The following is a 288358-nucleotide window of genomic DNA, read 5'->3' as shown; positions in this document are numbered from 1 at the left end:
TACGAAGGGAGTATGACATCAAAGTGGTACCAAGGGAGTACGACATCAGATTGTTACCAAGGGGGTATGGTATCAGAGTGGTACCAAGGGAGTATGGCATCAGAGTGGTACGAAGGGAGTATGGCATCAAAGTGGTACCAAGGGAGTACAATCTCAGAGTGGTACCAAGTGAGTATGGTATCACAGTCGTACCAAGCGAGTATAACATCGGAGTGGTACCATGGGAGTATAACACCAAGAGGTACCAAGGAAGTATGGCATAGGGTGGTACTAATGGAACAGAGTTGACATTGCTTTCTGTGTGGAACACAGGGGCACCTAAAATCTCTAGAGGACACTTTTACCTGTCATATAACTGAAATTATTCTACGACATTCCGGCTGATATGACGTGCGAAACCTGGCGGAGGTAACCCTTCCTATTCTTTGCAAACAAGAACGATGAGTTTTGTTCTTCTTGACGGACGCGTGTACCCAAAAATCCAGAGATGGCTGCTCCCAGTGATGAATAGACAGAAGACTGCAGATTGGGTTTTGCTAAAATTTATAGTAAATGTTAAACGTAAAATTGTTAAATACACATGGAAAATAGTGAAAGGTTTATTGAAATTCGTCTTAATTAAATAGATCAAATAGTGAAATATCTCTCCTTAATACGTTTTCTTTAATAAATCGAAGTAAGTCTAACATGAATTAACATTTTTTTGCAAATAAAACCTTAGTCGTCTATAATTCATGAACCAATCCGATGCCAGTTAGAAACTAATTACACTAGCGTAGATACATTATATCGCTGAACGTTCAATCAGATTTTTCGAATGAATAGAACTACCCGTTAGCAAGGACAATATGGGTATGTAAATGCTTACAAAAGAACAAAACCTCTAAATATATCAAATAAATACCCAAAGAGAACTTTGGGCCTTTAGTTTTACTGTACTGTGTTACCTCAATTCAATCAACACCAAACATAGACCGGTAGATTACAAAGGTAGATGTTATTTAAAAATAGGTTACAATACACTGGGTAAGACTGTAAGAGTAGTGTTTTGCAGAATTAGAAACGAAAATATGCAAACCCTATGGTGTTCATAAAGGAAGATTAAATATCTTTTAATTATTCAAAATTAATTACATTTGTGAAAAAGAAATAAAAAACAAAACCGTGTGTGTCAGCAATGTGCGTGATAGTGAGGAGCCTACCAACAGCGCTAGAGACCAATATCGAGCAAGAGGTAATGTACAAGGTGCACAATGAATTCAGTTTGAATAAAAAATATCCAAATACATACAAATGTTTATTCATAACATTTCTGATTTTGACAGCCATTGGGTTATCATGGAAAGATTACAGATGCGGATATGAAGGTTATACAGGGCAACAATAAGAAATACAAATCATCCAGAAATGATCTTATAGTTAATAGATTAATTAAAGAACATTCCACATACACATGCAAGCAAAATCATGAATACCAATTGGACAGTTATGTAGACTACGATGGATCAACGTCAAGGTAATTCATTAGGTACATACCCCACTTATGATAGGACAAACTCAAGGTAATTCATTAGGCATTTCTGATAGGACGAGCTCAGGTTAATTCATTAGGCACATACCCATTTATGATGGGACAAACTCAAGGTAATTCATTCGGTAGTTACCCCATTTATGATGGGACAAACTCAAGGTAATTCATTCGGTACTTACCCCATTTATGATAGGACAAACTCAAGGTAATTCAATAGGCTCGTACGCTATAACGATAGGCCAACGTCAGAATAATTAATTTGGCACATACCCTATTTATGATATGACAAACTCAATATAATATATTAGGCACATACAGCGCCTTGTAGAGTTGTACAATTAATAATTATTCACCAAAACTTTACTAATGCAACACTAAATATTCGAAATGCGAGATTATAGTGATACCAAAAGGCATCACCGTTACTCGCCTTTTTAAGGACTACTAATTTAAAAGATTAATTCCTATAAAGCTATCTACGAACGTTGCTGAAAAAGTTCATAAATGGTTACAATGGTACAAAACCAACACTAAAAACACGTATGCACACTGACAAATAAACGAAAAATACGTAATTCATTTCAGAAACTTTACACTACACATACACTTTTAGTTAAAAATGAAACCGATGCACTACTGCATATTGGGTGATCAACAACTACTGATGAAATCATAGCTCGAGTTTAATGCAAATTAATAAAAAAGCCACAAATGAATTTGTTGAAAGACTTTCCCAGAATCTAATGCATAAAAACGTTTTCGGCAAAAGGATGGAAGATCTCTTGGAGAAAAAATTATGTACAGATGAAGTTTCACAAAGATCAATCCTTTGCAAACAAAACAATTATGGAGCATGAAAATTATTGATTGATTCAAAGAACAATAAAATCAAATTAACTAAACAAAACAAAGTACGGTGGAATTACGGTGTTAAAACTATCCATATGTTTGCTGAATGAGAGTTGGTACGAGACGAGAGCGGAAAACGGTGGTAATAGGAAAATGTTATCGTTGATACTGATTTGTTTTGTATCGACTTGGAAACAGAATTCTTGTGCAATAACCTCAATGACAATCTCACGTTTTAAAACACATTTGCCAATCCAAAGGATAAAACATTTGTTAAACCATAATGTAATTAAAAGAAAGTTCCTGGACATTTTAGGTGTGAGTTGAATGATGTACAGTTTAAGATTACAATGTTTACAAGCAAAACTATTTTCCTTTAAGATGGATAAAGGACAAAAGAGGCTGCCAAGGAAAAAGAGTGATGGAACATACTTTCAAATTTGAAATGTACAAAAGATCCGAATTTAATCACAGCGAATCAATAAATGAATTTATTCAGATAATTCAATTACGGGTGGTGGGATATTATAAAATGAAAAATAGTAGCATTGTCCATGTTTGATAAGTCTTTAATGATCACAAGCGACACGTGATAAACGAAAAATAGGAGCATTGTTCATTTTTGACAAGCATTTGGGGGTTGGCTATTTAAAGACTTTTTCATTCCGGCCATGTCAGCACTTTGCAGTGGAAAGGTATTCCAACATAATTAAAAGTTTTTGTTTGTTTTGTTCGAAAGTGTCAACAATTACGTATGCCATTTTGTTTTGAATAGCATGGCTTGCTTCAGACCCTTGTTTGGTCCTGCTGAAAAAAAAACAACTAACAATACACGTTACATTTTACAGGAACTTTAGCCTGGTTACATTAGTTGCTTTTTCTTAAATGGTTAAGACAGCCACATTCATAAACCAAGTGTTTGTATATTGGTACATAACAAGCAATAGGTCTAACCATTTACCCAGTTTGCTCACAGGATCTATCAGCATCACCTTTCATCTTTGCTTAACAACTTTCTGTCGTACACATTACTTAGTAGAGCAGTTCTGCAGAAATTACGAATGACCTTAAAATAGTTTATGTATTAGTAAGTTATTAGTGCAGTCATAGTTTCATTTAACATTTAGTCACTCCACTTAATAGCATGTTACTCTTTAAAATTAGCGTATACATGATATTGTATGTTATGAATATCAAATTCAGAATTATACACGAAGCATTTATACATATTTTAGCTTGTATGAATTTTGGTGATGCCAGCTAAATACGTTGGTGAAACTTGGTTTACATATATATGCTTTCTTTAGTCATTAACACATTTAAATTTGTTGCTGAGCTTAAAAATAAGTCTACTCAATATAAATTTCTTTAATATGTTTTGCAGAACATATAACATTATAAACGTAAGTATCATCTACACTATCACCTTTCACAAGTAACGTGACGTGAATAGTTATGTACTTGTTCGTATTTTAATTGATTATAGTTTTGTCTTCAAAACGTTACCATTTATGACTAATATATTAATATATCTTGAAGATGCGGCCATTAGTAAACTTATATGCATCACATGTGTCGTAAAATGGCATCAAGGGACAATCTAGAATTGTTGTTTAATGCAGAAAATAAAATATAATTATCATGTTTTGTGAATAATATGTCGGCAATTATTTTGTACCATCTACAGATTAGGTTGTGTATACACAACATTTATTGAAAAAACCCTAAGTTGTTATGAAAAAAATATAAAAGTATTACATAGGGTGACACAGATTATTTGTACACCTGTGTTTGTTGTTTAAAACAAACATTATAATTGCATGTTTATGTGAATCAAATAATGTCTTTAATCATCTATTAAGCTAGTCAGCAAAGATCGCTGAATCCAAGTTAAATTCATAAGTTGGAACCAATTTTTGAGTTTTAGTTCCTGGCTTTAGATTATCCAGTAACCGTTCATTACTTTGATATTCACAACGGGTTTTATAAAAGTTGTATTGAATCTAAATAAACTCTAAAGCCATCTGGATATTGCTGACTCAGCATAATGCGAAACTATTAAAGCAGAAAACAACCATGCATTGGTTATATTTTCGGACAAAACTTCTTTTCGTATTGTCCCTCTAACATTCTAATTCTATCAATAGTATTACATAATTGACACGTATTACCGCTTTCTATTCAGTTTTGATCATGTCTCTGTTATTATTTTTTATGACGTAACTGTATTCTACTACTTACTGCTACAGTTATTATATTTATTTTGGATTTAATATATTTGGTTCTGTTGTAACAGTGTTTCGTATCGGTTACAACTCTGATGTACTTAAGCGTTCAAACATTTGTGTCTGCTTTGAACTTTGCTTTATAACAGTTTTATTTTTCAAACATTTCATTGTTTTTGTTTTTCATTTCGTGAATGCTACAATGAACCAGTCTGATGTCATTTCCCAGTCAATATATTCTTTTGTTTAGCTTTTCGCTATATCGCTATCTGTCTTGGGGTTAATCATATGAACGATCTTTTGCTTATATTGTCTAACATTTTATTAATAATATGCTCTTTCCCTTACAGTCTGTCAAGCATGAAAATTATGAAATAAATAATTGAATATGTTGCTGACAATTGTTTTCGCATCTAAATATATTACCTGCTTTCGTCACTGCGTCAAGAAAAGATCAGATTTTTCTGGCTCTTTCAGTAGCACTCTGTTTAACAAACGATAATTTATTGTGAGGTTGTTCAATCTTTATATCTTCTAAACTGTTGTCTGTCAGAGTCGTAAATATTTCTCATTGTACAAAGAGACAATTTGCTGCATCAGAGTTCTGTACAGAGCTGCTAAATTGGCGGTATCGTGTTTTTTAAAGTTTAAGTGAGCGTTAATTCTTTCTGCTAGTGAAACATCTTTCTTATTCATTTTCCGCTTAAAAGTGATAGTTAATGCTTAAAGGTGATAGTTCACTAAGACCTCTTTAAGACATCATATTTATGCTTCTAACATTTCTATAATTAGCGTTACATGCAACTACTCCGTTACGCTTCCTAGGATCTGCAGATGTCTCTTGACAGTTCATTTCATGCTAACTAAACGATGCATATGGATTACAAAACATACTTTACTTCTATATCCTAACAAGCCATCTGATAATAGTGCTACTCAGCAATTGCTTGTACTATCCATTAACACTGTGTGAAACTAAATCACCAGGAAAGACATATTTTACTGACAATAATGTTGAACAGTCGGCATTGAGAAAGCATTTGTGTTATTGATTTGATTGTTGAGATTTCAGAATCCCACAAACTGTCACAGATTCAGCAGTTATAGATATATGGCTATTGAATCCTAACAATTTCGAGCCATTGTTGATGATATGCATCGTGTAATATTTACTCAGAATGATTTTATCTTCTGAGTTATGTTTCAAGCATTGACATCTGTAATGTCTTCATTGTCACCATTTGCAGTCTTTTCCTCTGACTATATTTGCACATATCTCTAGTTTGTAAAACCCAACCGATAGTACAAAAGCCGAGAACAAAAGCTATTTTCTGTATTTAACTGGGCATGTTGCCATTCGCATTGTCAACTGGATTGTTGAGGTACGTTTCTTTATCATGGTGTAAATTAATTGTATAATGACTTAGTAACACTTTTTGTTTTGGTAAAATCCCATATGCTATGAAAAGAGATGACTGTAAAGATACTAACATAATAACTTCTTCAAGATATGTAGTGGACATTGGACCAAATGTCCATTTCAGTGGCTCCCTCCCCCCTTCCCCGCCGATCAGGACTTGAGACTTAAATGTACCAAAAAAAGTATTAAAAAAGCGCGACAGAAAGCCTTCATTAAATACTAGCTAACGAAGATCTAATTTATGGTGGAGAGCAAAAAATAATCACGCTGCGCATGGATGACAAGTTTAGTAAGCCACGAAAAGTGAAGATAGTTCAACATTATGCAAAAAGTAACAAAGATATGTTCATTCGCAATGATTTAGCGAGGAAATAAACTATTCGTCTCTAGCTTCCTTCATTAACCTGTTATATGAAGCTTCTTTGTTTCATATTTCATCTTTTGAGGAATGTTTAAGTAGAACGAATGTAAATTTCATGTTTTTTCTCAAAGAGAGTAACGGCTGACGTTCATTTTCGAACATCTTCGTAGTTATTGAAACTGAATAAAAGATTGAAAGTTAGGCCCTTACTTATCGAGCTATAGAAAGACTATGGTCAACCTTCACATGACCATTTAGTGCTGAAGACAGGGCAATAAACACAGTACATTTAAAAACAATACATATTATTGCAGCTTAAAGTCTGGGTACGTTTTAAGAGCAAATTTTTGGGGAAATGTAAATATACATCCAATTCTACTTTCCGCATTACTGATATTGATAGCATAATTACGCACAGACTTCCAGTGTGTGCTTTATGCTATTAGTTTTGTCTCAATGCGGTTTAAATGAACGCAAGGGACAGCTTATACTTCATATTGAGATGACCGCCACTAATTGATCTCATTTGTCTCTTTCAGAGACAGATGAGATCAATGCTGAGGAACCAGATGAGACTGGTTGACGTGGGCGACCGATGATAACCAAAATTCTATTTTTTTTTGAGAACCAACAAGAACATTCCTACAGTTAGGTTATTTAACATTCAAGATAGCAACAAAAGAAAGCAGTTACAAATATGAGAGTAAATATAACACAGTTAAAAACAATGTATGGGTGCTTAACATCCGGACAAATTTAGGCGAACAAAGTCCGATGAAAAGTGTTGGATCTCTCACCAACAACTTCTCGAGATCAACCTCTTGCTTCGCCTTGTGCAGACCACTGATGTATTCAATCGCTAGATGTCAACATCTCGCTTGGTGTTTTACAGACTTCTTGTTCCGGGTTTTAACTCCATGTTTCAGCACATCATATTCTATGGTGGTGGAAGAACCCGGGAAAACCTCAGTAAAAAGTACCGACCCACAGCAAACCGCTGGTATATTTTCTCACATACCCATATTGGTCGAGTTCGAGACTCTAACCCATTCAGATAGAGGGCATGGCAAAAAGCAAGACCAACCGATGTTCACTGGAGAAGCCCGATAATGACACAAGTATCCATCATTGTGGAACACTCGCGCACATTTCTCATTATTGTTATTTATATTTAATTTATATTATGCGCTTATGTATTGTCTATGCTAATTTGTTGTAAGCAATATATTCACATAGCTAATTTGTCCATGATTATGAGATGTAAACAGGTGGTTTAAGTAGCAAGAGTTCGAAGCTAATCTTGTTTACAGTTAAACCAGGTTTTTCCGCTGGAAGGTTTCAATTATCTCATGTTATAGTTGAGTGAAAATGTGAATCAATAGGGATGTGATAAACAAACACTTAATTCCTGTGCTAGATCAATTTACAGTTTTGTTCGGACATCATTCGAGAGAAATTATTTACTAAAATGATTCATTGGAATTACTAAGTGCTCATTGACTTTGCGTATACTCTTTTTTGGGACTACTGTGAACCCATTCAAAGAAATTATGGATTGCATCAGGACATTAGAGACTATTTTAATTAATTCTGAATATTCTATATTTTAGGACATTTAGGATCATCTGGGTTTAATTCACAATACTGTAAGTTTCCCTTACATTTTCATTTTGTAACTTTGAAATGAATCGCTTGCTGTTTAAATATTGGCTTCACGTTTTTATGTTACTTAATGTAAGACATAGATTCGTAAAAATTACAAGCAGAGAATCAATACTCTTATCAGTTAAAGCTTATCTTAATTAAGCAAGACATAAACTAGAACGTTCACATTATATTATCTTTTTATACTCTTTCTACTAGACGTTTATAGTCGATCTCCAAGAAATAGGTAATGTTTCATCATTAGCATAAGGCATAAAGCTTTCAAATAAAATTGGTTTACTCCATATTATTGCTTCTCTGGATAAAAGAAAAGATATGTCCCACAAGCTTTTCATTAATACAGAAGTGTTTTCGTCTCCATTAAGACAATATTTCCAAATAAAGCAAATACCTGATGTTTGTAATAAAATGGATTTCCATTTATCTTCAGAGATACACTACATTTTTGGGACTGAAAGATAAGGAATATACTGCCTGCATTCAAAACATCCAACTATTTATTACTTTTCCAAATAATAATAAAGATTTGAATGCATACATGGCTAGGCCATACGTTTATATGACATTTAATTGGCCTTATTCTTGCACGAATCATCTGAAACAAAAGTTGGTCCCCATCATCAGAAGATGGCAGTTTCGTATTACTTTTCCATAACAATATGAGGCAGATATTAAATTCACTATGGTTCAAAATATATATTTTATCATAACCAAATTATCTGATGTATTATCATTAAAAAAAACATGACGACTGTACAAGACATCAGATTTATAGATAAACTGTTTCTGATGAACTTTTTCGGAAATACAAAAGTACTTACAACTAACGAAGGATGCTTTTAAATGATTGTTTATTGAGTTTTCCTCGTGAAAAGTGCTAGATCTTACTTGGATCGTCTTGAGAAAAAGAACAACATTAGTGGTTGCTTCACCTGGTGTGATGATTACTTCATCGTAGTTTATTGAATCGCAAAGCAAGTGATAATCTGTTCAAGTTCTACTAAACTGCTTTCTGTATAAGGAGGGAATCAGGCGTCTGTAGCTGAAATGAGGAAATAATCCATCTTGATTCGAGTATAAAATAACTCTACGAACACGGACGTAATAAATGTATGGTTGGTTCGTTGTGGATCCGCATCTCAAGAAAGCCTTATAAATATATATGTTACCAAGATATAATGAATTCTATCGAATGCAACTAATCGATTATAGGAGACTCGATAAGTTGACGCCAAACGTGTTATCGTGTAACGTGTGGTAATAATTTAAGGCTCTTGTGTTTATAACTTAACTTTCAACGGGCTCGTTTTTCATTTATTTGACTGGTTCACTTTCACTTTCTCCTACGACGAACGGTCTGCTGCATATATTTCTGGATTTATTGAAAACATGAAGGATGATGTTCATGCTGTAATAAGAATAATTTAATTGTATCGGTTAAATTAATCAGCTGATCAAAACGATAGAACTTTAGCTATGATTATATCCTGATTTTCGGAATGGTTTTGTTTATGACAGAAAGAGAGAAAAAAAAATCAAACAAAACTGGTAGATTAAAATACTTTGTAACCAGCTATGATCATCTGTTAGATTAATTATGAGTCTGCGACACCCGGAAGTTTTATGGGGATCGGTACACATTTATTTTTTATGGGGATCGGTACACTTTTATTTTCTGGTTAGAGTACAGTGAAACTGCAGAGAGACATACAAACAGAGACGGAGATATACGGATATGAAGAGACAAACAAAAAGAGAAAAATGGAGTCACTTTGTAATTAAAGAGAAATGTTGCCATAATCTGGTTGTTATCGTGAGAAGTTCAGCCAATTCCCCAAGTGCTTCTTTATTGGATATACAGCATTGGATGTGCATTATTGTTTGTAAGACGAATTATAAGTCTCAAACGCATTAGGTTCATGTCATACAGAGGACGAATGACAACTTTTTAATATGAAATTCATTATCTCTGAAGGCTTGAAAGAAAAATAGTTGCAAATGTGTGTATTGCATCCCGCAGTGTCTTCGGGCAGATTTAAACAGTTGCATTTACACACGTGATTATACCAGTGTGATATTTCTACATTATCATGAAGTATTACTCCTGTGTGATATTTATATTTCATATTAAAGTATAACACCAGTGTGGTATTCCTACGTCATGAAGTATTACGCCCGTGTAATATTTCAACTTCGTCTTGAAGCATTGCGTCTGCATGATATTTCTACGCCATCTTGAAGCATTAAACCTGTTTGATATTCCATCATCATTATGATTTATTTCACCTTATGATATTCCTACATAATCATGAAGTATTTCACCGGTGTAATATTCCTACATGATCTTGAAGTATTACACTTGGGTAATATTCCTACATGATCTTGAAGTATTCCACTTGGGTAATATTCCTACATAATCTTGAAGTATTACACTTGGGTAATATTCCTACATGATCTTGAAGTATTACACTTGGGTAATATTTCTACATGATCTTGAAGTATTACACTTGGGTAATATTTCTACATGATCTTGAAGTATTACACTTGGGTAATATTCCTACATGATCTTGAAGTATTACACTTGGGTAATATTTCTACATGATCTTGAAGTATTACACTTGGGTAATATTTCTACATGATCTTGAAGTATTACACTTGGGTAATATTTCTACATGATCTTGAAGTATTACACTTGGGTAATATTCCTACATGATCTTGAAGTATTACACTTGGGTAATATTTCTACATGATCTTGAAGTATTACACTTGGGTAATATTTCTACATGATCTTGAAGTATTACACTTGGGTAATATTTCTACATTAGCTTGAAGTCTTAAACCTGTGTGATATTCTTACATCATGTTAAAGTATTAAAAAGGCGTGATATTTCAACATCGTCTTGAAGAAAAATACACCTGCGTTATATTCCTACATCGTCATGAAGTATTACACCAGTAATGTATTCCTACATCATCATGAAGTATTTTACCTGGGTGATATTCCTACAACATCTTGATGCAACACACCTGTATTATATTCTTGCATCGTCTTGAGGTATTACGCCTGTGTGATATTCCTACACCATATTCAGGTATTACACTTGTGTGATATTCCTGCATCGCCTTGATGTATTACCCATGTGTGATATTCCTACATCATATTTAAGTATTACACCTGTGTGATATTCCTGCATCGTCTTGAGGTATTAAACCTGTGCGATATTCTTACATTATATTCAAGTATTAAACCTGTGTGGTTTGCAAGTATAACTAAGGGTTCTCATGCAGAGTGATTGTACTGATTTTTGCTATATTTAAATTGCATTGTTTGGTTTTTTGTTTTGTTTTGTTTTGTTTTTATAATTTTTCATTATTTGCTATTGTAATTGAGCGTTGTCTTGCACTTAATCTATTCCAAAAACAATTTTATTTTCTGCTTGTCAATGAACTGAATTATTGATTATTTATTTTACTCTTTAAACAACTAATTTTTAGCTAAAATATTCTCTATGCGTATGGGTTTATTATCAGGATCATTATTGATAGAAGTAAATACGTTTATTTGGGTAAGGAACTAGGTTATTGGGATTCCACTACAATTTACCTTGTGTACCTGACATTGCCGAGGTTATATATTATAATTTTAGTAACAGGCTTTCTAATAATAACTAACATTTTATTTGGTCAACATTAAGAACTTTCTAGTTGGTTATTTTCCATTAGGTAATGTTTTTTTTGTTTAGAAAATGTTACTTGTAACCTGAGCTGAAGTAGAAGACGATATTATGTTGTAGCTGGAAAGATTATTCATTTGTGCTTAACATCTGGCAGAATTAATTTGTCTTATTGTTGTGTTCATTGTCGATTCGGACTTCGATTTATTTCTTCAAATTATTTAATTCAGTGATTATTTTCTCTGGAAATACAGAGTGATCATGAAATGGGATTTACAATGAATTCAAACATGAAGTTATATTACTGTGTTTCAACAAAAGACTGTTGGTATAACAAGATGATATAGACCGCCAAAGGCACATCAACATCTTAAACGTTGGACCTAATTTGGATTGCTGCTGAAATTTATTCAGAACATTAAATTATTAGGACTTGTGTCTTTCATTCATTGATAATTTATGGATTTAACTCGCGATACCGTGAGTTCGTTATTTTCATTTTGTATTCTAGGGAGATCAATTATTTTTTGAATTTTACAAAGCTCTTTGCTTTTCTCTCTTTTATGTAACTTATTTTAAGTGCATAGACTAGTAAAAGAAAATTGGGGGCTTGTCCTTGGGATTCGAATTTCTCTAACATATTTCAGAAAACATTGCTTTTGAAATCTAAATCCTCCTTGTTTTGGAATTTTCCAACTCCAGGATGTTATTCGAGTTCATAAATACTTAGTGAAACCTACAATGTTTTTATAATGTCATCTAAATTAGAGATCTTTATTTCAAATCCTACCCACAAACAGTTAGACTTTTCGAGAAAGGATAAATTGCTCCAGCTTGCCAGAAAATATGGTCTTTCTGTGGCAAAGGCTTCATTAATGAACAAGAAATAAAAAACGTTTTGGTCAAATATTTGGTGGAAAAGAACGTTTCGGATAAAAGTGCTTTGGTTTAGATCAAACAGTCTCCAATAGGCTTTAACGTGCAAGTTATGGAATGGGAATTAAAGCATGAATGAAACTGAGTTACGAAAGCTATAAGTTTAAGAAAGACAAATGCAATTATATAGCGAGGATGAGAGAGAGAGAGAGAGAGAGAGAGAGAGAGAGAGAGAGTTTCATGCAAATAATGATGCAATGTGAAAAAGAATGGACAGAATTAAAGAGAAAAAGGGAAGGGAAAGAAAATAAATTACAATTTAGATTAAAAGAATTACAGCTGGAAAGTTAAAAGAATATCCCCTCGATTACAAACACAACTTTAAATTTTTGATCTTGCCATGCATATAGGTATATGGATTGCATTTATAATAGTGAGCTGAACGTTCTTGTTTTGATAGCATATGGTATGTAGATTGCATAATAATAGTGAGATAAGCGTGCGAGTTGGATACAATATTAGTACTTGGATGGTATGTATAATACTGTGATAAGCTTTCGTTTTTGATAAAATACAGGTACTTGGATTGTATAATAATACTGAGAAAAGCTTTCTTGTTTTGACAGCATATGGTACGTGGATTGTATAATAATACTGAGAGATAAACGTTTGTGTTTTGATAGCATATGGTATGTGGATTATATTAATAATAGCGGGATGGACATTCCTGTTTTGACAGCTTATGATATTGGATTATATGAATAATACTGGGATGAACGTTCGTATTTGATGACATAAGGTATGTGGATTATATTATTAATACTGGAATGAACGTTTTTGTTTTGAATGCATATGGTACGTGGATTGTATATTGATACTGAGAGATGAACGTTTATATTTTGATGACATATGGTATGTGGATTATATTATTAATACTGGGATGAACGTTTGTGTTTTGAATGCATTTGGTACGTGGATTGTATAAAGTTACTGAGAGATGAACGTTTATATTTTTATGACATATGGTATGTGGATTATATTATTAATACTGGGATGAACGTTCTTGTTTTGATAGCATATGGCATGTGCATTATATTAATAATACTGGGATAAACGTTCGTATTTGATGACATATGGTATGTGGATTCTATTATTAATACTGGGATGAACGTTCGTATTTGATGACATATGGTATGTGGATTATGTTTATAATACTGGGATGAACGTTCGTGTTTTGATGACATATGGTATGCCGATTATATTAAAGTAGTAAGGTGGGCCACCATAGCCTCAATGGGAATTAGCATTACAGAGACCCCTGGGCCACTATAGCCTCAATGGAAATTTAACATGGAGAAAAATCGTGGGCCACTATAGCCTCAAGGGGAATTTAACATGGGAAATAGTCTTGGGCTACTCTAGCCTCAAGGGGAATTGAACATGGAGAAAAAGTCTTGGGCCACTCTAGCCTCAAGGGGAATTGAATATGGGATTTTTTGTTTTTAAAAAAAAAATTTTTAAATTTAAATTTAAATTTAAATTTAAAAAAAGGGGTAGGCAATTGAAAAGTCATTCTCTTTTCGAGAAATATGGCTGGCCCTGAAAAGGGCCTTTGGGTTTCTTCTTCTAACACTTCCACTTCTTCAACCATCTTCTCACTTTTGTCACTATTCCTGTCTTCTTTTTCTCCTTTTCTGGCATCCAGTCTGGATGGCCCAAGGCTCTAAACTTTTCCTGGACTTTGATCCAATTTTGATTTAGCCTTTCAAAATCAGCCTGTTTCTTTTTGTTTTCCTGATCTTTTCTTTCTTTATACCATCTCTCTTTAATCTTCTTTACCTCTACCTCCATCACTTTTCTCATCAACTCCTCTCCTTTTCTCAGTCTTTCCTGACCTCTCTCCACATAAGAGCACTCTGTCCCATGTGACATTTTTTCAAGAAAGCACCTGACTTTGCTTGCATTGTCAAGTTCTTCCTTTAGGCTTCCCACTCTGACATAGGTGGGATTTATCATACCTCTCAATCTCTTTTCCTCCTCTTCAATCATTCCTGCTATCACTTCTTTTGCTATGCTTAGACATTTAGCGTAGTCCAGGTACTCTGCTATCTTCCATTCTTTTTCTAGTCTCTCCACTACATAGATACCATCTATTATCCAGTTGTATATAAGTACCAAATTGTTGAACAAGTCACTTGCAACCACCATCTTCGTTTTTATTATTCCGTAGAATGTTTCGAACGACGAACGTGGTGGGTTCTTATAGTGAAAGCGCGGACGTGATGGAAAACATCCCCCTAAAAAACATAAAATTGATCTTACCTATATCATGACCAAACAACGCGCGGACGTGAAAGAAAACATCCCCTACTTTCTCATTTCATATAATAAAACCCTAACTATACTCTCCACATACGCTAAGAAACAATAAAGTAACCCATAATCTACTATTCACACAAACGTACGCGAACCGTTACAAACACAAACACATACACTCACACTATTAATAAAGAGTTAGTGTTTATATTCACACTACTCTACCTACACACATTGGCAAATCGATCGTTATTTCTTTTCTAGAGTATTGGGTAGCCCTGAAAAGGACTTTTTTTTTTTTGAACTTCATGGACACCTGGTTAATGGTGGCACCTTCCAGGCCTGGCGCCACATACACATCTTGTCCCCCAGTTACTTTTTACCTTTTTGGGGGAGAGAGCAGAGGCAGGATATGTGGCTTCAGAATCCCAATTTTCGGTTTCTGGGATTCTGAAATTTCTTCTTCTTCTTCTCTCCTTTTCCTCCTCCTCCTCTTCTTTGTTTCTTCTCTCCTCCTCCTCTTCTTTGTATTTTCTCTCCTCCTCTTCTTTGTTTCTTCTTTCCTCCTCCTCTCTTATCCTCCCTCTACCACAATGGCCTCCGCCGCCAGTTCTTTCAACAGGCGCCTGGCATATTCCAGATGCACATGAAGTTCCAACAGTTTCTCCAGTCTCGTGTTCATTTTTGGTGTTGATCAATCAACAAGGGTAGCTAGACTGCCGAACGAGTTTCAATTTATAGTGAAAGCGCGGACGTGAAGGAAAACATCCCCCTAAAAAACATAAAATTGATCTTACCTAGATCATGACCAGAAACAAAAACGCGCTGACCTAAAAGAAACACTCACTCACTTTTTTATGCTACCCATCACTATTTTAAAATTTTTTATAAATCACTTGAATACGCTATCCACATACGCAAAGCAATCCAATCTAACCCCAAATATACACCTCAAACGCCAAAAAAAGACATCATTTTAATCTACTATCCATACCAACTTACGTGAGCACTTACAAACACAAACACACAAACACATACCCTCACATTTTTAAAAAAGAGTTAGTGTTTATATTCACACTACTCTACCAACACACATTGGCAAAGTGATGGTTATTTCTTTTCTAGAGTATTGGGTAGCCCTGAAAAGGGCTGTTTTTTTTGTTTGCTATGGCAATCTTTTTTAGTTTCTAAGAATGCGATGTACTCTGAGGATAGACTTTCTGGCAATAGGTCTGCTTCTTCGGAAAGAGAAGAAGAACTCTTTGGTGTCGATACGACAATCGACAAAGCCTCTGTCAGGTTCAGGTTGCTGCTGCTGCTGCTGTTGTTGTTGCTGCTGTTGCTGCTGTCTCTGAAGTCTGTACTTCTCTGTCCATTCTTCTTTCTCCCTGTTCACTTCTTCTCTGAAGAGCTCTTCTATCAGGTCTTCAGTGACTTTTAGCATTCTCACATTCTCTATTTCTTCTGGCTTCGGTATCAGACTGTGTCTGACCCTATGCAAATTCACGTAGGCTTCGTTGAGCTTAGTTTGGAGCACATCTTCGTAGGAGGATGAGTCAACAATGGATGGTTAGACTGGAAACAACCCCGGTTCTTAAAGTCAAAGTGCGGACGTGAAGGAAAACATCCCCCACACGGATTTCGAGTCGCAACGTTCAATGAGTGTCATGAGAGGGATAGTAAGAAGTCAAATGGCATCAATCCAACATTCTTATAGCTAAACAAAAGACAAAGGCATTTTTTCAAAATACAACATTTTTTATTCAAAAATCACTTAACACTAAACAACATTTCTAACATTTTTAACAATAATCCAACACTATAACATCAAACATTTTTAGAAACATTTTTTCAATTCACAATTTACTTTAAACAGGGCTGACAACGTTGTGAATGAAATTGTGATTTCCACTGTTGGAAATCATTAGGCCATTGATGGACACTACGTTTCATAGCTTGAGACAAAAGATAAGCATAATGGTCACAAAACCATCGATCTACTTTCACATCGTTTCTAGAAGAAGAACGAGGATCAAAATGAGTCACTAAATGTTCTAAGGAATAGCCCAGGCTGCGATGATGCAGAAAATACACACAGTACTGTCCACACACCAAGGAATCTGTGCCTTGTAATTTCACATTATTGAATCGGGTGGTTTGAGCATTTCTTCTCATAAAGTCAATGATATCGTCTTCCAAAGGAGGCAATCCATACGAATCGAAATATTCCACACATCCTTCTTGAGGAAAGTAGACGGCTACCCAGTGGGTTCCTGGGAGATGACTCTCGTCCGTGTTGATCACGTAAGCTTGATGGTCTTTAGGTTTGCGATGAGGGAGTTCATCTTTAGCACAGACGACAGGATTCCAAGAAGCCGTATACGAACTGTGGTTCAAAAGGTAATAAAGTTCCCAGGTATCCATTGTTTTGTGTGGTTTTCTTTCTTCTTCTTCACAGGTAATAATAAGTCGTCAATTCGATCCTGACTTTTTGCTTGAAAATGTCTGACAAATAACCGTTTGTTCGTTTCGTCTCCTCACTCTGATTCAGGAGAGTTTCGATACGATGGATCTCTTGAGTGGTTAATGGTGGACAAGAATGTTCACGCAAGTCTTTATACCACTGATGCAACACGTCTTCGTCCGAGATGAGACTCCAAGCCTCGTCCAGATACTCGTCCAATTTTTCTTCTTGACTCAACATCAGGCATTTATCGTGTTGAATTTGACTGGGATGAGCGTTTTGACATCCATAGCAATTTTTCTTGATCAATTCCGTCAATTTTTCGACCAAGTGTTTGGCAAAACAGGAGACTAAATGGGCTTCTTGTTCTGGCCATCTTGACTTCATCATGAACACTTCTTCTTTTTCCACGGTCTCCTCACATTTCATGTCCAAAGTTTCTCCATTAGGTAAAGAGGGATAACAGTCTTCCATGGCTTCTAGTAATCTAGAATAACTTCTCTCAAACGGTTGATTTCTATGGTATTATCGAATTCTGCATACAGGATGACGTTCACCGTTTCATCAGGGTCTAGGTCTTTAAACTGAATTTCCACACGAATCTGGCCGGATTTTATAGGGTGGAAATGTCCCTCGTCGCTGCCTTGGTCAGGAGTGAAATCGAAAGCCCACAAAGCGTAGCCTCCTGCATAAACCTCGTACGTAATACCGTGACAAGTATTGGTTCCTAACTGTCCGGTGGCTTCGTACAAGGACAAGTACGATCTCAAGTAATTCTTCTTGGTAAAGTCAGGTTCAAACGGTCGGGTACACAAGGTTTTGCCATCGCGACTGACTTCGATTTTGGACACGCCAAAGTGTTGAAAGTAGAAAGGATTTTTTTCGGCAGCTCCGTTGAAGGCTGTATTCTCGACGATACCAACGATCAAACGTTTGGGTAACTGTCCTTGGAACAGATGATCTTCGATCATGGATCGCTGTCCCTTGGGAATGGTGAAGGTTTTCACTTCCACGCGTCGTATGGGATACTTGGCGGTCGTTCTGCTCAACGTCTGACTGATGTCGTTTCCCACTTTAGGTAATACTTCCACACGGCGCACGTAGAGTCTGGCTTCTTGGATTTTGGTTTTGTAACCGTCACTATCAGCCAATAAATGGAAAGCGGTACTGCTACGATTCAGTCTCAGGCGGACATCCCATCCGTTCAGCAAATACTTTTCTTGCAACCACATGTCCAAATGCAAACGATCCATCAGTTCTAAACTTGTGTCGACTCCCGTGATTCTCTTTCTTCGTTCTAGAAATCCATCATTGTTGCCTTCTTTTCATCAGTTTCCAATATTTCAAACTTGGTAGGTTCGTCAGCTTCCCATACCACACAGGCATTGAGATGAGTGTTCTTGGCATCTATTCCGTACGTCAAGAGATTTTCCAGGTAGGCACGATAAGGGTAAGTATCCATGCTGCTACTAACCAATTTGTTATTCAAGTACAAGTCCACTCCACTGAACAAGGAATGCATGAAATTGTTGACGGGAGCTACTGCTTCATCGTCTATAGCACCTCCAGTCTTATCTAGAATTTTGACTTTCAGGTACAAGTAACTGCTATTCAGATCGACGTAATCTTCGGGCTGTCCTTTGATTTCAAACTCGATGGGAGCGGAATCGGTCAATGAGGAGACGGGGTGAAATTCCACCCACTGGGATTCTTGCATCGTCATCATGGTGGGGGGCATGGCAAACAGATCCAGTCCCGACTTGGAACAAGCGCAAGACTCTCGGTGCATCATTTTTTTGTTCTTTCTCAATAATCGAAAACGTCTAAGTCTCGAACGGTTCTTCCTTTCTTGGCCTTTCTAGCTTGAAGTCTGGTGAAAGGGTGTTTTCTTCGTCGTCTCTTTCTGCCTTGTCCTTGCTGAATGCCTGACTCGGTAGCGTGTAGGGCATTTATAGGTGTTTCTCGGCGACCCAAAATGTCTTTGCCCGTTTGCAGCAAGACATTTTTGCCTGCCCTCATGAAGGCTTCTTTAGGGTTTTGTTTGTCGATGATGACATTTTGGAGAACTTCTTTGCCTTGCGTCAGTGCCGCATCTTTCAAGGCGTGCAATCCGCGTGTCACCATCGGTTTCAACACCGGGGCCACCGAACGAAAGGCAGATTTTAACATATCTCCTAAACCGTGTCCTCGCTGTCGAGCAACCCCTCGGTACACTGGATACATGACTTACTTACGAGTCGTGAGAGAACCGTTTTCGAAAATGGAGTTTCACAGTGACTTTTCCTTTGGTGAATGGAATATTTTGTCCCAAATCTCCTTTTATAGCAATGTTGACCGTGTCCAAATACGAATTGCTGACAGGCAAATAGTGAGGATTGTCAAATTCGGACGTGGTAAGTGTTTCCACCTTCCTCGTCAGCGTTCGTGGCAGAATCTACTTTGAAAGGAATGACAAGCAGTAACGGTACGGAGGTGTGTCCCACCACGTTGTACTCCACCACATCGGAGTACACGAACATCAAATTCAGTCCTTGATTCAGTTCTACTGGGGCACGAAATAACTTGCTAAACGACTCGTTGTCGTAAACGATGGGTAATTCGTTTTTCTTCATCATGGTCATTCTCATGTTCATGTCTCCGCCCATCATGTCAAACAATTCAGGACAAAATAAAATGGACATGATTTTACTCCGTTCAAATTTCATCGAGAAGCGACGAGCTGCTTTGTGGTACTCCATGGTGACATTTTTGTTGACATGCTCCAAAGCTCTCTGAAACACGACATTAAACCTAGAGGCTATGGTGCTGACCAAATGTTGACCACTAAAATAATAGCCTGGGGGAATAAACAAGTGATAGGTGGTGTACTTTTGTGCACGGGTTTTCTTGTCATATTTGACATTGCTATCCATCCACTGTTGCATTTGCTCGTCATGAATTTCCGCATCAAAAAAATTTTGATTGGGAAGGACATTGAGGACTTGGGTCGGGTGAATGATTTCTACTAAAGCCACTTCCCAATGGGCTTCGTGATCTAAGGGGATGGCCTGAGGTAATTTGGCCGTGTAACAGCACAACGTGTTGTGGGGAAACACCTCCATGGAACTGTCACTGGGTAAGGTTAAGTAAAATTGGTTTTGGTGACTCATAATTCCAGAGTTCTGTGGCTGTCCGAGGGGTTAGTGGACGTCAGAGGCGTGTCTCCGCCCAAAATGGGGTTCTGGTTATGGTTGGGGTGGTGACTGGCACTGGCACTGGACACAAGGTTCCCGGGGTTCCCGTTCGAGGTGAATTTCAGGGAGGGATTAAGAAGCAGGTAACCGATGCAACTGCTCAATAAAATGGTCCACAATTGTTTGTCTCCTTGTTGCAAACTCAAATTGGCGATGGCTGCCCCGATGACACAATACACCACGAAGATTTGGCAGAAAAAGACGATTTGCGTTTTAGGCACACGTTCTCCACACCACACCCACAAGGGTTGTTTTTGTAAATCTTGCACAGAAGAACTAGGTGAAGGAGGAGTGGTCGACGTAGCTGCGTCTGTGTGAAAAGGCATGATGGTCACTTCTTTTTATAGTCGATGACTTGCGAAGCGTCGATCCAAGAATCAAAACTGGGTGGATATCCTTTCCAACGTACTTTGACTTCTTTGACACGTCGTTTGCCCACTTGACGGGTTCTGCGTTCGAGAATGCTTTCGATGTCGTACACGTCGTCTTCTTTTTTGGTGACACGTTGTAACTCGGGCAAATAAAACGTTCCTTTGAGCACTTCTCCGTTCATGTCTTCCAATTTATAGACGGTAGGATGACGACCATGCACTCGTCCAGTGACGCGAAACAATTCGGTCGTCTAGTTAGGTGCGTTTGGTTTTGCCAATGCGCACCCAATCTCCTACGGCCAACTCTCCACTTTTCTTGGGGACAGTCCTCGTCGGGGACGTACCAAACAGGCGCTCAAACACCAACACTTCGTTCTCGAGAGTCACGTCTTGCGGGGCACGTCCTATGCTTCGATGGTAAGATTGGTACGCTTGCACCAGGTGCGGTAAGATGTCGATGTACTTCAGAGTGTGGTGATGCGTAAAATACATGCGTTCTTTCAAAGTGCGCTGAAAACGTTCCACGATGCTGGCTTTGGTTTCGGGATTTTCGGTGTTAAAAAAACGAATGTCACGTTTCTTTAATTCTTTTTGGAAAGCTTGGTTCAGAAATTCGGTGCCTTTGTCCATTTGCCATCGAAGAGGGTGACGACCGCTTTGCTTCAGCACTCGTTGCAGGGCTCGCACTAACTCGCTGCTCGATTTGGAAGTCAAGGGCACGACCCAGGCAAATTTGGAAAAGACGTCGATGACACAAAATAACTATTTGTAGCCACGATTGTAGCTGCCCAAATCAGAGACATCGGCTAAATCGGCTTGCCATTGATGATCGATGCCTTCCACTCGGGTGCGACTTCTGGCAAACTTGAGTCGAATGGGTTTGTGTAAAGTGTAGGTAGCTTGTTCTTGTAACCATCGTTGCACTTGAGGTAAACGGAGACTTTTCAGTCGCGTTTTGGCAGCACGATACAATTTTTGAACTCCTGCGTAACCTGCAGGATGCGAGGGATCGTAGTAAATGCTAGCTAAGACTTTTTCCATTTTTTGTGTTTGTGTGTTAATAAGGCACCCACTCTTGTTTATGGTACTCTTTTTCTCTTGGGGTACTTTCTTGGATTGCAATGCTTTGCGTGTGCGACCGGCAATAGGTGTTGAAGAGGAGGATGTCTGAGCGGGGGATATCGGTTCTTGTTTCACTTCTGTCTTCACTTCTGTCTTCACTTTCTTTTTCTCTTGTGATGAAGAAGGGGTGGCCATCATCGTTTTAATCCATCCAATTCTGGAGGTAGGTGGTGTTGTTAACTTGCGTACTTTCTCTGGTGGAGTTTGAAACCCTTCTTCTTCTTCTTTTTCTGTCTTGGTCACGGGTAGTGGTGGTACTGGTACTGGTACTGGTGATGGTGCTGAACTTTTCATCAAGGTCTTAAAATCTTTCAGAGTGGGTAGAGCTGTTTCGTCTAAAGCTTTCTGGTGAAAGAGTTGCAGTCGTTGCAAGAGTTGACCGTACTTTTGCGATTTTTCTGTTTCGGACAAATCGTGGCGATCCATCAAGGACTGCAATTCGTGTTGTAACTGGGACATCTCGCTCAAATTGGGATTGGGAGTTAAATGCGGGGTGCGTTGTTCTTGCCACCGATGGTATTCCATCCATCGTTTGTAAGGTACTAAAGCTAGTTTTCGTCCTTCCATGGGGTTGTCAGGGGTCAATTCTGAGATCTTGGGACTTCAGAGGGCCTTTTTATCTTGCTCCCACCAGTCCTCCCATCATGGTTCCCAAGACTCCTTTCAGTATGGGGCCTAACAAGAGAGGCAAAATGCCTCCACGTTGGACCAGCATCTTCTTCTTTTGACGAATGGGAATTTTCTTTTGAACCATTTGGCGAAGAACGTGACGATGTTTGCCTAAGCATTGTTTCTGGTGTTTGGACAAAGGGATCGTGCCTTTCAAGACGTTCAAACAGCATTCGCACACGGTATCGATGACCTCTTTGGAGGCCGATTGAATGAGTTTTTTTCGTAGGGGTGGAGAAGCTTTGGACAGGACAGATAACATGTCCCCATGTTTGACTAAACGTGGTGGTAGTCCTTTCCTTTTCTTTCCTTGGGGTTTTCTGGAGGGTGACATCTTTGAGTCTTCAGGAGCACCAAAAAAAAAACCACTGATACCCTACTTGGTCACACACCTTTTTTATACTGGAATGCGTCGCCACTGATTGTCTTGACGTCGTATCAATTTGAGGACAGGCATGACACGTCGTGCAGGGGTACGCAACGGACTAAATCGAGCCAGTTCTTGCTTGGACAAATCCAGTAAACTTTGTAACATGCCCGATCTTTCTTGGACTTTGATTTTGGGAGAAGGTACTTTGTGAGCAGCAGCCACTGCCACTAAATTGGAAGGTCCTGCCACTGGGGAAGTTCTGTTTGGGGTCATCACCGGAGAAGTTCTTGGTGTGATCAACGTCTCCAAGTACTCTTCAGTTCTTGGTGTCATCAACGGAGAAGTGGATGAACGTGAGGATGCCGGAGACGCAGTCACTGCCGTGGCAGGTCGTGGTTTGCGAGTGTAAAGTTGCGTCCTGGCCGAAGTGCCTCTCTTGCGACTAGTTTTCTTCTGTGGGCTTTTCTTTTTCTGGGGACTTTTTCTCTGTTTCTTTTTCTGGGGGCTTCTTTTCTTTCTCCGGGGTGGTGTCTGGTAAGAGTTTTCCTGCCACTGGAGAAGTTCTCCTTGGGGACCTGGTCTTTTTCTTTTTCTTCTTGGGGCTTCGTTGGACTTTTGTCTTGGGTATAACTTTGGGGGCATTAGGATCCCATCTTAAGAGAGAGAGAATGATGACCCCTCCTAGAGTACCGCTCCCTCCAGGTTTCAAAATGATTTGTTTTTTCGTTTGAGTGTCGATGCGGGGATCGGCCAGTTGGACCAAAGCGACTTTGTTTCGATCGAAAAAGCGTTTGGTTTGATGAGGAATCTGAATGATTCCTTGGAGTATTTGACGTGCCGTCACCGTGAACCATCGTAAGACTTCTTTGAGACTAGCTTCTAAGACACGAGCTCGTGTTTGTGGATTTTTTTCTCGACTGATGCCATACAAGGCACGAATCAATTTGACGGGAAGATGCGACTGAAGGGACGTCATGTTCACACTGTGTGTGTGTGTGTGTGTGTGTGACAGACGAAAAGGGTCTGAGGTTTTTATAGATTTTTTTATGTGGCGTGAAATGAAGTCGAGGACGGAGACGTGTACAGGACAGGCCCTCCGTCTTGGCACCAGTTGTGAAACAAGTGGGTACGAAATCGCAAATCCTCGGGAGTGGTAGGTTTCAAATCGACGAGTAAATAGGCGTGTGGCGTTTGAGTGGCATCGTCGTACGCCTGAGTCAGCCAAGGCGTTCCTAACTGTTTGGCTAAGACTTGCACCTGCGATTTATCTCGAGGGCTTTTAAACAAGACCACGTAATGCGCATTGAGACTGATGGTGCGATGGGCTTTACTTTGTTGAAACAAATTTTGGGTGATGTAAACGACACTGGCATTACGGTGATGCCCTTTGCGCGTGAACCGCAGTTTAATTTCTTCTTCGTCTTCTCCTAACATGTCGTCGAAAATGACCAAATGGGTTTGACGGCAGTCAGAGACGATGCCGTCGTCTTCTTTAGGAATGCCTTCCACAAACACGATGGAATCGCCTTGACTTTCTCGCAAGAGGCTGTACGCCGATTGCCACTCTTTTCAACACCACACGATCCGCTGAGGTGGCCGATCGATCAAATGATGTTTATGTTCGATCAAACGTTTGACGAATTCGGTTTTGCCTGAACCGCTAGGTCCAGCAATGAGCATGTTAAAGGGATGGCGAAGATACAAAGCCTCCCAACTAGCACGATCTAAGTGTTCGTCGATGACTTTGACAGTAGAGGAAGAGGGAGCAGAGACAGCAGAGGTAGCCATAGTGTGAGAAATGTCACTTGTGACACGAAAACAAACAAGACAAGAGTTTATATACTTTTTCAGAACACGTTTATTGAATGTTTTCAAAGATGAATACGAAAGACAAAAATACATAAAAGCCAAAGGCTTAAGTACAAGAATAAAAGGCACATGATAACCATTAACGTGGAATAAAAACAAGTGTCTGTACAACAACATGTTTTGGGTAATGTTCTAACCAGTTCTATAGTAGGGGGTAAGGTCACACAAGTGTCCTCCTGAAAGGGTCGTTCAGGCCTGTCCACGACAGTCCCGTCCTCGGTGACGGGTTCTTCTGGCACCGTCACTAACACGGGTTGAAAAGTAACTTTTTTCCTTGAACAACTCTCGTGCATACTGGGCCACTTCTTGGGTCCAAGCCTCAAAATCCCATTCTTTCCAGGCACGGACATCTGTCCAATGGGGATGTAAGTCACAAGCTACACACACATCGTCATACACGTCTTGGGTAGCTAAAAGTTGACGAATTTTTTTTTTCCCGTTGAGGTCGAGAAGTATCTAGATGAAAACGCAAGGCTTTGAGCAAAAGGAGTTTTTCGTGACCATTTAAGGCCATTGAGGTGGTAAGTACTGATCGTAAAGAGTCCACAAAGAATCGGCTGGTAAACGAAATCCCAGAAAACAAGTCACTAAGACACACACCACTTGTCGACCCAAATTGAATGGATACAGTTCTTGTAATAATCGATGGTAATGATCCACGGTTTGAATATGGTCATTGAGTTCCTTCCACGGAATCTGTTCAATGATATGTGACATAATCCGTGGCATGGCAACTTGATTTTATAGCGTCTTTGTTTCGGAAGCAATAAAGGTAATTTCTAACTAAACATGTTCGTTCTCCAGTAGGGAATTTAAATGTTACGTACTGTAACTGAAACGTCAGAGTTTGTCTAGATGTTTCGTCTTTTTCTAAGCAGATTCCATGTAACAAATGTTGGTAATCCTTTAACTCGTCTTCCTCAATACGTTGCAGTAAGTGAATCTCGAAGTAACCAAAATTACGAACGTCTAGTCCATCATCATTCCCAAACTGAAAGTGTTCAACAAGGTCTGACCACTGAAAAAATTTCTGACGAATCAGTCCTCTTATACCATTCAGGTACCAGTGGTTAAAGATCTGGTGACGTAACGGATGCAATTGTTCTTTACGTTTGACTTGTATTTTCACCAGCTCTCGGTAAATCCTTTCTCTCAACTCCTCAGGCAAGCCCAAAATGTTCTCTTGTAAAGTATCCATAAGTATATACACTGTTTTTGGAATCGTTGGATGTTGGCCAATAGCCTCGTTTAACTTTGTGCCTGATGTAATATCCACTCATAATCAGTCTTCTTGTACTTTGGAACAGAGCATAATTTAAAAACGGATGAATAACTTTGAGTTTGCGTTTCACTTGTATTTTGATCAGTTCTCGGTAAATGCGTTCTCTCAACTCCACAGGCAAAGCACGAATGTTCTCTAGTAAAGTATCCATGAATAGGTCATACTAAATCCTCTTTGGTCTGACACAAGAAATGTACTCTTTGCACAAACATGGTTTTACTTCAGTGTCGAATTTAAATCGTTTAGTCACTAATTTGCACATTACAATTCGTTCAGAAGTTTCCTCTTTCACTAAGTTGACATTGTGTTCAAGATGTTGGTAATTCGTTAACTCTTCCTCTGGAATTCGATGCAGTAAGTTTACAATGATGTAGGTAGAATCGTCCATAACAAACCAATCCTTTATAAAACTAGAGGATCGTTGATCAATTTCTGTCCGATGGAACACTTTCAATTGAATCAATCCATGTATAGCCTTCAGGTACCAGTGGTTCAAACACCGGTGACGTAACGGATGCAATTGTTCTTTACGTTTCACTTGTATTTTGACCAGCTGTCGGTAAATGCATTCTCTCAACTCCACAGGCAAAGCACGAATGTTCTCTTGTAAAGTATCCATGAACAGATTATGGTAAGTTACTTCAATGTCTCGGTCCCACTAAGGGTAAGTAATGACAATTCGGTGACCATCGAGCATGTTCTACGTAGGCCGAATCTTGCGGTTCCCAGTGGTGAAGTGACACGCCGCAACTGAAGCACTTGACTTTATCTCCTTCGCCCAAGTAGAAAAATCCGGCTCTGGCTAATTCTTCGGGGGTCGGTCCTCCCAGATACTTAGGCCATTTTCCTTTGAACGATTGAAGACGATTTTCAAAGTCGCAGTGTTCCGACAAACGCACAGGAAACGAATATTCGTTTTTCACAGGTTCGTTTCGATGAGGGTTGGGTGACATGAACATGAGTTTGCTCAGGGCTGGATGACATCCGTAGGGGGGGGGGTAGACGTGAAGGTGAACATTCCCCTTTAAAACGAAACCCAGTAAAATGTCCAAGAGGACGAGCGGCATCATTTTCGCATCCCTCAGGTTTGACACGCACAGCATCACTTTCCATGATAGGGGTAGTGAGAACAAAGTTCCCATGATGCTTTACGGCATCGCTAAGGTCACAGCGTACAGCATCGTTCCCATCGCAAGGCTCACAATCGCACTCGTCTGCAAACTCCGTTACGCAATTACAATGGTAACCACATGGACAATCGCAGTTTCCCTCCGGACATTTTCCGTCGCAATGCATGGGTCTTATCCATCCAATATTAGTCACACTAGAGGAAGATACAACTTTTTTACATTCCCCAAACTGGAACGATGTCTCTTTCAAAGTATTCATCTTGCTCGCTTAGTCTTGGTAGTCACAATGAACTATGGATCTTGCCTAGGGTTCCTTTTTATATACAGACCAATACCAACGTGTCCATACGGTAAGGTGAAATGATTGGGAAGTCGAACTCGCTTCTGGTACACGATTTGATAGACTTTTTCCAAGGGCCGACTGACGATGTGATGAGTGGGTAAACGTACAATCTTGTTGGGTTGATAGGTGGTCACTTTAAAGTGTTCATCCTCTCCCGATTGCAAGGCTTCTTTCAATACCCCAAAGTTGACCACTCGACTGGTACGATAATTCAGAGTCATTCCTTTCACTTTGCACGTCGTGTGCACTTCTCCTTGTTTGTCACGGTATTCGTAGCCGTAATTTTTGGGACCGACACTGACGAAACTTAGAATCTTGTCGTCGGGATGCTCGTCTGTCCAGGCTCCTAAACGGTCTCCTTCGATGTCAGGGTGCTGTTGACTCGGGTGATGGATGTAAATGCAACTGTCCGTGTCAAAGTACAGGACGCGTTCCCCTAACAGTTCTAAAGCTTCGTACAATTTTAAGCGAGCATGGGCTGTCACGTAAGCCGCAATGATGACATTTCCAAAAGGGTCGTCTTGTACAAAGTCCAAATCTTCCTCGTAATTGACCAAGATCAAATCCTCGCGAACGACGTCCACGTGTTTCATGTATTTGGTTTTGTCGTGAATCATCTGGAAGTAGCGGGAAGGTTGTGTCAAATATTCCGTCTTGGGTAAACACGGTCGTTGTGCCATTTTACCCCACAAGCAATTTAACATCACTTTGGCAAACGATCGCCTGCCTTCGTTTTTCTCGATGTGGTCTAAAGTGATGCCTTCTTGTTCATAGTATTTCTCTTTGAATTGTATTTGGTCTTCGGGAGTGTGACACCAGGAAGGATAGCCGCTGGCTTCTTGTTTCAGTTTCAAAAAGGCATCCACGTAGTCAGCGAAAATGCCTTTCTGACTGGGATCACCCTTGTGGTACTGTTGTGTCTTGGGAAAGTGGCAAATTTCGTACACTTCTAACAGTTGGTATCCCATGTCCAGAGCTTTGAACAATTCTACGCTGACCCAGGTTCCCGTCAAGGCACGTTCTTCCTGGCTGTGATGGCAAGGCTGATCTTGGTTGCACGTTTCGGCACAAGTACGGCACAAGGGAAACATCAGTTTGCCTTGACAATGGTGAGGTAAGACGGGATGGTATAGGTTCGTGGGAGGCAAAACTTTACCCTTGATCAAGCCTTCGTATTGTCGAATGTTTTTCAGGTCGATGTGTTCCGTTAACAATTGTGGGTGCCCTACAGGAAAGCGACAATATTTGCACACGTAGGGATACAGCGAACACACGTCCAAGTATTTGATTTCTTCTCCTTTCTCTTCGTCGGCTTGGTACAGAAAACAGGTGGCATTGGTCCTTCCTCCGTACAAACTATCCCTCGGGTTCAACGGGTCCATGAACTGGTAACTTTCCACGAGGCGTTTAAACTCGGGATCGGTTTTCATACGGTGATCGTATTCGTGTTCCCACATTTCCACCACTTGGTATCCTTGCTGTTCTAACCTTAGGCGTCGCTGACAAGTGTCCTGGTACAAGTCTTCCATGGTCCGTTGTAAAAACTGATTTTTAGTGTCACGGTCAGGGTAACAGACGGGACATCCGTGAAATAAGCAACCGTTAAATTCGTACACGATCTTTGGGTTTTCTAAGTCCCAGCCATCGACCGAATACGTTCCGATGGTCTTTTCACCCCCTCCGTTGCGAGCATGCTGAATTCACTTGTCTTCCTTGTCGCACAAGTAATGTAACCAACGTAGGGCTTTGACCGAGTATTGACGTTTGACATAGTGGGTCGTTTGAGGACTGATGGCAGCCACGGTGTTTTCAGGCATGAATCGTTGTCGATACACTAAGGAACACGCTTTGGCAATGGTGCAAGCTTCTTTCAAAGGATCGACCCCTCCGTGTTCCATGAACAGTTCTCGAAATTTTCCACAGCAACGCCGTAAAATGTCCACGTCGGAACGAAAATACTTTAGCATTTCTTCCTGAAAGTCGAAAGGGTCCGTGGCGTGAGCCTGGTACCAAGCGTAGAAAGCTTCTCGTTGTTCGGTACGCATGTTGTCGGGGTCGTAATAGTGAGCCTCAGGTAAATGGGGTAGAACGGCGTGTTGATTGGCTTCCGTATTGAAAAAGTGTGGAAAGTACCCTTTAGCCATTTCTGTCATTCCAAACGTTTTAGGCATTCGACTCAAAGGCATGACCAAATAGCTCATCGAATCTTTAAACTGTACTTGTCCCACTTGCATGAAAATGATTTTGGCTCCGTTCAAAGTGACTTTAGGACGCTCGGTGCCTTGTTCCGTATAGTATCTGAGAAGAAACTGTCCATCGTATCCGGAGAAATTGTGAGCCATCACTGTGGCATGACGATGACAATCTCCGTAACGTTCGATGTCCTCTTGGCTCCACGTCTTGTCGATGGGGTCTAAGACCCATTGGGCAAAATCGGCTAACGTCTTCGGTCCCCGAAAGATTTTTTCACGCCCTCCAGGAATCTTGCTGCAGTGAGGGCAATGACTGAAGGTAGGTTCTTGAATGCACTTCTCGCACGCTCGATGAGCCACGCAGAAATTAGGAATGTGAATGACAGTCTCTTGCATGCATTCGAAATCGAAAAAGATGAAATTGCCTTTCTTCTTGTGACCGTCCTCTTTCTCTGGTGGGGGTTGGTATTTTTGCACGTAGCATTGGTGTTCCAAGTCCACGATGTGGTGACAAATGTGACATTTTTTCTTTCCTCGACATACGTGTGCCTTGGCATTATTGGTAAGTATGCCTTGTCCACAGGTAGGGCACAATCTCAGGAGTTGACAAGCACATTTCTTCTGTGAACCTTGCGTCTTCAGATGTTGTTGGTAACAGGTAGGGCTGACAAACGTGCGCAGACAAGTTGAACAAGGCACTGGTTCTTCGCTCAGACAGGGTGGAGAGGCCAAACATCCTGGGCATTTCCATCCACAATGCTTGTGTTGCTCTCGATTGTTATAACCATAATCACATTTCTCACAGTAATATATGTATCCCAGGAATCCGGTGATAGTGGTAATGGTATCGATATGGTCATCGTGATAATAAACATGAATGTATTTTCCGTCCTTAAAATCTTGACCTCGAAACAACAGAGGTCCGCGCATTTCTTGAGGGTGCACTTTCAAGGTGTAGCGTGGAGCTAGGGCATCTTGCAATTTCTGCATCTCAGGAATGCCGCAGGGTGTGTCTTTGGACAGGCCAGCTTGTTGCAACAGGAGTTCTGCTTCGTTTCGTTGTTTGGCTCGGTCCGATTGTCGAATAGTTTTCCAGGCTCTTTTCCATTCTACCGTGTCGTTCTTGTTGGCATAGGTTCGTCCCACCACGATGGCTCGAGCTAAACACATCTGGTCTTGAGGGTTGTGAATTTGGACGAGACTCTTTTTGGTGCTGCGAAGATCGTCCACCAATAACATCTTTTTGCGTCCAGTCCCTTGAGGAGGAGAGACGTGGGCCATTTTCAGTGTGGCTTTATCATCGGTGATGTCAAACTGATCATTAGATTGTTGTACGTGTTGAATCTTGTCCATGACTTTGGAAGGGGTTAGTTCTGCGGGTCTGCTAAACTCGATCCAAACAGGGGATTTCAAGCTGTCGTGATTTATGGATAGTGTCAAGCGATCGTCTTCTTTGGGTTGACATTGTCGCTTGAGTGTGGTGAGCTAAGAATCCCACATCTCGGTGATAAACCCTTCTGCTTTCTCCAATGGTACGTCGGCTTTGAAATCTTTAAACTTCACTGTGTAGGTGTAAGCCGTGGTTCTAAATTTTCTAGAGGAGCGCTTTTCCGTCTCTCGAATAGAATAGTATTTTTCAGGGTTGACTAAGGGTGGTGAACTTAGTTTAGAGGTTTCAAATTCTGGTTCACTCATGTCCTCTTCAAAATCACTGGCATGAATTTGTGCCAAGATTTCAGCCCTGGTACGAGGCGATAGATCACGTTTCTGCCTCTTACTTTCTTCTTCTTTCTTCTCGAATGAATAGGATCGTTTCATCTTGAGTGAAAAACGTCAAATGACTCAAGTTTAAACACCATAGACTAATTTATAGTCATGGCAGACCAGCGTATATAAAAGGGTGTGTGTCTTGTCCTTTCACTATTCATTTCACTCTCAAGCTGAGCACAACGATGGAAGAGACTAACCAAATCGAACGTTTCATCAGAGCTTTGCGAGGGGTCATTAGAAAATTCTCTTCAGACCAGCCGACGGACTAATCTCCTTCCTTTCGAGATAAAAGTCAAGATACTTGCTATATCTGTCAGAAGAAAGGGCATTGGTCTTCAGAGTGTCCAGACCGTCAAAAAAGAAAAAAAAACAGGGGCTAAAAAAGACAAAAGTAAAGATACCTGTTATTATTGTAAAGAAAAAGGACATTGGTCTCCAGATTGCCCAAAAAAGAAACAAGAGGAATGAGAAAAAAAGAGGAATTCTTCAGAAGAAGAGAGGGATTCTTCAGAGGAAGAGAGGGATTCTTCAGAGGAAGAGAGGGATTCTTCAGAGGAAGAAGAGGAAGAAAGAAGACAATTCTATTTACAAGAGGCAAAGAAACAGGAGAAGAAAAGAAGAAGGGAAGAAAATGAGGAGAAAGAAGAGGAAAAGACGGTGAAGAAATTCAAGAAAACAGAGAGACTAAACAAGGAGAAAGAAAAAGTCAATGAACTTTTTATTAAAGTGTTTTGTTGTGAATTGTGAATTGGATTGTAAAAAATGGATAAAAGAATAAATTAATGATATAAGGTAAGTGTCTTTGAGTTTTGATTTTAAAATAAGAACGTACACTCACGCGCTCATACACAGAAACGTACTATAAGGATAAAATGGGTGGGGTTTTTTTTGAGTTATTGGCAAATTGAAATTGTATTTCTTTTCGAGAAATGTGGGTGGCCCTGAAAAGGGCCTTTTTTCTTTATGGTGTAGGGGTGAGTTTAAGCAATCAACTTTAACTGCCTTAAGCCTTTGCCACGGCCAAGGCCTACTTCTGGACTGCGTAATGATGATGATTGGTTTGAAATCACTAAGGGTGGTACGGTAGGCTTAGTCACAGGGTTGACGTGTTTAGCTCGGGAAGGTCGTATTCTCTTCGGTCGTGATAAAGAAGTCTGATACATTTGTTTCAGACTTCTTAACTCCGCTAAAATGTCCAACAGTACCGTGACCGTTTGATTTTCACCCTCTTGTTTCTTTGCTGCTACTTCTTCTTGCTGTTGTTTTTTTTTTCTTACCTCTTCTTCTTGCTGCTGTTGCTGTAGGAGAAAAGCTTGTTCCGCTTCCTTTTGTCGTTGTATAAATTTCTCCAATTCTTCTTTCTGTCTCTGTCTAAAATTCTCCACTTGCGGTAATGAAGAAGGTAACGAAGGTTCCGGAACAAACTCTTGCGAGGAGAGAAAATCCACAAAATCCCAATTCACCTCTTCTGAAAGTAAGTCCGGGTTCCCTTGGGCAGTCTCCCCTGTTGGTGCACCCCAATGGATCGTTTTCTGAGTTTCCGTCATGTTGAATCACTGTCGCATAGATTGACTGCACACAAGCGCTAGCGAATCTATATAGACTACGTGACGTCACAGACTGCTCTTTTCGGATTGGATGCGGGCTGACTGAATTTTGTAACGCGTGTTCGGATTGGTGAATGAACTCAATCCGTTTCAATCCTACCTCTACCTATAAATAAGCGCAGTTCACTGCATTGATTCACCTGTTCTCGTCGCTTCAAGATGTGGACCGATGTGCAATCTTCTACGCTTGTGTCTTCCATGATGTTCAGGACGGACATGCTCATGTATGTCCGATCCAAGTGGACCGTTGTCCACAGGACAAACACTAGTCTGTGGATACGTAGGATCTACGTCGAAAGACAAGGATGCCTCAAAAGAGTGCTGATTTACGGGCCAACAGTGAGACGCAGCCTAAGGACAAGAAGAAGACCAATGCGGTGCCCTTTATGTTAATGATTAGATTAACATAAACCCAAAGGCCCTTTTCAGGGCCAGCCATATTTCTCGAAAAGAGAATGACTTTTGAATTGCCTACCCCTTATTTTAAATTTAAATTTAAATTTAAATTTAAAATTTAAAAAAAAAAAAAAATCCCATATTCAATTCCCCTTGAGGCTAGAGTGGCCCAAGACTTTTTCTCCATGTTCAATTCCCCTTGAGGCTAGAGTAGCCCAAGACTATTTCCCATGTTAAATTCCCCTTGAGGCTATAGTGGCCCACGATTTTTCTCCATGTTAAATTTCCATTGAGGCTATAGTGGCCCAGGGGTCTCTGTAATGCTAATTCCCATTGAGGCTATGGTGGCCCACCTTACTACTTATTAATAATACTGGGAAGAACTTTCTCGTTTTGATAGCATAATGTACGTGAATTATATTGATAATACTGGAATGAACGTTTGTGTTTTGATGGCATATGGTATGTGGATTTTATGATAATACTGCGATAAGCGTTCGTGTTTGATGCAATATGGATAAGTGGATTGTCTTAAAATACATAGAAAAGCTTTCTTGTTTTGAAAGCATACGGTACGTGGATTTTATAATAATACTGAGAGATGAAAGTTTGTGTTTTGATAGCATACGGTATGTGGAGTATATAATTAATAATGGAATAAACAGTCATGTTTTGATAGCATAAGGTATGTAGATATATTAATAATTCTGAGATGAACGTTCGTGTTTATATAGCATAAGATATGTGGATTATAATAATGGTACTGGAACGAACGTTCGTGTTTTGAGGGCATATGGTATGTGGGTTATATTATTAATAATGGGATGAACGTTCGTGTTTTGATGACATATGGTATGTGGATTATGTTAATAATACTGGGATGAACGTTTGTGTATTGATAGCATGTGGTATATGGATTATGTTTATAATACTGGGATGAACGTTCGTGTTTTGATGACATATGGCATGCCGATTATATTAATAATACTGGGATAACGATCATGTTTTGATAGCACATTGTATGCGGATTATTTTAATAATAATGGGATGAACGATTATGTTTTAATAGCATAAGGTATGTGGATTATATTAATAGTACTGGGATGAACGTTCGTGGTTTGATACATATGTATGTGGATTATATTAATAGCACTGGGATGAACGTTCGTGTCTTGATAGCATGCAGTATAAGCATTATATCAATAGTTCTGAAAAGATAACGTCTATCTTTTGAAAACATATGGTATATCCATTTTAATTATATTACTCAACAAAGAATATTCATATTTTGATAGCAAATGGTATGCGGATTGTGTCAATAATATCCAGAAATGTTTTATAGCACATAGTATGTGGAGTATACTAACAATACTAAAAATTTATAATAATGTTTAAAAAAATATATATCTCGAGCTTTTGGCAGTATTTTCAGTTATATACAAAATAATTTTATACGGTTTCTACAGCAAGAGTGCAAATGAAAGTACTTCGACATTGTCGGAAGGCGCATCATCGTAGAGTTACACAGAATTGCATCTCGGGTCAGACGTCATAATATTCTGCAAATCGCCATTATTTACAATATATCTATTTACTTTTGCAGTAGCGATGGAGCCTTAGTAATGGCAACATGATCTGTCTAATCTCCCATCAGATGTAGTTAAAAAGCAAATGCTAGATGTATTTATACACAAAACTTGTAGCCAACTCTTGAACTTTTGAAATCATTGATTATTTCTGCTTTAATTGAAATACTATCGCCCTATTTAGATGAACAGGTTCAAATATTTTAGAGATAAAATAAATTTTTGTCATCAAGCCAAGTAAAAGAGTTGATAGTCTACTAATTTCGTCTCTGATGCACATAATACATCCAGGACTATTTGTAGATCTAAATGTGTTGGAGCCCCTCATGTACTTATGAACATATAAAGTGTTTCCTGTCAGATATGTGTTTGACTCATTCAACAGACGTAGGTAGGTAAGACCACGTAAAGGCAAACATGTTCGATAGGACATTATCAACGACATATTTTGAAGACTTCCTTGCACATTATATATATATATATATATATATATATATATATATATGATAACGAATCAACATTTTAGATGGATACGTGCATCATTAAGAAGTCAGTTTTGATCATGAACATGTAAGAGTTGTCAAGCAATGTGATACACATCCGATAGAGAAGTGTAAGCGTGAGCTTTTGTTTTATAAGACTCAACAAAAATATTATATGTACCTGACTTACATAATCAAGGCCCTTCAAAAGTTGTTCAAAGTATTCTTCCTAATCAAGCATTGATTTTGTAATTTAGAACGTGTGTATTTTTTTTTTCTTCCAGCTTTACTAAACAGACCAACCTTTGGTTTCCCGTTAATAATGCTTGAAAAAATAACACTACCTGATGTACCTGAAGACCATGGCAACAAAACATGAACTTACTATGACATAAACTCAGACTTCAGAAGACTCAGACTATTGGGGATACAGCGAGTTATGACTGATTCGCTGCAACGTTTCACATTAAAATTAAGATATTTCAATCACCACCTGATTTGCTCCATCGTCTCGAGTAACGGTTATGATATTCCAATCACCACCTCATTTGCTACATCGTCTCGAGTAACGGTTATGATATTCCATTCACCACCTGATTTGCTACATCGTCTCGAGTAACGGTTATGATATTCCAATCACCACCTGATTTGCTACATCGTCTCGAGTAACGGTTATGATATTCCAATCACCACCTGATTTGCTACATCGTCTCGAGTAACGGTTATGATATTCCAATCACCACCTGACGTGCCACATCTTCTCATATAACGGTTATGATGTTACAACTACCACCTGACATGCTACATACTTTCAAATCTAGGTTATGATCTTCTAATTACAATCTGATCACGTAGCGCTTAACAATATTTCAAATAGAAGAGGTGCCGAACGCAAGGGGATATAACTCTGTTCTTAATCGTGATACGTAATCGTTCTTATCACGATTTTATCTGTCTCACTTAGAAAAGAAAATGAAAAATTATTGTCTTCTTTAATTTTTAAAATTGTGGTTTATTTTAGGCTCGGCGCTAAGGCTTTTCTTATTTAGTTAAACTCATGGTATATCTGTCTGTGATCTAAAAAAAGACATACATCTATTTTAGCATGTAATGTAATATATTCCCCATCTACTTGACATTATTTGGTAATTATTCGCAGAGAAACCACCTTCAATAGTACAATTTGCATTGTGCTGCAATAAACAGAAACTTGATTTGGTTAGTGTTATGTATATTTAATTTAAATTGTCTGTCTGTTAAGTTTTAAAACTGTCTATTCCATTACATTTTATTGTAATGTAACATTGTTTACTGGACTTAATCTAATCCAAAACTGAGTTCATTTCTGTTTGACCTGATTGACTTTTGTTAATTTTATTTTACTTCATTGATGTAAACAAATAATAATAGCTTTATTATTTTGTATGTGTATGAGCTAATTAATCAAATTATTATTCAGGTAGACATGTTGATTTGGGTCAGGGGTTTGGAGAATCCAAAGCAAATTTTATAGGCTATTATGTTTTAAATAAACAAGGCTCATTAAATCATGCTAGAAAGTTATTTTCCATTCGGTAATAGTTGATTTTAGATAATGCTAGTTTGTGACCTAGGGTCAAACAGAGAACTATATTACCTTGTGAACATCTTAATTTTGCCAGTTGTGCTTTAACTTATGACACTTTAAGTTCTATTATGTTGTGTCCAGTCTGAGCTGAAATTTTCTTCACATTATTGATTTCAAGTGATTATTTTCTCTGGAAATACAAAAGTGCTCTGATAAAATTCTTGGACAAAGGCCTTCATTTGAATTTATACTAAATTCAAATCTGGAATTATACTTCTGTGATTCAACAAGAGACTATTGACACATCAGTGCGACTCAAGCCATAACAAACACGTCATCGACTTCAATTTTAAATCTATTCGGGGCTTAAGCTGAGTTTTATTCAGGAGCTTTAATTACAGGAACTTTTGTCTTTAATTCTTGGATTATAATTTGGATTTAATTCGCAATACCGTAAGTTCTTTTTTCTCATTTTCCACCTTCTATTCTTGGGAAATATATTATTTGCTAAAATTTACAAATTTTGTTTTCTTCCCTCTTTTCTGTTACTTATTTTTAGAGGATAGACTCGTAGCAGTTATAAAGAAAAAATATTAGGCATTTTTACGTCTAACTTAGATTGGCCTTTCCCATAACAGTCATATCGGTACAAAATCTGTCAGTTTATAGCAACGTCTAGTATTGGGATATCAAGCCGCAAACATGTAGCATCATGTTCTACCCAGCCACATTATCCTGACACCAGATCGACCAGCCCTAACACTAACCTCTTAATGATGAGCGCCTAGCGATGCAGCTGTTAGTACTATTTTTATAAGTCTTTGGTATGACTCAGCTGGGAGTCGAACTCGCGACCTCCCGCATCCGATGCGGACGCTCCAATCACTAGGCCACCGGAGCGGTCTAAATTGTAGAGACTGATGGTTATAGTTACACGTAATGAAACAGAGAGAACATTAAAAGGGAATATGTAGATTCTGGTATATTAATTGATGTATTGACATTTGAAGACTAGAATAAATCCTCCATTTTTCTCATTCAGTGTTTATGTTGTCAGTCTACTTAGATAGATAAATAGTTTCCTCATATATAAGTAGCTAATGTAAGAAGCTGTAATTTCTACGGGGATTTCGTTTGTTATCAGACGACTTTCTATATACTACTTGTAAATTATAATATTGCAACCAGTTCAAAGTATCCTTTTAAGGATTGCTGATGTCCAGAAACAGGAAATAATTATCTAATGTAAGTGAGCCTTCGCTGAAAATTAAACCAGGGTTAGCACGTTACAATACAGATATAGGAATATATAAACAGTTTTGTCTTTTAGTGGAATTCATAGAGGAATAAATGAAATCGTATTTGAGTAATATAATGGCTTCAAATACATGTAGGCTTTTGCAGAATGATAATAATGATACGCAAGAGTTAAAACTATATCAAACAAGAAGAAAAAAAAATACACCGGCGGTTTTCATTTTCTTGTACTTTTTGGTTAAATCCATAGTATCAGAAATGGTTAGTACGTCATGAATATCGTCGCAGAATGAAACAAGTATAGGTCAGTATCAACTGGGCGTTTGAGTAGGTCGTTCATCACGATGATTCGAATATTCTTGTATAGTTTACCTTACAGGAAATGTGATTTGCCCTTTTGTTTGAATCAGTGCTGCTTCACAATGGAACGACAACAATATGTATCAAGTATAGGTCTCTCGTAAGTGTCTCCATCCAATTCAACATCCGCATACACAAAATCTGGTCTGATTAATATGTAGTTAATCTCTATTCATGCTGATCTTGCCACGTTCATTATTTTTATCACCTTTGATGCTTGAGGAATAAATTGTTTAGTTTGGCAGTATCAACGTCCATCGGTCAGCAGTGGTACTATGAGAGATGTATATGCCTGTCTACAAAATAAGCGGATACATTTCCGGATGTAGCCTGGAATCGGAAATGTGAGTAGGCATGACGTCTGTAAAGATATGGCATTTTTTGATGGATTTGAAGAAACAAACCATTGTTTCTTCCACCTACGTAATATTTGTAGGTCTTAGTTTATTTGATGTTCAGTAATATAAATGCCTGCAGAAATGTCAACAAAAAAAAAACTATCGTCAGCAAAAAAGTTGGTTATACAGGACAAACCTTCTATAATGTAATTACTTGAAATAAAAAAAGCGTAGTTGACCAAATACGGATCATTGGGGGATGCATTCTTTAATGCATTTCGTGCATGATGCATTGAAAATTAGAAGAACGCTTAACGACAGATATTCATAAAACCAGTTTAGCATGTTTCCTCTTGCTCCATAATCACAAACTTTGTATAACAAACGCTAGTTCCATGCATGACCAAATGCTTTAGATATATTGCAAAGACATACACAGATAGTTCTGTGTTTCTGGCACTTTTGTGTTTTGATAATTAATATCTATGAGTTAGTAAGCTGTTGAATTGTTCAGTAGACTCCATGACTGTAACTTATATAAATACTTATATGCGGGCAAAAAATATACAAAAATGTTTAAATGTTTCAATACAATTGTTTCAAAAACTTTTACAACGCAACGAAGAATGGCTAAAAGATAATTCAAAGGTAAACAGTTATCGGCCTACTGAAATCAAGCTATTGCGTTGGCGGTTTTCTGTATGGTAGGAAATTGACTGTCATTTAAAGACATATTAAAGAGAAGTACAATGGTACAATTAAAGAATTTGAGATTATTCTAAGCGGTCGATGACTGAAAAGACCTGGCATTTATATTGTATATGTTATAAATATAATTCAGTAATTGCGAATCACAGTTAAAAATAAATGGTTTCTTCACAGAAAGTTATTTTCACCTAATATTTTATGATCATATTTTCTTACCCTGCATATGTGTCCTGTTCAAGTTGTTTTCTTTAAGGAAAACATATTTCAAAAATCTCCTCCATGAAAGAAGACAAAAGAAAATCACACACTTACAAACTTTGTTTTTAAAGATACTACCCTTACAAAGATTGCATGAAAGTGCCAAAGGATATTGAATAACTTCCGTACTAAGGACTGTTGATTTAATGCACTGAGTATTTTAATTTGTTTCTTTTTTAAGTCTCAAAAATTGCCCGTAACTGTAAGCTTGGATTATTCGGTACAGTATATATATTCGAAGAAATTCGTGTGCTCCGGAAATTTGAAATTCAAGAAGTCCTAACTGGCTTTAGATCTTAATCTGCAACAATGGAATAATATAAAAGTTTCAGAGCTTTTATTCGCATTGCAGATTCTCTACTGTAAGCTTGTTTCAATTCAAGACTTAAATCAATCAATAGGCACTCGACGGAACAATTAATTTTACCCAGCACCGCTAATTCCGGCTTAGTTGTCGCAAATATAGATTAGTTTTCAGTAGAAATCATTGCGACTGACACGACAAGTCCTAACATTGATCTCTTAATGCTGAGTGCCAAGCGAGGGAGCTGTTAGTACCATTCGGCCGGAGATTGAACCCACGATCTCTCGCATCCAAAGCGGGTAATCTAACCACTAGGCCACCGGAGCGGTTCAGTCAGGTTAATAGATTAATAATAATATATGTATGTATGTATGTATGTATGTATGTATGTATGTATGTATGTATGCATTATTGCTACAAGAAATAAAACGTTTCCAAGGTGATGGAACCAAGATAAATAGTGACAGACTTTCTGTACGCTTGTTTGGTGGAGAAGGGACCTAGACACACTGCTTGATTCCTAACAGTCAGACTATCGGCTGATACTGAGTTCAATTAGCATAACATTGATGCTCAAAATGGTTGCAGAAAGCGACAAACGCATTTCACGTTGATCATTAATGTATAAATTAATTTCAGTAAGAAAAGAATGGATCATGGTGATTATGAATGAAAATAAGTCACGCAGATTTTAGTATCATGAATATATAATTGTAGTGAAATATAGGAAGGATGAAGTCCGTCATGTAATTCTCTAATCTCCTTCCAGACCTGTATATACCTGAAGTCAAGTATAGAAAAGACGATGTCCGTCATGCAAATTCTCCTCTCTGTTTCAAGATCTATATAACTGAAAAAAAGTATAGAAAATTCGAAGTCCATCATATGAATTCTCCAGTCTCTTTCAAGACCTATATAACTGAAGTGAAGTATAGGAAAGATGAAGTCCGTCATGCAAATTCTCTAATCTCCTCCTTGACCTATATAACTGAAGTGAAATTCAGGAAAGATGAAGTCCGTCATACAAATTCTCGAATCTCCTACAAACCTGTATAACTGAAGTGAAGCATTGGAAAGATGAAGTCCCTCATACAGTCTCCAATCTCCTTCGTGGACCTATATAAATAAAGTGAAGTATTGAAAAGACGAAGTCCATCATAAAAATGTTCTAATCTCCTTCCCAGACCTGTTTAACTAAAGTGAAGTATAGAAAAGACGAAGTCCATCATACAATATTTCCAGTCTCTTTTCCAGACCTGTATAACTAAATTGAAGTATAGAAGAAAAAAAAACGAATTACTTCTGGTTGCAGTTAAATAAATATGTCAATAGAAAGGTCGAACTCTGATCACATCGTAAACTGACGCCCACCAGAGATCAACAACAACAGTATCCGTTCCTACTTGTCGTCAGTACCACATAATTGACTGTCTGGTATTTCGCTGTGCATACACAATTTCAAATTTACCCACCACAATCAATAAAAGACGAGACTTGTACGTACTTTTTCTGGCTCATCTTTTCATAACTTTGTCTACAATTTTCATTTATATATTGCGTCATCTTTCCTTATTCCGGGATTTCATTGTTTGTTTGGCTACATGACATTTCATCTTTTCAAAACTTGGTTTCGTTAAAAGATGAACGAGAATCATCTCCTTTATCCAATTAGTAAGTAGCACGTATTACGACTGTTCGGTACACATGTTTTATTGGTACAACGAACGAAGTATAAAATGTTTAATAAACGTTGAAATATTGTTTAAAATTTGTTATTCCTATAACATATCAGAACGATTAATATGTATTTTGTTAAATGTATAATATAAAATATATTGAATAAGTATATAAAATTATATTGGTTCATGTGGTGTAGGATGCCCTCTTACGCTCAGGCATGCTACGCCTTACAACTTCAGGTGAAAAAGGTATATGTTCTGTATGTTGAAGTTGCAGTACTGTAATATGGCTCACTATGTTAAGATACACATCGTCCAGGATATCCTTCATGATATAACTTATTCTATAATATAACCTAATTTTAACCGCGCTTCTTTAGTTACAATACTTTTTTACGTGCAGAGCCAACACGTGATCTCTCTTGCATTCCTTTAGAGCAGAAGATACTCAGCTGATGGCTAGAGTTGCAGTTAAGGCAAATCATCGTCCGATTACTGGAAGGGTGCTACTGGCCTTGATCGCATCAGGGCATAATTCAGATCTTGTGTAATTAGAGTTATGCTGAAAATCAGTTTCAGCTCGTCCATATTTCTTTCAAAACAAAAGTCGGGGCAAATAAAGATATTCTGCACATTCCTATAGATGATCCTGATTTATCACAAATTTGTAAAAAATATCCACATATCAATATAAATAACATCAAGCATATATTAAGGACAAACCCTGTTGTCTTTATGTAACCTGGTATCTTTGAAATAATTTACTTTTTTTTCTTGTTCGTTCAGTAAATTTCATTACTGTATGCCCGTTTGATCAGCATTGCAGGATCTTAATTTTGTAAGGCGCCCTAATTTCCAGACGATATGTCGCCGGAAAGCTTACAACCACCGACTTCACTTTCTGATTGATTTTTGCATTCTTTTATTGAAATTCACTTGATTCCAAACATTTCAGCAGTCCCCAAATGTAACAGATAGAGTATTGATTTCTAGGAAGCAACACCTAAACACGATTTATTGATTGGACCAAATCTTCTCTGTCTTGGAAAATAGCAAGCTATGGTATCATTGTCATAATATATTGATATGCACTAATTTCAGTTAGATGAATTTGAATCAGAGAAAAAGACTATTGACGGGTATATAACATTATTTTATTTTTCACCTGCATAGCGGTATCTTTTTAACAAATTCAAAAAGACAAAATAATGTACATTTAAAAGTACGGCATTATGTTTTACGTGGCAAAATTTTATATTAAAAAAACATCTACCTGTATCTGCAATGTAGAACTGTCCATTACACAAACATTTACAGACGAGTAGAAATGTAAGATATCCAGAAAGGGAAGACAAATGTGACTTATTTAAATCATAGTCAAAACAAAATGTTTCAGAACTGTACGAAACTGTCTTTTACACCTCCATTTGAGAGTAACCAGCACGAGTAGTCTGTTTCTATTTGTATTGAATGTAATTGTTCTGAAAGCTATCCTTATAGGTAAAGGAAATCTGTCTTTCGTTTCCATTGAGGGAGGGTTGTGGGATTTATCTTTAGTTTCCATTACAGGAGGGTTGTGGGATTTATATTGCTATAAATATTATACAGTGATAAAGTGTCTTATTTAGGATCTGATAAAACAAAATACCTTCTCGCTTCTGATGAAACAAAATAACTACTCGTTGATGCATTATTGCTGTTTGAATCATACTCACAAACAACATATATACTCATTTGACGCACCATTCCCTTAAGAGCGATACTCATAAACAAATATTACTTCAGTTGATTTTATACTGTAAATACGAAAGAATTTTAAAACAAAGTAGTGATTATGTTCGTAAACAAGAAGGATGTCTTTTAGTTTGAACTTACACATGGAGTCAACCACATAGAAACAGTTATACTGTCTTGTGTCAATTGAAATCAAAAGTCAGTAATTTTATGTTACTTCGAATCTTGTGGTTGACAAATGATATAATCTTTTTCAAACAAGAGTTTCCTAAAAAAGTGAATTTAGTAGTTTCTTAGGATGAATTGTAAGAACAAAAGGCACATACAACACAACGGATTGGTTACTGGTTGGAATCTTTTATTTGATGTTTGTGGCCTGATTTGGTTTTCATGGTGGACAGACGCATGGGTCTGCCTCAACTATTGGATACCAAACAAATATAATAGGTTTCCGATTCATTAGCAGAATTTTGGGGGTGTACACCATGATCCAGCCAGGATATGATGTGTATAGAGTGTGTGTGGGATTTGAGATTTGGATTTTTAACGTAAATTTTTAAAAAATGCAGTCATATCGCTACGATGCCTGCAGCGTATCAGTTTATAGTAATGTCTAGTACTGAGGCATTTTGCCGCAGATATGTGGTATCATGCCCCACCCAGTCACATTATCCTGACACCAAGCTGACCAATCATGACACTAACCACTTAATGCTGAGTGCCAAGCAAGACAGTTGTTTGTACTATTTTATATCTTTGGTATGACTCGGTCGGGGTTCGAAATCACGACCTCCCGCATCCGAGGAGGACTCTCTAACCACTTGGCCACTGGAGCAGTCTGATGGGTATAAAGGTTTTTATCATTATTTATTCAATCAAGCAAAAGCAACGTTCTTTCTGCGAGAATCAATATAAAAAATTTACAATGCGAATACGATTAAAATTATCTGAGAGTTGACCACTGTGCATCAGTTTGACTAGTCGATGATTTGGAAGCAAGATAAAAAAATAACGTATTGACCAAAATTGAAATGTATTTGTGGAAGAATTAAAAAGCTCGAAAAATCGTGTTGAAATAGGTGATCTGAAAAGGGTATTCATTCAACGGGAATAGATGATCTAAACAGGGTGCTGAATTAATGGGAATATATGATATAAACAGGGTGTTGATTTAATGGGAATAGATGATCTGACCAGGGTATTGATTTAATGGGAATAGATGATCTGAACAGGGTGTTGATTTAATGGAAATTGATGAGTTAAACAGGTTATTCAATTGATGGGAATAGATGATCTAAAGAGGGTGTTGATCTAATGGGAATATATGATTTAAATAGAGTGTTGATTTAATGGGACTAGATGATCTAAACAGGGTGTTGATTTAATGGGAATCGATGATCTAAACATGGTTTTGATTTAATGGGAATATATGATTTAAACAGAGTGTTGATTTAATGGGAATAGATGATCTAAACAGGGTGTTGATTTATCGGGAATAGATGATCTACATAGAGTGTTGATTTAATGGGAATAGATGATCTAAATAGGGTGTTCATTTAATGGGAATATATGATTTAAACAGGTTATTCAATTTATAGGAATAGATGATCTAAAGAGGGTGTTAATCTAATGGGAAAAGATGATTTAAACAGAGTGTTGATTTAATGGGAATAGATGATTTAAACAGACTGTTGATTTAAAGAGAATATATGATTTAAATAGACTGTTGATTTAAAGGGAATATATGATTTAAATAGACTGTTGATTTAAAGGGAATATATGATTTAAACAGACTGTTGATTTAAAGGGAATATATGATCTAAACAGGGTGTTGATTTATCTGGAATAGATCATATGACCTAAGTGCTATGAATGCATCACATTTATCATATGTGTGTGTATGCGTGTGTCTGTGTGTGTGTCTGTGTGTGTCTGTGAGAGAGAGAGAGAGAGAGAGAGAGAGAGAATTTATAAATGTGAATCATACAAGAGTATATAAATGGTGGTGATATTTCTCATTAACACCTCCAAATGGAAAATAAAAATAAAATAATTTATGAGACGTATACGAAATAATACATATAAAGAATATAAATATATGGTGGTCTCAAAGTTATGTCTATATAAAAAATAGACAAATAAATAAAAAATAAATCAATGTAGATTTTAAATTTGATTCGACGTGTAATCAGAATTTTTATTTTCAGCAGAGATTACAGGTAGGTACGTGAGAACTCACGATAAATGTGATTGATATTTTCGATGCTTATTACTTCACACGTAAATGTAATGTGTCATACAGTCTCTATTTATATTAGCTGTGAGATTAAACACTTCAAGCTACTTTGAGTGCCAGTCAAAATTTCTTCTTTATTAAGCGCTCACTAACAAAATAACGAGATGTTATACCGACAAAAAAGCTAATGCAACTTATAATTTCAAGAATTGATGCTAAATTTCGCAAATGTTTTAGACGAGTTCCTTTAAAATCATGACAAAACAAATCATCTAATTAAAACAAGAGCAACTTCCATTCATGAAACAAATTTCGTATTTGTCGCTTGTATTTTATTACGTACGTATTGACAACAAATGAAATCCACCCATGGAAAGCGAAACTAAACTGCATTCCAATGGCCTCCTTGTTTAACAAAGTCCATCGTTAAAATGCACGTTCATTGATGGATAATCTTTTCTTAATCATTCGGAAATAATTCAGAAAGCCATTATCACACAGTAATTGATCTAGCCATCCTAAATAAAGCATAAATATGACGTTTAATACAATATGCTTTCACCGCGCTGTGTGAACTGATTCATTTCTCATAAAACGTGGCTTCCTTTGCAAAGCAAATGAAATGCAATGTAATACATTTCCAAATATTTCGTGCCATTTAACATGAACTTCTCGTCCTGTATCGTATTTATCGAGCTTTTCACATCTTGAATGTATTATGTTTTCCCTGTTGTGTTGATATAATAAGCGGCATTTCGTCTCGGAGCCACCGGTACGTCTGTAAAATATATCCTTGGTTGTTGATATCTAAGTAAGCTGGAGTTTATTTGACGAAATGCTGCGTGATGTCGTCTGTTTAAAAAGTCTTGTAAGTCGGATTCGGATTGTTTTAAATTAACCATTAGTTACATTCTTTTTAGTTTGTATTTATCAGCGTATTTTAAAAGTACCGTATATGCTATATTTTAACTTGAGTCCAACTGCAAACAACATAAACACAGATCTGCCGTCGCATAAAATGCTGGTAGATTAGGGTCGATGTTGTTCGTTCAACTGATTACTACTGAGAAATTGCAAAGCCACAGATCTGCCGGCGCATATTCGGACGTCTGAGCTGAGTGTATGCAGGTTGGAGTTGGATCGGACTCGTACACAAGGATATAAGGTATCTACTTTTTCATTAGTAAGGTCATTGGCCCGTTGATTGTGTTCCCACTAGATTACACCCAGACATGAGCTACTCGAAAAAGACAGTAGTACTTGAAGTGTAAGACATACCGTTATTCGGCTATTTCTCTTGAAAACATGTCCCTGACGAAGCTCAAATAAACTATTAAAAAGGATTTATTTGTGTATGTATGTGTATATGTGTGTGCGCGTCAGTGCGTATGTATGTATGTATGTATGTATGCATGCACGTATGTATGTATGTGTGTATGTATGTATGGATGGATGCGTGCGTGCGTGCGTGTGTGTGTGCGTGCGTGCGTATGTATGCATGGATCTATCTATGTACATACACAGACATATATATTCGTATTTGAAGGCTGGGAAACGAACTTAAACGAGTTCCTGGTTGCAATACGTGTTTAGTAAGATTCAAAACAGATACAAGACAAATTACTCGTTAATTGTACAATTTACCAGTGTGTGCTAAGTAAACAACTGTACTTTCTCATTGCTATAATCATAACATAAAATGTGCGGGATAAGTAAATAGCGATTTAATTGATATTTCATTAAACTTTATCTGGACTTTGTAAAAAGCCTTCTGTCTGGTTTACATGAGACCGACTGTGCAGCGTTTTAGACATCTTCAAACCTGCCGCAGCTACTTTCTACTTCGCAAGAAAAAGAAATAGTAGTGGGAGAAAATTAACACCAAAAAAAAAAAAAAAAAAAAAATCCCTAAAGTAGTGCTTGTCCTTTGGGGAACGATGCTAGAAATACGTTGGGTAAAAGTATTGGTTGTAAGATGAGATTTCGTATGTTATTCTGACAGGCCCATTCAGCCAGATCAAGATATCCTTGGATAATCAACAGTTAAACAAAAATCTTTCATTTTGTAAATGGATTCATTTCACATGCTTAGAGAAAAGCTTGATATTATATATATATTTGACAAAGTGGCCGCTATCGCTTAACCGGCTTGAAGCAGCTGTTCCGTTTTTTAGTGCCGTTTTCATGATATTTGTGCTTGCTGTCTGTTTTCATCTTCGTTATTGTGTTCATTATGTATTGGCTGCTAAATTCGTATGTGTTTCTTCATGTCCTTGTTTTGGAAAAGAGAACAATTAGACTTTTTCTCAGCTGTCTTGTCCCACCGTTTTCGAACAAACCGTCATCACGTGATACTCGCCATTCAACCCGTTTATGCTACGATGGACCCTCATTAATTGCTTTAAATTATCACTCCTTGGCTCTCCACACTACATTGTGCTCTAGACTAAATGAACTGGGACTACATTCATCATTACCTAAATGTAAACAGATGCGAAAAAAGAAACGTAGTTCCAAAGCAGGCCGGCTTTGAACAGGAAGAAGAATTTCAATTATCTCCCTTATTTCGGCTCAACAATTTAAAAAAATGTCAACCGTTAATTTAGATAACCTAATTCAAATCCCTATTAATTCGTCAACCTTCGTGTCAGCTATCCAAGATATACATCTACGCATTGCATTATTCAATGGCCAGTCAGTAGGACCACCGGAAAAGCGCACAGAAATAGTTAATTTTATCAACGACCAGAATATTGATGTATTTTTCCTGACAGAAACTTGGCTAAAAACATCAGGCGATGAGCCCAAGTGTGCGGATCTAACACCCACTGGTTACTCCATCAAGTCATTCCCCCGTAATTCTCGCGGAGGTGTAATTGATGTCATCACAAAGAACTCCATGATAAAACGTCTTAACCACACCACAACATTCAATTTCGACCACACATCGTTTGAACTAGTCCAAACCACATTCACACTGGAGCAAAGGTCAGTCCATTTTTTTTACCTATACCGCCCTCCTCCTAGTAGAAAAAAACAAACTGGCTGATTCTCTCTTTTTGGAACAGTTTCCGAATCTCCTGGACTATGGAAATTCGATAGGTGGCAAACTGATTATTCTTGGAGATTTCAACTTTCACTTTGACTGTCCCGTAAACTCAAATACATCCAAACTCATAGATTCCATTAATGTTTTCAACCTCAAACAGTCAGTTAACCAACCCACCCACAAACATGGTCAAATTTTAGACTGGATTCTTCATGGACCTGATGATAACATTCTACGGTCCTCCCTGGTATCCCATGACCTTGCATCAGATCACCACTGCATTATATCCACTGCATTATATGCCATCTTGACGTATCAGTCCCTAACCCTCCATCTTTATCTGCTACTAAGAGAAACCTCCGTAGATAAATAGAACCAAACTAATGCGCGACATCCAAGCTAACCTAACAACTTGCTTACCTCCTACCGCAGAACAACTCGATAACTGCCTGCGTTCATTGCTTGACAAACATGCCCCAACTACCAAGTGCAGTGTATCAAAAGTGTTCTCCATGGTATAGCAGTGTTAGGGACCAGCTTCGCACTGCTAAAAGAGACCGCCGTAAAGCTGAGAGGCTCTGGCTTTTCACCAGACTCACTAATCATAAGCAAATCTATGAAGCCGCTAAAAATAATGTCACAAATATAGTCCATGCAGAGAAATCAGCCCACTACACTACTAAGATCGTGGAAAGTTATAGCTGTAGAGCTCTTCGAGATAACTAACAAGCTAATGTCAAGGAACAAATCTACACCACTTCCAACTACCTTCTCCCCAGTCGACCTTCCGGACATGTTTGCAAATTTCTTCCGTGACAAAATACAAACCATTAGAGATAAGCTTGACACCACAGTTTCAGTTGACTCGTCGTCACCATACAGTTGGGATACAGAATTTGAGCGGCAACCATTAGCAGCATTTGAACCTGTCTTTATGGATTTCGTATGTACAATCCTGATGAAGAGTGTACCAAAGTCATGTGCACATGATCCAATTCAAACATCACTGTTGCTTGAGTGCTTAGATCCAGCATTGCCTTCACTAACTGATGTTATTAATATCTCCCTCTCATCCGGGGAATTCCCATCATTTTTCAAAACTGCCATTGTAAAGCCTCTGCTGAAGAAACCAACACTAGACCATAACGATTTAAAGAACTACCGCCCAGTTTTTAATCTCCCATTCATATCAAAAATCTTAGAAAAGGTTGTTCTATCCAAGCTTGTATCTCATCTAAATTCAAACAGTCTTTTTAGCAATGTACAATCTGCATATCGCCCTTACCACAGTACTGAAACTACTCTTCTAAAAGTAGTTAATGACATTCCCTCTGCGTTGGATAGCGAAAGGTTTACAGTCCTCACCCTCCTTGATTTGTCTGCAGCATTTGACACAATATACCATGATATATTACTTCACCGTCTCCAGCACGTATTTGGCATTCATGATACAGCCTTACCGTGGTTCAAGTCCTACTTGGTATACAGGACACAAATTGTATCACAAATGGAATACACTCCAGCCCACTTGATCTATGTTGTGGTGTTCCACAGGGGTCTGTTCTTGAACCTATCTTCATTCTGTACACTCAGTCGCTCTCAAGTGTCCTAGATCATCATCCAGTGTCTCACCAATTGTACGCTGATGACACCCAAATATACAAATCTAGCCACCCAACTGAAGTTGCTATCCAAGGTGTAGAGAGGTGCATTACTGATGTGAAATCATGGATGATATGTAACAAGCTGCAGATGAATGCTGATAAAACTGAGGCCATTCTGATCACAACACAAAGATTTTCTCATTCACATCCTTTACCTCAAACAATAAATATCAGCAACACCATCATTAAATTCACACAATCTGTACGAACCCTAGGTGTTACTCTGGACAGTACTCTCACATTGCACCAGCATGTCATGAACATATGCAAGGCTGTATATCTTCAGCTGAGACGCATCAGCTCAGTTCGCTAATATCTTTCAGATGATGCTACTAAAACACTTGTGCGTTCATTAGTACTTTCAAGACTGGACTATTGTAGCTCAATTCTTTCTGGTTCATCTCAATATCTGCTCCAGAAACTTCAAAAAGTTCAAAACACAGCTGCTTGGATCATACTTAGAGTACCACGATCCTAGCACACCTCTCCGCTGCTCTGTACCCTACACTGGCTATCAATTCGATCCAGAATCAAACACACAATTTGTTCTGTGTGCTACGTTCCACTGTCGTATTCTAGTCCAACATACCTATAAGACTTCACCCATGTGTACCCACCAGCAAGATACTTACGCTCCTCTTCTGACAATCGTATACTCATTATTCCCACTATGAAAACAAAGTCATATGGACAGCGTTCTTTTGCATACCAGGGCGCAGCAACGTGGACTGAATTGCCCACTGAACTTAGACACAAAGACACAGTGATCACATTCAAGAGGGCTCTCAAAACTCACGTATTTCGACTGCAAGAACAAACTAAAAGACCTAATAATGTTTTCTACCTTAAATATTCTCAGCATGTTTTTTTTAATGTTTTCTAACTTCATGGTGTTTGTTTTTTTAATCATATCATTATATGTTTTGATCTTATAGGTGTTGTCTAATGTTGTAAAGTGCTTAGAGCTTCTAAAGATTAGGCGCTATACAGAGTCCTCATTATTATATATATATATATATATATATATATATATATATATATATATATATATATATATATATATATATATATATATATATATATATATATTTGTCCATAGACTTAACAGATCATGCACAATATAGCTATTGGGTCATCGGATAATAATTTGGTCTGGTAAAAGTACGGCTGATTTGAAATATTGGTTTCATTAACTAGACCATAATGTCATGTCGAGTGTAAGTGTTGAAAATATATACATCTCACATTTAAATTTAATAAGAAACAGTCTAGTCTTTGTGTGTGATTATCTCGTAATTTTCTTCTAACAGTGGAATATAATGAATTTCCCGGAGACATTGCTGTTCGTGTAGATCTTTTATTAGGTGAATCTATTTCGCAAGCAATGGCTTAAGCGTCACGGAAGATTCAGTTAGATATTATTATGGAACTGACATTTCAAAGTGTAAAATATGTATCTAGCGACTTGAGTGACAGATGTTAGGAAAAAGACAGGGATAAATAAAAACACATTACATTTAAATTTGAAGCAATTAACTGCAACAGAATAAAGAACTAAATTTGTCGTGATTGTCTCACATAAGACTGTATGACGTGGATGCAAAGTTTCTTTATATATATATATATATATATATATATATATATATATATATATAATTAGTGAAGTGGGATACCCTAGCCTCACTGGGGAAAATACATTACAAAACCCACCCCCGGGACACTCTAGCTTCAAGGTTTCTAGTACACCCTGTTCTACTTTAGCCTCAAGGAAACTGAACAGGTGGAATAGTGGGTCTGTATAGCGTCAAAGGAAAGTAGGGTTGTTGTATAAGGACAATAGGAATGGAACAGGAGAGGTGTTGTCACTTTACTGATGATTGGTAACAATGTTGCAACAATTGTAGGAACAGGTGAGGTGACGTCACGGGAAAAAAAACTAGAACGCTTTCGGGGCCGGGACTGGCGGGACAGAGACATTTATAACACATACAACATACAAACATAAACAACTATACAACCAACTGGTGACGAAAAGCGATGGTATAGCAGCTGCTACCAAAGTCGACACAGTCCTCCTTCCAGAAGAGTAGGATTTTAATTGGGATTTAGTCGATCCTCTTTCTTCTTCGCAAGAATTTGTTCCCGTACCTGTACCTTCGGCTTCTTTACCACACGTCGATGATTTTAAACAGAGACAGAAAGAAGAACTGTAATTTTTTTACAACAGTAGAATGAAGCAAAACAAGCTTTTTTCCTTCAATATGATCAGCAAAATGAAAAGGCAAGAAGAAAGTAACGACAAGAAGAATAAGAAGCAGAGAAGAAACAAAGCCTAGGAGAGAAAGAGGACAGTGAAAGTCAAACGGTATCGGTACTCTTAGACATTTTGGCAGAGTTAAGGAGTCTGAAACAAATGTTTGATATTATATATATATTTCAGACTTCTTTAATACGACCCAAGAGAAAAATAACCTTCCCGAGCCAAACAACCAAACCATGTTATAACACCTGTGATACCACTTCTAGTGATTTCTACCAAATCATCATTGACAGGAGCAAGTCCAGAAGTAGGCCTTAGCCGTGGCAAAGCCTTAATGCAGCTAAAGCTGATTACGTCACGTTCCTAAGTTTGTTTTATCTAAACGAAAAATACCCAAAGGTCCTTTTCAGTGCTACCCACTTCTCTTGAAAAGAGAAATCATTCATTTTGCCAAAATCAATTCAAACTCAAAATGTCTTCTTTCTGCCCATGATGTACGTGTGTGAGTAAGTGCGTGAGGTATATCCATATTCTAAAAATCAAAACCAATAGACACTTACGTTTTCTGTCTGGTCTATTCTGGTACAAATTTTACAATTTAATTCAAAATACAACATAACACTTTAAAATGTTCATAGACTCACTCTCATTTTAAAAAAATAATTTCTTCACTTTCACAGGTTTTTTCTCTTCTTCTTCATCACTTTGTCCTCGTCTTCTTTTCTGTTTTTTTTCTCCTTCTTTACATGTCTGAGTTCTTCCTTGGGGAGGGTACCTCTTCTGCGTGTTCGAAACCACTCTCTTCCTCTTGCTCCTGTTATTTCTTAGGGCATTCTAAAGACAATATCCTTTCTCTTGAGAATTATGAGGCATCTTGCCTTTTATCTCTTTTGATACCTGTCTTGCCTTTTTGAAGGTCTGTACACTCAGTGGCCCAATGCCCTTTCTTCTTACAAATATATAGCAGTATCTTGACTTTTATCTGGAAAGGAGGGGGAGTAGTCCGTCGGCTTGTCTGTGTCACAAGATGAAGCCGGGTTGGGACTGGATTAGTGAATACACCCAAAGCAACTGCGTTAGTAAGATGTTTATTTATAAACGCAAATTAAATATTAACAAATCTGACACCATTATAAACAAAAAGATAAGGAAAATTATAAATATCCTAACATGGAACTATCAACAACAAGTAACTCAATGAGAAAACACAAACATGAATTTAACGAATGGAATTTTAAACAAACGTGAATTTCGTCCTATCACCGATCAACAAAATAAAAGTATATGATCTACACCTCAGTATAAACAAGGTCTTATTAAGCACCAAGGATATAGGAATATGTAAGAATTTATGAATCTATAGATCGTTCATATAACGATATTGCAGTGGGAATGCATGAAATTATGAATCTATCGATCGTACATATAACGATATTGCAATGAGAATGCATGAAATTATGAATCTATCGATCGTTCATATAACTATATTGCAATGGGAATGCATGAAATTATGAAACTATCGATCGTACATATAACGATATTGCAATGAGAATGCATGAAATTATGAATCTATCGATCGTTCATATAACTATATTGCAATAGGAATACATGAAATTAAGAAAATATCGCTCATATAACGATATTGAAATGGGAATGCATGATATTAAGAAAATATCGATCATATAACGATATTGAAATGGGAATGCATGTAATTTTGCTCAGATAGCAATATTGGAAATAACATTGACAATGACTATCGTGGCGCCCATTTTACGTCCAAGATGTATCTCCGGTTCCACTCGCTCTAGTCAATGGTCAAAAAAGCGCCCACACATGGTCCGCCCCTCTCAGTCTGTTGAAGGATCCCTCGAGAGCCCTCACATTCAACACAGAGCCGATGGTCGCGAAGCCTTGGTTCCTCGCATCGAGAACACCAGTACACCCTTCCGAACCAACGTCACCAGACACAGCGTACACGTCACAAGAAACCACTCAGTTCTGTGACTCCACATCACCAAACCATATATAAGGCAACTAAAATTATAGCAATTAACCGTGTAGTTCATATGACACGGTAAAGTACTTTTGCATTGATATATGTTGCGCATGCGCGCACATGAATTAGTTACCCATTACATTAATCGTTCAATGCATGCAGCGTATAATTAAATTCAATTTGTCTGTTTAATTACAACAAATAACTAACTCGAACCAGACTATAGTATTTCTAACATCATGGCATTGTATGACCTAGGTATTGAATCTCTGTAGAATTTAGAATAAATTCTAAAACATCTAATATATGAAACAATTCTGTCATATAAAACGAATAATAAACCAGAATACAAATTTAAATTGCAATACCTCTACAGCTGGAGATGTGCTCCCGTAAAGAGGTAAGCTTCCTAACAAGACTCGTCGTAGTGTAATTTGTTTATAGAGAATTTGCTCTATATGTATACAAGCTGTGACAGATATGCGCAGCTAGCTACTTAGGTTTTCGCTGCAATCAATTTGCACATGCAGTATGGGTTGAGCTGCGCTCAGTATTTCGAAATAACTAGAGCCGAAAAATTATACCACCCTCGGGTGACGCTGTACGCGGCAACGAAACCCGAGTACATTTGTGATCACATATACATATTGATATAAATCATACACAATTTCGTGACAGTCTGAAGAAAACTTTCCTATGACACTTCGCAAAGCTCTGATCAGAAGTTCGATCTGTGTTGGCCCTTCCATCGTTCTGGTCGGGAGAGTTTGAGAGTGAAATGAATACTGGAAGGGAAAATACTGACCCTTTATATATACACCGGTCAGATATAAAGGGGTCCATTGCGTTTAAAATGTAGTCATTTAAATTTTCGCAGTCTAGATGAAACGATCTCATCATGTCACCTAGAAAGGAGAAGAAAGTAATAGGCAGAAACGTGATTTATCATGTCACCTAGAAAGGAGAAGAAAGTAAGAGGCAGAAACGTGATTTATCGCCTCGCACAGTAGCTGACGGTTTGGCACAAATTCATGCCAGCGATTTTGAAGATGATATGAGTGACTCAGAATCCAGAGCCAGAGATTCTACACACAATCAAAGTTCAATAACATTAGTAAACCCTGAAAATTACTACCACATTCGAGAGACCAAAAAGCGCTCCTCTTGAAAATTTAGAACGACGGCTTACACTTACACGGTGAAATTTAAAGATTTCAAGTCGGAAGTACCGTTGAAGAAAGCAGAGGGCTTAATTACCGACGTGTGGGATTCTTTATTAAGCATACTGAAACGGCAATGTCAACCCAAAGAAGACGATCGCTTGAGACTTTCCATTCATCACAACAGTTTGAAGTCCACTGTTTGGCTAGAGTTTAGCAGCCCAGCATAATTAACACCTTCCTAAGTCATCGACAATATTCAACACGTGCAACAATCTAACGACAAGTTTCACATCACCGATGGAAAGGCGATACTGTTCATGACCCACTTTTCTCTTCCCCAGGGAACAGGACGCAAATAGGTGGTATTGGTGGACGACCTTCTTAACATCCAAACAAGCCTCGTCCGAATTAGCAGCCCTCAAGCCCAAATGTGTTTAGCCTGTGCCGTCGTGTTGAGACGAGGTTATGCCGACAAGAACGACACGGCAGAATGGAAAAGAGCCTGTAATAGCTATTTGACAATCGGATCGAGCCAAATAACGAAGAGAAGCAGAACTAGTGTTACAACAAGCGGGGATATCCAAAGACACACCTTGTGGTATTTCTGAAATGCAACAATCACAAGACATCTTGGATCCACGCTACACGTTGAAAGTGATTCCTCAAGAAGTGCACTGACCTATGTTGTTTCGAGGCAAATATTTCAACAACGGAAATACATTCACGTCTATTATCACGATGAACATTTAGATGCCATTACCAGTATCACTGGATTCCTAGGATACGATTATTACTGTGAGAAATGTGACTATGGCTATAAGAATCGAGAGCAACTAAACCACTGTGGATCGAAATGCTGAGATTGTTTGGCTTCTCAACCCTGTCTGGACGAAGGACAAAAAACTAGTGCATTGCCCTACTTGTCAGCGCACTTTTGTCAGTCCAACCTGTTACAAACAACATCTGAAAACGCAAGGTTCACAGCAGAAAAGTGCATGTCAACTCCTGAGATTGGGCCCTACTTGTGGACAAGTCATACGTAGCATTCATGCCAAGGTGTACGTATGTTCAGGAACGAAACGATATCACATTGTCACTAAATCGTGGACTTAGAACACGAATGTTACATTAAACATATTAACGTCAACATGAAGAAGATGACCTGAAGAAAGGCAATGTCATCTTTTTTCGATTTCGAATGCATGCAAGAGACTGGCATATACATTCCTTGTTTTGCGTGGCTCATCGAGCGTGCGAGAAGTGCTTCCAATAACCTATCTTTAGTCATTGTCCTCACTACAGCAAGATTCCCGGAGGACGTGAAAAAATCTTTCTGGGAGCAAGCACTCTAGCCGATTTCGCCCAATGGATCATAGACCCCATGGACGAGACGTGGAGCCAAGAGGACATCGAACGCTATGGAGATTGTCATCGCCATGCTATGGTGATGGCTCACTCACAAGTTCTCCGGATACGATTGACAGTTTCTTTTGAGATACTATATGGAACAAAGTACGGAACGTTCGAAAGTGACTTTCAAAGTAGCCAAAATCATTTCCATGCAAGTGAGACGAGTGCAGTTTAAAGATTCGATGAGATACGTGGTCATGCCTTTGAGCTGAATGCCTAAACCGTTTGGAATGACAGAAAAGGCCAAAGGTTATTTCTGCACTTTTTCAATACCGAAGCCAATCAACATGCCGTTCTACCCCATTTGCCTGAGACTCACTACTACGATCCTGACAACATGCGCACCGAACATCGAGAAGCCTTTTACACTTGGTACCACACTCACACCTCAGACCCTTTCGACTTTCAAGAAGAAATGCTAAAGTATTGTCGTTCCAACGTAGGCATTTTATGCCGCGTGCTGTGGACAATTTCAAGAACTGTTCATGTAGCACGGAGAGACTGAGCCTTTTCAAAGAAGCTCGCACCATTGCCAAAACGTGTTCCTTGGCGTACAGCCAACGATTCATGCCCTAAAACACCCTGGCTGTCATTATCCCTCAAACGACAAAATTTGTCAAAACGTGAATACTCGGTCGGACCCGTATATTACTTATGCGACAAGGAAGATAACTGGATCTAACATAACCGCAACGGAGGAGGTGAAAAAACCATCGTAAGGTATTTGGTGGATGGCTGTGACTTAGAAAACCCCAAGATCGTGTAATAGTTTAATGGATGCTTATTTCACGGATGTCCCATTTGCTACCATCAACGTGATACTAAAAATCAGTTTTTACAACGGTCCATGGAAGACATGAGTTAAGCCACTTGTCAGAGAAAGGATACCAAGTGTGGGAACACGAGTATGATCACCGTTTGAAAACAGATTCCGAATTTAAACGCATCGTGGAAAGTTACAATGTGGTGGTCCCACTGAACCCTAGGGACAGTTTGTACAGAGGAAGGACAAATGCCACCTGTTTGCAGTACCACGCTGACGAAAAAAATGGAGAAGAAATCAAATACGTGGACATGTGTTCGCTCTATCCTTACGTGTGCAAATATTATCACTTTCCTTAAGAGCACCCGCAATTGCTGCCCGAACACATCGATCTGGACAACATTCGACAATACGAAGGGTTGATCAAGTGCAAAGTCTTGCCTCCTACGGACATGTTCTGTACCGGTTTACCTCACCACTGCCAAGGAAAACTCATGGTTCCCTTGTGCCGTACTTGTGCAGAAATGTGCAATCAAGATCGGCCTTGTCAGCACACCCTGGAAAAACGCACCTTGACGGTAACTTGGGTTAGTATGGAATTGTTTATAGCTCTGGACTTGGGATACCAACTGTTAGAAGTGTACGAAATATGCCACTTTCCCAAGACAGAACAGTACGACAAGGGCGACGAGACTCAGAAAGGTATTTTCAGAGAATACGTGGATGCCTTTTTGAAACTGAAACAAGAATCCAGCGGCTATCCTTCCTGGTGCCACACTCCCGAAGATCAAAGAAAAATTCAAAGAGAAATACTGGGAGCAGGAAGGCATCACTTTAGACCACGTGGAGAAAACGATGGAAGGCGATCATTTGCCAAAGTGATGCTTCATTGCTTGTGTGGTAAAATGGCACAACGACCGTGTTTACCCAAGACGGAGTATTTGACAGAACCTTCCCTTCACTTTCAGATGATTTACGACAAAACCAAATACATGAAACACGTTTACGTCCTTCGTGAGGACTTGATCTTAGTCAATTAGGAAGAAGAGCATGAAGTTGTACAAGCTTACGAATTTGGAAATGTCATCATTACGGCTTACGTGACAGACCATGCTCGCTTACATCGATTGCCCTGACATCATAGGAGAGCATTTAGGAGCCTGGACGGACGAGCATCCGGAAGACAAAATTATAAGTTTCGCTAGTGGTGATCCTAAACATACGGCTACGAATACCAGAACAAATAAGGAGAAGTGCACAACGAGTGTAAAGTGAAAGGATTGACTCTCAGTTATCGCACCAGCCGAGTGGTGAACTTTGGGGTACTGAAAGAAGCCTTGCAGTCTGGACAGGATGGAAACTTTAAAGCGACCACCTATGAACCGCACAAGATTGTACGTTTAACGACACACCAACTTGTCAGTCGACCTTTGGAAAAAGTGTATCAAATCGTGTACCAGAATCTAGCGAAGCTTCCCAACCACTTCACTTTGCCGTATAGATATGTCGATATTGGTCAGCATATAAAAAGGGGCAACGTCCAAGACCGATACTTCATTGTACCTACCAAGACCAAGCGAGAAACATGGATCCTTTTAAAAAGAAATCATTTATGTTTGGGGATTTTCAAGTGGAGTGCGATACTGTGCCTTGCGATGAGAGCTGTACGCTGTGACATCTGCGATTCAGTACCACATCATGGAAACTTTGCTATGACTACTACTACATCAACACATACCATGGAAAGTGATGATGTGCGTATCAAACCTGGCAGATGCGAAAGTGATGCCACTCGTTACAGAACACCTTATCACCTTACTTGTTTTCGTGGTCAATAGCATCCTCCAAATGAAACCATGTTGTTACCACCCTACGTATGCCATTCAAAACTGATCAAACCCGTGAGGATTTCACCTTACTCTCGTCGAAATGAACCTGTGAAAGACGAATATTCGTTCCCCGTGCGTTTACCTAAATACTGCAACTTTGAAAGTCGATTCCAAACCTTCCAAGGAAGATGGCTTTAATATTTAGAAAGACCTACCCTCGAAGAATTAGCCAGAGCCAGAAATTTCTACTTGGGCGAAGGGGATAAAGTCAGGTGCTTCATTTGTGGTGTGTCACTACACCAGTTGGAGCAGAAAGATTCAGCTTACATGGAACATGATCGATGGTCTCCAGATTGTCACTACCTACCTTTAGTGGGACCTAGTCATTGAAGTGGCATATCATGTCATTTTATGAAACCAGCTTGGCTAGGTGTCAAACAACACCTAGACAAGCATTTAAACCCATTTAAAAAAAATATTCAAGGACTTCCAAACGAATTGCAAGAGAAGATCTACAAGGAGGTCTGGCAGTGACATGCCAGAGCCAAATATTAATTGGTGACGGTAGAACTTTTGTGTTGACAAATTTCACAAGAAAAAAGTGAAAAAAGTCGGCAAATGCGTCAGATGTCTCTGGCTCAAGTCTGTGTTCTTGCGATTATTCCGCTTTAGACCGTTAACATCAGATTGTATTGACATCCTTGACCGTTACCCTGAATGGCAGTGGTCAGAAAGTACTCACTATGTCCATTATTTTCGCTCTAGGAGAAGATTTTAAATGAAATAATACTGGCTGACATGATCATGGATACTGTACAAAAGAACATTCGTGATTTGCCTGTGGAGTTGAGAGAACACATTTACTTAGAGATGGTCAAAATAAAAGTGAAACGCAAAGAACAATTGCATCCGTTACGTCAGTGATGTTTAAACCAATGGTACCTGAATGATGTAAGAGGACTGATTCATTTGAAAGATTTCCAATGGTCAGACATTGTTTAACTGAACTAGGACCAGAATACATTGGGCGCTACTCATCCTACTTGTTACAAGTTGGCCATACTATAACGAGTTCCAGAGGAAGAATTAGAGGATAACCAAATCATTTACGCTATCAAATTTTGTATGTAGATGAAAATTGTGTGCGATGTATGGTGTGTACACTAATGGCTTTAAAAATTTGGATTAGATACTGGAGTACGAGCAGTTGTGTGCAAACGTTGCACTTATTACCTTCGACAAATAGAGGGTATAAAAACAGGCTACCATGCCACGACTTTAATAAGTGGCGATACAACAGATTCCGTGGAAGGAAATCAATGAGAGTAGTCAAATGGTGGTGGATTACCAACACATATTACACGAACTGTCTCCATTGAATTGAGGTGGACGTGTGGTGTGTGTCTTAGTGACTTCCTTTCTGGGATTTCGTTTACCAGCCAATTCCTTGTGGGCTCTTTACGAACAGTACTTGCTACCAAATACGCCATGAAAGTGATCCATTTAAATGTCCACGAGAAACTCATTTTGTTAAAGGCATTGCGTTTTCATCTAGATACTTCTCGGTTTATGGGAAAAAGATTCGTCAACTCTTAGGTACTTAACATGTGTATGACAATGTGTGTGTGTAGCTTGTGACTTACACCCTCATTTGACAGATGTACGTGACTAGAAAAATTGGGGCTTCAAGATTTGGACCAAAGAAGTGTCCAATTATGCTCAAGAGTTCTGATCCTATTTCAAACGTACATTGAAATAGTAACTTTTAAAGCTGTGTTATTGACAGTCCTAATAGAACCTGTCACCGAGAACAACCACTCCCTTCAGGACAGGACTGTCATTGACATTCCCGAAAGACCACTCCGGGAGGACACCTCTGTGATTTTTCCCGATGTAGAGACTCTAAGAACATTACACACTGTTCCAAAGACACATTGGTTACAAATACCATGTTGTACAGTCATTTGTTTATATTCTGTTTTAATCGTTTGTATGTGCTTTTTAATGCTGTATTTAACCATTTGGCTTTTATGTAGTTTTTGTATTTCGTGTTTTCCATGTAACAAAAGAAAATATAAAAAAATAATCGTGTCCTGATAAAAGTATAAAAACTCTTGTCTTGTATGTCTTCGTGACAAAAGTGACATTCCATGCACTATGGCTACCTTTGTTGTCTCTGCTCCTTCTTCCTCCACTTTCAAAGTCATTGAAGAATACTTAGATCGTGCAAGATGACTGGCCTTGTATCTTCACTATCCGTTTAACATGTTAATTGCTGTACCTAGCGGTTAAGGCAAAACAGAATTTGTCAAACGTTTGATCGAACACAAACATCATTTGATCGATCGTTCACTTCAAAGAGTCGTGTGGTGTTACAAAGAGTGGCAATTGGCGTAAGACTCTTGCGAGAAAATCAAGGTGATTGCATCGTGTTTGTGGAAAGCATTCCTAGAGAAGACGACGGAATCGTGTCTGACCACAGTCAAATCCATCTAGTCATTTTCGACGACATGTTAGAAGACGAGAAAGAATTAAACTGTTGTTTACGTGCAAAGGACATCATGGTAATGCCAGTGTCATTTACATTACCCAAAATCTGTTTCAACAATGCAAAGCCCATCGCACCATCAGTCTCAATGCTCATTCCGTCGTCTTGTTTAAAAGCCCTAGAGATAAATCGCAAGTGCAAGTCTTAGCCAAACAGTTAGGAACGCTTTGGCTTACTAATGCGTACGACTATGCCACTCAAACCACACACGCCTATTTACTCGTGGATTTAAAACCCACCATCCCCGATTATTTGCTACCCATATGTTTCACCACCGATGCCAAGTAGTCGACTTAACAAAACAAATCTATCAAAACCTCCGACACTTTGAATATGTTTCACACAGCATCAACATGACGTGCCTTCCGTCTCATCTCATCAAATTCAGTCTCATCTCAGCAACGACAACAACATTTTCGGCGTAGACACTCCTCTCACTTCCAGTGACCCCTCGGAAAGCAGAACTCTGGAATTATGAACACAGTCAATTTTACTTAACCTTACCTAGTTCCATGGAGGTGTTTCCCAATAACACTTTGTGTTGTTACACGGCCAAATTACTAGAGGCCTTCCAATTGGGAAGTGACTTTGGTGGAAATCATTCACTCGACACAAGTCCTAAATGTCCTTCCAAATCAAATATTTTTTTGCGGTCGAAGTTCATGACAAACAAGGGCAAAAATACTTGAATACCAATGTTAAATATGATATAAAACACAACGCACGACCTAATCCCCCCAGGCTATTATTTTAGCGGTCAACATTTGGTGAGCACGATTGCTACCAGGTTTAATGCACTGTTTGATAAAGGTTTGGAGGGTGTCAGGGAAAAAGTCACCATTGATTACCATAAAGTGGCTCGTCGCCTACGGTTAAATTTCCCAAGGGTAAAGTGGTGTCCATTTTATTTTCTACTGAATTGTTTGACAGTTTGGGCGGGGACAATGATATGAGGATGGCAATGACCAGGACAAACGAATCAACAGTCATTTCCGACCACGATTCTTTTGCCAAGTTATTTCGTTGCCCGGTAGAAATGAACCAAGAACTGAATTTCGTTATTGCGTGTCATTCCTTTCAAAAGGGATTCTGCCACGAACACTGACGAGGAAGGTGGAAACACCTATCACGTTCACTGGGATTTTATATATTCTCACTATTTACCCGTCACCAAGTCGTATTTTGACACTGTCAACATTGCTATAAAAGGAAATCTAGGAAAAATCACGGTGAAACTCCATTTTTGAATAACGACTCTCAATGTTGAAATAGGCCTTTCATTTGGTGGCTCCGGTGTTCAAACCAATGGTGACACGAGGATTGCACGCTTTGAACGATGCCTCATTGACGCACATCAAAGAATTCCTTCGAAATATCATCATCGACAAATAAAACCCAATGAATCTTTCTTGAGAGCAGGCAAAAACATTTTGGGCCGACGAGAAACTCCTATAAATGCTCTGGAGAATGTCGGGTCAGGCTTTCCTGCTTCACTGACGCCACAACAAGGACAAGGCAGAAAGAGACAACAAAGACAAAGAAAACACCCTTTCAGAAACCTTCATACTCATAAACTCAAAATACTAAGAAAAGAAGAACCGTCCGAGGCTTAGACGCTTTTGATTATTCAATCGGAGAGACAAAAAAAAAATGATGCATCGAGAGTCTCGCGCCTGTTCCAAGTCGGAACTGGATATATTTGCCGTGCTACCGACTATGATGACGATGCAAGTATCCCAGTGGGTCGAATTGCATCGCGTCTCCTCTTTGACGGATTCAGCTTCCATCGAGTTTGAAATCAAAGGAAAACCCGAATATTACATCGATCTAAATAGCAGTTACTTGTTCTTGAAAGTTCAAGTGAAAAGAACGGACAACACTCCAGGAGCCGAAAATAGAGTAGTTCAGTCAACAATTTCATGCATTCTTTGTTCAGTGAAGTGGATATGTGCTTGAATAACAAACTCGTCAGCAGTAGAATGGATACCTTCCCTTACCGAGCGTACCTGGAAAATCTCGTGACGTACGGTAAAGAGGCCAAGAACACTCATCTGGATGCTTGCGTGGTATGGAAACCTGACACAGCGGGTGAGAACACGTTTAACGATATAGTCCTGACAGCATTTGACGTCAACACAATGTGGGGTTTAAAGACCGTCGAAAGAAATTCCTGCATGGACGTATTATATAACTTTCGTAGTTGTTGTTGTAGGGTTTAACGCCATTTTTCAGCACAAGATAGGCTATACATGGCGGCCAATATAATTGGTGGAGGAAGAACCCGGGAAAACCCCGGGAAGAACCACCGACCCACGAAAAGCTACTGGCAGGATTTCTCACGTACCAACGTTAGCTGAGCCTGAGACTCGAACTCACGCAGACAGAGGTGAGATGGCAATGATCCGTAACGGTGAGCGCTTTAGACCACTCGGCCACTCGGGGCTCCTATTATAGAACTATTGGATCGTTTGCATTTGGACATGTGGATGCAAGAAAAGCATTTGCTGAACGGGGAGGATATCCACCTGAGACTCAATCGAAGCACTGACGCTTTCCATTTGATGGCCTATGCCAACGAATACAAAACCATCATCCAAGAAGCCAGGCTCTACGTGCGTCGTGTGGACGTGTTACCTAAAGTAGGAAACGACATCAGTCACACTTTGAGCAGAACGACCGCCAAGTAAGTCCTGATGGCAATACACTGTGTACAAGACCCTTCGAACTTAGGATTGGTGACAAGACTTTCTTTGAGATCGTACTTGTCCCTGTACGAAGCCACCGGGCATTTAGGGACCAACATCAGTCACGGTATTACTTACGACGATTATACATGAGATTATGCTATGTGGGCTTTTGATTTCACTCCAGAACAAGTCAGCGACGAGGAACATTTCTACCGCTTAAAATACGGCCAGATTCGTGTGGAACTTTAGTTTGCAAATCCTCTACTCCCAGATAACACAGTGAATGTCATCATGTATACCGAATTCGACAATACGATATAATTCAACAGTTTGTGAGAATTTATTCTAGACTATTAGAACTATGGAAGCCTGTAATCCCTCTTTGAATGTTGGAGAATCTATGGAAAATGAAATGGGAGGATACTGTGGAAGTAGAACCCCAAGACAAAGAAATGAAAGCATATTAAGATATGCCGCATGAGTTTCAATTCACAAAACTTACCACCCCACCAGGAAATTATCCAACAAAGTCATATCGATTTCAGTAGGAAATTAGCACCACAACCAGCCGGTGCAAACAAAATACATGAGCTAACCAAATATAGTATCCTACCCACACTGCAAGCTGAGCAATGTAATTATCCCCGAAACAACACCTTGGACCGGAGATAACCCGAATTGCAATACATCAGTCCTTACTTATGGAAACAAACTAGACCACACACATGATATAAGGACCAAACTATTAGCCGAACTTGAAGAAAAATACATATGGTACACCAAGATATACACCGATGGCTCAAAAATTAGAAATCCGAACAAAACTGAAACAGCGATAGTAATCCCTGAACAATACACGTAATTCGGAGCTAGATTACCCGACACCTGCTCCATTTACACAGCCGAATTATGGGCCATTATGGAAGCCCTAAAATTGCTCCAACTGACAAACATTAACAAACGCAGTGATCATTAGTGATTCCATTAACTCAGTCAAACCAAACCGCTCTATCTCAAGAAGCAAGTTTCTGGTGGAAACCAATCAATTAATTAAACAACTACTACAAAATAAACAAAAAACATAGTTCATGTGGGTGCCCTCCAACATTGGACTAACATGTAACGATAATTCAGCTCAAGTAGCTAAACAACATCTACATGAACCTAACTCAATAGCATTTTAGTACAGCGTCCAAGAATTGTACAGTATTATCAGATTTAAAATTGACAGTAAATGGCAACAACTGTGAGATAGCTGCAAAAAGGACGTAAGCTGTACTCCATACTAAACAAGGTCACAAAGACATAACAAACCACCGCAACTCGTTAGAAGTCGTGACCAAAAACCTATCAATAGGATAATAATAGGCAAAACCTAATTAGCCACAAGCTATTTTATATATTTGACAATCACCGCAAACTCGAATGGCAAATGCCCACACTGCCCACTCCAAGAAGACTTAGAACATGTATTCAACACCTGCCATAAGTATAGAACTCAAAAATTAGCTTTACGGCTAAACAACACAAAATATGTCCCCACCGACCTACCCTGGATTCCTTAAAGAACGAAACCTAAATAAGTACAATACTTACCAAAATATCATACATTTTCTTACCGACATTGGGAAAAATGGTGGGATTTTTAAAAAAGGAACAAATAAATGCCAGTCAATCAATCAACTAGTAGTCAGGCTAACAAACCTAAAATTAGTGAACAAATAAGTTCAGATGTATTTGACATGTCTTAAGAGACTCGAATACTCGGCAAATATATATGTCTTATTAAAATAGTTTTAGCCGGAAATAAAATAACATCACATAAATAAAACAAAATAGAAACAATTATCAAAACTTGTAGACAGGCTAATAAACTTCAAACTAAGCAATAAATAAGATCAGGTGTCTTTGAAATGTCATAGCGACTCGAATTTTCGGCAAAGATATGTCTTATTAAATGAGATTTAGCCTGAAATGAAATAACATCACATAAATAAAACAAAATAGAAACAATTATCAGAACTAGTAGACAGGCTAATAAACTAAACCCTAGGGAATAAATAAGATCAGATGTCTTTGAAATGTCATAACGACTCGAATATTTGGCAAAGATATAGATCTTGTTAAAATAGATTTATCCTGAAAATAAAAATAACAACGTACTAATAGCTTCATCATTATAACTAGGAAAACAAATCAAACAACCCTAAAACCCACACACACAGAGAAGAAAAATATATTATTAATAATTTGTTTCCTAGGGCACCAAAATCCTGCAACATAAAATTAAGTTTACTAACATATTTTCATACCGCTAGGTGACCGCAGATTATCTGCAGTACAACCAACGCTATGGTACTAAGGCACAGCCTCACCTTCAAGCACACAAAAAATAACCAATTAGAACACTTAGATAAGACCCCAAACCAACTAAAGTATATAACGCGTCTAAAATGCCCAAGACTATCAGACCCAGCTGCACAAGGCGGCAAATGTTTAACAAGATAAGATAACTTAATATAACCCAAAAATGAAAACATATATGGTGGTCCAACCCCAAGGACCATCAGGCCTGGCTGCACAATCCGGCAACCAAATACCTAGCGAAACTAGTTAGGACCCCAAAACTTAAGAATATATGAGGTGGTCCAAACCCCAAGGACCATCAGGCCCACCTGCATAAAGCAGCACACCAAAAAACAGCATAGGAAAGCTTAAGATAACCATAAGAAAAATGGTGAACTCAACCACAATCACCCCATCCAAATCAGACAAACTGGATACAGGTATAAAAACCCTACAGACTATCACTAAGCGGTCACTGGTGCGGTACTATCCTTAATTAAAACAGCACAGAATATTTATTCAATATATCTCAAAAAGTCCGTCAAGACGACAATTCAGTAACCTTTAGGCAAGGGAGTCAAAAATAAATATTCTGGATAGACAATGGTGACTTCGTGATGCGCGGGCACCTCCCTGACCGAACCTTCTTCCTTGCCACTACCAGACAAAAAATGAATTAATGTTCCTTACACATATTAATTATGTAATACATATGGGTATGCGCATTTGATTATAGCGCCCCATTTTAAGGAATTCTTAGATTTGTGTGATTACTTGTGTGATTATTGGAATTCGGCGCAGTGCAAATATTCATAGCCCGAAATAATTAGCCAGTTATTAAGAGCAAACGTCACGGAGTGAAGTGTTAGTGAGTTTCCATGATGCCTTGGATCATTAGCAGTGAATTCAGGCCAAAACCGAATAAATGCCCCTGTCTTACCATAGTTCCTATTAAAATCTAGTGCTGTACATTAGTGGTGTGACTGCAGTGGCAGTATTTACGGTAGGAAACCGGTACATTACACAAAAGAATAAATAAGAAGGGACTTGGCAGATACCGTTTATGTTGTCATGGGGGCAAATGTGGTGCAGTGATATTGGCGAAATGTGCCTGAAAAGCATACATTGACTGGCATAAGGTGGCGGAGTTAAAATATTTCCCGGTGTTACGGGATACTCGTATATTTTCTAAGGCGTGAACGGTTGGCGGTACGGAAACATGATGAAGATAAACCATGCAGATGTGCGGTTGATATATATTTGGCAGGTTGTTTTATCTGTGGTCGTACATTAATTAGAGTAAAATTTAGTTATAGAATGGACACGTCGGGCTTTCTAATTTATAACTGAGGTTGTATGGAAGTCTTTGGAAAGTCGGGGAAACTTATGACTTCTAGCGAGAATCGCGCCAGGGTTTGACAACCGCTCGGTCAAGTAAATACCCCTGCGCGTGTAACAAATTACACGAAGGGAGAGGCACTTTTATCCTCTCTTCATCAACAAACAACTAAAAAACCTAGGTGTCCCGATGTGACGTCACGGGCGTAAATACTGCCACTGCAGTAATCAATCTCTTCTGGCGTCACATACTGCTTGGTCGACACCGGGCGCAGTAAATGCAAACTGAATTACCACCTCTATCCCCATTCGAGTGCAGCTTTACATCCAGGTCGCTGGGGTCTATGAAGCCAGTCATATTGATCCAATACCTGACGGCTCAATTAAATAGTGCCTTCTATGCACAGTAATGACTTGGGAATGTGTCACCATTCCGCTCCCCATGGCCAATTAAATAGTCCGTTTCGGATGTTAAACAGACGTGCAGGCCCGTATGTGCGATTACGTCTATTATTTTAAATATGATGAGGATCGTTCGCGCCATTCGACATTGAATAAACGAAGATGACAGTAGAGTTGTTCAACACATTGGAGGATAGTTGGTACTGGCTGATGGATGTAGCATATGTGGTGGAAAGGCTTAAGAAATAATTGAAGTGTCAAGGTAGCCTAGACATTGTGACAAGTTTGAAATTAGCGAGAGATCTGGTAGAATGTATTTTAATAAATTTGGAGTATGCGCATTTGGTTATAGCGCCCCGTTTTAAGGAATGCTTAGATTTTTGTGATTACTTGTCTGATCATTGGAATTCGGTGCAATAGAGATATTTCTTTGCCCGAAATAATTAGACAATTATTAGGAGCAAACGTCACGGAGTAAAGTGTTCGTGAGTTTCCATGATGCCATAGATCACTAGTAGTGGATTCAAGTCCAAACTGAATTAGTGTCCCTGAGTAAGATAGCATTAAAATCTAGTGGTGTACATTGGTGGTGTGACTGCAGTGGCAGTATTTACGCTAGGAACCGGTAAATTACACAATGAAATCAATAAGAAGGGACTCAGCAGATATCATTCATGTTGCCATGGTGGTAAATTTAGTGCAGTTATACTGTCGGAAAGTGCCTCGAAACCATAGTTTGACTGGCCTAAGGTGGCGTAGTTAAAACAGTTCCCTGTGTTATGGGACAGTTGCATAGTTTATACAGCGAGAACTGCTGGCGGTACGTAAACCTAATGAAGAGAGACCGTATGGGTGTGCGGTTGGTGGATATTTGGCAGGTTGTGAGATCTGTGGTCTTGCACTGATTAGAGTAAAATTTATGTATATAATGGACACGTCGGGCTTTTTAATTTACAACTGAAGTTGTATGGAAGTCTGGAAATTTGGGGTAAACTTATGACTTCTAGCGGGAATCGCGCCAGGGTTTCACACCGCTCGTTTAAGTAAAGACCCGTGGCTTGAAACAGTATGATAGAGGAGGAATTACAGAAATTAAGAAGATTAATTCCACCAAAATATGTGAGAGTGGGTGGCTTGAAGGAGGCACTTCATAATGTCATCAAAGTCAGATGCTTTCTAGAAGACACATTGTATTGGACAGAGTGGTCATTTGTGAAGTGGGGACTAGACCAGCTAAAGAAAGCAGAAGAAATGATGAGAAAGGTGCTGGAAGTAGAAGTGAGAAAGATTAAAGATACATGAGCAAAGGAGAGAAACGAAAAAGAAAACAGAAAGGATAAAGAAAACTGAAAGAAGAGAGAGGAGTTTGACAGAATACATAACAACCTGATGAAGGTGCAGGAGAAATTTAGATCCGAGGGACATCCTGACTGGATTCGAGAGACGGAAATGAAGAAGAAGATGAAAGGAATGATTGAGAAAGTGAGGAAATGATGGAAGAACTGGAGAAAATAGAAGAAAAAGAACCGAAAGTCCCTTTTCAGGGCAGTCAGATGCCTCGAAAAGATTTGCCTTCTTGCCAAATTTGTTTTAGTTGGTTGTATAGTTGTTTATGTTTGTCTGTACTATGTGTTATAAATGTCTCTGTCTCGCCAGTTCCGTTCCTGCCAAGCGTTTTAGTTGTGTTTTTTTTTATTCGTGACGGCACCTCACCTGTTCCTACAATTGTTGCAACATTGTTACCAAGCTTCAGTACCGTGACGTCACCTCACATGTGCTATTACTATTCTCCTTATGCAATAACTTCACTTTCCTTTGACACTATGCTGACCCACTATTCCCCCTGTTCAGTTCCCTTGAGGCTAAATTGTCCCAGGGTGTGCTAAAAAAACTTGAGACTAGAGTGTCCCAGGGTGGGCTAAAAAAACGCCTTGAGGGTAGAGTCTCCTGGAGTGTTTCTGTATTGTATTTTCCCATTCAGGCTAGGGTATCTCACTTCACTTCTTATATATATATATATATATATATATATATATATATATATATATATATATATATATATATATATATATATATATATATATATATATATATATATGTGTGTGTGTGTGTGTGTGTGTGTGTGTGTGTGTGTGTGTTACATAATATTCACATTTTGCTTTATTATTGAACACGTCAAGCCCTGAAAGGAACTACTAGACCTGGACCGTTTCTTAAAATCGATCGAATTTAATGAAAACCATTTCGTCTTCATTTGGCATTATGAGGTACACTTCTAGCTGGAATTAGCGTTGTAACTCGTTGACATGGTCTTTAGTCACTTTCTCCTTAAGATGCATTTTTTGTTGTAATTAAATATTAGTGCGCTGATAAAATAGAACAAGCCATCAATAAATAGTCTTTACCAATGTCGTGAGAAACGAGGAAATGACAGGACCTTTGACCCGATTTTCATGGCAACAAAGTGATGTGGTATATTTTAATTCTGCCTCAGATATTATAAATAATATTTGTTTGTTGTAGACTGATTAAACCTTTTTCTGCATTTCGTTTTTACCGTATCTGATAATTTTCCTTGACTCACATATTTTCAATTTTAACAAAAAATACGCGATAAATTTATCACTATATTGAAATTCATTCTAAAAAAATGCAGTGATGCCGGAATCTTGAGACAAATTATCTGCTTGCTAATAAATGGCATGGATTATTTATTTTCCTGGCAACTTAATGAGACTTCAATTGTTTTAACATGTGTTCAACAAAAAAGGACGTGGATACGAAGATCAATGTATCAAGGAAATCACTCAAAAATCCATTGCAAAGAAACGTGAATATGGATAACAATCTATCAAGGCAACCATTCAATAAATTAATCCAACAAGGAAGGAACAACCAAATAAATAAATAAATAAATAAATAAATAAATAACCTTATATACTTTATTTCATTTCTGTGTACATTATACCATCATAATCAATAGGGTCCTAACACTTACGTGTCAGCTAGAAATTTCGCGACCGGTCACATAACCATTTATTAATTTGATGCGAAGGACTTGTAACACACTCTCGACGAATAAAGCGTTGAGACACATTCCTAATATGCTTCCCGCCACTGTACAGAGTATAGAAAAAATATAAATTACACTTGTTACATATTGGCTCTTGGTGTGTTGCGTAAAAGCCAGCGAACAACGTTCCTGCAGACCCTATAAAGCGAAATGGAATATGCCGATGCTTGAAAAGCTATCGGTTTTACACTGACTTGCGTTGCAAGACAGAACGAGAACCGGAAAGCATGAATCCGTCGGAATGTAATGTTCAGTGAAAACGAAAGTTATAATTCAACTGAAAGAGTTGATATGAGAATGAATGATGGAAAGTAAGAAAAGGAAAAATGCGGAGCATAGATGTTTAACAAATGAGACTTGTTTCCAGGGAGACCTTGTAACTTAAGTATAACAATAATGCCCACCATTGTGCATCTATCACATTGGTGTTTTCTTTACTTTCTAATTCGACCTGGATTATTTGTGTATTCACTATATTTAGGTAAGTGTATTTTTTGTTTTCTTTTGTCTTAAAATTAAATTTATTGCATATTATAAAGTCAGAAAATATGTAATATTATATTAAAATAATTAACACTCCTAAAACATAGAAGTTTTTTTTAAAGCGAAACACACACACACACACACACACACACACACACACACACATTACTGAATCACAAACTTCTTTGGAAATGACGTAACGAAGAGGTGAATCAGTTTTAGTGGACTTCTAGAAACAGCGAATCAGATTTAGTGGACTTTGATGTTCCCTACCAATTCTGATTTATTCCATATTATCGATAACAAATTTTGTTGTACAAGATCTATGAAAAAACAACGAGTAAAGATGAAAAGGCGTAATAACTTGGCTATATTCTCCTTGTATTTAACATAGCAACGCGGTATTTCATCTTGCATGTCATTATTTTACCATGATCCCAATAAAAAAAAGTCTAAAATATTAAATACGTTTGAGTGTAATCTCACTCCACAAATATGGTACCATGAATACACGTAATACAGATAAAATGTCAGATTAAGAGCTTTAATGATAGCTTTGAGTTTTAAAATGTCATAGCAATGTTACGAAAATTAACAAGATATTGAACAAAACTTGATATGAATCTTCTTCACGGGGAATATTTGTAGTGTGGAATAATGAGCTGGAAGAAAAATATTGATTTTATATTTATTGACAAAAAATGTCATTACTACGTGGAGGATATTTTTTCAGTCACAAATATATACTAAGAAAATGGAACACACACACACACACACACACACACACACACACACAAAGTGGCCAATGAAATAAAGATCTTGATCTCCACATTTTAATGTTAAGTTTTATAATTTCTATTATATAAAATACAGACATATTTGAGTTACGTATGATATTCTATTAAATGTTTGAATACGTGACAATTGTTTGTTTTAAGCCGTTCAAAAGCAGCATGAGTGAATTCTAGATTTGTCCATTATAGTCCAAGAGTGAATTCTTAATTTGTCCATTATAGTCCAAGAATGAATTCTCGATTTGTCTATTATAATCAAAGAGAGAATTCTCACTGTGTCCATTCTAGTCAAAGAGTGAAGTTTCAATTTCTTCATGATAGCCAAGAAGTGTCAATCAATTTCTGCTATTGATAATCCCACGTAATAACACATCTACCTCTCCAGTGTTGTTGGTCGGAGTTCAGGATAATTATACTGTGTTTTCTGGCCACTTTTACCTTTTTGAAATTTACAAATCAATCTTGATCTAACTTTTTCATTTTTCAACTTATTTCAAGATAGTTTTCTCAGCAGTGCAATTTCCGCATGTATCGTATAGTATTTTTTGCTTTTTTGTTTGTTTTTGTTGCATTTTTTCCCGAAAGAATCCTTTCTAAATGAAAATATTATGCTAATTTGTAAGAGGAGAGTAGTTAATATGACTAGTGAGAATAACAATGACTTATGGATCGGACTAGTGAGAACATGTGCGATTTATTGATAGAACTAGTGAGGAGAAGTAAGATTTATTGATAAGGACAAGTGATATATCTAATGAGAACAACAACAAATTATTGATAGTACTAATGATGACAACTACGATTTGTGCAGTAGTACAACCCCTCCAAGGTAGAATAATTAAATGCAGAAGAAATGCATGATTCCATTTTGTCAAAAATTTTTCTAAAAACGTAGCTTCCAACGTTTACCAAAACGTTATTTATATCGGATTATAGCGAAGGTTTAAATCAGTGCATTCCAAACTGATACAACTTTTAATGTATCGATACTCATTTACCAGGTTGAATTCAAAGTATAATTAATTGAAAACAGGAATATTGATTTTCCTTGCGGATGTAAAGCAGTTGTATCTTCTGGTTGCTGTTTCTATACCGTGACATTATTCCGGTACTGCTTCTTGGTCGGCGCCATATGTTAATCAAGTTCCATGTTAAACTCGTTCCATGGCGGAAAAGCAGTCAATGAGAACGTGATTGTATTGGCTACAGAATAAATGTATAGGAATTTGCAATGGAAAAAGAAAACGCTGTTGACAGCTATGAACTTATATTAATTATTATACAGTCAATTAATTTTCAAATATGACACTGGTAAATGTACTGTAAAATTTGCACCAGCTAATTCTGTTCATGAAAGATATGTGACATCTGATTTCAAATGAATACAATGTAAAATTGTAATATATTATGTACAATGAACACTGTCCGCTATGGCTTGTTGATCGCTGAAATCGGGTGTTAGATAAAACATGCGTCATTCTCATATATATACAACATGCTGCTTCAAAAAACAGTTCATCTTTTTGGCTTCTTGTTTCACCAACAAGTGTATATTTCGCACAACCTGATATTCATTTAATGATTTATGGGTCTCGGATACTACCAAAGTACCATATATATGAATAATGCCAGGCTATATTGATATCAGATTCTGTGATTTTGATATCAGCACAACAAAGAAGTACGTAAATAAATATATTCTTGATGTTTGTAATAAATATAATTGTTTGTTTCCGTCGAAGTTCACTTGCACTCCGTTGACAATGCATGCAACAATGTCCTCTGTACGAAGCCGGCAATGCACACAAATGTCAGCTGTATGCCTTTGACGATGAACAGAAATGTACTCTGTACGCCTTTGACAATGATAACACATGTACTATGAACAATGCACGCAAGTGTCCTCTCCTTACATGTAAAGCAGGCTTTCTCTGTTTAGATTCGACACAGTTACAAAAGTCCTCACTTTGCATCTTAGATCCTCTGTTTGTGAAGGCACCATAATTTCACGAAATATTTTAATTTACCATTCTTCAGCCATATATAACAAAAATGTTTATTTTGTGTTCAAATTTAGAAACACCGCCCTTACAATGTACTCAAAGATCATTAATTTGCATTTGACAACATCTCTTATTACATTTTACACAATTACACAAATAACCTCTAATTGTCTATGTCCTCGACAATTCAGGATATTTTCATAAACACCTTTCATTTATCATTCTTCAGTTATCTAAAGAAATCATAGTTTTCTTTACATTTTACAATTTTTAAAAAGCAGTGATTATTTTATCGATTATGCCGTATCGTACTGCTTGTTCCATTTACAAACACGTGTGTGTGTGTGTGTGTGTGTGTGTGCAAAAGTACGCCGCCCTCAACCTCCGTCCCAAGCAGCTGGAATCCTTATATAGAAATGGTGTGCATATTTAAAGCCAATTCTCAAACATATCCTAAGGATGTGCCATACATTCTGTACGATGAATTCCGTGACATTACGCACAGACACAAATCCAATCTAATCAGATCACGTAATCCCCAATTTGTTTTCAAAAATGAGCAGAGATAATAGACAGTCGTTAGGTTTTCAGCGGGATTGAACATTCAACTAATTACAACTTAAAAGACTATATAACCCTATTTTATTTATTCATTCGGTCTCATTGCCAGGCATATAATCTAGAACAGAAGCAACAATGACACGGACAAGATAACATATCGATTTATCAATGTTTCTTGATGCTTTCATATCTCAATCATCTATTATTAAATTTATGGTAACATTTTCCCGACAGTCATGCATGAGTGTTGGGTCATCATCAACGACATCATGCTCGCATTGTGTCACAAACAACATGTAGATATGTAGTCTGACGGGCAGTACGAGAGTTATTCGATATCCTGGGACCGGAACGACGCCGTCGTCAATGAATATCAATAGGTATTTGAGAGTTTCCCGCCATTAAATAGAATTCTGTTGATTATAAAAAAGATCTAACAGACAATTTTCGTCTACTGGTACCCGTAGTGAGGTAAAAAAGAGAAAATGGTGAAGTCTGGCCTTTGCGATAGGAGTGCAGAGTTAAAAGGCCGTCATAAGTCAAGCAATACATATTGTGACCTTAAACCTAGAACATATGACCCTAAAGTGGGCATATAACATGTGTCGAGCTTCTGATTTCCAATATTTCACACAGATGAAAGCGCTAATCCACGGATCCCACATCTAATGTTTAAATACTTGATTCACTAAATAAGTTTATGTAGAATGACACAAGTAAAATCAAACAGGTCAGGGAGTTATTATTCCTCCAATCAGAATTTGAACCCGTGCCTCGAAAATCGCACATGTTGCCTAGCTTACATGCGCATGTGCACCACACGGATTAAAATTGAAATATCCGACATAATAACAATCGCACAGACGAGATTGTGTTACAAAACTAATTAAATTACAATTATGACATTTGCGAAAGCGAAAGGCGTCATTCGGAACACAATGATTATGACATTTGTGAAAGTGAAAGGCGTCATTCGGAACATAATGACCTTGGTTCTATTCAAATCGCAAGCTCCGTAAACTACGCTGCCGTGAGCTCATAGCCCCATGAAAGATGAAACAAGATCGAAGATAAAGGACTAGAAGTTCACCAATACTCACTCGCTAGAGAAGCTATATTGTATGTTTGAATAAAGGAGTATGTGTGAAATCGATGGATAAGCGCTTTCTTCTCCATTTGGTACATACCTGTCAATTAATTATTTATATCTCTCATCTGTATATCATGTGATTCTGACTATACTCGCCATTACTCTCGGCACGGGTTCCATTATGCTCGAGACGAATTCTACCTGACAAGCCTGTTTGATTACATTGAGAATGAATGGTCCCATCTATCTGAATATGGGCAATTTCCTCCCACAAGGGACCTCTTGTGTCATGTATAACATCTCATCTATCTGAATATGGGCAATTTACTCCCACAAGGGGCCTCTTGTGTCATGTATAACATCTCATCATATGAAAACTGGCGTAAAACCCCAAGACAAGAGTAACAAATAAAATTAAAGGTATTGTGCAGTTGATAGCGGGTGTGGAGGGGTGAGGTGGAGGTGGTCAGTGTATCATAAATTGCAATCCACCTTATGTACAAGCGTGGTTCAAATGTTAACGTACGGAAGTAGATACACTCTCTCTGTTGACAGGGGAATGTGGACATAAACCGGTCTCCCAAATGACAGAACTTTATCGAACCATTGCATATTTACGTGCAAAATGTGTTGCAATTCCGACTCGAAATCAAATTAGTTTACTTCTTCTGTAGTCAACTGTTCCAAATCAAATATTGCAAATATCCAATCGCAAACACATTACAGTCAAATGGGAATTTCTGCATCCAGGAAGTCTCCATCCAATTTAGTATCTTAAGAATATTAATTTAGTGAAAGTGACACTATGATAAACATGGATGCCTACTGTGCTATAATTGGCACAGCATCAAAGAATATTACATCACAGGCATTGGATATTATGTGTTGAAAAAGGATTTCGTCTGTTTGAAAATGTTCTGTTTATTCAGAAGGAAGCTCTTTTTTTTGATTTATATTTTGTAAAAAGAAAGTATAGTCTACTTCTAACGTTAATACTAGATCAACTAGTTTGCGACAATTGTTTTACGCACAGCAAAATAATGGTGCAACGTTTACCATAATGAACGAAACTATTCATTCTTCTTTCTATCTGCATAATTTCCAATGAACTAAACACTATCTGATAAAAAAAATCTCAAATGGGTAATGATTTAATATTATATTTATGAAACTCGTCGAATAATGCTCAACTTGTGCTCGCCAAGGCTCGCAAAAGCTGGATATTATTAAACTTATTTCATAAATTTAATATTAAATCTTTACCCATTCGAGATCCCTTCCCTCCATCCCTCCCTCCCGCTCTCTCTCTCTCTCTCTCTCTCTCTGAAAGTTAAATTCCACTTGCTTGAAGAGTTAGTTATCATGTACCTCTTGTACTTACCTTCGATTTTGTTCCATTTATTTACTGGTTTGTTTTGCGGGCTGGGGTTTGGCGTCATGGGTTGAGCTTAGGTGCCGGTCGCCAGTGCACGCCCATTGAAATATTCTCTCAACATTGATTTTATGTTAAAAACACAATTCATTCAAACACAAATATACACACGCGCGAGGAAACGTTCTTTAGGAGAAAACTACGTTAAAGGTCCACGTACAAAACTGAGGCCACATGGTCATACGACGGAATTTCTCATGTTTTAACGTTTTTGTTGTTAGGAGTCAACGTATATATGTTGCTCTTCCTGATATTTTCGTAAACATAATTATTATTTTCAAGAGACTGTTTGATTTTGATATTCTATATTTCAGTTACACTCATAAAACACCTTGTGACTCTTTGACTTGCACACTTTTCTGAATGTATGTATGTATGTACGTATGTATGTATGTATATATATATATATATATATATATATATATATATATATATATATATATATATATATATATATATATATATATATATATGTGTGTGTGTGTGTGTGTGTGTGTGTGTGTGTGTGCATTAAAGTACCTAAACCAACAAGTTTAATAAGATCAAAAAAGTCACAATGTGAATTTTTGAGAGGAACCTAAGTATTGTGAACTAAATCCCGAATAGTCCTAAATGATCTATTACAAGTCCAAAAGTATAGAATTTTCCGAATGAATTCTAATAAATTTGATTGTCCTGACGATCAAAGTGTCTTAAATGTCTATATTTACTTATATTCTTGAATATAATGATGTACCAATAGTTATGAATATGTTGACGTAACAACAGTCTTGATGAATAACCATGACATAATCCAGAATGACTTTGAATGAATTAACAATACTCCCAAAGTTATGTTTTAGTCCAAACAGTTAATAAGTACATTGTGGTTCCAAAGAAATTCTTAATTTCTCTCAACTTATATCTGAACATAACTAATATCCTCATCCGATTCCCAAAGACTGATGTAAAACAGGAATGAAGGATTGTTTACTAAAACCTCTTGATAAGCAAACTTTCACCTGACCAATGACGCAACAGAATGTGCTTGAAAACCTTGATTTATAATAGACCAATTTCGTTTATTTGTAAACAAGGCAATTCCTTGAACTTGAACTTTAGTAAGCATCTTGTTTACCACTTATAAATAAGGCAAAATTATGGTAGCCTTTACATGACAAAAGTCAGGTAGGCCAAAACTCTACCTTCAGTTATGGACAAGATTATATATACACGTACAAGCGTATCAAGTTCTTTGCCTCAGTCCAAACCGGACTTACAATTAAATATAAAATTCGAGGGAAAAAAATCTGTTTATTAAGATTTACGTTCTCATTATTAATGCAAGTTAATAACTAACATGCGTATATTTTTTTAAAACAAGCATCGAAAATTTAATGTCTTCTTAAAAGAGGAAAACGCCCAGGTATCTAAATAAAATTTACTATCGATAGTATTATGAAAGCATATGATTTCCGATCAGATTAGTTTTATATGTTCAAGCATATTTTCGCAAATACTACAATTTTCGTTGCTTAAGAATTTCACCTATTTTGCGAAATTTCATAATTGGAAAATAATTAAATACAAAACACATAATATGTAGAACCTGCTGTCAGGCAATTAGTCCATAAATTTTGCCCAGCTTGATGTGATCATTGATTGTCAAGTACATTAGAGGATTAGCTGAGACATATCAGGTCTGATGTTTGCCCTTGTGTGGTGAAGCTGACACGACGAAAATGTCGTTTTATTTGCTAGATATTTGCGTAAAATAGAATCCCAATATCAAACTAAGACTACTACTCCTACGACGATTTCTGTTCCAGACGTACTAATAAGATTCGTCCTTTCTTACATATCTTTTTTTATGGGTTATCCCCAGGATATTTTGTTTTTAAATGATAAGGTTTGTCATTGGCAAAATATGAAGAAACATAAGAAAAAGTAGAATAAATTGGAACACCAATGTTTAAGTGCGAACGAGATGAACCGTCTTATCATTGACTGAAAATAGACTTGCGGTTAATATAGTTGATAATTACATACATCCAAATGCATGGCCTCCCAGAACCAACATGAAAAATTGGCATACATCCAAATGCATGGCCTAGAACAACCAACATGAAAAATTGGCATACATCCAATGAATGGCCTAGCACAACCAGCATAACAAAATTGGCATACATCCAAATGCATGGCCTAGCACAAACTACATGAAATATTGGTATATATCTAAATGCATGGCCTAGCGCAACCGACATAAAACTGGCATAAATCCAAATGTATGGCCAAGCACTGCGAGCATAACAAATTGGCATACATCCAAGTCCATGATCTTCACAACATACATGAAAAATTGGCATAGGTCCAAATTCATGGCCTTCGCAACGAATAATGCGAAAATTGGGATAGGTCCAAATTTATGGCCTTCGCAATGAACAATGCGAAAATTGGCATAGGTCCAAATTCATAGCCGAGCCAGCCGAACTAAACAATCATAGCCTAGCCAAACAAACTAAAAATTCTTTTAAAGTTAAGAAAGCATCTACAGTGACACACATCTTTGTTGCTCTAATGACGACATATAAACTATCATACCTATTAATGCAGTCGTAAGGGTACTACATACGTAATTTATTAGAAATGTTTGTGGTGTTTACTACGTAAATAATTTATTAGGAACAGTTGTACGGTTTACTTTTAAAATAAGGCGCAAATACTGTGGTCAGACATATAACCGATTAGGGACAATTTCAACTCTGCAATTTTCGATACAAAGATCGAAGTTAACCTTTTTCTTCCAGTCTGTCTGACGGTTAAATAAACGAAGGCTTAATTAAGAGTGACTTCCTCTCACGACACAGACATCAAAAATCATTGAAGTATAGCGATTTAACAAGCTCATGTCCCCATAAATCTAATTTTCATTGTTCTCTTGCCCAAATTAATGTGCTCTTTATAGATCGCCAGAAATTTGCACCCTTACAGATGTAATGCTACTATAGTTCTTTTCCACGCAGCAGGGTAACCCATTTAGTCGATGAAATGCCTCTTCCAGCAACTTAAATTTCGTTTAAATGCTTGTTTTTAAATAAAAGAAATTAGTGAACATTGCGGGTATATGTATCAAATGACTGTAAAAGAGCAATACCGTCCAGTGTTTTTTTTTAATGATGAAGTAAATTGTTTAGGATATAAATAACCTTAGAATTAGTACCGTAACTTTACACGGCTGCTTTAATTGCGCGTTGTTTGATTGCTAAAGGACATGGAATCACATTCGCTAGTTCCGCGATATCAGATGGTCTTCAGTTTACTGTATTGGTAAACGGCATTTATCACACAGCTCAACGCTCTGATCCAATCTGATTTAAGAATTTCTATTATTCTATTTCATAAAGACTTATTCTTCGTGTTACAAGGAGACCTTTCTAACCCGACTATTCAATAATATTCATAAAACATTATAAAGCAACTTAACGCAACCTACTGGTTGTTTGGTGGCTTTAAATTTGAACAAATTGTTGGCTATATTATCCCAGGTATTGGGAGCTCCGTTCCATTCACAAGGTAAAAACAAAACAGCAGACCAAAAACCGGGGCATATCTAAAACGAGACCTTTGCATTACGAGTTAAATGTTATACCGAGGGTCCTTAAAGGATAAGTAAAGTTGGTACCAATCATTTTGTTCCGATTTAATAAACCGTCGAGGTCACAACCCTCCTCATTTTGCGCTTTCGTTTTCGCAAACTAGTTGATATAGTTTGTATAGATCAATACATCAATCAAATGCATAGAAAGAGGAAAATATAGTTTTATTTTAGTGGTTTCAGCGAAACTTTGAACACATTATTGACTATACCATTCCAAGCAAATGGAAACTAAATATATTTCCAAGAGACACACAGAGACAGCTGACTCGCAACCCTTGGATTAAAACCCCTACGCTTTACCAACTGAGCTACCGCGGATCGCGAGAGGAAAGATAAAGCAGAAGGGAAGCGAACATATAAATTATGGGACAAAATTATATCGAATAAAATACGTTTTTGTTACATTTTAATCATTGTCGGAAAAGCTTATTTGCCAAAATTGAGAAAATTCCAAGTCACAGTGAATAATTAAATGGGGTTATAACAAGATCATACTAAAATGGAACAGACAATAAAAGTCCTAATTAAAAGTCATAGTAAAATCAGACATGGTATTTATGCATTATCACCCAGTGATAAAGTCTTTATTTACTACAGTCTATTTTCCAGCTGTTAGTAAAACTCATATGATGAAAATCCGAGATCTTGTTAGAGTTTATTATCTCCATATAAGAAGTCGCTTGATATTTGTGCTATGAATCAGGTGACATCTTTATGGCACATTTAAATCTATGTGTTTTAGTCTACTCAGAAATAGTCTCATTTTTCTAGATCTTCTGTACATATGTTGACAAATAATCAGCCGGTCATGTTCCTATCTAGCAAATACAAATCAAAGATAGACAAATACTCATCAAGTCAGGTTCCTATCAGGCAAAATCTAAGTCAGATTTAGACTGGTTGCAACAATCCCCAGAAAGGTTCATGGACCCGTTCTATTTTCGTTCCCTATTTTTGAATGAGCGAAAGCCCAGGCATTGGGGTTAATGACCTCACATAGATTTCAACACTATCAACACTCTTCACTAGCCATTCTTGAGCCTAAGGGTAACATGTTCTCACTAGGGAAACGATGATGATGTGCGATAGGTGCGATATAACACAGCCTGGAGTGTTTTATGAATGAAAATAAACACTCGTACTTCAAATGCGTTCCCTTTTATTGTTTTCGTAAAACATCCCAAACTCTATTATAACATATATTTAAAAGAGTTTGCAAATCTTATGTCATTTTGAGTAATTTTTGACTCAAGTTACACTTCAATTTATGGACTTAGCTTGAATTTCTTGCCAGGAGACTAGAACACTGAATTGCTGACAAATTTGTTCTGACAGTTATAGAGTTATCGCAAGGAAATACGATGGGTCTTAAAAAACAACACCTGATTTAGGCAACTTTATGCCATGCAGCTATGTTTAGAGACTTAAACGTCTTTAGTGGAATAGAGAATTTTGTTTAATAACCAAATTTACTATAACTATCATGATATATGTGTCTCTCTGTCTCTCCGTCTGTCTCTCTCTGTGGATTACTCTCTCTCTCTCCCTCTCTCTTAAATATATATATATATATATATATATATATATATATATATATATATATATATATATATATATATATATATATATATATATATATATATATATATATATATATATATATATATATATATATATATATATATTTGTGTGTGTGTGTGTGTAAGGATGCAAATTTATGCCGATCTATAAAGAGAACATTAACTTGGGCCTAATAAAATTTTATTATATTATGGAGACAGGTGCTTGTTAAATCGCTATACTGCAATGATTTATAATGTCTGTGTCGGGAGAGGAAGTTATTCCTAATTAAGCCGTCATTTATTTAACCGGCAGCCTGACTAGAAAAGGGAAGGTTAACTTCGATTTTATATCGGAACTGTAAGAACTGAGTTTTTGCAGAATCAGCTGTTTGGAAATTTAGAAGTCAGTCTGACCACAATTTCTGCGTCTGTTTATAATAGGCGGTAGATATATTTAATCCCGATTGGTTACACTAAATAAGGGGCTTGGTTTCCACACGAAATTGCTTGAGTTTTATTTGCCTCATCGAAAAAATTTAGTCAGTCTACGTTTTGCTGCAAGAGGAAAAAAATATAGAAGACTCCGATATTGAATTTGGAAGAAATTCACTCGTAAAACATTTGTCAAAGGAACCGAATGTCTATAAATTCAACGGACACAATTCTGGCGGTAGAAGCGAACAAAGCTTGAAAGCTCAAGGGGAAATAAATCTACCTATCCGCTGAAGTATTACGGACGAATGCACCTACGTATCTACGGACTTATCCACTGCAGTATCCACTGAAGTATCAAGGTAACTACTTATCCAATTATATACGTATTTACGTATCCACCTACCCACACAAAGATTGTGGGCCGAAAAGAGGGGGGACAGTAGAGAGGTTGGATAAAGAAAAAAGCGAAAAGACCTAGAGGAACCACCACAGTGAAGTTGGAGTGAACCGGAAATAAGCAGGTTATGAAGTTGTACAAGGCAATGACTTCAGTTGTTCACTCGATTTTATGATGAACCAATTATATCATTTAAAACAGATCGGCGATTTATATAAGTATATTTGTGCTAGAAATTCGGTGAATGATTTATTTAAAAAAGAAGTGTATCTACCTAATGTAACGTATTATCACTCTATGTAATTGATTAAATTGTGTGGGTTTGTTTCATGTACGGAGGCTCGTGTCATTCTTTTCTATATATCTGCTCAGATCTCTTTTTATTCCATCTATAAGTTTCACACTTCATTTTAAAATTTCTTCGATCCGGGCAACAATACCAAGGGCGATCACCCTCTTGATAACGATAGCCTAAAAGACGGACACCATGTAAGAAGGTATAACCTCAACAACACCATAACCCAGAGGCACCTCTACAATATGCATTTGTTTTTCTACACAAGAAATCAATAAAAAAAACATAACAGTCCCCACCCAAAGCCCGTGTTGGGCCAATATCGCCAATTTTCTGCTTCCTCGAAAGTAGTTCGTTATCCTATATTGACATCCAAGCCACAAGCCACAATTAATTTTGGACTATATTTACTCTCAGAATATCGCATTTGTGTAAAATATTTCGCAGCATTTAATTCAGCTATACGTTAAAAACTTCCACGAAAGCATACAATTCAAATAGACCATAAACAACTTACCTGACAGTACACAATTAAACTATGCCTTAAATAACTTAACGACAGAACATAATTCAACTAGACCTTACACAACTTACATGACATCACACGTGTTAGCTAGACCTTACATAATTTACATATCAGCACACGGTTCAACTAGACCTTAAACAATTGTTCATGGCAACACACAGTTCTACTAGACCTTATGCAACTTAACTGAGAGCAAACATTCAATTGACCTTAAAAACTTACATGGCAGCATACAGTACAACTGGACCTTGAGCAAATAAATAACACCACACAATTCAGCAAGACCTTGCAAGATATAAACGAAGGCACACAAATGAAATCGGCAATTAATAAGTTACATGATATCACAGAATTCAACTGGACCTTAAACAACTCACATGACAGAACACAATTTAACTAGTCTTCAATCAACTAACATGACATGTTGAGCTCATGGCTCATTCCGTCAAAAATAAATTTTTAAAATCTTCCAGAAAAGTTATAATTTACAAAATGTAAAATATACTAGTGTATTCTAAAGATATGCAGAAAAGGATTAAACTTATTATTGTCCTGGTAAGTTCGGATCTTGATAAACATCTATTCTACCCTTTCAGCTTCATGCTCGGTAAGCTTCGAGTTATAGCTAGAAAATGGGTCCTTTTAAAAATCGAGATTAAAAGGGACCATATTAACGTTATTTGACTTCAGCTTTTTCAAACAAAATATTGCTTGGTTATGCTATGTTTATTGTAATTTTAAGCATTCGGTAAATAAAATTATATATACCCTATATTCTGTACAAGAAATACGCACCCTATAAGAAATAAGCACCCTCCAACCTTTGCAAGAAATACACACAATTCATCCTTTGCAAGAAATACGCACATTACTTCCAATGCAAGAAATACGCACCTTACAAGAAACAAACACCTACCACCTTTACAAGAAATAAGCACCCTTACTCCTTTACAAGAAATAAGCACCCTACATGCTTTACAAGAAATACGCACCCTTTATCCTTTACTATAAATAAGCACCCCTTCCTCCTTTACCAGAAATAAACACCCTACCTCCTTAGCAATAAATACGCACCCTACCTCCTTTACAATGTATATGCACTATACCTCCTTTAAAAATAATAAGCACCCTATCTCCTTTACGAGAAATACGAAACCTACCTCCTTTAGAAGAGATGCACACCGTACATAAAATAAGCACCCTACCTCCTTTACAAGAAAAGTGACCAATCCTCCATTACAATAAATATGCACCCTACCAACTTTAAAAGAAATAGACACCGTACAAGAAATAAGCACCATATCTCTTTTAGAAGAATACGCACCCTACCTATTTTACAATAAATACGCAACAAATCTCCTTTACAAGAGGTTCACATCCTACCTCCTTTACAAGAAATACACACCCTGCAAGAAATAAGCACCCTACCTCCTTTACAAGAAATAGGCACCCCTCGTCCTTTACAAAAAATAAGTACCGTATCACCTTTGAAAGAAATAGGCACGCTATCTCATTTATAAGAATGACACACTCGTCTTCCTGTTCAAGAAATACGCACCCTACCTCCTTTACAAGAAATACGCACCCTACCTCCTTTACAAGAAATACGCACCCTACCTCATTTACAAGAAATACGCACCCAACCTCCTTTACAAGAAATACGCATCCTACCACCTTTACAAGAAACACACATCCTACATCTTTATAAGAAATACGCACATCTCTCTTCACCTGAAATAAGCACCCAACAACCTTTACAAGAAATACCCACATAACGTCCTTTACAAGAAATACGCATCCTACGTCTTTTACAACAATTAAACACCTGAAAGACATAAACATCCTTCCTCCTTTACAAGAAACACGCACCCTAACCCCTTACGAGAAATAAGCACCCAATCTCTTTTACAAGGAATAATTATCCTACCTCCTTTGCAAGAAATATACACCATACATGAAACAAACACCCTATCTCCTTTACAAGAAATACTCACGATACAAGAAATAAACACCCTTCATCCTTTACAAGAAATACGCACCCCACCTCCTTTTCAAAACATAGGCACCCTACCTCCTATACAAAACTTTACATGACATAAAATCAATATTTTGAGGCGCACTCTGAAATAGAACATAAACGGAAATTAGTATTTAGAAATTGTCAATGGATATTTTTTTAAATGTTCCAGTTATTCAATATTAAAGGAAACTGGTTTGTATAGATTCTACCAAAAGTAATACAGTGGGGAAAAAACAAAGCATTAAATATTAAAATAGGAAAAAAGGCATAGCATGCCTCAGTAAAGTTGAACAATATGTATTCCTTATAAAGCTTTGCCTTATTTGGCCAGAGAAAGATTAATAAAAAAAATATAAACAAAATACAATTCACAGCATTTACCCGTTGTTTTGTTTTGTTATTATATCTTAATATTGAATATGCTGTCCCCTAATGAAAGAGTCATAGAGTGTGTTGGCATCGTTAGCGGTGTATCTGACGACGTACACGTCTGGCATTATATCCCGATCAACTAATGTTGCATTGTTCCTGAACGATTGTAAATCTCTTTGGGCATGAACTATTGATTAAGTGAGACTGAGGAAAATGGATTCCTTGTTTCGATTTGAAAAACCCACAAAAACCTATATTTTGCATATATTATATACGGATGGAAGTGTTTTATTAAAACATAGAGACCAACAGACATACACATTTCTAAGAAATTGGATTGGAATATGCAAGTAACGCCAAAAATGGTGAGACAGAAATTGCCGTATGACTGTTTCAATTAATGGAATAATTAATTGGCATAGCCTGTTAGAAAATATTTTTCTTTTCAATCATTCCATATATTCCATAAATATTATGAAATCGCTCAAAATAGCCACATTTACGCAAACAAACATCCTCGTCATAAACAAATTTCAAAACAATGTATGAAAACGTTATATCCTCAAAAATTGATGCTAATGGATATCAATGATCATGACTAGTAAAAACTATTGATATAGTAGGGGTAAAACCGCTTTTGAAAGCGTTTTTCTTCAATTTGTCCGTATGAATGCACACATTTAAAAGAATTAAATATGAACTAAACAACATGGCAGCTGAAAAGGCATCTCTGATTCCACTGATGAGCGTAAGACGATGAAACAGTGATATTTGAAACGCCACTAGTTGTAAACAAATACAATTATTACAGTATGCGCCGCTTATTACTGAATGCGGGGTTTGAAATTGATTAAACCGTAGTTTGAAAACAATTTACAATTGTCAGACATGTCTTTAAAAACTGAAGACGTTTTATGAAAGTTAGACAAGCAGTATGACTAATCGTCTTATAAATAATTGCTTGAATACACGTCATGCATGCTTCTAACAATCCGTCTTTTAGTTGCAGCTTTTTGTTAATTACGATTGTCGAATTATAATACATCTCTCTTTATAAAATATTTGTTCTTTTTTGTTAGTCGAATAAAAACTAGCGCATCGTGTTGATTCCCTGAAAACCCGTTTCTTTTGCAACTAATGACAAATTACGAATGAAAACAACTGACACAATTCTGTGTTTGTGTATTAGGAATAAATCTTAATGATATAATAATGTGTGTGAGTATTAAGAATATTTCTCATGGATAGAATGTTGTGTGTGAGTATTAAGAATATTTCTCATGGATAGAATGTTGTGTGTGAGTATTAAGAATATTTCTCATGGATAGAATGTTGTGTGTGAGTATTAAGAATATTTCTCATGGATAGAATGTTGTGTGTGGGTATTATGTTATGTATATCTATTTTTTGTAACTCCTGGTACATGATTTTATCTAAGTTTTATCGTTCTCATTCGTGGCTCTAATGTGTAAAAAATATCTGAAGTTAAGTTAGACCTATGTGACTTGAATCTTTTAAGAGTATAATACTGCATAGGATCTATAAATAGATGTTTACGTACGTGTTGACAATTTATGCTAATAATAATCTTAATAAGACTTAAATAACTCCGATTGCGTAGTTTCTCAGTGACTAATGGGATATCGATGTTTCGAGATTATTTCTGAAGATTCACATTGGTTGCGCGAGGTCACGTGAATATGCTTAATTCGACGCAAATTCGATAGTGTATGCTGTCACGTGGGGTCTAGTACAGTGTATATAAGGAAACAATTAGGCAATCACATTGATTCCAATTTCTGGAGTGATTCAAATTTTTGTGTTGCTATTTTATGTTCGCAGAGGTGTTTTATGTTGTACTTAGATATTATTCGAGATGAAAAACAAGTTTGGACTGTTCGGTTAAAATAGTAAGTGCTCATTGTTTGCACAATAATATTATTCTGGAATTGTTATAAATTACTCGAAGGAATTCTGGACGACGCCATCTTTACAACGTCAAGGTTCTTGGAGGACCAGTACATTTTTGGTATTGAAATTTATAAGGAACTTTTCTTTCATTTAGGACTTATAAGGACTAGCTTGGATTCACTTCATAATACTGTAAGTTCCTCTCACATTTGTCATTTATAACATCGATAATCAAATTGTTTTTTAAGTTTGATAAAACTTGTTTGTTTTACTTTTTCTGTAACTTTCATTGTGATCATCGTGACATAACAATTAGGAATGAAACAAATAAAAACGATACCATGTGCAAGTATTGTTAATGGCGGCCATATACAGAATGCTGTGTGCGAGTATCAGGAGTAAAACCCATGGATACATTACTTTGTATTAGTAGTGAACCCATGGATACGTTACTGTGTTTGTATTAGGAGTGAACCCATGGATACATTACTTTGTTTGTATTAGGAGTAAAACCCATGGATACATTACTTTGTATTAGGAGTAAAACCCATGGATACGTTACTGTGTTTGTATTAGGAGTAACACCCACGGATACATTACTGTGTTTGTATTAGGAGTAAAACCCATGGATACGTTACTGTGTTTGTATTAGGAGTAACACCCATGGGTACGTTACTGTGTTTGTATTAGGAGTGAACCCATGGATACATTACTTTGTTTGTATTAGGAGTAAAACCCATGGATACATTACTTTGTATTAGGAGTAAAACCCATGGATACATTACTGTGTTTGTATTAGGAGTAACACCCACGGATACATTACTGTGTTTGTATTAGGAGTGAACCCATGCATAAAATGCTGCATGTAGGTATTACGAATGAAAGACATAGATGCAATACTGTGTGTGAGTATTAGATTGATTGATTGATTGATTGTTTATTTAACGGCGCATCAGCACTTTTAGGCTATTTAGCGCCAAACAAAGTGTTATTTGTATAATCTTTTAAAACTTATAAAAGGTCCTGTATCGACCAGCCATATAAAAGAACAAATGGTTGAAATTAAAAACAGTAAGATGGCAACGGTGCAAAATAAAGCTTCCCGATCAACGGGAGATGTAAAAAAGATGAATAGGTATTAAAATGGGACGGTACATATATTGCATAAAACTGCACAAGGTGATAGCATAAAAGTCAGAGTTTAGAGTAAATATTTACAGCTTTCAAAAACTCTATAATACGAGTGATTTTTATATTATCAAAAAGTTCTTTCATGTCAGGCACAATGTAATAACGATCGCGCGTAGGTTGTAGGTCAAAGCACTCTATCATAAAGTGCTTGACAGTGAATGGTTCATTGCAAGAAACGCACTCTGGTGGGTCTTCACCTTTTAGTATGTGGGTGTGGGTGATATAAGTATGACCAATTCGGATTCTTGCAATGACTACCTCCTCCCTACGAATGGTTCTGTAGGAAGGAGTCCATTCTCCTAGAGTTGGTTTGATTGCGTGAAGTTTGTTATTTACAGCATCATTCCATGATGCCTGCCACTTCTGACGTAAGAACTTTCTGATACAAGGTTTAAAATCAGTATATGGTATTTTAAAATCAGATGGTTCTTGAGAAAGGGCCATTTTAGCAGCGCGATCTGCTTTTTCGTTACCTTTAATACCAATGTGGCTAGGTAACCAACAGTATATTATATTGTGGGAGACACTCAACTCGGTATTTTTTACAAGTATGTTTTTCAATAATGGGTTCTCCAGTTTTCTATTGTGTAGTGACTGGAGTACTGATAGCGAGTCGGAGAAGATGATACAGTTTGAAATACGGTTCTTTTCTATATGTTGCAGAGCAAGGTCTATTGCTCTGATTTCGGCTGTAAAAATTGATGCTCCATTTGGTAAGCGAACTTGCGTTGTGTGATTTCCACAAACAAAGGCTGCAGCAGCCTTTTCCTCATCCTTTGATCCATCAGTGTAAATTCTCGTGTAGTTTTTAAATTCGGTGAGGAGTTCATGGTAAGAGTTGTGGAAGATAGAAGGGTTTGTTTCGGATTTTTTTCCATCGTGTAGCGTAAAACGTACTTTTGGTTGTTTAATTAGCCAGGGTGGTGTTTCGGAGATGGATGTTTTCTGAATTTTTGAAAGATCTATATTTGTAGTCTCAAGGCTGGATGATATTCTAATGCCAAAGGAAGGTATGGCGTTTGGTTTATTTTCGTATAAAGTTTTGTATTTGGGTTGAAAAACAGCCGAAAAAGCAGGATTAAGAGGGTTTGATTTTAATTTGAGAGCATACTGTGCTGAAAGCATTTCTCTACGATGCGATAACGGTGGTTCATTCGCCTCAGCTAGAAGGCTTTCACACGGGGATGTTTTAAATGCTCCCAGAGCCAGTCTTATTCCCTGATGATGAATTGGATCAAGCATTTTAAGATACGATTTTCTGGCAGAACCATACACAACGCATCCATAGTCTAGTTTGGAGCGAATAAACGTTCTATATAAATTCAGGATGACTTTTCTATCAGCACCCCAGTCAGTGTGTGCTACTACTTTAAGTAGGTCAAGTGCTTTTAAGCATTTGGCTTTCAAGTTTTTTAGGTGTGGAATAAAGGTCAGTTTTCTGTCAAAGATAATACCCAAAAATTTTGTTTCCTCAACAACTGGAATAGGTGTTCCGTCCAGCGTGAGGTGAGGTTCATCGTGGTGTCGTCGTAATTGACAGAAATGCATACATACCGTTTTTGATTTCGAGAATTTGAAACCGTTCGTACTAGCCCAATTTTGAATCTTGTTGATATTTTGCTGTAGTTGTCTTTCAATTGTATGCATGTGCTTTGACCGATAACATATGAGAAAATCATCAACATATAGTGAGCAATCCACACCAGGAGTCAAACACTTGGTGATATTATTAATTTTGATGTTGAAAAGTGTCACAGATAAAATACTGCCCTGGGGCACACCCATCTCTTGCTCGTGCAAATCTGAGAGAGTACAGCCCACTCGTACCTTGAATTCTCTGTCGGAGAGGAAGTTGGATATGAAAGAGGGCAGACGGCCTTTAAGACCTAGATCGTGCAGGTCTTTTAGTATCCCGTACTTCCATGTTGTGTCATAGGCCTTTTCTAAATCAAAGAAAACCGCTACTAAATGTTCTTTCTTGATAAATGCATCGCGAATGAATGTTTCTAGTCTAACCAGATGATCGTTGGTGCTCCGTCCATAACGAAAGCCACTTTGGAAAGGAGATATTAAATTGTTAGTTTCCAGGTACCATACAAGCCGAGAATTGATCATTCGTTCCATTGTTTTGCACATGCAGCTTGTGAGTGCAATAGGTCGATAGTTGGTAGGATCTTCACTATCTTTACCGGGTTTGGGAACTGGTATTACTGTTGCTTCTTTCCATATTTTAGGTAGGTTACCAGTAATCCATAAATCATTGAAGAGTTTTAAAAGAGATGTTAAAGATGATTCTGGAAGATGTTTTAAAAAACTGGTAATGTATTTTGTCAGGCCCAGCGGAAGTATCATGGGCCTTGTCTAAAGCCTCCATAAGTTCTGATAGTGAAAACAGCTGGTTGTAGCTTTCCGAGTTGTTGGATGTGAATTTTAAACGTGACTTTTCTTTTTGAGTTTTCAATTTTTGGAAGGCTTCGGAATAATTAGATGATGACGAATTTTTAGAGAATGTATCAGCAAGAACATTTGCTATGTCACGTTTTGAGCTAAGATTGTTATTGTTCACTTTTAGATGTCGGAAAGAATTGTGTTTTCTCTTTCCGTTTATTTTTCGGATCGTGTCCCAAACTTTCTTAATTGAGGAACGAGAGTTTAAAGAGGAAACATATTTCATCCATGATGCTCGTTTACTTTCTTTGATCATGCGGCGAGCTTTGGCCCGGAGAATACGATATTTACTTAAATTCTCGGGCGTCGGATGATTGTTAAATTTTTTCAAGGCTTCTCGGCGTTGCCGTATGGCTTCCTTACATTCCTTAGTGAGCCAAGGTTTTACGGTTCTTTTACAGTTTGCTGAGGACTTGGGGATATATTCTTCTGCAATGTCGGTTAAAATAGATGTAAAATGCTGAATGGGGTCGTTAACATTGAAAACTGTATCCTCATTCAGCCTGGTTTTACAGAGTGTTTCGAATTTGGCCCAGTCGGCCTTCTTTAAATTCCATTGTGGAATTACTTCATCAATTGTAGAGTTATGATTTACAAGGGAGATTGGGAAGTGATCGCTGCTGTGAAGGTCATCAGCGACCTTCCATTCATAGTCCAAAAGCAGCGAAGGAGAACAAATTGTCAAATCGATGCATGTGTATGTACCCGTGCCTGGGTGTAAATATGTAGGTGTTTTGGTATTATATAGACACAAATCGTGTCTAGAAATAAAGTCTTCAACTTTGTGACCTCTGTCACTTACATGATTCGATCCCCATAAAATGTTATGGGCATTAAAATCCCCGAGTAAAACAAAGGGTGCGGGAAGCTGTTGAACAAGATTATCGAGGTCGTTTGGTACTAGGTTAGTGTTTGGTGGTAAATAAATAGAGCAAAATGTAATCACTCGATGTAGAGTGACGCTTACAGCAATGGCTTGTAAATTGGTGTTTAAAGGAATGAAACTATGAGGAGCTCTGTTGTTCACAATAACAGAAACTCCTCCTGATGCCCTGTCAACATTTGGAGAGCAGGTGTTAAACAAGGAGTAGTTTTTAAATGTGATATTGTCCGTATCTTTCAAGAAGGTTTCTTGAAGGCATAGTACCGCAGGATCATGTTCGTTTAAAAGCAGGAGAATATCATTGTAATTTGCTTTAAGTCCTCGACAATTCCATTGTATGATAGTGTTTTTCATTATAAATTTAAATTAAAGATTGTGGAGCTAGGTTAGACCTTTCGCAGACGGAATTTGTTTTGTTATTTCTCTGGAGGAAGTACGGGGGTGAATTTTTTGTTTGTAGGTCTGGAGTTCCCTTGTGCGCATGGAGCAGATTCTTCTGCATCCATGCTCTCGATGTCTCCAAACCTGTTATAAAGTTTGATGGGGTCATCTGACCCCTTTTGCTGCCTGTTTCCGTGAGATTTTTTATTCTTTGGTGATTTAGTTTGTTGGGTATTATTAAATGTAGTCTGAGTAGATGCCGTGTTTTTCTGTGCTTGGTAATGGGGGGTGTTTGAATTTGGTGTTGCATCGGGTGCTTCTGTTTGTGTTTGAGCGTCCTTCGTTGTTTTATGATTGCTCTTCACTACAGTGGAGAAGGATGGGCCAGGATGGGCTGTTTTTGCCTGTACAATTTTTCTGGCTTCTGGATAGGGAATATTATTTGTGTATTTTACCCTCTGAATTTCCTTCTCCTGTTTCCAGGTATCGCAATCCTTGGAATTTGCGTGGTGCTCTTTTCCGCAGTTGACACAATGCGGAGTTGCTCTACAATCAGATTCCTGATGAGCATTGTCTCCGCATCGGCCACATATTTGGCTCTTGGAGCAGCGGTCTTCGTGATGGCCGTATTTTTGACACTTATAACACCGAAGGGGGTTGGGAATGTAAATCTCTACCTTTACTTGCAAAAAGCCAACTTTCACCACTTTGGGTACAGTTGGCCTGTTGAAGGTGAGTACAATGGTGTTGGTGTCCTGCAGATTGTTATTACGTTTAATACGTATTCGTCGGACTGCAGTGACACCTTCATCTTTCATTCCTTCGATGATGTCAGCGTCGGTGAATCAAGCCAAGTCACGGCAGCGAATCACGCCTTTGGACGTATTCAGTGTGGTGTGAGCGAATGAGGTTACTGGGATATCAAAGAACGTTTTCATTTTCCTGATATTGTCTGATTGACCTCGTCGCTCACACTCAATAAGAAGACAACCCGATTTCAACTTTTTAACACTTTTAGGTGTGCCAATCGATCCTGTGATAGTCTTCTCGATGACAAATGGAGATAGTGCGGCAAGCGGTTTCGTGGCATCTTTTGACTGTATGACCATGAAGCGTGGAAATGACTCCACACTACATGGTTCATCGTCAGACTCTGATAAGGGTTTCGATCTTTTATTTTGATTTTTTTTGGAATTATCCATGATGGCTAGATTAAAAATTCAGCACCCGTGCTCCCCACCCACCAAGGAGCCCAACAAGGGGACACTTTTCAAGTGTCAGGGATACACAGATGCCATACTCAGTTGATAAAATTACCTTTGAATGACCCTGAAGTCGCCAATTTCTAAGGTCGGTAAAATTACCCCCCGATTGACCCGTTAAGCCACCGCCTTCTAGGAAGCCTTCTAAGACTTGGAAAAGGGAAATATAAAGGAAAAGAATATAGGGGCAACGGTGGTATCAAGAGAGATACAAGGAGAGAGAGAAAGAAGGTGAGAAAGTTAATAAAGACCTCCTAGGGCTCGGCGTGACCAGCCGATTTGTCGGAACCGGGCCCATCCCGACCACCCGTCTAAGAGAAGTAGAGGCCAAAGTAGTGTATTGCAGGGAAAGCCACTGCTCAACTACCAGGATCCTTTCCTCCCCCGACACGGGACGCAACCCACGGCAAACAGGTTGCCTCTACTTAGTCGCCTTTTACGACACGTAGCGAGGCACGTCGGGCCAATTCTACAACCCCGGACCCGCAGGGGGAGTGAGTATTAGAAGTGAAAGTTATGAATGCATTGGTGAATGTGATTAATGGGAGTGAAAGCTATGGTTACAATATTAGGAATAAGATACACAGATATAATTTTTGTAGGAGTATTAGGTGTGACCCCCCATGGGTATAATACTTTCTGTATTATGAGTGAACCCATGGATACAACGTCGTCAAGCAGCAGCGGCTTTAGTTAACGCGTGGCCCGATTAGGATCATTTTGGATGGGCTGCCTGTATTTACGCACGTGGCCCTCTATGAGCACGGCATTTGAAAATAAACTTTTAAACAAGTTTTATATGATAATGAACTTAGAATCTTCTTCCATTTCTTTAAAATTATTTTCTCTCTATATATATATTTTTAAAATTTACTAATACGCGGGGCCACTGTGAGCCCTGGGCCAGATCGGTTCAAACTAAGGCCGGCCTTGTGTGCAAGTATTATGAATGAATGCGATGAACAAAACGCTGTGTGTGAGTATTAGGAGCGAAAGCTATGGATACAATGGTCTGAGTATTTGGAGTGATACACGTTGATACAATGATATGTATGTGCATTAGGAATAAAACCCATGATGCAATGTTGTGTGTGAGTTTTAGGAGTGAGACACATGGATACAATGCTGTGTGTGAGTATTTGGAGTGAGACATGTGGATTAAATGCTGTGTGTGAGTATTTGGAGTGAGACATGTGGATTAAATGCTGTGTGTGAGTATTTATAGTGCAATTCACTAGTACAATGCTATGCGAGTGTTAGGAATGATAAAAGGATAAGAAAGTACAGGTAGTAAAATTTTGAATCCAAAGCGATCTATCACTTTAAAAAGGCATAATGATGCCAACCACTATGCATGTAGTATTTGTATGCTTTATTTACATTTGCAATTGAACCGCGGTTGTCACTTTTTTCATTATATTTGAGTAAAAACCCTTGGTAATGTATTACTCTAAATTAATCTTAACCTTTGGCTCTTATGGGTTAAGATTAATTATTCATTTTAACAGTTATGATAAATAGAAGAGAACAGAGTACACAATTTTTAATGAAAGTAAATCACAGGCCACACCTAGATGACACATGAGAATAACTAAACATGATGCAATTTTATAACGTCAATAATCTTTAGAGATACGCTTCACATCACTTGTCAGCATTTACACTCAGAGAAAGACAATACAAAATTGGGGGCGGGGGGGATATAAGACCATTTGTGTAAATAAATATCATATTTTTGGGACAAAACATAATAATTTTCCTGGAATTTACAAAATTTATAAAAGGGAAAATAAAGTGCGTTATCAAACATTGAAAGTTTATAATATCACAAATAGCGCAAATTTTATGGTATTTCAATCGGTATTAGGTTAGTACATTTGACAAGAGTTTGGAGAATTTTGCGATTCTTGGTGGCAGATAAGGTTTGCAAATTTACAACAGAGTGTTTACGGTAATTAAACTATTTTTGAAATTTGTTTTGTTTTCTTTGTGAAATTATGGACAAATTGATAAATCATGGTATTCGTCCCGATGCCATTTTTATCATAGTGACTACATTTTAACGCAAACACTGTATATATGTGATGTAAGTCCGACTAAAAATAATATTTATTTACGTCCTCTGTAGTTTACAATTTCAAATCAAATACTCAGATATCCGTCACAAATTCAAAACAGTAAATATGGAAATCTTCATCCATTAATCTCCTTTCACAAGAATATCGCAACTATGTATGTAGTTTTGTTGTGAAAGTGACACTTGGTTAACATGGATGGTCTACTGTACTCAAACTGGTACTGTATCAAACAACATGACATCATACGCAGTGTCCAGTCTGTGTTTTAAATGATTTTGTCTGTTTAAAATATAATATTTTTTTTCGGAAGGACGCTTGTTCTTTGATTTATAAATTGGAACAAAGTTTAATCTACTGTTAAGCGAAAATACTATTTTAACTTTGTTTGCTGCTAATTTTACGCACAACAAATTAAAGGTGCAATGTCTGTCAGAATTAACGAAATTATTCGTTAGTCTTTCTATCGAAATAATTTCCACTGAAATAATAATTATGTAATGATAAAAATCTACAATGAGTAATACAATAATATTAAATTTATGAAACTCGTTGAATGAAGTCTAGCATACATATATACATACATACATGCATGCATACATACATACATACATACATACATACATACATAATGTGGGTATGTGAGAAAGCTTGCCAGTAGCTTCTCGTGGGTCGGTGGTTCTTACCGGGGGTTTTCCCGGGTTCTTCCTCCACCATTAATACTGGCCGTCATCCGCCATGTATAGCCTATCGTGTGCTGAAAAATGGCGTTAAACCCTACAACAACAACAACATACATACATCCATGCATCCATGCATCCATGCATGCATACATGCATGCATACCTGTATGTAGGTATGCATGCATACATGCATGCATACCTACATACATACATACATACATGCATGCATGCATCTATGCATGCATACATGCATACATGCTTGCATGCATACATACATTCATACATACATACATACATACATCCATGCATGCATGCATGCAAGCATACTTACATTCATACATACATACATACATTCATACATACATGCATACATGCATACATACATACATACATGCATACATACATACATACATACATACATACATACATACATACATACATACATAAGGGTAAGCGTTGTGTGTGCGTGCGTGCGTGAGATGATTATATTATGTTTGTGCTTTCATTAAGTCTTGATTAGGAAAAAGTAAATGTAACTACTCAGTAGAAATATAATGCAGATTTTCCACATATATATGTGCTAATGTTGTGATATAAATTTGAATTGTGATTACTAACAGTGCGTTTAATTTTCTTTATCTATTTTAGTGACCTTAGACATATCATGGCGTCCTTTAAATGTGTCACGACTTTTCATTAGAAAAATGTAAAACAAAATCTCGTTAAAAGTGGAAATGCAGTCGACTTCAGGCGAATATAAAAACCGAGTTCAACAAGGAATGCCATCGAGGTGAATCCAGTTGCAGGCATTATACATGCATTTATATTTGCAGTAAATAAAACAAGTAGCTCACTCTTTCTGAGTGCAACGTATGCAAGTCCAAATATTGTAAACGTCTTGATATTTCTTATATTTAAATTGTTGGAAATTTGTTTTTCTGCTTGTGTCTAAGGATAGAACAAATATCTGTTCTGCCTCATGATTCATTCATAGGCTTTAGCGTTCTTCAAATAGTCACATGTTTCCATGCAATAATGTGTCGTAATTATAAGCAATAAGTATCATGCTGAAAGAAACATCATTTTATGACAAAAGTTTTAAAGTTGTATTACCTATTATTTTAGATGAATTAAATTATAACTTCCCCTTTTGAATTCCATTGAAACGATTTCTAAATATGCTTCGATTAACCTATATATTTACCTTTCTAATTTCAAATTATGCTTGAAAATATGGACATGTAATTTGTTCACGAATGCAAAACTGTATTAGTTTAAAAACGACCATAATTTTGTCATTTTATCTTGACAAGGGTCATTGTCAAAATTAATCAAATTAATGTTAGGTTGTTTTATTTTTTGGTTCAACAAATTAAGCGTTGTCTCAGTAAAACCTAAACGTTGGCGTGCACAGAAAGGAACATGTTATATCTCCTCCAATAAATTAATTAAACATTTCTCTTTTAAATATTTAGATGGCAGTTACGTAACGAATGTCAGACAAATCTCATTCTGCTTCAAGTCTTGGACAGATACATGCTACTAATGTGATATTTGTAGGTTCGGTATGTGCGTTATCTGACTTTCACACCAACATTAGCTGGAACTACTGGGTGGTGCTTGGAAAGTTATTTGTATGTATATTGCTGAGAAAAGAAACTTTTGTTAAGAAAATTCTAAAGTGGTAGGCATGAGGTGCGTTAGTGCATAGGCATCACACACTCTCTCTCTTGCTGGAATAATTTCATTACATACATACATTCATACATACATACATACATACATACATACATACATACATAAATACATACATACATACATACATACATACATACATACATACATGCATAGATACATACATACATACATACAGACATACAGACATACATACATACATACATACATACATGCATAAATGCATACATACATGCATACATACATACATACATAGAGACATACATACATACATACATGCATACATACATACATAAATATATACATAAATGCATACATACATACATACATACATAAATGCATACATACATACATATATACATAAATGCATACATACATACATACATATATACATACATACATACATATATACATACACACACAGACATACATACATACTAACGTACGTACATACATACATGCATACATGCATGCATGCATGCATGCATGCATGCATACATACATACATACATACATACATACATACATACATACATAGAAGTGTTTATAAATATATTATTAAACAAATAAGTAGCAAGAAATACGACCATCTATTTGTATTTCAAGAGAAGATTAATTTGAATTAAATAATGTAAGACTAAATCAATGACTGAACACAACAAATGATTCTGACAACAAATCTTATAGCACGAATAAATAAGTTCTAAATGAACAAGATTATATAAACAAAAAACTAAGACACAAAAGAAGGGCTTGGATGGAGAAAAACAGTTCATTTCCAGAATCATCCAAGCTATAATTAGACAAAAACTCTTAATAAAATTATTATAAAGAACATGTTAACCACACTGTCCTTGAATCAGACCAGGACGAATGTTTAGTTCAATTTGTAATAATGCTAATAGAAACTCACACTCAGAGAGAAATATGAGCTCACACTCAGAGAGAAATATGAGCTCACACTCAGAGAGAAATATGAGCTCACACTCAGAGAGAAATATTAGCTCACACTCAGAGAGAAATATGAGCTCACACTCAGAGAGAAATATTAGCTCACACTCAGAGAGAAATATTAGCTCACACTCAGAGAGAAATATTAGCTCACACTCAGAGAGAAATATTAGCTCACACTCAGAGAGAAATATTAGCTCACACTCAGAGAGAAATATTAGCTCACACTCAGAGAGAAATATGAGCTCACACTCAGAGAGAAATATGAGCTCACACTCAGAGAGAAATATTAGCTCACACTCAGAGAGAAATATGAGCTCACACTCAGAGAGAAATATTAGCTCACACTCAGAGAGAAATATGAGCTCACACTCAGAGAGAAATATTAGCTATGTATTAGTTGCTTACAGATACAAAAAATTCTGGTCAGGTAGACAATTAACTTGGTATTGGACAAAGTCAGCTGCAAAATAGAATTTTACATATCCAGTAGCATATAATGAAATAAAAAAAAACAAATACAAATTACAGTTACACACACATAAGCAAATATATCTTTCATATGTTATTATTACGATAAGAGATTAAACTATACACGTTGGCTGCTCATTTTAATTAACATCATTGTTGTCTGGTTGTTTACCTTTATTCCATTCTAATCCTCATTTTTGAAGTTTTTTTTTTATCATTTAAGCATGTGGCTGACTTTACCTTTGGCTTTTACATACAGAGTTTGCTTTGCTCAGGTAACTTGATATTTCCCCTTAAGATGGGAATTGTTTCATAACTGTGTACATAGATAAGATTCACTGACGGCCAATTTAAATGTGTGTCTTTGGCATTGAAAGGGATATTGATCTCGATTATACACCAGCACTATGTAGCCTTATTCCAGCTATATTAGAGGCATCTGTCTCATTAGACTAATCTCTTGGGGGTAAAAAAAAAACACATGTATTGGTAAATCGCACTTGTCCGATCATTGCCAGTGTTGAATGATGACCAATCACCTTTATCAGAATAAATTAAATTTTTAGGTAGGAAATTGTATTATCGATTTCACGCCAATCTTATAAACAGGTACATATCGATAGCAATGGCTACCAGGCCTATCCCTAAGATAAACTATTTAACAGCCATTGTTCATTTAATGCAATGCTTCCCAGCAATGTCGGCTTAAAATATTCCTTGGTGTAACAAAGTATGATGTGCACATTTCACTCTAAAACACAAAAAGTAGGTCTTTAGTAGCATTTATTAACATGTGCGAAATACACTCGTGTGAGCTTCGAAATGGTTGATATAGTTTTTCTATCAAAGACACTAGCGTTAGGTTCACAATGGTTCATACAGTATTTTTATCAAAGACACTAGTATTATGTTCACGCTGGTTCATACAGTATTTTTTATCAAAGACACTAGCGTTAGCTTCATACTGATTCATGCAGTATTTCTATCAAAGACACTTGTGTTAGCTTTACAATGGTTCATACAGTATTTCTTTCAAAGACACTAGTGTTATGTTCACGCTGGTTCATACAATATTTTTTATCAAAGACACTAGCGTTAGCTTCACAGTGGTTCATACAGTATTTCTATCAAAGACACTTGCGTTAGCTTTACAATGGTTCATACAGTATTTCTTTCAAAGACACTAGTGTTATGTTCACGCTGTTTCGTACCATATTTTTTATCAAAGACACTAGCGTTAGCTTCACAGTGGTTCATACATTATTTTTATCAAGGACACTAGCGTTAGGTTCCCAATGGTTCATATGGTATTTTCATTAAAGACACTATTGTTAGGTTCACAATGGTTCATACAGTATTTCTATCAGAGACACTAGTGTTAGCTTCACAATGGTTCATACAGTATTTCTATCAAAGACACTAGTGTTAGTTTCACAGTGGTTCATACAGTATTTCTATCAAAGGCACTAGTGTTAGCTTCACAATGCGCCATTTCTATCAAGAACACTAGGGTTAGCTTCACAATGGTTCATACAGTATTTCTATCAAAGACACTAGTGTAAGCTTCACAATGGTTTATACAGTATTTCTATCAAAAACACTAGTGTAAGCTTCACAATGGTTTATACAGTATTTCTATCAAAGACACTAGTGTAAGCTTCACAATGGTTTATACAGTATTTCTATCAAAAACACTAGTGTCAGCTTCACAATGGTTTATACAGTATTTCTATCAAAGACACTAGTGTAAGCTTCACAATGGTTTATACAGTATTTCTATCAAAGACACTAGTGTAAGCTTCACAATGGTTTATACATCATTCCTGTGCTAATCCTCATCATGATTGTAATCTACTTAAAATCTAAACTAATATATCATTAAATGCTCAATCGACCAAGCCGGTCAGATGGACACTCGTCTATTTCAAAGATCGTTTGTATAAAATAAGGGATACTCTTTGAAAACCAATTAATAACATGGCAATTCCATGCCAGCCATTTGGAGAGATTCACAAAAATAAGTCGTTACGTCCATCTGGCATGCGCAGGCATTTACAAAATGTTAGCACATAAAAACAACAACGTATCAGTTCTTTATAACACTCATGAAAAGAAATTGATGAAGAATTAAAAATATTGATGAAGAATTAAAAATATTGACGAAAAACAAAATGAAATTGATGAAGAACAGACAATTGACACACAAAATGAAAAAGAGGTAAAATTAATTTAAAATTTGAACCCCTTACATAGACTGTATATATGATAACTAACACCATATGACAGCACATACATGGTAAACTGTTTTTTATTAAGAAGACGTCGGTCATATATTCATACCTTATGAATTCCGTGATTGCTGTTAAACTAACCAAATATATGATATACAGCATCAATGTAATACAGCCAGGTTAAAAAAATTGACTCATTCTATGAGGGAATCTTGGCCGAGTTGCGAATAATAGCATATCGCGTTACTTTCATCTTTCCTGCATCATGGCTCAAACACACACTCTTCAATGCGTTCATCTCCCTAAAATGTTGGAACAGAGTCGATGTTAAGGACTCATGGTGTACGAAACTCACTCGTTAGATAAGTGGTGTTAGCTCTCAGCTACATTAACAACCACACTGTATTCTCTAATAGATATGCAAGGGGTATTAAATTAAAGCATACTTATACATTGTACCTATATACCAACAGACAGAAAAGTGATTATTCCTTTATGTGATATTTTATACTAGGTTAAATGCTTATATGAAGTAAATTTATTAGAAATAATATCCAACAACTTAGGATAGTAATAATTCATTCAATCAGGTATCGAACCCGTGCATGCAGTAATGACAACTATCGGCTTTCTCTCATACCCAACACCCTAACTCACTCTGTCGTGTGCTCATCTGCAATAAAATATATTTCATATAATCATGACATCACACATAAAATGTGGGATACAAGGATACTTTTTTTCTCACTGTTGTTTCATACATGTTAAAATATATAATTTTTCTATTAAAAAAATTTGTTGTGACTCAGTGCGACCAGATTGGTCAAGATTCAAAACCTGCTCAGACAAAAACAGGTTGGCCGCACTGATTTGTCCCTGGGAAAGGTACTTTGCTCACATAGGGCCCAAAGATTGCATCGTACCCTGATTGAGCTTATGCGACATTTTGACGATTTCAAAGTTTTACTCGTCAATTGTACACGGAAGACAGACAGCTCCGTTGGCCTATTGGTTAGAGCGTCCGCCTCTGATGCGGGAGGTCAAGGGGTTCGAAACCCGGCCGAATCAGACCAAAAACATACAGATGGTAACTAGCAGCTGCCTCGTTTGGCGCTCATCATTAAGAGGGTAATGTTAGGACTGATCGGCCTGACGTCTCACGATAATGTGACTGGGTTGGACATCATGCTACATGTCTTTGGTATGATGCTCCAGTGCTAGACATCACTATAAACTGCCACAATGCAGACATCGTAGCAATATGACTGAAAAATAGTTAAAGCTACGTGAAAAATCCAAATCTCTCACATATGCATTATTATTATTATTATTATTATTATTATTATTGATTGGCTGCTCTCGAAACGTTGGACAGAAATGACATTAATTTAACTTAATATAGGCTCAGAGTGATTCAACCTCATTTGTTCACGTGTCCTCTAATACAACAGTGTCTTTAAACAAAACAATACCTTTATTACTCGGAAAATACTACAATTTATTATTCTTTCGCAGTAGCTTTGTCTCGACGGTGGGAAGATAATGCATTTACCAAGTCCTTAATGACTCATTTAGTCTCAGATATCGGTGTGAGATCATCAATAAAGATTCATTTGGCATATAACGCATTGTGTAATCCGGTGCTAGTCTTAGATCTGTCCGCAATCTAATTTATAGTAATAGATCGAGTCATAGTGAATTTCGGTGAGATGGAACAATGACGTTTGCTTCATCAATAATTCTTACTAAATAATATGTAATCCTCTCTTATAATTAAGTGCCAGAAGAAATGGTTTAAATACTGGAATATTCATTTGGAGAAGGTGATTTTATTTCAACGTTATAACGGGTCAAGAATTGCTAATTATACGTTTTTCACGCGTTTATGCCAGATCGATACGCACCAGTCCTCGTTGTGCGAATATGTCAGTGACGTCAAAATCCAGTACAAGCTCTCTAACGTGGAGACAGTTGAAATCAAACATTTTTACCGGACAGTCTTATTACTTCTGATATGGCTCTATTGCGGTTACACTAAATGATCAGTCAGTATAAAATGCAGGCTTACAAAGGGACAAGTTCTTCCATTATAGTAGTCTGCATATATTACATGCACGCAGGCTTCATCTCAAGCCTTGTCCAGCCAATATAAATATGCAAAGATTGCGTTTCCAGGTTCACAGATGTAGGGTCATGTTGTTTACCGTCCATGATTTCGCTGTATTACGTTCATGTAACGTTCTGTTGGAGGAGAAAAAAATCTGCTTTGACGTTTTTGTCCCAATACTTCGGTGGCACAAACCTAGGACGGAGTACAATACAGCCATTTCAAATTAAATCGACCTAACTGCTGGTTGTACAACCCGAGCGAAAGGAGTATGTCAGAAGAATGTATAACATATCGTTAAATATGCAAATCGGGTGCAGGCATGTGACGTGTATGGGTTGCTACGCAAACTAAAAGAGAATAATACCTGACTCAGTGGAAATTGATTCAAAACATGGAATATACATTTAGATAATTGTTTTCAAAAGCCCTTCTTTCAGAAGCTGTTGTTACCATCAGTGGTTTCTGGATTAGTTTGTACTGCTACTATTCATGTTAGACTGCTACTGCCTTATTCTGCTGAATTTCTGTTAATTAATATCACCATAGGAGAATGATTTTGCTGGTCAATTGATTAATTGGCCGATATAAAAATAACCAATTACATGGTGAAGATGATTAGACACGTCCAGTACTTTAATCATAAAATATTTAAAGACCTCTACCATTTATTTATGTCTTTAAAATTTGTCCACACGAAGAACATTTGATTTATTCAACTCTTTATTATTAGTTATGAGTTATGTGGCTGCACTGTGTTTCGCATACACGGTGTACTAATGATTTCTATTTGAAGCAGATGTGGTCCATCGTGAAATGTTCTGTTATATTTTCTCATATAAATTAACACGGGATGCATGTCTCTGCTGGAATTCGCGTGCTCCGGAAATTTACAATTCCAGGAGTTCTAACCGACGGCAGGTGTTAATCAGACTTGATACAATACAAGAAAAGCTAATCCCGCAGCATTTCCGTGTCTTGCTGTGTGTGTGTTTTTTTATAACTCTGTCTAGTTCGATTATGGTGCTGAAAAGCCACAAATATCGACCAAACATTCTATATTTTTATTCAGGCATTCACCTGGCACTAGAACTAACTGACCTTTACTTGTTATGAGGCTGATTTCAAATAAATAATGGGTAATGATGTGGATAACCTTGAATTTATTTTCATGATCAAATTATTGGATATTTCCAGAATTGTAGGTGGCGAGGTCGAGATATAAAAGTGATATGACGAATCTATCTCTCTCTCTCTCTCTCTCTCTGATATATATAGCTATCATACAGGTTAGATATATTTTTATTCTACGGAGATTCGAACCAAGGTCCGCGGGTAAAAGGCACCCATCGCCTTTCCTCACTCACGAGCCCATAATCCCTCACGACTAAGCACACATCACCAAAAATGATGTTACTCAGTCGGTGTTATATGCACTCGTGTGTAGCAGACAAACTCGCATGACGACTTGTAATTATTTCTCATGTATCTAAACAGCCATTTCGGATTCCTATGAAATAAATCAGGGTATATAGAATTAATTATAGAGTATTAAAAATATACACCAGACAGAATGGAAAGTGCTATCCCTGGATTCCTGCAGAAGTATGTTTGATAATAACGGGCATAATAAATATTTTAAAACAAATAATGATATATATATATATATATATATATATATATATATATATATATATATATATATATATATATATATACACGTATGTGTGTGTGTGTATTTGAGAGAGATCGAGTGATGGAAGGAGACAGAGACAGACAGGGACAGAGACACAGAGAGAGAATAATGCCATCTTATCGGACGCTTAATTCAGACAGATAAAGGTCTGGAATATTAACATATTTTACATTGCCTCTTGCATCTTACTTTTTAACTTAAGAATTAGAACTTATTTAATTATATTATAATTCCATTCAACAAATTGCATTCTGTTAATCCACGCATTGCTGTTATAATTCATCATTGCGAAGTGTATTGCAAATGTCGTGTTACGTTTTTACGCAACAGCTTCATTTCTTACAAATTACATTATATGAATGTAAATGCTGAAATAACAGCGAGGAAAAAGAAAACAATACATTGAACTTATTTTCTACGTACCTGTAAATGTAAGTAAGAGTATATTTTTTCTATTGGAAAGAACCGGTGTGACTCAGTGCGACGCGAAGGGGGCAGATCCCAATCATGATCTGACCGTGTCTGGTCGGCCACAACGATTGGTCCCTTTTAAAGGAACCTCACTCCCATTGGTCACACAAATTGCATTGAAAATGCGTTTTCAATCTCCGTGGCAAACGCATTTGGTGACCATCGTTACTTATGAGAACACATACAGACGTTTTCTAATCTTTCTCTCTCTCTCTCTCTCTCTCTCTCTCTCTCTCTCTCTCTCTCTCTCTCTATCTATCTATCTATCTATATATATATATATATATATATATATATATATATATATATATATATATATATATATATATATATATATATATATATATATACATATATATATATATATATATATATATATATATATATATATATATATATATATATATATATATATATAGAGAGAGAGAGAGAGAGAGAGAGAGAGAGAGAAAGATAGATAGATAGGTAAGCAGACACTTTTAATGAGATATATGTCATAATGAAACATAAAGCTTTCGTAAATTTGACATAATGTTCAAAGTATTGTAAACCTCAGCAGGGTTCTAGCATGTTCATGGATATTAGTGTTCTTTCTGTATCAAGGTCTTCTTTACATCTACTTTTAAAAAAAGAAAACACAATGAACTAACATACACATAAAAAGAGGTAAACTGTATTGATAGGATCACGGTTAATTATGTGCCATAACATGTATGAGTTTAGGTAAAAAATTTCAGTCAGAAGCATCTCCTGAATTTAGCAGCGAATAGTGTTAACAGATAGTGCAGATCTGTTTTCCTGATTCCAGAGGAAGAGTGGGCCGTTCTACCATTGCACTATGCTTCAATGACAGCAAAAGGATAATATCTGCATTTTTATTTAGTCTATTTGCCTTCGAGAATCATGCAGTCTTGTGTACCCTGTTTATCAGAAGAAGATTGTCATGGATCGACCAGTCGTAACATAATGTACGTCTTTTTAGGGCAAAATCACCGGAATTTGTATTGTTGAATGCACACAACACCCTCATAATTTAAGGATATTAGTCATCGTTGAAGAATTGTAAAGCTACAATTTGGTTTTAGATAGATAACAAAGAAGCACCTGAAAATTAACCATTCGTTCATCTAAATTACTTCATTCAAATTTTGTTTTATTCGTAGTCTTTATGTAACAAAGTTTTAATTTGCATTTGTTTGAAAATGTAGTTAATCTCTGATTAAGACCTAATTTTATTGTCTAATATGAACTTAAACTTCTTAATTGTATTACAAGATCTATTTGATTATCGTAATATCTTCACTGTGTTTATCTTCATCTCTATTTTTTGCGTATCACACGTGTTATCGTAACAAAGAAATCCCCCGTGCAGACGTTTATACTGAATAGATACTTCTTAGCCAGTAAATGCAGACTTGTGTTATATAACTTAGTCTGGGATTTCCTGAATTACAGTGCACACATGCTCCCGTCTTATCGTTATAAGACTGCATTAGCGCTATCAGACACATTGCATGATTCCAGCTGTTTTCTTAGTGTAAGGGGGATGATATATTTACCAAGGAATGTATTATACATCATTTGCTGAGAAAAGAAGAGAGAAAAAAGCTACAGCTGAATTCAGGTTTGTCCTTCAAGACCTTTTTTCCCATCTCTTTAGTATGTGCATCACAAAAGTATCAGCGTTCAACAAATAATGAAATATATTCGCATGGTAACCCCACCCCCATCACCCCCCCACACACAAATAACGAAAAAAAAAACCAAAACAAAATAACAAATAACAACAACAGCAGCGGTAGCGGCAGCAAGAAAAATCCAACAATCAGTAGGAATTTACTTTGCCGATTACGCAATTATTACAAAGAATTTGACGTCGTATTATGATCGCTATCTGTATAAACTGTAATATAACAGTTATCAGAATGACTTACAAAGAATTTGACGTTGGATTATGATCGCTACCTGTATAAAATGTAATATAACAGTCATCAGCATGACTTACAAAGAATTTTGACGTTGGATTATGATTGTTACCTGTATAAACTGTAATATAACCGTCATCAGAATGACTTACAAAGAATTTGACGTTGGATTATGATCGCTACCTGTATAAACTTTAATATAACAGTCATCAGCATGACTTACAAAGAATTTGACGTTGGATTATGATTGCTACCTGTATAAACTGTAACAGTTATCAGCATGACTTAAAGAGAATTTGACGTCGGATTATGATTGCTACCTATATAAACTATATCAGTTATATTTTTGACTTCATTAATTTTAAAAAAATATCCTGTTCGTCTATCTGCCTGTCTGTCTGTCTGTCTCTCTCTCTGCCTCGCATCATCGAAAATTGGTTAAGGTAACATTATGTTATGAATCTGGTTGATGAATTTTGTTTGAAATTAAACAAAAGCATGAACATGGATACGCATTAATTCATCAGAATAATAACCATTTGAAAAAGATGACAACGTCACATATAAGGTGGCGGTCAACTTTTTGTATTTATACCGTATATTGCCTATCCAGGAGAAATGAAAACGAATGTCTGGTAAGTGATGTGTCTGATAAAAATATTGATAAAAAGTATTTCCATTTTCCATATTACTCCATGAAAATATCCGGCCATATTCGCACGCACTGTACGTGCCTATTATTATGACATTGCATGGGGAATAGTTGCAATGATAAATTCGTACAGTTTTATTTTAAGGTCAACATTTTACAAAAGTTGTTTTTCTCATAGTTTCTTCAATATAGTTGGTTATGTCTCAGTGCGACTATTTATAAATATTTATTCGTAGTGAGACTGTATTTATATTTATTTCGTAATGTGATTACATATTTATATTTATTTCGTTGGAGATATAACTTGTAGAATGAATTCGATCTTCTCACACACACACACACACACACACACACACAGCATTTTGAAACACATTGCAACTTAGAGCTTAGGCACCAGTAATGATAACTACTTAAGAAAAACTGTTTAATTCCATTGATGTAATAATGGATACTTTTCTAGTATTCATTGTGACCGTTATATGCAAAAGACTATCCTCTAGCCAAGTAAACACTATTCCAGAGTGATGTGATTATAACAACGGAAATCATCCAAATTTCTAGAGATGTGATAATATCAAAACAACGAATATGCCAGAGATGAGATAATATCAACGCCTAGCAACGAATATGCCAGAGATGTGATAATATCAACGCCAAACAGACGATATGCCAGAGATGAGATAATATCAACGCCAAGCAGCGAATATGCCAGAGATGGGATAATATCAACGCCAAGCATCCAATATGCCAGAGATTATGTGATAACATCAACACCAAGCAACCAATATGCCACAGATGGGATAATATCATTGCCAAGCAACCAATATATCTGCGACTGCATAATATCAATGCGAAAAAACAACCAATATGACAGAGTAATGCGATAAGAACAATTCAGAAAGCAACCACTATGCCAGAGATGCGACAATATCATCACTAAGCAAACAATATGCTAGATATGGGATAATATCAACTCCAAGCAACCAATACATCAGAGATGGGATAATATCAACACCAAGCAACCAATATGCCAGAGATGGGATAATATCAACACCAAGCAACCAATATGCTAGATATGGGATAATATCAACTCCAAGCAACCAATACATCAGAGATGGGATAATATCAACGCCAAGCAACCAATACATCAGAGATGGGATAATATCAACGCCAAGCAACCAATATGCCAGAGATGGGATAATATCAACGCCGAAAACAAACGATATTTCAGAGATAGGATAATATCAATGCTAAACAGACGATATGCCTGAGATGTGATCATATCAACGCCAAGCAGCCAATATGCCAGAGATGGGATAATATCAACTCGGAAAGAAACGCTATGTTAGAGATGGGATAATGTCAACGCCAAGCAACCAATATGATAAAGATGGGGTAATATCAACGCCTAGCTAACAATGTTGCAGAGCGGTTGGAGAATAGCAATGCCTTGCAAAACTATGCCAGGGAAATGAAATAATATCAGTGTGGTATAACCAGTATACCAGAGAGATGGGGTCAACGAATAACTCTTTTCACAGACTTATATTAAACTACTGGAATGCTGAGCATTTGAAGCAATTTTCACCTTTCCTTTTGCTTCTGTCTAAACTTCTGAAGTCCTTTGTCCAATGCAATCAACACGATACTGATGTATACAAAAAGCCAATTTATTATACAGAACACGACATGATCCCCGAGTTAACATATATCAGGACATGTCGTCAAGAATGTCAGAATGGCCACAGAGATGAACAAATTATGAAAGGCCTCAGAAAAGCTAAATTGCATATTTGTTTGGAGAGTATGTGGATTTAACTATCCAGGTATGATTATTGTTTAGCGAACCCTATAGGGAACCTTTTATATATGTAGTTAGGGCAGAGCTAAATTAAGTATAAACTAAGTTTGGTCAAAATAGATTTTCAAATGCTGCTAATATAATGGAAAACAATAAGTGTTTAAAGACGTCTGGCAGAGGCTGGATCGAGACATAAACTCATTTGGCCTCTGTCAATTTGATCTAAAGATATTGTTCCTTAAGAAAACCGAAATAAACTGTGATCTTCTTTTCATAATAATATATTGACCATATATGCATGTATTTTTCTGATGCTATCTAAACGACCGTCTGGAGCAAAGATCAGGTTTCATCCAATACCTTAAATTATATTTCCATTTCTATCAGTTGAACTGATACAAAGTGAATAACTTCCCAGGCATGGCAGAAAAAGAATATATTTCGTATTACTAATTAGGAAGCTGTCAGTTATTGAATGAGTCCCAATTATGACAGAAACTGAAGAAATGTCTAATTCCAAGTTAGGAAACTGTCAGTTATTGAATGAGTCCCAATTATGACAGAAACTGAAGAAATGTCTAATTCCAAGTTAGGAAACTGTCAGTTATTGAATGAGTCCCAGTTATGACAAAAACTAAAGAGATTTCTAATTTCAAGTTAGGAAACTGTTAGTTATTGAATGAGTCCCAGTTATGACAGAAACTGAAGAAATTTCTAATTCCAAGTTAGGAATATGTCAGTTATTGACAGGGCACCAGCTATAACAGAAACAAGAGAGATTTATAATTCCTAATTAGAAAACTGTCAGTTATTCATTACAAAGCAAGAGTCAAAACTCAAATTCAAAGTATATCTCCTGCGGAAAAGAAAGCTATAATGTATGGCGATGACATACTTGCATACGGTTCTAAAAAGAGTTGGTAACTTTGCGAACTAATTCCTGTTATTCATGCACTTGAGACGTTACGAAATACAAATTCGACACGTATTTTGATTTTGTCAGATTGACTTGCAATTTTCATGATATTTTTGTTGCAGTTTTTTATTTATTACTTTTGTCTTTCAAGAAAAAGTAGCCAGCATTGATATGCCTTACAAATAAGATCTCAATATATTGCAAACAAATTCAGTTGAAGCAAATTTGTTTAAGAAGTTAGCCAATCCTGCAAAATAGAGATAGAAATGTCGAAAACTGGTTTTCTAATCTTACTTCATTCCATCTATTCCTATAATAACTTTGCGTTTATTTTCTTTACGTTTTTTTTTCCTATTGGAAAACTTGGATCTTTTCTATCCCTTCGTCTGCCTATATAAGATTAATTAACATTGTTGGTACTTTGATCCATTATTTATATGTACTGACCTGTATAACACTGAAAAAAGATGTCGGACACGACAAATCGACCGTTTATATGTACATCCTTATGTGATGGTTTATAAACATTCTGATGTTTCTAGTTACAATTGATTAGAGGAATTAAACAGTATATGTGTTGGGTAGACGAGTTTCGCAAAAATGGAATATGTTGTGAAAATATGGGAGAGCTGGGCCAATCAGTTTTTAAAACAAAATCTAAATTAAAAATCACTTGACCAGTACTACTTGGAGGAATTGCAAAGCATATCACTAATATAAAATATGTGTACATTTTTCATCATTAATGACACAAAATTACAGTGTTTTCAATTTAACAGTTTTCAAACAGTTGATACATATACTTCATTGGCAACAAACAGAAATAAGGTATTAATATTTACAAGCTTGAATTGATACAAGTGTAGTAAAAACAAGTTGTTTTACAGAGTAAAGTAAATGAGAATAGAAAAGATTAAGATGCTTCGTTCAAACGACCCTAAATTTAGTCTGTAGATTGTTTAATGGCAGATGCTAATTGGCTTATTAAATAACAATGTAGATTGTTTTATGGCAGGTGCTAATTGGCTTATTACATTTAAAAACATCGACCTAATCAGCCTTGCTAACTAGTTACTTCAATCAGTCTGGTATTAGGAAGGACTAAAGTAAGTATTTACTGCAATTAAATGCACAATTTTGTATTCAGCTAAAACTACAATTGTTACGACTCTAGGGTTTTAAACTAAGTAACAAAAAGAAGCGAAACAAACTAGTTCTGTTCATTCTACAAAACTTTAGTTCTCTAATTTGAAAGTGAAAACTTAAGAGGAGCTTACAGTGTTGTATTTAATCACAAATAATGATAAATATTATATCTCAAGTCTAAAATGTACAAGATGTTCTCAATGAAATCAAATAATCTCGAGTGTGCTTGTGTACCAAGAGTCTTGAATGAGTTGACGTGCCAGAATAATCCATTACTTAGTCTTCTTTATATGTAAATCGAAATCTTACCAATGACTCAACAATATGTCCTGGATGTGGGTAATTGTTGACGGAACATTCCATACATTCGTAAACAAGTTCACTTCCTGAACCCTCTAAGTTCGTAAACTAGGTCTGTCTATAACTCAGATTCAAGTAAACGTGTTGTTTACCACGAATACATATGACAAAACTCAGGTAGACATTACATGACAGTAGTCGTGAAGGCGAAACCTGTGCCTTCAATCAAAGCTATTAAAACTAAATGGTCACATTGCAGATTGTTGTCCTGTTCGGTTATGTATAAAAGACAAAGCCAATGTGTATGCCAAGAATACTCTTAGGGTGCATTTTTACCTGTAAAATGTATGTTGTCGGAGACGGAGTGGCAACGCCAAAGAAGAACTTTGTCAAAGGGAAACATAGTGCTTAATGCATCTTTACTGTCATCGTCACGTTCAGTTTAAACAAATATCAACTAATTGTGATCCTCTCGTTTCAGTTACTTACACAAATATCAATCAGTTATTGGAGCAAATTAAATGGGGCGTAATGAAAACATAATCACAAATTGAAGGATTGCTTGACTGAAAGATATCAAATACAAGCAAGGAACAACAAGATTTAGTAAGAAAAGTTTAGGTTAGCTTGGATGGACGTTGACAAACACACAAAGTGGACATGCTAGCATATAAAAAATAGAATAACATATCCAAATATGTTTTTACATTGGTTGATGGTTTCTTAAATTACTCTTAGAGTGAAAAGTATGAAACCAGCGAAGGCAGATAACATACCTGATGCCTTTTGAGAAATTATCATGACATTGACTACGTTTGAACTCCTAAATTTGAAATAAGTGAAATTATTAGAATCTTAAACATCAACCTGCTCACTCCCAATAAATTCAAACTATTGGCAGAAGCCTAACTGCCTGATTATTGAATGAGGGAACATGTAAACGCAAGCGAGATATTTTAGGTGATATAGTTGCTTACAATCTGGAAGACTTGACGTATGAGATCATTTGTGACATATTGTCTCAACATGGGTACTCTATTCGACACACAAGCTGAGAAATGCAAAGTTTAAAACCTCTTGCATATCAAATCAAGAATCGTCAAAAAACCCAACTATAGTATTTGAAATATCACATATCAAAAGGGAAAATTGGAAGTAGACCTAATGCTTATACAGAAAGTAACAAGAGGTACACCCAAAAGCATGTACGGTAAATACCAAAAAGGAACACCCAAGGATGTACAGTAAATGCCAAAAGGTACACCCAAAGCATGTACAGTAAATGTCAAAAGGTGCACACATAATACGTACAGAGAGTACCAAAGGTTACAACAAAAAGAATCTACAGTAAATAACAAAAGGTACGCCCCAAAGCATCTACAATAAGTGCCAAAAGGTACAGCCCAAAGCATATACGGTAAGTGCCAAAAGGTACACCACAAAGCGTGTATAGTAAATACCAAAAGGTACGCCCCAAAGCATCTTCAGTTAATACCAAAGGTACGCCCCAGAGCATATTCAGTCAGTGCCAAAAGGTACGCCTCAACGCATCTACAGTAAATACCAAATGGTAGAGATGATAAATATTAAAAGATGAGTAACTGTACTTCGAAAACACTGCAAAGAGTCACAGTGTAAAAAATTGAAATTTGGTGTTTACGATGTTGACCAAAAAAAGGGCAATAAAAATCACACAACCATGAGGGCATTTAAACTTCTTTGAACTTTTCTTTTGTAAAGAATATATAGCAATCGTGTCAACTCCACAAACAACAACGCATCTTTAGTGGACAAAAACAGTTTTTATGTTTAATTTTATCATATTTGGAATATCTTCATAAGCCTGGAGATATTCATACTTATCTAAATTCACTTGTTATTAGATATTGTGAGATGAGATTTTGAATAAATTATATTTGTCATCTATCAATAATTGGAATACAACTGCAGAAATAAAAAATAAAACCCATATTTGATAAAGTCATATCGGATGTGTGCTGGACAACTTTTGACAAAGTCGTATATGTTTGTGTGCTGGACAATATTTGACAAAGTCGTATCCGATGTGTGCTGGACAACATTTGCCGAAGTCACAGTGAAGTGTTGTTTTGAAACAAGGCCTCAGACAACGTAGACCGGATGTGCAGTTGCAAAATGTTATAAATACAATAAAGACAAATAGATAGATCAAATAGAAAATGGAAAATACTGACGTTTTAATACTTGCATTAGGGAAAATAGTCCAGGCTTGTATTATAACAGATGACATTGCACCTGAAAGTGGAGAATAGTAAATACAGCGTGAATGTACTTGTGCAAGAAGAGTCACGTTCATATACAAATCACGTCTGAACATTTTCCAGTACATTACTATTTTGACCCATCTAAATAATGGACCAAAAACACTGACAAGCACGCATGTCATCCTTGTCTCACAACGCAGTTTATTACTTATCCCAATCTTGATACTGGAAACATTTTTAACGAGATAATATGCACCATACGAATTTAGTTTTCAGATACAAATAGGGCACCTTTTTGATGACGCATTTTGCAATTCAGATAAATTAACAATAGATACCGATCATCAATTACATGAATCTCTAGCAAAATCAAATAAATTGAGCGATGTGGCTGGCAACAGAGGGTTGTTGTATGTCATATTGGCATTTAGCATAAAAATATTCTTGAGCTTATAAAATATGTTTGCAGATTTTATATTTAATTTCAGGAGAACACTTTTGTCAGAATTTTTATAATTGATTATCTAGTTAAAAGGCTTATAATCCCAGTAACAACTGCATTGACTTGTAACATTTAAGCACAGCAGCAACAGTTGAAATGTTCCACTTCATCCTGCTTGGAGATATGATACGGATACAAAATTGATTGTTTGCGCACAATGTATTCGTTTATCACAGAACGTGGCTTGACTTATCAGATGACGATTGTGCTATTGATTTTTGCGACTTTTGTGCATTTACATAACCCCCAATTTAGTGTTCCTCCTGTGTAGTAAGGTTTCACTGCAAGTAGATGTTCTCTACTTTCATCAAACGACTCAGTACTGCCTATAGTTCGCATCGTTTTTTCCACGAGTACACTATTGTGTTATTGTACAACAGTGTTTCTCATAGACAAAACAAAGAAAAGGAAATTTGAACTGAAAGCCAAAATTTAGGCCTTTGGCAGAACATAATTAATTATCTATCGAACTGGAAGAGAAGAAACCCAATCTGAACACGGCAATTGCAGATGCAACAGAGTTACAAGCGATTCAGAAAGTATGGAAGGGAAAGAAACTAAGTCGGCAATTGAAATCTTTGTCAATGCTACAGCTGCTAGAATTAATAACAATGATTATCGGATTGTTTCCTATCGACAACTTTGTTTGCAATATGAATGAAAGATGACAAAATTGACGTCAATTAAAATGGAACACTTTAATATGTACCTATAGCTTAAACTGGAGTATCTTTATCGCTTAAAATTGGGAATGCCTTTATCTACACTTGATGCATATTTGATAAAAATTAAACATGTTACGTTTAAACTTTACATTTTCAAATGAACAAAATGAGATAATACAAAAACATTGAAAACCTCCTCAATACATGCATTGTATAAACAGAATGTGTATTGGTTGCTGTACTGTTTGTATATTTGTACCTTCAACCACACTTGTTGCAACAATTGTTTAGGAATCGTTCTATAGTATGCAGTAAAATTGCTGGCAGTGACAGACAGTTTGCGCAGTACTGACTGTTGTATGAAGCCTTCTTGAATACCTCAGATTTGTCATTCCACTTGCTAGTTCATGTTTATAAAGCTTTTGACAATTGTTTGCCTGATTTCACTGGCAATCATATACATGGTATTGGACGAATGACAACATTTCCTATGCTGAACGGGATAAGACAGATCAATCGATGACCATGGACTGAAATGATCAATATGAAAGTCATCATCACTGACACCGTCAGGTTTTGTAACATGCATCCACCGGAGGTTGAAGCAAATAGATGAAACATCGATTATTGTCAGTATATTATCTGATTTTATGTTTTATTTTCTTGGTTCTTAAACAGTTTAATTCGTTGTGATACCTTTGCATTGAATACGTTTGCATGTACACTCGTTTTCGTTTACCGTTTGAAATTATGTCTGCAGTATTATTTTGAGAAAGTTTGCAGCAGACCCAGGTATTATTAAAGTCTAACGTATCATCCTTTTTGTTTCACTAGACTTAAGAACACAACTCAGTAACTTACCTGCCTAGTTTTTAAAGTATTTGTCCCTGCTCAAAGTAGGCGTTGTGCTTTGCTTGCACGCATTCTGCAAGATGACTTACAAGTTGTTTTTAATAACTTAAACTAATGTTTACTTAACTTGCCAAATTTCATTACAATTAAATGGGAGATGAATCAGGCAAACGCAAAGAAGAATCCAGTATCAGCAAAGACGAGCCTGAAAGGAACAGTTGAACTTGCTAAGCAGTCTGCATAGAAAACCTTAGGTACAGTTGAACTTGCTAGGAAGTCTGTTTAGGAAACGTTTACGGTAGTGTTTTAAAACTAAAACGCTTTTGGATCAATGAAACACTCTTGATCATTTACATGGTGTTTATTTGAATGGAATATCAGAACAATTAAAGATCTTAGCGTCTTCGAAGGAACAATAAATAAAGAAGACGCACAGAATATGATTATCGAGAAGTGGTCCGAAATATTCGAATTATGCATGAGATTACTAATGAATTAGAAAAACGGATATAACGTCAGACAAAAGGATACAACGTCTGAAGTATGATTTATCATGTACAAAAAGGACAGGTGCATTCAAAACTAAAGAATACAAAATGACGATTGCATTAAACAGAGACTCTGATAGATTTAAAACAAAATGAATAAAAGCAGATAAATTTAAAACTGAATAAAACGTGGAAAGGTATGAGTCCTTACTGGCTATACTATTCATATTTTTGTTATTCATAAGTTTCAATTCTTTTCTAGAGTTTAAGACGTATAAAGGATATCGTACAGTTTATTCTAATAATTTTGGTATTATGGATCATCACTTTGAGAACTATTCATTTTACACTCTTTAAAACAATACATTATATATACAATGTATATTAAAGACTTAATGGAATGTATGTTTAAATATTTTACATGTGTGATTTATGTTTGGTATCCTGCACTGGGTCAGCACGCCTTAGGCATGTGGCATCATATTCCGTCAAGTTACATTATTCTCACACCAGGCAGACCAGTCCTAAATAATTAACCTCATAATGATGCCCGCCAAGCATGGCAGCCGCTAGTAATAGTTTTATAAGTCGTTGGTACAACTCGGCCGGGGTTCGGACCCGCGACCTCCCGCATCCAAGGCAGACATTCTAACTCCTTAGGCCACCTGAGCGGTATCTCATATTTTTTAAAAATATGTAATAACTAATAATGTCCAAGACAGGGTGCTTGACTACTAATTCATATATACATATAACATATTAATGAACAGTTCGCCTTGTGGCTCCACTGTGGTACTCCATTAATAAGGAACTGGCGCGTAGTCGCTAGTATTACAAGCCCTGAGGAGGGCGCACCCATTCTTAGAACACAATGTGACCACTGATACCATAATGAAACAGGAGGTCGTGCCTTGCTTGCATATGTTTGCACTATCTGGCCAATCTAAATTCTGCAGTCCAACAGGTAGTCCACCCACCAGATGACTCTAGACTTTCCCACAACTATTTATACATATATACATACACAATTTATTTATGAGACACTACCAATGCTGCAGATACTATTGATTGCACTGTGAAATACATATAGTATGTACTGATGATAAAAATAGATGTAATACTATATGTGAAAGCAAGACGTTACCAAGACTGTAAAGAAATATCCATATTCTCGCAGACACGTTTACTATTGCCACTATTTGAAGAATTTTTGGAAAGTTTAGAGAGAAACATTTACTCACAATAAAAAAGTACACTGTTTGCAACTAAATTAGAATATGAATCAATTTTAGAATCTTGCTAAGTCTTCAGGTAAAATGCTATAGTACAGTCCTGCTAACTGTCCAGATCAGAGGCTATAGAAAGAATTTTGATACTTGTTTAGAACAATGGCTTTTGGTGTTCAGATCAGATGTCATAGTATAATCTTGCTAATTGCCCAGATCAGATGTTATAGCAAATCTTGCTATGAATCCAGATCATACGCTATAGTCCAGTCTTGCTTGGTGTTCACATCAGACCCTATTGTACGATCTTTCACAGTCTTCAGATCAGACATTAGAGTAAGCTTGCTAACTCCCCAGATCAGACACTATAATACAACATTGAACGATGTTCAGACCAGACACTGTAGTACAACCTTGCTAAGTGTTCTGATCAGCCACTATAGTACAACCTTGCACAGTGTTCTGATCAGACATTACAGTACAATCTTGCTAAGTGTTCAGATCAAATGATATTTTGCAATCTGGCTAAGTGTCCAGATCTGATGCTATTGTACAATATTGCTTAGTGTTCAGATCAAATGATATTGTACAATCTTGCTAAGTGTCCAGATCTGATGCTATAGTACAATAGTGCTAAAGGTTCAGATGAAACGCTATAGTACAATCTTGCTAAGTGTCCAGATGAGATGCCATAGTACAATCTTGATACTTGTCCAGATCTGATGTTATAGAAAAAAATTTGATACTTGTTTAGAACAATGGCCTTCGGTGTTCAGATCAGATGTCATAGTATAATCTCGCTAATTGCCCAGATCAGACGCTATAGCAAATTTTGCTATGAATCCAGATCATACGCTATAGACCAATCTTGCTTGGTGTTCACATCAGACCCTATTGTACGATCTTGCACAGTCTTCAGATCAGACATTAGAGTAAATTTTGCTAATTGCCCAGATCAGACTCTATAATACAACCTTGAACAGTGTTCAGAACAGACACTATAGTACAACCTTGCTAAGTGTTCAGATCAGCCACTATAGTACAACCTTGCACAGTGTTCTGACCAGACTATAGTACAACCTTGCACAGTGTTCAGATCAGACATTATAGTACATTATTATAAGCTCATTTTTTCCCCGTTAACTTTACATTGTCAGAATCGTTCAATATTCCCCGATACTGCACGCTCGACAATACACATATAGCATTCACGTGAATAAAGGAACTACTTTCTATTGTAAACAAACAATGACGCAGACGCCAGCACTTTTGATTTGTAAACAAATCATATACGCTCGCGTAAGAGGCTTTTTACGTTGTGGTTGTTTAAATTTGTTTCTGAATGAACTAAAACAAGTTTTGTGGACTACAAAACACACGGCTGTTTTGGCACATTCCACGTTGATACAATGTTACGGATTTAGGCTAGCTATATTATATAAAAGACGGAAGATTAGGTCCTTACAAATAACATACAAGTGACAAGGCATATACTGTCTTCTTTATCTGGTGATAAGAATGGCAAAATAAAATATACTTACAGTTTTACATCCTGAATTTCCTCAAAATGTTTTTTCTTAATTCTGCAAATCCGAATTACATGAGCCATGTCATAGGTTTTCAATCTGGATTACACATTTCGAAATTGTGCTGTAATTTCGATGATAAGTGTAATTGCATCCTCCTTACTGCACTCAATATGAAATAAGCATTAAATTCCATAGCGTCTTTTTGATAATTGCAATTGAAAGGCTTCATATTTTTCCCACGTTATGATTTCAAACATTCAATGACAGAAACAGAAACACATTTGCAGACGTAAACACGCTTCCCCCGCGCCACTTCAATCGGATGTATTTTATGTATAATTTGCACAGATGAATCCAGTCCAAAATCACAAACTTTCGTCGACTCGAAACAAAATACCAAAATATATTCATTCCAGATCAAATAGAAAAGTTGTTGCAATGCGCATTCATTCATATTTCAATTTTAACTAGACACGCCATTTTCTTTCGAAAGTTATGTCGAGCGCGCGACTAACTTCAATTTTTTCTGGGCGGAGTTATGTGTGCATTAATAATGATGTCATTGTGTAATGAAACATCTGCGCTTGTGTATTTAGTTTGGAATACGGCATTCATTCATTTACATTTTTTCTTGTAGTGTATTTTGTTTATATACCTTAGGTAGAATAAAAAAATGAGCATATAATAAAAAGGTTACTGTATTTGTATGGGAAAATATGAACTCGTTTTGTCCCAAAACTCGTTCATATTTTCCCATACAAATGCAGTAATCTATAAATCTTGCTAAGTGTTCAGATCAAATGATATTGTGCAGTCTGGCTAAGTGTCCAGATCTGACGCTATTGTACAATATTGCTTAGTGTTCAGATCAAATGATATTGTACAATCTTGTTAAGTGTCCAGATATGATGCTATAGTACAATAGTGCTAAAGGTTCAGATGAAACGCTATAGTACAATGTTGCTAAGTGTCCAGATGAGATGCCATAGTATAATCTTGCTACTTGTTCAGATCTGACGCTATAGTACAATGTTGCTAAGTGTTGACATCAAACACTATAGTACAATCTTGCTAAGTGTTCAGATCAAATGCTATTGTACAATCTTGCTATGTGTCCAGATGGGATGCTATAGTACAATGTCGCTAAGTGTCCAGATCTGACGCTGCTGTACAATATTGCTAAGTGTTCAGATCAAATGCTATTATACAGTATTGCTATGTGTCCAGATGAGATGCTATAGTGCAATGTCGCTAAGTGTCCAGATCTGACGCTATTGTACAATATTGCTTAGTGTTCAGATCAAATGATATTGTACAATCTTGCTAAGTGTCCAGATCTGATGCTATAGTACAATAGTGCTAAAGGTTCAGATGAAACACTATAGTACAATCTTGCTATGTGTCCAGATGAGATGTCATAGTACAATCTTGCTACGTGTCCAGATCTGACGCTATAGTACAATGTTACTAAGTGTTCAGATCAAACGCTACTGTACACTCTTGCTAAGTGTCCAGATCTGACGCTAAAATACAATGTTGCTAAGTGTTCAGATCAAGTGCTATAGTACATTCTTGCTAAGTGTCCAGAGTTGACGCTATAGTACAATCTTGCTAAGTGTTCGGAACAAATGCTATTGTACAAACTTGCTAAGTGTTCAGATCAAACCTTAAAGAACAATATTGCTAGTTACACATATCAGAAGCTATAAAATAACATTAATTTAATGGAATTGTAATAGAATGCCCTGCTGCATCATAACGCATTTTGTCTGCTTTTCCTAAGTGGCATGAATACAATTTTCTCATATTAGTCTGGCGAGGAGACAAAACCCAAATCCTACAGATGACAATTAATTTACTCATAGTTCAGTCAGACTGATTTAGTAATTTTGTATTGTTTAAAATACCTCCGTTTAGTGTTAATCTAGTATTTTTAAATTTGACGTTTATTGTTATCCTCTACCTATTTGGTAATTAAGAAAAAATAGCAACAACAAACAAACATTTTGAAACATTAACTAGCATTGCTTGGTTATGTAGTGCCAGAGAGAGAGAGAGAGAGAGAGAGAGAGAGAGAGAGAGAGAGAGAGAGAGAGAGAGAGAGGGCAGTAATAAAAACTGTTCATTTCCAGCTAGACATGATTCGCATCTGTTCGTTGTGAGGCAGAGCTTATTCAGATTTCGTAAAGATTTAATAATGTTTGCAAAAGGATTATTTTCATTTAAGGCTATACTATATCAGTTGAAACACTGACATCAAGATCGGATTTATATGAAAATATCACTGATACAGCAAATACGTTTTATGCTCAACTAATTCATTTTTACTGTTTATTGTCTTTCTATCTTTTAGCATTTTCTTATGTTACAAGCACGGTTTTGAAGCATCTACCCACACCCAGGATCATTTGAAATAAAACAATCTAATGCTATCTTACAGTACTTCTCGTGGGTCAATGGTTCTTCCTGGGGTTTTCCCGGGTTCTTCCTCAACCATTAATACTGGCTGCCATGCATAGCCTATCGTGTGCTGAAAAATGGCGTTAAACCCCACAACAACAACAACAACAACAATCTTACAGTATATGCCGACAGATACGATTCATTATTACTACATAACGTATCGAATGATACATGAAAAACAAAATGAGAATATATTCTTCAAACTTACCCTCACATTTTGAATATGTCTTTTGTTACGTATGTTTACTTTGTATTATTTGTTGGATTTTTCTCCATGATTATATGTTATGCATGATTGCATTTTGATAATATACAGTTAATATTTATGTGTGAGTATAGATTAAATATTAGATCATTATCTATGGAGGCAAACATGCTTATCTGAATCTTAGTCTAGGACATTTGTATTCCTTCACGGAAATACTTGAGGTACCTGATGTTTGTCAAGTTCTTTAATATGCTTTTAGTAATAAACTTTATCTTTTTGATAACTTAGAATGTTCTAGAAATGAACTTTTGACCCTCATTCTCGTTCCATATATGTCTTAGCTTTTTATATAGTGCTGCTTTCTTCAGCAATTACTAATTCTAAACATCCAAACTTGAAAATGAATCTGTCTTAGTGTTGTGTTCAAGTTTTCATTGAAACGTAAATCAAAGTGGGTTTTCTTTTACGTAATACGCGTTTAGTCTAGACCAGAGAAACATAAGAACAAATCAAATATACAGATAGTATGAAACAGTTAATGCAATTAAAGAGAAATAAATTAAATTCAGCAACGCGTTCAATAAGACATCAACATTACCGCTTAAATCTGACATTTTAGCCTGGTCATAAACTTCAATGTCCGGTTCATCTGCTCTAGACTTGATAATGCAGATATGTGCTTTATGAATGTCGTGCAATGAACATTAAAAAAACAGAAGAAAAAAAACGCTTTTAATCTACAAGACAGTGATCCTATACTCAGGGGCGACCGCAGTATTATTTGGGGGAAGGGGAAACATATAGTGGTCAGCTATTAAATTTTAGGGATGTGGGAGAAAACATGTCTGGAGTCAAATCCAGAGCCCTAATCCCGCCCCTATGTGCTGGTAGTGTCCATGCCTATTTTTGATCAACGAATGAACATACAAACGAACGAACGAATGATAGGATGAATTAAATGTCCGTCCATTTGCAATGAGACATTTCGAGAAAAAAATGTATTCTTTCAATGAAAACTTTCGACACCACAAGATGGACAAGTTGAAAGTGAATTATATCTTGACACAGTTAAAAAAATAAAATAAAAACAACTCTCGTGATAAAAATATTCCATTATTTCTTGTGGATAACCTGCATAGTATGGTATACGGTACATTAATGCTTTGGGTGATAATCACATATAATGCTAATCACGACAAAATCAATAAAATATTTTTCATAAACACGCCCTCACTGGCGTGTGTAAACTAATTACATAATGGGGACAGAAAATATCATGAAAAGAATTACACATATAATTTATTCGTTCCTCGTGAATTGCAAAATATAAGCAAGCAGAGAACCTGTATCCCCACCCAGTAAGTTGGACTATTCCGTGTTCACTTACAGCTTTGTGAGTGCAATCAATCTCTTTAACAAGAAAGTATCGTAGAATATATCTGGAATATAATCTTCAATGCAACTGAACAAGTAAAATGAAAAGATGCCTGGATTGAAATGTTATTGTGAAATTATTGTGGAAACTGAGAATATAAATGGAAAGCGGATTTGTTTTTCCCGTGATTTAGTTACGTGAACTTTATTTAATGATGTTTCATGGAAGACGTGTTCATTCGGCGTGTTTTGTTTACTTCCTGCTTGATTTCCCATTACTGTCACATTCGTTATACTTAGGTAAGTATAATAAACGTCGATCTTGTGATTCGGTTTTCAGAAGTTTTGATTGTTGTTGCAGTGCAGCAAGATACAGTGCACAATATATTTATAACATAAGTCATAATGTAATAACTGCACAGAGTATATATATATATATATATATATATATATATATATATATATATATATATATATATATATATATATATATATATGGGTAGGTAGTAGGTATATATTTATATATATATATATATATATATATATATATATATATATATATATATATATATATATATATATATATATATATATATATATGAATCAATAGCATTATCATACAAGTTCGAGAAATTTAATTTGCACTCTAGGGAGATTCGAAATCGTGTTAGCGGGAAAACGGCAATCATCCCCTTGCTTGTAAAAACGACAGCAGTAGTAAATGACTAGGTCGACATGTGATTGTGTCAGCTGCGCACTGGTGAGTATATAACAAATACTGTAAGATCATATTTTTTGGTTATTTGGGCATGGTCGAGATTTTATGAAAAGGAACGGTTTGATAACGTATTTTGCGTGACATATAAGTTTTCCTTTTCGTGAAAATAATCGGTGAAAAAGACTGATGTGAGAAAGAATCGCATAAGGTGATGTGACAGAGAATAGTGGTTGAGGAAAAGGTAATCTTTTGTAATAACTTACCAAATCAAAATTTGATTATTAAAGATACAAACCGATCTGGAAAGTTTCAGAACAATATGATAAAAGCAATTATCGGGCGTTCAAGTTAATTCGTTATATTATCATGATGTGGAAAGGAGAAAGTTTTTAAGTAGTGGTTACTATTTATCGCAACGTCAATGATTGAGTCTTGTTATAAAAACGGGGTAAAATAGCTCACGAAATAACACGAAATAATAGCTCACGAAATAACACGAAATAGCTCACGAAATATCACGAAATAGCTCACGAAATAACACGAAATAGCTTGTGTCCTTGCTATTCAGTAGGACTGTAGATAATCGCAGACAGTTTCAAAAGGAAACACCAGCAAATAAATTAATAAAAAAGTTTAAGTAAAAGATGAAGAATGGGAAGAAAAGAGTTGTCGGGTTTATTTGTTACTTCAGTCATATTACGATTTGTTTTAAGAGATTTTGGGGTTGTTTTTAGTTTCGCTTGTGCTTATGCATTCATTTATATTAAGTGCTCGTTATGTGGCATAATCAATTATTTTCTGCTTTGAGCACAACGTCTGATTTAATAAACAATCGTTATAATAAACAGATATGTCGATGAATCGTTCTTGTATAGACTATCGTTATAATTATAAGCAGATTTGTCGATGAATCGTTGTTGTAGAGAATATCGTTATAATAAGCTAACATGTTGATGAATCGTTGTTGTATAGAATATCGTTATAATAAGCTAACATGTCGATGAATCGTTGCTGTAGAGAATATCGTTATAATAAGCTAACATGTCGATGAATCGTTGTTGTAGAGAATATCGTTATAATAAGCTAACATGTCGATGAAGAGCGTTTTTCCTATCATAGGTTTCATGGATCTCATTAGCACCTGTTTCAAAATGTAAATTTGTTTTTATCTACATTAATTAAAGGGACGAAACATGCAATATCGCGTGATTATATGATTGATAATGGGTAATGTCAGTCATATATATATAGTTATTTGTCACCTATAGAGCTGTATGTGTTACGTTATTGGCCACCGATAGGGCTGTCTGTTACGTTATTGGTCAACTGATATGACTGGTTGTGGCTGTGTGTTGTCTATAGTAGTAGTGCATTGTAGTGCATTGTACCGAAAGACGGAACCTTGCACAAGGTACGATAAATGCATTTTGCTTAAGAAACAAGAAAAATATCTCACAGAAAATGAAATAAACATTCCGTAGTAATACTAATTTGGAATGAATATGTTTAGCTCACTTGAATGTTGAAACTTTAATTCAGTTAGACTTATTCTTGGCCTTTTGACACTACGGTGTGAATTGTTTGGCAATCTCCCAACTTACATTTAACTAAAATGGAAAATTAAACTAAGAACGTAATGTAATATTGAATATTTTTTTTTCATTTTCTCTTCTCTACAATTGTGTCGCAAAGAAATGCTAAAGCAGTTAGGGTGAAAAAAACAAATTCATTCTAATAGCGAACAATTTATTAATGACATAAGTATAATCTAGTTATCGGTGTGAATTTTACATCCAGTCAAGACCGCTCCGGTGGCCTGGTGGTTAGAGTTTCCGCATCGAAAGCGGGAGTTCGTGGGTTCGACCCCCGGCCGAGTCATAACAAAAACATACGAATATGGTACTAACAGCTGCCTCTAGGGGCTCAGCGTTAAGAGGTTAGTTTTAGGACTGGTTGGCCTGGTGTCAAGATAATGTGACTGGGTGGGACGTCATGCTACATGTCTGCGGCATGATGCCCCAGTGCTAGACATTACTATAAACTGCCACACTGCAGACATCGTAGCGATATGACTAAAAATGGTTAAGTCCACGTTCAAAATCCTAGTCACACACACGCACACATACGTACACCTAGTCAATCATATCATCTTGATTAGAATGTAAATTAGCCATGCAGCTTTATGTCTATTATTTCCTAATGACCTGGTGTTCTTGTACGAATTCGACTTTCTGAAATTACAACAAGTCAACAGGTATTTGATTACAAATACTTAATTACAGCGTAAACATCTATCACCTTAATGTAAACTGCTGGAAATAAAGTTCAAGATATTCACTTCTAAAGATTTTAATAACTAAAGCTTAATCATCACCTTGCCACAGTATTTTCTTTACAATAGCTTTAGTTTAACTCACTCTCTCTAATCAAAGGTTTCACCCGTTGCTAATCTTTAGAAAGCGAAATAAGCAGATACTAGTTAAACGTTATGACTTAAGTAATTATTTTTCAGTATACATTAAGTGAAATCAATAATTGTTTAAAGTGTGGAATAAAAACAAATGAACCAGAATTTAAGCTGTTCTGTGGAATTTGCACTGTTTTATCAAGATAGAAGCAGAAAAAGAAAAAGTCATTTAGCACGCAGTCTGTAATCCGACATATAAACACAAACAAAAACACCAAGGAAGACCCAACAATATACAGCCACTTAAAAATCGGAATTCCAGCTACGCAGGTTCTAAAACATGTACAAGATACAAAGAAAGCACATTAAGCAAACTAATTACCCCCATTGACAGACTCAACATCTGAATTTAAATGTTCATATGACTCCGTCGTAAAGTATTCCTTTGCAAAGACAATAGTGTTACATCTGCAATGGCATTCGATATTTTAGAATATTTGGGAAAGATGAACAATAATTCTGTAAAATTAATTCGGTTGAATTATATGTATTATTTTTATTTCAGCTCAAATACATGAAATCTTTTGTAAAAGAAGTTCTAATGTTAATTTGGGTTTAACGACTGGCAGTAAACATTTCCCTTTTTTGTATTTACAAATATTGTAAGCTTTCAGCTAATTAATGTGTGTGTGTGTGTGTGTGTGTGTGTGTGTGTGTGTGGATTTTTTTACGTAGCTTCAACAATTTTTCAGTCATATCTCTACGATGTATGCAGTGTGGCAGTTTTCTGCGATGTACAGCACTGGACAGCATGCCGCAGACATTTAATTAATTAATTAATACAGATCCTATTAAATATTGTTTTAGGATAAATAATGCTCTGTTACTTTTTTCCTAAATCACAGTTAAGCATTAACTATGGAGTGTTATGTTTAATCATTATAAAGCTGAAGCATATACCCAAGTCCAAGGAGATTGTCTCATTTACTGAAACTTCAAAGCTACCAAATGTTTGCATAGTCACATTTTTCAGACAAATATTCTTACTGAAACTCTGTCCTTATTTGAAATTTGATTGGCTGGATTCAAGCATGGTGATTCATTTGTAGAAGTCGTTGTATAGGAGTATTTGTAGCTAAACAGGACATAACTTACCAACAGGACACACACACACACACACACACACATATATATTATATATATATATATATATATATATATATATATATATATATATATATATATATATATATATATATATATATATATATATATCGAATCAAGAGTAATGTATGCAACTTGCTTTCAAATAATGCAAAACGCATCGATTTACAAAAAAAAATGTTTCCTTTAACTGGCACTCAGTTAATGTGAACGAACGAGTCGAAGTATAAGCAGTATGCTCGACAATTCGTTCTTAGTTAATCCACCCGAACGAGTCGAATTATATGCAGTATGCTCAGCAATGCAATCTTATCCGAACGAGTCGATTTATATGCAGTATTCTCAGCAATTGCTTCTTAGTTAATGCATCCGAACGAGTCGATTTATATGCAGCATGCTCAGCAGTTGCTTCTTAGTTAATGCATCCGAACGAGTCGATTTATATGCAGTATGCTCAGCAATGCAATCTTAGTTAATGCATCCGAATGAGTCGATTTATATGCAGTATGCTCAGCAATTGCTTCTTAGTTAATGCATCCGAACGAGTCGATTTATATGCAGTATGCTCAGCAATGCAATCTTAGTTAATGCATCCTAACGAGTCGATTTATATGCAGTATGCTCAGCAAAGCAATCTTAGTTAATGCATCCGAACGAGTCGATTTATATGCAGTATGCTCAGCAATTGCTTCTTAGTTAATGCATCCGAACGAGTCGATTTATATGCAGTATGCTCAGCAATTGCTTCTTAGTTAATGCATCCGAACGAGTCGATTTATATGCAGTATGCTCAGCAAAGCAATCTTAGTTAATGCATCCGAACGAGTCGATTTATATGCAGTATGCTCAGCCATTGCTTCTTAGTTAATGTATCCGAACGAGTCGATTTATATGCAGTATGCTCAGCAATGCAATCTTAGTTAATGCATCCGAACGAGTCGATTTATATGCAGTATGGTTAGTGATTGGCATTCAGTTAATACACCTGGACAAGTGATTCACAAATAGCAATTTCTGTAATAATGAATTAACTAAACGGTCATTAAAAGCTGGTAAGTGTGTGCGTGTGATTCAGCGTTTTAAGGTAGGCATTGCAACTGTAGTCATATCGCTAGTCGATACGTAGTGTGGCAGTTAATAGTGATGTCTAGCACTTAGGCAACATGCCGCAGACATGTAGCATCATTTCCCACCTAGTCATGACGCCAGGTAGACCAGGCCTAACAATAACCTCTTAATGCTGAACGCCAATCGAGGCAGCTGCTAGTACCATTTATATGTCTTTTGTATGCCTAGGCCTGGGTTCGCCCTCCTGCACACGAGGCGGACGCTCCCACCACTTAGGCCACCGGAGTGATCAACTAGTATCTTGGACTTGCAATGACCTCTGGTGGTTCCTCTACCGAAGCACGGACAACATTAGTAGCGCAAGCTAAAAAAACAACATAGTTATACTTCAGAAATACATTAAGAAACGCACAGCTTTAGAAAGAATTAAGTCACCAATCTGTAAAGAGACTGCTAAAACCTAACTTAAATAATCATTCCCAAGTTTGAGATTTATACCTGCTTAATGCCATGAAAGAGACACTTACAGCTTAGCAAATATATATTTAGAGGTTTTGAAGACAACACTAAATGATTCCTATTCACTGGGGCTTATGATGTACAACTATCATAGCAAAAATATATTAGTATATTGTGAAGTGCTGGTTTAAGATATTACAATATACATTGTAATGGTTAATGAGGGAGGTATTATAACAAATTTTTAAAGACTTGCCAAAACGAATGAAAATATCTGTCTCGTTTTCAATTTTGAAGTTGAAGGTCCTTCATGAACCCCAACTCCAACAATGTCATATTCTCCAGATCTGTGCTTCGTTCATTTTTATTTTGTTGATTTACAAGTATCCAGTAACATATGTCACTTGTAAATGAATATAGGTTACTGTCTGACATTATTATGATATTGTATGTTCAATTACGTTTTCATACCTCTTTAGCATGTTGCAACATGATGTCTTCATTAATAACATCAGCCACATTAAAATGTACATTTTTTATTGTTAATGAGGAGAGAACTTGAAATAAGCTTATACTTGCTGCTCGATCCTCTATATGTTTTATTTAATTCTAGGTATTTACCGCGAAGACATCTGTAAATAAATATTGTTTAAACCAAATACTTTAAAGTTGAGAGAACCGCCACCAACCATAGAGATGAGGAGAAAATAATACTTTTGTGCGCATGTTAGCACTTAAATACGTAATGCTCATATTTCATTGCATGAAAAACAATAGCGATTTCATTAAAATACCACGCCCTAAAATTTTAAAAGTTTGAATTCTTCCGGAAGGGGGGGGGGGGGAGTAAGCTGAAAATAAGAGCATGTATTTTTTTTTTTTAAATTTGATTTACCGAAAGTTTTCTATGAATTAGATATACCTTTAAGTATCAAAATTATCATTTGAACAAATATCGTTCTCTAAAGTTGGCATGTACCTAGAAAGCTGATCAAATCCAAACAAACAGATAAATAAAATCGACATACCTAATATTTTTGTTTGTGCTTACTTAGTAAAACGTTGACGATCGGTACACAAATTAACCTATTAACAACTGTCACGTATACAGTGCTTATCACTGACCCTTGGGGCCCCGAGTGGCCGAGGGTCTAAAGCACTCTCCTTTACGGATCACTGCCATCTCACCTCAGTCTGCGTGGGTTCGAGTCTCGGATTCGGCCAATGTGGGTATGTGAGAAAGCTTGCCAGTAGCTTCTCGAGGGTTGGTGTTTTTTTTCGGGGATTTTCCGGATTCTTCCTCCACCATTAATACTGGCCGCCATGTATAGCATATCGTGTGCTGAAAAATGGCGTTAAACCCTACAACAACAACAATCACTGAACCCTCTTGGCCGCTGAGCAATTGGACCCTCGATTCAACTGGGATGTCGTACATTTAGATCAGATCGCTTGTTTCAACTGACAGAATTCAAACATTAAGAACTCAGACCCATTTATGTTTGTGTTAAATGTACAAATTCAACTTCCAGAATTTTCTATAAGTTGCATATTTTGTATCCTATTTCACAACATTTTCAATATAAATGACGTACACATAAATATGTATCAATAAGAGCACCTAGTGGCTTTTCTCTCAAAATCCACATCGAAGATACTTATATGAATTAATACGACAGAACGTTGAAGTGCTATCAGTGTAGTACGACAATTTATATAGACTAAGTTCGAAACCAGCTTTTGATGTGGATGAGGTGTAGAATGCAAAATCGTCAGTTTTTCGATACCATTCAAATCATTTTTAAAATATGAACTTGCCCCAAAGCAGAGTGCTTGTCATACCTCTGCAATGTTCGCTTTTTCTGTAAGGGCAATACCTCCAATGTAATTTAGAGACGTTTGAAACAATATGAAAAAATTCAGCCTGGTGTTTTTTTACAAGGCCAATGACTCGTGTATAATAATAATAATAATAATAATAATAATAATAATAATAATGAGGACTTTGTATAGCGCCTAATCTTTAGAAGCTCTAAGCGCTTTGCAACATCAGACAACACCTATAAGATAAAAAAACATATAATAATATTATTACAAAAACAAACACCATGAAATTAGAAAAACATAAAAAAAACATGCTGAGAATATTTCAGGTAGGAAACATTATTAGGTCTTTAAGTTTGTTCTTGCAGTCGAAATAAGTGCGTTTTGAGAGCCCTCTTGAATGTGATCACTGTGTCTTTGTGTCTAAGTTCTGTGGGCAATTCATTCCACGTTGCTGGGCCCTGGTATGCAAAAGAACGCTGTCCATATGACTTTGTTTTCATAGTGGGAATATCCCATTTCATACCGAATTTGACCGAGTTGCTCCGTAATTATCCGAATAACCTCCCGAGTTACTTTATACTCCAGCCAATCAAACGCTGGTGGGCACATGTACATAACAAAATGTCGTCCATTGTTATTTAGAAATATTTCAGAAATAAAATTAATTAAATGATTGAAATTTATATGTATATTATCCACATACTTTCAAAAACAAATCTGATAAACTCATATGAAACACATTTTATTATAGTGACGTTTCGGATGCAGAGAAATAGTTTGAACAACTTGCTCTTTGATTGTCAGGATTAAATTTACTTCGACACAGTTTCCTTACTTACATGTACATGTCCAGATGTAAACAGCTCAAAGCTACTCTTTCGTATGGGTTTGAAACCCGCCCTAGTTTCCAGAAAATAAAACAGGCTGGTCCCACTATTAACTTTCGTCAATATCTGCGGCAGCATCGCTGTTGAATATGCATTTTTCAACTCGATAAACGATGTTGAAGTAGTTACAGAACTTGATGCTGATGCTGAAGCGTCTGCCATATTTTGCCCACCACCTATTACGGTCAGCTGACCACCCGTCACGTGATCAAAATTCCGAGCAAATTCCGAAGTTCACCGAAGTCTGCATGAAATGGGCTATAATGAGTATACGATTGTCAGAAGAGGAGCGTAAGTATCTTGCTGGTGTGTACACATGGGTGAGGTCGGATATGTATGTTGGACTAGAGTCCGACAGTGATACGTACCACAGAGAACACATTTTGTGTTTGATTCTGGATCGAATGGATAGCCAGTGTAGGGTACAGAGCAGTGGGGATGTGTGATCTGATCGTGGTACTCTAAGTATGACCCGAGCAGCTGTGTTTTGAACTTTTTGAAGTTTCTGGAATAGATATTGAGATGAACCAAACAGAATTGAATTACAATAGTCCAGTCCTGAAAGTACTAATGAACACACAAGTGTTTTAGTGGCATCAACTGAAAGATATTCGCGAATTGAGTTGATGCGTCTCAGCTCAAGATATACAGCCTTGCATATATTCATGACATGCTGGTGCAATGTGAGTGTACTGTCCAGAGTAACACCTAGGTTTCGTTCTGATTATGTGAATTTAATGTTGGCATTGCTGATATTTATTGTTTGAGGTAAAGGATGTGAATGAGAAAGTCTTTGTCTTGTGATCAGAATGGCCTCAGTTTTATCATCATTCATCTGCAGCTTGTTACATGACATCCATGATTTCACATCAGAAATGCACCTCTCTACACCTTGGATGGTAGCATCAACTTCAATTGGGTGGCTAGTTGTAAAATAGTTGGTATTGCAATCCGAAATGTTTTATAACAAATTATAAACAGTGCCACCTGTGTTTCTTTGACAAATTTAAATTCTTTGCCCAAAATAAAATGAACCGTTTTCATTTCTTTTGATATACAGTTGTAAACGTGGTCGTATGTAAAATTATTAAGGGGAGATAATTCAGTTTCATGTATCGATTACCGAGAATTTGCTTGCAAAGATGAGAAAGAACATAGTATCTGATGAATTTAAAGATTTGTTCATAAAGAAAATCGCCAGAAAGTGCCCGAAAATTGTCTCACAATCTATCACTAAGTCATAAAATATTATGATACCTGTGCACTAGATATGTAACAAAGAAAAACTTTGGTAAGATTGTATTTCAAGGTAAAAACGTGAGAACGTTTCGGCCAAGAATACGTCATCTAAATGGATAAGGGCCTCTAATGAACCTCTTGATAGTGTGTGACATGCGCATGACGTCATATGATAAACAAAGCATATGTATATATCAAATCGCTGCTAATGCGGTACTTTCGAGCGTTTTATCGATCATTAGTGGATAGGTTAGACGGTGTTCCGATTGAGTTACATATATGTGTGAACTTAAACGTATAATAAGTGTTGTACTGATATAATTCTATAGAAATTTAATTTTGTAAATAAAATGTTGAAAAATGAAGAAAGCTAAATGTGTTCTTTATATTATAAAAATATACTTTGGAAAGTACTTAGTAGCATGCGGTACGTATGCGTGTTCCCTAGGAGTGCTTGAGTCATACATTTAACTGTTTTGATGGTCAGAGATTTCTTGCAAATCTGTTTTTATTTTGACGAAGATGTATATCACCTGAAGGATATGTCAGAATTAATTTTTCAAGGATCTTTTAAACTGAAAACCAATATTTGATATCAGACACAGATGGATAAATCTACTGTGTTGTCAGACAAATTCAAGTGGTATATTTAATTTCCCTCCACTCACTGTGAATTATTTACAACAATAGCGTGCACATCTTTATATAATGACAGTTCATGCTGACAATTTAATTAGAAAAGTATAAGATTTTCCTGCAGCATGGGGTTTCTATATTCCGAAATCGTACGCGATGTATGCAGTATAGTTTTAACTGCCAAGTTAATAAGATAATCAATCACAAGAAAGCATTATGCTGTTGACTTTATTTCTTCTTTGTGTAGTATTTAAAAGTATCACAATGGTACTTAAGTCAACCCGATGGACGAAAAATGTAATCTAATATGACACGAGTAAAGGCGGCCTTGGGCTGGGCAGGGATATCCAGTTATCAGAAAGAATCGATGTTGAAATAGTTTCGTCTCTGGAATTTTCTAATTTAGGGATCTTTATAAGTATGAAAAGGCATTAACTTAAAAGCTTTTACCAGCCATGGCCCCAGCTATTTGGAAATTCCAGTACATGCTGATTCCTTTAACTGCCTACCATGTTATTTACTATCAGTATAAACCAGAGACCTGTGATATCTGCTAAACTTTCAAATTTAAGTTGCAGCTTAAATTACTTTGCAGTAATTTTCTAAAAGAATTATTTTCGAGGACGGCTTGAGTTTGACATCGTTCTAATTTCGAGTAAAATATCGGATGACGATATAAATAACCGTTATATTTATCTGCAATTAATTTAGAATAATCATGAAGGAGTTTTGGTTATTTTCAAACTTTAAATTCAGCATTGAGGAAGAATCTTAACTGACACATAAATTTACAATTTTATTTTCACGAATAGATTAGAATTTATTTGTTTCTTTCTCATACACACCCCTCTTCCTTTTCTGCTTTCCTGCATGCAAAATATACATTAAATGTATTGTTTTCTTAGTCGTTTTTACATCTAAACACATCAACATTTAGATGTCTCGTCGCCAAGGCAGGCTTTATTCGAGATCGGCTTATATTTTCTCTAGGCTTCTTTCCACTGTCTGCTCAATTTCAAAGCCAAAGAGTATTACAAGGAACTAAGAATATTTATGTCTGAACTCCACAACTGGTCAAGGGAGAGCAAAACGTTTCTTTACTATATAAATTAAGATAACTTTTGAACGTGCCTCATTATCATTTGGAGGACGATCCATGAGCGCCCGCACATGACGGCCCCCGGATTGCACCTCTAAATATATTTTGGCCTACATCTGTAAAACGTAACAGCTGACCACTACATGTTTGCTAGCTTCACACCCTCCTGAAAACAATGCTGCGGGAGCCCATGGCATGATCGAGCCATGTGACACATCCATGTGGCGTCTGTAGTGATGACGACTATAGGACAACCTGAGACGAGTTCTACTTGTTAGTTAAAACAAGACAAGAACATCGTTCCAAGGCGATATCGGGCCGGACTGAGGTTCCTATAGATAGTTAGTGTAGAAAAAGTATATAACATCTGAAAACCACAGCATCAGATCTCGCGTTATCACACGATCTCGCTCTGTTTCTCTCTTCTACTAACATTTTTCATTTCAGCTTTAGGAATTCAACAATGTATCGCAATAATGTAATGGATTCAAGTGCTGGGGTTTTTGTTGTTGATTACAAGGTGAGATATAGTAGGTGGATCTATTCCAGATGGTTTTTCTATTCAGCCGCAATGCTAAATTTACTTATCATTTACTTTCGGTTTTATTTGCATGCGAACTGATGGTATTTTGTCTTTTTGTACCTCTTGCACAAGATAATCTTCTACAGTCAACACAAACCTGACTTGGGTTTTGATCGTGCCCCACAACATTCAACGATAGCTTGACTGTACGTAGTTGATGTTAATTTAAGTGGAAATGAAGATATAGTATTTGTTTTGTACTATGTAGAGTCAGTATACATTTTTGATACATTTGAACATATACATGGGCATATAATGTCTTTTGTTAATTACCTTCATGTAAGATATTCGTTGAAACTAATATGTTCTCCCGATCTAATGGAGACTTGTCTTAGAATAATTATGTTGTATAAGAGAATTTTTTTATTTTTTTTGCGGGGGGGGGGGGGTCAACCTCAAAACAATGTTTCAATAATACCAGCTCTAGATGAGAGGCATTAATGTGAGGCATTGATTATTTACTTTAATTTTACTAAATTTCCATATTATCTTCTGAATAATTCAGCGCTTTCACTCTTTGTGCACAAATTAAAATACACAAGATGGCTTAATGATCGCCAATCGAACCCTTCGCTTTTTAAATAGACGGAATAATGGCTCTCCCACTTAAAAATAGCTAGTGTGCTACTATTAATATAATAGATTGATAACAGGACGTGTAAACGCCCCACACTTCAAAACACAGAACCTTATCATACAACCATCTCTTCAAATAATTTATTACATTTGATTTAGAAACGAACGAACGAGAGAGAGAGAGAGAGAGAGAGAGAGAGAGAGAGAGAGAGAGAGAGTAAACTTGCAATCTTCACTTATACAAGAAGATGCTAGTTATGTTGCAATGACTTTTAACAACATATCAAGAATATGATCAATAAAGAAACATTAGAATAGTACGTTTAGACGCATGAACGCAGCATCGTGATTTGTATGAAATGACTAAATGTTCCGTCCAGAACATTCTATTGATTTCTTCAGCATTCATTTTTTGAATACGTCCTTCAGACATATTTATATTTCAAGTACACAAATTCAAAAGCGTCCTACAAGGGGTTTAGGAAAGATCATTACTCATACAAAACATGATAATCTATTGTTACTTATTCCAGTCCAGAATTCTACACCATTCATTAAATAATCGTGGGTGCAAAAACATCTTTAGATACAATATCCATATTAAGAGTATTTCCTCATAAAGCCAACTTTTCTTAACCCGTTTCTATTTTTGTTTACAAAGTTAACGTCATTATAAACTGGCAAATATTTGTAAAGCGGCCTGTTGTGTGTCCATTGTAGTTTCATTATGTAAGACTGTTGTTATATTTCAAACTGATACTCACGGGTTCACTCTGTCATTGACTCGTATCCATAAATTTATTGTAGTTATTCTTAAGAGACTTTCTTACAACTAAAATTCTTTAATAATATGCATGCTATGTTAGCAAGAATCTATCTGTTTAGCCTATACTTAATAATGTGAACAATAATGCATTACTCGATCCGTTTAGTCTGCACTGAATGATGTTAGCAAGAATTCATTACTCGATCCGTTTAGCCTTCATTTAATGAGGGTAGCACGACTGAATTAACCGATCCGTTTAGCCTTGACTTTATGATGTGAACAAGAAGGCATTACTCGATCCGTTTAGTCTGTACTTAATGATAGCAAGATGTCATTACTCGATCCGTTTAGCCTTCATTTAATGCTGTTAGCACGAATGCATTACTCAATCCGTTTAGCCTGAACTTAATGATATCAGCAAGGATGCATTACTCGATCCGATTAGCCAGAACTTAATGATGTTAGCACGACTGAATTAACCGATTTGTTTAGCCTTCACTTAATGATGTGAACGAGAAGGCATTACTCGATCCGTTTAGCCTGCACTTAATTATAGCCTGAATGCATTACTCGATCCATTTAGCCTGCACTTAATGAGGTGCAGCATCGACTACCAATGAATCAGTACCAAATGACTATCAATTTACAGTTAGAAAGCGAAGTATTTCAAGTCTTAGGATGTTTTTGGACACGATCACATGAGAGAAACGGAAAAACGTTAGAGATGAGATTTCAATTATTATCTCAAAATTGTTTTGCACGATGAAAAATCGGTTATATATGCTGCATATTCCTTTTTGCTAATTTTAAAAAAAAGTGACTATGAAATAAATAATTTGATAATCAACCAGAATGTTTGAGACGGTTTTGTGAAACGATCAGATTTAAAAATAAAAATGAAAGATCACATAAGTGTTAAACTGTAGTCGTGTCCATGATTCATCGCCATATTGAATATACCTATCAGGATTTGATATGCATTGTTATAAGTCATCCTACTTCACTGTAGGATTATTGCCATCAAAACAGTAACGTCATAAGGGCTGGTGAGTTAACACGCGATGACCCTGAACAAAATATTCGCAACTACAATTGCGTTTAGAAACTTTGTGATTTTTAAAAGAAAATAAATGATGTACGTTTAATAATAAAACCCTACACTGACAGAATCTTCCTTATTCAAATGACATAAGTTTGTTTCGTTTCTACGGAATCAAAGCATGGTCTTGGCATTATCTTTCTGTAGAATAAAAGCACCGCATTGCTAGATGAACATCTTTTAATTTCTCCCGAAGGCATATATATATATATATATATATATATATATATATATATATATATATATAGCAACAGACCTATAGACCTATTCAGCCGAGCGGTTCCCTAGACTCCAGATGTAACCTTAATCAGGACACGCAACAGGAAACTGATGAAGGGTTGGATGGCAAATTTAAACACACTAGACGATATGATGTCTCGCTTGATAGAGAGAAAATGGTTTTTGCTGCTTAAATTACTTTGGTACGTCCATTATCTAGCCTTTAAGGGACCACGATTTTATTCTGAATTTTGTTGATTTAATTATGCGATCTCGATAATCATATCATTGCAATACCGCGAGCTGAATTAGGCATGTTTCACGCTAGTTTTCAGTAAAAACAAATAAAAAAATAAAATGAAACATAAACAAACATATGCATACACACACATATGCACATTGTGTGAGAGTGTTTGGTAGATCGTTTAAAATAGCTCAGTAGTGGAGCATCCGTCTAGAGATAGTAAGATACTTGGTACGATCTCAGGTCCGGCAACAAATTATTCCACTGTGGCATATATTTAATTAACACATTTCAAAATTAGTCGCACTTAGATTCCTTGATGTGTCAAAAGAGGTTCTTCATTCGACCTTGGGGCCCCGAGTGGCCGAGTGGTCTAAAGCGCTTTCCGTTACGGATCACTGCCATCTCACCTCTATCTGCGTGGGTTTGAGTCTCGGATTCGGCCAATGTGGGTATGTGAGAAAGCTTGCCAGTAACTTCTCGAGGGTCGGTGGTTCTTTCTTGGGTTTTCCCAGGTTCTTCCTCCACCATTAATACTGGCCGCCATGTATAGCCTATCGTGTGCTGAAAAATGGCGTTAAAACCTACAACAACACAAAAATTTAAAAATATTTTGACCTTAATGTAAAGCAAACGAATCTTTAATCTGGCCAAAGAATCATCCGTAAGGACACGAGTGATTCGAATATTTAAATCATTACAACTCATGGCTCGTACAATAAAGTGCGCATTGGCACTTGTCAATCGAACATTTAATCAAGAGTCTCTGAGGTCACGATACATCCTCATAAAGTTTTTTTATCTTTTGAAAGCGGATGTCATATTTTCAAACACTCTAAGAGAAATCCTAAGCTGGGTCAACCACTTCAACTTGGAAAGACACGTTACAATCGATAAATGGTAGGCCTAACAGTTTCATTTTACTGATAAGGTCCGTTTCTGACAGGCAACATTTCTTCGAACATGAAATGAGAAATAATTTTTTGTCCAGAATATGATTTCACGAGTTGTCGTTTATTAAATGCCGGACATGATAGGGTAAAGGAAGGACCCTATTTTTCTCATGCCAGTAAAATCTTGGCATACTCCGCGTGATCAATAGAAAAAATTTCTTACGCTGGATACATTAGCTTCAAGATATGGCGATTGTCGTAAATAATTAGGAAGGGGATGAATAAATTCTTCAAAGGTCTCAATTATTCGAATTGTTGCTGAATTTTGTTTACGATTCATTGGCAGTACCGTGTTCCATGGACCGGTGAACATAAGCACTTTTGATTTCGTTGTTCAGTGAAAACCATTGCTAATATAATACCATCCCGTCCACTGTTTGAACAGTGAGACTTTCTCATAGTCTCTTTTTTTGAAGGAAGATACAGGGAGTGATGGCAGTTCGGACACCTCTCTCAGCATTTGTTAATCGAAAATTAATAGCTCTGCATGATAAAGGTATGAATAGTATGCTATTTGCTCGTCGCCAACAGCGTCGAGACGAATAAATATGTCCGCTCCCTTCCAATGAACCAATGGTTCATCGTAATTAGGAAAGTTTGACCTGAAGGATATAGTCACACCGTACTTGGGCATTTGTATTCCCGTCAGCTGTAAAAATCAATTGAAGGATAAGCCTCTTGTCCATACATATATCTGTGTTCAAACATCTACTTGTCTAATTTTTCTTATTAATTTGTTTGCACACACCATTTCATTAAGTCTAAATATCCATGTAGTTGTATGTCTCTCTACCATTGTCTATGTACAGTAAAATATACAATAAAAATTAACGATATAAATAACATGATGATGATGATAATGATGACGATGATGATTATCACTAATCACAATAATAGGCAACACGACAACCAGTCAGTTGCAACTACTCGACTGCTACTATTTCCACCAAAACAACCACAGTCACGGATACCATAAATACTACACGAACAGCTGAAAGTTCAACTTTACATATTAGAAGAGCGAGCTCTTTCTTTTACTAAAGACCATTTAATTACTAGGTTGACTTAATTTTGGAGCATTTAATTCATCTGAACCATGCTTTCAAGACAACTATAAGTTTTGTAAAGAGCAAGCAGGCTCGAAAGACGAACGGCTAGAAGTCCATTTCTAATTTTCGCTGGCTATGTAGAAATCTCTTGACTCATTTTCTACTAAATTAGCCAAAACGCCATAATAAATATGGCAGCTAACGTAAATTTTGCCGTTGTCTCATGGAGGGAGTTTCTTGAAAAGCATTTACATCTCCACGGAGATCTGGATGACGGGCCTAGAAAGGCGTGTCGGTTTGACTTTTTTAAATTATTTCACTAACAATATCCTTATATTAATGATTTTTAAAAAGAAATGTGATGAATATGTTAAAATATAAATAAATGAAAGACATGTTTTGATTCTAGAGGAAATATGGCAGGAACATTAAACTTCAACTGAGAAAAACGAAATCATAAATAAAAACCATCTTCAACAAATTAATGAAAACAGATTATACGAGTTTACATTGCTATATATACTATTATATAATTCTTTATGCGGTGCTGACGCCACTGTCAATAATCTTCATGCATTTGATAGGCACTGTGTTAAGATTTACATTGTTGGAAATTCTGTAATAACACAAGATTATGTGATATTTATATTTACCTCACCGTTTATAGTTTTCTTTGATTTTGGGCAATGAGTTTTATGAAGATATATATTAAACAGATTTATTATTATGGTACAAGCTTCATTCATACTGAATGGTATAAAAGAGATTTTATGTTAGCATGGATTAATTTCGTAAAATTGGCCCCTTCCTAATTTCTTAATATAAGGAATTCTTGGGATATTCTCTTGAAAGGTATTATTTAGTAATTTGAAACAGGAATAGTCCAGTGTAATACGCCTTTTAGTCATGTTATGTAGTGTGTAACATGTAATACCAATACGCACCCTTGAAAGCGTACTGTATTAATTCATGAATGTGAAGCAAGTAAATGCAGCAAGTGGGAATTAAAATCTCGTGCATGCATGGTCGTTACGTTGATAATGGAAACACTGACATCAAGCCACCCTTACACACGTGTTCGACAATGTTTGTTTCACTTGGTCGTGAGGTGCTGGTAGACCCTATTTATCAAGTTGGTCTTGCTGGCTTATTAAGCACGGAGATGTATTTTTCATTTATGAACCAAATAAATGTGTAGATTTATATGTGTTGATTTTGTCGTTGCATGTTTCTTGTTTATTATATATCTCTTGAAAGGTAATATTTTACGTATTTTAAAGAGAATGTATTTTACCATCAATTTCTATTACGTTGTCAGCAAATCCATTTCCAACATTAACACAGTTTGTATGATAATAGACACATTTAGTTTCTACACTATAATAATACGAAAATATTGTACCTCAGGCGTAAGATTAAGGCAAATGATCGAGCAATAATGTGTAGCATAAATGTAATTATGTAATCTGATGGTTAAGCGAATTCTCTTGTTTCTTTCAGATGAATGTAAGAATGCTCTGGGAATGCAGTCTCATGAAATTCCAGACTCGGCCCTCTCTGCCAGTTCGTTTCACGACGAGAAGTCAGTTGGACCGCAAAATGCAAGGTTAGTTCATTTTTCGCATCAGCTTATTGGTGGTTGGCTGGTTTGTGTTAACGGCGCTTTCAAAAATATAATTATCGTATATTGCATATGAAATGGTAGCTAAATGTCGTTCCCAATAACACAATGTGGAGGACGATATGGTCTATCCTAGTTGGTAGGTAATCCACTACCTGAGTTATCGCGGTTCAATTCAAATAGCTTTCTGTGACAAGGATATGGTGAAAAACTGTACGCGTTAAGAGAAAACGAGATCCAATGTAGCTTTGTTCAGTCTTACTGCATTATTAGAAGAATATTTTCTCCCTTTGCCTGGCATATATAGAGAGAGATTAGAGAGACAGAGATTAAAATTCTTGGCGAATAATAGTCACGTATAAAGTTAATAAATATTGTGGAATTAATACAGATAATTTTGTATGTATATAATTTGTGAAACAAACCTCTCTCCGCCCATTTCTTCTATCACACGACGTTGGTGAACTAAAGATATGATAGACTAATTGCGTAAGACTCATCTAAACCCGTGACTACGCTTGTCTTTTCAGTCCGAGACTACATGTATCATTTCAGTCCAAGACTACATGTATCATTTAGGCCAGAAACTATATATACCATCATCAGCCCGAGGGCCGATCGAATCAATGCGAAATAAACTGGCCGCATACATAACTGGATAGCAGACTTCCTAACATATCGGAAGATACTGACAAAAGTAGGGGATCAATATTCAGATATATATAACATAGAAAACGGTACGGCACAAGGTGGCGGGCTTAGACACACTTTATTCAACATCATGGTAAACGACATTGACACTATAATTAACGAAAATAAGGTAGATCTATCCCGATTTGCTGACGATAGTGGTATTTCGAAAGCAGGCAATCCAAACAGTAAAACAGTGATCGAGTAAATACAAGATAGTCTTAACCAAATAGGTCGGTGGGCAGATATATGGGGTTTTAAAATATCCAACACTAAAACAGAAGCCATTATGTTCTAGCCACACAATATAAATACCATAGAATACCCTAAACTGCACATACAAGGGAAAATAATAAAATTTGCCAAAATAGCCAGATTCCTAGGAATGTTCCTTGACGAAAACCTAATATGGAAACATCACATTAAAGAGTTCACCCAAAAATGAAAAGCTGATCTAAGTCTGTTAAGAAACCTCAAGGGAACTACATGGGGGAGGGAGACCAAGAAACGCTTTTGACAATATATAAGACACTTATAAGAGCAAAAATAGATTACGGATGCCAGGTCTTTGCATCAGCTAACCAAAATCACTTAGTAAACTAGATTCCATACAACATAAGGCACTAATCATTTGCACTGGAACACTAAACTCAACCTCTCTAGAAGAGCTCCAAATACTGACAGGAGAACTACCACTGCAACTAAGAAGAAACGAAACCATATTAAGATATGCCGCACGAGTTTCGACCCACAAAACAAGCCACCCAGCCAGGAAAAGTATCCAACAAAGTAATATCCCTTTCATTAAAAAAACTGAAACCACAACCATCCGGTGCAAAAGCAATTCATGAACTAACTAAAGATCTTATCCTACCCACTCGGCAAGCTGTGCAATGCAGTTACCCCGACCCAACACCATGGACGGGAGGTATTCCTAATTGTAACATAATAGCCCTTACTTCTGACAACAAACAAGACCAGGTACATGATATAAGGACAAATATATTAGCCGCGCTAGAAGAAAAATACATAGGGTACACAATGATATACACCAATGGCTCAAAAATTACAAAACCGTACAAAATTGCTGCGGCAATAGTAATCCCTGAAACCAACACAGAATTCGGAGCTAGATTACCCGACATCTGCTCCATTTACACGGCCGACTTCTTGGCCGTTATTGAAGCTCAAAAATGGATCCAAATAATGAATACTAGACAAGCAGTTATCATTATCGACTCCCTTAGCGTCATCAACTCGATTAAATCAAACCACTCTATCACAAGAAGCAACTTCCTGAAGGAAACCAACCACTTAATTAAACAACTACTAAATAACAAACTTATAATAGAGTTCATGTTGGTGCTCTCCCATATCGGACTAGCAGGTAATAATAAAGCAGACCAAGTAGCTAAACATTATCTCCTTGAACCTGGCTCTACAGCATTTTACTACAGCTTCCAAGAATTGCATAGTATCATCATAATTAAAATCGACAATAAGTGGCAACAACAATGGGATATCAGCAGAAAGGGACGCAAGCTATACTCCATAATGAATAAGGTCGCAAGACATTCCAACCCACCACAACTCGTTAGAAGTCAGGATAAAAAACTTATCAATAGGATACTAATAGACAAAACTTAAATTGGTCGGCAGCTTTGGGAAATAGTTGACAATCAACATACACTCAAATGGCAAATGCCCACACTGTCCACTCTATCAAGATTTAGAACATGTTTTTAACACCTACTAAACAACATAAAATAGGGTCCCCACCGACCTATTCAGATTTCCTCAAAGAACAAGACTTACATAAGGACATTACTTACAAAATATTACAAACTTCCACACCGACATTGGGAAGGGGGTGGGTAAACAAAAGTGTATGACCCGCTAAACAATAAATAAATACCATTCAGCTAATTACAACTAGGGGACAGGCTAACAAACTAAATGTAAGGAACAAAAGACAAGATGTCTTTGACATTTCTTAGCGACCCGAGTAATTGGCAAATATATCTGTCTTATCAAAATAGATTTAGTAAGAAAATAACATCACATAAACAACTCTATCAGCAAGCTAGGATAATAATCAAAACAAAATAAGTCTAAACCTACCAAAACTAGTAGAGAGGCTAACAAACTTAAAATTAGGGAATAAATAAGAACAGATGTCTTTGACAAGTCTTAGCAACCCAAGTGTTCGGCAAAGATATATGTCTTATCAAAATAGATTGAGCCTGAAAATAAAATAACATCATATAAATAAAACAAAACAGGAACAGTTATCATAACTAGTAGATAGACTAATCATCACTGGTGGCTACGTCTCGAGAGACATGCCAATAGCGCCCTTGAAGTATTGTCTGTCTCTGGGGTGTTGGCATCGTCTGCTGTGGATGTGGAGGCCTATGCGCGAGTGAAATTCTCTATTGCAGTATGTGCAGACAAACTGGGCAGTCTGAGTTACTGGGGTTGCTGCTGCCCTCTTTGTTCTGTCACGTTTCTCTGCCGCAAAATGGCATCTTCTCGCATCTGCGGCTGCTATGCTCTTGCTTAACGTCAGTCTCCAGGTGCCTCGGTCCTCGGCCAGCACTTCCCATCCGTCAAGTTAAATGTCACATGCCTTCATGTCTCTCTTGCACACATCACTGAATTGGAGTGAGGACCGGCCAATTATTCTGGTGCCAGTGGCCAGCTGTCCGTATAGGATGTCCTTTGGCAGCCTCCCATCCTCCATGCGTCGGACGTGTCTCAGCTATGGAAGGCGGCCTTTGCTCAGCAGGGAGTACACGCTGCGGAACTTGCACGCTGAATGATCTCGCTGTGTGCTACGCGGTTTTGCCAGTTGATTTTCAGGATGCGTTTTAGGCACTGAATAGGGAAGGAGTTGAGCCGGTGCTCTTGCCTCATGTAGGTACTCCAGGTCTCATTCCATATAGAAGGGTGCTGAGAATGCAGGCCTGGTAGACTTGGATCATGGTTTAATCTGTCAGCGCGTTGTTTCCCACACCCTCTTCGTTAGTCGTGTCATGATGCAGTTTGCCTTTCCAAGCTTTCTGTCCAGCTCCACATCCGACATCAAGCGAGTGAGTGTTGCTGATGGTTGACCCGAGGTACGTACAGTTGTTGTCTGCTTTTAGGGTGACACCATCCATTTTTATTGAAGAAGAAATGGTGGTATCTTGCACGCTGACGTTTGTCTTTTCCAGGCTGATGGTGAGCCCAAACTGCTTGCAGGCATCAGCGAAACGGTTTCCCAGTCTCTGGAGGGCATCCTCGGTGTGGGTCACAAGAGCCACGTCATCTGCAAAAAGCATCTCCCTGATGAGCACCGACGTCACTTCGGTCTTCAAGCGCGGTCATGCCATGTTGAACAGCCTCCCGTCGGACCTGGTGTGTAGATATACGTCATCAGTGGACGAGCCGAAGGCGTGGGACTGGAGCAGGGAGAAGAAGATCCCGAAAGGAGTTGGTGCTAGCACGAAGTCCTGCTTCACGCCGCTTTTGATTGGGAAGGAGGTTGAGGAGGATCCATCATACAGGACTGTTCCCTTCAAATCGGCATGGAAAGAGATTATCATGATGCGGGGTTTTGAGGGGCAATCGATCTTACTGAGAAGTTCAAAAAGGCCCTTCCTGATGAGTAGGTCAAAGGCCTTGGTGAGGTCGATAAACATCATATAGAGTGGTTGACCTTGCTCTCTGCTCTTCTCTTGGAGTTGTCGTAGGGAGAAGATCATGTCTGTCGTCGACCTGCCTGCCCTGAAGCCGCACTGGGATTCCGGGTACGCACGGTCCGTTAGCAGGTGCAGCCTTTTGAGTATGATGCAGTCCCTCTGTAATTATTACAGTCACTGCGGTCGCCATTGTTTTTGTAAAGGGTCACAATTGTGGCGTCGCGCATGTCTTGGGGGACCCTTCCTTCCTCTCAGCAGAGGCAAAGTAGCTCATGCAGCGGCTGAAGCAATGTTGGTTTCCCACGTTTGATAGCTTCGGGCAGGATGCTGTCACCACTTGGAGCTTTGTAGTTTGGGAGGCAGCTGTTTCCTTTGATAAGCTCCTCTAAGGTGGGCACTTTGTTGAGCTTCTCTATGGTGGGCAGTTTCTTTATGCTGCAAAGGGCCGTATATGTGACTGACGTTTCTCGGAAGTATATCTCTGAGTAGTGCTCCACCCATCTGGCCATATGTTGCTCACATTCAGTGATCTTCTCTCCCGTCAGAGATTTCAGGGGGCGACCCCTTTCACTGTAGGGCCTAGAGACTTCTTGATGCCCCTGTACATACCTTGGATGTTTCCGGCCTCGGCACTGCTCTGGATTCCTTCACGCAGTAATTGCCAGTACTGGTTCACGCACCGTCTAGCGATGCGTTGGGTGTTACTTCGGGCACTTCTTAGAGCAGCAAGCGTCCGTTTATTAGGGCATTTTTTGTAAGCTATGGAGGCTTTTCGTTTGTCCTCGATTATTGGTTCCATCCTTGATAGGTGTGCGTTGAACCAGTCCTGGCTGGGCCGTTCATTGTTGCCAAACGTGGACATGGCTGTGCTGTAGATGGCACCCTTCATGACATTCCACTTGGCCGTTGCATCGGGCTCTGGCAGGTCCTGAAGAGCCTGGTCCAGGGCGGACGCATACTCCTTCGCCTTGGAGGGGACTAACATCTGCACAGTGTTTATATGAGGGCGTCCTTTTATTTTTGATCGGTGTAGTGTGTTTGGCTGTAGACGCACCCTGCTGATCACAAAGGCATGGTAGGAGTAGCAGTCTGCACCGCGGTTGGTTCTGGTGGAGAGGACGCTGTTAAGGGCAGAGCGCCTGGTGATGAACAAGTCGAGCTGGTGCATGCGATGAGACCTGGGGTGTTTCCATAACACATTGTGTTGCGGCTTACACTTGAAGAAGGTATTTGTGACGCACATGTCATGGTAGGTGCACAGCTTCAGCAGTCTGTGACCATTTTCTTTGGTCTTTCCAGTGCCTTAATGTCCGATGTGGGTAGACAATGACTCGTGGTCCCCACCTACTCTGGCATTAATGCCGCCGAGGAGGAATAGTGGTTCGTCTTTGGGGCATCCTTTGATCTGTTCGTCCAGTTGCCCATATAACTGATCTTTTGTGTCCTCTGAATAGGTAAGAGTGGGGCGTAGACACTGAGGATGTTGACAGGACCTGGAGTAGTGGTGAGTCGGATGGACAAGAAACGCTTAGTGCCCCCTGTGTGAGGCTCAACCGAGGACAGGTGGCTGGTTTTGATGGCAAAGCCCACTCCGTGCTGGCGGGGATCCTCAGGTTCTCGACCCTTCCAGAAGAAGATGTAGTTTTCCTCTCGGAGGGAGCCACTGAATGCGAGCCTGATTTCCTGGAGGGCAGCCATGCTGATATTTATTCTGGTGAGTTCTCTATCGATGATGGCCGTCATCCTGGTGTCGTCCACCTCCCTGAGGTTGTCAGAGATGCCTGTGCACATTGTGCGCACGTACCAGCTTGCGAATCGAAGAGTGGAGTCTTCTTTATCGGTTTCTTTCTTCTTTTGTCTGGTGTGGAATTACCATCTGCTTGTCATGCTGAGGAACACACTCAGCACCAGACACCCACTGGAGCAGGCAGACGATGGCGGGTAAAAGACAGGCTATTAAACTTAAAATTAGGGAATAAAAAAGAACAGATATCTTTGACATGTCTTAGCGACCCGAGTATTCGGCAAAGATATCTGTTGTAACCAAATAGTCTTAGCCTGAAAATAAAATAACAACATACTAATAGTTTCATCCAAAAAACAAGGAAAATAAATCAAACATAAAGATATATTAGCAACTATTTAGCCCAACCCTAAACCTACAGATATAAAAACAAATAAACTGCAATAACCCTTAATCTATTTTAAAAAATAGATATATTTTCTTTTCTTGTATTTTTTTCTTATTTACAAAAATAATAATATTTTTCTAGGGCACCAAAATCCCACAACATGAAATTAAGGACGCTAGCTTCTTTTCCTACCGCAAGGTGACCGCCGATTATATGTAGTACAATAAACGCAACTGCACTAAGGCACAACCTCTCCTCGAGGTTCTAAAAACAATTAGAACACATAGATAAGACCGAAAAACTAGAATTTATAAGGTGGTCTAATACGCCCTAGACCATCAGGCCCTGCTACACGTTTGGCAAAGTCTATCAAGATAGGAGAACTTAATATCCCAAAAATTAAAACCTATAAGGTGTTCCAAACCCCGAGGACCATCAGGCCCGGCTGAACAATGCGACAACCAAATACCTAGCGAAAATAGTTAGGACCCTAAGCTTAAGAAAATATGAGGTGATCCAAACCCCAAGGACCATCTGGCCCAGCTGCACAAAGCGGCGCACCATTAAGCCTAGAAAAGTTTAAATAACCATACACAAAATGGTGAACCCAAACCAAGAACCACCTCACCCAAATCAGACTCCGTAGATAAAGTTTAAATAACCTTACAGACTATCACTAAGTGGTCACTGATGCGGTGCTATCTCACAAAAAACGTCAAGGGAGCCAAACATTTATACCCTAGATAAGCCAAGGTGCCTTCCTAGTGAGCAGGCTCCTCCCTGACTGAACCTTCCTCCTCGCCACCGCCGGACATTAAGTTAATAAACGTGCATATCGCATATTAGATACATGAAGGGAGAGGCACTTTTTCCTCTCTTTATGAACTATTAACTAACCCTCCACATGGTATTAAAACCTAGGTGTTCCGATGTGACGTCATAGTGACGACCAGTCGCTATTGGCGTCACATACTGCTTTGTTGACACCTAGCGCAGATAATGCAGATTGTATTGCTACATTTAATTCGAGTGTGTGCTTGGTCTATCCCCACTCGAGTATAGCCTTACATTCAGGTCGCTAGGGTCTATGAAGCCAGTCATATTGACCCAAGACCTGACGGCTCAATTAAATAGTGCTTTTTATGCACAGTAATGCCTGGGGGATGAGGCTCTAATTCCTTCCCCCGGGATCAATTAAACAGTCCGCCTATGGACATTAACCAGACATGCATGCCGGTATGGGCGAAAACGCCTATAATTTAAATAATGATGAAGAGGGCCGATCGCTTGTGACTATTTAGGTATCTTTGAGATGGTTGCACTTGAACAGAATGGTATTTTCGCACTGTCGTGCATACAATTTGCTTTCTTTCGTTGAAGGGAGGGTATTGTCAAATGTAGATTGGGAGTTGTAATTGATTACACGTTTTATGATGAATCAAATTCATAACAAACAATTGAAAACACAAAGTTCTAAGAAAAGCTCTATAAAGAAACCAGGATGCTATTAATTGTTATTAGTTGTTCTAGCTAGTTGGTAATAAGGTACATCCTTAAGATGTACTCGTAACGTATGCCACGTTTCAGCTGGTAACAATGATTACCATTACGATGTACTCGTAACGTATCCACGTTTCAGCTGGTAACAATGATTACCATAACGATGTATTTGTAACGTATGCTTCTTGTCAGTTGGTAACAATGATTACCATTACGATGTACTCGTAACGTATGCCACGTTTCAGCTGGTAACAATGATTACCATTACGATGTACTCGTAACGTATGCCACGTTTCAGCTGGTAACAATGATTACCATAACGATGTATTTGTAACGTATGCTTCTTGTCAGTTGGTAACAATGATTACCATTACGACGTACTCGTAACGTATGCCTCGTTTCAGCAGGTAACAATAATTACCATTATGATGCCCTTGTAACGTATGCTTCTTTTCAGAGTTTATCTTTATCCACACGATAAAACAAGTGCACTTTCATACACTTAGAGTGAGCGAGCCACGGTAGCTCAGTTGGTTGACTGAGTCGACTGCAGTAGTACGATGATAGAAGCTTTGGAATTTTTCTGCAGACGATAATGGACTCTCTTCCACGTGCCTTTGTCATCAAACGAAGAGAACATAGCTACGAGTAAACGTTATCCATAGGTGCTCCTGCAAGTGTAATGTCAGGTGGAGTAAGAGAATTCAATCTACTTCAGTAATCAATAAAATCGTTATTATTATACTACTTCGTACACATCCGTCAATGTGACAAGTACAGCGCACATATGCAAGCACGGACATGGCGCGGATGTTACGCGAGTACGTCTATTATCTATTGTCATGATTTGCATTACAGACACAACATATGCACAAGTACATACATGCATACATTCTTTAATATCTACGCGAAGACATACCTGAAATACATGATATGCTCACATGGCTAACAAATCGATCGAGTACAATACAATCGGCACACTGGTTTATAATCCCATTATTCTTTCTCAATTGTATGTTTAACGTTCTCTACCAATTATTCTGTCTAGTCTTTGCCTAAATTTTATCAACGTTATTTCAATAATGTTTTTTGCATTTTGTAGTAAAACGTCCGTATAAAACTAAACGGATTACAACTGTAAGGAGCTTTGTAAAGGCATCACAGTGTTTTCGTTGGTTTGATATTTGTATCCAGCTCTGATATTTTGTTTTCCACATCAACGAATTCACCCATCAGTATTTGTAGATTACCAGTGATGGGATTTCAATCTCTTTTATCTATGTCAGAAGTTTCTGTCGACTTCACCATATTTAATTTGCATTGTTTGCTTATTATTTTGTTAATACATTTTTATTATTTTATTAGATGTTGTTGTAATGCAGTATTGAATGTTGGACTTAACAACCTTGCCCATAATCAAGTTTATTTGCTACTTCACCTGAATTATCGACTATCTTTTATTTTATCCTGTAAACAACCAATACAAATCTGAACTAATCTCTATGTATATAGGTTTAATATCAGGATCATTATTGATAGAAGTGTTACGTGTTTAGGCTCTAATAAACAGTAATACAGAAAGAGTGAAAACAACAAGCTTTTCAAAATTTAACAAACAATTTATTTTCCTGACAAATTCTGTAAAAATTAAAAGTAGAGAAGAACTTACGGTTTCAAGAATCAATTCCAAAAATAATCTAAGAATAATCCACGAATTAAATTGCAAACGTCCTAGAAATAAATGTTCTAATAATTTTAAGTTCGAATTCTGATAGAAAATCCAAGATGGATAACGATGACGTATGCTCTAGTCAGTACTGTGTTTCTCTACAGTTCCTTGTAGAAATACAAATAATGACATTCCGGTATTGGAAATCCAAATTAAATTTGTAAGCAATGTCTTTCCAAAATTTCTGTGTGAGCACTCCTCAAAATATTTCCAGAGAAAAAAGAACGAATACTTTTGAAATCCAACTGATCTGAAGAAAATTCGAACAATAAATCTGGCTACAACAAAATAACTTGACATCAGTGTAAAAAGCCCAAAACTGAGAAATCTTTCTCAAAGCATCTCTATTAAAACTAACAAGTGCGTGCAATGGAAAAACCGGAATTGCGAAATCGAAGGGGTGGGTGGGTTTCATGTGATCGTGTTTATGTCACGTACACCAAAAATGACCCTGATGACAACCAATCATTTTTACTCCAAGAAATAAAAAAAATTGTTTTCATCTTAAATCATGTAGTCCCATCATGACCTTGGAAACAACCAATCATTTTAAAATAAAATAGAACTTGTTTATGAAAGTAGCTACAAGTTCTGAAACAATGTCTGAATTTAGATCAACATCTGGTGTTTATAAACTAACAGTTAAGGTCAAACAATTTTCTGAAAAAGTATCATCTCTAGTGAATAAATTTGTATTATACTAGCATATAATAGAATAAAAAATTTAAAACTGACAAACAAGTAAATTAAAATAAATATGAATTAAATCAGATATACGTAACAGAAGAAAATATATTTATTGTCTGGGTCTAGGTTAATGAAATTACCCTAAACTTTACCTGGGGTACTTTACATTGTTTAGGTTATATATTATAATTTTGATGACAGACTTTCTAATAAAAACTAACATTTAATTTTGAAAACAAAATAAACTTTTAGAAGGTATTTTTCCATTTGGTACGGGTTTCTTTTAGAAAATTTTAATTGTGACCTGACGTTAATTAGAGGACTATATAATCTTGTCATTCGTGCTTAATATCTAGCGGAATCAATATGTATTATGGTTGTGTCTAGTAGTTTTTTGGGTCGGAATTTACTTCTTTTTATTGCTTCAAATTGTTGAATTAAATTGAATTTCTTTTGAAATAAGGAGGAATTCTCATTAAAAATAATATTCTTGGACAGAGATCTTCAGAGGAATTTATAGTTTATTCAAACCTGGAACAAAATTACTGTTTTTCAATAAAAGACTGTTGATACAGCAACACAATACATGCCGCCGAAGGCACATCAACACAGTTTTAGACTTAATTTAAATTTCTACTACAGTTTATTCAGGACTTTAAATTACTAAGACTTCTGTTTGTAATCCTAGGATTATGTTTGGGATTTAATTCGCAATACCGTATGTTCCTTTTTCATTTTCACTTTATCTTCTAGGGAAATACATTATTTGTTGAATTTTACTAAGCTTGCTGCGTTTCACTCTTTTCTGTTACTAATTATAAGAGCATAAACTCGTAACAAAAAATACGAATTTCTCTAATGTATTTTAGAAAACGTTTTTTTTTTAAAAAAAAAAATTCTCTTTGTTTTGGAATTATCTACGTCCCAGGCATTAATTCACATTTTAGAAATCTTTAGTGAAACTAACAATCTTTTTACGAAATCATCTAAAGTGGAGATATTTATTTCAAATCTTACTCAGAAAAAGTAAGACTTTGAAAAAGGATGAATTGTTCCAGCTAGCCAGAAAATGTGATCTTTCTGAGCCAAATGCTGCTTTAACGAAGCAGGAAATAAAACATATTTTGGTCAAGTATTTTGTTGAGAGAATTTGTGGCGAAAGGCCTTTGGATTTGATTAGTAAGTATCTATCTGATTGTAGATTGCAAGTTACGGAATTGAAATTAACATACAAAAATAAAAAAGAGTTAAGTTAAGCAAGCTTGAGCTTCAAGAAAAAGAAATGCAATTGAATTTAGAGAAAGAGGAGTGAGAGATATAAATACAGTTACAGTAAGAAGAAAAACAAATGTAGTTGGAGAAAGTGGAGAGAAGCAAACGCTGTTACAGAAAAAAAGAAAAAGAATTTCAACTAAAGAAAGAAGAGAGAGAGAGAGAGAGAGAGAGAGAGAGAGAGAGAGAGAGAGAGAGGCAAATAGAATTCTTGTTACATACAGAGGAAAAATAGATAGACAGAGAAGATATATTAATGCAAATAAAGATGCAGTGTACAAAAGAAGAGAGATAATTACGGAAAGAAAAAGAAAAGGAAGAAAAGGAAGAAAGAGAATTACAGTTTGTTTTAAAATAATTAGACGTGGAACGTGAAAAGCATATTCCTACTTTACATACAAATTTATGGTTTGATGTTACTTAGAACATTATGTTAATAACCGCGTTTAGGAAAGGAAAGATTTAAATATTTTGAAAAAATAATTGCTGAAAATTTGAAATGGTCAGGAGAGCGTTGGACATTATTACAATGTGCACTTTTTGGCAAAGCCCGTGGCATCTGTACTTCCCTTCCAGTACAAGCAAGTTCTGATTATGAGCTGTCTAGGGAATACACTTTAAAGGATCATGAGCTAGTACTTGAGGCTGACTGACAAACGTTTAGGAAGTATAACAACGAAACTGTATAAACTCATGTCGAGTTTGCAAGAGTAAAAAGAGCAGTTATTTGATAGGTATTGCTCAGCCAGGAACGGTGGTCAAGATACGAATTTCTCAGGCAACTCATATTAGGTGAAGAGCTCAAGAACTGCCTCTATAATGATGTTAAGACTTACATTGATGTGTAACATTTGAAAATGCTGTTCGTAGAGCTGACGAGTATTCCTGAGCCCAAAATTTCTTTTGTCAGTGAATCTTCTTCTCAGCAGTTTTCTGGTAACAACAAATATATTTCAGTCTAATACGAGCACTTCCAAATCTCAGTCTGGCACAACGATTAGAAATAAAGCTTCTGCTAACATTTATCAGAAGTCCTTGTCTTTCCCTACGTGTACCTAGTACAAGAAGAAATTGGACGTTATGTTTGATCGTTCCAAACTTAAGACTTAGTAACAGAATCAAGACAGGCCTATTCCAAATGTTCTTATTTCTTAGATATCGTGGTCATAGGCATCTATTGAAAGCAATACATTTGATGGGTTAAACAAACCACAATCTATTTTGTTATGGAGAATTATGAACTATTCATGTTGAGTGGTTCTATATCACTCATATTTGGCTCGGCCAATACTATCCCATTTAAAAATTTAAATGACACAGTAGCTTCTCGTACTCTTTTACTATCAGGTACTTTGCCTTTCCTCAAAATTCTTCTTCTAATGACAGTGTTCTTATTTAAAAAGTAGACTGCGGCTTTGTTAATGTTCCTCTCCATTGTTCGAATTTGTCATCAGGCTTTTTAGCTTCAGAACCAGTGACAGTCGGAACATTGTGGTCTTTACCCATCGAGGGCATTCATTTATTACTTGGAATTTATCTAGCTGAAGATACGGTTATGGTTAATCCACTTGTAAATTTGAGAAGTACATCCGCTATACCAGCTCAGATGCACATTATTGGTTGTATTATGCATAAGAAGTGAATCGGTGTCCGTGTCCATTATTTTAACATTGTTGCTAACTATGGTGTGATCTTATCATAATAAAACTCGCACATGAGCAGTTTAGATAAGCCCAACACTGAATGCATAGCATAGGCAGGCCTAGAGAGTATCAGCTTCGGCATTTTATTGTGCACGACAAAGGGTCCACCATCAAAGATATTTCGAGACTCGTAAGCCAGGTCAGCAATAAGACTTTATTAATTTGAATGTACGAAGACATATATGCGTTCTGAAGAAACTTAAGTACATGATGGATCTTGAACCACACATACCAAATCAAAGATATAATTTCATATTACATATGTGATCAACATAGTTGTATATGTTCCTCAAATTTGGTGCTTGCTTTATAAATTCTGTATTCCTGCGTCCAGTATCTTTTACTGTCTCACACAGATATGTGAACAACCACTCATGGGGCACCTAGCCCTCTTCCGCTATTAGCAGATAATCATAGTGGCTGCTATGGAACGTCGGATGCTCCAGGTCATCACTGTGAATATCGTACTTGTAAATGTTTACGCTCTCGGAATGGACATACACTCATGTCCATAGGCATGGACTGCATCATGGCCTATTCATAAAGATTGTTGATGATGAGATACATTATAAAACCATGTGGAACATCAGGATCATATCCGTCCACTGTTGGGTTCTGGTGCGCGCGTAGCGGACACTCGACACGGAAAGACCGCCACCGACAGCATGCTCAAGAAACAGGTTGTTAGTCTATCCCGGTGAGTAATTCCAACTCAACATTAGTTTGTTGACAACAACGCATTCTCAGTCATTCCCGTTGATGAAATAGAGCACGAGGTTTCGAGATTGTACACTCGCTTGGCTCTATCGCGAAAGTCTAAAAATATTCGCAAGCGGAATTCCATCTGTTTTTAATACAGATCATGATAGTCACCAAGGCTGTGATAATCAAACGTGGACAAAACTTGATTTCTCTGTTCATAGACGTTGGCGGAAATATCAGCGCAAGACAACATAGAATGTGATGTCTAGATCGGCAGTATGTGATTGCAAGCAAAATTGTCCCATCACTCAGGTATCCCTGGAGAAAGATTCATTTTATAGTCGTAAGCTTCAGCTTGTTATTGTTAGCTGTACCATATCGACTGTTAAACGATCATTGTCATTCGTTGAAAGGTTACTGACTAGCTTGTCCAGGCTGGAATTCAGACCTACAGCTGACCCAGTATAAACATCATATTTTTCTGTGTCAGTGTCATTTGTCTGTCTCCCTTATTGGCGTCTTTGATGCTGATATGACTCTTTGTTCTATTCAATACACATCATACACATGCAGGTTATGAAGCTATGAAGCACCACAGGGACATTTATTTTGTTTTTGTGTACGGCTTCTTTAAATTACCTGTGTGGTCACGGTCACTCTTTGGTATGAGTGGAGTTAAAAGCGCGATTGCAGATCTAACAGTGAGTGGCTGTCCTTAGCCAATATCATGTCAGCAGGAGAGGAGAGCTGTTGTCTGATGCCTTTCGCCATAACCTAGTGTAATTTGAAAGACACCGCAACAGAATCCTGACCACGATGCAAAAAACGGTGACTCATTTTATCTATCTCATCTGTCCACAGTATAATATAAACCACACAGGTAATTCGGCCGGGGTTCGAACCCACGACGTCCCGCTTCCGAGCTGATGCTCTAACCACAAGGCCACCGGAGCGGTCATCATGATCTTGAATTGGTGAAGTGTTTCAACGTGTTAAGAATTATGGATCTTATGGTTCATGATAACACGAGCGCCACTATGAATCCGCGGAGTTGTATTTTCGACACATCGTTAAATGGCATAATCGAACATAGATGGAAATTAATTTCTATCTTAACCACGGATGCATCTTTGAGCAGTAACGTTGATATAATTCATATGCACACATTTGAAAGGAGGTTTACTGCGTTTTTACCTGTATAGTATTCAACCAGAATAATTACCTGATAATCTTGTATATCACCACGGCATTTATGTAACTCAAATTCTGGTACTTGAAATTGTCATGCTTTGTGACAGCTTCCGGGCAGTGGTATGTTATTACAGCGACGATGTTCTTGTTCATCATCAATTATCTATGCCTTTTCAGCCCGGATAGTGGGGGTCCCGAGTGGCCGAGTGGTCTAAAGCACTTTCCGTTACGGATCACTGCCATCTCACCTCTGTCTGCGTGTGTTCGAGTCTCGGATTCAGCCAATGTGGGTATTTGAGAAAGCTCGCTATTCGAGGGTCGGTGGTTCTTTCTGGGGTTTTCTCGGGTTCTTACTCCGCCATTAATACTGGCCACTATGTATAGCCTATCGTGTGCTGAAAAATAGTGTTAAACCCTACAACAACAACATCAACCCGGATAGCCATTGTAGGAAGCTTGATATCATAAAGCATCCCGTTTCTTGAAATTGCTTTACAGCTAACCATGTGGAAAACAACCTAACATTACAAGTATGTCAGATTTTCTCATGCTACTTGGTATTCATATTTCAAAGTTGTCAGGCGAGTTGCCTTGATGAACCAGAGCTGGTATACTTCCATATAAGAATGTCACTGTCTAACTGAGACATGTTTTGTACTATTCATTTTACTTTAGCAGCATCAAAAACTGTAATATCATCGTTGCCAAACGTTCACATATTTATGTGTAACTTAATGGCACCCGAATGACCGAGATTAGTACTAACGTAGTGGTATTCAAATGGGTGAGATTTTACAACCCTCCGTCTATGTCCAGAGAAGCAAAAATCATACCTGAGATATACAAACAATCCAAAACATGTATAATTATCGGATTTGACACAGCTAACGGCAGTACGAGAGTTGGAGCAGCGTTAAGTGATCAATAATTTGAGCTGATCTGCACCAACACTCATTTAAGGGACATTTTGCACAAGATTACTGATTGGTTTGTTAAGGATTATTCAGATTACGCGCTTGAATATTTACAAAAAACCCGGAATATTATTAACATAAATGAAAACCGAGTACCGTTATATATATATATATATATATATATATATATATATATATATATATATATATATATATAGAAAGAGGGAGAGAGAGGAAGAGAGAGACAGAGACAGAGACCTATAGAGCAGCAGAGGGGGCGAATCCGACATTTTGTCCAATCGTTATTTTGCTTAATTATTACTTTCTGCACTCAACGGATCCGGTGTAGTCAGCGCTGGTAAAAAAAAAACGACGACGTCGTTGGGGGATCGTCCAATCGTCATTTGGTTTAATTAACACCTTCTGCGCGCCGATCCCCAGCGTCGTCAGCGTCCGGTAAGCACATCGACGACCGCGTCGATGTCATCGCCCCCTCTGCTGCTAAGTGGTTATTTACAATGAGGGTCTTTATGATCTTACAAACAGAGTGATCACTAACTCCTCCTCCTGTAGATCAATTAGGTTATTTGACTGATCGGTGAGTTTAAAATTAATTCTCGTTAAAAACCGATCATGGCATCGCATATAGACCGGATTAATCGGATTCTCAACGATTAAATATCCCGGAGGGGCTGTTGGTGAAAATGAATAAAGGATATATCCCTGTTGAGCTTGATTTGATTGATTGGTATCCACCTGGTAACTCCCTTCGATAGCATCACACACTAGATTAATTGCTATCACCGATGCGATATTTACGTTGTACGGGGCAATATGCCTACCATCATCCCCGTTATCGTGTCTGAGGATATAAGTTGATGAACTGATAAAATCATTAAGAGACTTTCTTAGTTCTGGCGCGTTGTATCCTGGAAACTTGAAATCAGGTAAATCGGCTTCTGTGATATTATACTCGGTTAGGAATTTTTGTTTATTATCATCGCTGCTATCGGATATTACTTTAACGATTCGTTCATTGATATATTCCATGTCTGATATAAGTTGATTTAACACCTCAACGTGTTTTTGTGCTTTTGTCTCTCGTAGCTGTTCTAGTTGTAATTGGTAATAATGATTAATTTCGGCAAACATATCAGTGATATTCTTTAAACTAATTACGAATGTGGTGTGCAATTTAGGAGTTTCCCCATGCTGAAAATACCATTGCATGTTATTCCTGTCTTGAAATGCAAATATACTGGGTAATAACGCGTTTTTCATATTATACAATTTATTTTGATAATTGGGATTAATATCATGATACGATTGCTTGTCCGCGGGGGTTTTATGAGGTGGATTCTCAGGCCATCCTAGTATGGTTCTTATTGAACTGTTATAAATATCAACCATATACCCCGGTGTGCTTATTTCAATCGTCGACGATAACGTCGGTTCATGAACCGTAATAACGATTTTTGATTCCTTTCCTGTGATCGATTTTATCCTGCGTTGAAATTCTTTATTGATTTGTTCTATTTGGTATGACCCAGTTGGTATTGTAACCTCCTCCCAGTCTGGGGTCCCATCGGGTTTATTTGTCCGTGCAAAAACCAGCGAGTTATTAGGTTGTTGTCCGTTAAATGCGTCCGCTCGAATATTAGGCCAACTGTGATATACTCGCAATTTTGCCAGCGCTATTTCCTTCACTGGAACCGGCGACGGGAAGTTCACACTGAATTCGGGTTTCGTTGACGTTATCGATATCATATTTGTTTGTACCGGAGTGGTGTTCTCCGCGATCCGCTGAAGTAATTGAAACCCTTCGGGGTTCAGCGACATTATTATTATTCGTTGTCTTTAGTGTCTAATTTCAACAACCAGGTGGTTCCGGCTTCCAGTTGAAAATCCTCGATTTTTGACATCGCGGAGCTATACAACTGGACCATCGTGGAGAATTCAACATCGGATACGAACAAATTATCAATTGACAACGAGATCAACCCGGATAATTTCGAGTACGCGTCGGATACTATTTGATGTTTTACTGTATACTCGTTGAGTTTTTTCTGAAAACACGATGATATCTTCCTAGTGATTGCGTTGGCGACTCCAGCAACTGTTGTCATCGCGGAGACAGCGATTGGAACAGCGATCGGGGCTATCGTGGTCACCGTGGATAAAACGACGCCGGTACCGGCCACTATACCCGACACCGAGTACACGACCGCGTCGATGGCGGTTATTTTTCTGCGGTATTTTTTTATTTTTGCACGGTATTGTTCGGAAAGCGTTTTCAAGTTCGCGGAAAATTCTTTTGCGGTATCGAATCGATATTGATGTGACGTCGGTGATACCTCTGATTCAATTTCCTTGGTGGTCATTTTTATTTTAAAAGAGCTAGTGTTTTTAATTACTTAGATTCGCTACAAATTCCACATACCATGTGATGTTTGCCCCGGCTAGATTTCTATCAACGGCATAAATTGTAAACAGTTCAGTTGCGTTCTTGTCTATAATTGTTGATATTGTATTGTTAAACCCGGATGAACTCGACGATAATATATTAAACTGCATCATTGAAACCAGTGTCAATCGATAAATACCCTTAATAGTTGCGGTAATATTTACTGTATTCTGTGTAGGAGTCCAATCGAATGATCCATGCCGAATTGTGTATACTGTGTTGATGATGTTCTCATGAGGGGTTTTTATTTTTTCGAATTGCTCTGCTACTCTCGGTAGCCCGTCTTTAATCGCTTCAACATCAGTTCTGATTATTCCTACTTCCTGCCAATGCGCGTCTATATTATTCTTGTTCGCTGCAACATTAGTTTTGATTGTTTCTATTTCCCGTGTATTCTCGGTCATACTTTTTTTGTTTGCTGCAACATCAAGTTTGATTGTTCCTATTTCATATGTATGCACGTCTATACCCTTTTTGTTCGCTGCAACATCAGTTTTGATTAATCCTATTCCCCGCCAATACGCGTCTATATTTTTTTTGTTCGCTTCAATATCAGTTTTGATTGTTCCTATTTCCTGTGTATGCGTGTCCATATTATTTATGATCGTTGTAACATCAGTTTTGATTGTTTCTATTTTCCGTCCATGCGAGTCTACATTATTTATGATCGTTGCAACATTAGCGCCGATTATTTCTATTTCCCGTTCATGCGCGTCTACACTCCTTTTGTTTGTTGCAACATCAGTTTTGATTGTTTTTATTTCCTGTCCATACGCAGTGATATCATTTATAGTTATTGTAATCTCATCCGGCTTGGTATTTTTTTTACCAAAGAATTTATCAAAGTTGTCATCGATCCTGTTAACATTTTTTCGCAACGGGGGTAAACTGGCCGACAGCGCCATAAGCTCCGAAATAGCATTTTTTATCATTACAAAATTCGGTTCGGTTGCCGTCGGGGGTCCCCGAAAAAAACTATCGACAATGTCTTGCACATCGGCGAAATGCGTTAGCATCGCCTCGAACCGTTCTTCATGCAAGTTAATTTCACTACGTAAACCCTTTAACGAATTTGACATGGTTATATAATTGTCGCCAAGTGTACTTATTTTTCCATTTATCGTCAAGATGGATTCACCCGGTTTGAGTCGTCCGTCGCCGGTATACAACGCGATAGCGTCCTCGGCGGCATCACGCTGTCGTGTTAAAACATCATCCAGCGACACATTACTGGATTTCAATTTACCCTGGCGGTCTTGAAATACAACTATTTCGCCTGGGTCAACACTTGTTAAATTCAACGTATCAGCGATTTCATCCTCAATTAGTTTTTTTATGTCGGCGGCGGCCGTTACAGTGGATTCTTTCAGCGCCGAAACCGGTCGTCCCCAAATATCAATCATTATTATTGTAAATGTTATTCTCTAAAATCCGTTGAGCTTCTACGACCCCACTAGTGTATTCGTTTACAACCACATGAGGTGGTTTCCGCGATGATGAAATCGCCGCGAGTACGTTCAATACCTCACGGCCACATATCGGTGGGTCGCTTAATCGCTGTGTTGGCAGCGTGGAATAAAAAACCCGGGCTGAACACGCCCGGGTTGAACACGCCCGGACATACCGCATGAACTCTTTCGGCGGGGCTAACCCGTATGAATCAAAATAGATGATCGCACGCGGATCAATCGCGTATGCAACCCAATGAGTTCCCGCTCCAGAGGACCCATCGAGGTTAATTATGCCGGTTTCAATATTCCTTGGTGCCGCCGGTAATTGATCCCTCATGAAAACACCTCTGAAGTTTTTTATCGCTAACGCGTTTGCGGCGTCTATTAAATCAAAATTAGACATTGGAGTCATTAAACGGTTCCCGGTAGTCTTAGACCCTTCCCCGAGTACCATGAATACGGGGTTCCCGGTAGTCTTAGACCCTTTCCGGCCACGGGTCGTTTTTTTTTGTAGCCTTTCCCGGTTGCCTTCTTCAATGCCATTCCCGCCGCGGTACCAACGGCTCCTAACGCCGCCGCCTTAGCCACTGCTGGTGCGGCCGCGGCAATCAACGCTGGAATCGCAGCTAACAGCGGAAATATCCCACCGGTCTTTTCCATGTTTTTAATTGCTGCGGCTGAAAAATCTATTTGAACACCCTTTTTATTCTTCATCGCATCATTGAAATGTTTTATTTGACGCGCCGTCAACGATATCTTATGATTACCGCCCGCCATCTGCGACGGCTTCAGCGTTATTGTGGTTCCGCATTGTTTAGCCGACTTTGATCGTAATTTCTTGACTTGACCATCAGTCAACTCTACACTGACGACACTATACGACATTTTATTGTAAACGCGTTTGTGCTTTCAATTACATGTTTTCCACTGGCGCATCAACGATTCTCATTCGTCCACCAACGCCTTCTAGCAGCATTGATTTATCGCTGAGAATGACAGCAACCGCTCTATAATTGGCACCAGCCGGGGCTATACGAGCTCGGAAGTGTATATCAACGACGGATTGTCTCGTTAAATCAAGATGTTCCAACGAAAAGTAATAAATCGGATACAGGTTTTTAAAATCAAGTTGTGATATTTGCAAACCAGTGTCGACGTTTTGATCACGACCCATGTATGACAGCAATCGATGATACACACGTGCGATATGGTTGTCGCCGTAATTAAGCTGTATATCCTCGGATGGTTCCTGTTGTCCGTTTATTCTCAGCGAAACCTCCATGACTCCTAATCGATCAAATATCATATGGCTGCGTTCTTGATTACCCAATCGTTCCCTATTCTGTAGCGCTATGAATATATGACGCGGGGCTGAAACACCCTGTTTTGATGCCAGGTGCCATGTAAACGTATCGGCGACGTTATCCTCTTTAGCATCAGTTGTTACCGCTAGCCAACTCAACAACGATTCCCCCCCCGTTCCATAAATGCTAACAATCGTGCTTCCGTGGTAACTGATGGAGTCAGCACCGGCATCCACAATGCCATTTTAGTTAAAATGACTTTACCGGCAGCGACGCCAGCAGCATGCCATATTGCATTGTTATCATCGCCCCTTCGCGTCAGGGCAATTGTATGCTTAGCCCCATAGATGACTTTTCTAACATTTCTGCAGAATCCAAATATGTGATGGAGTGGAATCGCGCATGAAAACTTTCGGCGTGGTCCTTGCAACATCCCTACTCGTGTTGCGAATCCCATATTGTAATTATCGTTAAGACCTTTTATAATATTGAAATTAGCGCCTGGTCTTGCTCTGCGGTCTGGGTTATTTGCTTCAGCCTGTGGGTCAGTTGCGGTATCTCTTTCCACCAGCACGTTAACGTACTGAAGATGGTCAGCGTTATCGGTGGAGTCCTTCGCAAACATCATAGATGGGCCCGCCGATCTTGTATAATCATCCGAGTATCTCGCCAACCCAATTATCGTCGTTGCAACATCAACCTCGCGTTCTATTGATTCAATTTCTCGCCCGTCAATAAGATATCTGGCGCTCTCAAATAACGCCATGATACCGTTGTTGACGAAGCCAACTCGAACACGATGGTCATCTGCGTATGGTGCATTATCGGCGGCATTTGTCACGAGTTCTCCCTCAATTTCGATAAACGCTTCACACGGCAAAAAATATTTACTGGTATCTTGGACTTGAAGTTCAATTCGCGATCGTAGGTCAGGTTGCGCTGCATAATAAGAATAATATTGATAATCACGGACAGAATCATCCCTGCGCACTGGGGCGTCCATATCAAACGCGGGGTCAGCGGTTCGCGCAAACATTTCTATTATTATTCATGTCGGTGTTTTCAATTGAAATCTATCAACGTCGTTTTCGTCGTAAATTCTTTGAATTTAAACCACTCCCCGCTATCGCGTTCATGAGCGCGTTGGTTGCCGCATCGGCTGATGGCGAAGTCGCCAACGACTCTAGTTTTTCTTCCACGGCGTTATTTATTACTTTACTGACATTCGCAGGCATCACTGTCGTTGATGGCATCACCGGTGGTTTTTGTTTTTTTCTCCTCACCAACGACATTAGTTTGTCCCGCGCGGCTGAAAGCGCCTTTCCGGCAACATCTCCAATGGCACTAATACCCTTATCACGAATAACATCAATAGCCTTCATTCCTAATTGTTTGGCTAACGGCGCTACTTTTGGAGCCATTCTTGTAAATAATCCCGCAATGGTGCTACCGAGACCATCTCCATAGTACGCGCGGTAAACAGGCAATCGCGAGTTTACCACGTAGACGAGTACTGGTTTATCGTGGTTGTAGTGTATGATCATCCTTATTAAAGACACCAGTTTTCCAATTAATCATCCACGAGCTCGTCTATGAGCGTTCGATATGCATTAATGTCCATAATACCGCCTGCAAATAACCGCTTGCAAATATCAGCGGCCTCATTGATTATTTCCGGAGAGTTATTTCCGGCTCGTTTTCCTCCAATTAGTACCTCTAGCCGTGATATATCACTGAGAACACTACCAGGACAGGTAACGCCGTAGGATTCTTTACCAACAGGGTATCCTTTTCCTTTTTTTGGTGTTCTACTCTTAACTTCCTTGTGGAATGTGTCGTAATCGGGATCACCACGATGTAGTAATGCGTCTCTATGTTTACTCGCTAAATACACTATTCTTGCCCAGTCCTTTAACGACTTTATATTTTTCTCGTAACCGCTATTGATATGCTTCTTATCTCGTATGCTCTTAGCAAAATTGTTGGCAGCAAAATTAATTAATTCTTCCCTGCTGCTGAAGCCTCTAATTTGATCTATTGTGCTCTTCTTGAGTATAACACGGGGTATATTCTCCTCTTTTTCTTCCGGTTCTCTTGCGGTGGCGCCTAGTTCTTCTTCCGGTATTTCTTCTTCTGGTATTTCTTCTTCTGGTTCTTTCGCAGTAGCACCTAATTCTTCTTCGTCGGCCATTGTAACATAAGGTTCTTGTGGTTCCGTTATAGCGAGTGGTGGTGGCCTCCGTGTTGTAGCAGCCGCTATTTTTGCAGGGAGTGTTTCTAAAGACCTTTTTGTTTGTTTTGTCTCTGCCGCTATCTTTTCAAGCGCATCGAGGACGGGCACAGTTGCCGCCGTAACATCTTTGGTCGCTTTGGTTACCGGGGCAAAGAGTTGTTCGCTTCCAACAGTAAAATCGGTTTGTAGTTGCTGCCGCGTTTGAAGTTGCTCTCGGACCCTGTCTCGTAACGGTATAAACTTTTTAAGCGCCGCTAGCCGCTCTCTGGCTAGCCGAGTAGTAAGTGATTCGGCTACCATTATTGCAATTGCGAAGCAATTTCTAATTTCTCGCCGGAGTTTTCGTCTATAATCCTTCTAATGTTTTTGATCTTGCTAGAAATCTCCCGGCGTCGTTCATAAACACGTCCGAGTTTTTTTCGTATTATTTCAACGGCAGTGAATAGTCCAATGAATGCATTTGCGTCATTGTGGTACAAGTTTTCATTGATCGTATGTTGTAATCGTTTTATAAAAAAGTACTCGCGGGCCAGGGTAAAACGCCCCCGTTTTGATTGTTCGTTAATAATCTCATAATCGGATAATATTTTTTCACTGTCGAGACCATCAGATAATTCAATTCCTTGATTTTTTAATTTTGAAATCTCGGCTAATATATTATTGATGTCTTCGATATTCATTATTCTTATAAAACATCTTGTTTTTAAATAAAAAAAAATGAACCCCGTGTATCAATCCCGAGGTGTTCATACTTTGTTTTCTTCCGGAATGGACAATTTATTGTCATGGCGACTTCGTCAGCGCCATAGGCGCCTGTGGCCTTGTCACGGTGACTTCGTCACTCGCTAATTTCTGTTATATATGAAAATCGAATTTTGCGTCCGGTCTTTTTTGAGATTGCTGTTTGATATACTCGTTCTGCAACAAATCGCACTGCGGGCATACAAATATCAAAATATTTTCCTGCCGCATTCATGGAGTGAAATGTTTTTTCCTCGTGCGTTGTTGTATCAAACGATTTGACACTCTTTGCTTTTTTTGCGTGCTTCCCTGTTTTACCTTTTTTGGTGTTTTCACTCTGAGAGATGGCTTGCAGGTTTGTAAGAGAATTATCAGTCTTATTACTATTAATATGATCAATCACAAGTCCATTCTCGATTAATCCGTGAAAACATTCATAGATGATTCTGTGACAGAGATATTTCTTCTTTCCGGCACCAAACATCAAATACCCCTGATTATTTTTCCATCCAACCGGCTTCTTCAGTTTGCGGTTTCTAACAATGCCGTCGCGAGACGCCTCGTAACTGACGAGCACAGGATGCGGCTGAAATTCTTGGTCCATTTGTATAATAATACTACTTGTCTAATTTATTATTTGGTTTGATTATGAATCTTTCAACGTAGTCTTGGGGGGTTTTGATGACGAAGTCAGCGGTGGGGTCAATGACGGCGTTTTTAATTCGCTTGTCATAATAGCGTTTTAGTTCCCTGTATCGCTTTCCGCCACAATTAATACACAACTGCGATTTTCCTCTTACACCGACGTGGCAAACCAAGCATGGGAGGGGGCCAAGAGAACCATTACGAACGCTTTGTAAATGATACCCGCAGAATTCACCTCTACATGATTTATTGCACGGGGTTATCGACCCAATCATCAACCATTTGCATTTATTCATTATACTATATTCTTTCATTTAAATACTTGTTTTAATTATATGGATGAGTTCGAGAGATTGGCAGCAATTAAGCCCCGGAAAAATATTAAGTTCAATCTCGATAGAGTCCTCAAGGACACACCAAAAGCGTTAATAAACGATAGAACCCTGTTGAGTAAAATACGTGATTGTATCGATGAATTCAAGCGTGATGGCGCATCTCATAGTTGGTCAACATTTCGAATTGATGGCGTTGTTGATGCTACCATGAACGACAACCGCGCAGCAACGATAATATCACAACTTGACGGTAAAAGGTATTTCTTCAGAGTAAAATTCATTGTCCGGGTGGAATCAGGTAATTGGATCATACGTGATAAATTTGAACCAGTTCTCAGCGACATGAAAACAGTCATTGTTAGCCGCGACTCCAAGCCGGGGCTGTTAACCGGAATTGACAGACCATACTATGAACGAGCGTATCCTGAAACAGCAGTTGTTTATGGAATATACCCGTTAAATAAGAAACCTGATATCGGAAAACTGAAACCAATGAAACAGTCAACGGGGATAGATTGTGTAGCAGAACGAGTAATAGAGCATTTTACAAATGCGTGTCGAGGAAACAAATTGACTGATTTACGACGTAGCAAAATCAACCAGTGGGAACTAACCGTAAAAGAGCGTGGAGCAACCATCAGCGACATAGCGAGATTAGAAACGTCGTTGAGATTTCCAATAACCGTTACAACAATAACCGGTGAAGTATTATACGAATCAAAGTACAAATCAAATGGGGCCCCAATCAAAATTATTGATCATAACGAACACGCATGGACGCCCGCGATCACAATATTTCCACGGGATAGAACAGTAAAGTATATACCCGAAGAATTTTTAGGAGAAGAATTCTCCCGGGATGGTTTTCTCGCGGAGAGGAAACTATTTGATGCTATTGCTTGTTTGTGTAAAAACGACCCTGTTTCAGTGTGGTTACTTCGCAGCGCTGAAAACGATGCGGATACCTTTGATCAGTTTGTAAGACCAAACGGTGAATTATATCGCACTGAAGCGTTTCACAACAGGATGAAAAAAACCGCCATGGAATTTGAAGAGCATGATGAACAACTGCTAACAAATTGTTTTACGATTCCATCGGTTGCGGCTCATGTTGCAGCAAGGAAAAATGCGTGGAGACCAACGCGCAAGGAATTTCTACCGGATGTACAATCCAGTTGTTTGGAATACTATCACGGTGGACTATGGAACACTGAATACAACCGCGACGCTATGGTTTCCGTTGATATGGTTGCCTGTTATCCAGCGAGTTTTCTCGGGTATGGATCCGCCGCTGAGTATTTCAAACGATTTGGACACCCCAGACATGAAATGACTCGTGTTGCTATTAATGGACCACTGCCTGATTTTGATTTAACCGGATTCGCTCGCGTAGTATCATTTGAGTTCGCGGCAGGACTTCATCGCTGTTGTTATATTTGGATCGGTAGACACATGTCTGAAAAGAAGTGGCTGCCAATAGCGCTGCTACGGTATATGATTGATTGTAGCATGCTTGTATCGTTGATTGTTAGTGACGCGATTATATCATACCGGGCGCAGACTGAAGTCTGGTTACCAGAACCAGAGTGTCTAGATAGCATAATTGACGAATCCAGAAAACACATTGATGCCGACGAGGAATATATCATCGAATGGTCCAGGAGGATATTTAACCAACGAAACCGCGAGGCAAAAGATCTCGGTAGAAGAATAATTGGTAAATTCACACAAGGTGGAAAAAACCACGACTACAAACGATATTGCTCACGGTTGATTATAGATGACGCAGAATATGATTTCGTAATCAAGGACGCAGTGGCAAAAAATAGATACGTGAACTGCAAAACAGCTTTCTTGTCCAATGGAACAAAGTTGGGTACAGTTGTTTCCTACAGCGATGGAGACAGCCCGGCATACCCGCATTTGAGGGCGTCTATGCTGGGTTACGCCGCTATCAATTTATTCTCGATGATAAATAGATTCCCCGACACCGCGGTTAGAGTAGCCGTTGATTCGTTTTATGTTGAAGTAGCGTATAAGGAAAACGTAGCCGAGTTTACTAGTCCGGACGAGAGTTGGGGTACATGGAGAATTAAAAATGAAATACGACGCGATTATTCCTCGTCAGCAGATGTCGCCGTTGAAAACAATTACTTACGCGGTGATAAATTGTCAGAATGGTCTAATGCACCACCGTGTTCTGATCCAATTTGTAGACACAAGACGGTTTATTTAAGCGGCTGTGGCGGGTCGGGAAAGACGACTCGGGCAATTGAATTATTTCGAACGCGGGCAAGTATAATCGTGCTTACACCGACCCATAGACTAGCGCGAGAGATAAAACAACGAAATGTTGACGCCGTTACTTATCACAGCTTTTTTCGATACAGCGGTGGCGAGAGGACTCCTGATCGAATGGGTGAAAAATTTATTCCTGAAGTTATCATCTGGGATGAGATATGTACTGTTTCGTTAGATGTTTTACAAATGTTTCTTGATTGGTTGCTGCGCGCGAATACAGCGGTGATCATGTGTGGCGACCATGGCCAACCACCACCATTTGTCGGCGAGGGTCCACATGATTGGTTGAGCGGGTTCGTGGACTATTATGAAGAAACCGATACTGATTACCGGGCACTTGATGAACAACTGCGCGGGGTTAAAAAATTAATCAGATTACAGCCGGATAGAATTCAATGTGAAATAATCCGCGAGGTGATTCCGGAAACGCCGTTAAATGAATTCTGGGAAACATGGAGACCAAACGATTTGATTGTAGCGAGTAGAAAGATAGTCAGGGACACACTTCAGCGGAAGTTGTTTACGTTGCATAAGGAAAAGTTTCCAACGCGCCCAGTGCCGTTATGTTATAGACCCGCGGACACACGGCGGCAGAACATTGAAGTTGAAATTCCAGCCCCGACAGCGTCAGGGACAAAAAAACAAATTCTCGTGCTGAATGATATTGTGCTCGTTGATATCAGCGTCGTCGAGGACGCGCTACGTGCTAATAAATCCCCGTGGACGCTAGGATACGCAACAACAATACATTCCTCGCAGGGACTAACCATCACGGACACAATTGTTTGGATAGTTGATAATCGCATCGAATGGTCGAATCTAGTCTATCTTGCAGTGTCCCGAGTACGGAGGATAAATCAGCTTCGAAGAATTGTTATTGACGGAGTCAGTGACGAAGCCGGCGACAACGATGACATTATTGATGCTAGCGTCATTGATAAAAAACTCTCGGGTTACCGCCAACAGGATAAAAAAAAACAGCGGCGTTTTGATATTGATGCCGAATTAATAATTGCGTTACGACAACAACAGAATAATCACTGCGCGAGTTGTAATTGTGTAATGAGTTGGCGCTATTCGGATAAAGACGCTCGCCAATTTACCGTGGACAGGATCGATAACAGTCTCGGTCATGTCAAAAACAATGTGAGGTTGACCTGTCTTGAGTGTAATAGACGCAACGGCGCTAGTTAAGACCACGCGGGGGTAATTGAGTATCGTTAGGTATCACTTGTAGTTGCTCGCGTGTAAATCCGCGCTGAGGAGCAGTTAAATCCAGTCTATAGATCGGTGGTCTACCAGTTGATCGTGTTATCGTTGATATGTTATGTGTGGTAACACTCCAAATAGGATCAGTAGCTCTTTTTTTACCGCCTTCAAGCTCTCCTGGTTCATATAGATATCTAACAGTGACATCGCCAAGAATCGGCTTGGAAACGCTATCTATTTTTGATCTTCCGGGTATGTACTCGTATTTAATCGCGTCGCTGGGCTTCATGTTGATTGCTCGGGTAATCTCGTTATTTAACGCTGCAATTACGCCTGGTAACCTTTTGACCCATTCACGAGATCGTTTTTCTTGGATGAATTCCTTCGCGTATTGATATCCAAATAACCGTTCAGCAAGAGTCCGATTGAATCGTTCAACAATTGCCTGATCACGATGTAGCGCAGTATGACCCCGTCGTATCGCGACGCTATGATGTTTCAGCGTTGATAAAACAGCGCCGCGAAATTCACTACCGGGATCAACTTGTAATAGATTTGGCCAGCGCAGAGAACCTCTTTGATAAATTCTTTCAAACGCAGCGGCTACTTCAGTTGCTGACTTTGTTTTTAACGGCTCCGCTTGTTTGTATCGACTCGCAACATCAACTACGGTTAGCGCGTATTTGTAACCGTTGTCATGCGGCAAAAATAGTATATCAGCCTGATGAACTTCATTAGGTACGCTGACATCAAAGCGCGAGAAGTTGATTTGTTTAGGCGGTGGTAGATAGATTTGCCATATAGCCTGTTTGGATAACCAATTAGCCGCAGTGGTCTTTGTTACCTTTGCAGCGCTTGCAAGCTTACCAATTGCGGCCTTCCCCTTCCAGTATCCTCTCGGAGAATAATAGATGGATTCCATGTTGTTATTATAAATTCTAGCGTTTTCAATTACCAGCGCGAGAAGCTCCGCTTCCAATCATTAATTTACCTTTCATAGCCGATTTTACCAACCATGAGGCCAATTTTTCTTTGACGGATTTATCAGGAATAGCATTTAATGCGTGAATTAATTTTACATCCGCGATATGACGCTGTTGCAGATCGCTACTTTTGTAAGCAACATCATGAGCATGACACGCCTTATCGATAGCGTTTATTGGATACTCACCGGGTCTGGGCTGATTTTGATCATCGAGTCTAATATCTAATCGTGTTCCGGGGCCACAGTAGTTATATCCTGGGAGGTGCTTTTCTCCTGGATACTTTGCCCACGGTGTTCCGGGGAGTTTTGATAACTTGGTGCAATATCACCTCCTCGCTTTTTTTTAAAACATCCCCGGGTTTAATAGAAATAAATCTAAATTTCTTTGTACCGCATTGTACACACTTACCAGTAAGCGCCGATCTGTTATTTCTTGTTGTAGCGGTTGTCATATCATTTGTGCCAGTACGTACTCTACACTTCACACAATATAGATCCATAATTTATGTATAGAGATATGAATATAATTGATTTTTCGGCAACTAAAACAAGAGAACCAGTTAAGCATGTTGCAGCGTTACCAAACTCGATCCGGATGATTATCATCGGACCATCTGGATCCGGCAAGACGCAATTGTTACTCAATTTAATAATGAGATGGATGAAGTGGGATAAGTTGTATTTGGTTGCTCCTAGCGTAGATGATCAACGATGCTACGAGGTGTTGAAAGATTTCAACGAGAATGCATCAGCGATCGCTAAAAAAAATGTCATCGAGTTTATTACAGATATCAATGATGCACCGGGTATTGATGATATTGATGGCGACGTTAACAATCTAGTCGTGTACGATGATGTTATGTTAGACAATCAAAAAAACCCAGCTAGGATATTTTCCAGAGGCAGGCATAAAAACACTGACGTGATATATGTCACTCAACGATACACTCAGATTCCAAAAGTAATCAGAGACAACTGTAATATTCTTGCTGCATTCAACGGCGTTGATACACACACGCTACGAAATATTTGGCAGACATGGTGCGGCGGTGACATGGACTTTAATGGTTTTCGAAACTTCTTTAGTCATGCTCAGTCGACCCCACATGGATTTGTAACGATAAATTTACATGATCCTCGGACACGATATCGTATCGGACTTGACCAAATATTCGGTTAGTTGTAAATAATTTTCATTGTAAATAACCACTTAGCAGCAGAGGGGGCGATGACATCGACGCGGTCGTCGATGTGCTTACCGGACGCTGACGACGCTGGGGATCGACGCGCAGAAGGTGTTAATTAAACCAAATGACGATTGGACGATCCCCCAACGACGTCGTCGTTTTTTTTTTTACCAGCGCTGACTACACCGGATCCGTTGAGTGCAGAAAGTAATAATTAAGCAAAATAACGATTGGACAAAATGTCGGATTCGCCCCCTCTGCTGCTTATAGAGACAGAGAAAGAGACACAGAGATAGAGAGAGAATTTCAAAAATACACCAAAACTGAACGGAACATGATAATTCTGGAATCTACAAGAGAACTCTTTAAAATATCATCAGGATTTTTTTTTACTTCGAGTAAGTAACATTATCATATAGGTCAGACAATTCGTAGTTTGTATGATAATGGTTATTTTATCCATGAAAATATCTCCGCTCAGGTTGTGCTCGTGAATCTGCATCAATGAGATTTTAGGCATGCTCCTGATTGCAAGCTATTACACATAAGTACGCATACAATCCCGATCTTCCAAATTAATTACGGCAGTTTGAATGCAACCCTAAATGATATATTAGAAGGTTCCGTGACTAATCCTAGTAATTCTCAAAGAATTATGCATGCTTCATAATTGTATTTGACGTTGATCTCACATCGCCATATTTGTTCTCAGTTTTTCATGTTTAACCATGCTTCAACGTTTCGCTAGTTATTAGGAAAATATTCTGAGCAGCAGTATAACACTATAACAAACTCTACCACGGCACATATTTAACAAGTAAATGGAAAATAAAAGTTGCGCGCGCATCCTCCTGATATTAAGCCAATTGGAAAGCTTTGCCATTTTAAATTAATATTCCATGGCGTATTAATAAATTTTGGTGTCTCACATACGTGCAAGAGTTTCCTCCAAACATTAATTTGAGTAACTTTCACACAGGTGACTATTCATTTGGCTGGAACAAGAAATGTATAATTTCCTTTTTAATATTTTGGCGTCCTAGAATTATGTCTTGATTACGTCTATGTTGCCTTTGAGAACTGAATGGCACCAACAAAACAAAACAACAACACACAATTAAACACATCCTTATAAAAGCCCTCTCCCCAACTATGCTAGAAAGTAATACAGGAATCTAACATTAACTATTGATTAGTCTGCGCTAACAGCTGTACTCGTGTTCAAAGATTCTGCTTGCGATACAGTGCCGATGGCTGCATTTATGACTAACGATTTGGCCTACGCAGGCACTGATGCAAATGTTATTGTCGTGGTTGTGAACCGAGGAATTGGACCATGTGGTTATAATCGACCGAATACCTAGTAATATGACAAAGCAGTTTTGTTCTTTATTTGAAGTCTTCAGTCCCATACGATGTTCGTGTCGCAGGTGCACCTGTAGGCAACGTTCACATGTGGGAGAGTGCGTGTGGTATGAGGACAAAGTCATGTGGGGAGAGATATCGCTATTTTCAAACTTCCGCAGGCTATATGTGTCCTTGAAAATGGCACTTAGTTCCAATTTCCTTCACATCATACATTCAATTAATTGCTAAATGTGCCTTCCAAATAAATGCATATTTGTTTAAAAAACTGAATTAAACTGTATAAGTCCTAATTTCGCAGTAGTCAATAGTAGCAATCGCGCTAGTCTCGTGTTATAGCCAAATATTCTTCCTTAATACACATATAATTCCGCCTTCAGGATTCTCCAGGCCGGTGAATTTAGGGCGCATTGGACCTGAACGTTATTGCGTTGATAGTCTTTTCTATATCATCTATTATTCATATTCCACTTAATTGTCAAAAGTTTACAATGACGATTGAAATGCACAGTTGCTTCTTAGCTTAAAATGCATACTTACTTCATAGTTTAAACAGCATACTACCTGTTAGGCTAAAATGAATAGTTACCTGTTATGTTTGAATGCAGAGTTTCCTCATATTAAACTGCTTAGTTACCTGTTATTAAAATGCAAAGTTGACTGTTAGGTTAGAATTCATTGTTACATGTTATGTTAAAATAACCATTAAAATGCCGGCACCAACGATTGCAATCAAAAAGTATTGCAGCAACAAACCAGTGGCTTAGTAATGGCCTGTATTGGGTTGTGCGATTTCTAAATATGCAACTCTTAGTCATAGCTGTGTGAAATATGCATATTAGTCCTTGTCAGATAACTAACCACTTTAACTGGGTCATACTATTAGGGCCGTGGAGCTTGACTTATTGAAGTCCGTACTACTGCGGCAAACAGTCAGAATTGCACAGACATTAAACGGAAAAATCTCTAAAACGAGCAACCATGCAAGAAAAGAAAACTATTTATAATGAACCAGGTGAATTATGTATTTTCGCTCGGAAGTTTATTGCTTTTTCAGGTCGATAAAATTATAGGACGGTGTAGGGACATGGACGTTCCTGCATAATTAACAAGAAGAAGAAATTACTTTTGTAATATAAACCATTGATATTTTTGTATGGAAAAACTAAGGTAAAAGACAGGAAAAATACTATATGCGTTTGCTAAAATAACAGGCGATCTAGCATTATAGTGCTTGAAGGTAAAATGGGAGCGAAATGAAAATTACTATACGAGTCTGCTAATCGAGCGATATAGTGTTTGAAGGTAAAAAGGGAGCGACAGGAAAATTACTTTACGAGTCTGTTAATCTGGCATTATAGTGTTTGAAGGTAAAAAGAGAGCGACAGGAAAATTACTATACGAGTCTGCTAATCTAGCATTATAGGGTTTGAAGGTAAAAAGGGAGCGACAGGAAAATTACTATACGAGTCTGTTAATCTAGCATTATAGTGTTTGAAGGTAAAAAGAGAGCGACAGGAAAATTACTATACGAGTCTACTAATCTTGCATTATAGTGTTTGAAGGTAAAAGGGAGCGACAGGAAAATTACTATACGAGTCTGCTAATCTAGCATTATAGTGTTTGAAGGTGAAAGGGAGCGACTGGAAAATTACTATACGAGTCTGCTAATCTAGCATTATAGTGTTTGAAATTATTCCTATATTGTTAAACTTCTTCGTCTATACAAACTTGTCTTTAGTATTTGGTGAGTTTTAAGTCTCATGAATAAATGTTATGTCAACTATTTCATTTACGAATTGATAATTTACAAACTGTTATCAGTTTGTTTACAAGGAGCGACCTGAAAGTGCGACTTGTCAACGTTAGAAGTCCATAGTTTAAGATTGGACATTTGTGGTTTTCTATAAATAAAGTGCAAATGAGTGCTTGTGTTTGCATGTAATGTCATATGTCATTGTACTTTTTAAATTGGCATATAATGTCATATGTCATTGTATCTCCTAATTGGCATGTAATGGCATATGCCATGGTATTTCCTAATTGGCATGTAATGGCATATGCCATGGTATTTCCTAATTGGCATGTAATGGCATATGCCATGGTATTTCCTAATTGGCATGTAATGGCATATGCCATGGCATTTCTTAATTGGCATGTAATGGCATATGCCATTGTATTTCCTAATGCAATACGTTCAAGCAGCTACTGAATATTTAACAAAATGAAATCGAAATCATATATGTCCCATGCCTTGCCAAAATGTCCGTTATGGTGTTGTTTGTATTAGTGATGATTTAACGACACTTTTCAGCACACGATATGCTTGCTATACATTGCGACCAGTTTAACTGGTGGAGGATGAACCTGGGAAGAACCACCAACCCACTGGAAGGTACTGGCAAGCTTGCTCACATATCAACATTGGCTGAGTCTGTGGTTTGAGCACGCGTGAACAAAGGTGAGATGGCAGTGATCGGTAAAGGAGAACGCTTGAGACCACTCGGTCACCCGGGGCTCCGATGGATTTGTTGAAGGTGCCATATATACGGATTTTTATGTTGAAAAAATATACAAAGATGCGTTATGCATAATGTGCTTGCTTGGTTAAATTGGTTGTAGTGGATAATGGAGCATTGACTAGACAGCCAAATGTAGACAAACCTCAGGACTACATGTCTAATATATTTACCTACGTCTCATATGTATATCTGGAATTTTCTTAGAGGTGTGCTGCCTAAACACAAGTTTGACTGATGAATAGATGAAAACGAAAATTGACGAAAATATAAAAATATAATTAAACTGAGGAATTGTAGATAGCCACATACAGACAACACTTTTATAAGTGTACCAAAACTTCATTTCTGTTGTTGTCTTTCCTTATGTTTGCCACGGAAAAGAAAGTGCTGATAATGGAGGAATGCATGGAATGATCAATTGATCAAACATTAACAACACTGAAACTGAAGAACTGTGAATGGCAAAATCACATATGTATACTTTATGTACCACTTTTCTTAGATATAACTTTAACGGTATTGGAGATATTCTTCAGAAGGTAAAATATGACATTGGGTCATATGGTCAGACAGAACCCATTTTGTCCTTGGCGGGGGAATAATTAACTTCTTAAAGACGGATAGAGACAGACACGGCGGTACAGACAGACATTATTAAAACGACTAATCATGATGAAAAGTGCCGGCCATCTAGATAATATTTGATCAGAAGCTGCATAGATACTACTTCAGAGCAAAGTTTGCTGGTCATTAAGACGATTGGGAGATTAATGAGAGGAAATAAATAATGATAAAAAAAGACACCATACGGGCAAAAATATTATCGAAAAGACACCCTACGGTAAAATATAAATTAAAGGAAACTCCCTACGTACAATATTAATCAAAAGAGACACCCTACGTGAAAAATAGTAATCAAATGAGACCCTTCCGGCAAAATATTAATACAAAAAGACACCATTCGGGCTAAATATTAATCAAAAGATACTAGCTACGGGCAAAATATTAATCAAAAGAGACACTCTACGGACGAAGTATTCATCAAAAGAGACACCATACGGGCAAAATATGAATCAACCGGGACACCATACGAACAAAATGTTAATCGAACGTGACACCCTATAAGCAAAGTATTAATCAAAATAAACACTCTACTGACAAAAGATTGATCAAAATAGACATCATAGGAACACAATATTAATCAAACGTAACACCATACATGCTAAAAATTAATCAAAATATACATCCTACTGGTAAAGTATTCTCTGACAGAAAGTCGAAAAATAATATTTTGCATTAAGCGTTTCTAAGTAAAACTTCGGTTCTTCTACTACTTAAAGCGTTTGCAAAACTTATAATCTTGCCTTTGCATTTTTAAAAGTTTTCTTCAGAAATAGTTAAAATTCCTACAAATAATAGTTACAACTTATCATAAAATAGAAATAAAACTTAATACAGCATAACTCCAAAATTTCATTTTTATATCTCTCCTAAACTCGTTTTGTAGTAGAGCATCTGCTAATAGTTCTTTCTGTGTCAGGTGTAACGGAAACTACATGTGCTACTAGTTGTATGTGCCAGGTGTAGTCGCAACCACATGTGCTGCTAGTTGTATGTGCCAGGTGTAATCGCAACTACATTTGCTGATAGTTCTATGCATCAGGTGTAATCGCAACTACATTTGATACTAGTTCTATGTGATACAGGAATCTCAGCCGCATGTGCTACTAGTTCTGTGTGATAGAAAAATCTCAACTACATGTGATACTAGTTCTATGTGAAAGAGGAATCTCAACCACATGCGCTACTAGTTCTGTGTGAAAGATGTATCTTGACCACACGTGCTACTAGTTCGTTGTGATAGAGGAATCTCAACTACACGTGCTGCTAGTTCGTTGTGATATTGGAATCTCAGCTATATGCGGTACTAGTTCAGAAAGAGTTGAGAGCAACTTAATAGTTCGTTCTTTAAAAACAAAAGGTTTTCTATATGTATCTACGTATCGATCCGTCCTATGGGCCACCATTTCACCTACGCTTGTTTAGTTGCAACTGACTGCAAACATGTTTCAAAAGAAAAATTCACTCGAGCGAAAGTCGTTCAAATTAGTGTTAAATAACAATTAATATTTTGGTAATTCCTTAATTTATGCATACAGCAAAGAAAAAAGGTTGAATTAAAAGAAATGCGTGGACATTTTGTTCCCATTTTGCATCCATATTGATTTCCGTTTCATGATAAACAAGTCCTTCTTGTACAAAACACGATTTATATACAACGGTAAATGACAAGTTACGCGTGTGTACAGAAAAGAAGAATCGAAACGTTCTTTTCACAACGCTACATTTTAGTCAGAGAAAATGTTTACCAATTGTGAACCGTGTTACTTACTGTTATCCATAAGACAGTCACTTTGATTTTTAAAAAAGTCGAAAAATAATGACAGGTTTCCATTGATGCAATTTTCAAATCAATTGGTCGATCTGCTAGATGTTATAATGATAGACAAGCTTTCGTAATACGTAATCTCATATCGAGACAATTTCATGCTGCACAAGGTATGATTGTGTCTCTAATTATAATTGGTTGTTCACCGTTAAGTGAAACTATTGATCGCATTTCCATATCATTTCCTTGTATAAAAACTTGGCCGGGCAATAAAAACATTCATTTGATGTATAATGCCGTGTAGGTGAGGAGTGGTTAGGGAAAGGCCTGGGGCCCGTTCTTTCTTTTCGTTATCCTCTCATCCTACACTAAGTCGAAATACAACTTATTTTGTGTAAGGCACAATTAATACATGATATCTATACTATTTTATTTTTAAATGATGAAAATATTTGTATGATATAAAAAAATCAGCCAAAACCTTCTAGTAAATAACTTTCAATTTGGATAATGGCTTTAGTAAGTTTTGTATATTTATGTATATTCAGTACTTTCTCCAAAATACATACTTGAAGAAAGCAAATGGGAATATAAATATTGTAACACTGAAACGACTCATTATTATACAGGTGAAGGCATATATTAATTAAAATCGAGAGACAAAGTACACGTACCTTTTGCTGAATTTTTTTTAAGTTAAAGACATAATCTGACATCTGTGTTCATGCAGCTGCTATTAACCTTTGGTTCAAACATTTTTTTATTGCAAACAACGCAAACTGGGATCCCCTAAACTGTTCTAACAATGTACATCTTTTATCCAGGCAAATATTGTTGTTATATAAAAACGTTTAAAATGGCTGACTCATGTGCAACATTAAGTTCATAAATAAATATTATAATGGTGATATTGAAAAGTAACAATGTGAGCAGAAATAAAAGAAGGTAGATCAGACTCTAGATTATCTGTCATATGTACAGGCTGTTACTAATGTTGAATTAAAGTTTGAGCGTTGTGAAGATCTAGCCCTTTCTTGGTTTCTATATATTTTTTAATTGTCAAACTTTGATTGTGGTCTTTGCTAACTTGGCGATGTCCTGTTAATAATTATTTCATATTTAATTTCAATTGTTTTAGTTCCGGTAGTAAAATGCCATTTTGGTTGACATAGCTGCTACACGAAAAGAACTATTGTTCATTGGTTCCGGCGTATTCTCCGCATACGCAGACGAGAGGGTCACTTAAGCAGAGTACTGCAATATTTAACAGTATTGCGTGTATAATCGATAATATTCTTTCTCCATGCCAGTAGTTTCTTTGAAAGCATTTGTGTCTGGAAACACTAATCATTTGAACTCCCCCGAAGACGCAGTCTGATGATTATTCGAAAAATTGAGACTTGATGGTACAAATTACTTTCTATAAATCAGATACATGTTTGAAAGTAAAACAGTGTCAACCCCTTTAACAATTCATATCGGTTTATCTCGCTTACACAAGGGCTAAAATCATTTGGCCAAATCAGTGGGGCAAAACCGTTGATAATCCTATATAAAGTTCGTTTTTTATACTGGTTTTTATTTCAAGGAAACAAAACCCGTTTCTAAATGTAAACATTTTATATGTACTTACTATAACACAGTGATAATGCAGACATATTAAGCTGTACTCTTTCAATTTACTCCTATGACTGTCTGCTACCAAAAAAGCAAGAAGTTATTGAAGGATCACTGACACTTCAGTGGATGGAATTTTGTACTCACGTGTACGACTTTGATATCATGGTAACAAATTTTGGTCCAAACTCGTAGTTGCTTGTATGAATTTAAGGTCAATGATAACAAAGTCTGGGTCCAATATGTACCAGATTTTATGATTTTGATTTATTGGTAGCATGTTTTGGGTGCAGTAAAGTGGTCAATCGAGCTTATTCTGCGAAAGCATTGGATAAATTATATTTACTGATAGTCTGAAGAATTCGCGCATTCCGATTTTGAGAAAATAATGTTAATATGACTTTAGATGTGATATTCATATTTGCATGAACTGCACTATCAACGATTGACCTAAAGCTACAACCCAATTGATTATTAACCTTTAACCCAATCAAGATGTTTCTACTTCATTGTCTCCTAATGTTAATTTAACATCGTTATTTATTTGATGCTTCTATATTCTTGATAAATGATTTACAGCAAGTTAAAGTCGTATGACTCCAATCATCTATCTGATACTGGGCCGAGCTACCTAGAATAGAGTTTCGGCCTCTTTGGAGACGGTCATCTATGGCTGGGGTCTCAAACTCAAACCACCCCGAGGGCCGCATGAGGGCATTTTCTATGGCCCAAGGTCCATACCATCTTTGCTATCTCTCATGACACTTGTGATACGAATCATTTTGCGGGCTACATGATACGGCTAGGCGGGCCGCATGTTTGAGACCCTGATATATGTCATAGAGGGACCAGTTACAAGCAATACAGTTTGGAGCCCTTTGACTACAGTCGTCTATGATATATAAGGGCGAGCTAGAGAGAGAGTACAATATGAGTCTCTTTGGCTAATGTAACATCTACCAGTTGTGACAAAAACACCGCTTAACATGTTTAAGATAAGTTACACTGACTCTCGGCTACTATCCCATTAACTCCTTTCTTATGTATTACATCAGACAGTAAGCAATGATGAAACTGAAGGGAAAAAGATGGCTTATATCCATCCATCAGCGAAGTAAATCGAAGGATTGTCTGGTAAATTGTCTGTAGAGCAATTATAAGAAGCACGAATGTATGTTTCTTCATAATCTGACATGTCCTATTATTTTCCCCCACCTGTATGGTTTCTTATTAACTGACTTTATGAGTGACTGACACGGGGTATGAGTTGGATGTAGGTGGTGGTATTCAAAATTAAATGATCTGATAATATATCAAAGTATGCCAATCTTAGTCTCTGGGTACAAAACATTCAGCAAATTCCAATTGTTCAATAGGCGTGCCTCACCTCGGGGGTGTTAAATCTTTCAGAAGGTTACGGTTTCATCCTGTCCGCAAACATCAAGGTATGTTTCTTCGTCGATCATATGCATTATTTTCGGTGTATGAAAGCATATGTAATATTGTAATATTGATACCTTACGATCTTACATTATATATATATATATATATATATATATATATATATATATATATATATATATATATATATATGCATGAAATGAAATGAAGTGAATAACGTCACACAGGAAGCGACTGAACGGAATATCACACAGGGAAAGTTAGACAATCTATCTCAAAGAAAATATTGCGTGTCTCTTCTGTCTGGTGGGCGAGAAAAATACGAACATGGTGGGCATAACTGAGTAAGATATTACAGATTTCCATGGCGACACGCATGCAAGCATAATTATTCAGAGGCATACACGGGTTATCGTGACCACCTTGCAAATTCTTAGTTATATAGTTATAAATCTGTCTGGGATGATAATCAATATTTATCAACTTCCAGCATCTATTTTCCTCTTGGGAAATCCTTATTAAAAATCGAAAGACTGACTGCAGTTCGCCTATTGCAATAACCTTGGATTTCAGACAAACTAATGACAGTCATTAGGTTGACTAGACATCATTACGGGGTCATTCCTGTACGATCGGAACTAGGATTAACCTTGGGTTGATAGAATGATCGTGTTTTAATAATCTGTGCCTGGTTATATATTTGCTTGTTACAAAGCTTTCAATACAACAATTCGTCCCCAAAATCAAACATGGAGAAGACGCAAAATGAGTTGTGTCGCTAGGTAGCCGATTTTTAACAATTGAACAGAAACAAAAGAAACCATAAAATAACTCTTCTACATAGCTTGCTTATAACAAATTAATCATAAGACGATTTACGCGGTAAAGTACGTCTAAGTTTCACCTTATTACAAAATTTGTATCGTAACAAAATTTTGAGTCATATATGAATTTAATCCAGATGTGTTATGAATGCGGGGCCAGGTTACATTATTTCAACATTATCCATTTTGATGTAATATAATCCATTTCGTTTGACACAAATTTGAAATTATTTCGAGTTACCTTTCTGTGTAATTGTTCCAATAGTTTTTAAATTTCTGGAGATCTTTTTGTTTTAGATTGTTTTCCAAATATAAAGAATCACAGCTTCTTACTTTTCACGAGTATTTAGATGATCGTGTGATTAAATTGCAGATAGACTACCTCACAGTTGTAACAACGCAAAGGATTCATACCGTCTTTACTTGCGTACGAATCGGGTCCAATAGCAAAAAACATGCACACTGATTGGCCGTCCTATGACGCGCTGAGAGATCAGGGTCTATATTGTTTCTTCTACACACTAGTCTTAACAAACCACGTATACACAGATCTGCTGACCCAGTCTGAGGTAGATGTATGTATGTGCATTGTACGGTTGGATCAGACATTCACACTAGTACAGTTGGTGAAATTTTACATATAAATAACCAGGTCAAGCACTATTGCACTTTGTCTCAGGGCGATATCTCTTGTCGATTGTGTGTTAACCAACCATGTATCGCATCTCCCATCCATTGAAAGGATACTGTATTCTCTGCATCTGGCATTTCACTGAATTTTAACTGTACTTTTCCTAAACCAGCGACTCCAATGTACACACAAGTATTAACATCCCAAAACGCTTGAAGGCTCCGCAATATTATATTCGTGCCTTTGATTGAAAAGATTTTTGTTTGACAATTCCAATAGTAAATGCAGAAGAAGTTCTGGAAGTCTATTAGTACTAATACTAATGCCTCTGCCTCCTTCGTCCATGGGGTACGAATTGGATCACGCATCTATCAACGAATCAGCCGGGTGTGATTTACATCCAGTTCTTTTTTTTTACCACACTTGGGCTCACGTTCGCAGCATTGATTGCACGCTTTTGCAGACTAGCATTACCTTCGTTCATTCAACTAAAAGCAAATGCAAGGTCTTACCAGAAATGACTCTAAGTACTATCTAAAGAATTGGAGCCTAATAGGCCGCCATTTTTAAAATAGCATCTGAATGAGCACTAGACACACACACAATTCATGTTATATAGACGTTCATAAGATATAAGAAGAGGTGAATATCTTATGGTAACTCGGGCTGTAATTTGTCTGCTGCATTAACAACAATATGATCGTTTCGTGGTCTCAGCTTGTTGAGGCTTCGAATCGTTGCTGGTCTAGTATTCTGAAGCAAGTATATTCTTTTCATACTGAGCATGTGTGGAATGACTTTTAAGTCGACTTATTGTTTTACCTATATTGTCGAATGTAATTTGATTTCATTGTAAAATCCCCCTCCATCATGAAATAATAGCATACCGTTTGAGTGACTTCTCAAAGAGAAATTCCACAAAGTAAATTTAACTTAACTCTAGTCTCATAGTACATTCGACCTCGTTCTGGTAATGCAGCACATTTGGTCTATCTCTACTCACATAGTGCATGCGGATTCAGCTCATATCTATTTTCCATTACAGTCTCTACATTTGTTTCTCAGTACGTTACTTTCCAATGTGTCCAAATCCTATTAATTATGTTAATCTAAAACACCTTTCAAGAGAAACTCACGGGAAGGTATTTTAATAGATTATACGGCACATTGTAGAGAAGTATAAATTTATTAGGTGTGCACACTTAACAAACAATGAAAGAGATACATTCCACATTTTTGTGTCAGATATTCAGCCAGTCGTCAGCCAGGCAGTTGCAAGAAAGTTGTCTTGAACAAAATGTCCAGCTATACACCACCTTCGTGGACCTGACTAAAGCATTCGACACTGTCAGCCGGGAAGGCCTTTGGAAGATCATGGCCAAATTTGGAAGTCCAGAAGTCTTCATTGAAATGGTGACACAGTTTCATGATGGCATGCTTGACAGACTCTTTTACCAAGGTAACTATTCCAAACCCTTTGCAGTTACGAATGGTGTGAAACAAGGATGTGTCTTAGCCCCCACTCTCTTCAGCCTCATATTCTCCGCAATGTTGATGGATGCTTTCAAGGACAGCGATGTTGGAGTAGGTCTCAGATACCGTCTCGATGGGAAGTTGAGGAGGCTCCAAGCCAAAACCAAAGTTCAAGTTGAGAACATTCGCGACCTGCTGTTTGCAGATGACTGTGCCCTCAACTCCAGCACGGAGGAAGGCATGCAACAGAGCATGGACCTTTTTCCATAGTGTGCTCCAACTTCGGATTTACCATCTCTACCAGCAAGACCGAGGTTTTGCATCAGCCAGCTCCTGGAAAAGATTACCTGGAGCTATCCATCACTGTCAATGGCCATAAGCTCAAAAATGTTGACAGGTTCACATACCTCGGCAGCACCCTCTCACAAGCAGTCCACATAGACGATGAGGTCAACACTAGGATTGCCAAAGCCAGCATAGCATTTGGTAGACTCCGCTCAAATGTCTGGGATAGGAGAGGCATCAAGCTTGCCACCAAACTCAAAGTCTATGCAGCGGTTGTTCTCCCCACCCTCCTCTATGCTTGCGAGACATGGACTGTGTATAGCCGCCATGTTAAAAAACTGAACCAGTTCCATATGAGCTTCCTGAGGAAACTACTGAAAATCAGATGGCAGGACAAGATACCAAACACAGAGGTGCTCACTAAGGCCGGCATGACAAGCATCCATACCATGCTGTGCAAGGCACAACTCCAACGGGCTGGCCATGTTGTCCGCATGCCGGTAAAACGTCTACCTAAGAAGGTCTTTTATGGGGAGCTACAACAAGGCATAAGGTCTCACGGTGGTCAAAAAAAGAGATACAAGGACACCCTCAAGGCTTCGCTGAAGAACCTAGGCATTGATCCTCATAGCTGGGAGAGTGTCGCTGCTAACCGATCTGCTTGGCGCAGTCAAGTCAACGCTGGTGCGGAAGCTTTTGAGCAGAAAAGACTGTTGGACGCAGCTGAAAAACGTAATCTGCGCAAATCCAGGAACATCAGTTCCGCAACTCCCGGTCAGCAACCTGCACATCCATGTCATCAGTGCAACATACTCTTCCGGGCCCGGATCGGACTTATCAGCCATCTGCGGACCCAACCCTAGTGAATCGATGACATAAAATGGTTCTCATCGACACCGATGGACGAACGTCATCAATCAATCAGTATACATAATAGAGTTTTCATCTCCATCCTCTCATCAAATACCATATGTGTATACTCAAATTTCCCGTTTGAACAGACCAGTATCATGTGTTATGGCAAAATTGCCTTGCATTTAAATGTCAATAAACACAAAAGGGGAGAAAGTGATAGGAACATACAGCTCCGGGGATGCCCTACCTTACTGAACATGGTACTGATCTCACTCATGAAGACCTAAACAATGTTTCTGAGGTGCTATATATCTGTGGTTTCGTATGAACATTGGATATGTCTTAATGAGGCATTCGTATCACCATCTCACTATTGGAGAGCTTCCAAACTAATCCAAATCTTCAGCCTTGTTCCAGATACCCGGATTGATCTGACAAGATATAACTTCTTTCACTTAACCTTATGATCAGTACGACGTGGATAAAAGAAGTAAAATGTGTTAGATATGGCGATTTTAAAATGCAAGCACAGGCTAACATACCCCATTGAACTTGACATGGTGAAGAAATGGGCATGCATTCATGTGACTATTCATCTAAAACATATATGAGATTTCTAAACGTATGTTTTTTCTTACAATACTAAGCCATTTACATGCTTTGTCTTACAATACTAAGCCATTTACATGCTAAATAACTAACAAGATGCAATAGCTATAATAAAGTTAAAGGCAATGTGTGGGTAGTGAGGTTTGAAAATGCGTACAAACTTAACACATACCAGTATACAGGGAAATTAGGTGACAATGCGCTGAATTAAAAGATATCACTATAAGTAAGTTAAATCATAATGTTTTATGCCATTGCAGCCAATTACGCGCTTGCAGATTAACTATAGGTACTAACACATACCATATAATGAACTTAATGTTAAACTTGCATACGTGGGACATGTCCTATGTACTTATTGAGATCGACTGTACAGACTATTGGAAGATTTCTAGAGCATCTGTAAGTGTGTCGGTTAACAATTATTACGTTGAATGGTTCATCGTATTGTGACATCAGCTGATGCTACAATACCATAATCAAAATACACATCAGATAATACTTCAATACCGCACTGAATCAAAGTACACATCAGCTGATGCTACAATATTCACTTAAAGTACACATCAGCTGATACTTCAAAATCACAATCCAAGTACACATCAGCTTATATTTCAGTACCACACTCAAGCAATGTACCCAGCAGCTGATGCTACAATACCACAAACAAAGTACACGTCAGATGATGCTTCAAAACCACACTCAAAGTACACCTCAACTGATGCTACAATACCACACTCAAAGTACACATCTGCTGATGCTACAATACCACACTCAGTAAAAATACACATCAGATGATGTTTCAATACCACACTCAACCAAAGTACACATCAGCGTATGCTTCAATACCGCATTCAATCAAAGTACACACCAGCTAATGTTTCAATACCACACTCAATCCAAGTACACATCAGATGATGCTTCAATACCACACTCAAAGTACACATCAGATGATGCTTCAATACCACACTCAATCAAAGTACACATCAGATGATGCTTCAAAACCACACTCAAAGTACACCTCAACTGATGCTACAATATCACACTTAAAGTACACATCTGCTGATGCTACAATACCACACTCAGTAAAAATACACATCAGATGATGTTTCAATACCACACTCAACCAAAGTACACATCAGCGTATGCTTCAATACCGCATTCAATCAAAGTACACACCAGCTAATGTTTCAATACCACACTCAATCCAAGTACACGTCACATGATGCTTCAATACCACACTCAAAGTACACATCAGATGATGCTTCAATACCACACTCAATCAAAGTACACATCAGATGATGCTTCAATACCACACTCAAAGTACACATCAGATGATGCTACAATACCACACTCAGTAAAAATACACATCAGATGATGTTTCTGTATCAAACTAAATCAAAGTACACACCAGATGATGTTTCAACACCACACTCAAAGTACACATCAGCTTATGTTTCAATACCACATTCAGTCAAAGTACACATCAGCTGATGTTTCAATACCACACTCAGTCAAAGTACACATCAGCTGATGTTTCAATACCACATTCAAAGTACACACCAGCTAATGTTTCAATACCACACTCAAAGTACACACCAGCTAATGCTTCAATACCACACTCAAATTACACATCAACTTACGCTTCAATACCGCATTCGGTTAAAGTCCAACATTAATTTATATTACTATGCATAAGCAAATTCAAGATGGTGATATCGTTTTTGGAATCTTCCTATTGCATGCAACCAAATATGTGCTGAACGGATCAGCTATAGGTAAAATGAGATCCTACGTGATGTATGGTATACGAAATTCTGCTCAAAATTATTCTAAATTATATAGACATTTGTTCGTATGGAATATGTAACCATCTAAAGATGAGCTGTACAAAGTTAATTTAAATAATTGCAACATTTCTGGTGTAATGTTAAGAGTGTCAGTCAACAGTAAATATTGGAAATTAATCATGCATTCAGTAAAATCTTTTATTACAATGGGATATCATCTATTTTGTGACAATGCTGCATTTTGTCGATCAGTGTCTTAACCAAAACTGAACAATAAGAAGGAATTCATTTTGTGTTAAACTTAGGTCATTTGGCTGTTCTATTTACATTCAAGGTAAATCAAAATGAAGAGAGTCCATTTGAGCGCTTTCACCTACATTTTGTTTGACATTTTTTCTTCTCTTGCAACTTTAAGTGACTTTGTAGACAGCCTGGATAGACTCTATTATAAAGTTTTCATCTCCATCGTCTCATCAAGTTCCATATTTTTATAAACAATTACTGAATCCACAAAATCATGTATTTGTTCATAACGTAATCAACCCATCATAAACATATACATTAGCTGTCCAGACCCATAATAAGTAGCATAAATGACCTAAAAGCACATTATCAATGAGAAAGATATTTTCACGTGTTTTGAGTGAAAGCCTCATTCTGACTTTTAAAGATTATTTTCTCCAGCAGAATTTCAACACGATCAACCATTGCAACTTTCATACGAGAGATAACCACACCATAATGCTCATATTTTAAATCTAACTCATGTATCACTACCAGAACGAGAGAGGATAAATGTTCAACAAATAGACTGGGACTACATTTGTACTGAACCGGAAGTAATAATTGTGACCTGAGTCTATGCGCTTTAGGTTTTGGTTTTCCTTGTACAGACAGTAACACAGAGGTAGGTGTGTGTTCGGTACGGGTTTGTAGCCCTCTCCCCCATTTGTTAACATACATGGACTCAAAATTCAATCAAATTGAATGCTCCTTGAGGAACAAAAATTTAGGCGAGCGATTCTTATTCATACCCCTTCCTACTGCTTTTTTTCTTCTTTACTCACAGAGCTAAAAGCTCACAATATTAAATCATCTTGACCAATAGCCTTCAACTGACAAATATACATGCACCCTTTATTTTCCAGCCAATACATATATTTTTCACGCTTGCTCAACGACACATGTACAATATCTAAGTGATGGCATGCAGCGTTTCAGGTTTTCAAAGATCATCGCACATATTGCTGCCGATATATCAAGGTTATAACGTCACCTAGCGAAACTTTTCCTGCTACAGAAAGTAAAATAAAATAGGTGCTTGAGACATGTAATTAGACATATATAATGCTATCGCGAGTTCCAACTCTCATGTGTATTAACCTTTGCATGCACTTCCCTTGCGATTAAAGTTATCCACCAAATTATACTATGTAGATAATGTGGATATAATTGCATGAAGAATATATATATATATATATATATATATATATATATATATATATATATATATATATATATATATATATATATATATATATATATATATGACTTTTTAGACTTACAATTACAACGTAGATTGACATAACTTGGTATCCTAAACATGAATGTCATCCACATAGCGTTATTGTCGCGCACACAAAATACATATATAATTCTGCAGCGGATCTGCAATCGTCATCTTCATTTCCATCTGAAACTGATGTAAAAAATGTCTCGCTTAACTCTCGTGTACCAACATGAGAAAATAATTCAGTTCTGCACCGGTATATCAGTGTGTCGCTCGATCCCATCATTTGTCCGTTGTTACCGGGATTTCTTGGTACATCAAAATAACGGAAATTTCCATGAAAAATTATTACCCTATTAGCCTTGAAGTGGAACAGTTATGTCATTCTTGTGATTTAATGCTCAGACTATGCTGCCTGCCAAAGATGCGGATTGAAAACATCTTAAATATTGAGGAATAACGCAATGACATTCATTAGGTCATTTTCATTTTAATAATAATAATAATAATAATAATAATAATAATAATAATAATAATTTTATTATTATTCTTATTCTTCTTCTTATTTATTTATTTATTTATTTATTTCAGGATACGAACGGAGCTGCATGGTGGAGCGTGGTGTCCTAAATCGCCGATTGCTAAAGACTCTTATGAATATCTTCAGATTGACCTCGAGAGGTTGATGGTCATCACACAGGTCGAAGTCCAGGGGAGATTCGGAAACGGCAAGGTCAGTAGTAGCAATGGTAGTAGTAGTAGTATTTGTAATAATAGTTATTGTTGTTGTTGTTGTGCAAGTTGTATTTGTTGCTATTCATTTGGTCTTTCTCGATATTATTGTTGTCGGCTTCAACTCCATTTTTCAGCACATGATAGACAATGTATAGCGGCCAGTATATTTGGCGGAAGAAGAACACGGGAAGAACCACCTATCTCCGGGAAGCTACTGGCGATCTTTGTCGCATACTCTCCATGGTCAAGCCTAGACTAGATCTCACGTGGATATAGGTGAGATGTAGGAATGATCTGTAAATTCCAATGGACCACCTGGAGACCTTCTTTTAGATGTCTTCGTTGAAAGTGCGTTTGATGGTCGCAGCCACTGTAATTAGGAAATATGAAGCTAGTGAAGTTGCAATACGGCACATGTCTTAGTTCATTAAGTAAAATAAATCATATTTGAAATAGCAAAAACAAAAGGTTTTTCTAAATAACATCATAATGAATTTTCAGCTGTTAGTATGTTGTTAATAGTTGAAAACTTAAACTTAAACTTCGAAAGAAGCACATCTATTTGATAAACAGAGTAACATAAACAGAGTCACTGCGAATGATGACTTGTTCCTAGGCTGCATGGAAACCCTTGGCGGGCCGCATGCAGCCCGCGGGCCGTAGGTTGCCTACCACTGATTATATGGGGATTCTATATGTTTATATAATATATGACTATCTTTCATGGGGCCTCGAGTGGCCGAGTGGTCTAAAGCGATCTTCGTTACGGATCACTGCCATTGCACCTCTGCCTGCGTGGATTTGAGTCTCGGATTTGGCTAATGTGGGTGTGTGAGAAAGCTTGGCAGTAGCTTCTCGTGGGTCGGTGGTTCTTTCCGGGGTTTTACCGGGTTCTTCCTCCATCATTAATACTGGCCGCCATGTATAGCCTATCATGTGCCGAAAACTAGCATTAAACCCTATAAGAACAACAGGAACAACTATCTTTCATCGTCATCATCATTATCATCAGTCCCGTAGTCTGGAAGACCGTCGTGACACCGCACAAATCCTAACAACCAGCTTCCTCCATTCCTCTCGATTTTCCGTATTTCTCAGTGAGTCGCTCAGTGTCAAGCCTGTCCACTCTCGAATGTTATCTTCACACCTCTTTCTTTTCCTGCCTCTTTTTATTTTTCTTTCTTGTACAGTGCCTTGTAGGATTGTCTTGGCAAGTCCTGATGATCGTGAGACATGCCCATACCACTGCAGTTTCCATTTTTTCACTGTGATCAGGAGGTCATCGTGAGGCTCAATGGCTTGTCTTATCCTTTGCCGTATTTCTTTATTGGTGATATGGTCTTTGTATGTGACGCCGAGGATCTTTCGGAAACATCTCGTCTCTGTAGCCTGTATCCTTTTCTCCAAGTCCGTTGTTATGGTCCATGATTCGCATGCATAGAGAAATATGGAGATCACCAGTGAGTGCATCATCCTGACTTTTGAGCTGAGTGCGATGTTCTTGTCCTTCCAGATGGGCTACAGTTTTGTCAGCGCTGCTGTTATCTGTGCAATCCTGGAGAGTATTTCAGGCTTCGATCCTTCATCTGTTACAGTTGTCCCCAAATACTTGAAGCTGTGGACTGTTTCTAGCTTTGTACCTTGGACCCTGATGTCAGTGCTGATGCCCTTGATGTTGTTGGTCATCATTTTGGTCTTCTCTGCACTAATTTTCATGCCATAGGCTGCAGAGGTTTTGTCAAGGTTCTCTACTAAGCTAGCTAATTCTTGCTCATTTCCTGCTAGTCCATCAATATCATAAGCAAAACGTAAATACTATCTATGTGGATGCGATATATATTATTATCTGTGTGTATGATAGATGTTGTTATACTATACGATTAGATCGCGTACTTGTACAGACATATCATCTATTTGAGACAACTGGCTCATGGCAAATTAGCATCATGTGTTTCTGTTATTGAAAAGTGTGAATGTGTGTTCAGATTGGTGGCGACAATACTGTCTTTAAAAATTACTTTAAAAGAAAACAGGTGTTCTGACTCTTTTGAAAAGGATATAAACATGCGTACATTATGAATATATGTCCTGTCTTCTATCACCAAAATGTATGTGTTTTGATTTTCTTGTCACGTCTATGTTTCAATAACAAAGAACCTATTTTTTTTTGCGTTAGTGGTATGGGTCACCATTGCATGTAGATATACTCATTAAGAAAGAAATAACGAATTTAAGCACACGTGAAACAAAATACGAAACGTTTTGAAACTCCGTAGAGCACCTGCAGACACTTGAACAGTAGTTGAGTTTTGCCAAGCTAGGCGCAACCACAGGTAGCCATGTGGGTTAGAGGGTTGGTCGAGTCAGATAAAGGCTGAATTCGGCGGTTGTGGGTGTTACCCAAACAACGATGTTGATAATTGTATCGGTGTCTGCTTAAAATGAAATTATATCATAAGATCAACAAGAGGAATAGTCACGGATCTTAATAACAAGCATGGCTGCAGTTCCCAACGAATGTTTGCCAAGTGTTACAATGTAGATTTGTATAATCAGTGAGCATAACATAAAGCAAACTTCCGGACCAGGGCAATGACAGTAAAAATCGCTTAAGACCACATTTAATACGAAACATTTTCGCCGCAACAGTTTAGACGAGGATGCATAAATACAGTAGAACGTTGAAAACTGTTATTTCTGCATACATGACTATTCTCATCGACAGTCCAGTATTGTCACGTTTTGTCGGGTCCTTGTCATAAGGTCCATAATGCCAGGACCTTGTCATAAGGTCCATAATGCCAGGACAGAAATGAGTATTTGCGATAATATCTATGTGAGTAGTCGAATTATTAAAATTTTTACAAATTAACACATGGACGTGTTTATTCCAGCTACATAAATGGATGCATTCTTTCCCGCTGCAATATTTATTACTAGATATTGCTGATTTAGAATGACGATCACAATGTTCCGTGTGGAAATGTTTCTTTTGTGTATGATAATACAAAGTTAAGTGTTGTTAGGTTGTATTTATGTGTGATAATGCATGCTTATGTGTTGTGAGATCGCCTTTGTGGGCGATAATGCAAGGCTCCGTGTTGTGAGGTTGCCTTTATATGTGATAATACAAGCAAACTTGCTCCTACGACATTAAAACTTTAGTTTTCTTTCTGTCCACATATTCCAACATGTCGCATGTTGTAAAAGACATACCAAATCATACTGTACAAATGCCCACAAGCTCTCTTTCTCTTTCTTTCTCTCTCTCTCTCAGAGAGTGTTTGATAAATTGCTAGATACGTCATTGTACCCAGTACTACTTAACGTAGCAAAGAAAATGCACCTAGGGCGAAATTGCAAGTCTAAAAATAGGAAGCGTGGTCTTTTATATTTTCTAGCCGATCTTTTGTAATTAAATTAACGTGTCCCTTCGATATTTTTTAATTGAAACTGCGAGCTCGTGATATTCAGCTGTACAGTTCATTGCATCCAGATTCATAACGTGCAACCGCGATGGTTAAGTGGTTAACGTACCGGACTCAGGACAGAAAGGCAAGTCCATTAACTCTATTTGCCTTGGCATTAAATAACCACCTTGTGCTACTTTTACCGTAAAGTACTAAACCAATCTAAACTAAACCAGACTGCCAGAGGGGTCGCGAAACACTGATGTTAAATAGAGTTATATCTGATAATGTGTGAACCCTGAACTGTGTTTCATATTTAATTAATACACTATTATATGTTGTACCAGTATATTAAAATATCTAGTAGCATATGTGTCATGTACGTTCATCCATATATTAGGAGCATAGTGTGAAATTGGTAGTGAGGGGCACAGTTTTCGTAAAACTGTCTCATGGTTTGTGAATGAACTGACCCCATGTCTCGAAATATTTTTCTTGCATACCTAAGCCACGATTCATCGTTTGAGACGTGGACGCATCACTTAAGAGTAAACAAGTTAGAATAGAAGAATTATACTGACATTCTCAACTTATGCCTTGCTAGATCCGCGCACATTCGCCGTAAAGTTATAACAGACTAGCCTGTCAGAAACGCATTGAATATGTTCCGCACCTTTTCACAGGGTAAAGAATATGCAACACACTTCCTGTTGGAATATCAGAGGGAAGATGATGGTGAATGGATCCGCTTCAAAAACAAGACTGGAAATGAGGTTAGTTTAATGGTTTCTGGGTCATAATATTAAATACTTAATTTTGTTTAAAATTTTATCATTTTTCAGGATAACTATACCAGTTGGTACAGTCGAGCAATCCGTTAAAGAGCAAAATAAATGCGGACAATGCCACTGAGAAACGGCGCCATGTTGAGTATTCGAGTAGAAAACAGCGCCAACAGGAAGAGATGCTTAACCGAAAAATCACTTTAAATGTATTCCAGCTCCTAAGACTTTACGATTTTTTTAATTATCAGAAAATAATTATTTTTGACGATTGTTTGGCTATTTAGTTTAATTTCACCTCTTGCGGCTGTGATACAATTTTAATGTGAAATTCTTCCTTTTTATTATCAAATTATCTAAAGCGAATTAAAACTTTTCTAGATTCCTGAATTAATTTAAAGCATTTCTTCTTGCCTGATTCGACTCAAACATTGTCTAGTTGCTTGAAGCGATTTTAAACCTGTTGAGATACCCGATGCAATTTGAAACTTATCTTGTTATCTTAAGTGATTTAAAGTCTCTAGTCACATGAAGCGATCTAGAACTTGTATATTTGTTTTTACCTGAATCTATTTAAAACTTGTCTAGTTAAAAGAAATGATTAAAACCCCGTCTATTTGCTTCAAACAATGTAAAACTTGTCTGGGTACCGTGAACGGTTTAAACTTGTCTAGTTACCAGATGCGTTTTAAACGGTTTCTCGTTGCTTGGCTAGTTACATGGAGCGGTTAAAACTTGTTGTGTTGCCAGAATAGATTTGAAACTGAAGCTATCAAAAACTTGTCCAGTTGCCGGAAGAGTTTTAAAACTTGCCTAGTTAAGTGTAGAGACTAATTTACCTGAAACAATTAATATCTTGTCTATTTACTCAGAGCGGTTTGAATTTCTCTAATTGCATGAAGATATTTAAAACATGTATAATTTACCTGAAACAATTAATATCTTGTCTGTTTAGTTCGAGCGGTTTGAATTTCTTTAATTGCATGAAGATATTTAAAACGTGTCTAGTTAACTGAAGCGTTTAAATGCTTGTATTGTTACATGAAGGACACACGGTACTAATTATATGAAAAAATTGGGAACCAACCTGGAAATGGGTGAACATAAAATAGAGTAAATATGGGTTTGGCTAACCAGGATTGGTTAATAATATAAGTTATGTTTAGGAAAGAGAATATTTTGAGAGCTTATCCTAGTTGTATGTGACAAAAAATAGAGACATTATTGTATTCATGGAATTTCAGTCCCTTAAAAGTCTTGAGTTTGCAACAGTCATTACTAAAATTAGCACCTACTCTTTGGTGCGGAATTGAAAGCACATGTTTCAAACACATGCAGGTCCAGAAAATGCCGCGGCTCATATCCTTTTCTCTAAAATGGCACCCAGGTTTCATCTATACTGATAAAAATAGGTTTGATCATGAGCACACATAAATTTTAAGTTATTGAATTTTTAATATCATTGTGTTTGCATAGATTTACTATAAGAACTAAATTAGTACCGTTAGTCTATAGACAGCCAAAGCGATATAGTGGTTCCACATAATTATGCAAGTGCAATTAACTTTACTATAAATGCAATAGTATGGTTCTACTTGTGGATAACAAGCAATATGAATACCTTTTGTAAACCACAGAGTGACTTTCAATGGGATATTAAACACATATTCAGATATATCAACTGTTGCCAAGAAGGGGGGACAGTGTGTAGATTTGACTATGTAAGGTGGAGTGTTTTGCACTTTGGTTCATATTTAAGCAATACATACATGTATATAAACTTTATACAATTTACCATCTATCGAGTAATTATAGTAAGCAGTATGATATTTCCTAGTTGTGTTTTGAAACATAATGCTTCAGATATGATCACGTAGGTCTCTTCCACCATGCTTAATGGTGATGACCTCTCATGACTTTGCATCCCACGAATTGCTTTCAATGAAAGTTTGAAAGTTCATATTTTGCATTTTAATGGACTTATGTCCACCGTACTTTAGTTTTAAATTATGTCTTCTGGGAGGAATTTTCTGTACAATTGTTTTCATTTACTCTCTTTTTTCTGTAATAATACATGTACATATAGATGGTCACCTTGACCTTATAATCATTAATTACTTAATCTGACAAGGATGGTAAAATAGTTCATTATTAAATTGAAGAGCGATAAATGGCGATATCAAAAAAGTTGACTCTTGTTAGATAGCTTTATTTTAATATTGTTTTCTTATTTTCTAAAATAAAGCTCAGATACTGAAATGTTGCCTGAAATGCACCATTGCTCTTTAGGTGAACATGAACATGCACTATAATTTAATATTAACTAATGTAATCTTTGACAAGCAGAACTATGCACATTGCTTACTTACATATTGTACTACTATGTCTAGGGCTGTCAAGAAAATCGAGGGTGGATATAAGATACACGGTACTAATTATAAGGAAAAATGGGAACCAGCCTGGAAATGGGTGAATATAAAATAGAGCATATATGGGTTTGGCCGACCAGGATTGGTTAATAATGTAAGCTGCATTTTAGGAAAAAGAATCTTTTGAGAGCTTGTCCTAGTTGTAGGTGACAAAAAATAGAGACATAGTTTTATTGATGGAATTTCAGTCCTTTAACATTCTTGAATTTGGAACTCTCATTACTACAATTAGCACCTGACTCATTGGTGCATAATTAAAAGCACGTGTTTCAAACACATGCAGGTCCAGAAAATGCTGCGGCTCATATCCTTTCCTCTACACAGAAGCTGACATCCAGGTTTCGTCAATACTGATAAATATATTTTTGATCATGAGTGCACATACATTTTAAGTTGTTGAGTTTTTAATATCATGGTGTTTGTATAGGTTTACCATGGGAACTAAATTTGCACCGTGAGTCCTGAAGCGAATTAAAACTATTGTTACCCAAAGCGACTAACTGTTAGCTGAAGTAATTTACACTGTCATTGTTACCTGAGCCATATACACTGTCATTGTTACCCGAAGTAATTTACACTGTCATTGTTACCTGATGCGATTTAAAACTTATATTATTATCTGCAGAGATTTAAAACTTTTTATTCTTACTTGAAGCGATATAAAACTTATATAGTTATCTGAAACCATTTAAAACTTATATAGTTGTCTGAAGTTATGTAAACTTGATTTGTTATACGAAGCCGTTTAAAAGTTGTATTGTTATCTGAAGCAATCAAAGCTTATATTGTTTTATGAAGCCATTTTAAGCTTGTTATCTGAAGCGATGAGACACTTGTATTGTTATCTGAAGCGATTTCAGACTTTTTATTGTTACCTGAAGATGCGAACTCTCATATAGAATAACTGAAATTAAAGGAAGAAAAACTAGTCAATGATAATGGAGGAATGTATTTCCAGATGTCATCAATGGCAACCCGGGAAAATGAGATTAAAAAAGTATCTTCTCATGTACATCAACATCTAGATGTGATCATGAAAAAGATTAACTGTATTGAGGGAAAGTTAGACACAATTTGTACAAGACACAAACTTTTATACAATCAGTCTAACAAAGGAAGTGATAGAAACGTAGACTTGCAAATGAAAGAAAATCATGGAAATCATGAACTATCAGCATACAAGGAGAGTAGACATGTTATCTCTCCATCTATTGATCAAGAAAATGTAGTACATGGACAAAAAGAAATACATAAAGAGCCTGCTAGAGCTCTTCCAGCAAATTTGCCTGGAAATGGTCCCGCTATGTTTACATTGAAAGATTTCCCGCCACTTTCACGGAATGATCGGACTAACATAACGGAAAATGTGAGTCATAATCAGCGCACAGAAGTAACGTCTAACAATGCAAGTACATCAACCCACAATCAGCAAAAGAAATTAAGATATGAAGATAGAGCTAACATAAGTATAAATGAAAACATAAATAAAGATCAAATAGGGCACAACAAATCACCAAATGATCAAAGAATGCTTCCGAATGACGAGGAGAGACAAAAAAAGAAAGATACATCGTATAGACATATTGAGACAATTATTACCAGACCCAATCAAAGGAATATAGAATCAGATGTGTTTGAACCAGTTGTAAGAAACAAAATAAGACGCATTCTGCTATCAAATGTCAAATCGAGAAAAAATATAGATGTAGTAAGGACAGCTATCGCAACTCAATGCAAGGAGGAAGGTGTGACAGTAACATTCGTCCGCCTCATAAAGGAACGACCCCATTGGGATGGATCAAATATATATACATTTCGACTAAATGTACTGGACAAAGATTTTGAACTGATGATGAATAATGAATCACTTTGGAGTTCTGGAATAAAGTGTAGGGAATGGATAACAAACAGAAAATGGAGAGAAGGCTACACACTTGATGAAACGCATGAGAATTACAAAATATATTCCTAATGAGCATAGCCATATGATTAGTAATTGCTTCTTAATTATAATTATGCTCATTATTTCAGCATGGAATGTACGTGGTATAATGTCTAGCACGCAGAAACTAATTGAATTGTTACCAGACACAGATATATTTGTTATCACTGAACATTGGCTTTGTACAAAGAATCTAACGTATTTAGATACATTACATGATGATTTCAAAGTAGTTGCGCTACCTACTGAAGAGATACATCAATGCTATAGAGGTAGTGGGGGGATTGCCGTATTTTATAGATCATCACTATGCAAAGTAAGCACCTTACAAAATGAGTTCCCAAATATTATGGCGGTGAAAATCTTAGTGAGAGACTTGGAACCTATAATTTTGATTGCAACCTACCTTCCCTCGACAGCTAGAACTGATCATGCATATGACAAATTTTGTGAAAATGTTTTTGATGTGTATGATAGGTATTCTGCTGAAAATATATGCATAATTATAGGCGACATGAATGCAGATCTTGTGTGTAAAAATCCATCAAGAAGAGATCTTGCTCTCATAAAAAGAATAGAACAGAGAAACATAGCTGCTACGCTGGTGATAAAACCACATGAACATTACATCACGTATAGATCAAAAGACATGTCACGAACGTCCACACTTGATTATATATTAATACCTGAAATAAGTAGAGGTGCTGTAAAAAGACACATAGTAAATGACAAAATTGATTTCTCAATATCGGATCACCTACCTATTACAGCGGTACTTGCAAAATATATATTGAAGGAAAATAAAAAGACGTGTATCTCCAAGAATGAAATGGAACTTGGCAAATCCATTAGAAATGATCATGTATAAATCTGATGTTAGTGCATTCTTGAATTTCACCTATGAGTGTAAAAAGGTAGAAGATATAGAGAAGAATAATGAATTGATAACTAAGAGTGTAATAACTGCATCAGACCGATATATTCCAAAGTCCAAATTCAAATCGCACTTGAAACCATATTGGAAGAAAAGTGGGCTTGAGAAATTACATCAGAATATGAGAAAAGCGCGCGGAGAATGGATCGAAGCAGGAAAAAATAGAATCACAGAGTGTAACATCAAAAGAAGATACAAGGACGCGAAAAGAAAGTTTAGAAAGAAACATAGGCTAGAGAAAAAGGTATATAAAGAGTGCATATTTGAAGAGATAGAAAAGAGTGCAGAAATGGGAATAGACGAATTCTATACATTCATACGGGAAAATAGAAAAGATAAATCGGACATTGGTAATATTGCATTTCGAGGAGTAGAATCTAATACTTTGGATGAATGTGTCAATCTATGGAAACTATATTTTTCTGAATTAAGTGGTACAACAGATGAGGAACATAATGATTGTGTCAAAATGAAGAATATGTACGAAGAAAGCAAACTAGAGACTGATAACATAAAATGTAATAATATTACAGAGGAAGAAGTGTTGCAGCGTATCAAGTCTCTAAAAACAAAAAAATCACCAGGCATTGATTGCGTATCGAATGAGCACTTAAAGTATGGTGGAAAATATTTAATCAGACATTTAACTGCCCTTTTTAATTACATGATCCAGTATGAGTATTTATCTAATGTATATAGATGTGGGATGATTATACCGATATACAAACAAAATGATAAAGATAAAAAGGATCTGGTGAATTATCGTGGTATAACATTGACATTTTGTCTGGGAAAATTGTTTGAAAAAATATTGATGACCAGAATTCAAAAGTATTTAGACAAAATAAGCTTTCCACATCCTTATCAATTTGGATTTCGCAAGGAGGCTGGAGCTATCTCCGCTGCATTTACTCTTCAAGAATGTTTGATGTACTTTAATAATCATAACTCTAATGTATATGCTGTTTTTCTGGATAACGAAAAGGCATTCGATAGACTGTGGCATTGTGGACTACTAAAAAAACTAAAAATATTAGGAATTAATGCAAACATATGGAGAATAATCGCCCATTCCTACACACAGTCAAGTGCCTGTGTAGCGTGTACAGGATGTATATCGAACAGATTTCCATTACGGAGAGTCGTTGGTCAAGGGCGTGTAATGTCGGCTTTTTTATTTCTCGTGTACATAAATGACCTATTGAATGAACTAATAATGACTAATTGCGGGATAACAGTGAATCAGATGAACATACCTGGCATGCTTTTGGCAGACGAAACTACTCTACTAAGCTCTACGCTGAACGGATTGCAAATACTCGTGAATACAGGTTATCAGTATGCACAGAAGTGGAAATTGAAATATAACTCTAACAAGAGTAATTGGATGATATTTAGTAAAAAAAATGAAGTGTACTCATCAAATGGAATTACTCTGGGATCACAGAATATTCCTAGAGCAAAAAAAGTGAAATATGCAGGAGTTACCTTTTCACAATCAATGAAAACTAATGATCGTGTAGTCTATTCCTACGATAAAGCTAAACGTGTAACAAACTCACTATATTCAATTGGATTATATGCAAATGGGATGAATCCTATAGTTTCTGTGAAAGTCTGGGAAAGAGTTATATTGCCGTCTGCTTTGTATGGCTCAGAACTCTGGTTTAATATGTCATATCCGGGCATTCAATCAATGGAGAAAATACAACGATATTTCGCCCGGAGAGTACAAGGTTTCCCTCAAAGATCGCCTATTGGATCTACGACATCATGCCTGGGGATGATATCAATGGAAGCTCGCATAGATAAGCAAAAACTCGTATTCCTTGGTCGCATGTGTAGAACATCAGCAAACTTAACTGCTAAAAAGGTTTTCCTCTGGGCTGTTGTAAATTTGATTTTTGACCCCCAACATAGTTACAACTCTTTTATATATGATATAAATGCTGTACTCAAAAAGTATGATTTAGAAGACTATCTCAACGACTTTATTGTCACTGGAAAATTTCCAAACAAAATAACATGGAAAAACTTAATTGGGACAAGAATACAGATATTTGAGGAGAGAAAACATGAAATGGGTATCAGAAATCCATCAGAGGGATTCGGTAGATTTTTAACAATTAATCCAGGACTAAAAATGCATCATCTATGGAAAATAGCTTACACTGACTCAAGCAGAAAAATGGAATATGGGACATTAATTCGTATTGGAGGAATGCAAGCAAGACCTGGACTGTGTCCCCTATGTGGCAAAATGAGTCATGACCGTATTGTGCACATTTCGATGAATTGTGCCTTAATTTCAGACGACAGAAACCACTTGATGGAAAGTCTATTTTCGTATATGCCTCCAGTGATTTACCGTGATTTCTGTGATCAGATCGATGATGTTATACTGATTATACTACTAGGTGGTTTAAATGATATATCAGAACGTTTAGAATTTGAGGCATGGATAAATATGATCAGACTATCTACCAAGTATTTCATTAAGATAAAGGATATTATATATTCGATTCAATAGAGAACTCACTCAGAATATAAGGAAAGAAATACTTGTACTGGATTGCAAAGCGATTAGGAAACTAACTATTTTTGTTGTGAGGATCCATTTTCAAATGTTCTATCGTATATATATATGATTCTATGTATTTAAATGCATTTCTTTTTTGTCTTAAAATCTTTAGAAAATGGAGGAATAAAAGAATATCATCATCTCTCTCTGTCTCTCTGTCTGTCTCTCTCTCAATAAAACATAAGGCAGTACAATTAGCCAACAATCTTCCGCTTAAACAATTGACATATGTTTAGTAGTACAGTATACATATGTCAATTTTTTTTAAGCGGAAGATTGTATAGCATTTTGATATTACTAATTTGACAAAGCCGAGTAGTTATTGGAAGCTACGTGATGGTTTCTGAAAGACGGCCTAATGATAGTGCCATTATCCAACATATTATGGCAAATGGATACAATTTATCGACAGTGCTGCTAGAGCTTTTGACACATTAAATATCGCCAGATCAGAGGGGGAAATTATCTGCCACTAGATCGATGTCATAATGACGATCTTCCGGTGTTCCTCACGCGAGTAAAAGGAAATATTTGCATGTAAAGCAGCATTGAAAGCAATTGAATTTTCACATTACTAAACTAAGGCTTCTCTGTAATGAAGTACAATCTCTCGCAATTTTTAATGTAGGATATTTTACATTGAGAACTGGCTTTCTTTACGGCTTGTCCTGTCAGCTTACTGGAAAGCGAACTAGTGAACATGTAGCAAAATCTGTACGAGATCAAAAAATGTTTGTAACACTCTAGAACGGAACGTTTTGATAAATTCAAGCAAAGTATACATTTTTTATTATTTGTTAGCATTGTAGCACAATGCTGATTTCAGTTATCGTGCGCATTAGTAACGGAGCGTGATTGTGGCAGCTTGCATAATATATAACGACTTCTTATTCATTCTACATGATATTAGGAGTTAATCACATCATTTTCCTAATCGTTATTAGCATAGTTTAACTGAGCATTCATTGCGTCATTTTATAGAGCATTGATAAGACGTTTTTAATTAGGCATTAATAGCATCTCTGTAATAAGCATTAATAATAATATTGTACTGAGCATTATTAGCATTGCCTTTCTGAGCATTAAAATCATAGTTTTACTAAGCATTAATCTCATTGTCCTACTGAACATTAATATCATTGCCATTTTGAGCATTATTATCTTAGTTTTACTAAGCATTAATCTCATTGCCCTACTGAGCATTAATAGAATTACCTTTTTGAGCATTAATATCTTAGTTTTACTAAGCATTAATCTCATTGCCCTACTGAGCATTAATAGAATTACCTTTTTGAGCATTATTATCTTAGTTTTACTAAGCATTAATCTCATTTTCCTATTAAGCATTAATATCTTCCTCTTATTTAGCATGTAGAGCACGAAGAGCATTGTCTTAAAGATCAAGCATATCATTGTCTTACAGATCAAGCATATCATTTTCCTACAGATCAATAATAGCATTGTCTTACAGATTAATAATAGCCATGTCTTACAGATCAATAATATCATTGTCTTACAGATTAATAATAACATTGTCTTACATATCAATCATAGCATTGTCTTACAGATCAATAATATGATTGTCTTACAGATCAATAATATGATTGTCTTAAAGATCAATAATAGCATTGTCTTACAGATCAATAATATCATTGTCTTACAGATCAATATTAGCATTGTCTTACAGATCAATAATATGATTGTCTTACAGATTAATATTATCATTGTCTTACAGATCAATAATATGATTGTCTTACAGATCAATCATAGCATTGTCTTACAGATTAATAATATCATTGTCTTACAGATCAATATTAGCATTGTCTTACAGATCAATAATATGATTGTCTTACAGATTAATATTATCATCTTACAGATCAATAATATGATTGTCTTACAGATCAATCATAGCATTGTCTTACAGATCAATAATATGATTGTCTTACAGATTAATATTATCATTGTCTTACAGATCAATAATATGATTGTCTTACAGATCAATCATAGCATTGTCTTACAGATTAATAATATCATTGTCTTACAGATCAATATTAGCATTGTCTTACAGATCAATAATATGATTGTCTTACAGATTAATATTATCATCTTACAGATCAATAATATGATTGTCTTACAGATCAATCATAGCATTGTCTTACAGATCAATAATATGATTGTCTTACAGATTAATATTATCATTGTCTTACAGATCAATAATATGATTGTCTTACAGATCAATCATAGCATTGTCTTACAGATCAATAATATCATTGTCTTACAGATCAATATTAGCATTGTCTTACAGATCAATAATATGATTGTCTTACAGATTAATATTATCATTGTCTTACAGATCAATAATATGATTGTCTTACAGATCAATCATAGCATTGTCTTACAGATTAATAATAGTATTGTCTTACAGATCAATCATAGCATTGTCTTACAGATTAATAATAGTATTGTCTTACAGATCAGTAATGGTATTGTCTAATTAGGAATTAATATCATCGTTTAATTGAGCGTTAATAGGATTGTCTCTTTGAGCAATACCAAACAGTATCGTTTTATTGTGCATTAATATTATCGGCTCATTGTGAATAAATAACATCGTCTTGCAGATATTAATAGCATCGTCGTACCTGCCAACAATATTATTGGTCGCAAATTATTCCAAACATTTTCAAAGGTTTCACACATGTAATATAATCAAGTATCAACGAAAACTTTAAAGAATTAATTCTAGTATATTTTGTGCAAAGCTTGATGTACGGTGATTTTATTAGAATGTGAAATTCCTTGAAAGTGGCCTACTTTTCAATAATGTAAAGAGATGCCATTTATCTCTGAAAAACTAACCGATCTGTCGTGTCTTATCAGATTTTCTCCCTCCCTCCCAAAATCCCTTTATCTGAAATATTTATGTACTCATACATACGTGCATTCATAGTAGGGACAATTCAAATTTGAATAATACGAACGTGATGTGATCTTTTCTCAGGTATTTGATGGAAATTCAAATACATATATTCCGGAAGTAAGACCAGTGTCTCCATCTATCATAGGAAAACGCATCCGGTTCATTCCATACAGCAGATATCCTCGAACAGTCTGCATGAGAGTCGAAGTGTATGGCTGCCCATGGCTTGGTAAGAAAACAAATTAATTGGCGAATTGATTGTATATTTTTTGTCGATTCGTCATGTTACTCAATCGCATTGTCTGCATTACGATATGCATCATATTTCCCCGTCCGTCACTTTTAATTCAGCATATGTTGCTACTTGCATTTTTCTAAATTTGAACTTAACTTTTAATCGGGACCATACATATATTATCGTGCAGACGTGCATTTAAACTCAGTTAATATAGACTGGTACCATAACTTCTAAGTTGTAATGGACGCATTTAAGTAAGAATCTTGAGATAGCTATAAGCATATCATATGCGCTATAGCTGCTTTTAACGTGAATTGCATGTACAAACAAGACCTGACCTATAAGTACGAAAACAACAATAAAAATTATTTCTAAAGATGGCAAGATACATGAATACCAGGCGAATTTTATTGGCAAACTAAAAGTACAACGGTCCTATGCACGAGCCTCATTAGGGTCCTTTATAACCTGATACTCGCGCTTTGGAGTTGACCCCATCCTATTGGTAAACCTATGTCCAGAAAAATCCCTACGGACGCCCATGCGCGCCTATGATACTTTAAAACATATCAAGTAGTCTATAGTTATAATAATGTATTAGCTCGATGACTTCTTTGAATCTTCGGTATTCATTTTTTAAGATGTTATTTGTGGGTTGTTTTGTTTTTCTTCAGTGGTATTTGCAAGTAATTTTCACATAGGAACTTGCGCCTCTTATATTTTTTGTTCAATGTCATAGGCACAGAACATTATTAAGCAGGAATGATCTTGATCAAATATACATTTATTCTTTAATTTAGTTATATTCTCAGAGTCAGCACAGACAGGCTTGAATTAGTTATATTCTCAGAGTCAGCACAGACAGGCTTGAATTAGTCATGTTCTCATAGTCAGCATTTAGAGACCTGATTTAGGTACGTTGTTAAAGTCTGCTTTAACAGGCCTGATTTAGTTACGTTGTCAGCGTCAGCATTTACAAGCGTGATTTAGTTACTTTGTCAGTGTCATCATTTTCGGTCGTTATTTAGTTACGTTGTCAATATCAGCATTTACAGACGTGATTTAGTTACATTGTCAATATCAGCATTTTCATGCCTGATTTATTGCAATATCAATATCATCATTTACAGGCGTGCTTTAGTTACGTTGTCAATGTCAGCATTTATGTGCCTGATTTATTACGTTGTCAATATCAGCATTTACAAGCCTGATTTATTACGTTGTCAATATCAGCATTTACATGCCTGATTTATTACGTTGTCAATATCAGCATTTACATGCCTGATTTATTACGTTGTCAATATCAGCATTTACAGACCCGATAGTCAGCAAGAAGAGTATCTTTCGTAGAATGTACGAGTTGAACCAACGCTATACTTGTAAGCAGATAACAAACTGACAAAGCTAGGCAGTTTAGACAGTTTCCAAATGTAAATTATACAGTAAAATCTGGGATTATGAGGGGTTTTCCCTTATATTTGTTTTGCAAAATAAATTACCTTTGAAAGAAATGTTCACATATATTTTTTAAAAGGAAATGACTGCTTGAAAAAAGAAAAACGTTTCATGCAAATTACTATTATATAAATCTAGGCCGAGTTCGTAATGGGCCGAGTATGTTATAGGCTAATTTGATAGGCCGAGTTCGTAATGGGCCGTTAATATTATAGACTGATTTGACTAGGCCGAGTACGTAATGGGCCGAGTATGTTATAGGCTGATTTAGGTAGGCCGAGTTCGTCAGGGGCCGAAAACGTTAATGGACGGACTCTGCTGTGGGCTTAGGTGTCCTAGAATCTTTTTGTCTGGTAACTTTGATTAAGTTGTGCCTGCTTTAAAGTCTTTATACCACGTGACTTTGGATGTTAAATAAGAGTGACGTGGCTTGCTTAAAGACACAGTAACCGAATCTTCCACGGAGTTGACCCCAGTAGTATAGTGGGGTCACTATTGCATCAATGGAAATCCCAGTCAAAAAGGTCGTGGGTCATTTAAAAGGGAAGTTGACGTGGGTAAATTTAACATGGATGGGACTATAGCGGCTCAAGGGATTTGGATTGTCTAGCGTCAAGGGGTTTGGACTGTCTAGCGTCAAGGGCTTGGGACTGTCTAGGCTCAATATAAGCGATTTAGCCTCAATGGAAATCCCAGTCATAAACGTCGTGGGACGATATAGCCTTACACGGGAATTTAACATGATGAGACTGTGTAGCCTCAAACGGGAATTGAATATGTGCTTTCGGGACTGTCTGGCCTCAAGGACAAATGGAACATGGTGGAACTGTCTAGCCCCAGTGTAAAGCACAGTCAAAATGGTCGTGGGACTATATAGCCTCAAACAGAAATTCAACACGGTGGGACGCTCTAAACTCAAACGGGTACTGACATGGGCTTTTGGGACTGTCTGGCCTCATGGGGAAATTTAACATGGTGGAACTGTCTAGCCTCAGTGGAAATCCCAGTCAAACAGTTCGTGGGACGATATAGCCTCAAACGGGAATGTAACATGGCAGGATGGTCTAACCTCAAACGGGAATTGAACATGTGCTTTCGGAACTACCTGGCCTGAAGGGGAAATGAAACATGGTGGAGCTTTCTAGCCTCAATGGAAATTCCAGTCAGATAGGTCGTTGGCAACTCTGACGACAAGGGGAATTTAACATGGGAACATTTAACATGGGTGGGTCTATAGCGGCTCAAGGGATTGGGAATGTCTAGCGTGAAGGGATTGAGACTGTCTAAGCTCAGTACAGGTGATTTAGCCTCAATGGGACTTCCATGTTTTTAATCGTCGTGGGCAACTCTTGCGACAAAGAGAATTTATCATGGGGAAATAATGAGCCTGTCTAGCGACAAAATATTGGGTCTGTCTAGGGACAATATGAATGGAACAGGTGGTGTCACGTCTTGGACAATGTCAAAAATCTCGGTCAGGTGTTATATAAAGTTATATGTCCCACCCCACCAGGCGTTTTATCAAGTTATATGTCCCTCCCCGCCAAGAGTTATATCAAGTTTTATGCCCCGTTCCGCCAAGCGTTATAGCTTTTAACGACGATTCACATACAATGGGACTTACCATTACAAAACACCCTGGGACCATTCACGGACAAGATTTATACAGACAAAAGGTAGGGCCTATATAGCGACCAAACAAATATTGGGCCTGTCTAGGGACAATAGGAATGGGGCAGGTGGTTGAAGTCACGGTATATAAATACAGACGTCGAGGCTATAAATACAGACTTGGTTTCTTCCATAGAACTTTCCACAGGTTTTAGCTATAAATATATGCTAGTGTTTTTAAACAGGATCGTCACACAAGTTGAGGTTATAAATATATACTGGCTTTTTCCATAGGGATTTCCTACAAGTTGTGACTATAAATAGACACTAGCGTTGTTCCACATAGTATTTTGGTAGTGTAAGAGATAATCTATTTTGTGAGATTTTATATCCGTCTCTTACATTTTAATCTAACACGGGGCCTTTGGAGAATGAATATGATATAATGGATGATATAGTGGGTGTAATGGATAGTATTTTTTTTTGGTGTAAGGGATATATATTTTGTGAGATTTTATCTTCTTCTCTAACATTCTAAGCGACCACAAGGCATTTTGGATAGTGAGTATGATATGTTGGATAGCATAGTCGTTTGATGGATAATACTTTTGTGGTGTAAGGGATAGGATTTCATCTTCTTAGTTTACATTCTGAGATAACAAAAATAATTTTGGGATAGTGTGTTAAGGGGTGGTGGTTAATGATATAATTAATGTGATGGATACTATTCTTGTGTGGTGAAATGGATAGTCAATTTTATGAAATTTCATCTTTTTAGTTTACATTTTTAGATAACACTTAACTTTAGGACAGAGCGTGTGTATGTGTATGTTTGCATTAGACTTTGTTTGTCCCTATAAAACTCCCTTTGTCTCTATCATATTCATTTTACCTACCTACAGTAGCACGTATTAAGGTCAGTCACTTAGTCACTAAACAGTTAAAATGAAATAAAGAAATATGGACATATAAATAGTGATTCTATATCTATAAAGTTATATGTCCCACCCCGCCAGGCGTTATAGATTTTTTCCGCTGTCACTATTTGGGCCGAAGGACTTGATAAAACGCCTGGCGGGGCGGGACATATAACTTTATATAACGCCTGGAAAAGCGGGACATATAACTTTATATAACACCTGGCGGATATTGTTGCCATTGTCCATAACGGAACCCACCTGTTCCATTCCTATTGTCCCTAGACAGACCCACTATTTTTGTCGCTAGACAGGCCCAATATTGTTTGTCGCTAGACAGGCCTGATATTTTTTGTCGCTAGACAGGCCTAATATTTCCTGATGTTAAATTTATGTTGCCGCCAGAGCTGCCCACGACCACTTGAACATGGAAGTCCCATTGAGGCTAAGTCGCTTATATTTAGACTAGACAATCCCAATCCTTTAAGGTCAGACAGTCCCAAAAGCACATGTTCAATTCCCGTTTGAGGCTAGACAGTCCCACCATGTTAAATTCCCGTTTCAGGCTATATTGTCCCACTACTCTTTTGACTGGGATTTACACTGAGGCTACATCGCTTATATCAAGCCTAGGCAGTCCCAAGCCCTTGACGCTAGACAGTCTCAATCCCTTGAGCCGCTATAGTCCCACCCATGTTAAATTTCCCTGTGTTAAATTCCCATGACGCCAAAGTGCCCACGATCTTTTTGACTGGGATGTCCATTGACGCTATAGTGAGCCAATATACTATTGCTCCCAGTACCCGTGCACAGCATTCTCATCGCTTGGATTTATTAAAGACACAAAATTGCCAAGTAAACATAATGAAATAATACAAAGAGTCTCAATGCAATTTGTGCATTGGTACCATCGACTATATCTATTAAAATTTAAATCCATATGATTGGAAAACATAAATGAAAGGAAGAGACAGCGCTATCGTTTAAGGAAAAGCGAATTTTTATAATGTTCGAGTAATATCTGTTTAAAATAATATTACCGTGTGTCATATTATGCTCAGGTACATTTACTTCATCTGCCACAAATTTTCAAGTGTAATGATATGTGGCTAACACATATGTTCATTTTCAAAAGAGATCACACGCTAAAGTTTAATACTTTGTACATATGATATGAGGCTAATACACTTTGTACGTATGATATGTGGCTAATACACTTTGTACGTATGATATGTGGCTAATATACTTTGTACGTATGATATGTGGCTAATACGTAGTATATGTTCATTTTCAAAAGAGATCACACGCCAGAGTTTAATACTTTGTACGTATTTTTCACTGTGTAGATGGTATTGTAGCATACGATGTCCGCCAAGGAGAGAGGAGAGGAACGGAAGTAGACCTTTTCGACTTCACCTATGACGGGATGATTATTGACAATTACCTCACATTGGGGCTAGGTCAGCTGACTGACGGAGAGTACGGGGACACCAACTTCCGTCTTGATCAACAAGGCTTAGGAATTAAAGGCTACGAATGGGTTGGATGGAAAAATGATTCCGTTGAGAATGGTGGACCATTAGAATTAAATTTTAAATTTGACACCATCAGAAACTTTACTTCCCTGACACTTCATTGTAACAACTACTTCTCAAAAGAAGTAAAAGTCATTCGAAGGGCACATGCTTACTTCAGTATTGGCGGCAAATACTTTGTAAACGTGCCATATCAGTATGACGTTGCACCCGATAACGTGGTGGAGCACGCCCGTAATGTGACAGTACCACTGAATAATAACATTGGACGATTCATAAAATTAAAGCTCTTTTTTGATGCGAAATGGATTATGATCAGTGAAGTACATTTCCAATCAGGTAAGAGTAACTACCTCTGTATTAACGTGTCAGTAGGTAGGTCGCTTCTAAGGAGGCCTTACTATCATCAATATTGAGTACATAAATTATTCTTAACTTGTACTTGAATCGCCGTATATGAACGTGCACGTATATTACCTTTTATATGCATATATTGAATATATTGCTTCACCACATATACATTTAAATATATAACTAAGAGGGGACGTAGGAGTGTAAAGTATTTGGCTAAAGATGATGAAGTTCCATAACCAAGCATTCTGTACACCTACCTAGACAATATTCACCGATCTTTGCTAAGCCTTTACTGATCTCTAATCCAACTGATCTAGCCAAATCAGATTTAGTCGACTTAAAAAGTAAAATCAAACGATGCACTGATAATTATACTTTGAATGCAAACTTTTTCAGTAGCGTAATGGAAGAAAAAAGAAATTAATAATTGGTATTATTCTGACACTGCTAGAAAGATATCAGTAAGTTAATTTCGCACTTTATTTCATGATCAAATATTTAGAGTTGCATTCAATTGTCGACACCATGATATTATTACTGTTTAATGAGAGATATCGCAAGGCAGGTACTGTAAACATAATTTTTATTCGCAACTACGTAGTTTCACTGTTTTACGATATAAAACGATATTGCAAACATATCATATGCCGGATTGACTGATTCTCGTACCTTTAATTTGTTATGCTAACCATGGGGTTACTTTTTGCGGCTGATATCTGCGAAAATAAGTCACACGCATATGAATGATGGCTTAAACAACATAACTGAATACATAACTAAAACATTTCCCGATTCATATGTTTAAACTTAAAATGGTAGTACTAGTTGCTTTATCTCAGGTTGCAATGAATGAAGGTGACTCTGTGATTAGCATGCCGTCCTCAATCCACGCTGCACTCATCAGTCATAAAATTGTACTCAGTATTTCCAGTAATAATTATTAATTCCAAAAATATAAACTTTACTCGAAATATAGGAATGCAGATTTATTGATTGGTCTAAAATTGTAGAGTAAGAAGTTTTATGTCGGAGTGGCCAGGTCGGCATCTGTGTTACTCGTCTCTGGGTAAGAAATGTTACTACAGTTGTATCGGTACGAAATTGCCTTTCACCTGCGCAAGTTCTGTTAAAAACCAATCAATAAATTATCCAATCAATAATTCCAGTTGTAGCCAGAGGCCCATTCCACCCCGAAGATCCGCCCAGCACTACTCAAACGCCAGTCACGACAACAAACGATATTCTAACGCAACAACCAGAAAAGGTTGAAGAACTCGACCTTCAAAGATCACATGGTAAATGTAACTCGGTAATGTCAACATGGTTATTGGTAAAACATATCTGACTGACGAACATTTTGACTTGCACAGCATGCAAATTAACTCTTGTGTAGTTTTGGAAACACTTGAAAAAACATTGTATGGAATGGTCTTCGGTTTTCCAATCCTTTCGTATAGCAGGCGTCATCTCTCTTACGAGAAGTGCCATCAAATGGTCTAACATACCTTACACTTCACCATTGATATTATGTACTGTAAGTAAATGTTAAAGTCCACAAAATAATAGCTTTGTTTAAAGTATCGTTTATCTTGCTCTGAAAATAATTTGTTTTACAAAGACTTGGTTGAGAAAAATTATAATAATGTTAAGAAACATTTGTGTCACCTTTTGACACTGAGTTTATATTGTTGAAATCTTGTAATAAAGTTGAAATCTTGTATAACACTTCCATTCAGCTTTTATTTTCTATTTACCATAAACCCAACCACACGTATTTCCTCAGAGCTATCAAAACCAAACATTCACTGCACATACGTTTACAATTAAAATATATTTTGATACATTTTTATTTGATTAAATATTCAGATTTTGTTTAAATTTACACATCCTCTGAACTAAGCCTAAAACACCAAACTGATGTTTCAGGTCTGACGACACACATATTCCTCACCAAATACATAGAAATGGGAAGTTTGGAAATATCGATATCTTATTACAGAAATATCGATATCTCAGTACATATATATCGATATCTCAATAAATAATTATCGATGCCTTATTACATAAATATCGACATATCAATACATGAATATCGATGTCTCAATACATAAATATCGTTAACTCAATACGTAAATATCGATATCTCAATAAATAAATATCGATATCTTAATACGTAAATATCCGTTCTCTCTCCCAGTATATAAGCATCCTTACGCCGGTTGCAATTCATATCCTTCAAAATATCTTCTTCTGTCCCTCGTTTATCTTCTTGAACTTAACCTTAATGAGAATTATTGCCTTTTACAGGTGCAAACCGAGATTCTAAATCAGATGACTTAGTCAGAAAGCAAAAGACCACAACATCAAGAAAGGCACCGGATGAAGACTACATAAGCATCATGATCGGGGCTCTTGCGGGACTTATATTTATTCTAGTCATCATAATCGCCATTGTAATTGTTCGACTCAGACGGCGCCAAAACAATACTAGGCAGACACTCAGTCCCACTAACGACGCTAACGTAGCTGTTAAACTCAACAACGTTCACGGAAATTCAATGGAAAAGATACCCAATTTAAATATGTACAATGTTGTGACCAATGATGATAATGAAGATAACAAAGAAAGCGTTGGGAAAGGTATTTAATTATCTTCAAAACTAAATGTTTAATTATAGCCTACATATGTACATACAGTTACACACACACACATACACACACACACACACACACCCGTATAATGTAAAGAGAAGGAGAGAGAGAAAGAGAGAAAGAAAATTGTAAAGAGAAAATAAATGTGCATGACAATATATAGTACAATGAAACGAACAGTTTACACCATATCTTCCAACAAAGTGACGTAAAAATGTTCCACACAAATTTATGTTACCTAATGCCAAAATATATCCATTCAATTTTTATTTATGTATTTAAACTTAGCAAAAATATTTTCGTGCATTTTATTTTCAAAACATAGATTATGATGAATCAGGCGTTTTGACAGGGCGTGGTTTGACGGTTGTTCTGTCTCCGATGTCACATACTATGCAGAAATCTTCTCTCAAGAATGTATCACCGTCGACGACGAGTGTTTTGGACCAACCATTAAACAATGACACACTGTACGCCGCCGCTGACGTCACTGACTCCCAGGTTCCAAACATTCCAAGTCTGCAGGGCGTGAGCGGTAATAACATTTATGCTGTACCAAACGCCGACCTTATGGTTAGCATTGATTACTCTGTGATGGAATTCCCACGGAGGAGTCTTCGCTTCGTGGAGGTTTTGGGGAAAGGTCAATTTGGGGAGGTAAATGACCAAGTTATCTCAGTTTGATAACGTTGATAATTTGATAATGTTGATGGAAATACAAATCTAGTCTAATTGATAATATCTTTTATCGCAATTAAGATAACTACAGTATGCAATGATTTTCGTCATAAAAGATGTACATTAATCTCCAATTTATATGTTAAAGTGTGTTGTTATGAGTTACAGACACAAGAACCTGAACAATTCCCTAATTTGTTTATATATACTGAAAAGAACATACAAAGGTTTCACTGTTGTAACACTTTCAAAATAGTGATTGCAAACTGAAATCAAGTATTTATAATTTGTTCCTCTTTCAGGTACATCTTTGTGAAGCTTTCGGCATCATCGAGTATCTTCAGGATGATTATATCGTCAAAAGACGTGTGTCATCCCCGACATTGGTTGCTGTCAAAATCTTGCGCACGAATGCCGATGATAGAGCTAGGTTTGCCTAATGTGATAGACATATTTACCCTTCATCAAAAGTTTCCTAGTTCACAGATGTTCCAGTTCTGAGAGAATTAATTAGCACGTTTACTGTCTGTAGACAAAACACACTTTATTATTTACATTGTTTTCGACATATAATGCTATTGGTTGTGCAGCTAATTCGGTAGTCTTAATTACACTCCATCGACAGTTGACCAATTCTAGAATGATTAAGTTTTGCAGTTGTGCATATACCAGGCCCGATTTTACCAACACAGGTTAATTCTGAACTTACGTATATTTCTAGATTAAAGTGATCTCATTGGCGGAAATTTAAATCTTACCTGAAATTGATCTCTCACTTGTCTTATGCATAGATGTAACTTTGAGTCCTATATTGGTGAAATGCAGGAAGGAGGGACAGATATCTTAAAATGCATCCGAAGGTATTTTGTAGGATATTTTCAGAGATTATTCGTCTTAAAAAATTAATCGTTTCTGGCCTGATCAACTCAGCTTATTATGTGCAAGTCAATCTGCCGATTTGAGCCATAATACTTGTGCATGACATTTTGGATGGTATTGTGTATGAGATTGCTTATTAAATGCTAGAAACGGGAACATGTCGTGAAATAAAAGTGTTGAAAAATATTATAGTCATCTATCCACAATATGTATTAAAATCTCGGGAACTCTCACAGGAAAATATGAAATTGTCTGTTGTCTTTTTGCTTCCCCAACTTATTCACATTAACATATATATATATATATATATATATATATATATATATATATATATATATATATATATATATATATACTCGTTGCAGGGCGGACTTTTTACGGGAGATAAAGGTAATGTCGTCACTGAAGGACTTCAACATTGTTCGAGTTCTTGGTGTATGTACAACAGAAGAACCAATCTGTATGATTGTTGAGTATATGCAGTATGGGGACCTGAACCAGTTCCTTCTCGATCACGTACCAGAGACGGACCTGTCTGCCAGTAATGCCGAAAGGTTGAGGTGAATTCCAATCTAGTTATCTTTCTATATGGTTGCATATCTAGATTGTGACATTTTGTCTTGTCATTTAGAGTTTTTAACGTGCACAGTAAACGAATGCGCGTTCATTTGGTGTGTATTCAGTCCTGTTTCCATTTGACGTGTATTCAGTCATGTTTCCATTTGATGTGCATTCAGTCCTGTTTCCATTTGATGTGTATCTATGTTATCCGTAACAAATATCGATCTACGATAATTCAAAACGTCCTATTGACATGAATAATAACTCTCTAATAACATATTTAAATTCATTAACCCTACTAAGAACATATACTTATAAGCGAAGCAAGCCTATATTTTGAATACTCCATTTATACTTCTAATATATGCGCTTTAATTCTTTTATTCAAGCAATTGAACAGTTACGAATACATTCTTTGATTTGGATACGTGAAAACACTTTCCTAGTAATATGACTGACGCAGTAAAATTTCCATACTTGAGTATGAACGATCGTTTATAATTTCGGTCAGCGAGTAGCAGTCAGTTTTTCGGCTTTTGGAACCAAGATGCTCTTTCCAAAAGCTTAAGCGGAAATATTAACAATGTTCGTTTGTATTTTCAGCTATGGATGTCAAATGTACATGGCATCTCAAATTGCTTCCGGAATGAAATATTTGGAATCTTTAAACATGGTTCACCGGGATTTAGCCACAAGAAATTGTTTGGTTGGTTCAAAATTTACCATAAAGATTTCTGACTTTGGGATGAGCAGGAGTTTGTATAGTGCCGACTACTACAGAATAGAGGGCAGGGCAGTCCTTCCTATCCGATGGATGGCATGGGAGAGTATTCTTTTGGTAAGATAATTTTTATTGTTTATCAGTTAGACGGTTGTTCTTCTGCTCGCCGCAACTTTGGTAAGTCCTTGATAGCACTCATTACATAGACGACTGTGCTGACAATTGTTATGTTTATCTATATTATGTGTGTTAATTAATATGATTATATATTGTAAGAATCATTCAGTAAATGATATAAAACACCCATTTTCGTTAAGATGATGTCATTTTAGCTAACACATTACATTGGGTCAGGAGAGAAGTAAACATGTTGATGAAATTTGAGTTCAGGACATGGGTTTTCTTGCAAACCTTGGTTGACCTAATGCCTAATTGGTTAGCTGCTAAAGAACCTGAGCTTGTTGACAAGGTTAGATTGACCTAGAATGAATTAGCTTTTATATAATGGATAAGTTACTGCATATTTCTAGATAAACGTTAGTCTTAGTAGAATCATTTGGCTGTATTGAAATCAGTTGACATAATTTAATGCATTTATTTCAACCGTTCCTTGGAATTACAAAATCTTCAGAAGTTAGGATTTATTAGTTGTTTCAAAATTGATGTGAATTCATTTAAAGACATTTTGGATGATATTGTGATACATTCAGACGTTTTGCACACCAGCACAATAGCGTGAACTTAATTAGGGATAGCACTGGAACGCATTTGGAATACTCAATAATTTTGGACTTGTGATAGAACTTTTAAGACTAGTTATGATTCATTCTCCATACTGTAAGTTACTTTTAATTTTTCACTTTGTATTCTAGAAAAATAAATTATTTTAGAATTTTACAAAACTTGTTGGTTCTCACTCGTTTCTATTACTTAGTTTAAGACCATTCAGTTGTAACACAATTATCAAGTTTTCGTTGTACGTTTTCTTGGTTTGGTCATAATTCAAAACAAGTCTAAAATTAGGAACAAATGCCCTTATATGTTCTCCGTTTCACTTAAACTCAAGCAAGGCTTCTGGTTATTTTAAAATGAAAAATGTATTGTTTCATGCAAAGGGTCCATCTACCGAGCGAATCGAACATCTGTTTGAGATTGATATTTCAGGTTTTCCCTTATTTCTATGGACCCAAAGACAAACGTCGTTGTCAACTGATAGGTGCCTAAAGGCGCAAATACGACAATAAGGTTCTTTAATCACATACAAAACATCACGAAATTGTTACAATTTCACACTCACCTTTTCTTGACATTTGTATGATTCACAAGTAAGCCTCTCTTTGCCATATATTAAACTTAGTTCCATGCGATACAAAATACGCTCAAATACCAAATACCAACTAGTATTCCTATCTAAAATTACTAAACGCATATACCTACAATATCCACTTAATTTCTTCTGTTACGAAATTAAGGAAGGGTTATTTTACTAAAATAATGTATGCTATCATATTGTCTCTTAAATGTAGAAAATTATGACGTTTGCTCTTAGAAACTGACTAATCAGTCGGGTTGGAAATATCTTCTGAACACCGAATCCCCATAATTAACAAATGTTCATTAACATCAAACAATGACACACGGAGGCGTGTATAATAGTAGTAGATACCCTATGTGTGTTACATTACATGTACCGGGCATCATTCCTTGGTATTCTTGTTCAGTAGCTCTGAAGTCATTCACTAATCATCTCAACTGAATGCGTGGCTACATAAATACGATTAGTATACTATCGATTTGTTCAAATACTACATCTCGTTAAAGGCTCCCTTCCCAGCCTGCAGCGATTGTACCATCCCCCACTACTAATCCGGCACACAGAACTCTTCTTGTTTTAGTTTTCATGTTTCTTACCTTCTCACGGCATTTTTATCTCCATAAATGGGATTAAAATACTTAAAAATAATCAGCATATAAAAGATCAGAATTTTTTTTAATGCTTTCAGTAAAATATTGTACACATTTAAAGCATTCTTAAGCAATATAATCTTTTCACACAAACTCACTCGTATATGATAATACAAAACTAATGGACCTAAACTATATGCAAAAAGCCATTGGAAGTTCCGAGCTGAACATCAACACTTTGTTTTCTTTCTTACCGTTTGCAGTCATTCCCTCATTTCAGGGTTGTGCAAAATCAATAGTAATTATTTTAGTCCATCTTTCATTCTTTATGTTTCTGTTGCAAAATATCCCATCTCTTTTAATTGGAGGCATTGTAATATCCAATACAAAGTATATGTTGTTTTCTTCAATGGAATGGATAGAATACCGTTTCGGACGTTTATTAGATTGCTCCAAGCAGAAATATAATTATATGGGTCATAGGCACTCATTAGGCTTTTTGAAGATGTCTTGCTGTTTATCTAGTTCTGAATGGTTACTTTTGTGAATCTTTTAGTACGAGTCGTATGTGGCAATATCCCATAAGCTTTAAGGTTATCATTTATTTTGTAACAGTCGTATGTGGCAGTATCCAATAAGCTTTAAGGTTATCATGTATTGAGTGACACTTGTATCTGACGTTATCCAATAAGCTATATTGTTATCATCTATTGAGTGACAATATTATATGGCAGTACCCCGTAAACTATAAGGTTATCTTGTATTGAACATGTATCTGATGGTCTCCCATAAGCTATAATGTTATAATTTATTGAGCAACAATTGTATCTGGAGTTATCCTAGAAGATGTAAGATAGTCACTAGTGAAATGCCAACGAGAAACGTCAATAACTTGTAGCTTCGCATATTATACTGACGGTGGACCAACTGTAATCCTCGATGGCTTTTTGAAGTATATCCTGACAAAACTTGAATAGCTTTTTGTAGTATGCCTTTAACTGTAAAATATATCCTGATGGTGGATCAACTGTAATCCTCGATGGCTTTTTGAAGTATATCCTGACAAAACTTGAATAGCTTTTTGTAGTATGCCTTTAACTGTAAAATATATCCTGACGGTAGACCAACTGTAATCCTCGGTGGTTTTTTGAAGTATATCCTGACAAAACTTGAATAGCTTTTTGTAGTATGCCTTTAACTGTAAAATATATCCTGACGGTGGATCAACTGTAATCCTCGGTGGCTTTTTGAAGTATATCCTGACAAAACTTGAATAGCTTTTTGTAGTATGCCTTTAACTGTAAAATATAACGTTTTGCATGTGCATCAAGTTGCCCTTTACCTTCTATGTTTTGAATGCGTTGTCTTTTTGTTTCTGTTTCGTAATGAACACAAATTCTCTTATCATGCGTGTTTTACGTCATTCATGTTGGAGTGCGATATTTTTTACATAGCCCTGGTATTCCATAAAGTTGTTATCCTTTATTTCATTAAGTTGTTATCCTTTATTTCATTAAGTTGTTATCCTTTATGAGGCATGATCTATACACGCACCTTTACGCTGCTATTTAAACAATCATCTTCAGTCCTCTCCTATTGTTGTGTCAGTTTAATGTTAAAGAACCCATTATAACCGTACCATTTCTTTAGCAAACTCGTTTTAACTTTCATAATATTTTGAAGAAAGAAAATATATTAAACTTTGCATGTCATTTTGTTTATTCTACATATATAATGCTTGCCTACAAAGAGTACCATCCACGGTGGGATTTAACTTACCTGGTTATAAATATGTTTTCAGTAATGTTAGAGAGGTACTCTTTTAGAGTCATTTTGTATAGGAGATTATATCAATGTTTCATATGTTTCGGAAGTCAAATACACAGATATGTTTATCCACATATTTGGTTTGCAGTCTTCCTTTCTAGATTCAGTCGGTATCATGTCTTTTGGCATGTGAGTAGTGCTGTAGTATGCTATTATCAAACCTGGTACATGGTGAACATACTTTATGGCACTTTAGTTTGAGTGAAATACTTCCACACTCTGGTCTCTAGTGTTTTATTAAACATGTCCCCTTTTAGTCTGAGTAAGTTTAACACATATTAATGTTAAACATGTCCCATTATAGTCTGAATAAGTTTAACACGTATTAATGTTAAATAGTCCCCTTTTAGTCAAGCGTAACACGTATTAATGATAAACATATCCCTTTTAATCCGGGTAAGTTTAACACATATTGATGTTAAACATGCCCTCGTTTAGTCTGAGTTTAACTCGTATTAATTTTTTAACATGTTTCCTTTTAGTTTAACTCGTTTTAATGTTTTAAAATGTTCCCTTTTAGTTGAACAAGTATTAATTTTTAACATGTTCCCTTTTAGTCTGAGTAAGTTTATCACGTATTATGTTAAACATGGCCTCTATTGATACTATTAGTTTGAGCAAGGTTCACTGTTGACCGTTAACAGCAAATATGTCTCTTTTATGCTGTAAAACACGCCTTCATCATCAACCCACGTCTGTTTTAGATGTATTTCTCTAAAGGCATTTTATGTGTCAGCTACTTTTGCTATTTCTACATTTCCAGCCCAAGAGTATTTAGAACAAATATTTGTCACTGTCAAAATGATAGTTCTAAAACAGTTCAATTTAATACGGAATAAATTGATGTCATTATTTATAATGTCTTAAGCGGCTCGTATTATTATTGAGTACTGGTACAGCCACTTTCGCCTGTTTGTTGCTATTGTGCTCAGTTATTATCGATTTTGGTTTTAGCGTTGTCACAACAATAAAGAAGTTGGTTGCTGTGTAACGCTAGTCCATATGAAATGTGCGTGTATGTTCTCTTTTTGTGAGGTGGTATCCCTTATATTACTGAGTTGATATGGATATAATATCTACATTATGACCCTTTATATGCGTACAGCCTTGAAATAGCAACAACGTATAAAACAGAGAATTAAAGGCAAACGAAACATCCTTTTCACTGAAGAAAGTCATCACTGTGACAAGCATCAAAAGCCATAATGGGTTTGTAACAGCTATGCTACAGTTTGTTAGTAGACGTAATTGGACCATACGTTTAAGGATGTTTAGTTTGGTGTTTGTGGCATAGCAGCACCAGTAGGCTCTTTAATGCCATGTCGTTTTGCCTGGTCAAGATCGTTTTACGGTAACATGGTTGTAAATGTTGCAAAAGAGCGATTCTAATTTGTACTACCATCTATTTTTATCTTTGAAGAACTCTACGAAGATTAGTGTTTTCGTGAAACTACTGTTTACAAACATTTTCTTTTACCACTCTAACAATGCTAAAGATGCTAGGATTTCATAATTTAATTGACTGTGGCAAGTATTCTGTTTTTCATGAAGGAAGAGAACAAACAAAAGGATTCAATCGTTTATAGCCATTAGACCAAACAAGGCTACAAATACTGCCTTCATCAGTGGGCAACGAGACATACGTTACCGTGAAATATCTAAAATGGGGAGGAACATGGTCATTTGGGATTCTAATATTTGGGGCTGCCTTTTGCATGTTGTCATATGCACTACTCATTTCGTCTATTTACAGGGTAAATTCACGACAAAAAGCGACGTCTGGTCCTTTGGTGTAACATTGTGGGAGATCTTGACGTTTGCAAGAGATCGACCTTATGAAGGATTTGCTGATGAACAAGTGATTGAGAACGCGGGACGTTACTATAGAAACGACAATCAACAGATATGTCTGCCACAACCAGCGATTTGTCCAAATGAAATATATGATCTCATGTTGGAAACCTGGATACGGCAGGAAAGTGAAAGGCCGTCATTCCGAGAAATTCACATGTTTCTTCTTAGAAAAAATATCGGATATGATCCCAGGCAAGAGACTCTGGGAGACATTGATGTACTTGCTTGTTGATCAATTGATATAAAAATATACAAATATATATATATATATATTATGATTTAATCATGTTCCGATTGATAGTTCAAATATTTGAAGATATGCGAGCACGCTTATGCCAAAATATTGTGCGAATATTTTCTAACTAAGTATATGTTGTTATCACTTATTGCCCCCTTCATTCCCCCTCTCCCCCCGCCTTATACAGGTTGAAAATGAAAGGTTGTGATGGAGGCGTAGAACAAAAATATACTGCTCAACGTTTGATTGGTGTTGACTATAGTTTTCTGTTTGCTTGTTAGTATTTTTTATGATAATGAAAGCTGTACCACTTAATATGACTTAAAGACACTGTACAGCTCAAGTGTGTTGCACGTGATGTGCACGAAACGTGTAGTACGCCTGGAGCAATACGTATGCGTGTATTTGTTGACCATGCATTTGTACATGACCTGAATCAACATCGTCTTTCTTCTATTGTATGTCTTCGATACTGTCCCTATCAAATGTTGAACAGTGTATTTTTTTTATCTTGCGATTTCTGTTATATTTACTATGTTGAAGTTTAAATGTTCTCCTAAACATCGATATTTTATTATATTTTTCGTCTTGTCCTCAATTTCGTTTAATCAGTACCACATGTAACTTTTCAGGTTATTTAACGTTTGATTCACAATAAATTCAACTGAACCCAAACTAAAGGATTACCAATGCGTTAATATGTCTCTCTCGTTGTTGAAAATGGCTGTCAACGATATATCATCAGAAATCGTACAAGTCCTCTTATACAAGATTTAAGTTTACTTAATCTCTTTTTCAATGACGTAATATCCTGAAATAGGCTAAGAATTCGAACACAAGCTGCCGTTTATTTGAATCATTATCACGCGGATTACAATGAAACCAAGAAACGCTTTATTTACTTATCAAGCCATTGTAATTTTCTATCAATAATATATATAATCTATTTACATAAACAAACCTAATTTTGACAATAATTTATCAATAATCGAACAGTTTATTTTAATGACATTTAGCGTATACGTGCCATATTCTCTGTTTCAGCTATTCTATATTTACCAAGGGAACCTGGTTTGTATCTTTATTGCACGACATCGCTTTGGGCCACAAGGATACGTATTTTTGTCGATTCGAAAATGTTTAAATTCAGTGAAAGGTTTAGAAGTAACATTCTTTTTAACGAGGTCAATAATTATCTCATCTTCTGGAATATTTATTATAACGAGGGAATATACTTACTCTTATCGAAGTAAACTATAACAATGTTTAGCAAGTTGGGAAACAACGAAATGATACAATTTATATTCATCGCCCTAATGGATGCATCCCATACCTCAAGACAATAGCTTACCTCTTGTAAGAAAATTTCAGACCAACGAAATATCAACATGGTTAATCTGTGTACTCATTGAAATTCAGCTTTTTTTTGTTTTTTTCATTGTTTTTTTCTAGCTGTACACAGTGTTTGGATATAAAGTTTATGTGTTCATAATATATTAGAATGCAACTAGCTAGGTGAGAAATAAGTTGTTGTCAAAAATAGGACATACAATATATCAGCTGTTTTCACGATCAGTACAGTTGCAGGTGCCAGGTCACTATTTCTTGTTTTTTAAATGACACAGAAAGCTACGTGAGCGTAATGTGTTCTACTTCCGTTGCTCTATTCTACATTAGGATTCTAAACGATTATTACATTCTCTTAAGTATGTCTGAGCAATTATAAAATAAACTCCACGATGTAAACAACGCAGGAAGCGATAATACGAGGAATATTAAAACGTCCGAAGATTCTGCGATGAACATGTGAATACATTTCATGCCGATCTTTAAATAAAATAACATGAATGGGATGGTCACTAGTGATGAAACCAAATTAATTAAAATTAAAATTAATTAATTAAAATTAATGACGCAAATAATACAGTTTGGATCGGAGAAAACAATACGAGTCAACCAATTGCTTGACATGGTAGGTCAAGAGAGTTGCAAGCAGCGCGGTCGTCCTGGTACTTGTGTCTGACTCGGCTAGTGCCTGTGGACATATGTTTGCCTCAAAATTGTTTTCTAAATCGGTGTCACACTACCGAACCACCATCCCTTGCGCTGGTACCGATTGTGTCCAACTCCGCCATAACAACCCATCAAGGCATAAATCCACCGTCATGACGGACTTCCTGCTGGAGTACAACATCCACAACTAGCCAAATTCTCCATAGAATCTTGATTTAGCTCCACATAATTTTTGACTGAATCCCATTATCAGCCTATCGCTGAGGGGTAGAGAATTTGAAAACCAACAAGTAGCTGGAAGTACAGTTTTCCAGTGTATGAAGACCATAGGGCAGTGAGACTGAAAAACGTGTGTAAAGTTACATGGGAAGTACTTTTAGTGATGTACTAACGTAAAATTAACTAATAAAGAATTTTCATGTACAGCAAAGTGCAGTTCAAAACCTTTTCAATACCTCTCGTATCCATACAAAAACTGACCAGGACCTAAAAAGCCAAAAGGCTTTCGCTACAATTAAACTTTTTTGAACACGAATGAGACACCTATAAATACACAGTGTGTGGAACTTAAGTGAAACATTCTGTACAAGTGGTCTAAAGCGCAGATTACCATCTCACCTCTGTCTGCGTCGCTTCGAGTCTAATGTTCGGCCAATCTGGGTATGCGTGAAAGCTTGCCAGTAGTGCCTCGTGGGTCGTTGGTTCTTTCTGAGTTTTCCCGGGTTCTTCCTCTACCATTTGTACTGGCCGCCATGTATAGAAAAAAGACGTTGAACCTGTAACAACAACAACAAGAACAATATATATATATATATATATATATATATATATATATATATATATATATATATATATATATATATAGGTAACATCCTGAGTTCAGGGTAGGTTTATATATATATATATATATATATATATATATATATATATATATATATATATATATATATATATATATATATATATATATACGTACCCTGAACTCAGGATGTTGCCTTTCGAGACTGAAGAGACAAAGAGTTTTTGAGTAATCTTGTGGAAAGGTTTTCAACAAATTATACACAACGCAAATCTATTGACTACTCTCTGTACAAAGTCGTCGTGCGTATGAGATAGGTAGAGGACATTCTCGTTCATACTAAATGCTTACCTGTGCGAAATTGTGCATCAAATCCTATACTGTTTTCCAGTTTTCAAGAGAAACTGTACAAAAATGTATATAGAATATATCAGTGCTAATTCAAATATAAATCAAGTGAAATTCGATGAGATAAATATACCGTTTGTTTGTATTTACAACCTCAAATGATATTTTATTACAGTTTTGAGATATGGTTGTGATATAGTTGAATGTAGTAGATTACATTGAAAGTCTGCATTAAGTATATGGCGAGGATTTCCTTCCATCACGTCAAGTGTTTGGAAACTGAAATGCGTCGCGTCTATCAACTGGTATGATGTACTGGTTAGGTATGATATAGTTCAGCTGGTTATCATGCTATATTATTATTGTTATTATTATTATTATTATTATTTACTCTAAAAGGACAATATGGAATCAATCAGTCAATTGTAAGGTTAAACTTTACTTATATTCCGGTGTTAGTTACAATTATTGTACTTTGCAATGACCACTAAACGAAATATATTTCGAAGCTTTATTGGTGTTTTATTTCATCCCCATCTCTATGATTTTGCCCACTAAGAAAAGTATTCGTGCTGTTTGTTCCCATAATGGAGACAGACATACTTGAATCCTGAATTGCAGATATACTAACATGATACATATACACACAGTTGTATACGTGTCTTGTTTTGAGTGGGCGGAAAGAACGAGTTGGACATGTCGTAGGGATACGTCGAGACCATCAGGCCTAGACATTAACTATAAGCCGTACAAACGAGTTATTTCCCCCCACTCTGTAGTAAACACGAACACGGTTGCATATTAATGACTCCCCTTATAATGCTTTCTAAACATGTTTCGCTTTGCTGTATGAATGAAATCCAAAAAGACATGGATTTACACAAGTTTGTAAGTAAGTAAGTAAGTTGAATTAACGTTGATTGCGCCCGTTATGGGGATGTTCGACCTTTATTCTAGCACAGCTGGATGTTTAATTACTCCCGGGGGAAGGAATTAGCGCCTCATCCCCCAGGTTTTTATGTGTTCAAAGAACACTGATTAAGTTGGACATCAGATCGTGGTGCTAATTAGTCCCTAACGACTAGAATGTATGGCCGTCATGAGTGGAATACTGTTGAATGAATTCACAATAATCCCAAAATAGTATTTTTTCCACAAGTCAATAAGCAATTTGTAATTCTGATAAATAATTTAAATAAATAAATAAATCCTCTCAAATTAAAACTGAAGCACCACTAAAACTGATTCCACGTAAGACCGATGTTAAGATGCGAATAACTAACTTTATGTAAGCAACCTCAGATATATCCCCACTTGACCTATGCCGCAAAAACGTTTTACTGAAAAACTAATGGAAAATTACCAGAACTGTCAACACATTTCGTTTCTATAATCTTCTAAGGTCGGAATCATGCTATGTTTAAAAATTAAAACCCAAGTAAATATATTTAAAGAAACTGCGTTTTTCTGGTAGTCCCAAACACCAGCCTGTAATTATGGGCAGAGGTAAATATGAGACTATAAATTAAATCTACAGAACATAGGAAAAAAACATAACACATTGCCAGAGAGATGGACAACCGATACAGGTTGTAGATCCAAGGCCTTAATGAGGTTCGATGGACACCTTCAGGTCAAATCACCCAAGCATCTGGACATCTGCTATACTCCCAATGAGGACGATGACCTCAAAAAGGGACTGATGATGAGCAATAAAGCGAAATGAAGCCTGATGCAGTGGATTTTGACGGTCTTCTTTCAGTTAAATTCCAGAACCATTGTGCAGTGTATGTTAAAATGAACCTTGTAGACTTTTATGAGCAACTGCAGGGAGTTTTTGATCACGTTGCAAAGAGGGAATTTATAACTTGAATGGGTGAAATGAATGAAAAAGTGGCAGAGGCAACCTCGGACGGGACCTCACCATGGTAAAGATGGCTTTAGAGAGATGCATGACAACGGGGAGCTCTTTACTGACTTCTGTGCGCTGAACTACCTTTCGCTTGTAAGTGACATTTTTTCCATATCGTAGTATCCATGATGTCACATGAAAATACCCGGATTTAGCATTAGATAATCATACTGACCATTGTACTATCTTCCACGGATGGAGGAACACTCGGAATAACCTGAGAGTCTGTAGAGCAGCAGATATAGATCCAGACCATACGTTAGTGATGGGAAAGCTAAAGACAAGAATCAGCACTATAAAAAACACTAGACTGAAGAAACTTCCGCAATATGACATATCTGAACTAACGACTGCTGGCTGTTGAGAAACAACTGGAATTCGCCGTTTTCCTCTCCAATAGATTCCAGGCTCTTGCTGGCTACAAAAAATAGAAATAGGAACGAGATAGAGGCATATTCTCGTCAACTTTTGATAGGATACTGGGATTCAGAAGACAGAGGCTCAACAGCTGGTTGCCAGAAGATACAATAAAGAAGACTGAAGCAGGCGGGGAATCAAGTAAAGACTTGTACAGGCAAAAACCAGATCACATAAATAGTGTCTTCAGGAGAATGCAATACAAAGAAAATTTATGTCAAGAAGAGTGCCATGAAATATAAAAGAAACCTTTCCGACACATTTGCCGCAAATGATATAAGGACCCTCTACGGCATCACACGGCAACTGTCAAGAGGAGAAAACAACAGAGTTAAGCCTGTACGAGGAATGTATTGGAGTATAGTGAGTAAACCAGCAGAACAGCTTGGTCAGGGGCACATAAAACTCATCCATCATAGAAGAATTAGAGGTCCATTACCAAGCGAAAAGTCATACAGGTAATTAAGAATGTCAAGAATGGTGAAGTACTTGTCCCAGAAAACATACGACCATAAATCTTACAAGTAGATGCCACAGCTACAATTGACTGACCTCCATATAGGATGGGACAAAGTAAAGGTTCAATACGTGTGGAAGAAGGACTACATTTTCCAACCTAGTGTCTGCCCAAACTGGAGAGATAGTCAGCTCTGATCCCAGCCTAGCAAGCCTCTCACAGTGTAAATTTTGGAAAGGACTAGGTCTGCCATCGATTTCCAAGCTGAAAGACTAAGAAACAGGACTTTGGGCCCGAAACTCTTGCACTGACTAGATAGTAAACGGCTGCATTATAATAACACAGTCCCTATAATGTCTGTCACCACTGCATATATACTGATTTATGAAAGCATTTGACATGGTGGATAGAAGCACCCTCTGGAAAATCCTGAGGTACTAGGTCATCGCAGAGAATACTCTCAGGATTAACCAGTGCCTCTACAAATATACTATTACATACACAACACAGACTTTTACCTCCTTTTTTCTGCAGACACTGGCGACAGGCGTGTATGATTGCTTTCACCAATGTTCGTGTTACTGCTGATAGACTGTGTGATGACGATGGAACTGAACCAACCACGAGACAAACAGAGAACCTAGACTAAAACACTGGAATATCTGGACTTTGCAGTTGATACTAGACTGCTGTAGTGCACATTAGAACACACGCGTTTAAAGATAGTGAGCTTGCATACCATACCCCTTGAGATCAATACCGACAAGACAAAGTGCCTATGAGTCAAAACTATGATGTATATATTTTCTTAGAGGGGTAAGTCATTGAGAATGTCGATAAGTTTACATACCTTAGCAGCATTGTGAACCCGTCAGGAGGAATAGATTTGACGTGAAGGCAAGGACTATCAAGACATATCTTGAGTTTACTACTCTGAGACCAGTCTGGATGAATGTTAACACCCACCTGAAAACAAAGCTTTCAGTTCCAACGACAAATCAGTGCTACAGCGTTTGGAGACACACAAACAACTTGGAACATAAACTAGAAGTTTTAGTCAATACTTGTCTCTGACAGGTCCTATCCATCAGATGACCAGACCGAATCCCTAACCAGGATGTATAACTGAGGACACAACATAAATCCATATCTAACACCGTTAAGGAACGCAAGTGGAAACTGATTAGACATACGCTGCGGTGAGACCAGCCCAACATCATTAGCCATGCCCTTGATTATAACCTCAGGGCAAATGCAGATGAAAACGACCAGCTATGACTTGGTGAAGAACCCATTACATCAAACTTAAGACCATCTGCATTACCTAGAGGGAGGCAAAACTGATAGCCCAAGAACGTTAAAAATGGAAATCTGCAGTGAAGCCTCTGTGTTCTAATTGAAACAAAGAGAAATACATGTGATGGTGATCATTGTCTACTTTTTCTTTAGCATATCGTGAGACTAGTTAATGTGGAATTAGAGCGTTAATGATATGAAAGGACGTGTATCGAGTGATACATGCGATATATATTAAGTTGTACTAGATTACTTCATGACCTCTACGCTCATCATATATATATATATATATATATATATATATATATATATATATATATATATATATATATATATATATCCATGGATGACAACGTCAACTCGTGCATTATTGTACAACTAGTTAATAGGAAACTGACAGGTTAAATTCTATTACTTTAAATTCTAGATTGTTAACGATAGTTAACACATACTTTGCTTATTCCGCGTTAGATCTTGTACTTCACAATAAATGAGTCCGTGACTTTATGATAGGATGAACAACAATGTTTGAACGACGATAGTAAAACTATGACCTCAGAGAATCACAAGTGAGACGATCAAATGCTATATATGCCTCTGCACAGACAGGAAATACATCCAATGTCAGTAAACTCGAATTTCTAACGGCACAAATATTTCTATTTTTCGAATTGTGCTGGATTGTTCAGTATGCACGTTTTGAATACACTCATTCCTTGCTTGTAAATGCAAGTCTGTTTCGTCATTTATACAATGTTGGCTTGAAGCATCATACCATCATATTTCTGCCTCCCTAGGTGTCGTGTGCAGGAACAGTGCATTTATCTTGAGTATTTTTTTTCTTGTACCAAATATAACTTCAGACATCAATTATGTTCTTTTCTTTAGTAGTTTACACTACTTGTCACATGCATGATCTCTTGTCTTAATGCCGAGGTTGCTGTTTATATGTTGTAAATGTATTAATCCCAAAATAATGTCAGAAAACAATAGTGTATTTTATAGCTCTTTACAGTTCTCTTCAAACGCATGTACCTGTTGACAGTTCGCTTACATTTATTGTCGATAAATAAATAAAATAAACTTTCCATTATACAGTTTGATCCTTGACTTATATTATGTAGTCTAAGTCCGAAACATGATACCATGTTGCCCGCATTATCAGCATTAATTTGCAAATGATCAGTCATAAACGATGGAACCTTATGTGGATTTAATCAGATTGTCTCATATAACTTTGGGGAAGTATTCCATGACATTTAATGGGATAATTTGTATGAAATTTTCATTGACATCTATACCAGTTAGGGCTTGTCTCGAAACTGGTTATAAAGCGTGCCTTATTGACTTCCCTTTCCATATACAGGTTTCATTTCTTCAAATCAAATGTCTTAAATTAGACCTAGTTCAAGTCCTTTGTCACTGAAGCCGTTCATATGAACAGCGTTTCACTGCACATACGCACAGCAGTGGCTAAACTGTAGAAAGTAAAGGTAAAGTTTGATTAATGTAAAAATAATTCCACAAAAACATTCAGAATATAAACTGTTCCAAATAAATGTAAATATGAAGCACAATAAGAGAAAATGTAAACGGAAAATGTTAAAATTCAGTTATAGGTAAAATGAAAGATACAGGTGACACATGTAGACTCCTTAAACTATATGGTCAGCATCTGTTATATAAACTGCATTCCCTTAAATATCCAAGATTGTCTCTGGTGGTACGTTACACAGCTTCTCCGTCGATATTACATAAAAATGCACCCTGTTGCACTGAGTAAAAAGCGCAGCTTTGGACAAGAATGTATTCTACTGTCAGTTGATACTGGCATAATATATATTCTGGTCGAAGGCTAAATCTTGTCGAGCGTGTTGACTTTCGCCTTGTTCGAAACACTGTTTCTACTTCCGCCCTGTGGGACACATTGTGTCGACTTCCGCCCTGTGGGACACATATATCACCTAAATGGCCATGTTGACATTTTGTAAATCTGTCATAATTTTTATTGAGACACAAAGCGACCAGAGTTGAACTGTCAATTAACAAGCTGTAATTAGTGTCAGTCTGATTTTTGCGGTCATTATAGACAATTGTTCCTGGACAATATAAACAACCGACCATTTGATATGAACAATGAAGAGTAGATACCACGGCACGATAAGCAACTAAATGAAGCTAGTACAAAATAAAGATAACCAGCTAAATAAAAATGTACATTGAGTAACGATAAGTAATTAAATAAAGCTATATACTCAACCGACGCTTACTGTCTTCCATCTTCAGAGTCGCTGTTATTTTCATTTTTAAATTATGACAAAATTTAATCAGATCTAAGGTTCTAAACTCTCAAATACAGGCAAGTTATAAAACACGAATTTTCATGACGGGCATCCATAAATACATATATCATTGATAATAACACCTGTTATTAAATATGCAGTTTATCATGACACCAATTAGTACATGTTCCGTTTTTAATTTTATCTCCGAGAAGAGTTCTTGCATCAAGGCCGATGCAGACAGATTCACTCTTTCCAGTAAAAAAAGGGTTTTTCATACATACCTATGTAGACTGATTTAATCTTTTTCCCGAGAAGAGACCTTTCCAACAGACCTATGTATACAGATTTAGTCTTTTCCAAGGAAGGAGGCGTTTCATCCAGGCCTATGCATACAGATTTAATTTTCCCATGAAAGAGGTCTTTCCTCCAGGCCTATGTACACAGATTTAATTGTTCCAAAAGAAAGAGGCCCTTCATTCAGGCATATGTAGACAGATTACATTTTCCCAAAGAAAGAGGTCTTGCCTCCAGGCCTATGTAGACAAATTTAATTTTCCCAAGGAGAGGAGCCTTTTATTCAGGTCTATGTTGACAGGTTTGTGTTGCATAACTAAGAAAAAATAAGGTGCAATTTAGAACATACTAAATAACTGAAGGACGAAAGCTGCAAGGGATAGAAATATAATTTTAATACGGAGAAAACTTAAAGTACAGATCCTACGGGCTTTCCCCAATCAAAAATATATTTTAGTTGTGCGTTGCAGCTATTTGTTGATCTATAGATACGCACGAAAATTCACGGACATCGAAAAACAATACTTTAACTTCAAAATTCTTTTGAGAGGAACTGATTTGTATATTAACATAATCCTTCATTAATAACAAAACGATCACAAATTACCTTTTAAACAGCAAATATTACCGTCGAGACGTATCATAAAAAATAGTATGGATACCAGATAACATATTTCACGTTGTCATGGCAACAACGTGTAGTTAATGGACATTGACATACAGTTTTCACATTACACCAAATTAAAGTATCTACAAGCATAAGTAGATTAGTGTTTTGTCGCAGAAGAGATAGAGGCATTTATAACCGTTTCCTTGGCAAATGAAACAAGCGAGCACATTAGATTTGTTTCCTCACAAAACTGATTTTACTCTGCTTTGATTCAACATTTATCATAATCTGCACATAAATAAACTTGTTTTTATTCCATATTTCTTTTATAAAATTCAAAATATATAGCTTGCATGACATGTTAAGTATTAGATTTAATTTCGCACTGAATATATTTTTCATTTATATTTTGCTACAGTTCTCAAACATTTATTAGTGCGATGAAAAATTAAATAAAAAATTAGTATATCAATCTTTGTACCATCGATTGAAGCAATCTATATTGTTTGATCAGTTCCGACTACAATGTGTATTGTTTTATCAGATCTGCCTGATGTCGGAATGAACTGTATGTGTTATCAGCATGGTGATAACGTTAATGTCATAATTGACAGCATAAGTCTTATCTGATTCGCGATGTCGGAATGAACTTTATAAGTGTTATCTGCATGGCGATAATGTTTATATCGGCTTGAACTGTATAAGTGTTATCTTCATGACGATATTGTTAATATGGAATTGAAATGTATAAGTGTTATAACGTTAGTGTCGGAACAAAATATGCACAATATGCATTCCTGCCAGATAGGATGAGGTTTCCATGCCGCTATGACGAAGGAGAGAAAGTGTTGAATATTCGAATGCACGTTGACATTTATTTGGTTATTGGAGAAGCATTTTAAAACTTATTGATTTTTGACTCCAAATATAAATTAGGAAAAAAAACTGAACGAAATCGATGAGAGACTTAAATATAATTTTGACACACACGAAGAAGGAAATAGCAAAGTAATGTAATCTTCCTACATTTGATATACAACATAGTTTATATGAACAAGACCCCACCATCCTATACATTTCTTAGGTTTCTGATACGAACAATAGAAACATTGACTACATAATTATCACAGCTTTCGATGACTCTTTGTGATGGTGTGTTATTATGATTTCAAAATTATGTTATAGGTGATATCAGAGTGGTCGGGTAATATAAAGTATTGAGGAGACCTCAGTCTGTTCAGGTAGCATATATGTTCAAAATAAAGTCAATTTATTATATATTCAAGTTAACATATATCTGATTGTTTGGGTAGTATATATTTCCAATCACATAAGTCAAACATATATAAAGAAACAGAGATAATGTTTCCTTAGATATGCATAATTATTATTTATTAAATATTAATAATTATAAATAAATGAAATTATATATATATTTCACGTAATACATAATACTTGCTCCAGTGCTCCAGAGAAAGTCAGATTGTTCGGGTAATATAAATTCTCAAGATATCCTCAATATCGTTTTGCCTTAATTCCACGCTACACAAAAACAACAGTAATAATTTGTAGCGCAAAATCAGTGGCTTCTATAAAAGTTAAACAGGAAATTATATCCCAGTAAAACTTTAATGTATGGAGGCGCTAAAGGAAATATTTCAAATTAACGGTATTGCAGAATGCTACTACTATTACTACTTCAGCTACAACTAATACTGATAATAATACATGTAAAGAGTTATGGTATATTTTTAAGGGAAAATCTAATCCGCAGATTAGATTTTTAATATTTAGGCCAAACTCATCAGATTTTCTGTCTCATAGACTAGGTCTCCCATTTATAATGAAATGTTAAACTTTATTTCACTTTAACAGTATATATGAAAATAGTCTAAACCTATGTCGACTGATTGAACATTGTAAATTATGGTAGAGACTATTGAATACTGTTTCCATGGCGCTAAACATAGCATCTACAGGAATTTGCTTTGCAGATGGAAAATTGTGATCTGTTTGATTAATATATGTCTTGTTCATTATTAGTACGTTCCCAAACGGACCAAACTGTCGCGGAAAACGCTGATATTATCTATTATCGATCGTAGTTAAGTATGGCAGAAGACATAATGTAATATGTACACGAAACCTTTATCGTCTTTGTTCGTGTATAATACGCACAAACTTGAGACCATTCCAGACAAAAATCTGCAGTTTCATTACGCACAGGAAGATGAAATACTATTCTGTTGGACAAATGTATAAACAGAACAAGAAACGTTGACCCTGATCTTTCGATGCATTTCAGGACTGCAAATCTCAGTTTCTGAAACTTCCCTTCTAACTTTGTTATACAACAAGAAGTACGGTGCCGACGAATGCGATCTTTAAAAAATCACTTGTCATTATCGAGGAAGCATTGCAAGTTCGTGCTAAATGAAGCGATTTCAAGTTATTGAGAGCCATCCTTTATTGGAGACACACGAGAAGGAAGAAAGCATCATATGCATTGATCTATGTTAGCACTATACAATTCCTTTCTTTCCATCAGACTCTATAAACCAAGATAGTTGAGGATGAGGTAACCCATTTATCACTGTAAAGGAACGCTAACTAAATTTGATGTTGTTTGTACCATGGGTATTTTTGATCAATTATACATAGAAAATGAACATCTATCAATCAGCATAAGTTATAGGATGTCGTAAGAAACCTGACAGTTTAACGCTAAGGTAAAACATCCTATTCAGGAAATGTGTGTGTGTGTGTGTGTGTGTGTGTGTGTGTGTGATTTGGATTTTTAACTTTGCTTTAACAATTTTCCAGTCATATTGCTACGATTTATGAAGTGTGACAGTTTTAAAGTGGTGTTTAGCACTGGGGCATCATGTTGCAGACATGTACCATGATATCCCACCCAGTCACATTATCCTGACACCGGGCCGACTAGTCCTAACACATTAACCTTTTAATGCTGATCGCTAAGCGAGGCACCTGTTAGTACCAGTTTTATAAGTCTTTGATATGATTCGTCCGGTGTTCGAACCCACGACCTCCCACATCTGGGGCGGACGCTCTAACCACTAGGACACCGTAGTGGTAGAAAGTGTATGTATGTATGTATGTATGTATGTGTGTGTGTGTGTGTGTGTGTGTGTGTGTGTTTATGTGAGTGTATGTGTGTTTATGCATGTATGTATGTATGAATAGGGACAAACAGCACACTTGTACGACGCCAGTCATATATTGCCTACTAAAATTCCTCTTCAAGAAATATAAAAATAAAAAAAATTCCAAAAAGACTCATTAGGAAGATTGAACGTAACCATGTATTCCTACAAGCTGGAGTAAGAAAGCTAAATTGGTATAAAAACTTTTTAAAGGTAGATAATATACAAGATAAAGCCATCAAATCATAATTATGCAGTGTCAAAGTTTGCTGGTACACCGGAAAAAAATACGTCAATAACAAGCATGTATTTGTGTTGCTTGAGTAACGGTGTATCGGCTCAGACTGGTTATAAAGTGCTGTTGTTGTTGTTGTTGTTCTAGGGTTTAACGCCATTTTTCAGCACAAGATAGGCCATATATGGCGGCCAGTATAACTGTTGGAGGAAGAACCCTGGAAAACCCAGGAAAGAACCACCGACCCACGAGAAGCTACTGGCAGGCTTTCCCACGTACCCACGCTAGCCGGGTTATAAAGTGCGAAGTGAATATTAATAAATAGAACATTCTAAACTCTTCAAGAATTTTACCTGTGCATTAAAATAAAATGTATTAGTATAAAATAAAGGAGTAAAGATCATTATGTGCATTTCATTAATATGACACGCAATAAGAGAAATTCGTATTATTCTTGAAGTAGAAAGTCGACATATTCCGATAGTCAAATATATTGTCCCCTAGACTTAATGTGTATTTCTTTTGAATGTTAAAATCCTAGCGTACCAGTCAGATAATGTATAAAACATATAATTAAATCTTCTACAATCTGTATTTAGCTATCATATTGATCTGTATTTCAATTCTGGATGTAAAAAAATTGAAAGCACACTGGTAGCATATCCACCTAGCACCTCCGCTGTACCGTCCGTGTGGTTTTAGCGAATGAAGTAGAGCCTTGTAGACTATTTAAGGCTATCGGTTACCTGCACATCTTCTAGAAATCACCCTTTGCCGATCTTTGAGGCGTCCGAAGTACTACTGAAGAATTTTCAAGGACATAATATATTTGTTGAACACATAACTAGCCTAAAATATTTAATTAGGTTAAAATAGCGACAACTATTTTTAAAATCATGTCTCATGGGTATATATTTTTCCAGTGACTTAGAAAGCAACATACTGAACTAACACCCGTATTTTCTAAAAGTAAGTACTACTTTGATGGGTCGTTCTTTTCTGAGACCTAAATATGTACAATTGAACAGGTAAACCAAAGGTACTTTATAGTTAAGGTCCACAGAGGAAATCTTGACAGAATTATAAATATTGGCTAGTATCGTTGTCATTGTTCTTTGTCAGGTGGCACTATGAACTTTCTTTTTCTGAAAAACTATATTCACATCGATTTCTAATCAATTTGATATTATCAGTATTACAACTATGTATAGTGGATTGCTTTCCGATAACGTAGGACTGATCATGATAGATAGGAACCAATGCTATGCTATACATATATTCTTGCTAGGGAATATATAGTGAAAGGCACATGACAGCTGTGTATATTATCATCACATCTTTGTCGACCACAGAGTTATTGTATTGGAAAAAGGTTAAAGTCATAAGGTACAAGTCTGAAGCAAAGAGCAAGTCTTATACGTCATCGGCACAATATCGCATGATCTGGGAGATTTCTTTTATACATTAGGTTGCCACTCTCCAATGGTTGGTTTTGATGTTCTTAGGTATCTTTTTGGTATGCATTCCATATAAATTGGAAAGATCGATGAACATGCCGATTGATACAATATTTACCATTTATTAATTCTGACTGTAGTTGTGTATGCCAGTTCTGCCCAAATGATTCATTTATAATGATGACAATTTGTGGGTTCTTACACAAATGATGCATTGATACCCGTCAAGCCTTCACGTAAACTAATTATTTAGTATTATGCAAATGTACATTAATTATTGAGTATTATGCAAAATATAATAATTATTTAGCATTATGCAAACGTAAACTAATTATTTTGTATTATGCAAACGTACACTAATTATTTAGTATTATGAAAACGAACGTACTGGAAATGGAATGCAAACCAACGAATGCGCAAAGGTCTTTTTTCGATTCTTTTCGAAAAAGAGTTGTTCAATTAACTTTTTTAAACTTTGTTGGAATGTCGTTTCACGTTTAGTAATATCAGGCAAAACAAACAGCTACTTTTGCCAGAACTGTTCCATTCACTAGGGAAATCGGGCCAGGATCGATTGGAAGTCGAAGATAAACAATTCGGAATTATGAAACTTTGAGAGTCAACGTAATGCTAAACTTAGAAGACTGTGCCTGTATACGCTTTCTGTAGACGTTTGCCTGTAGACTTTGCTTGTCGACTTTGCCTGTAGACGTTTTAATAATAAACGTAGACGACTTTGCCTGTTGACGTTTTTTTATATTGTTTCAATAATAAACTTCGACGACTTTGCATGTAGACGTTGTTTTTATTGTTTCAATAATAAGCTTAGATGATTTTGCCTGCAGACGTTTAATTTACAGTTTCAATAATAAACTTAGACGACTTTGCCTGAAGACAGTTTTTTTCAATGCACATACAATATTTACGGAGTGATTTATGGTGTTAATAAGGTAACTAAGCAACAAATAATTTTTACAAAGATTTAAAAGTGGAAAGTAAACTTTGAATGTGGCGGTGATGATAGGGCAGAGAGAAAAATCATTTACGAAGGGTGCTCAGATAAAATCTCTCATTCATCGCTTTGCTTTATTTAACTGAGTGGACAAAACATAACAGAAAAAATCTGTCATATTACAAAACACCAGTGATATTGTGACACATTCTGCAAGGAGATAACAAATTATGGCTTCTTAGTACCACTATTTGCTGCTTAATGCATGGTTGGGTGGGTGGTTTAAAAAAGGGCGAAAAATACCAGATTTCTTTTTACCGAACCCTTGATAATTTTGCGTCTTATAAGACAGTACTCCAGGAGAGAATATGTTCAATAGGCACTATCTCAAAGTATGAGATCATGGGTCATGGACCGGCAGGATCAAACAGGATTTTGGTCAATGTCGATCAGTCGATTGATATAAAACATTTTAATATACTAAGACATTACATGGTTTAACATGCATATGGTTGGTAAGAAATACGAGTAGCAAGGGCAGGGATGCCATGTCAACTCTCTCTCTCTCTACAAAGAACTTGCATGTATAAGAGACACTAGCCAAGGGCTATATTAATACACTTAATGAATACCCGCTTCTGGCAATCTCTTCCAATAACGTCTTTTATGTATAAGTAATGATACCGGCACATTACATAAATAACAAATTTCCTAACTTTTATCTTTAATAAAATTTGCAGACATTATTTTTTGCATATTTCATGGCATTAAATACCAGCTGTTTCATTTCATGTGAAACATGACAGGTCATACCATCTAGAAATGGATCCTTGTCGTTGTAAGAATCGTGATATCACACACTACAAGCCCATCTCGTTGCCTATTTTCGTACACTGATACACGGTTGTTAGCCACGGGCGATACCCCGCCACACTCCCTTACCCACTTGGCTGCATGAGCGCAGATTTCCTCGTGTAAACAATAATACGTCATGAACAAACCAATGTATCAATATCCAGCACATCAAAGTGCCAATGTTATGTATAATGATTGAAACTGAAACTTTGATTTGGTTAATCTAAAACGGGTGAAAGGTCATGCATGTTGATAAACAACGAGGTAATATGTGTACAGGCATCAACGAAAGAGTGACGGGCGTAGCATATTGTCTGCCGTAGGTCGCGACAATGTCGCTGATATTCCTCTATGTACGAACACGAATGAAAATACATTACCTTGCAATCCCCTGGGGATAAATTATTCCTATATGAATTAAATGGTGTTTGGCCATTAAAACTCGAAGATTTAGTCAAGCTGATTCAATACAGATTTTTCTAATAATGGTAAAATATCCCGGCTTACGTTAAATAATGTAATCATCCGTCGTGTTCCAATTAAGTGATGATAATGTACCAAGAGTCCCAGGGGAAGATTACACAAGACTGCATGATGAACAAAATGTTCCACATATTGTAAAATCTATTTCCATACAATTATATTATGCTTTGACTAATAGCTAGTGGAATAAAATTATATATGGCTATGCTCGTAAACATAATATATATATATATATATATATATATATATATATATATATATATATATATATATATATATATATATATATATATATATATATATATCAGTGATGTCAAGAATTAAATAAATATAAAAATATGCAGTATTCAAAATATAAAAGTATGCAGTATTCATCAACCTTCGCAAATGTACTTTTTGTCAATGTTGTAATTATCTGACTTTTATACATTAGCAGAAGCAAAATAAACACACGCTACATGTAAATCTATGAATCATGCTAAAACGGTTATTCTAGAATGACCGATAATAATGCGCAATCCAAGGCCTCAGTCAACACATTTAAATAGATTTATACATTTCTGCAGGACAAAATTGTCCTTTCTACTATTTCCATCCATGCAAATGAAAATGCATCAAATAATTTGAATGAAAATGTTTTTATTGAAAGGAATTCCTTTTCCGATGAATATTCAAAGCAAATATCAAGCATCACGTCAGCTGCTGTCATCGACCTTAACATAAAACATTAGTTATACAAATATAAAAAAGATATTTGCTTTCTCAAGAGCTAAATCACAATTTATTTCTTGTTCCTGAAAGAATAAAAGAAACTAACGTTTTCAAAAACTAGAATGAAATCAGCAATTACATCGCTGTTCTCTACAATGTCATAAACGAATTTCGTTTGTCAGAAACTGTTGAGGTCGTAAATATTGATATGTAATGTGAGAACGATGTTTCAATGTTATACCCCACAAATAGGCAAATGTCAAGAGAAACGAATTTGAGAATTTGTCAATGTTGTGTTTTCCTTGTAAAATAATCACACTGACTTTCTATGTGCACTGATCATATCAGTGTTGTTAGTGAAATAAATTACACATTAAATGTTATAAATGAAATAAATTACACTTTAAGGAGTGGTCAACACAATAGTGGCAGCAAAGCCAGTTAAGAGCAAAGTTTTAAATAATGTAAATTTTAAATATGTAAATCAAAGAATTGCATAAATATTTACACTTTAAAATAAACATTAACATAAAGTACTTCAATATAAAAAACAAAATAGGAAGATGATATGAATTTATCATATGTATAATTTCTCTAAAACAGTAGTGGAAAGATGGTACAATGTTAAGAGGCTTAAAATGGCTTTTGTGCTAACTATCAAAGGATTACTGATTAGGACCAAAGAAAGATTTACGTTTCTCATGTAAGCTGCATTCGTACAACGCATGAACGACATATCACACTAAGCAAACGTGAAACGTACTCAACTGCAACAAGATTCAGCGAATGGCTTATCGCTATGCGTAATGAAATTGCAAGTTATGTTCATAGAGTTCTGTCAAATATTTGATTAATTGGAAAGCAATCATTGCCTACAACAGGTATGACTATACAATTCTGAAAGCTTGTCTGAATATTGGAAGGTTTTTGAACATACCGATGAAAAAGATAAATTCTATTGTATGGCATGCGAACTTATATTTCAGTTGAAAGTATATGACGCCAAGACAATTAACGATCTCATATATTTTTTATGATGACATATCGTGAGCAAGCTTCACTATGATAATGAAATTGAGCATGTAGTGTTGTTGTCCCTTGACGTAGTACGAATCATAAAGACTTGCCAAGATGCTGATTCTCTGCAATTATGAATTCAGCTTTCCCGTCTATAAGACTACGTGACGTTGATTTTTTTATCTTACACAAAAGTTAGATTAAACATATCATTTAGTGAGAACACCGACTGAGATCTATCTCATCAGCACAGTAGTGACTATAAGGCTGAAAATAAAAATAAAATTTGAAAAATGTAAAAACGAAGAATTACACAAACATTTTAGGATGATAAACTCTTCCAAATACACGTATGTATGAAGCACAATAAAATAAAATTTAAAAGTAAATAATTTAGATTCTTGTAAAAGGTGGTAACAATAAAAGACACCGAAAGCACGTGCATAAAATCATTACTGAATATGGTCTATTATGTCTAATAATAAACTACGCCCTGTCAGATAACGGTTGTATCATAGGTCCGATGCGTCCTCGCTACATGTTGTAGGAGGCGACAAAGTGATGGTAACCCGTTTACCACTGATCAATTCCTGTCCTGGGCTCAGATGCGGGTTGGTAGCACAGGTGACGACATAGCTAACTAAAACTTGAACTATTAGTTTGAGAACTGATATCGAAAGGATCAAGAATAAATCAGCCAGGGACTCAGATAAAGAAACCTCTCAAAGCGATCACTTTTTGTGATGGCAAAGAGACTTAAACCCTGGCTGAGGAGCGGTGAAATGTAGAAATGACAGATTTTGGACCAGCACTTTACCCACTGTAGCAGAACGTTCACTCTTACAATCTACACCTTCAAAGCGGTTTGTTCTACACAAGTATCTCATTTCATTTGAGAGGTGATGTTAGATCTAGATATTTGGATGGTTGCGGAGAGACTGAGATACTCCAATATCTCAGCTCTTAGAACGACTTGCAAATGAAAAACGTCTAATTTAAAATAAAGGCAAGTTGATTTCCGCAAGGACCCACATATTGGTATTCGCCTCCGCAACCGTGCCTACACTGATTAATGACCTTGAGAGTTACCGTGGATACTTTCATTCCTTATCCTATTCACTGTTGCAACTGCTGTATGCCCACCCGCATATATAGAGCAAGACTAAATCGGACTGTCCCGGATGTGAGTATTAGTCTTCATCTAGTCTGTAAATTTTCACGCAAAATGTAGCTAATACTGTACTGCCCCAAACGGAAACTCGAGAAGTAGATTCAGCGCGTGAAACAGTAAAACGGCATGATCTTTACTGGAACCAGGACATTTGTGAATCAAACCACCTTCGAACACAGGTTGCATATTCTACAACAGAGCAGCTAACCTGGAGAAATTTCCTGCTTCAAATACTGTTCGTAGAAAAACATCCATTACGGTCTAAAGGTCACGGCAAGTTCAGTTCCGACGCCACCAAATCCCCTGGTAGCAGACATCAAAATATAAATGAATAACTCAAATAATCAGTCTGAAACATTTAAATTGAGAAACACAATTCTATAAATGAAAATACAACAAACTCCAGCCCACAAAATGAGTAGCAAACTGCTGTTGAAAGTAAAAACAAAACGAGTGATACATAAAATTATTTCAAAACTTATCGGTTAAATCCCGCGCCACCAAATAACCCGGCTTTTGGCGTGAAGAGAAATGCCAACTCTAAACCAAATAAGAGGAGGATTAACAAGTTTACTTGACTTCCCTAACAACGTGGAGATCCTGTTAAACATTTCAATACCTCAGAGTCTAGATAGTATGGTCAGTGGTGAGTCTACCGATCTCACACCAGGTAAAGCTTCGAGACGTTCTGTGTATATGAATAAGCATAGCTCCATAATAAAACTGAGATTCTAAGTTACATAGTGATGCAATAAGTGTTCTATTTAGCAAGCGTGCTATAATAGCTGTCTCCCTTCAAGATTCATTTCTAAATGAAAAATCGGCAGAATTAATCTTAGAACTGCGCGTTTCATTTGGCAATTATTACGGATTACGTACACTATCTGCCTGTTACTATATTAGCGAATGATGAAATAAGATTGACAACAATTCTAACACCAATGTTTAGCCCTTTTAATGATAAGTCATACATGTAACTGAATTCTGTCACAGGATCCGACTAGTTTGTAGATTTTGCCACCTATAATATCTTTCTTTAATTTCATTTTTCTTGGTACGTTGATTAACTCTATATACAAATCTATCCATACCATTGAAAACTTCCGAATTTTTAAACATGTCAACAAAAATGGTGTGGTAAAACATACAAAGACGCCACAAGGGACCAAAACAATGTCCTTCAGCACGTCAATGCCAATCCAACAAATGATCATAAGAAATAATACAGTATATACTATACAAACGTTAGATTAAAACAGAATGAGCCAGGAAGACAGAAACATGGATCTTTTGGTCTCCAGGTTGACTTCTCTCTCCTCTTGTAAGACCAGGATATAATGTGGTACTAGGATTTATAGTTGAAAATAATAGTAATTCTGTAAAACATTTAATAAAATCTGATGAAATGGTTACTACCCTACCTGAAATCTAAAAGACCTTGGCATTTTGGAGCAAAAAAGTCACAAAAGAATTGTTCTGAAACTTCCGCCGTGTGAAAGATCTGAAAGAAAATGTCAAAACCTGCAAACGCTGAAGATTACAATAAGCCTTCCCTTGTTTGAGAGCTAGAAGACTCCCGATCCAACCATGCCACTTCAGTAGGAACAGTTGATATCCATGGTCAATTTTAAAAGACTTATCTGATACTGGTCTCACTACCTAACTAAATATTTGGAAACATTTCGGGGTACGAGAGACTTCCCTCGGTCTTGGCCAGAAGCGATAGGGATACCGGAGAGTAAATAGTAAATAGTAGTTGCTGTCATTGATCGACCTAGAGAAAGTCTATGACACAGCATGGAATTACGGTATAATGAGAGATGTATTCATCCGAGGCTAAGGCCTCCCTCCACTTAACTTTATGTCTAATATTGAAAACGAGATTTTTGGGTTAAGGAGGGCAGCATCCATTGTGAAAGGTATGATCGGGAGATGGGTGTACCCAGGGCAGCATACCATCACTCACTGCATTAAACATCACGTTAAAAGCATTGTGAAATGTCTTACTCCAGAAAGTGACTGCCGTTGATATGTTCACGACCCTTTAATCTTCTGAACGAACCTGAACTCTATTGACTATTAAATAGAGTCCAAAACAAGTCGCAGACAAAATCCAATGCAAAGTTTTAGGGTTTATGCTCCACCATAGACTGTAATTTTGTATATTAGATACACCAGGGACAATACAACTTGATTTATTACGAATCATAGCAAATACAGACTGCTGGGTGGATAGGATCGTCTTGTTCTAGTTTATTCAGGCCATTTAGTAAGATTAGACTTGAATATAGCCCGATTATGTTTGTCCCAGCCTGTAAACTGTAAATCTTAACTGCATATAATTTTACCCGAGACACAATCACGGACGCAGATTTTGTGTGGGTGTATTTAGAAGCTCCACTTCAGAAAGAATGCATTTTGAGGCAAATAAACCATCACTTTCTCTCAAAAGAACGTACCTGGCTCTTTAATATACTACCAAACGATCTTCAAATCATAGAAACCCGCATATTAGGGATCGGAGCAGTAATTAATCTCCCATAGACCGCATATTAGGGACCGGAGAAGTAATTAATCTCCCATAGACCGCATATTAGGGATCGGAGCACTCAATAAGCTCAAATAAACCACACACTAGGGATAAGAGCATGGCATTAATCTCCCATAGACCGCATATTAGCTATCGGAGCAATAATTAACCACCCATAGTCCCACATTAGGGATTGGAGTAGTAATCAATCTCCCATAGACCGTATATTAGGGATCGGAGCACAAATTAATCTTCCATAGAACTTAACGATGATATAGAAAACATACAATTAATATATTCACTTGATTATTATATAAAACTACATATGCATTTACTTACCAGCTGAAGAATTTTTTCGCATTGAAAAACAGGTGTTTCACATCATTTTGTTGAACCTAGTGCTGCTAAACAGGATTCTTCCTAATCTGCACCAATCAACACAACCATACACCAGGAGTCCAGATGTTATTTTGTCGGTGGTAAATTAAATGAAGGCAAACTAATACCTTGACACTGGCAATTGTAAATTAAGTGAGAAACTTAGACTTTTTAAAAGCCTTGTGCAACATGTTAGATCAATTTAATGACAAAAGTACATACATGGAAGATGTGACCAAAGTGTGGGATACAATAAAATAAAATGAATTTGTGGCGATATCATGCAGAGAATATTATCAGCATCTTAATGTATTATGTGCAATAACACAGTTAATTTAGGAGTTGGGAAAACACCGTTCCACCGTGCAACCTATGCCTGTTAAACTTGCATAGAAAATTTTATTTAAAACAAAAACAAGGCAAATATTATCTTACTAAACTCTACACCTATACTCAGTTTGATAAATGTCAGGAAGTTGTTAACCGTGCATATTGTGCACATATACACGTTCAAATGGATGCTGGTGATGAAAACCATGGCCAACAGACGGTCTATTAGAATTTAAACTTCCGTGTCACATGGATGTAAACTAAGGACGCTGAAATAAATGCAGATATACACCCGGTTGTCATGGAAACAGATACTACCCCTGTTGCCAGAAAAAATACAAAATTTTACTACAAAACGTAATGTCATACTGAAAGCTTTAAGTTAGAATGAAACATCTAAAACAACATTTTCATCGACATTTCAAATTCTAGTTCCAAATGTAAAGCCCGGCAAGACCTGAAACCTGTTAATATCGTCGCTATTACAGAAACATTATGATATGATTGATCTGCGTTATTTGACTGATACTGGCATTACTTAATCGAAGACCCCACCATAATATGACCATTTCAGACAGAATAAATACGTCAAAGTAGAAACAAATCAAATAATCGGTTTGAAATTAATTTGTGAACACATGAAAAGAAAACGTAAAATATAAAGCGAAAAGGACATATAAACCAATCAACAAGAAATTTTTCAGTTATCAGTGAAGAAAGGTTTTATTCACCACAATTGTCAATTACATGCCGTGTGTAAAAAAAGGGATGCAAAGCAACAAAAAAGACAAATCATCGGAACAGTAAATATTTAATGTTGTTTATATGATCCGAATTAAAGTAATAGTGTTTTCAATCTGACGGTTATGCATCACCTACATTGCAATCTTTTAAATCGAAATGTGGAAATTTTCATTAATCTGGCCTATGATGGCTATGTTGAAGAGAGAGTGAAAGTCACAATATCCAGACAATTCATATTGGCGGATGTCACGCGCGTGGATCATCATTTAAAGCATCATTTCCCTAAGAAAAGACTACCTTCGTTTTCTTGATTTTGACTTTTCCTTTCTTACTGATCTTTCGCAAATAACGTGCTTGACAGAAGTTTGACATCTTTTGAAACATCTCGATAGGTACCACGTTCTTCAATGAGTTTGCTTCGGTTATATTCAGGAAAAAACATTCCTGAACTATGCTGGTTAATAGCAACGTAAGATATGTTGATATGAAATTACCTGTCAAGGACCACAACTCTGTTTAAATGTTGTTGACTGATATGAAGTTACCTGTCAAGGACCACAGCTCTGTTTAAATGGTGTTGACAAGAAAGATCACGAAAGGCACTATACGATGTTCATACCAAACGTGAATAGTTACTGAGTGTAACCCATCAAACAAAGGCATCCCACCGTCCACTCCGCCGCAATAGCATATTAGGACGATATACCTTCAAATAACTTTAAACTTTAAATACAGGATAATAGATGAAGGTAAATATGAAACAATTGGGTTAAAAACTTTTAAAATAAGATAAGGATAGCGAAAATAAATTCTTTTAAATATTGGGTTGATAATTTGTTGTATAAAACGCATTCGCTAAAAGAGTTCACATTAAAAATGAAATTCTGTCTCGTAGGTTTGAAGACTTGATAGGAATGTATGCAGTGGTCAGTATACATTGCAGAGTATGAAGTATAGATGATATTCTTTATTCAGCAGGTATACCTATTTCAGGCATTTATGTCATATATACAATCGACACAATGTCATATTTCTGTGGATTTTGCTCTATACCTTAGATGCCACACTCTAATAAATTGTTGATATTAAAGAAGTTTGATTGTCAACTTTTTATTTCATATATCTTATCTTGTAGATATAACATGCTGATTCAAATAATAAGTGATACTCGTTGCGTATAACATCTTCCTGTAAAACTCGGGTGGCTGCAAGGCGGTTTTATGTGCATTGTTTCCGCTCTCGTTACCCTTATTATCAGCTTGACTAGGTTGCCAACAGTATAATTAACTTCTTCTAGATTATGCAAGCAGATCATATTTATGCAAGACTTAGGATATTACGGATTCTCAAATATATTGTCTTGCAATGCCTTCGGGTTGGAAAAATATACTGGATAATACGGTAGTGATAAGATGCTGTAATAGGATTTCATTTACTTCGAAAACAAGAGAACTGGTAGAAGACTGTTTGAATGTGCCAATTGTATTAGTGGAGACTTTAACAATCATGGTGGTAATGTATGAATGGAGAACTTTGCTTTATTGGCGATATTAGTTGTTTGCAGTTTTTAAATGAGAGCACCTTCTGATTCGAAAGGTTAATTAATTAAACTTTGTGTCCGACAGGACAAGATTTGTCCTTTGGATGTAAGGAGAACATAAATAGCGCAGTTACGTGTATTAGAGGATGGTTTGGAAATGTACTGAAGAGACACTTCCTTTTGCTGTTAGCAAATTGATCGTTCACAATGCTAGTGTTTCCTGAACAGTAAGTTCTAAATATTCCAAAATTGTAAATCCTAATTGTTTATCTGGTCAAGGATCAAAAGGGAAGATATACAACATGATTTGTACAGGGTTGTCAAGTTTATCTCTTACAAAGTCCTGTATAACTAGAACAAGGCATTCGGATCTGTTCTCCTGTTTCTGGCGGGTCTTTTAATAAAATGAAGACTTTATGGCACTTGTCTCTGAGGTCAAAAGCAAATTTCAAATATTTGGTTTCTGCAACAATTAGGATAAGAGCACCGTCAATATATAATTTTAGTTCATCAAGAATGTTATGCTGTCGGTAAAATGTGACACCGTCTTCTTCTGTTTATTTATAAACTCTGTTTAAGAATATCTGTAACATGTATTCAGTAGTGTGGCTAGTTATTGATCTATAGTTAATCAAAATATTTTTGTAACGTGCCCATCAGTCAATTCCTGGATAAAGGTACTTTTATTTTACCTTTGGATACTTTGTAAAATGTAACCTTCATTTGTAAACTCAGAATTGTTGATCCTACATATTTCGTTGGGATAATCCATCTTCACCTTGCGTCTTGAACGCAAAATGTTTGGTACACCCAGATAGATCTTAATCCATGACTGTGCGCCGCAACAAGCATCTTGACATAGGACTTCAAGCATCTAGACATACAGTATTTTTTGTTTTTACTTATTTCAGCCATAGTCAAGTTTCGAGGTGTGGGATTTCCATCGTAGCTTTAAACGATTTCCAGTCGCATCGTTACGATAACTGCAGTGTGGCAGTTTATAGTGATGTCTAGCAGAGGGACATCGTGCTGCTGTTATGTAACATGATGTCCCACCCAGTCACATTAACTCACAACAGGCCGAATAGTCTACAAACCTATATATGCTGAGTGACAGCTGCCAGTACCATTTTTAAAGGTCTTTGGTATCACTCGGCCGGGGTTTGAACCCGCGACCTCCCGCATCCGAGGCTGACGCTCTAACCACTTCGGCCATCGGAGAGGTTGATTAGCATTTAATACATGGCTTTCATGAGGTCTCATATAAATGAACAATAGCTAGTTTATGGGACAAATAAGTCTTGGAAAAGTGCTCTCGACCACAATATGAATAGCACAACTGTCAATATCTTCAGAAAACAATGATCAACTTATAGCGCTAAATAACAAACAAACGTAGTCACGTGTGTTACAATGAATTATTAGATTTGGGTACATGTTCTTTTCCTTTATGTTAGACACTGTATTAGGGATAGCTTCTCTTTTGGGTCACAATGTTAATAGTTATGGATTTGAATGCGTGAGTTTTAGTCTCTTTGTATGTGTGTATAACATACGAGTCTATGGTCATAAATTATATAACAAAATGAAGCCAAAACAAAACGTTTTCTAAAACTTAGCAAACAATTTAATTATCAATGGTTTAAAATGAAAATTTAAGAGGTACATACTTTTTATGAAGAAAATTTAAAATATTCCTAAGAGTAATATATTAAAGTTCAAAAGAATGAAAAGCTCCGTATAAATTTCAGATCCACGAATATACTAGTCAGTCAATGACCATACGTGTAAAAATGGTTTTGTCCAGAACTCTATTGAATAGCTAAAACAAATGTCTTGTGTGTGTGTGATTTGGATTTTTAGCGTAGCTTTAACAATTTTTCAGTCATATCAGTCAAAATATTTACATTAAACAGTGTATTTGGAACACGCTTTTCTTACGCAGGTGTAGTGTAGAGATGCAAGGTGAGTGATTTTTTCCGCAAAAAAATTACTCTTGCGCCTACAAACAAATTAAAAATGTGCTATTCCTTTTGATAATAGAACATGGATTTCTAACATTCTGAGAATAGTTTGCTATTGTCATTTTCCCATGATTATAGATTGTAGTTGATGCAAATAGTCACGCGTAAACAAATGTTTAGATAGCTTATTTTTACCCATGAGTTGTACTTTAAAATTATAATTGCAAACATATTTTGATATGGCCTTTTCATTTAAAAGTTCTTGAAACTATCTTATCTCTAACAGTATAGTCATCTTGTTGTGTGTTAGGTTTTATATAAGGTTCTAATAAACAAACTTATAGTTTCTCTTTTAATATAAGTCTTTATGTGATCATTTTATAATGTGTTTAGATATCATTTGAGAGGAATGTTTTATTTAAATTATTCATTAGAATTACAATGTGTTCATTAGCCGTTTATCGCTAAAACACTTTTTTGGGATTATTGTGAAATCTTTCGAACACATTCTAGATTATATTATTGTAATACGTCAATACTGTTAGTACATAAAAAACAATTACAAACTATTGGTACATAAGCACATTAAAGATTTGATCTCATTCTGAACATTTTAATTATTTCGGACTTGTAATAGAAAATTTAGTATTATTTACAATTTAATTAACCATATTATAAATTCACTTCATATTTTCACGTTAGAACTTAAATAATTAAATTATTTGTTGATTTTACATAAGATGGTTTGCATGTTGTTTTTTTTTATTTTTTGTTTAGAACCATAGAGTCAAAAAATTGTTTTTGTGAAAGCTCTAATAAGTGGATATTAATGGAGCTGTAATTGTTAAGAACGATGCAAACCACAGCGACAATCGAACACCATGATACAATTATACATGCTCAGTTACATATGGGAAATTACGTACAGGAATACGTGTTTACGTGTTGTGGAGTTGCGCAATTTTAAAATTATCGGTTCATTTAGATTGTATTGGACATTCCAGTGCTAAATAGAATAACGTAGTTCACGCGAAAATTCATATTAGACTTAGAGTATTGATTTGGAGCATTCCTTCTGTGTTTCAAACGATAATTGAAGTCTTCACTTTGCAGGGAGGGGATTTTATGATGCACTTATTGTAGTCCGCAGTAATTGAAAGCATTACCAAGGTAACATAAGAAATTCCAGTAATGCATTAATGCATAGGAAGAGAGTTAAAGACTAATGTCAGAAATGATAACTCAAAAGGCACGAAATTTTTATCGGAAATGAGAACATTACTTATATTCAGTTCATACTATTTATCAAAGCAATGTGTAATGAAGGTACATTCTAAATTTAAGAAATCAAAACCATATCGATGATTTATGTAATTTCGTTGATTCTAAATAAAACGTTTAAAATAATATCATTCAGCATCCCTCCGTCTTCAGTTTTATCTACGCTTCGAACGGAAAGGCACAGGACAAGCGTAAATCAAATAAATGTTTTCAAATGATATTTTTTTATTATTTATTACGTTATATATTGAATAGCACCAAAGATAAAGTTCTGTATTTTACACCAACTAGAAGACAAATGTATTGTGTGGAAATCCATACATATACCTCTCCAAAAAAAATAGAAAATTTCGTAGAAGGAAGGTAATCAGTGATCTGAAGATTGTATATGAGATTCTGGGAATTTTCCTTTCAACGATATTAATTTAATGTCAGCTACCTACCATCCAAATTGTAATGGCAATCATTACAAGACATAGTTGTATATAAGTCTGAAAGTTATTGATATTTTAGGTTGTTATGGATTTCAGAGGGAATTCTAACACATTATTGGCTATACCATGCTGACTAAAAGTGGGAGCTAAAGCAGCCGACCCAGACTGATCTGGTTAGATATCAAACACAGCGATCTCGAGTCCAGCGCTCTATCAACTAAACTACCGCTGCTATATGCACGATATTAGGTCACAAAGTTTGAACCAAAATAGAAATCCGTTTCTGAAAGTCTCTTTCAACAATAGGCCTGATGTCGACACAATCTCGACGCTGTCATTAAATTACATTGACTTTCATCCTTGAAAACTAAATAAACAATCACGTATTAAAATATATGTTTATCTGGCTTCAAATTTTACCAGTGTTGTATTCAGTTGGAAACATATCAAGTCAAGTCACACTGAAATAGTAATTAATTATGTCCGTGTAATTGCAATATAAAATTAAATTTTCAAATATATAAAAGCAAATCCCATCACAATGTTTATTCACCGAGTTATCAATAATAACAGACGCATATTATTCAATACATGACAGTTTGTGCCCTATAGAAAATGATATAATCAAATGAGTGTCATGATTTATTCATTTAGACGTTGCAAATGCGAGTCAACCTGACCAGACCTATTTCCTTTCACTAGTTGATTAACACAGTTTAAAGCACGGGTTTTATTCCTGTTTCAAATTCGTTGAGATGTATTCTTATCTCACACATTTACACTAATGAATTACTCAGTCACTGCTATTTTGGAAACAATACGGGTAAGCGTTATCCCTGGAGAAGAATACGTTAGATTGCAAGATTATCTTTTGCAGGTATTATATCGAACCATTTCACATACATTTTATTGCCTTGTCGTGATTAGTGCTTTACAAAAATAGATTTCTTGTTTTAGTTGTAATTCGGATCCACATAAATTTGTAATCGACGATTGAAACAACGAATCTATACATGGGAAGTATGGATTATGTTTTATTTTATGTAATAAAATACGCATTTAACTGGCAATAAACTGTTTTGGGTCTTTCTTACGTCAGGCAATAAATTCACTTTATTATAATTTGGGTATCCAATATGATTCTTATTCTCAAATATCTAGTTGGGTATTCCCCACAGTTCCTATAACCAGATATTTGGTCGGGTGTTCCCCATGGTCCATATAATCAAGTATTTAGTTGGGTATTCTCCACATTTTCTCCATTGTTCGTATAATAAAGTACTTAGTTGAGTATTCCCCACGGTTTCTATAGTCAAATATTTGGCCAGCAAATTGGAAAATATCAGTACCATTTAGACTGTGTAAATAAACATCCTTTAAAACAAAACAAGATCAAAAAAGGTATTTGATTTTCTTAATCCAACGTTTTTGTTGCAGTCAAGAAATTTAAACAAGGATGGCATAGCTGAATTTATTTTCAACTTGCTTGAAATAATATATATCTGGAGTTTCAACTGCATACGATCACCTGATGACATATCTAGAAAACACGTTTTTGTTGCTCTCAGAGAGAACATTGGATGCATTGTTTGACAGTTCTGAGCAACATACATAAATTATCTTACATCCTGTACAGATGAGAACATCAGAAATTAAAAAACTCACATTATATGCCAGGTTTAGTGTGTTTGTTATTTTTTTACAATCAATAAATGTTGCTGATATTTGAGTGCAACATGATCACCTTCAGAGAGATATGCGAGTAGTTGTATGTGCAGATTTGGGGGAAAATGATAATTATATATGCATCCGTATGTGAACTTGCGGGGATCAAGGGGAAGTCCTATTTTAAATGAGGGAATTAATGGAAACTATTGGCTTAAAATGGAAATTATATTATAGTGATAATGGTGTTTCAGAAACAAAAGCGTTTAGAAAATTGCCACTGGGACAAAATGTATAATGGGAAATGGTAACTTAAAATTGTGAAGGAAAAATGTTTTGAGGGACACATGAGAGTGCTAATGTTAAATATTGAGGATTGTTGAAATAGGTAGACAGTTCATAAGGACAATGGAAAATGCAATAACGAACTTTTTAACTTGCAATCCATAATACATCTGTGCAATTCAACACATCACATATACTATCAAAACATACATTGTACAATATAGTACCCGTTTCTTATTGTTATCTAAAGACATGCCCCTACCGTCCAATGAAAATAGAAGGAAGTGTGAATGCATATATATTCGCATAAAATTTCAAACATACTAAAACATAACTGGGTGTATAGTGTAAAAGAAGGTTATGAAAAAACACAAATTTTCACACAAGTAAACTATCACGCACAAGGGTATGAAGTATTTATAGACACACTACTATGCCCTGACATACATACAGAAACATAATCTAAGAGAAAAGGATCATGGGGATTTCAACTTTTAGTTTGTCATTAACATACAAAGGTATATATACACAAACTATAATACACCCACAAATCGTTTAGTAATTGAGATTAGTATTTCGCTTTTCTAGAGATCTTTGTGGCCCTGGAAAGAACAAGTGTTAGCCGAAGTTTGGTAACACTTGCATTACCGGTTCATTGTTCGTTTTCTGAATAACGGACATATTGGGTTCATACATCAATACTCTGTTCAGATACCATCGCCTCTCCACATAAAATATTATTTTCCATATCGTTTTGTCCGTAACCTTTGTCTTGGCCTATGAGGCCTTAACATAGACTAGGTAGTCCGTTGTAAAAATCAAAGTTATAATAATGTAGACGATATTCTAAGCTGGTTAGAAACGGACTGAACTCTTCCACCAATCTATACGTGCGTTATAAAACTAATGTGTTTGACAGACCAATCAATTTTAGATCTCTTACTCAACAAATTTATCCGATTTTCAGCTGTTATTAAAATTTGTAACACTATTTCCCATAATTTCCAACCATACTAAAAATCACGTTAGTTGCTTTTTACAAATAGACACTGGGAAATCATTGATGGCACTAACCTTAATTTATACAGTTGTAACATGACTGTTTCCCTTTTTGTGTCTTAAAAATGTTATACAAGCATGGCAAAGCACACTTTTACCTATATTAACTTTCAGGTTTGCATGGCTGATCCAATCAAATAAATTCCTAATGGTTTGCAAATGAATCTTCGGGTTATCGTTGTAGATGGTGACCATATAAGAGCTAATCGTCACATTTATCTAGACCATATGTTATCATGCTTATCAAAAACTGGAATGTTGAGGAAGAATGGTACATACCAAAAGGCATAATATTTTACTTATAAAGTCCATCTGGTGTTGCAGCTTCGTAAATTTATATTGCGCTTTCCTACTGTGGAATTTGCCATTTTCCTTTGAAAATTCGAAACTTAGTTTTGCATTTCCAATTTTGTCAATGCTATCATCTAATCTTGTCATTGGAAATTAATACGTCTCTTGACAGTCTTGACATATCTATAGTAAATATTGCATGTACTAACAGCACACAAATATATGTTGAACTATAGTAACTTTGACTTATTATAGAGTAGATATTGATCTTTATTGAACATTCATCAAGAAGCTTCACATGTTTAGAATCTACAATCACAACGGCATCTAGAGTTTGTATTTCTTCGTGTTGGAACGTTAGGAAAGAAGTCATATTCACGTAATAATTATTTTAGTTCACTCTCCGCGGTTCTAGATGTGAAAGGATTGTTCTAGATCGTTTAATATTTCTGAATTCCGAACATTATATAAATCAAAGTAACTACGGTCGGACTGCTTGCCATCGTTTAAACCCTTACAGTGTGGGTCAGGAATAATAAACTCGGCTCTCTCCACAAAACATACTCTTTTACTTTATATCTATAACCAGCTTGTTTTTGTTTTCGCCTCCCAGGATTTTTAATGACATAATTCATTTTTTTAAACTTTATTTTAGTTATATTAAGACCACAAAATTTAGGTCTATGGCGACGTTGATGTATGCACAAAAGATTTTTATTAACAGGCTGAAACCCTTACGTTTGTGCAATTGTCATACGCTCATTTTAATTCTGACTGCATCGAGTGGAGATTGATTCTTGCTATTTCACAAGCCAATGAGAGTGCATATTTACAATCAGAGACATAGTCAACAATTTATTTATTGTTTGAATCTTCATATGAAAGGAATTTATTTTTTTAATAATTCAATGGTTCACAGATAGCATGTCCAGAAACTACTCCAGAACGACTTAAACCCAGTGATTCTTGAACTAATTCCCTAACAACAAACAACAGCAAATGATTACCCTCATCCAATCATTTCATGTATCAAATTAATATCAGTGAAAAATATTCTTCAGATTTGATGAAATCTTTCAAGTGCTCCTTCTTATTGAGGGTGATAGGCAGAAGATTTGAACTGTTGGATGCTTAACTCATGTTGGAAAATGTTAGGCACAAAATGTGTCATCCTGACTGAAATGAAGTTGATCAGTAGGGAAAATAGGATCACCGTGATTAATATTTAGGAGCATATGTAACTTTACGTAAACACTGCACAACAAAAGTGCCATCTAAGGGATTAATCTGCTAATCGATGGCACTCGTAATATTTATTTTTGCTATAGCTCTGATAGCTGCAAAAACAGACATATATCAGGTATTTCACAATCAATAGGATCAGTGTTTTGATCCAACCAAAGTTTAATAGTTACAAATGGATTAAGTACAACCTTATCTCCACCTAATTAATTGCCTAGTGATTAACGAATATCTTCAATAGCATTAGAGGTCTCTGTTCAGTCACGGGTCCTGAGACTAGGTCGGATGTCAAACTAACAAAATGGAGAGGAACATTAACGAAGCCACAATATATTACCTGAATACGAACACTTTCACTAGAAGACGACTTCTCATACAAAAGCAAAGTACCTAATGACAAAAGACTCGGAGACAGCGACAGGTCTGGATGATGAGGAACCACCAATACGTTATATAGATCATTTCGATATGAATGGTTAATAATTCTTTGAAACAGAATCACATTGGTGAATATCTAACCCAACAAATGTATTAATTTTAATATATTACCATGACCTTGACGATTTGAAATTAGAACATTCTGAATAGTTATGTTACTATTCTGTTGCATATTTTTCAACCTGTTCAATAATAAATGACCTGCCATTTCTTTTCACAGTAAGTGTACGTAGAAGATACATTTTTCTGACCAGTCTTATTAGACGTTTTAAACTTTATGCTAGACTGAGATTTACAGGTACTGGTTTGAGATTGGGATGGTATGTCTTCCAAAAACAATTGCTGTAAATAAGACATTGAGTAAAGGATATATTATAAATTGTGTGAGCAGCAACTTCCGAAATTTCCACATTCTTCTCATCAAGATAGATATGGATGATATTATTGAACTCATCACTAAATATGAATTGACTAAAGTTATCGTAATCTTAATCACCCTTTCTTGTTTAGCACCATCTATCAAATACTTGTTTCAAATTCGACACTGGTTTCTTTAGTTTTGTTTCTGCAATTCTTAAATCTTTGTTGATGTGCATAAGTACCTTTCAAGATATATTCCTTAATCACATCACAATCATTACTCTTTTGTACCACCAGTGAAATGTAAATATTATGAGCTTTGCCAATAGGTACACTTTGCATTAATAAAGTTCAATGCTCTCTTGGACATTTCAAGTTTCCTGCAATTTTCTAAAAGTAAAGAAAAAAATATTTACTTCTTTTTCTTTAAAAAGAGGTACTCACATAATAATCCTGGTTATACCAAAACTTGAACTCGTGTGTGCGGGGAGGTAAGAGTGTTTTCTTCCTGCCAGACATTATTCTTTTAATGCATATTGCAAATATATTTCATCTCTTTGAATCTGCATTGGTATCTTCCTCTGTTGTTATCTCTATGTCTGCCTCCCACTTTCTTGTCTAAGCAATTGCATTTACCTCTCCTTTATTCTATCTGAATTTGCTGTTCATCATTTGTTCGTAGCTGAAGCTTTGTTAATTCCGATTCCATCCTTTTTATGTTTAGTTGCAATTGCTTTAATTTGATACCAAAAGACGACAAAGACTTAAGAATCGAACCCCAAGCACACTTATACGATATTTTCTTTCCCAACAAATACTGCGCCAAACTACTCTTTATCTACTGTTTTGTTAAATATGCTTTCACTACAGAAAGGTCATAACGTCTGGATATCGCAATCAACTCGTCCTTTTTAATTAGTCTAAACCCTTCTAGGTAGTACAAGAAACAATGTTCTCGAGATTAGAATAGATTGTAAACGTTTGCTGGTTTCACTTAGATTTGTGAAAATACAGGTTTTACCAAGTTCAATTAGAATTTCAAAATAAACTCAATTTTAATTTTTGAGACAAAATTTAATATCTATGAATTCCGGACTAGTCCTTAATTTCTTTTACGAATCTTAGTCGTAAGCTTTTTAACAGAAGGAGCGGAGAGCGGAAAACTAGCAATTTAAAGTAAAATCAACGAGAAATGTATTTCGCTAGAGTACAACGTGACTATTCAAAGGACACATTATTGAGAATTATATTGCAAATGCATTAACATAAATGGTCACTTTGACCTTTTACTCATTAATTACATAACATGACAAGGCTGGTAATATATTTCTGCAATTAAGTAAAGAGAGACAAATGGTTGGTTATATTTAAAAGGTGATTCTTATTAGACAGCTTTAAGTTAATATTTTTTCTGATTTTCTTACATAAAGCTCAAATGCTTAAAGGTTTCATGAAACGCGATATTGCTATATAGGTGAACATGAATTTGCGATATAATTTAATATTCATTAATGTAATCTTTGACAAGCAGGACCTTGCACATTGCTTAATTATGTACTGAACTGCTACTATTCCTAGGTCTGTCAAGAAACTCAAGGGTTGATATAGGACACATGGTACCTATTGTATGGACACATGGAAACCAACCTGGAATTGGGTGAACAGAAAATAGAGTATATATGGCTTTGGGTGGCCAGGATACGTTGATAATGAAAGTTATATTGCAGGAAAAATAATCTTTTGATAGCTTTTCTTAGTAGCAACTTTAACAAAAATAGAGACTTTGTTTTCTTGAAGCAGTTTTAATCCATTAACAGACCTACTTTTGAAACACTCATTACTTAAATTAGCACATGGATCTTTGGCGCGGAATTGAAAGCACATGTTTCAAATACACGTGGGCTCATAAAATGCCGCGACTCATATCCTTTCTCTACACAGAATATGTTATCCGGTTTCATCTATTCTGAAACATATAAGTTTGATCATGATCACTCATAAATTGAAAGTTATTAATTTTTTTATATCAGTATCATCGTGTTTAAATAGGTTTACTGTGGGACATGAATTAGTACCATGACTCCTAAAGACATCACATCTGAATCTTTGCATCTGTTACGAGTCTATGCTCTTAAAATTTGTAACAAAAAAGAGTGAAGAAAACAAGGTTTGTACAATTTACCAATAATTTATTTCCCTAGAATTCAAAGTGGAAAACGAGAAAAAATAATTTAGGGTATTGCAAAGTAAATAACTAAAATAATCCAAGCTTTAAAGAAACAAGTCCTAGTAATAACAGTCCTGAATAAAACTCAGTTCAAGTCGAGAAGAGATCCAAAATTGAACGCGATGGCGTGTCTGTTATAGTGTACGAAGTACTGATGTGTCAACAGTCTCTTGTTGAAACACAAATATATTTATCCAGGTTTAAATTCAGTATAAATTCTAGTGAATGTCTTTATCCATGAATGTCATCAGATCACTTTTGTATTTTCAAAGAAAAAAATCATTTGAATTCAATAATGGGAAGAAAATAAAATTCAGTTCAAACTGGTCACAACATAAAAAAACTCAAGTGGCTAGTTTTAATGGACGACTCGTAAAATCCTTATAGTCTTAAAATAATAAAGTTCTATGCTTGAACCCAGGTCATACATTAGCATTTTCTAAAAACAACCATTACCTTATGGGAAATAATCTTCTAGAATGATCTAAATTAGCCTTGTTTACTTACAACACAATAGCCTATACAATTCGCTTAGGGATATACAAACCTTGACCCTGATCAACATATTTACTCCTTCTTTATTTACACGAATAACAAGTGTGATGATAAGCTCATACACAGAGAGAAAGAAAAAAAAGAAGCTATTACCAGTTGTTTACATAAATGAAATAAATAAAAACTAAAAAAGACAATCAGGTCAAACAGAAGTGAACTCAATTTTAGACAAGGTCTAGTCCAGCGTACAATGTGACATTACAATAATGTGTAATGAAATAATAAAATCTAAAACTGACAGACAAACAATTAAATTAAATATACGTAATACCTCCCCTCATAAAGAAAAATAATTATTTATACAATGAAGCTTTTTTATATATAAGGCAAATATACATATGGTAAAAAAGATGAAACTTTATGAATGACACAAAGTATACATGAACCAATATGTTTCTATACACGTGAAAGGTGCATATGCTATTAGATTGTCACTTGCTTTGATGTACCTGATGTCAAAATTACAGTTCTGCAACAACAAAGTTTGCTATCTTTGATTTTTGCTTTGCATCTTGCCGGTGAAAGTAAGGGGTTGTGATCACTAAACACACAAATTGGAGAAGGGGCTGAAATAAAGTAAATTTCAAAGAGTTGTAATACCAATATCAAAACCAGTCATTATTTCTTGATTGTGGAATAATTTCTCTGGTGTTTATATAATTTCTTAGAAAAATAGCACACTGGATGATCAACACCATTTATGTCTTCTTGAATCAATACTGCTCCAACCACAACATCCGTTGCATCGACAGACATTTTAAATGATTGGCTGAAAATAAGAGCGTATGAACTGGCGCGCTTTTAAGTATGGCTTTGAACTTATCAAAAGCCTCCTGACATTTTTCAGTCTTATTAATACGTAGTAATTAGGCTAATCACTTGTTTTTTGTTAAGTACAAGAATATTACTTTGTAATACATTTCATTTATAAAAGACTATTACATACTAATTTTGCTAAGGAATTTTTAAGTAAACACACATGTAAGCCATTTTGTGTCTGAAAAGACTCGAAGTAAGTTTAAGTAAACCAAAGTCGATTTCGTGATAGTTTCAGGAAAACAAAGTAGATTAGGTGAAGTTTTAATGAAACGTTTGATTAAAATATTCCTGCGTCGGTTGGCAGCCTTAGAAATGAGTACATTAATATCATTATTTAATAAGAGAAATTTTTTTCTACATCTACGCAAAAAAATAGACATGGTTTTGATCAAGTTACCAAAATTAGCTTTTGGTACCTCGTCATGAATATCTATATCCATGTATGATGACTACTAGTGACTGTTGGAATTTGAATGCACTATATTGGCTTCGAATGTCCATGTAGCATGCCAACTAGTGATTGTTGGAATTTGGATGCACTATATTGGCTTCGAATGTCCATGTAGCATGCCAACTAGAGATTGTTGGAATTTGGATGCACTATATTGGCTTCGAATGTCCATGTAGCATGCCAACTAGTGATTGTTGGAATTTGGATGCACTATATTGGCTTCGAATGTCCATGTAGCATGCCAACTAGTGATTGTTGGAATTTGGATGCACTATATTGGCTTCGAATGTCCATGTAGCATGCCAACTAATGATTGTTGGAATTTGGATGCAGTATATTGGCTTCGAATTTCCTTTGGTTGTTAGTAGTCTTTAAAGCTTCCTTCAAATAATACCTTACTGTATGCAGACCTGGAACTGTTCCCGGTCAGGTCGGAGTGGGGTGGGGGCTGAGACAAGGAAACGACATTGGTCCAAACAGATACATTCGAGATATAAAAAATAAGCATTTTTTTAATTGTATATTTTTTTGCAAAGGATGAACTATATCTAAATGCATATGTGTTTTGGGAAGATATTGGGAAGTCATTTCTGCTGTCCTTCGAGAAAAAAGTAATTATTTTTTATACACGGCATGCACTGCCTGGGAGGCGGGTAAACAGGGTCTAAATGTCTTGGAGAAAGGAGTCAGCAGGGTCGACAAAATCACTTAGGGTATAAAATTCCGTCAGCAGCATTACCAACCCAGGCAGTGATAGAGAAAGTTTGAGGGAGGGTCGAGCGGCCTTTAGTACATTTCAATATCAAATAATATATAATATATCTTAGACCAATATTAAGAATCTTTTTAAAACAGGAAGAAAGACATAATAACAAACAAAGTATTAAATAGATTACAATATGTATATAACTACTTTCAAATTAATGTATCTTACATTTCTTGATATCCAAATGCAAATTTGTATCATTGGTACTGTGAGCATAGTATTAAAATCAAACCGTTACGAAGTCTCGAGTTCTTGTATGTTACTTGAAGAAAACTCAGTTTCGTTTTTTTCTCACTAATCATACTTCCCCGTATTCTCTATCTTATGCGTGAAAGAGGGTGAGAGTAAGCGGAGACGATTTCGATTAAGTCCTGCACTGTGTTAAATTTATTTAAAAACTGGGATTATGAATATTTTCATCGTTATTTTATTACAACCCTAATGACTAATCATTCAAATTTATAACAGATTCGGATAACATAGAAACGAAAGCCTACTGTTTAAGTCCAACCTAATGTTAAACAATGTGTTTATATGCGTATTAATGCGTCATAGGTGGATCACAATGTGATATTACAACAACACTGGTATATCAGATTACTTTATGTCAACACTTTAAAAGTCATGTTATTTTGAATCTCTCTCTCTCTCTCTCTCTCTCTCTCTCTCTCTCCTGGTAGAAGGGCCTCTGGACCTACGAATGATGACAAAATGTAGTCACACGAAGCAACGGACAAGAGAAAGTTAGAAATGGAGGAAAGAAAGATCTGTATGGTTGGTACAAAAGTTAACTTAATCATATTAATGTCTTACATTATCTGTAAATACATTTCTCTGTCTGAATTACCTTTTGCTGGTTCCTCATTTCAGTTTATGTTTTCAATTCGTTTCAATATTCTAACGGGCATGTGAAAGCTAGCGCGTTTAATGTTCTAATAGTTGCTGTGCTCTTTCTTCATTTATACCATCTCTCTTGTTTAAGTCATAAGTGGTCTTATGTTTATTTAATAAATATGAACGAAGATAGAGATTAAACAACTAAAAGAGGCCACTAATCTTTTTGCAAAAGAAACTGCGATTATTTGCAAACGTTTAAAAACTAGATTTTGTAGCGGTCACACTGGACACGGCTGTGCATAGGTCATGCGTCAATACACAATTGCAATTTTCCAGTCTGGACTATATATATATATATATATATATATATATATATATATATATATAGTTGGCTTATAAGTAACTAACTGAAATGATGAAAATAATGCCTACATCATAGCTTTTTTTTAAACCCTTTGCAAATGGGAACACGGTCTGTACTTTTGGAAACGTTATGATGCAATTTTGTGCAAAATGAAGAGCAAAATATTAAGATTATGAAGATCGTCAATTTGATTATATTCAATATTTGCACATAGTGAATTCGATGCTGATATCTTAATTTTTTAAATGAACTATGTTGACACCATCAATCAGCAAACAAAAGCAATTCATTAAAATTCTCATAATTAAAATCAAAACCATAAATTATCCAGAACATTTTTGGTTTTTCCCCTCAAATTCACAATGATTTTCTGAAATTGTCTTCTGATCAATCTGAAGATCCATTTGCTTGCTCCTGTTAAGTCTGATTTCCTTCTTCAAAAATATTGGATTAAGTCATCACTTGTTCTTCTCTTCTTATTGTCGCATGTTCGGTACGAGAGAGAGAGAGAGAGAGAGAGAGAGAGAGAGAGACTATAACATAGCCTTAAACGTAATGAGTTTAAAAGAGGTTCGTAAGATCATTCAGGTACAGATTTCATCACAGTATATTGATACATCAAATTCAAATTGGAGATTACAGAGGATTTATTATGCATGGTTTTTAAACATCGTATTTATAGCATATAACAGCAGCCTACCTTTAAAAATGCATTTAATACTTATATCCCCAAATTTCATTTTTTGTTGGCAAAGGCCAATATAAACGGTTTAAGCTTTTTTTTATAAGTATTCTCTTTAGCACATCATGACTTTGGTTTGTGTTTAATTGAAGCATGGATGGTCACAGAAGAGGGGATTGAGCCTTCAACTGTTCAACTAGCGAATATTATTTTTCTGGCGGAGAATATACGAACATAAAACAACTGAACAAAAAACAAAAAATCTAAACAAAACAAACTTAAATAACATAAATAAATATACACATGGCAAACAATGCACCAAATTGTGAACAAAACTGTTATGGGTTCAGGTTTATAACTAATTTGCTGATCAAACAGCACAACCAGTGTATGAAGCGATGAGTATGTAAGGTATTCCATGAATCAAACGTAAAGAAAATAGATGATACGTTAATGGCGTTCGTGAATTGAATGCTAAAGAGATCATTGAAGCATACATTATAACATTTCCTAGTATTTCGGGCTCGTCCAAGCCGATATCCTTGTGAAATTTCCTACCCAGGAGATGAATAAATTTCTCATCTAAAATAATATAAAAAACACACCAAAGCGACTGTCAACATTTTTATTACATGTGTCCAAAATATTTCTCTGTTTATAGAAAAAGAGTTAGAAGTTCTGCTAGAGCTTTAATATCTTAAAAATTTATACAACAATTTACACCTCATTTTATTGAGGATGTGTGTTGTATGAAGCAAAAGATATAAGATTGTCTGGTAGTCAGTGAAGTATTTTCTCTAGACCTGTTGAACGATGTGCATGAAAATGTTGTATATGGATATACTGGTGAATAATGTCAGTATAAAACCTTACCACATATAGTATGATATGGTAATAACAAACCGCTGCATCAATCGGCTTCAACAATGATAATTTTCCTAAAGTTACTTCCTTTATTTAAACATTGTGTTTTAAATAGAAAATGCATATATATTTTGTTTCATGGAATTATTTGCACTTTACAAGATTTTGATGTCCTTTCACTGGTAATAGTTCAAATGTTTCATATTCAGATTGAAATTCATTTAAAAAAACAGTTATTCCAAAACAGAATTATCTTGAGCAGACACAATCAGCAATATAAATATATGGATCAAATATATGATACTTGGCAATCACAAATAAAATAAAACAGTGTGAAATCCGTATGTCAACACAAGTCCAATAATCAGACTACATTAAACATAAGAGTACATGATCGACTCTTATGTATGGATCTGATCAATGGAAAAGCATAGACTAAAAACAAAATATAAAAAATCATGTTAGATCATGTCGAAGTATGTTGTCATAAATGTGATAACATTTGTATTCTCACTGAATCAGTCACTAAATTCTAGTAGTTGAAATGTATTGCCATAAATGTGATAACATTTGTATTCTCAATGAATCAGTCGCTATCTTCTAGTAGTCGAAGTATATTGCCATAAATGTGATAACATTTATATTCTCATTGAATCAGTCGCTATCTTCTAGCAGTCGAAGTATATTGCCATAAATGTGATAACATTTGTATTCTCAATGAATCAGTCGCTATCTTCTAGTAGTCGAAGTATATTGCCATAAATGTGATAACATTTATATTCTCATTTACTCAGTCGCTCTCTTCTAGTAGTCGAAGTATATTGTCATAAATTTGATAACATTTGTATTCTCAGTAAATCAATCACTATCTTCTAGCAGTCAAAGTATATTGCCATAGATCTGATAACATTTGTGTTCCCATTTACTCAGTCGCTCTCTTCTAGTAGTCGAAGTATATTGCCATACATTTGATAACATGTGTATTCTAGTTTAATCAGTCACTATTTTCTAGTAGTCGAAGTATATTGCTTTATTTCTATATTTGTATACTCTCTGACAGCCACATGAACAGTGTAACTCATGCTTATCAAACACGATCTTTTCCTGCCTGAGTCTGAGAAGATCAGTCCTATAATAAGGCAAAACTAACATTTTTAGATTAGATAAATACGATGGTGTGTTATATTTTCATAGAATTTTTAATAGTTTGGTAATTTTATAAGCATTCTTGGCCGTGATGAAAATGTCAAATAGATGTGCGATTGCTTCCAGGGAAATAACTCGTGGTTTACTGCGGATTCATTGGTAGAAGTTATGATCCTTGCAGCAGTATTACGAGTGGTGGTTTAAACGCTTTGCCATGCGGATGTAACGTGACAAAATGATCCCCGAAGGCCCCTCCACCCGAGTCAATTTTCTACGAAAATAATGAGTCCCTAAATGGTAGAGAAACCACCCCATCCATAGAAAAGTGACCCCCGGTGAGTGTAAGTGTGTGTGTGTATCATTTTTCAATAGAGCATTCAGTAAAGTAACAGGAATATGTATTGAACAAGACCTTGAAACTAATGTAACAAGGGGTAGAGGGGTTAGTTGTATTCATAGCCTCACGGTATGTTTAAATAATACCAAAAGCTATAGCGAGTTTCCTTTAGAAGTCTTCAACGTCGTGCAAAGCAACGGCTTTCCTTTAGAAGTCAGAAACGTACTGAAAGGCTGACCGTTTTGCAACAATAAAGAAAAATTAAGTAGAAATGCAGGAGAGGCATCGTGCTGCCTCATTTTTAATATGGATTCTGTAGAATATTCTGCTATTGATTATTTCGTTATGGCCTCACTCCTGGCCTTTAGTAAATCAAACACCGTTCTCGGACTCATTCGAGTAGGTGATTGTCTCCGTTTGTAACCTTTGAGACCCTTGATAGTCAAGAAATCCTGCTAGCCTGCTATTTCTGTTTTTGAAGTAAATGTTTATAACCAATAACATGTTGGAATGATTTTTACCAGGATTTTACAAGATTCATTTTGAGAACTTTGATGATGACGAGATTAGACACTATTCAAGATGAATAATGATAAGACTTGTGTAAATCAAATGTTTTCCCCAATCGGTACGGGGCATTAATCCTGTATGTATAAATTACCAATAATATGCATGGTTATAGTTATTATGTCTATTCATATCTGTATAACATGGATAGCTATTATATATGTGGGCATCGATAGTTATATATAACTATCTATCTATCTATATATCTATCTATCTATATATATTCATATCTGTATAACATGGATAGCTATTATATATGTGGGCATCGACAGTTATATATATCTATATCTATCTATCTATCTATCTATCTATCTATCTATATATATATATATATATATATATATATATATATATATATATATATATATATATATATATATATATATATATATATATATATATATATATATATATATATATATATATGTATATATATAGTTAGTTAGTTAGTTAGTTAGTTAGTTAGTTAGTTATGTATGAAATGACAATTAGTATATGACCGCTCCGGTGGCCTAGTGGTTCGATCCCCGTCCGAGACATACCAAAAACTTATAAAAATGGAACTAACAGCTGAATCGCATGGCGTTCAGTATTAAGAGGTTAGTGTAATGACTGGTTGGCCTGGGTGGGACATCATGCTACATGTCTGCGGCATGATGCACAAGTGCTAGATATCACTATAAACAGTCACACTGCAGCCATCGTAGTTTGGTTCGTTTGCTGCTGCAAGTTATCTATCGAGACATAATTTTTTACAACCGGAATATGTTAAAAATGTAAGTCGCTTTACATGGATTGATTGGGTGTATAAAATAAACCGGGATATTAGTCGGATATCTAAACAAGACAATATTTATGACATTTCTTTAGGCGGAATAGCATTGCATGATGAGATGCAACTGAAACAAAAAGAACAGAAACAACAAGAACAGCGAAAACAGAAATGAGAACAACAGAAATAAGAAAATCAAGAACAGCAAAAACAAAAACAACACCAGCAAGATCCTTCCTATCTACTTCCTCCACCTCTGCAACAAACGGAAAAAGTAATGTATTATCCAGATGAAGAAGAAGAATTTCACGATGTGCCTACTGGTAGCGATTTTACGGGAAGTGGTCCTGTTGCTTGTCCTAACAATGTAATCAATGACGTGCAACGACTAGAAGTTCTCATAGGAGGAAAACGAGCTGGAAATAATTTCCCCGGAAATAATGAATGAAGCAACTGATATATGTCGGCGATTATTTCAAGGCGGTGTTATGGATATCAATGTTTACCGTGGTCTTATTGATGAAATCGTGGATGGATACCACAGCGATTAAACGAATAACTAACAAATAAAATGATCATACATGATTTTCACCGCAGACCCACGATGGTCAGAGTAGTAAACTCACGATTACCTGTTTACAGCGCGTACTACGGGGATGGACTCGGCGGTGTTGTTCGGGGATTATTTACAAGAATATCTACAAAGGCAGGGTCAATCACAAAACAATTATCAATTAAAGCCGTCGTGAAAAAGCTCCTGGTGCAATCAGTAACGTTGCTGGTAAAGCGTTCACGGCAATCAAAGACAGAATAGAACGATTAGTGAGACGACAAAAGGTGGTTTAGCAACAACCAGAAATATTACCAAGAACCGAAGTTATGCCCGCGAATGTCAGTAAAATAATAAATCAGGCAGCAAATCAAAAACTAGCAGAGTTGGCTAGTGTACCTTCCGCCAAAGAAATAGACAAAAAATATAACTGCAAGTCTGATAGCAGGAGGTATTGTTCGTGCTAGACGATAACAACTATAATGCAAAATGTTCAAGCGTATATCCGACAGAGCATTTGACATGGACGCACCAGTTCCCAAAGATGAGCCGAGGAATGTTAAATGACAATGAAGAGTTTTCATGCGCGATTGCACTGTCTCATATTTTTGGATTTTGCAAAGATGTTAGAAAGGTTATATTCGGCGCTAAACACACATTAGCACTTGTTACAAAACCCACTGACAATGATGCAATATGGCATACTGCTGAAGTTGATGATGGTAAAGTAGCACTAACAGAACTGTCACTGTGGATGCCAGTAATGACTCCATCGCTTACTGAAGAACATCGATTACTTTCTTTTATGAATACAGGTGGTAAATCGATACTTTCATGGCTTACAATGTCCACAGATAGTTATCCTGTTAACGCCTCTGGTTTGTTCACGTGGCAAATAGCATCACAACAGAGAGTGTCAGCACCACGACGTATATTTGGTACGTTCCAGGCAAACCACAGAGTCAACAGACAAAAAGGAAATCCAATGGTATTTGACCCATTGGAGTTTCTGAAGTTGCTTTGAGGATAAACGGACATCAAGAACCATCTGAAGAAATACTTGTGGATTTTGAGCATAATCATATTTCACGTGCATATCATCGATTAGTATCATACATGGGACGCATGCAAAACATCGATACTGGTTTATAGATATCTCAGCGCGATTTTAAAAGACTGTATCCGTTTTATTACTTCTCGTTGGAACATCTTGATTTATTCAGGCAATCTGTCGTTGATGTACACTTTCTCGTAGCTCGAGTACCACCAGGAGGAGCTGGTCCGCCGGTTATTCGTGTTGGTGCTAGAGCAATCGCGGTTATACTGTGCGACAAGGCAATGTTGCTTGAGGGCGCTGGTGGCCGAATATAAGTCGTTGACGCACCAGTTGAAAATATGTAACGATTTAAAAACACGAGTATTTTATAAAATATCTTACCATCACGTTAGTGTTAGTCTGACTCCTGGTTAGATTTAAAAACTACAATCCGCATCAATAAAAAACTGGAACCACAATAACGCTAAAGCACAATCAAATCACAGGAGGTGAAAAAGTTTGAGAAATCATTGATTTAGATCAGAAAGAAAAGAATAATGGTAAATATTTACGGAAGATCCCACGGTGATACTACTAAGAGTTAAAAAAATGTTCGAAGAAATAGATTTTTCAAATTAGGCGACTAAAGACGATCTTAATGATCTCATGGACCTCTCTGGGTGTTGACCGAGATGACGTTGTTGTTTGTCAGGATAAATACGGAATTTTGAAAACGAGCAATATCAAATGGAATGATAGAATTCGTAGAGTTCTCGGTGCTACCGCGAATAACATCTATGTGTTTACTGACGGCGGTAGAATCAGAGACTCAAATATATCGTTTATAACCACCGGAGATGAAATTGCAAGAAGCGTTGCTGATCGTCTGAAGAACACCAGCGACAGAATGACTGGTGAACTCAGCATGAGCGGAAATAAAATAGTAGTGCTCAGAGATCCAACATCCGAAGATGCCACAAAGAAAACTTATGTAGACGTTAACTACAGCACCGTAGATACTAAATTATCCACAATGCGGGCCGAGTATGATGTTCACGTAAATATGTTAATGAACACCTGTATAAATTTTCAAAAACTCAATAAAATCGCAGACGATTTCTTTGGCACCCGGTTAACCGCTGACGTGAAGCTCTCTGATGTCAAGACGAATATTGAAACAATTAAAAAAAAACACTAGAAGATGTCGTGAGTGGAATTCCTGATATCGTTAACAAAATTAATCTGATTGAAATTCCTCACAAACAAATCAGCAATATAGTATACACAGTGTCTTCGGGATTCTCAACATGGTCACAGCAGAATAATACTATCAAGTATACCGCAGAAGTCACTGGTGTGTACAGGTTGTCTGTGTTCAGCGCTGAACAATTTAGTATCTACACGACATATCCCTGGCGGCATTCAACCGATAAGTTTTCCGGGGTTGTGTCTGTTGTGTTAAATAGCGGGAACGATGAGACAATTATACTGGAAGCAGCTGATAAGAAATTAACCACAACATCTTACTGATGGTGTCTGGAATTTGGTGCTGAAACGCCTCAATTAGTTACTGTGTAAGGTATAATGGAAGTTCAAAAATCTAGATATGATCAAGTATGTGAATGGCAAACAGTACTAAAAACCATAGTTGACAAGTATACAACGAAAGTAAATAAATACCGAAGACGTGTAGTTGCCATCGATGTCATTGTGTACTCGGTATCTACACTCGTTGCGTCCACCGGCGCAGTGTTATCAGCGCTAACACCATTAAATGTAGCAATAGCAACAATATGTGTTTCATCATCGGCGGGCATCGCTGAGGTTTTTAATATTATCGCGAAACAAATATCCACGTGCACGAGTACAAAATTGCACGATTATACTATAAAATTACACACGGCAACAAACGCGTACTCTAAACTGTCGTGCCGTGATAGAGATAAATACGCCGGATTATCACCGTTTATATTTATCAATCATCGATCAGATCAGTGCTAGGATGGCCTGAAGTGCCCCTGAGGCACCACCTCAAATATCTAAACCAAACCGAGCTGATTTTACTTCGGACAAAAGCTCGTACAGGGGAACTGTTCCAGAATATTACCTATAAACTTATTACAAAGCAATAATTAGTGAGTCTTATGGTAACGGTAAATTATTGTTCAGTGATGAGAATTTATATTGGGAGTACATTTATTTTACCACTGATGGTAGCACCAATAGAGTGGGAGGTGGTATATCAAGTTTTGACATGTTACTCGATGAAATTAAAGAAAAAAACAAACAATATCAAGAAAAAGTACGACAGAGTTTTACAGAATATCTTCTTGATTTGTCATCGCCGAGGAAAGAAATAATCAAACAGATAGAAATATGAAATCGAAGTTTATTTGATTTTAAATTTATTCACGAAAGTTTTGTGAAAAATGTAGTTAAGTCAGAATAAAAACCCAAGCTAGAATTTCTTAAACATTACTCAATATATCAATGAGATCTACCGAATTTTAAACTTCCCGGGTATAACCTAGACGAGTTTAAAAAATATGTCAATGATATCATTCATGAAAATTTTCCTAAAATACTGGCTGAGTGGAAAAAGATAACACCGCCTCAGAATAACATTCTCAGATTAAACAATGGAGAACACGGACAGGGCCGTCATATTTCTTCGGGAAACGTAAATATAACCTCGGTGATCGCGGCCAATCTTGTATGTGACGTAATTGAAGACATCTATCAAACAAACAGAAATATCAACGCAGGCACAGCAAGGATATATAATATACTTTTACTACGCAAGTCCCACCCGGATATCTGATTGTGCAACAGCCGATCAATTCGGTCTATCTAAGATGTCATAATCCGCTATTATCAAGAATACAGTTCAGGCTAACTGACCATTCCGGCAACTTGCTTGACGAAAAGAGTTTGAATATATATGTAAAATCCTAAGGGTTTTCAATCTTAAAAACCTGGGATTTTCGAGGATTTTTAACGGTAGAGTATTGCCTCTCTTGATTTTAGCAAGGGAACAAGTATATACTTCATAAATGTCACTGACGTAAAATCCTGATGAAGAGTGCACCCAAGTAATGTGAACTTGATCCAATTCCAACATCGCTGCTGCTGGAGTGCTTAGATCCAGTATCACCTTCACTAACTAATGTTATTAATACCTCTCTCTCATCCCGGGAACTCACGTCATTTTTCAAAACTGGGATTGTAGATACCAACACTAGACCATAACGATTTAAACAGTTTATAATCTCCCATTCATATAAAAAATCTTAAGAAAGGTTGTTTTATCTCAGCTTGTATCTCATCTGAATTCAAACAGTCTTTTTAGCAATGTACAATCTGCATATTGCGCTTCCCACATCACTGCAACTACTCTTCTAAAAGTAGTTAATGACATTCTTTCTGCGTTGGATAGCGGAAATATTACAGTCCTCGCATTCCTTGGTTTGTCTGCAGCATTTGACACAATAGACCATGATATATCACTTCACCGTCTCCAACATGTATTTGACATTCATGATACAGCTTTACTGTGGTTCAAGTCATACTTGGTCAACAGGACACAAATTGTATCTGCAAATGGAATACCCTCCAGCCCAGTTGATCTGTGTTGTGGTGTTCCTCAGGGATCTGTTCTTGGACCTGTTCTCTTCATTCTGTACACTCAGTCGCTCTTAAGTGTCATAGATCATCATCCTGTGTCTCACCAATTGTACGCTGATGACGCCCAAATATACAAATCTAGCCACCCAACTGAAGTTGATGCTACCATCCAAGGGTAGAGAGGTGCATTTCTGATGTGAAATCATGGATGACATGTAACAAGCTGCAGATGAATGATGATAAAACTGATGCCATACTGATCACAACACAAAGACTTTCTCATTCATATCCTTTACCTCAAACAATAAATATCAGCAACACCAACATTAAGTTCACACAGTCAGTACGAAACCTAGGTGTTACTCTGGACAGTACACTCACATTGCACCAACATGTCATGAACATATGCAAGGCTGCATATCTTGAGCTGGACTGTTGTAACTCAATTCTGTCTGGTTCATCTCAATATCTGCTCCAGAAACGTCAAACGTTCAAAACACAACTGCTCGGATCATACTTAGACTATCACGATCAGAGCACACCTCCCCGCTGCTCTGTATCATACACTGGCTATCCATTCGACCCAGAATCAAACACACAATTTGTTCTCTGTGCTACGTTTCACTGTCGGACTCTAGTCCAACATACCTATCCGACAACCCATGTGTACACATCAGCAAGATACTTACGCTCCTCTTCTGACAATCGTGTACCCATTATTCCAAGAATAAAAACAACTAACTTTCATTTTCATTACCACTAATAGTTTCTGACATAATTTTTCTTAGTTGTCTCATGCGAGTATTGATTGTCTTTTTTGCCTCATATTCACGAGATAATTCTGATCTAATTTTTTCTAATGCGAGTGAGAGAGAGAGAGAGAAATTTCCTCACTTCATTTTATATTACTGTAGCTAACGATTGAAAAATTCCCATTTGAATTGTTTAACGAATCTGTATTCTGATGGTAACGTATATGCCCCTCCTCCAACCCTTCTTGTAATGTTTCAAACTCAGAAATATTTTTTCAGGATTTAGTTCATCAGATATATTTATGCCGTCTTTTTCTAATTTGCTAATAGTAGAAATAATATCATTGATATTTTCGCAATTCATTATGTTCTAAATATACGTTTAAAAGAAAAATAGTTTACACCTTTATGTGAACATATAGATTGCCATATAACATTCTAACAAGTCCAGAAGGGTGTTTTCTTTTTAACACCGAGGACGACAAAACTCATGTGAACGCCTAGATTGCCATATGACATTATAGCAGGCTCAGGGGCACACGAAACACAAATCCCATGTGAACCTCTATCCTGTCAAACAACATGCTAGCAGGCCCAAGACGGCGTGTTTCCAGTAAGGACGGCACAGTACATGTAGTATATACAAGGACGGCACAATCTCCCATGAAACCCCTAGATTGTCAAATAACATTCTAACGGGCTCAAGAAGATATATTTACAGTAAACCTTAATTCTAAGGACGGCACTGTATATGTACTATAAATAATTGGTATATACAATTTTATTTAAAGACAACACAACATCACTGGAGCCATTCTCAACATTCAACAGATTTTTGCAAATCAACCCCCAATTATATAGAAAAATCACGAAATATTCGCAACCATCGACAGTTGTCAGTCATGGGATTCGATCGCCACACCTCTAGTGTCTGAGTTCTGTGCTTTGTCATGTTTCAGAAATTATTATAAAGTTACCTATGTTGGATTGCAAGAAAACAATAGTTATAACAACTTGAATTTAGTTCTGCATACACAAATTCAGAAGAAATACTCTATTATAAACGTTTTCTACTTAACAAGTCAGATTTGAAAAGTTAGCTATTTTCAGGATAACATATATACCTAAAAATAATTAAGGAAATTGTGTTACTGCCCGCTGTTTGTTTTATTAATTACAATCGCTGAAGAAATATAGATGAACCAGGAAACCGGACAGTTTAAGTAAAACGAGAATACTGTTTCTGCAAAAAAAATATTATTTATCCTTAATAAACGAGTATACCTACATTTACTGGTAGTCCTTGATAGAAATCAAGGGGAAGTAATATTATAAAACACAGAGATAACTGTCAGCGCTTGAAATAGATACTTCCCTGAAATCTGATACCGCTTGTTGTAACACAGGATGATTGTTGAGATATACCGTAGTTATTTACTTCCGTGTTCAATTTCGGTTCGTCAAAATAACATTACAGTATAAACAGGTTGTTTTTTTATTGTTTTTTTTAAAGATTTTGTGACTTTAGAAATACACGACGAGAGCGAAGTAGCCACAAAAATATTTTTTACAAGTCAATATTATTGTGCAAGCAATAACTTTGATTACTATGTGACAGATTGAAGGGGGGGGGGGTAAATCTATCAACCGCGTTACATACCCGCGGCAGAGTTATCTCCGTTAATTTTATCTAACATATTGGAACAAAATGAAATCCATTGTTTGAATCTTTTTTAATATGCTGATTTTTTATATGTTATTTGCAACGTGTTGTACGGAAGGTATGCAAATATCAAAATACTTACCAGGCGTATTCATTGATTGAAATATTATTTCCTCACCAGTAGTATTTATGGATTTAACGAAACACTAGGAATCTTGTAATGCTTTCTAGTACCACCGAACTTGCAATTCTCGCTGTGTGTAATAGCTTGAAGGTTATGCAATGAGTTATTGTGCTTTTGTACGTCAATATGATCGATCACAAGACCGTCTTTGATCACTCCAAAGTAACACTCGTTTATAAATGTTTGCAAGAGATACATCTTCCCCCAGTGGTGAATATTAAATAACCATGATTATTAACAACAACAGCTGGTTGTTTTAGTCGACAGTGTCTCATTATACCATCATGAGATGCGTCATAATTCCTAATGTTAGGATGTCTGACAAATTCTTTTTGCTATACTTATATATAATATTATTTGTCTAACTTATAATTTGTCTTAAGATCTAGCTATATAATTTTCAAGGGTTCTTATAACATTATCAAGGACAGAGTCCGTAACAGAGTCGTTATTTTTCTTATCCTATTAACGTTTTAGTTCTCTGTATCTTTTCCCACCACATTGCACACACAACTGCGTTTTCGCTCTAACTGCAACACCACACCGTAAACAAGGCTTTGAACCAAGACTCCCCCTTCTCACGTTTTGCAAATGTTGTCCGAAGAATTCATTTACGCATGATTTGTTACAACGAGTTGAAGACCCTACCATCAACCACTTTCACTGATTCCTTATTTGAGTCATCATATATATAATATTTTTTATTTAAGTATTTTTCTAAAATATAATATGGAAGAGTTTCAGAGATTATCAACATTCAAGCCTTGGAAAACTTCGTTTCCTGAAGCCAGATTCGATCTTGACAGAATAACTCCTGACTTGCGGAGGCGAACTCTGGCAGATCCGACGAATAATCTGATTAATAATATTCGGAATGCTTAAAAAGAATTTCGTGATGATGGGACATGTCGCACGTGGTCGACATTCAAGTCATCTGCAATGACAAAGTCATCGATGCTACAATGAAAGATGAGCGAGCGAAAACGATTATCGATTATCTCAAGCATCAGAAATATGTTTTCAGAATAAAGTTTATTGTCCTAGCAGAAACAAATTCCGCTGAGTGAATTATTCGTAACAAATGTAACCCTGTCCTTGCTAATGAAAAAACCGCTGTGCTAGGTAAAAATTCCAAGCCAGGAATGCTGACTAGAATTGACACACCATAATCCGCTAGAGCGTATCCTATGACCGCGCTTATTTATGGAATTTATCAGCTAAATGATAACCCCAATATTAATGATCTTGCACCAATGAGATTGTCAAAGCAGATTTGTGAAATCGACCAAGTAATCGAACATTTTACAAGCACGATGCGCGGAAATGAGTTAAAGTATCTTCGACGTGAAAACGTAAACAAATGGACTGAATCGGTTAAGGATACCGGATTTACTACAGATGATGTCGCCGAATTAGGAAATAAATTAAATTTTCAATAATAATAGCAACGATAATAGGAGAGATTTTATACAAATCAAAGAATAAATCGAGATGAGCCCCAATTGAAATTATTGATCATGATGTGCACGCGTGGACCAGCGCAGTCACAATATTTCCACGAGATCGAACCGTAAGATTTTACCGCGGAGACATGTTTGATTTTATTCACGAAATAAGTATAAACGATCCTGTATCAATAAGGTTATTTCATAGTTCCGATGATGAAAAATAGGATCAATTTGTACGACCTAACTGCGAAATATATCGTAAAGAATCTCTTCATGAAGAAATGAAAAATCTTACGCAGAAATTTTCAAAAGATAATAATGAATAATTGTTTTACAGTTCCATCAGTTGCAGCTCACTTTGCAAGAGAGGAAAATTCGTGGAAGCCAACACGATTTGAATTTCTCGAAGACGTACAACTAAGTTGCTGTGAATAGGAACACGGTGGATTTATTCTGAATCAGCAGATCTTACGATTAAAGATACTTTTTTACCAAAATAATCAGATATTAGAATTATCGTCTGCGGCATATGTGTATGATCCAGTATCCAGACACAAGACGGTCAATCAAAACGGACCGGGGTGTTCTGGTAAGACGAATCGGGTGATCGAATGTTTTCGACAGAATTCAGATGATATCTTTGTTTTAACACCTACACACAGACTCGCAAGAGCAATCAAACAACGAGGAGTGCAATCATGTACTAATCATAGCTTTTTTCGATACAAGGGTGACACATGGACTCCTGACCGAATGGGAGAGAACTATATTCCAGAGATCATCATTTGGGATGAAGTATATACAGTGTCGCTAGATATATTATTTTTTTTCCTCGATTGGCTGTTATTAAAAAGTATAGCTGTGGTCATTTGCGGCGATCATGGTCAACCACCTCCGTTTGTTGGGCCATCTCCACACGGGTGGCTAAAGAATTGTGTAGATTATTACGAGGAGATAAATGATGATCATAGATCTCTTGATGTAGAATTAAGGGAGTGAAAAAATTAATCAGACTACAACCGAATAAAATTCAATGTGAAATAATGCGCAAAATAATTTCAGAAACTTCTATGAACGACTTTCTGCAAGTGTGGAGACCATATGATTTAATAGTGGCAAGTAGAAAGATAGTTCGTGATACACTTCAACAGCGGTTATTTCAGTTGTTTAAAGAAAGGTTTTCAGATCTCCGTGTACTGTTATGTTATAGACCAGCTGGTACACGACGACAGAATATCGACGTTGAAATACCAGGACAGACTAAGAAACAGAATCTCGTATTAAATGATGTTGTCGTAGTTGATGCTAGTGTTGTTGAAGATGCAATACGCGTTGATGAATCCCCGTGGACACTGGGATAGGCGATGACAATTCACTCATCTCAGGGGTTAACCATCCATGATACTCGAGTTTGGATCATCGATGATCGTGTCGAATGGCCAAACTTAGTTTGTCTTGCAGTGTCTCGGGTCAGAAGAATATCTCAGCTGCGGAGAATTGTCATAGACGTTACAAGAACCATCAATAATGTCCTCGATGATAGTGATATAGTAAGAAAAAAACTAGTTGGTTATAAACAGAATGACACAAAACACGAGACTTTGATCTCTATGTTGAATTTGTCATAGCACAAAAACAGCAACAAAAATAATCATTGTGCAAGTTGCAATTGTATAATGTTGCGTCGATATTCAAATAATGATCCAATGCAATTTACCGTGGATATAAAAGATTGTAGTCTTGGTCATAATCGTGAAAATGTGATGCTGACCTGTCTTGAGTGTAATCGAAATAGTGGTGCTTGTTAAGTGACCGCGGTGGTAACTGTGTATCCGCAGGAATTACTTGTAATTGTTCACGTGTAAATCCATGTTGAGGAGCAGTTGAATCTAGTCTGTAGATTGCAGGTCTACCCGTAGATGTAACCAAGCTGGAAATTGTTATGTACTGTAATACTCCAGACAGGATCAGTTGCTCTTTTTTTACCACCTTCACCGGGTTCATATAAATATCTTACAGTCACATTACCCAGCATTGGCTGCGATGAAAAATCATATCGTTGTTTTGGTATATGTTTTTTTTTAGGTAATTGCATTAATTGGTTTCATGGCAGTTGTTCGAGTAATTTCATTATTTAACGCAGCTATCACACTTGGTAATCTTGCAACCCATTCGCTAGATCTTTTGTCTTGAATTATTTCCTTAGCGTATTGATATCCAAATAACCGCTCAGCAAGTCTTCGATTAAGTCGTTCAACAATTGCCTGATCACGATAAATTACAGTATGTCCTAGTCTGATTTTGACATTATTTTTTTTTCATCAGCGATGATACTACGACCTGAAATTCTCTGCCAGGATCAACTTGTAGCAGCTCTGGCCATTGCAAGGGTCCACGTCGATAAATTCTTTCATACGCAGAATCTCCTTCAGTCACTGTCTTTTTTGATAACGGTTCTGCTACCTTGTATCTACTTGCAACATCAACGACAGTTTATGCGTATTTGTTCGTTAATCGGCGTTTTCCAATTTTGATTGTATCGTGTGGCAGAAATAAAATATCCGCCTGATGAACGTCATTTGGAACGCTGACATCAAAATGTGCGTACTCTATAGTTTTAGGTGGTGGTAGGTAAATTTGTCATATTGCCTGTCGTGCTAACGATTTTTCAGCAGCAACACGTTCGACACCTGCTACTTCAGCGAGTTTATTAATCGCCGCTATACCGTTCCAGTATCCTCTTGGGCTATAATAAATCGACTCCATTATAATAATAATCGGTTGATTAAGTACCACCTCCAACCAATCAGCTAATGATTCTTTGAAAGATTTATTTTTTTATGGAATTTAGCGCATGAATTAATTTTACATCTGCGATATGTCTATCTTGCAGGGTTTTACTTTTTTATAAGCTACATCATGAGCGTGACACGCTTTATCAATATCATTTACTGGATATTCACCTGGTTTTGGCTGATCTTGGTTATCAAGCCTGATATCAAGTCGAGTGCCAGGACCACAGTAATTATATCCTGAAAGATGTTTAGTATTTCGCCCACGGTGTTCCTGGTAACTTTGTTAACTGGGCGGCAATATCACCTCCGTTTTTAAAAAATACTGTTTGGACCAGGGATTAATTTAAATTTCTTTGTACCACATTGTTCACACTTACCTGTAACTGCTGATCTGTTATTTTATGTTATAATAGTTGTTAGTACACTTGTGGAGTACGCGCCCTGCATTTCACACAATATAAATCCATATTTTGTATTATATTTCTACAATGTGAATGTAATTGATTTCTCAGCGACAAGAAAACAAGAGCCGGTCAAGCATCATGCTGCGTTACCAAATTATATCCGAATGATTATCATAGGTCAAGCTGGAAGTGGTAGAACACAGATGCTGCTTAATTTGATAATGAGGAGGTTGAAATGGGATACGTTGTATTTAGTAGCTCCATCTGTGGATGATTAGTGATGCTACGAAGTGTTAAAAGACTTTAATGAGCGCGCAAAGTTGTTAAATGAAAACGGTGATGATGTTATTGAATACATTATTGATATCGATGAAGCGAGGTCTGTAGATGATATTTATGGGTTTATTAATAATTTAGTTGTATAGGAAGACATAGTGCTGGACAAACAGTCCAATCCACCTAGAATATTCTCACGCGGTAGACATAAAAATGCAGATGTGATTTATGTTACTCAGCGGTATACACAAATACCAAAAGTGATCAGAGATAAGTGCAATATTTTAGCCGTATTTAATGGTGTTGATACACATACTCTACGAAATATTTATAAGACTTGGAGTAGCTAGAGATATGGACATAATTCAGTTTAGAACTTTATTTAGTCAGGATCAGTCAACCCAGCATGGATTTATAACAATAAACTTACATGTCCCAAGGTAGAGATACCGAGTCGGTCTTCATACAATTTTTAATTAATAGCAGTAGAGATGGCGAAGTCTCATAGTTGGCACCCAGTCACCGCAATCCCTCCCTTGCGATCATTTTTGCGATTTTCAGGAAGGCCTATTTTTGCAATTCCAGGGCGAGTTAACTAGAGTATGTTCGCCCTCTCTACTGCTTGTATCACGATGTCCAACCCAGTAACATTATCCTGACACCACCATGCTGACCAATCCTAACACTAACCTACTAATGCTGCGCGCCTAGCGAGGCAGCTTTCAGTATCATTTGTGTATTAAAAAATGAAAAAAGTCTGGAAATGGGTGAATATAAAATGGAGCATAAATGGGTTTGGCTTTTCAGGATTCGTTGATAATTTGAGTTTATTTTTAGGAAAAAAGAATCCTTTGAGAGCGTATCCTAGTTGTAAGTGAAATAGAGACATTGTTGATATTGTTATAATGTCAGTCCTTTATCAGTCTTAAGTTGAGAACACTCCGTACTGAAATAAGCACTTGACTCTTTCAAACACATGTAGATTCAGAAAATGCAGCGGCTCATATCCTTTTCTATACAAAGAAGCTGTCATCCCGGTTTCATCTATACTGATATAGTTTGATTATAAGCATTCAGAAATTCAAAGGCAATGAGCTTTTAATAGCACACTGTTTGCATAGGTTTACTGAACTAGCACATTCGAGGCGGACGCTATAACCATTAGGCTACCGGAGCGGTCTTCAGATTGTACCTACGTGACTAGGGTCTATTTTAGAAATCTATAAATATATGTTTTAGTATATGCTGATAATTACTAATAATGTACATAATAAGAATTAATGACGATGTTCAGTTAATGTTTCATTGGCTTATGGGGTTTTGACGTTTCTAGAAGAAATCAGTAGCTCTCATTTGGTTGGACTAGGCCCTATGAACAGGTTCTTTGGAGATAAATGGAGTAGTAAGACATGCCACGTTGGGTATGTTGTGAAACATAGTCGTAGTACAAGGTGTTTAAGAAGGAGAGAACTTAGCGATCATTTCTGTTTTGGAGTCAATTGCATTTCTTATGCTGCTGTTTTAAGTCAGCATTCATGTTGTATGTTACATTTAGATATCATCTGAGACGGAAAGCATTTGTTTTGAGTGTTCAGTAGATATATAAGTCGCTATTTTCTGCATCATGATATTATTCTGGAACTATTGTGAATTCTTCATTCATTTAGGACTTTCAAAACATTTATGAGGATTATTCTGGACTAACTTTGAAGTACAAAATTATAGCAATTGTGCTGTTTAATATAATAGTGACATTGTTCCTTAAATTTGGTTGGTTAAGCATCCACAACTAATGGAGTCGTTCATTTCTGCTAGACATTGACTCTGATCCACTTTTGTCACATTATTTGCATGTAGGGAAGTTTTGTGTTGCATGTATAAATTGTGTCGATACCCTGCCGGGTGCGTTGAGCATTTATAACGCCATGAACAGGCAATACAAAATGAAAAATTGTGTAAAATGAAAAATTGTGTAAACTGGACAAGACGAACAAACAAGTATATAATAAATAACCTTTAAACAATAATATTATAATATACGTAAAACTGAAGAAAAAAAAAGATTTTGAAAGGTGATCACTCTTTACAAAGTGTTATTTTTGGGCAGTGAGAAAGGGGTTACTTTTCTGTGCAGAAAACGGACCATTTTGTAGTAGAAAACATAACACCCCATTCATTATCATCGAACATGTTTTCGGGGGACGGGTCGTCGTAGAGTTTCGTAAAATAGTGGATTCCACTCTTTAGAAGTATGCACAAATCACGTTTTTGTGTCTGATAAGCGATCGACACAATAACACTTGATCTCCACGCTTTCTTCTATACGAAGGAAGTCAGTCAGCAATAATGAGTTAGATGTAAAGAACGTTGTTTTGTATCTGTTAAACATATTGTGCCATGTATGACGAAAATGCAGTTTTGTACAATATCTGATATCTCTATGTAAGAGTCTGCACGGTTTTCAGTGTGGAAAGGGAGTCCAAAAGGATGATGTTATTTCTCTTTTTGAGGAGATTTAACGTAATGCAAAGTCCAAATATGAATAATGAATTAAAGGAAATTGAGTATTTATCTAGTTATTGAATTGAGATGGTGCCATGGGTGCCACAATGGCAGCTCCAACTTTGTATCTGTCTCTCAAAGATTCAATATGCGGGATGTATGGCTGTGATTCGATGTGTGATGTCATCAAACTTACTTTGAAAGGATCCAAGTCCCGGATTACGTATCGGATAAGGGCAAGAAAAAACAATCCCACCCACACACATTCTAAACACAGAAACGTGACGAACCTGCCAACGGTCTGTACATCAGAAAGAATACAATATAACCGGCAACCCCCATTCACGTCCGTTACGTCCAGCGCCAAATCCAGGTCCTTCTATTACCTATACCCGAGGCATGCAACACTGCATGAAAGGCCAGTCAACGTTGGAAAACATTCTAGCTAAGATTTAATTATCAAAACACGCAAAAAACATAAAGTAGTTGTAT

General features: G+C 36.7%; 1 protein-coding gene across 3 annotated transcripts; it reads left to right on the top strand.

The window, feature by feature from the left end:
* The first annotated feature begins 72987 nt into the window (after positions 1-72987).
* On the top strand, positions 72988-227905 carry LOC149780183 (discoidin domain-containing receptor 2-like). 3 transcript variants are annotated; one of them, XM_089936930.1, is made up of 13 exons: positions 72988-73253; positions 145618-145723; positions 194659-194800; positions 198896-198985; positions 209882-210029; positions 215368-215895; positions 217077-217205; positions 218218-218550; positions 218915-219219; positions 219543-219670; positions 220485-220679; positions 221284-221518; positions 226887-227905. In XM_089936930.1, exons 1-13 carry the CDS (start codon positions 73169-73171, stop codon positions 227217-227219), a joined length of 2757 nt encoding a protein of 918 aa, XP_089793056.1. In that variant the 5' UTR covers positions 72988-73168; the 3' UTR covers positions 227220-227905. The 3 variants fall into 3 exon arrangements, with proteins under 3 accessions (XP_089793056.1, XP_089793055.1, XP_089793057.1); XM_089936929.1 differs by having other exon boundaries at positions 218888-219219; XM_089936931.1 differs by lacking the exon at positions 215368-215895 and having other exon boundaries at positions 218888-219219.
* Positions 227906-288358: the final 60453 nt, after the last annotated feature.

The sequence above is a fragment of the Sinohyriopsis cumingii genome, chromosome 16 (assembly GCF_028554795.1).
Source record: "Sinohyriopsis cumingii isolate HCF-2022 chromosome 16, ASM2855479v2, whole genome shotgun sequence".
Classification (NCBI taxonomy): Eukaryota; Metazoa; Mollusca; class Bivalvia; order Unionida; family Unionidae; genus Sinohyriopsis; species Sinohyriopsis cumingii.
Note: the sequence above shows the minus strand (reverse complement) of the source record. Positions and strands in the feature narration are given on the sequence as shown.

What these genes read in the sequence shown, in the direction of transcription:
- LOC149780183 (XM_089936929.1), top strand. Translation starts at nt 73,169, where the DNA reads ATGCCCACCATTGTGCATCTATCACATTGGTGTTTTCTTTACTTTCTA. An exon ending in TGTGTATTCACTATATTTAG is followed by an intron (nt 73,254 to 145,617) that starts GTAAGTGTATTT and finishes TGTTTCTTTCAG; the next exon opens with ATGAATGTAAGAATGCTCTG. An exon ending in CGACCTTCAAAGATCACATG is followed by an intron (nt 217,206 to 218,217) that starts GTAAATGTAACT and finishes TGCCTTTTACAG; the next exon opens with GTGCAAACCGAGATTCTAAA.